At 32.5% G+C, this 236,111-nt stretch overlaps 2 protein-coding genes across 2 annotated transcripts; one reads left to right on the plus strand and one right to left on the minus strand.

Moving 5' to 3' along the window:
• Nucleotides 1–13,132: 13,132 nt before the first annotated feature.
• On the plus strand, nucleotides 13,133–147,703 carry LOC110991774. Its single transcript, XM_022257262.2, has 7 exons — nucleotides 13,133–13,322; nucleotides 138,299–138,513; nucleotides 139,009–139,144; nucleotides 142,096–142,229; nucleotides 145,478–145,671; nucleotides 146,034–146,179; nucleotides 147,173–147,703. The coding sequence occupies exons 1-7, from the start codon at nucleotides 13,265–13,267 to the stop codon at nucleotides 147,238–147,240; spliced, it is 951 nt and encodes a 316-aa protein (XP_022112954.2). The 5' UTR covers nucleotides 13,133–13,264; the 3' UTR covers nucleotides 147,241–147,703.
• A 60,863-nt stretch (nucleotides 147,704–208,566) lies between these two features.
• LOC110991779 (trypsin) lies at nucleotides 208,567–217,882 on the minus strand. The gene is made up of 7 exons (XM_022257268.2): nucleotides 217,724–217,882; nucleotides 217,256–217,327; nucleotides 216,168–216,316; nucleotides 214,633–214,760; nucleotides 213,025–213,283; nucleotides 211,807–211,956; nucleotides 208,567–208,734 (listed from the first exon to the last, which is right to left on the minus strand). Exons 1-7 carry the CDS (start codon nucleotides 217,785–217,787, stop codon nucleotides 208,582–208,584), a joined length of 975 nt encoding a protein of 324 aa, XP_022112960.2. The 5' UTR covers nucleotides 217,788–217,882; the 3' UTR covers nucleotides 208,567–208,581.
• Between the last annotated feature and the right edge of the window lie 18,229 nt (nucleotides 217,883–236,111).

Below are 236,111 nucleotides of genomic sequence, written 5' to 3' on the forward strand. Positions count from 1 at the left end.
AATAAAAATATAACCTGTTGCTAGTCTTTTGTGAGGCCCTTTATTGCCATTATAAGTGATATACAATTCAAATATAATTTTTATAAAACTAAAATTTACTTTAAAAATCCCTGGTACCCTGAAAAACCACGGCAACTACTGCGTCTGATCAAATCTTTAACTCCTGAGGTGTAATTATCCGTGTAAATCTTGAATGGCAGCCATCTGGAGTCTGGACGTGCGTTATCAATCCAAACAGCTTCGTGGAATTCTCAGTCTTGTTTGTTACTGCGCATCACAATTCCGCATCCTTCGTGCTGACACTTTTTTCATACCCAAATGGTTGTAAACCGACACTTCCTATAGAAATATTTCTTTCTTCTAACAAAAAAAAAATAAATAAAACAAAATCTGTAACATGACGATCTACCAAGACAATGTTTATAACTTTTTTAATAATTTATTAAGTCACTAGCGATATAGGGCGTCCCGTTTGGGGGTTGTTAATGAAAGGTCTTCCCCGCTTAAACTTATCAGACCAACGTGATGCTGGAGGAGCATGAACCTGTAAAGATGCTCGTAATTTCTAATTTACCAGATCCGTTTTATATTTTTAAATCAGAAGTTAATTTATTGATTTGTAATATTATATCTATATCTACTCTATGCCTGCCAATACTTTTTTTTCGTTTCAAGGTGAATGGCACTTTCATTATTTATGGAAACACTAACTTCATATTTTCAAATATAACCCTTTTTAATTAACATATATTTTTTTATACTGAAAAAGAATTATCTAAAATTGAAATTTGTCCGTATCAAAATAATATAAAGATGGCGACACACGGACTGAACTTACTTTGCCATTTTTTTTTATTTTCTTGCAAATTAGAACATTTATATAAGTTAATTCAAGTCAAGTTTAGTTTGATAATTAACATTTAAATAGGTCGTTACAATTTCACAAAATGGAGATTATTCGACACGACCCGTTTGACAGCTAGACATCGTTAAAATAAATGATTTGTTCAATTTGAAAATCGAGGCTCGTCAGCTGACTGCCTTGTCAAACACCGATTGATTTACAATTAATTCCATAAAAAGTAGTAGCAATATTTCTTTTCTGGACAGAAACCAATTGAAAAGAGGTTACTGAAGAGAGACAGATATATATTTAACAATGGGACATCAACTTGCAATTAACATAGATAATCGTTAACGCAAGTTAAACTAAATTTATCCTTAACCTATATACAATTAACGTATATAATTTGCGATCTATTCACAAATTCCTTCATGTCGTGTGGTAATATATTTAAACTCTCGGAACGATTTATCACAAAATTATGTAATTAAAACACGTTTATAATTGCACGATTATCATCTCACTTGTCTACGTAATAAAGTCAGAATATCCATACATCATTTAAGGGAGTATTGGGGCGGAAGGTGACGTAATTACTGAACCGTCACCTTTACACGATTTGTATGTCTCATCTGTTACAAAATTTCGTAAACTCTCTGATTGGACGCTTTGTGCGAAGCGACAATAAAAATATTTAACAAGGAATGTTTTTACATAGTATAACGAAAGTAGACAAACTTTACTTTTTCATTTCAAATGATTCCAAACCTTATAAGTGAAATAATGTAAATTTTTTAATCGCTTAATCACGCAGATAATGTTTATTTCGCTTTAAATCAGTCATGGTCATCGAGAGTTTTTCTATAATTACTAGAGGACTGTCTGCTACTAATAGCAAAACATTCTTTTGAATGTTTTCGAGCCGGCTATAGCAGACTAATTGAAAAATAATAGATTGGTCTAATAGCTTTTTTTATTTATTACTTACAAATATTCAAAGTTCTTTATAATATTAAAGATTAGAAAGAAGTTGAATCCCGCGATCATATCCGTCGACATCGTATATTATACATATACATCGCGCAACAGAAGCTCTCAAAAAAAATTGTATGATATGTTATAAAACATATTTCTTCATAGGTACTCAGAAGAAGTTGCCTCAAATCACGGGGTTGCCATAGAGACAGTCACCCCGTAATTATTATGTACGGATGGACTTCCGTATTCTATTTCGTTTTCTGTTTGTGCCCAAACAATCCATATAAATAATTAATTTTTATTTACTGCCTTTTATAGGTTTCAAGTCGGTGTACATTTAATTATAATTCTATTCATAAATAATAATAATCCAGTGGCGCTATCCTATATGGATCTTGACCTCTGATTGCATCCGTTTCTTTGATTACTTTTGTTTCATAGTTGCCTTCTAACTCTGTAATTATTGGGTTTGCGTTCCTGATGATGGTTTTCTTCTCTGAGCTTGGGTGATAGGCAGAAACCTTCAGAGAGACATTCTGCTAATAAATGATGTTAATAAATATTGAGGGTTTTAAGTTAAAAAAGAGAAATATATTTAATTTATTGAAGAGATTCATCTCGAGCTATGCCGGTATCTCACTCGCTAATTTATTCATTAGCGGACGTGTGGAAGGCGGGGAAGGGCGGCGTGGTGGATTTATTGCGATGGATTTAAACGTAATTTTTCGTGTAAATCGTTTCAAGCAAATTGTTTATTTTAGAAGCGTAACGTTCAAACAACCGCATTAGCGTAGCAATAATTCCTTTTATGAATTTATGAATTTCGCTTTTATCTCTCTTCACTGCCTACATTCATGTTCGATATTCAAAAATCAAATTATTTAAATAAAATCAATGGCGACAGAGTTTTTTCATTTTTTTTTTAAACTGTAGCAGATTCCCTTAAAAAAAACGGGCGCGTACTTATGTACTTATGTAAGTTATACTTCTTTGGCGTCACAACATAGAAGCCTTAAAAAAAACTACGTTTGTAGAAAACACGAAACTAATATAAAAAAGGTACATACATTATAGTTAAATAAAGTTTATTTAACGTTTTTTGTGACGGTGTGCGCGCGCATCGTAAAAATTTTACTCTTTTTAATTTTACTTAATTATATATGTATCTAGTATTTGGAAACTGTACTAGCCGGTCACATGGCGCAAAATAAATAATTGCTTTTTAAACTGAATCCTTATATGTATAGGAATTTGACAGATTGTCCATGGTGTCTGTCATTAAACCGTTATGAGTATGATACAGCGGGAGTGGTCGGTGTGATTGATTGTATCGATCTCGTGTCACGTCACGTCACGTCACGTCATTAATATCACTTTGTCCCAGTTTGACGTAACTGTATATAGCTTCAAATGGAAAAGTTTGGAGTGCTTTCATCTCTTGCTAGTAATTCTCGGCTGTTTGAAAATGTATTACCAAAACCATAGTAATTTATAAAAATTATGTTTAACATATTGGGGAACTTGTAACGTTAAAAAAAACAAAAACATCACCTACCATTACATAACTCTATGTTTATACGCACTGCTGTCTTGCTCACACCGGTTTAGTTTTATAAACGTGGCGATTAGGTACCCAAATAGTCGGGGTTCCGCCGTAAGAGTAAACAAAATTTTATTGTATTAAGTTTTATGATTTTAATTGACATACGTATATATTTAAAAACATTTCTTTTTCAACCTTTTAGGCATCTGTCTGCCCTTTTTTTCGTTTCCTCCGAAACCCGTCATTCCTGTCTGCATTGTCACTCCCTGCCATGTAAAACGGTTAATTTAAATAACTTAAAAGCAGTTTAATAAATCAGAACTAGTATCTGTTAATAAACTGTAAAATATATATATTTTCTATAATTTTTAGCCTGATAACGCTTAGTATGACGACCATCAATCTCAAATGTTAAAAAGATGTTTTTTTTATAGAACAGGGCGCAAACGGGCAGGAGGCTCACCTGATGTTAAGTGATATAGTGGGCGGCGGGCCCATGGACACTCTCGATGCTAGAGGGCCCGCGAGTGCGTTTCCGGTCTGATAAGAATTGTTACGCTCTTTTCTTGAAGTAGTTAGTATCTTACCCTTTGAATTAAGGCATTAAAGATAAGGCAAGGCATTAAAGATGCATGTTAGAATGAACATAGCTGACTAAAATTGTTACGGCTAATGGCGACGTGTATCTCGCTCGTATATAATATATACATATTAATATTAAGTTTCTCATGTAAATAAAATATTTCTGTTTTGTAATGAGAAATAAAGTTCTTTAAACATGAACTAGCTTTTAATTTCTAAATACTATTACCTACTAGCCTCATAAATTACTACGTATGATGTGATCTGTGTGAGATCACGTCTAGTGCGCGTCAAAACGCCACCCATGTCACTTCAACACGTGTTGGCGTGCCACCGTGTCATTACTAAGCGATCGCTCGTAGCAATTCCTGTCTGTTTCATACGATTTAATAGTGTTTCAAAATTAGATATTTTTTATAGTCAGTAAGCATAGTAGTTTTTGTCGCACTCCACCACTAGTAAAGGCACTGGAAGTATTTCTGAACCAATTCGACTTAGGGTTATTCAAGAAAACAACGTACCAATTCTTAAAAGGCAGGCAACGCACTCGGGGCTTCTGGCAATGTGAGTGTCCATGGGCCGCGGGATTTAACACCAGATGAGCCTCCTGCTTGTTGTACTTATCGATCTGAAGGTTAAAAATATATATATTTGAAACTTATCTTAATTGAAAACAACACACATTGAAAAATCCACATTTATGCCCCAAAGTCTTTTCTATATCAACTGTGACACTGTCAAGGTAGTGAAATTGTTATTTCTAAATCTATTTTACACAATATTTGGCTGTCGATTTATTACGCCCTGCACTGAAAACGTAAACATAAGAGAAGGTTGCGGTGCAATATGGTATATAAATATTAGCTATCCTATCTTGTAAGTTAGATCAAACTATACATGGTCTGCAAATATGATTGAAATCGGTTAAGTAGTTTAGGAGTCCATAGCGGACGAGCAACGTGATGCGTAATTTATATACATTAAGACTAGCGGATCCGACAGACGTTGTCCTGTCTACACGTCTTTAATTTGAAAATTTCAAACTTTTTTTAATAAGCTAAAACATTCTGGACCATTTTGATGAAAATTATTATTCAAATGTTATGACAATATCTAACGATCCAGCACATGGTCTACAATAACACAATGATAACAAAACTTTTTTTTAATTTGATCGCAGCGCTAACTGTCGGGACAGACTAAAATTAATATTCGAATATTATTTAAAATTTGACACTGCGGTGGTAGCGCCGTCTGTCGGATCCAATGTAAAACATTCCAAAATCAACAACCACTAAAAAATTAAAAATTAATTAAAAAAACATTGTCCAGCGGATAGAATTGTGAATCTAAACCATTCCCAGATCCCCTTGAATACACACAAAAAAATTCGTCAAAATCGGTCCAGTCGTTTGAGAGAAGTTCAGTCACATACACACGCACACAAGAAATATATATATTAAGATAATTTTAATTTATGTATAATTCTTCCCTAAATTTCGCAAACAGTTGAAGATGAAAATTAGCCTGGAGTATTCTGGAGTATAGCGAGACAAACGAAGAGTAATTATTTTTTATATACATATCAAGATAGTTCTGACATACATACGCACAGTAAGAAAACGAGAAGTATTTTAGTATAGGTATTTCCATAATAATTACGTTATAAAGAAATCCTGCTATTTAGATATTCATAATATTTAACCCGTAACACAATTATATACTCACGTATAGTAAGTACTTATTGTATAAGTTGAATTATTATATTCATATTATTTTCATTGAATAATTAAACAATTGGTAGGAATTTAATGGCTTTAATTAAAAGAGAATCACATAATTATTACTATTTATAGCGCTTTCTATGAGAGAATATATTTTGACACACTTCAGATAGTTCCTCTACTTGTCTACTTTGCGCTCACATTACTAATAATACTCTTGATTAAGCAATACGCTAGGGGTTTGTTTCTCCGTCTATTTCATTCATTTCACATTAATTATCTATGGAGAGCCTTCTATGACGGAGGCTAATTCAGTAAACCTAATTTAGTAATTTAGTTCTATGGTCATAGAAGTATTGCAATCTTCTATATTCAAACCCACGTACGATTATTTGAATAAATTCAATAAACAGACACTCAATTTTTTATCTGTTTGCCTCCACGTATTGGCTCAAACAGTTTTTCGCGTCGCACGTGACCTCACATAACGACACACCGCGCTCACTGTGCACAGATTGGGTCGATTGGTTATCATACACACTATACATTGCGTGCTACCATTTTCCATTACAAGAAATAGGTTCTACATAACAGTCTCTGTCTATTCCTTAATATAATGTGAATGAAATAGAAGTATAGAAAACACTGAAAACCACAAACCAAAAAAAGGGGGTTAACTTTGGTGCCTCAATGGCGGCCTATACCACAGAACAAAATTACATAAGTTGTTACTGAATTGTTCAAATTTTTTATTTCTAATATCAAATCAATGTTAATAAGACAGTAAGTTCAAAAAGTATGTAATAACCAAAGTACATAGATCCAGCAATGTATAATGCGGTCGGGCTTCGAGTCGTTTAATACAGTACTCTACAGATAGCTGTGTAGCGGTGGTGTAGAGGTCACTGGGAGGCAATCACGAGCGTAAATACTGCGCCGGCAGGTAATGACGACTTCAATTTGACGGCATTCATTAGCCGATGTCCGTCTGATCCAGATTCCGGACAGAACGTACATTAGCTAAAAAATAATATCTCAAACGGTTATTAAAAAGCAGTTTTAGCTAGTGTATTTGTTGTCACCTGTACCTAGATTACACTGAAAATGTACAGAAACTGAATGACGGCTTAATGTAGAAAGTTGCCCATACTTTTATTGTCTTTCAAAGTATCTGCGTTCCTCTCTACACATCGTCGCATTCGATGGAACCTCTGAGAAAAGCAGCATTTTTAGTACGCATTTTCAGGGATTGTAAAGTGAATACCTTAAGTTTTCTAGAATCTCTAATTCTAGAGAAAAATTAAAGTTGCAAGGCGCCAGGTCAGGACTGTATTGCGTATGACTCATTATCTCGACAGCTAAGTCAACTTATTCAACAGTCCGTTTTGCGGAGTGCGCTGAAGCATTGTCGTGGTGAAGGAGAATACTGCTTGGAGGGCGCTGCTGTCGAATATTTTCCAAGACAACAGTCTAACAGCGATTGACATACCAGTTTGCAGTATCTGTCCTTCCATCTTCTAGTACAACTGTCGCGAAATATATGCTAATCGCAGCTTATCATGTTGTTGAGTAAGCCCACAACGAAAGTATCAATAAATCATTGACCGAAAATTTTCTCGCGTTAGGTTCATTTTTATGTATATATAACACAAGAGTGTTAAATTAACCGCCAATTCACAAAAACAAATGACAAATGAAAGTATATACTACATTAGTTACCAAACAGTTCTAATAAAGAAATTAAAAAAAAAAGTTTTCATTTGCAAATCTAAATGGCCAGTTATAAACATTTTCAGTGTTACCCACGTATTATTATAATTTTAATTTATATTTGAGGCCTCTGTTGCTAGTTTACATTAAGAAAAAACAAAATAGAGTTGAATGTTCTTACATAAATTATTACGCAATCCCATTTAATATTAAACCCAAAAATAAAGTAGAAAAATTACGAAGTAATTAAAGAGAAGGTAACTTTGCATAATAATTGTAAAACGAGAGAGTTCCGAACTTGCTTCAAGTGTAATTAACTCCTGACTCCTGATGCACGCGAGCTCTTCCTCCACTTTTTACATGAAATTAATATGCTGCACCGCCGTATTACGATCATAATATTCTAGCGGGTTTTGTAAGTCATGCCATAGAACAAACACTAATAAAACCACTTCCGTTTAATAATACTGTAATCTAATAATTATGATTTTAGGGATGTTGTAGTAGCTAACTAATTTAACAAATTTCAAGTATAGTGTTGAGTATTGGTTAAAAAATTATTATGAATGATAATGTCTTAAGTTATATCTGACTTTTTTTTGTCCAAACAATGTCTATTACACATTCCATTCCATTTAAAGTATTAAATCATTTCTTTTGTAATCTGTAACCAGAATGGATAAATCCAAAAAACTTAATCATAAAGACATTAAGTATGTGATTCAAACCAAAACACGAAAATTATGAAACCAAAATTTTGCTTGTGTTAACCAATGCGAGCATACTTAATCCGATGGTCAGAGAGAATAGTGTCAATAAGATTCAGAATACTGTATGGTAAGATCCGATCAAAGACCTTTTAATGAAGGACCGGCTGGTTCGAGCCAGTAGTCGCGCATAATGCACGTGAAAGGCCTAGAAAAGGCTTTCATAAGTATACATAGGTATGTATACAAGTGTGATATGGTTCTGCTCATATTAATAGGAATGACATACTGTGATCACTAGGATGTTATTCTCTTTAAACTTGGTAATTTTTATTTTTTCTAATTACGAAGATTGTCTCCTATAACGGAAACTGTATGTCATCGTATTATATTCTGAAATAGTGTTTATTTGAATGTGTGTAACATAGAACAAAGATATTTATGTTACACATGTCCGGTATGGTACGCATTCTTTTTTATTTAATTTAATTAATTACAGCAACAAGCCAAACAATAATTATTTAATAATTACACTACCTTAAAAAAATTCTACTTAAAAATAAAATAAATTACATTAATCTCTCAGTTTTTTCAAACAAAACCTGTTACAAATCTAGTTCTGGTGCAGACGTAAGAAAACAGTAGGGAGATCATAAGAATCGAATGAGCGACTGCTGGCGGAATACAGTTATAGTATGCAGCAGTATGCAGTAGTAGGTATGCCATTTGAAATACTTTTCAAGCACAAAGAACAAATTACGTCCTTTATGGCACGTTAGATCTATATATAAAAAGGGCAAAAGTTACATCTATATACATCATTATTAATATAGTTGTTTATTAATTGAGCAACTCTATATTACGCTGGAAAAGTTAGTCTATTGACTACAGGTTATAAAAAAGCGAATTCACTAAGGTATAGCGGAAAGGGATGACGGTAGACGCGGCGACGCACGGATCACTAACGAGCGTTTTTATTTCATTTCCCTCTGTTTTTACGTTCACAATTTATTTCTCTCGCAAGATAATCTGCTCTGTCCAGATAATTCCGTCCTGAAAGTATTCAAGGACTAAGTTTCAGGTGCGATAAGATATTATTCGTTGATTTATTTAATATTACTTTTTGTTCGTGTCGCGTTAGACGGTGTATTTTTAATCTATGTTTAATTATATAAAATGTACATTAATTGATTTCTTTAAAATCAATAATAATATTAATAATATATATACTCAGGGCCTGTTTCACAATGTATGGATAAAGTGCCAAATAGCTATGCAACACATAAATTATTCGAAAGATAAAAGTTCCGAATAAGATACAAGTATCTAATTCTATTCTACTATTTGTCATGAAATGCCAAGGCATTTCATGACAAATAGTGCTATCTGACAGTCGTGAAACGCAAAAATACTGTTTATCCTACAAATAAGTAACAAATAGCTTATTTGGAACTTATCCGGACATTGTGAAACAGGCCCTTAGTCTGGCCATAAATACTGATACAATTAAAAATAAACAAAATACATTTGAATTTGGAATCTGTCATTTTTATATGATTGTTCATTGTGTTTTCTCATTTTGGCGCCAATACCTCGTATAATATTTTGCGATATTAAAATGCAGTGAGGTGATGAAGAGAACCAAATCGCTGTGATTGCCTTACACAAAGTAGGTATGGAGCTAAATGCAATTTTTAACTCTCCATACGCTTGGTATTAGTAAATATATTCATACATAATATTATATATATTTTTTATCAGATGTATGAAACGCCATAAGAAATACCGTGCTGGACATAATATTGAAAACAGATAAGTGCTTTTGACGGTTAAGAAAAATATATTTGAGTATTCGGACGGAGATCCTTCAACTAATCATACAAGGCAAAGTAGCCGCAGACGCACATCTTGGTTGGCCGAAGATATAAAAAGAATATTGTATATTGTGAAATAAAAATTAATACATTAATAATAAAGTAATTTTTATTTGTATTTGTAGCGTTGCTTAGTACAATTGCTTGCTTTTAATACTTTACTAGAATTTTGTTTCGCTTAACAGTCTAATGAAACATAATTTAGGATTTCATTAAGGTAATAAGAATAACATTAATGCATTTTTGCAAATATAGAAATTGCTTGCCATTTCGAAAGTAGAATGGCAGTTACATACCTGGTTCTGCATCTCCCCATTCACCTCAAGATCGGAATTTTTTGAAATGACAGGAATTCGATGTAAAATGATGCGGAGATTTCTCAACAGATTGCACCACATACTGTTTGCATTTGTAAAATTAATTAATTTATTGAGATGAGTATAAAAATGCCCCAAAAAAGAGATAACTAACATCGGTCCAGACAATCTTGTGTAAGTGGTGTAAATGACACGACTTGTTATATATGTATTTAGATTCCTTGTAAATTCCATATATTAAATTTCAAATTTCATAAGTAGGGCGAGTATAATGTTTATTAATATTCGAAGTGAAATTTGCAACTACTGCGAGTTGAAAACAATAATATTAATTTAGATTCCGTACTCGTCTCTTGTTGCTAACTTCACTGGCAGTTGCGGTACTACTGCGAAGCAGAAACAAAACTAAAATATTCCGAATTATACATTTAGCTATTTCCATTAAGTATGTATATTTATTAAAGTTCAACCAGTTTTAAATAAATTTTATTTATAAAGAAACAGATATTTGCAGGAAGTACAGACAGAAAAAAAACAATTACCTCATCTCTTCTTTATTTATATTTATTAAAAAAAATTTCTTATTCTTAATTTCGATAAATCAAATATCTATAATACATACTATAATTGAAAGACAAATGCACGAATAAATATTAGAGAGGAAATATTTAAGGCCAGTACGACAAAACGTCAATGTCATAAGTAAGTACCTAATATACCTAGTATAGCCATAAATTACAAATTAAAATGCATTTTTTAATGAAGTTAATAAAGTTAAAAATTATTGTATTTATTAAAGCATAAAATATAAAATATTCTATTCGAAATAGCCACCTTTTACTTTTATAGATTAATCTGTTAGGCCACGAATCTATGGATTTACGGTTTCCAAAAGAATTTTCGCCACAACTATTAGATAAATAAAGATTTATTGGGAGACTCAATGTCGCCGTGCCGTTTAGAGAAGGCCATGTTCTTTAAATGACTGATTCTGACTGAGAACTAGACCGTAATTTGGAGTCGAAGTCAAAGGGTGAGACGGTTGAGGTCTGGGCTATATGAGAGCTGGTCTTCAAGGCTTGGTTTCAAGTCAGGCCGGGATAGCTCACGACCAGGTGCAGAAAAAAATATATGGTGAGTGGTTTCACAACATGAAACAAGACTGTATCATGATACACTTTGGTTGAAATTTTCACTCCTTAAAAATGTAGTTTTGTGACTCCTTGATAAATGCAGAATGGTGACCCCGTTGCACTTTACCGACAACTTGAGCTATGACCGTACACTTTATCATTATGCTCATTTTTAATCGGTAAAATCGGTAATGCGGCGTTTATCAGTGTTATATATATATTGCTGGATATATTGCTACGAACTCGAAACCTCTCGTCTAAATCAGCTCAGTGGGTTTTTAGTTTCGAGGATCGGCAGATGGAAGGCAAGTTATTGTCTTGGGTAAAAATCAACAACAGCACCCTATAAGCAGGATCCTCCTTCACGACGACAGTGCTTTATCGCAGTCCGCAAAAGGGACTGATAATACATACAGCCATACAGTCCTGACCTGGCCCCCTGCGACTTTCATTTATTTCATAGAACTAAATATAATATTCGAGGTATTCGCTTTTGCGATGCCTGAAGATGCGGTAATAGCGTACGAAGAGACCCCAACGGAAGAAGGGCCTACTGCTTTTCTCTGTGGTTCCATCGAATATGACGATGTGTAGAGAGGAACGGGGATTATTTCGGAAACAATAAAAGTATTTCCAACTTTCTACATTAAGCTGTTTTTAATTTTCTTAACATCTTCAGTGTTACTTATACACTCGTTGTTTACGACACTCTTACCTTTTCAGGCGTATTTTGATTGATCCAGAAACATATAAGCAGGTCTGCCAACACGGACCTACCATCTACACTCGCCACACCATAGTAATATAAGGACAGGAAATGTTTATATGACATTTGAGTGACGTTAACAATTACAAAGACCCGAAATGAACGATTATAGTTTATAATTGGAAAACCAGGTATTGCAGAGTTATAATGAATATATATTACCTTCCTTTAGAGTTTATAGATTTTTAAGACAATAATTATTACTAAAATGCCGTGCAGTAGAATTTTCATAATAATAATGAATAAAAAAGTCAAGAAGAATAAATGCTTAGTGAAGAACTAAATTACCTAAACTGAGGATGTTATGATTTAAGCATTACCTGTATTTATCTTTACAAACATTATTTATTATTAAGTAATTTCATATACATATATTATGAGAAATGTTACGTTATTTCAAAGATGTCCTAAAAATAAGCAAAATGTTTTATTACTTTAGTTTGTGAAAATCTTTCTTCAGTCTTTCTTGAAAAATTATACTACAAACTGACCCATCAAACATCCAATTAGTAACAAATACTATACTAGGTTTTGAATCTCTGGAGAATGTCGCACAATCTAACGAACTGCTCGCTGCACACGGCGCTAACTTTATTATACGAAATAATGCATCGACTCGCTCATAATGAGCACACACGAGCTACGCTAATACACTGCTCTAATAAGGCTTTTATAGGCTGTTTCTAATAGAGTGAGTTTTTAGTAAAATTGTTAAAATACTGAACAAGTACTTGTTTTGCTGTCAGTACTTCTTACATAATAAACAAAAAAAAAATATTAAAAGACTTTAAGATGGTCAATTGTGTCAAAATAATATTTTGTTTCAGGTAAATGTGAATATTTATTTATATTAAATCCGCTAAAATATGTCTTAGCAGGTTTCAAGTGCTTGCTACGGGCTACAAGCTACGGTCTACGCGTTGTCTACGAACTACGGCAGTCGCCGCCGAACGAGCGTAGCGCGTACACGCCATTGTACTGCTTTACGTTTGCGTTATTTCGTAACAAATTTGTAACAATACTCAGCTGTTTCGTGTAACTGTCGTGTTGTGTGGAACCGTATTGTTGTTTAGTGTTGTTTCAGTAATGATCAAGATGAGAAGGATTTGTCACCTCATATTTCGCCTGCTGTTTTTACTTGATGGTGAGTATTACTCGTTAAACGTTATAATTAAAAAATATATATTTGGATATTTAAAAAACTAATAATGGTACGTGTTTTAAGAAAGTATTCTATATTTTTAATAACGTTATATGAACGTCAATTCTATATAATATTATAAAGAAATCCAAACCTATTACAAATTAATTCACATTACATTATATTAAAAAAGTCCAGTGTAAAAGAGACATTTAAAAATTAATATACGTTATATAGATACTATTTTTTTAAGTTAATACTGCATAAACCAGAGATCATTATATTTTAAGTCACAATCTACAATGCATGAAACCAGTTCAGTATTTTATATATAAATTGGTACCTATATACTAATAAATAATTTTAAAAGCACAACACAAGATTATTTTTTCTTCATAAAACGTAAAATGCGAATTTCAAAGAGTCGCGGATTTTTTGTGATGGCATTTGTTCTGTGCTTACACACAAACTCAATTTTTATTGATAATAACGATCAATTTTGTTGAAGATACGAAGGGTGAAATTCTCTCCTGGAATTTTTAATGTTATGCGATCCTATAGAATTTTATTTATTCACACTTCATTAGATTTATACAAAAACGCAACAGGCGGCCATATAGCTAAGAAGCGATCTCTTCCAGGTAACCCAGAGAAAAAACTAAAAAAAGAAATATAATGGGTAAAGTGTAAGAAGTACATAGAACCCAGATAGAATCTTAATCTAATATAATATAAAAATAATAATATAAACTAAAATCTAAAAAAACAAGATTCACGGGTTTTAAAGTTTTAGTAATTACTATCAACTATTTATCACAGATAATGTCAACCAGGAATAACGATACATTCTTATATTTATAACTAAAAATTTAGAAATAATTAAATATTAATAACAAAATAATGTAAAATCAATTGTTAAAATATTATATTTCCTGCCATTTTCATCAGAGATGTTGCTTTAAGAATGCCATTACATGAAACAAAAATTTATTCCATTTATATGAAACCAATTGATATGAGGCACACGAACGGCGGTGGCAAGAGGGGTATTAAATTATTGCTATTTTGGTGACGTTCAGAAGTAGTGTAAATTTAATTTGTATTCGTGTTACTGGCCTGTTAATTCCGCGCCGGCCAATTCAATCGTTTTAATTAAAATTTGACTCTTGTAATAAGTTCTCGCAACAATTAATAATTTTAGCAACAATTTTATGTCTGAATTATGAAAAGTGAGTTGAACCCTTTTCAGTTGAATTTTAAAGAATGCAAAGTTTCGCAAACGAATTTAAGAACTGCAAGAGCGCTCCCGTCAGTTTAAATATTTTTATGAATATTAAAGAAGTTATATTCTTGTACTTTTAGCTCGGAGTGAGCTCCATAATGTTAAGTTGAGCCACAAAATGTCTTACGTTTAATGAAATTCCGTAAAATGTACTTTTTATATATAAATGCTAAGAACTCTTTCGTTATTATGTGTAATTTAATAAAAAAAAATGTAACAGCTAGGAATTTATTTAAATATACTATATTTACTTACATAGTCAATAATAATTAAAAACAATTACATAGAAGTTAAAACGTAATGTACCTATATAGAAAAAAACTTCTAGATACGTTAAATCAATTTTAACACACAAAACATAGCAAGTAATAGTTTCGAAAAGTAATATAGTAATAGTAGAAGCTGTGTAACAGTTCATTTAAATCGATGCTAATAGATAGCATAGTAGTGTAGTCTTAGTCAGCGTGTGACTCTTATCTCTAAGATTGTAGGGTCTAACCCCAGCTGTGTACCATTGGACTTCTATGTGCAAATTTAACAATCGCTCCCGCGTGGATGGAATAATCGTGAGCCAACCGGCATGGCGTAGACCCAATGAGAAAACGGCGTGTGTTGCCTGTTAAAGAAAATGCTCACGAAACAGACAGAGAAATCCAGCTCAGACCGAAAACGTTGTGTATTTTAGTAGGTAGCACAAATAATATTAACAATGTACAAATATTACACTTATTCATTAACAAAATGTGTCAAATTGCACCGTTTTAATGTACTCATGTATCTCTTTATTTGAAAAAGCTAAAGACTACGCTAGTATGAGCTAGTTTACATAAAAATTACTAATTCTATTTATACGTATAATAAAATTTAAACTCCGTCTAGATTACGTAGCATATTTCCACTCGTAGTTGATTTAAAATCCTTTATGTTATGATAAATTAAAACGTGTCCATTTTAAACCCTTAAGTGTCCCAACTGCCCGGGCAGAGCCCGGGTCGCGAGGACATTTACAAATGAAACGAATCCACGTTTATTATACTTTCATTTCCTCCCGACAGCTAAACAGAACCGGTTCTACTCGAACTTTATTTATTAACGCGCTACGTTAAACTGCCCAGAGTTTGTTACAACTGTGTGTTAGTGGCATGCCATTATGCCAGTGCTTTTTTCTTTATGCTATTTCACTAGTTCATTGTTAACAGTATAAGTGTTAATTCCGTTCATTCAAATACATATTTGTAAAGGAATATGACAGGTCGGACGATACGGAAAGCCGATGAGAACTTTGGATCTATAAAATGAAATATATGATAAAAAATTGAGGCTAAATCTTTAGATAAAATTACGTTTAACCAGAAATAAAAAACTTCTATTCTTCAACTGCCTCCTACAATTACTTCTATTAATTTTTCTAATCTAAATCTAAATAATCGAGATAATTTTCCCAACTTTATTGTTGCCGTTCTTTATTCGGTTTCACGTTTGTTATAATTAAATGATATTATGAATTAAATTATAAACTATATTCACGGCTTCCTTCAACCGTATAGCCGCAGTGAAAATTGGGATAATTAAAACTGTTCAATCATACAAATATTTATTACAAATCATCGTATAACACAACACTAACAGGATAGACAAACACAAAGTTGTGTATGTTACGTTAATTAATGTGTAGAGATACGAGAACGCTTTACATAAACAATTCATATATAGCTTACAAAAATAATTAAGAGTAATAACAGTAATAGTAATATTAATAGATATTATTATTAGCAAACTCCGTGTTATATTTGCGTTTGTTTGTTTGATGTTGTATTTTTTTGTATGTTTAAATAAAACCCAAACAAATACCAGCACGGTTAAGCTTTAAAAATTGATGACGTATGACTACAGAAGGGTGATTACTTCTCTATAAAGAATAAAGATCAAGGAATCGGAGGCTCCTTGACTTTTCTGTCGTCATGGAGTTTGGTCCAGCCTAAGGAACATTGTGACTTAGAGTTTATTGAGTTATACACTGAAGTTGTATAACACAATATATCCTTTTGTTAGACGTAAATGATTCGATTCTTAAGTTAGGCTTATGTATGATGTCTTATTAAAGACACATGTTATAAAAAAGTGCGTAATGAATACATAAACCAATAACGTCTATTTTTTTCTCGATCTCCCTTTCTCACTTAATCTTAATCAGTCTCTATCGCTCTCTCCCTTTTCTTCGACAAAAACGCTGCACATCTTCGTGACCTTCCGTAAAAAATATCCTCAGCATATAGAGACGTTTCACTTCAAAAAAAAATTCAATGAAATTAACATAACATCAACTAATGTTCATATTTACCGTTAATTGAACTTTGTCTCCCAACGGGAAAATCTGATATACACCTAGAATTTTATTTATCTAAAAAAACATTGATAATAATTTTACCTAAATATCGAGAGCCAATACATTATCACAGAACTCTCGTGTTTGGTTATTCATAAAATAAAAGCCCTATTTACTAATACATAATAATACACTTTACAACTATCGGCTGTAATGTAGTATAGACGCAATCGATATCGGAGAGTTGTTAGAGCGAACAATAACAGCATTATGTTCTCGCAAACTGTTAAGATAATTTCCCTGCGGACTCCAGCGATGTTTGTAAAACTTAACATAAAATATTGCTCTATATCTTATTGGTTTTACATAGAGTTGACATGTTCTGATTAAGTTATGCCGGGCGAGGTTGGCCTCGGCGGTAATCTATAGTAGCGTCCAAAACATTTGCGATAAACTTATTTATTGACAACGGGTCGCGGAGAAGTTGATATGGTGATAGCTGTGTTGGAAGATTATTATATCTTGATAATCTGGTTTTATTGAGTTATAGCGTCTGATATATCTCATTAATAGAAGTAGGGATGAAATAAATGAAACAATGCGTTCTCTACGAATGCAAAGCCTGTAGATTCAGATAGATTTAATTTAACTTTCCATTTAGATTCCAAAATATTTAAATTACTTAAAATATAAAGTAATAAATAAATATTTTGGGTTAATATGATTTGATGAAATTTCAACATTAGTTGTAATATTGATAAAAATTTAATTCTATTTCAATGAGAGCAATCTCAAATGTATGTGTCCTGTACCTATATGGGGTACAGGGCACACCAATTATACCGTGTATTTGGTTATTTACATTTATGTAGACCAATAAGTACAATTAAAGCAATACATAGTATAAACGTTAGCGTATAAAACGACGCATACAAAGAACAACTAGCCTATACAAATGTAATATTAAACTTAGAAGCTCTGATAAGACTTATTGTGCCTCTTGTATCCGTCACCACTAAGATACCAACACTCGGAACTTGCTCAGAAACTGTGTCGACGTGACTTCAACAGTTTTCTAAACTGAGGTGTTCAAAACTCTTTTCTTAAGTTTGGCTCTAGAAATATAAACGTAATTATAAAAATACCTGAATGGTAATACTAGAAAGAAAAGTTTTAAGAAAAAAAGTTATTTTAAATTACCATAGTCTATGGAACAATTCATTTTCGACTTTCATTCATATTGCATCGAATTATTAGATTTAAAGACTTTAATTAGGAATTAAACGTTGTAGTGTTTTAATAAATTTAATTTTTTTATTAGTAAATATAATAAATATTACAAATAATCCTTTCACAAATCAACCGATACACGCTAAACTTCTTAAGATTATTTTATAATGAATTAGTATGTTACGCCGAGTAGAGTAGTGACGTAATAAATCGTATATGCCGTCCGGATACTTAGAAGGATAATGAGAGACAAGAATATTATGTAGCTCGTTATAATCCAAATTCATTCCGTATTTTCAAATCGTATTTGTAATAACAACTGATATTTTTAACAGCAAAAGCGTGTTATACTTTGTATTTTAAAATATTTTAAGTTAGAGAATTGCGTGTCAATTCATTTGCTTATATGCAAACTCTTTGAAGTATTATTATTTACTCATACAACACATTTGAGGCGTCGCGCGTCGTGTGATTTCATTCCAATATAATAATAAGGTTTCATATATCTTTATATATATGTAACTTTAGATATATGAAGTCTGTGGGCTATGGCATGATTGACTATAACAGGCAATACAAAGAATAATAATTGATCAAATACTGTTATGCTCTTTGAAATACAGTACATAATATAAACAAACAATTCACTAAATAAAAATCAATATTAGACGTGTATTGTAAATCTGTTAGTTTATTTGTTTAGATTTTCTAGATTTACATAACTTGTTTGAAAAATAGTTTTGCTAATCAGTTATTTTAATTTAGAATTATTATTTACCTGATATTGCTTTTAATGCTACAACAACTGCAATTTGTTTCCTACAAAGATAAATTTTAATACAAAAAATAATATTGAATACGATGGCGATATTGGCTCAGATACAAATAACTCCAGGCGGTGTCAGCCGTCAACCGATTCAATGAGCTGGAACCCGTGTGACGTCTCCATCTCTTGTCTGTGGTCACCACACCTTAGCAATATTAGTAATAGTAGTCATGACTATAACTGGAATAGGATTTGTCATATATGTATCAAAGTTAGTACATTTAGTTTGAAAATTTACCGCCTAGACTCTAGATTTAATTTGAGATAAATAAAATATTTTACGTATCATAGTTAAAAAGAAAAAAAGGTATATCTTGAAAGCTTCAGGTGGCGTGTAGAATTGTTAAATGAGGGTTAAGAGTTGGTAAGAATCTAAGAAACTTCGCTGAGTAATTACAAGAACAAACGAGAGACGAGTTGAGGGAAACATTAATTATACTTGTTTATGAACTAAGTCCAACATACGTAATTTTTTTCACATTTTTTATAATAATAAATAAATGAACTGGTAGTAAATGTAAATTTCTAATTTATTTAACTTCTTTTCTGACGTTAATAAGTGTACTTGTTTACGTATTTGAATAAAGTTATTTTGACTTTTCACCACATTTCATTTAATTATTTTGCTTTTTCTTTAATAAACGTATTTATCATAGCTTGATTTCTGTAACAAACAGCTATATGAACAACCAGCGGCCATCTTGTTTAACCCTCCTATACTTAGTAGTTAACTTTTTTTGACTCTAACCACCGATCAAAAAACACATTTTGCTGATTTTTGACTAATAGTTACGATATTTAACCAATAGTTGAGTTAACTTATCTATATAATATAGTACTACTGAAGATTGACTTATACACAATTACTGCTTACTCTTGTTATTTCGTTTAATGGTTGGAAATTCATAAAATGACTTATAAAACAACTTTCCAATAACCACTCAGTAAATAGCTAATAGTTATATAGAAAAATATTGTATGTAATTGGGATCAAATAAAATGTTATATATATTTTTATTAACGATATTTTTATATGTAGTATGTTTGTTATGTATGTATGTTTTAGATAGATATACGAATCGCAGTCCGTCGCAAACCCCATAATATGTAATCTAATAAAAAAATTGTGTTATTTTCATAATTAATGAGTAAATTTTTTTGTGGTGTTACTTGATCTTGAAGAAGCCGCAATATTGCTAAAATATTGCAAGTTTACCGTTTTTGGCGGAATTAAGTAATACATTTTCCTATTAGTCTATATTATATAACTAAAAACAAATGCCGTCAAATGACCACATCGATTGCAAGTATCACCAAGTTTAATGTCTTGATATCGGAGACGATGCTACAAAGCTCACTTTACATACCAAAGGGAACATCTTTCTATTCTCTTAACTGATTCAGACAACATTATTTTCATGCAAATCTGACCAGCACAAGCCCTATACCTGAAATTTTTCCTATGAATGTGAAAATTTCGATAAATATTCATACTCGGTTTGGATGAGATTGCATTGAAATAGTACAAGTTGTGCTACGCCATCTTGTAAGCTTCTAAAGGCTTAAGTTGTCACTCTGCTGTGAAACATTTTCAATTTTAGTCAGTATAAAATATGTTTGTTTGTATTATCATATATTTTATGCTGACAATAAGTTTTAATGTACCTGATGGGTACGTCAGAAAGCGACATCGTCTGCCGTTACTTAATGTGCCCACAGCTAGGACTAACCTTCTGAAAAGGGCACGAAATATGATTCGGTGTATTAATTTACTTAACGAATTACAAAGGTTAATGTACCTTTTTCATTGTCCGTTGAGTGAACTGGCAAAAGTTCTATTATTTGTTAGTGCCCATAGTAGTTAGTTAGTTTCTTGTACTTTTTATTATGTAATTTCATATGTTTGTTTTTTTTTATTCGTCTGTAAAGTTTATTCATTTATTGTTCACTATTGACACGAGTCTATTTAGGGTCACCTGTTAAGGTGGGAGTGTTTTTATTAATATTTAAAAAATAATATTAAGCACAAACTCAAAATAACTTTAGTCATATAGGTAAACAAGTACACTAATGAACGTCACCAGAAAAGATACTACTGCCAGTTCGGTAGTCAAGGGCGTAGAGCGGCAACAAGAACTGGCAAGAAACTCCCCGCCACTCTTTTTAATCGTCAAGTTTCGAGTCAAACAAATTGTTTGAACTGGAGCAAATCAATCCCAAGTATTAGGATCATTTAAATATTCGTCAAATTAATAAAAAACTTTATTGATTTATTTACGTTTAACGAGACTCTTGCATATTCAGTGATAATTCTCTAATTATTGTTTGATAGTAAATTCGACTAATTCAGTATTTTATATTAAATAAAGTTTTATTAGATTACAAAGTATATATATTAAAAGGAACTAGGTATCTTAAATTTTATTTTTTAGTTCAAAGAGCAGCAGGTCTATGCACCATTCTTTTCTTACAACTATCACTTACACCATAGGTGAACAAAAACATCATGAATACACCTGCATGCATCGAAGGATTCTGAAATCGTGGTGTGAAAAAGTTCCCCGTTATAGATGCACATGTGAAAAGTGTTTTCAGTGGAGACTTGGGGCCCTGGGCTTTTAAGTAGATCTGCATATGAATGTCTTAAATAAAAATTATTAATTATTATTAAAAACGTAACAAAACACAAAGAAATATGAAATTCAACAAATCTCACTGTAATCCGTGAATTTTTGAAATATAACAATTTAATAAGTGAAGAATAATAACATTCAATTTGACGAAGGTTTTATGTTAATTTGTAAAATACTTTTTAATGCCATAACTATATTGAGCACCAGTTCGTATATTATATATATATTATTTAAATCGTTCTGTAGGCTCGGTATATCCTATTATATTCCTATCCTTGAAAATGGATTATCCTTAAAATAATCTTTTATTTAGAGACTGGGATAAGCGAGCTAAACAAAATAACTCAGATATATATAGATATACTTGTAGTCCATCTGTTCACAGGTTTCCTAGATATTTATATTTATGCATAATATTTGGTCATTCTAATGATAATTTCCAATTTCAATATGGCGTCTGCAGCGAACGCTGATTGTGCCTCGATAACTCTCTGACGTGTTCCACAGCAACATAATATAGATATTAACAAACAAGAATCCAAATATATTCAACAATATTTGATCCTTATCCTATCATTTAACAGGATTTGAAGTTAAGGCCATTGTACAAAGGCCTTGTCCGTCCGACAGTAACGTGTTGTTTTAGATAAAATCTCCGTTAACATAGAAGTACTTAGCGGACATCGTCAAAACATGTTTAATTAATGTTTGGTTTTAATTCCTTAAGTAAATGTCAAATGTCAATGTCAAAAAAATACATTAATCCATTAAAGAGTTATATTTACTGTAAAATATTAAGTGTTATATTAACACTTATTTTACCTAGAAATAATTCTAGTGAATCAATGTAAAAAACTTTTTACTGTAAAAACTAAATTGTGGTAATAAATGAATGCACTTTCGGCTAGTAACACAGTTTTCTTTTAAATAACAATGTCTCAATATCGTCGCTATAATCTAATCCACTAAAATTGTATTAAACAAGTGTTTTTGAGGGGTACAATCATCTGGGCAAATACGACCGAGATTAGAAAATAAATCAAACTCTAAGAACACTCAAGAGATTGTAAAGAACCGAAGAATCGACAACAAATACGAGAGATTGAAGACAAACAGTAGAGCCGGGATGAAGCAACAGTCTAAGAGAGGCAACCCTCCGTACTCGAGAAGAGGAGGGCTCTTGGGACAATGACTACTTCATCTGTACCATCACGACAATATAAGGAATTTAAACAATTCATTACTCCACGAGTGCTTTACTCCCTACATTTTTTTTATTTGGGTGCGTTGTATGTGACAATATGAACGCATATAAAATGCAGTGCTTGACGAATACACTACCTATGCACTTGTCGTTTACGTACAAAAAAAACTGTATTCAGATAATCCTACTTATATGGTTAAAAGTATTATAGAGGACAATTCAGAGTTATTGAAAATCTCTATACTTTCTTCATAGGTAGCCCTTTGGAAAATACTTATACTCAGACATACTAAATGTATTTTCAATGTAAAAAAAGTTCACTGTGTATAAATAAAATGACGACGTTTTTAATAATGGATAACGATTGAAAACAATTCTACATGCGTGAATGCTTCATATTTTAATGATTTTATATTAAATTATTTTACGTACGCTAGCTTGCAATCCGAACGTTCGCTTCATGTACAGGTGAGGAAATGTGCGCTCTACGATGTAGCTACTAACAAAAACCTCCTATTGCCCCTCTTAAATAACACTGTAATAAGCGCAAGTGAAATCAATGGTTATCTTTGTCAAGTTGACGGGTTTAAGGCGATTAAACGTTTATTTGTAACATTAATCTCGGCCGAAGCCGACGGACTGGGTGTAAATCAGTGCGCAAAGTGTGCTATTAGTTTAGCTTTTAGCAAATGAGCGAGCGAGGGATTACCGGCCCTCCGTACTCCGCAAACACTGTGCCCTCTTTAGATGAACGACCTCTCTTCAGAGCAATTAAGAATTTCGGAAGAAAAGCTGGCTAAATGATAATGGAAAATATAATTAAACAATCAATGTTTAGGAGTAACAAAACAATTTCGGTACATTTGTAGTTACATAGCTCCAATAGTCATCTTTGCGCTGCTAGTATGAAAGGTAATATAAACAATATTGCAAACTCGATACATGAACACTAGGTTATATATACATACAATGTCGTCAATACAACTAATAAAAATGCAGTACTGTTTTTTTGATAACTTATTGTAAAAGAAAAAACTTGGCGATTAAAAAGAGTGGCGGAGAGATTTTTGCCCGTTCTTCTCTTACGTTCTACGCCCTTGACTTGAGAACTGGCAGTAAATGTAAAATTAGAAGCAATTAATATTTCCTTTTTTTGACGTTCATAAGTGTACATTATGTTACCTACATGAATAAATTATTTTCGATTTGATTTGATTTCAGTTAGACACAAATTAATTTTATAGTCTATAATTTCTTAACCGGATTAGGAAAATATAATTATCTAGCACAACATATAATGTATTTATATGTTGTGCTAGATATAGTGATGTCGACAAACTAGGACATCACGGACTATCATGTCATACATCGGTCCCTTGCCACCGTCAACGTGCCTAATCTACTTGAGCCGACTGGAATTGCTAGAGACGATGGCAAGAGACCGGACGGTATGAGTTTGATTCCATGGAAGATGGGTCGGGTTTTAGTATGGGATGCCACCTGTTCAGACACACTGGCCCCTTCCAATCTTCATGGAACTAACAAGAGAGCTGGTGCGGCTTGTGATGCGGCTGAAAAAGCTAAAGTCTGCAAATACAGGGGTCTAGGCTCTGTATATGATTTTGTCCCATTCGGTGTCGAGACCCTTGGTCCGTGGGGTCCTAGCGCATTAAAGCTTTTTAGGGAATTATCAAAAAGGTTAGTCGACATCACAGGAGAACGAAGAGCTGGCAGCTACCTTGCACAAAGAATTAGTCTAGCTATTCAAAGAGGGAACGCTGCTAGTATCTTCGGAACCTTGCCTAAAGGAACTCCTTTTAATAATATTTTTTAATCATTAAATTTTAAGGTTAGTTATTAGATATATTTTTAGTTTGTAATTGTATATTAATATAATTAATTGTGTTACATTTAATAGATATATATAATTATAATCTTATTATAATATATTTTTAAATATACAATAATGAATAATAATAAATCACCAACGATGACTGTCATGATGTATTTATTACAAATAATAATAAAGACTGTTTTATTTCTTATTTTAGGATGTGACACAGATTTTATTTAATAACATATTGAATGAATATACACGAATTAAAACTAAATATAAGTTAAACGTAGGTACGTAAGCGTGTACGTTCAATAGCAAGTTATGGTTGAAGCAAACACGAAATAATCACGTCGAAAGGCTTTTAAGTTAATCTAGAAATATCTATACACAGCCATGGGTTAGCTTCCACGGTAGTAATCAGGAGAGATCAAGGGTTATTTAAACACAATCAATGATGATTTAATCTTGTTGTATAAAGTGGTTAATTAATTTTAAAGTTAATAATTGGAAAAGTAAACTAATACTTTGTATAAAACTAAATCAACAGTTGCCCAATAAGTTTATTTCTTCAGAAATTTCGCTGCTTCCGCCCTTTTTATCTTCTACATTTATTACTGATATCATATAATGTGCCTACAAATGCTTTCGATGTCTGTGCTCTGTACTCGTTACATTGGGATGTGTCACAAATCCAATTAATGCACAGTGATCGACGTGTCCTCACTTATTATTGTCCACCTGTGGGCCTGTTATGTCATCGTGTATACAGTTAGTTACAGGGTTTCGTGCGCTTGTGGTACAGGGTACGACATAGGGGATAGGGTACATGGGATGGGAAATAGAGGTCAGTCTCTAAGTGAGTTATCACCAGAGTTACGCTAAGCACCAACTGACATCTCCCTCGCTGCATTCACCTATTTCCATTCGTTTTTGTTTTCAGTTCTGCGTCGAAACTTGTTAGCGTTCACGAACTTTTGCCTTTACGATTTTTTCCGGTTACGGGCTGTTTTAAATAGGCTTTATGAAATTTAATTTTCGAAGTTCAAGCGTACATTAATAAATCAGTGTAAAACCTTTTTTAAGGTTTTTAGGCCATAGATTTCTGTATCTGTATCATGAGCGTTCGTCAATCTTATTTATTTATTCCACTACATTATTCTACCTTAACAGTTACTACTAATTCGATAGAACTCCAAAATAATAGAGGTAGACCTATTTGTTTGTACACTGTAAAAAAATAGCAAACAACCCTTGTGAACTCAGCGTTCACAAGAGTTGTTTGCTATTTTTTTTTTATAGAACGGGGGCAAACGGGCAATAAACAGTATTTTTGCCTTTTTACACGTTTTCGTACGTTCAGAAGGAGGGTTTTGCTAAGTGTAACTGATTTATAGTATTGAAATAAAGTGGTTTTATTATATATCACTCGAGCATTAAGCCTAAAACGAACTAGTTATGTATAGTATTTAAGCCTTTAATCTTATATAATATATAACAATACAAAGCCGATGACTCATGTCTATTTCCCAACTGTAACTGAGCACTAAGATTGTTAGTTATAATCTTGACAAAATCCCAAACAGAGAAACCTAAGGAATACGATATGAGCTCTATTGTAGCGAGTGACACGGTGACGTCATGACACGAACCACGTGTCGGAGGGACAGCCGGCACAATGAATAGCGGCGCCAACGTGACTGCCATTAGATTTGTTTTATGACAACGCGTGACGGATTTATTTACGAGAGCTTAGAAAGGTTTTGTTTTATTGCGAGAGGTGAGGTCTCAATGTAATATTTACATTGCGAGCTGGCAGGAATCACTGTGCAATTGTTTCTTGTTGTTAGCTTGTGAATATTATATGTGTTGGATCGCTACAATTTGTTATTTACTCGCCGATGTAACTATTATTTATACTTTGTTTATATATTTTATAAGATTTATTTTGTAGATTATACGTTTACCAAAGATTACCTAAAAATATCAGGAAACACAAAAATGAAGTTATTATCCACTCGCATCAATATTTTTATTAAATTACTTTGTTCTATTTTAATTGATATCAGAAATATAAAATATTACACGATTTTATCCTCACTGACTCTCAGATACACCTGCCTTAATACCTTACAAAAGTTTGGAACACGAGTTAAGTTTTTTCGCAGGAAAAATAAATAATAAGGTTAATAAAAACGTGCTGTAGACATATCGACAAAACAATTACGTGTCAATGATTGTGGTGGAGAGGTGCTGAGATGAGGGTCTGATCAAGTTACGCTGCGCTTGAGTGACAGCTCTCTGCTACAGATGTACGTGACGGAGTACTCAACTTGTAGAGATCTATTAGCTACAAAGTAATGAGGAATATATAAGGAAAACACTTTTATATAAGGTACCTTTTATATGATACACGTAAAATGGGGATTCTATTCTACGTCCGAACCCAATAATTAATCCACAATCAAACTGTCGATCGATCTCCTATCTGCATCCTAATAATCAAACCAATTTTTTGGCGACGGATAGAATGCAATCTCTTCGCTCTTTTCACTCATATAAAATCAATATAAATCAAATAAAGTTAATAAAACCGCACAAATAATATTAAAATGTACATGTTAAAACATATCAAATAGCTTTTTAATTATTTTAAAAACTGTTGTAAGTTAAAATAATTAATTAACTTATGATAAGATATTATCATAGTTGAACTGTAATTTTCATACAAAGGTCTAATACAATCCGTCGATTGGTATATTTGATTTAAGATTTCTATCTGAGATGGTCTAAAATGGATTGAGATAGGTTATTGGGTTTGGGCGTTAGATGGCGCCAACCTTCAGTCGACGTGCATGTTATGGCTTGTTATCAATAGCAAAGGCACTAAGATTAGAATTTTTTTAATTTTTTAATACCAAATCCGATTATAATATTTTATATGTATGTATATTAGATAAACCACCCGGGTAGATTTTATTAGTGGTATGTAAACGTAAAATTAAGTAAAGTTTAATAACGATTTGATTTTGAATTTAATGTGGACTATGCCGAATTGTGAATAAAAGTTTGAATTTATCGTTACGCAAAATGGATAACTTCGCCAAAGCTCATCTAGCGGAAGTCAACTAAATTATAATGAATTAGCGAAGACTAACCCTTCCTCGAGAGATCCCTCGCGTTGTGATAACGGCGCCAGTATAACGTAATCGTTACGACGCAATCGTTAAAATAACGATGTTAGGCCTCGCTCATATACTGCGTCGACTTGGCTCCGGGCTAACGAATTAAATTTGAATAATTCCGCAAATTTTGGATATTCAGACTCTGTGATGTGACATTACTTATTAGTTATTACTATATAAGGAGATTCACATACGTAGTTTATTTTAATTTATGGCTTATAAAGGGTTCGGATGTTTGAAGGCTTTTCAATTGGGTCGTTATTTTGCTTAGATCATTTGAACTATATCAATAACAAATATTTGCACTATACGTATGGTACTAAAAATATAATTATAGATAAAAACGTGAATTACGTTAATTGGTCAAATCAATTAATTTTACGAAACCGGTTCATATCAGGAATGTCATACAGTAAAACTATGTTTAAAAATGATCCTATGAAAATATTTTGAATAACGTCATATTCATAATATATCTGTTGTGAAGTCGTTCAAGAAAACTGAACATGACCTGGAGGCCTTGGGTTTGTGGATACAATTATGTTTTTGGTTTGATGGCGAGGACCTATGATTTTGGGTCAGGGTATTTTTTTATGTCTTTTTTTTATATCGTTTTATTAATTAAATCTGCATATTTTAAGCTTGATACATTCAATTTATTTATAGATTAGGGGGAAACGGGCAGGAGGCTCACCTGATGTTAAGTGATACAGCCGCCCATGGACACTCTCAATGCAAGAGGGCTCGCGAGTGCGTTGCCGGCCTTTTAAGAATTGGTACGCTCTTTTCTTGAAGGACCATCAGTCGAATTGTGTGTGCTGTGTGCGATACGAAATATTATACTGCCACTTGCATTCGTGGGTACACAAAATTAGCGAGTCGGTATTCCAACAGCGGATGCTCTAAGTTTTGTTATTTAAACTTTACCCTCGTCTGTCTGAAATTAACTCTTTCATACACCTCGTGCTGTGTACATAAAACTTTGCCTTGCCTAATTATTATTGTTGACTGTTCTTTATCACTCTTCTCTCATTACTTATATAGTTTCTACACCCATCTATATAAATTAATATTACGAGGCTTCGTAAACCAACGCGCTGTTTCTTTATATAAATTAATTTTATAAAACTACCGCGCTGTGTCTTCGTAATTTCAATATATGCTTTCTTAGATAACTGAACAGTTGTTTCTTGAGTATAACAGAATAAATTATAAGTTCTTTATAAAGTATGTTGTATCGTGTATACGTTGAACATAATAAACATAAAGCATAGCTGCAATAAAACACATACTGTTCATTATGTAGTCGTTTTAATAGCCATTCATGGACGATAATATTCGTGTAATCGAGACATTTAGAATAAAACACACTTTACTAGGTAGATGAAACTCGTGATTTCAATTATAACCCTAATTCATAAAAAAATGAATCTAACTACACTCTGTCGCTTTACATCGTTTGTGTTTTTCTTTCAAACTGTGTATTTACTATCATGAAAAGAGACAGATATGTAATTTTCTCAATAAATTTTCCTTAACTGTATATACATTATATATATGAAGATGAATGTATGTATATTATATACATGAAGTGTATACGAAACGCTTTTTCTTTCCGACAGCTTAAATAATAAAAAAATATTCATGACAATACACACACACACAACCAAGGGAGTTCCTGTGTGAGTAACTAGAAAACAAATGTGTAACAAACAACGTGGTACATGCTACATGTTCTAAGTAGTTTTTAGGAAAAGTTGTTTTAGTGTTAAATCAAAGCAGTCTTATAACATATTAAGTATGCATGAATGTGTGAGTGTGTGTTGCTGAGAGTTTTTATAAGATTATAATTTTAAAAATATAAGACGAATATTTTTGGCCATGCCATGCATTTGTGGGACATGCCACAACATAACACAACCTAATAAACCCCTCGTAAAGTATTATCTACTGATCTATGCAGTTAATAGCGAACCGTATTTCTCATTCAGTATTACAACGATAACTCGCCGTAAACAGGTTATTAGTAAAGTTTTGGGATCTAAAGTTGGTTTCCGCTCACGTGTTGGAACACGTCCAGAGTTGTTAGTCCACGGTCTATCTGCTGATTAGCTGCGAAAGGATCCTGCTTAATTGATTAGTTTCATCGCGTTGCCAGCTCCAAATTATAGGACTTATTAAATTAATTAGTGAGTACGAAAAATAGCTTTTATTAAATAGAAACTGATAGTGTATTTATTTTAGGTTTTTACATAATTCGTTATTGTTTATGCCATTTTACAACATATTATTACATTTTACAACAACATATTTATTATTTAAACTATCGATATTCTATAAAGAGTAGGGAATATTATTGGAGGAATCTTGGAAGGGCGTTCAATTTTTTAACTAACTATTGACATAGAATATTATTTGAAAGGCTAACACATTAACTTATTAATAAAACATTCACAGATATATTTTGCAGCTTGTACGGCATTCCGTTAATTTCGTAGTAAAAACAGCAAGCAAACGAAAATATTGAAAGAGTTTTCCCCAAGTTGACGTGATAACGTTTCTCTTTAATGAAGATTTTAATAGAACTTCGTCGCGAGTTTAATCAGATCGTGGCGGTAAAAAAGCTTAATTAACGAGTGAGATAACCGATCTGCGACCACGGAGGGTTGGAGAGAGGTTTATCAAAAAATTCAATCGCTGTCGGGTGTGGCGCCAATATATCACGTGGTAGATTGAGATCGGCGCCGATTCGCAGTGTCCAAATAAATAATAATAGGACGGTGCTGGCACGTCATATATGTTCGTTTAGATTGTAAATAAAGTTAATATCTCACTGTTTACGCCTTATTTCCAACAATCAAAACGTCGAATTTTACTTTTCAAATGTTATTAGTAAGTGATAGTATTTACTTATAGCTAAATATTAGTGTAAGTAGTATGTAGTGATACGTTAGTCGCCTGTGGATATGGACTCCCCTTGGATAAAGACCTGCTTCAACCCTTTCCAGATGCCTTTCCTACTATTTCTATTAAGTCATCAGCGAGCCGAGTCAAATAATTAATTATTATGTTTACGTTTAAATGCGTTAAAGGATATGGGTGAACTATATTGTAACCATCACTCACCATCCCAATTAAGATTGTAAAGTGAAGTGAAAAGCGATGTGACAAATAAAGTCGGTGTCTGCCCCTACCCCCGATATAGTGACTACACGTAAATGAAAATGTAGTAAATGCTACATTACCTGACTATGCACAGAATTTATAGACTGCTTAAGAGTAAATAATTAACGTGATGTTGAAAAAGCAGTGATTCTGGTTCCCGTAATTACAAACTATTTATACTTTATTCCGTAATTGTTCTAGGTAAGTTCGTTGTAACCCTCTCGATAAACATGAGAACTAAACAATGCCTGTTATTCCCGTACGGGGCCGAGTGAAATCAATCTGAGTCTACCTTTAGGCATATCTAAAGTCGTGTTACTGGTAGAAATGTACACGATATGCACATTGTGTAATTTATTTACAACTAGCTGGTCCGTCTTAATTTATTCCGCCTAACAGCCTAATAATATCGTGCTAACATAAGTTAAACATAATTTAGGATTTCATTAAGGTAATAACTATTTTTGCAAATACAGAAATGTTTGATTGCTTGCCATTTGCGAAAGAGAATGACAGTTTTATACATTAGGCATTTTCTTTCTAGCTCCAATATTGCGATATATTTTTTTTCTATACACCTTTTTTCTAGGTAACCCATGGATTCGATCAAAAACTTGAACTGACTAGAATTCGATGTGAAATGGTGCGTAGTTTTGTCAAGAGATGGCACCACAGGCTGTTGCATTCGTAAAATCAAGAAATACGAATATGCAAATGAAAGATTTTATATTTTTCTACATTGCAATTGTTATCATTGGTGACGGATCAACAGTGGCTGAGATGCTTCAGCTTACTTTAAGTCATTGAGACTGTCAAAAAAAGGATCTGCTTCGTATGTACCTACTAAAGCGTCGTTTACTGCTGATAGATATCTGTTTTAAGAAGCATTACAGCCGACGTCGGTCCTCATTGCCCGAACGTAAAAAAGGACTGATGAGTTTCTTGTTTATATATATCTATAATATATGACTATTAAGAAGAAATTCATTTCTAACATTTAGTAAATCTACCAAATTATTTAAAATTTTGTGAACAGAGATAATTGCAAGCGGCGTCTTAACTTACTTGACTTACTACAGTATTTTATCATAATCACAAAAGATATAGATGTTTGGAGAAATGACAACATTGACAAAATATTGTTCCAGAATAGACTACCATTATCCAAAACGCTACGAACTAGAGAATTGAATAATATGATTTTACATTTTACATTACATTACATGAATTAAACTTATAGAATGTAGCAAAGTGAACTTTTAAACACAACCTCGAGACTTGGCACGGGCGTCAATACGATAGTTTAAATTGTAAACCTAATTAACATGCCTCGTTAAAAAATTTAATCTTGTAAATTGTGCATATAATATTATTATAATAATTAATGTCGAACATTATGTGGACAGTAAAATTATAACCTATTTATGTTCTTTCCTTACATTTCTTATGTATTAAAAAAATATATATATATATTAAACATAAATTTTATAAGGTAGTTTCCTTTAGTGTTTCCAATACAAAGGCAAGACCGGAAACCACGACTTAGTCAAAATTGTAATAGGGATTTAAATCAAAAGTATTAAAGTATAATTATCATATGTAAATTTTATATAAAAAATCGAGTATCTCCGTACTATTTGGCCACTTGCTATAATAGAACATGTTCATTCAGTTCTCTTCAGTCATAGTCTAAATAATCAAAGACTTCTTAACAAATTCTCTCCGTTTCCTTATTTTAATTAATCTCATACCAATTGTATCTTTAAATCTAATATTTATTGTTTAATATATTTATATGTGATGGAGATTTTCAATTATTGCAAGATTGATTCGTCCACAAGTCTAGTCCCACTCTCTTGCAATTTGAAACAGCTATTAATATATCTTTTTTTACTGAAGTTATACTTCTATTGGCGCGATGGAGAAAAATGATGGGAGTGAATTTTTACGATGCGCGCGCACACCGACACCTAAATTCGACATCGTAAAGGTAGGTCTAGGTGACATGGAAATCGATAACTATGTTCAAGTTGTATATTCAAGTAAGTACTATAACACGTGTTTCGTTATAGTACAATTAAACAGTGTGAATGAATAAATATAATTTTGGTGTTTTTAAATCAATTTCATATACGACGGTGATAGTATTTAATCATAATTTTTGTATTTAAATATAATAATTTTTGATTCATTTTAATATTTACCATACGCCAAAGAAGTATAACTTCTAACGCACTATTTTTTTTATTTATATCCGTTTATTCTTTATAACTTACTTATTAATGATCCTATCCTTTCAACCCGATAGTTGTTGGAATAAAGGTAATTTTTACTTACAGAAATAATTCAATCAAAAGTCGTTTCGTTGTTGTCGTCATTCCCCGGCGTCCATAATATCCGCCACGACAACACTGAATATTATTTAATGAATCAGCTGTGCTACATGTTACAATGTTTCTCAGTAATTATTTTAAGATTAAGCGATCATCGTTTGATATTATCGTTATCAATAATTAGAGCGATTATAACTCAGCGTTTATACAGATTTAATAAATTAAATGTGTAGGATAGTTTTAATAAGGCAACAAACAATAATATATATATTACAACAATAGGCTATATTTTAAATATTTTTATTTACATATGTGTCTGAGCATAAGCTGTCGCCCAGTGACATTCTAGATTTATATGAGGATTTTTAAACGTACGAACGTGCAAAAAAAATTTTTTGCACGTTTTAGAAAATATCAACTCAGTTTTAAATAAACGCGTTCTTGTTACTTGTTTGTTTTGATCGGTTTTATTTCATTCAATTTTTAAATGTTGCATAATTCTATGCATTTTGCCGAATTTTAAGGATTTTTATTCATTTATAAAAATGTACCACATCATACATGTTTATATTAAATGGTATGGTACGGAATATGTATGGTGGTAGTTTTTTATATAAAAATATGACAATGTTGGTACAACACATTATTTACAATACTTAAAAATAAAATAAAAATACCAGCCATAAAAAATACGATCAAAATATTGCATAAAAGTTTACAGATATGTCACATATTAATTTCTAAATCGTCTATATACGAGAAACAGTTAAAAATTTATGCGTTGTTAATCAGTGCGAAAACAAGAAAAAATATTACTTCCCTATTTCTGGTTTTACATTAACAATGTGATGTCGAAAGTATAAATTATTTCACATTAATTTCATTCAACATTTTAATGAGGAACGACTGGCATCAATAACACGCAAATTTTTACTCATTAAATTAACAACAATAACTTTCATTACGAAACAATTATTCGTAAATGACGCGTGCAATGGATCCTACAGGATAATTTTCATTATTCCGGGATAATAAAAGCCTTTTTTCGTTTCGGCCTGAAACGTCAGTATCTGTTTCATTGATAATTTCAATCACATGAAAGTATAATATTTCCTGTTTTCGTTTACCATTACAATATGTATCCTTTAAACAGCACACATTAAAAATTATTTGTCTACCGGGATGCACGACTGTGTTTTTATTTGCTTAGTCATTAGGCTAACACTGATTTTAGTTCGTAAGTCTAATTATTTGTAAATTGTCTCATACTATCAGGCACGAACAGGAACAAAACCAGGATTTCTGTACCTATGCTATTGGAACATTGTAGCTGCGTTACAAAACGTTCTAATGGATTCAATAAACGTGGCCATAGCATCTACGTATTCGGAAATGTGTAAACACAGATATATATGTCGCAGAACGTATAACAATAGTGCGTACAAGGACCGATCAAAATATCTTTGCCTAAGACGGTCCTTCACGTCCATGGTCAAACAGTGTAGCGTAAAACTTCTTAAGAAGTAAAATTTTCAGCGATATTCGATATTTAACTTAACATTCAGTTTATGATTAATAAATAAAGTAGTGAAATAAATATTCGATATAGAGTAATAAGTATTCATTTAAAGGACATGTGTGAATGTTTCTGAGGCAATCGTGATTAGTTTCGAAGTGGAATCTAGTTTGCACCGAACGGCTGTGGCCGTAAAAATGAATTAGTAAACTGACTGCAGAGCTCGGGTGCCAACACGCCTATATACTTCGTATATGTAATAGTGTCCCAGATTGGATAAGCCATTTATACAGTGCTCTTAATACGTAGAAAAATTTGTGCGTTAATAGACTTACCTTTTATTTCGAGTATTGAATTATTTGCAATTCTGTATTTGTAATTGATGTTTTTAAAGAAAATTCACTTATTACCTAACAGTTAGTAGTGGAGAATAAAAGCGCGTGACAGAAGATAGTGGCGAATGGAGGTCTAAGAAATAAACCAAATTATGTGATACGTTTGTGTCCATGAAAATATGCGATTCAATTTAGTCAAACTTAGTAGTTTGAACTACATCTTAAATGTATTGTTAAAATAGTATATTTCTGTTGTATCAACATTGATAATACTAATTAAATACGATGTGATAAAAAATTCGTGTTTTACGTATATTTCCACTTCTGTAGGAAGATCGTGGTATGTTTCAAAAACTTAATAGATTCATTATTCGCTTACGTCGAAGTTATTGGAGGACAGAGGCTTTCAAAGTTTATACAAGCAGTTAATGATCCCCCTGATTACACGTGCTTCAAACTTATCATACAGACCTCCAATTTGTGTTGAAACTTTGGGAAGCCTTTGTACAACTCAGAACCAATTGAGAATAAATGAGTGCCTCGCATTTTTTGGCGGTAAAAAAAACTAAGAAATATTTTTTATTCATGTAACTAAACATAACAATCAAATAAACAGTTACAATTTTCTTAACCTATGTATGTATGTATGTATATAAAAATAATTGAAAAGAAAAAAAACAAATTATAATAAAAAGTTTGCTCCCTGTGCCAGTGTACCTTTAACGCTAACAGAATTGTATTGCGATACTTACTCGGGGACCAGCTCTGGGGTCACCGGTGCTATATACCAGCCGCCAGTAAAAAGACACCTGTGCACTTGAACCCCAAGGCCTTAGAGTAGAGACCCAAAAAGGGAACAAAATCGAAGTTGGAGGACTTATATTTGAGCAGTTTATTATATGTAGTTTTTTTTTATTGTTATACATTTATTTACGTAAATTTTACTGCAGGATTTGATTCATTTATAAGCTTTTACGCGTCTGCTACGGAGTTATTTTTAATGAATCAAAGAAAATGTATCATACGATGGATAGTAAATGAAATTTTATACTAATGCTAAGTCAATAACAAGTAATAAAGCTTTGATTAAAAAAACGTAATGAGAATTTCGTAACTAAGAGAAAAAATGGCGGTTGTCGATCACTGTCAGAGGGTTTAGTGATTCAGTTATTATTGAAAGGCCTTAAGAGATCCTTGGGGATTTTATCTCGTTATATACCAGTATATAAAACGTTATATAATCGCTATGAGCGCTATCTAATTACATAGCGAGATTTTAGAGTGAGTATTTAAATAAAAACATTGTGAAACAGAACAATCCTTAGAATCAATTAGTGAAAGTAAAATTAGTTGTGAATCTTGGAATGATATTAGGTTTCCCCTCCCCCATACCCCTAGTGGGAGTTCTAAAAGGGGCGCCGGTTATTTTGCTAAGTGTTTGCTGGTTTCAATTGAAGAGATCGTTGTTTAGATTATAAAACGCCTAAGTAAATTTATACGCTGATTGGAATATCATTAAAATATTATTATTGAAAGATGGTACCCTGATTTGTGAATATAATTGCTGGTACTTTCTTACTTCCAATGCCATACCGATGTTTTTGTTCTGTTATTCTGATGTTCTCTCAACAGTCGTAGCCAAAACCTCAAAATATTGGAACATTGAGATACTGATATTGTCACGAAGTCGTCACAAGGTTGATGGATTGAATTTAAAAGTTCACTCACTCACTCACTCACTCTCGAGGTCCGCCGTTCCGCAAGTAACCGTTTTTGATGTAGTATTTGCGATGTGGAACCAGTTGCCCACTGAAGTATTTCCGAATCAATTCTACTTAGGGTCCTTTATAAAAAGAGTATACTACATTATATACATACAGGCAACTCTGGCATTGACAGTGTCCATGGGCGGCGGTATCAGGTGACCCCTGCCCGGTCATTCTATAAAAAATGTGAAAGAATAGCAAATTCTGCGCATTAATTTCAACCAATATGAGATTATGTTAGTAATTACTATCGTAAGACAAACAGCCAAGTTTATAAGAATGAAAGATAACCTACGAAGGCGCACAGCTATATAATAAACTATCCACAAAAATAAACAATAAAACTTCTTTGATTTCATTCAAATCGATTATGTTAGACAAAATTACTTTTAAATTAATTTCTTATAATTACTTTTGGTTCATATTTCTTTGGCTTTTGAGTTTCTTGCATGTACAATCTATATTTTATTGTGATTATTATAACAACGTCTTCAATGTAATGTTAAACTAAAGTGTTCTTCTCATGCAAGTGACATATTAGTTCTTTTTTGAGAAATAAAGTCTTTCAACCTGACAAACTCGTAGGTACTTCTTATTGATTTACTTTTAACACTATGATTGACCTAATGTTGCATATAATATATATATGCTAGTATTTGCTTATAACTTGCTTTGATTTTGAGACGGTAAATAATGTTTCCGTCGATCTTTATAATTACCGAGATAAGTTTAAATAAATAAAAATAGTTTGGAATGGAAACTCCAATTCCGAGAGAAAAAACCACTTATGTTACTTATTTTATAAATAATTATAATTGCTGTAAACAGATTTAACAGTTTTAATTCGAACTCGATACAAAGAAAAACTAAAATTAAAGTGAAGCGAGGTGTAGCGACGTCCAGCTAAAACAAAGAAGACACGTAAATTGGAAACTTTTCGTTTCGCCCGATCGCGCTACGTACGAATAACATTGGTTTTTAGTTGAGTACAACACTTGTTTAAATATTTATTTTGTTTTAAAGCTTTGCCTACCGATTTCGGGAGAAAAGAAAATTTTAAAGTAAAATTTACACATCTGCATACAAATTGGTTTTGCTAAGTCAAGCAAATTGTTTCTTATTAATTTATCTTATTTCTTACTTTAAAAAAATCAAACATACCGCTACATGCAATAATCGTTTAGCGAGTATATTTATCTCACCAAAGCAGCGTACAAATATTTGAAGAAAACTATTGAGTATAAGGATGTGTAACTATTATATATGGATTTTTTTTAATGCACAAAAAAGGTTCAAATGCACAGCCTGAGCGGGTTTAGAGTCGCATGGCTAGCCACTAAAGCTTAACAAACTAACACAAAACCGTTTCTTATTCGTAACTTTATATGAGACTTCACTATAAAATACCTTGGACTGAAAGACTTTTTAATGTTTGTTAATAACTTTATTAAGAATTGTGTATAATGCGGAACAATTTTATTTTAAAACTATCTTCATTCAGCACTTTTCTGCGGTTTCCTCTTCATTTACGAAGTTCAGTCGTGCGGTAAGACTGACCAATATTCGCTTTTAGTACGTGATTTATAAGGCTTTAAATGAATATAACATTTTAATAGCATTCGTCTACTGAGGTACAGTTTATTTATTCAATACGGAAGATTTTTGTATCCAGAAAGCAATTGTTTTGTACTTGAAGGGCACAGAATACAGTTTCATATAAATATCAGTATCTATTAGACTTGCAACGAATATTCAGTTACTATTCGGTATTCGGCCTATTCGGCTGCTTTTATTCGGCGGAATACCGAATACTTAAATAATATATTATGTTCCAGAGAAATAATTTGTAAAATGAAAAATTAAAATTGATTGAATACGTATCCATTCAGATTATCATTTCTGTTATAAATCATTTAAGTAGTCATTGGTACATAACACAGGTACATAATCATCTTCTGAATTGGAAAAATGGACGATTCTATGTATTGGAATTATTGTGGTAATCGAAATTTAGAAGGGTAAGGTTCTCATTTGTTTTATAATTATTCATTACTAGTCTATACACACACACAACATATGTAGTATGTTGCCAACACACTACATGCAGTGTGTTGGCAACATACCGCGCAGAGTAATAATAATAGCGACAGACCAGATATTTTTCGTCACATTGTCAGTTTTACTCATTCCTTTTTATTTATTTATTCCTAAGTTGTAAACATTTCAACGTGTTTGCATAAATTTACACGAAAACATTACATTACAAATTTTACACAGATACATCAATTACATTAAAACATATTATGCAAGCAAGGCAAAAATAAACAAGCAACCACAAAATAACAAAATAAAACTAATAAATAAAACTTAATAAAAACTTAAACCTCATTAAGACCATGATAAACAAAGTTACGGTAAGTAATAAGATTGTTTTAAAATGAATGGGGGTCGATTTACTTAAGGGTTTTTTGGGCTGCAGCGCTGGGCCCCGTGGATTCAGAGGGCCCCCATTATATTTATAATTTAAAAAAATATCTATAACTTTAAAATTCTAATCATAAGGTGCGAATCCTTGAGATCAATCAACACATGTGCGATGCGCGTCTATCGAACGGAACGAGAAATTCCCCGTAGCTTGATAGCGTTCGGTGTATTTTTCACGTGTACGTCTATTACTGGGTACTTCCCGAAGTAGCCCAGATCTAACAAATTCACGATCTGCCCATGTGTAAAATACATCAATATTTTCATCAATTTGAAGGCACGTAGATAAACTAAGTCTAGTAGGTAATTTGTGTAGCAAATATAAGCATGAAACAAAAATATAAAGCAATATTAAAGTTATATCGACAGTAACAGCTGGGCGATCCCACATGACGCTTAATTAAACAGTTAGAATATAATTAAACTCAAACAAATGCAGTTAACTGTGTGTACAACAACCAAATGTTCGGATAATGCCCCTTCACCCGGGCCTGACCGTCATAAAGAACCGGGTCGCGGCTTCATCCGTGCTTAGGTCTCGTTTCCACTATACATTATATTCTAAATAGTTTTTCAGAGCTCTTATCCTTTCTTTCTCCGCCTTTGACATCAAACCTTCACTGTTTTGAATATATGCATCTATTGCAAACTTTTATTATAGATAGGGTTTACACGATGGACTAAATACATTTATATTTTCTAATATTTAATATAGAAAATAATAATTCTATGTCTAAAATAGTGACTCAAATGCTTTTGTTAATCATCTCATTAAATAGTTATTAATAAACGTAGCGATTTTACGTCAAAAATAAAAAAAGATATTGGCGATATATGTTACGCCATAATTTCGTACATAATTGGAAGTATCATAAAATTACTAGGAATTATTTCGATACGGCAATTCGGCTACGTTTAGCTTAAACATCGCTGACATCCTGGAATTTGGGGCTAACGCGAGTGATCCTAGCAGCCGGATCAAATAGTTCTCTCAGTTTGCTCGGGGCATAGGGCGGGGCGTCCGCGGTTCAGAAATAATCAACGCAAACTATGGCAATTGCGACCGCTCACCTAATTGAAACCCACCTAACCGGCTAACCGAATACCCGGGTTCACCCTAATGAACGTGTTTTTGTTTCTTTTCCACTATAATCAAATTTCGCGTATTTTACCTAGGATGCTGATTAATGAACAACGTGCATTCATTGTGAAATGTAGCTCTGAATAATTTAAAGCAGACTGAAAAAAAAAATTGGATATATATAAAACACAAAATGCTTTTAAAAATGAAAATAAAAGTTTGTATGGTAGCCAATGTGTACAAAATCTCTGTAATAATTAACAGCGGTAAACTGTCACCTTACTTGTACCCCTGGGTATGCGCACACACACATTAATGTGATCTGCGGTCTATCGTAGCTGGCCTGATTTCATGAAATAGCTGATAAACAATGAATAAATATACAGTTTTAATATTAGATTTCTTGCTTTATATTAAGCTTAAAGAACTAGAGGAATACAATTAAATTATAATGAATAAATCAATTTAAAATTCTCTTATTGTGACGAACTGTATACTGTTTAAATGTCAAGGATTCACTTTTATTATTTTATTTATAAATACTATTAAATATCTATGAAAAATCTGAACAAATTTTTCTATCTAATGAACATACAGTCAGGCAATAACTCACGCCGACCACATATAATTCAACGAATAGTATTTAAGCGGTGAGGTCATAATAACAGTGAACTGCATTCGAGCCAACTCCAGGGATGTTCAGGAAGTAATAAATCAAACTGGTACCTCACACCTCCCTATTGCTGGATTAAATGTTTTAATGATGTCATCATATCGATAGATTTAGTGATATTAAATATTTTATTTTTTTAATCGAATATTTTGTACAATAATATATTTAGGAGAGGCAAAAAACCTGCGCACGATTTATGCTTGACTTTATGTCCTATATTTCTTGATTCGGTCGCCGCGCTAAAAACTATGCCATAGCTTTAAAACTATTTCAGTCTCATTAATGTATGTAAATTATGATAATTCGTCAAATACTGGATTGGAAGATTAATAATTTATTTATTATTAAGTTAAGGCCATCTTGTCATTGTGAGTGTATATTTTTTTGTTGTTTAAACACAGATGGCACTTTTCTAAATATTTGTTGTCGCGTTTATATCAACGTACTTTGAAACAAACAAAGCTATAATTAGTGGTCTTCAAAGACTGTACACACTAAACGTCGCAAACGCATTTGAAAGCCTCTCGGAGTTGTATCGTAAACACCTTCATTCCTTCACACTTTGATTAATCGCAATTGTTCTCTATGTCATCATCAACACACGTCTTTCTGCTTCCTAAGTATGTTCCTATATTATTCTTTATTATAATCATAAGCTATCAAAGAAAGCTCCACAGAGAACATAGATGGTATATATTCGTATCGGATGGCTTTTAGTATTCTAATAATTTCTGTGCATCTACGATTCTTGCCAACTTGCCGCGAAATAACCATTAAAAAAACCAAACATACACACATTGAGATAAATATTTGGCTTCAGTTTGCTTCGTTTACTTTTTAAAGCGAATAATGTTTGTACTTCGATAATTTTGCACACCCCTAGGGAACATAAACTTTAGACACTCAGAATAATTATTACACTTCATGATGAATATGAACTACGCGATTAATAGTTGAAAACTTTCCGACTGTTATTCTATTACTAATTAAGTTTTCCATTTACTTTTATACTATATTAAATTCCTGTAGATATTCTTGATAAGTTTATTATTGTACGGTACTAAATTTTTGTTTTTACATTTTGTCTCTTCACTGAAATATTTAACATCTAGCCTAATTTAGGACAAATAAGTATTTAATTTTTATAAATTGTAAAACAGAGACATCATTTAGCATTACGATATAGACTAAGTAATATGTCAAATTTACTAAAAAATCAGTGCAGCAGGATGACCTCCAATAGGCAACGATGGCGGAACGTCGTGAAGCGCACCACATCTGCCCCTTCTTCTGCATCCGTACCATATAAGAAGAATTTAGTAAAAAATATATTAACCATAAGACAGTGACCACGTATTACATTCTCAATCACGAGGAAGACCCTCTGTTCTTGTGTACTATTTTTTCCACTTACACAAATTCACAAATTCGAATGGTTCTTTTCAATCTCACTAGGCCGTGGTGTCAAGAAGATGAATAGCCTCGACATTCATGTGTTGATACAAAATATCAAAACATCAGTAAGTCATATAGCTAAATAAATAGCGTCAGTAAACCTCTATGCTCCTAAATTTACATTTACTGCCAGATTTCAAATCAAGAGCGTAGAGCAGATGTGAACTAGTAATAAACTCTTCGTCACTTATATAAAGTTTTTTTAAGTTTCTGAGCATCACAATATATCGAATGGGCCCGATATAGAATATAAAAATGACTGAACAATTATGAGCACTTTTAGTATAGAAAAGTACCAAACCGAATTAATATTTATAAATAAATAATAGTTTTATTTTGGTGTTTAAGTGTTTTTTGTATGTTCAAAGATAATACAACAATAATATTATCCGGTATACTCTTGACAAAGCGGTCGTGATTGCTATGCAGTGGGGGTAATAGAATTAATAGTTTCCTAATAGAGGTCATCCCTAAGGGCCCTTTAATCTAAGCCAATAATGCATTAAGAAGAATCAGAAAAAAAGAAGAAATGAAAAATTATGGAGGAGGCCTAAAAGGCTTACAAGACTAGACCACAAAAAAAAACTAACATATTTTTTACAACTTGTATACTTTTGTTGTTGTATATTAAGAAATGTTAACTAACTTCTTGTATAGATTTATTAATAAAGCTTTAATAATAATAATTTGTTTATGTTAAACTTCGTGCTTCTAAATTAACGGCATGGATTTGTTATACACTTTCAAACTCTCCAAGGACAGAATATTTACAATGTTCAAAAAATAAAACGGAATGCATTAGCAACAGATTATCATTTCAATTGATCAACCGCTTGCTTCCTTTCAGTGAAATTCGTTAAATTTTCAGGAATTTACATAGAAACGTGGCTTCATGTTGTTATACGGGACAGGAAGCTCGGGAATAATTCAGTGGTTTGTCCCAGGTTGGGCCATTGTGCGCTCACTTGATACATCGGAGTGATATATGACAGCGTAGTCTATTATGTTTAACCGATATCAAGAATTGCTTTTAGGTTAGCAACTCAGAGTTGGTAATTAAAAGTTTAACCATTTAGCAAAGAATTAAAATAGTTAACGTCGAGACAACTAATTGGGTATTAAATATTGTAGCTGAGTTCATTTTAAATAGTATTTTTTAATAAGAAACATTTACAAAAATATAATACTACAATACTTACAAATCGATTTATTGAATAAGTCTGTTTTACAAGTAATAAACGATTTAGATAGACATTTGTAGACTTATAAACTTTCTTTGCATCGTTATTTAGTTAAATATAGAAAAGTATTTACGTTTAATAAACTGTCAAAATTATATAATTTTAGTAATTAGAAACTCTAAAGGAATGCTTAAAATCCAATTTTCAATCTTCTTTAAATCTCTGAAAGATTCATAAATTAGTTTATTCGCATTCAATTATTTTTACTAAAGGTCTTGGCTCCAAGCCAGGATTCGTAGAACGTCAACATTTTTTTTTGTTATAAATATTTATATCCTGTTAAAATGAATTTGCTTTTACATTTACGATTTTCTTAGTCCTTTGGCGATACGGAGACTGTTATACTCAATCGACTCTGCATTGTGTCCTCAATCAATATCTGCTAAGTCAATGTAACGTTTTATTTTTCTATCCATCGCTAAAACAGTTTAACATAACAGCCATAACAGTTTAGACAAAAAATGGGCTAGTTTTATGCCACATTGCCAATGTTTGGTAAGTTTGGTGTGCAAAAAAAGCTCTCATAAAGTGTTTTAAAGCGCTTTATGGTGTGTGCCGAGATAAAAGTATTATTTGCAGCTAGCGCTGAATTACCGCGATACGCTGGAAATTTGAAAATTTACTCAGAGGTACATTTGCATAAAAAGAGTTGCGAATGAAACAAGATAACGTCGGATTTGTTTTACGCTAAATATTATGTAAATCTGTTGAAAATATAAGTGAAAAAAAAACCGAGTGCGTTTTATTTTTGTGCTTTGTCATTTTCAAGTTTATGAATTATTTTTCAATAGTTACTCAGGTTTTATAAGCTTATAATTTTTTATGCTTTCACTAAATTTTAATTATGCTTTTATATTAATATCAAAGATTCCTATTTGTAGTTTGCTTTAACATAACAAAAGTTACACAAAGGATGTCAAGGCAAAATACGCTAGGCTTAAATTCCACCCGTATCACCTCACAGTCCGCCGTTTCTCAACTGAGCGTTTTTCAAGGCACCACTATGTGGTACCAGCTGCCCACTGAAGTGTATTTGAACCAATTCGACTTAGGATCCTACAAAAAAGATAGTACCAAGTTATTTAAAGGCCAGCAACGTACTCGCGAGCCCTCTGCCATTGTCCATGGGTGGCGCTATTACTTAACATCAGATTAGTGCCCGTTTGCCCCCGTTCTTAGAAAAAATGCTTATAAAATTTACCTACTATTTAGTCACGTACTACTCTGTTCTATTAGTAAAAATATTGTAGGGTCTTTTATTAAAAATATTTAAGTCCTCCATTCCTTTTATTTAAATAAAATTTATGTGTGGTCTTGTTATAATTTATGGTTATAACATATTTAAATACACAATTGTATCTGTTGTTAAAAGTTTTCTAAGATACTAACATTGTGACAGAAAGTTCTTAAGAGTCGAAGTCAGTTTGAGCCAGAATTCGTTTACATAGTTGACTAATAATAAGTATATATGAAATGTATTCGAACGAATTTTTTCATATTTTTTTAAAATACAAATGCGCACTTGCTTTAGTAATTTAATACTGTTATCACTTTAATTAAGTTAACTATATTATGCTTTGTCATCATTCATATAATCAGATTAAACAATTAGACACATAAATGTCAAACAGAAATCTTTAGAAAAGTAGAACTAATAGCCGAACAGGCTTATTTGTACTATATGTGTATATATAAATTAAGCTTTTCAATCATTTATATAGTGAAGCCATATACATTTCCCGCTCAAGTTGTATTGTTCAAAACCATCTAATGTTTATTTGAAATCAAACCTGGTAACACTGGCAGTGCCAGATCTGTTAAAGTACAAACTTATTTCATATTGAATGTCATAGGCATGGTCATAGTATAGAGGTTTGGTTGTAATTTTCTGTCACTTTTGTAAATCCTTGTATGAAATATTGTCTGTTTTGTTGTAAATGATTTCTTTCTACTGGTGATTTAATTTCCTTCTAAATCTAAAACTCCCCTGAAAGTGATATCTTTAAATTAAATTTACTAGCAGTGCCAGACTTTCACCCGTTGTTATTATGAAGTTACAACGTGCATCCATTTGCCACGATTCGACTTAACAAATATTTTAATTCAAACCAACATTTCACGAACTTAGTGTAACTCTTAAACTTTTTTATATACTAGCATGTTATAAATATGTCTCATCTGTGAATAAAAAATAACAAAAGCAAGCATTCTCGTTTTAGAAGCTTCCTTAAAAATCTTATTATGTATTCCATTAAAGCCTAATGGAAACGGATTACTTATATAAAGCTTCTTACAATATATTTCACTTCTCCACTGATATGCAACTTCACGTCCTCTATCAATATATTCACATAACGATTCATAGCTTTTACCTTATTACCGTGGCACAGTAATTAGAGGTTACATTAAATAGATAATATATGTAAGAATCTTATATATAAAATTCTCGTGTCGCGGTGTTTGTGGTTAAACTCCTCCGAAACGGCTTGACCGATTCTCATGAAATTTTGTATGCATATTGGGTATGTCTGAGAATCGGACAACATCTATTTTTCATCCCCCTTATTGTTAAGGGTAGTCCACCGCTAAATATTTTTTTTCATTTTTAGATACATTTTTATTTTTTTATCAACTGTATCAACAGCATTAAAAATACATATAACCCTAAATTTTCAACCCTCTACGATCAACCCCTTTTTATTATAAATGATATACATGGCAAAACGACGTTTGCCAGGTCAGCTAGTAAACATATATAGAGTATATCATACATAATCGAATATGCCAGAAATAGATCAATGGTTATTCATAAAACCGTCCTTTTCATCACCTGATTCTTTTGTACTTGTAATTCAATGAACGTTAAAGCTTTGACCAACTTTCAGACAAATTGTGAAGAATTTTCACTTGTTCAATCCTACTTGAATGCTAAACAAAATTATGTTCTCGTCCCCCGTCACAAAGTTTAAAACATACGAGTATCAATCGAAAAGTTAGCCTGAAGTGACGTTTGGGGGCGATTCTTAATTAGCCGAGTTATCTAACCTTTATACCGTGAGTTTTGGGTAGATTTAATTAATTTTCCATTGACTCGTAAACGCTTGAATAATTGTCGCAGGTGACAACTTTGATGGTTTCGAACGTACAATTTAATATTTGTTACGAAATTGTTGATGTTATTACTGAAGCTGGGATTTATTATTTTAGGTAAAAAAATCTCAGGCTCCTAAAGAAACAAGGCTGCGTGGTACGCCGTACGGCTATTTCAATTATCCAAAAATTATACATTAGAGGCCGAGAAATATATTTTAATATGTATGTATATTATTATATATGTTAAATTCAATGTGTACTCATGTAGGGATTAGCAAAATATACCCTCATCCGTAATTTAGATGAAACAATTTTTTATAAGCTGATTTCAATATCATGAACTTATAAAAACAACCTCTGCCATCATAAGCCTGCTGCAATTAATAGTAATTAATTAATTAACAACTAATTCATTTTTAATTTTTACTTTCTCATGTTAGTTACATGTAGTAAGTTAAAACCGTCAATATTTTATATTACATACCTCACTGTAGTTGGCACCCATTCCTATGATTGCTATGACTGCTTACCTGCAGCCAGGTGGGAAAAGGTAAATAAATGTGGCTTATTAATTAACATGTGAGGGATCACATGTTAATTAAAAAATCTAAGTACAATATAATATATATATATATAATAAACGGCGTAACTTCGGCGGAACCTTCACGTTCTTACCCTGACTTTTACACCATCGGCCAAATTTGGTACAGTTTAGTTTAATGTATTAAATAATTTTTTTTTCGTTTTTGTAAATTTTTGAACTATTTGTAGTTAAATGTATTTCATAAATGGCTACATTTTCATTGTAATTGTTTGTTATTATATATAATTTATGTTAGCTGATACAATAAATGAATATAAGATGATTATTCGAAGGAACGAAATTGTTATCAACACACGGCATAGTGGAGTGAATGGCACGCTAATCACCGAGTTGGGAAACTCTCTCACATCATAAATACACAAATTATCTGAAAAGCTTGTTTCCATTGAATTACCGGTAAAATCATCGACAATTTCCCGCTTAACCTCTGTTGTTTTTATGCAAATAGCCAATTTGCGTTTCGCCTTTGTCCATTTTGTACTTATGCCGTTATTCAAAACAGCGAATGTTTGGGCTCGGTCCCTTTATAGTGGCCTGTTTTCAGTTTTATTTTCTTTTGTCTGTGATACGGCCTCACCTGTTTTTCTGAAAGCTTTTGACGTCACTCATTGGAGTTTTCATTTCGATAGTTTTTGCTGTTCAGAATCAATTTTTTTGATCGTTCTCACTAAATTTATTTAGGTCATATTTCATGGCTGAGAGATATTTCCCTCCAACAAACCCTCACGTCAGTAATCTTAACACAATTTGAATGCTCAAAATAACTGTGTGATTTGTCGCCAATATTATAGTAAATTGAGCGCGTTTCTAGTTGAGTTCCGAAGCAGTAAAGATATCGGGAGATTATAAACAGGAAAAGTCGTCGTATCAAAGTGATTTAAGAACAATGGCGCGGAAAATGCGCGGGAACGCGGAAACTACGACGGAGTTGTGGAGTTATGACGAAAGTTGCGGATGTTTAGATGTCACTACGAGAAATGCTTTTAGTGCTAACGAAAATATTGCTTATTTTCGTGTTATATTCCGTACGAGATAGTGTTACCAGCTTTATTTACTGTCTTATTTATTTTAGCGGCTGAGTCGGGATTGCGGTACTTGCCGCTACAATTCGGCAATTGTTTTTATCTTGCTTATCTGGAAATAAATCTCTCGTTAAGCTTATCGTTAGTTTTATTACTGCGAGACAGTAATTTGCAGGCTTTCTCTGGCTGACATATGAGATAATGTAGAAATAAAAGGCTGCAAAAATGTCTGAGGATAAAGAGTATTCTTGAGAAATATTATAATTTAACTTAATACTTCCAGTACAAAGGAGAAAAATGGCGTCTGGATTAAATCACCTAGTCTAGACTTTAGAATTGCATAAGATGAATATGACTTGCTTTTTATTATAACGTAATTGATTTATACGTAAAAAATTTCGTGCACATTTCATTTTGTACTGTACATCAACAATAATAATATTAATGGAACGCTTGAATTAATTCAGTTTTTCATAAGTTAAATTCCGTACCTAATATTGTAATTATATTATTTTAATTATTCTTTGCTCCTTCATAATAAAGTAAACACAACTTGACAGAACAGTCTTAGTTAAAGCAGTTTTTTTATAGAATAGGGGGGCAAACGGGCAGGAGGCTCACCTGATGTTAAGTGATACCGCCCATGGACACTCTCAATGCCAGAGGGCTCGCGAGTGCGTTGCCGGCCTTTTAAGAATTTGTACGCTCTTTTCTTGAAGGACCCTAAGTCGAATTGGTTTGGAAATACTTCAGTGGGCAGCTGGTTCCACAACATGGTGGTGCGCAAAAGCTGCCTTGAGAAACGTTAAATGAAACTGAGTGTCGAATTTATAAAACAGTTATCAATAACCGCTAAAATGATTTAAGTAGATGTCAATTTCCTTTAACACGTAAATTGTGTCGAAACAAGGTGTTTTGGAAGTTATGAAATCACTTGTAATTAATGTCATGGGTGAAATGCTAATTCACTCGGAGCTTTCACAGCGAGCTTAAACACGCCCCAAGTTGTGTAGAGCTTTAGTTGTGACGTCTGACGGACTTGCTTTGCTTCAGTTCAGTATCAAACGGTATTTTAGCAAGCGCACTTTGAATATCAAACTTATTTTATGAGTGAATAATTCAGTATTAGCAAAGTTGTGCTTTTACACTATTCCAATACTTATTTTTATTGCTTTTGTAGTTAATGAGCACATCCTTAGCAAAATCTTGAAAAAGAAAAATCTTTATAAAGAAGTCAAGCAGAAATAGGCCTGCATTATTGATGGTTCATACTAAAAATGAAGCAACACATTGTTGTTCAACTGAGTTTAGCTTAAATCAATAATTTCTTGTTTATGAGCTGTTTCACCTCATTATGTATTAATTACATGTTCACAATGAACGGCACATTACATATTCGTATAATTATAATATTGTATCGCGATCTCTCTCATATGTTATTAAAGCTCTAATATCGTTTGTGTCATGCGATAATTAATCATTTTATATTAATATACCTGACTAATAGTTTATTACCAAATTTAATGTTAGCGTATCAAAAATAATTTCAACTCCAAATAGAAGATCTATTATAGTATTAGTTTTAAATTAATTCTCAAAATCCTATAACTGCTTACAAATATTCGAATATTTTACTTTCAGAATGTTTGACTATTTTTATTATTCAAACATATATTCTGTAGGTGAAATAAAACAGTAAACAAATGTACTTTTATGGCTTCAAAAACATTTTTAATTAAAAGTCCTTAATATGTCTCTGATTTTACGTATACATGTCAGGATATTTAGATAAATCTTGATAATAATATACTATTAATATATTTCAGTAATTTGTAGAACTAATGATCCCAAATTTTGCTCTTTGTAATGATTCGTTGGCGTTTAATATTTTTAATATTACCATTTTAAAAATTGTATTAATAAACGGTTATCGGCCTAGCGATCCAAAATAACAAAAAATGATATTAGACTTCTTTTGTCCGCTTTATGAATTCGGTCGAATATTTCTGTCACGTCGCTCGAAAAGGGGCGAAAATCTCGCAAAAATATATTCGCCTTTAGAATAATACTTTTTTATTGTTCGGGGTGGAATAAACAACGCAAAACAAAGGCTACCCCTGACGTGATAAGTGTTAGAATCTTTGAGATTCGCTCACTTAATAAATTGTATTTGGATTCGGAGTGTTTCTGTGGAATTTCAGTTTTTTGATGTCGACTTTCTCAATGAGTTTGTTAACGAAGACTTTTATTCACTAGCTGAATCCAGCGACCGATGTTACGCTCCAAAATTGTGAATTTAGCCTCGGTTTTACTTCCTTTAACAACGTGTTAGATTTCATTATGATAGAGTCTGAATTGGTTCTAAGTATCGACTCTAGATCTTAAAATCTTACTTTCTTGATCGTTTTGTGAAGTAGACGTCTTTTTATATATCAGGGTTTGGCACCTCAAACGCACTCGTAATAAAATTTAAAAGAAGCGCTTAGAAGCGAAATTTTCCAGGCAACCTAAAAGGGTTATAAAAATAGTTGTGAAATATAACTTATTAAATAAATCTTGAAAAAAAAAAGATGTACGTATAGTCCATATATTTTTTTATATAGCGGGGCAAACCGACCGAAAGCCTAACAGATGTTAAATGGTGCGTATACACACTCACATTGCCAGAGGCCTCGCAAGTGCGTTGCCGGCCTTTTAAGAATTAGTACGTATTTTTGTCTCTTAGTCCAATTGGTTCAGAAATACCTCAGTGGGCGGCAGCTGGGGACGCCTTGACGTCCGATGATGAAACTCAGCTGGAGACATTAATCCAAACAACTCCTGCTAGTCAAAAATAATTTAACTAGCTGACCCAGCCCATTTTCTCAATACCTATGGGATATGTGCGACGGTGAAGGCCTAGGTTTTTTAGGATGCCAAGGACAAAAACCAGTATGTTACACAGATCTCCGTTACCCAGGACGTTGCTCCTACTGAATGCTGTCTCGGACACTATAGACATATTTATATGTTCGCACAGTTTATTCACAGTAGAGATACTATTATTATATGTTTAATATGTACTTTATTATATTTTATTAAATGTTTAACTACATAATCGTAGTATAGTCTGTAAGGATAATGTATGTATTTCTGTAATAAAATTTAGGTCCCAAAATTACTTCTTATGTACGTATTGATACACTATATGTTTAAAGAATTGCGATAATAGCCCTAAATGTAGCCAAATGTCTGGCCTTGACATTTTGTTATTAGCTTTGGCAAATTTCCTAGGCCAATATGTTTATTGTCTTTATGTCGGCTTTGTTCCACAAATGTCAAATAACTAAAATAATCCGCTTCTAACAAAACAAACACGTTATCTCATTTAACAAAATTAAATCTTACCTTATTTGTTATTGTGTATCATACAATACAACATACGATTAATAATCTTCTTTTTTAGTAATATAGTTACAGCAATGGCAGCTGTGTGTATTTAGGTTTAAAGTAATTATCTAATTAATGTTTAAAGAATTTATTGAAGATGGCAGAACAACTTTCTCAGAGAGTTAATACTTAAATTATACCTGATGTTTAGATAAAGAAATTACATATGTAATTACATATCTATGAAATATTATGCCCCAATTAGTTTATGACTGATTAGTGAAACATGTATGTATCGTCCAATTCGGTCCAATAATGAACTACTATTGTCTTTCGGTGACTATTGTCTTTTCGTTTTGTCCATGGGCGTTGTTTTTTAACATCAGGTGATCCTCCTGCCGTTTTCCCCCCTATATAAAAAAAAACCTTCATATTTTTGTCTATACTGTGTCTTTGTTTAAAGGAATCAACTTCTATTTTTTATTAACGAGGTCGAACTTTTGACGACTTTTTAAATTAATCTTTATTTACTAACATTGTTTATCTTACTGTTGTAATTATATAAATTTACTTAACTATTTTAATGCATTTTTTCAGGTAAGTTCGTGACCGCGCGGGTAAGTTTATGCTTTTTACTAGGAATTGTATTTTTAGGATCTTGTTTATGATTTAATACGTGCGTCACGTTGTAAATGAAGAGTGTGTTTTGTTTACATAATATGTTTTAGTTAAGTAGGAATAGCGATTGTTGAACTGCGTAGGAGTCAATTTAATATAAAATCAGACTCTTATCGCAATCGACAACGCCTCTAAAATCACGGATACTTAGTAAGATTAACCTTAATTGTAAGGAAGGATTAATCCTTCTAGATCAATCAAGGGTAAGAATTTAATCACTCTATTAATTTCTTGATTTACTAGCAACACTTTACACGCAAGTGCTACTACAGCTGGTATAGTTTAGTTAGGAGCAGGTTTGACGTTAATTCCTAAACAACACATTTTGTTACGACTCTTAAGAACAAGTTAATATTATTTTAATTTATTGAAGAAATATAAAATTTCAATTAGATCAATATTTATAGCTAACTATGAAATATGAAGTCTGACTCACGTACGGAAGTGAGTTGGAATTTGATAGTTTGCGCTAAGTATTGTTTCCAAATGTCACCATTCGGCAATGTGAGTTAATTACTTCGAATTGCTTAAATAATGTTTTAATTACGGATTATCTGGCTCAAAAACGCCCATAAAATTAAGCTTAATTTACAGTCATAGTCTAAACACTAAAAAAAACAGGTAACGTCGTCAGGACATCCATGGTTTTTAATTGGTGAAATATAATAATAAAATACATCATATGCTAAACACACATTTTCTATTACGATTACATAAAAAATATATTTATAGTATTGTCTTTTATTAACATAACTTTTACACATTTAAAGAAAAACACTTTTTTAACGGATTGAAGTTATGTATGTGTTCACCGTGACTACGCACGCTGTAAAGCACGCGAAACGTCAATTGAATTTAAAATTATGTTTGAATAATTAATTATAATAAATTATTAATAAGTTTACAATAATACATAACTTCAATCCGTTAAAAAAGTGTTTTTCTTTAAATATATTTATTATTTTGTTGTTATGAGTATAAAAAATATTAGAATTAATTAAAATATTTAAAGATTTTTATCTCATTCAGACATTTTGAAGTTAATTCTGACATTCAGAGCATTTGAAAAGGCGAAGTTAGAGCGTGAAAATGAAAAGTTTGTGTGTGAAAATAAGGTTTGTGGTTCTTTGAAGACTCCAAAGCAGAGAACTAGTTAGTTTGCTTCAGTGGTTTTTTAGTCATTAGCTAAATTATAAGATATTTTTTACGGTATATATCGAATTGTATTTAGAGTTTATTGTCAGTAGTTCTTTTCGTCCGACGTACCTAGGTTTAATAAATAATTTACGTTTTCAGTATGTCCATGGTTGTAATTAATGATCTCCGGGTTTTTATGGGTTATGTTGCTATATTGAATTCGCCATTTTGGTTGGAAAAATTTTAACCTTAAATTCGTAATCAGCAACCTCAAAAACCCCCGAGTGATGAGTTGGGGTCCTGGCCCCAAATTAATATAAATAAAACTTGCGGCATGCAAATTTTATCGAAATTCTAGTAGTTCAAGAGTCTATAGCGGACAAAGAATGTGACGCGTAATAAAAAACAATATTAAAAAAGATTATACTGGTCTCCTCGAACAAGTGCCGGTGCACTGATAAATATATACAAATAACTACAACTTTCGATTACACGGCCATGATATGTCCGTCTGTCTAAATACAAAGTCAGTTTTGTCTTTCATCTGTTAATTAACTTCCTAACCTCCCGCAAAAAACTTGCTGAAAAACTTAACTGAATTGTTATTAAAAAAATTATTAAAATGCTAGCAAACTTTTAACAATGTTATTTTATCTTGGTAGAGCGAAATAGAATACTCTATAAACATAAAACCGAAAAAATAAACGAAGAAAAATCAGTTTCTTTAGACTGTTAGAATCTTTAAAACAAAAAGTTTCGAGGCGAAGGCTACGAAAGGACCTTATTATTTCTTTGTGCGAGTTCATTAGCTGAGACTTAAATAAATACGAGAGTTGAGACACGATGGAGACATTCAGAGAGACTTCGTTAATCATTTCAATGTGGCTTTTTGATTTTTCGTTTCCATCTTTATATTTAACCTTTGCATTTTATAGCCCCGCGGCGTAGACCGCTTGAAATTCAATTCTATGACTACCAATTGAAGGATTCTTTGCTTCTAACTCAATGTAAATAATAATTCTTATGGTTCGTGTTATGTACTAAAAAATAAGTATAAGTTTAATGTATATTAGGGTTCTTCAAGAAAAGAGCGAACCAATTCTTAAAAGGCCGGCAACGCACTCGCGAGCTCTCTGGCATTGAGAGTGTCCATGGGCGGCGGTATCACTTAACATCAGGTGAGCCTCCTGCCCGATTGCCCCCTGTTCTATATATAAAAAAATATGGCATTGCAAAACCAGTTTTTGTCTAGTAGTTCAAGCGCGTTCAACTCTAAGGACGTGTGTTCAAATCCCGGCTGGGCACCAACGGATTTTTCTTACTATATGCGTTAATGAAAATATAAAAAAAATAGTTGTTAGAACTTGCTTGAACAGTGAGGAAACTGGCATGTCTTTAATCTGGGCATGTTTCATGTTTCTTTTAGCACACAGAGTGCTACATACCTACTCTGTAAAAAATTCCAAAGTTTCTGCAAAAACGTCGCCCTTACACACACGAAAGTGCGCTGACAATTAATTAAAATAATAAAGCATTCTCCTCTTACAAAACCCGCGGCATTACAGCGTGAAGCGACACATAAACCTTAAACAGAGCGTTAAGTCTTCCATAAACTATTTCATTAGGCGGCGCTTAAGTTAATCTTGTCTTAGCGCGTTACCGGAGAGAAGGGTGAAGGGCGGGAAATTTCAATTTAACTCATGTGGGTTCCTTAAAAGCTTTCTAAATTGTTCTAGACGGCCCGTGCTTACACTTTATGCAATTAAACCGCTAGATACAACCTAAACACACGTACTAGATAGTATAAGAACATTTTGTTTACAATGTTCTCATATTTCACTTGTGATTCTAGTTTTTATTAATGCAGATGTAATGTTTACCATTTAATGAACTTATACTTCTTTTGACGCGTTAGGGAAAAATTATTTTGTACGATGCACGCGCACATCGTCACCTAAAGCCGACATCCTGATGTTAGATATAGTCAACTATATCGTAATTTTAACTATATTTTAACTGAATGCTAATTAAATAAAACTTAACTAGATAATGCGTTAATAATAAACCTTTCAATGTATTAAATACCTTTTATTACATTGAAAGTTTTGTTAGTGTCGTTTTTCCTACAAAAATAGATTAAAATTTTTGAAAAGATTTTTTTCTTGTAATGCCGATGAAGTACACACACTTTTTTTTATTGAATACCCCAAATTAGCATCCGTGGAACAGAGAAATTATTAACGTTTCGACGTTTGCCTTCCTTTATCCAAACTTGATTGTTTTGTACTTTCAAAACCACTCATTGTTATGAGAACGTACTTCTCCCAATAAATTTTGTATTATCAGAAGTATTAAATAAATGTATACGCTTTATTAGCCGCATTGAGTAATTTTTGTACAATTTTGTTGTCGTTGTTATGTTGTCAATACCATGGAAAATACGTAACATCATGTTCAAAAAGTGGAAACCTGGAAAAGTTTCTTTGCTCTCTAGTTACTTTTATATAGGTTAAATTGTTTCTGTGATAATTTATATGTATCCATTAAAGATTGTATCTTTTATATTCAGGAGAAACTGTGAACACTAACTTAAGATGTATCCATTCTTTTAATATACAATTGGTATTTGTGATAACAGATAATAAATAAATGTAGTGTATGTATATTTTAATAATGCAGTTAGTGAGTGTGAGTGAGGGCTAAAAGCTCGAATAATTATCTCTTAAAAGCTCCTCAGTGATAAATTAATTTACTCAGAACGCGACGAAAAACTCCGTCGACATAAACGAAGCGTGACATTAATATTTTCGACGCGTTCATATATATTTATTTCCATAAATCTTAAAAGCCTTCAATAAGTAAGTTATTTTGATTATAAAGACGAAAAATTTATAATTTCCAATAATATAGCATTTGAAACTTTAATTCCACTTCACAAAGCGCGGCAAAAACTGTCCAGAAAAACGCCCAGTTGCGGAACGGCAAACGTCGAGGTTCCTTATATGGACTTGAGAAAATTATTTAGATCCCGTATTACAGATCAGCAGCAGCCCCTGGTATTAATTTAAAACCCGACAAGTTTCGATAATGAACTGATCTGTCTTGAGCTCATTATCAATGTTTGTGTATGAATAATAATGTCAATGTAAGGTAAAATACGTTTTCTTTGATGTTATTTTTCATTGAAAAGCTTTCAAAAAACCACATTTCAAAATATTATCGGGTAAGCCGATTTAGAAGTCCCTTCGCTTGTTTACCCCGAGGCTAATGAGAAGCGACAAACTTGGGAATAAGGATGATTTTAACTTACCTGTTTCTGGCTGCCTTTCTTGCCTCTTAATTGTATTGAGTGGAATGTGGCGTTATATTTAAAATATCTCTAAGCAGATTATTTAAATCACAGACCAGTTCTACAAAATTGTTCATCCACGGCGTCTTAATACTGTGTATATTGTAACTAATAACACAGGAAAGTGTATCTGTAGATCTACTCTTTGTTCCATATTTGTCATTGCCGATGACATGGATGTCAGGCACGATAGCGTCCAGTATTAATTATTAAATTTACAAGGCGAACTTGCTTTATTTAAAGGTCATTTACATTTGCATTTGAGAAAATCTTTTACAATATATATGTAAAATTATATGAAATACGACAAAGGCCTATGTCGACAGACAACCTGACCAAAGCGGTGGAGAATAAATTATTATTTTCGCTATATAATTAGATTTAAAAATATTACTGTTTGATAAGAATAGCGTTTAAGCGAAATGGTCAGCGAATAAAGGGCTTTTATTATTATTATATATATATATACTAGCGGATCCGACAGACGTTGTCCTGTCTACACGTCTTTAATTTCAAAATTTCAATTTTTAATAAGCCATTTTGATGAAAATTATTATTTAAAATTTGACACTACGATGGTAGCGCCGTCTGTCGGATCCAATGTAAAACACTCCAAAATCAACAACAACTAATAAATTGAAAATTAATTAAAAAAACATTGTCCAGCGGACAAAATTGTGAATCTAAACCATTCCCAGATCCCGTTGAACACACACAAAAAATTTCGTCTAAATCGGTCCAGTCGTTTAGGAGGAGTTCAGTCACATACACACGCACACAAGAAATATATATATTAAGATGAAATACGAACAGAGGTGTTATTATTCGGTTTTCGAGAATAGTGTTGTCGTACAATGTTATATTCAAAAGAACGCGATGTTTACGTCTAAGAGGGCAACCCACGTTATTTGTTGACGTCAAGCGCTAAGTGGTGTCAAAGGGACGTTAGGAAATAAATCAATGTCCGCCAAATGCCACACATTAGGTGTATTAGCTTATGTTTGACTGATTTTTAGTTTGCATTTGATTTGGACTCGTTTAAAGTTGATTTCGAAATTAACAAAAATTGATTCACCGTGAAACCCAGAAGCGTCAAAAACTGTTATAACTACTAAAATATGCAGGCAGTAACTTATAGTTAAAGGTAGTATTTAGTATAATGATCTCACGACATTATGTGTTATTTTAAAAGTCGCTTCAAATTTGTATTCCTAAACTTAACTTTACAAGTAGTTATTTAATAATTATGTGATAGATATTATCTGTGTACTTCAATTACGATAAGTAGTCATAAGTATCGTAATACAGCGAGGATGTGCTGCCAGCGTTAAAGGTACACTGCAACAGTGACCAAAGTTTTAAAATTTGTATTAATTATATTTATATTAACTTTTATAAATACTTTGTAGGTTTAAAACATTGTAAATACTGTATATTTGATTGACATGCTTAGTTTTTAATAAACGGTATTAGTATTACGATTATATACATATTATTTATAGACTCCATAACTAACTAACTCCATACTCCGTAACTACACTAAGTTAGCTATAGTTTCCCTGGCTTATAGATTAAAAATAAAAACAACATTAAAAATAAATACTACTAACTAAAGTACTCTTTCGTCACGTTCTATCAAATCGTGTTAACACTGTAATAAAAAGAGACAGCCAAGCCTTCTGAAACGGTGCAATTAGAGTGATTTAGATTTTGTGAACATTGCAACATTCCCTTAGATTCCGATTGCCAAATCTTGGACTACGTGCCTAAGTGGATATTAATCGTTAGAGGTGAGATAGTATCGTGATGGATGTTTGTCTGTCTGCCGCTGATCGATGTACCTCTACACTAACAACTCTGATTTATTGCTCACTGTTTTTACTTCACCTACAACTCACTATTACACCTGTTCTTAATTACTCCTGAGATTTGTGAGATAATCCCTCGACCGATCTTAAACAAAGAAATAATGATCATTTTTACCTACTAATGAAAAACCTCAATTAAGAGTGATTGTAGTGAACTAAAATTTAGAAATTAAATTATATTATTACAATCAAGTATACAGTACTTACAATTGTCTTAACCTACAAAGTTATAATAAAAATTATTAAAAAGAAAATTCAAAGCATAACAAAAAATATAACAAGAATAGAAAGAACAAAGCGATTATAATGTAGCTTGTAAATTTATCATTTTAATATTAAAAATAGGTAGGTAAAACATAGTAGTAACAATAATATATATTAGTATTTAAAGCGTCCTCTTTTATTCATAAGAACTGAATCAGCATTATTATGTTGAGAGAAAGCGACCAAATTAAATAAAACAGTTCAATAACAGTAATTTAGCTTTCAGTTTCAGGTTTGAAGCACTTCTTTTTTCTAAATAAATAATTAATAACTTTATTATTTTATTAATACTGTAAGAACTTTTTGTAGGGTGAAATCAATACTAGGGATGAAAAATTCAGTGAATAAATATATATAATTAATACGAGCGATTACTACTACTAATGGTTGGATCTAGACTAGCCAATATGAAAAACATGACATTGCTTGTGGCGGCGTCCATGCGTCGGGTTGTCTCTCTCTCTAAAATATGGCGAGGGGGCCGATGGCTGGCCATGCGTCATACTTGTGAACGGGTGCTACTTGTGGTGACTGGTCGTACTTGAATTCGTGTATGCGGTGATATTAGTTGTTTACACTACGAATTTGCGTATTGTTCTCACGAGTATATAAGTGCGTGCTCCTATTTCACCATGCCTCCTGCTGATAAAGGTCAAATCTTTGTTATTAATTTATTTCCTTATTCTTTATCACTCAAGATGTCACATGGAACATGTTATGGTTGCAGCTCCTAACAAACATTATGTAAAAAAACTTGGCAATTAAAAAAAGTGGTGGAGAGTTTATTGCCAGTTCTTCTCTTCCGTTCTTCCGCCCTTGATTTGAGAACTGGCAGTAAATGTAAAATTAGAATCATTTAATGAATATTTCTTTTTTTTACGTTCATAACTGTTCATTGTGTTACCTATACGAATAAATGATGTTTTGTTTATTACATACAAGGCAAACGGTTATAACTACTACACACAAGTACAATATTATTGTACGAGTGAATATGATGTCACTACAATAATAAAAGCAATTAATGCATGGGTACATGTTTCATGTATTTTAGTTATCTAAAACAACTGAAAATGGTGGCTTTATCGATTCTAAATAAAACGAATTTTAGTAAATTTATTAAGATAAAAGCATGAAATACAGAGTGGCGTTTCATCTGGGTTTATCCGCTAAGCCGGTAATTGTGGCACGCGGGCGGGCGGCGCATTAGGCGAAGGGCGGGCTGTGGAAGGTTCACAGACTCCGTTAACCCACGTATTAATTATTCCGACACGCGATGATTTCCCATTTTATTTTAATATGTCATGCCGTTTTTTTATATAAACGTTAGTTACGGAGTGATGCGAGTTACCTATTCTGTTATAATCTAACATTAGTTTTTTACATGTACCTACAATTAGCTTCGTCTAAGCACTAAACATACATACTTTGGCGTGATCCTGTGTCGTAATATACAATTTTGTATGCCACATATAATATGGGCATAATAAATATACAAAATTGAATATTACACGTAAATATACTAAATAATTATCTATAGTTAATATTATGTAAGAGACGAAGAAAGAGTAGCTATATAACAATAAATAAAAAACATAACTTATTTATATTATAAAAGGCAAAGGTTTATAGTATGAAGCTATCTAACCATTTTAGCTAGCATTTCAATAAATTACGTCTAATTGTGTGTACATTGCTACAACAGTATTGCATTGGTCGTGGTTAACAGAGATTTGTGCTCACCTGAGAGATATACTTAGCTTTCCCAATATATAAAACTAATTACCTTGTATAAAATGTTTTCGAATAAAAATAATATAGAAGATCTTTGTTGAGATTAAGTTGTAAAGTTTTTCCAGTTTATATTAAAGAAACATTAATTAAAGTATTTATAAAATTAACAATGTTTGATAGGTAAATACGGACTTTAAAAACGAGGAGGTAACTGTTTTATGCCAGTGTGTTATTCTGTGTCGACAAATGTTAGAAATTAAGGTGTCACATAATTTAGCTCCATTTCGAAATAGTCCCATTAAAGTAAATGATTGATGATTACTATAGCTAAATCATTTTTATTGTCCACTTTTAGCTAAGGTTTACGTCTCATAAGGTATATATCTCTTTTCGTAAAATTTAACCGTGATAAAAAGAGACAGATGATTGAATGAATGAATGAATTATATTGCTCAGTAGTTTTTTGGGTATGAATTTTGATACCATATATAATTCATTCATATTTCCAATTATAATCATTTAAAATTAGATTAAAATACATGTCACCCAATAGCCGAAAGCCTACACCATAATAAAACAATGGAACATCAAACAAAATCATTATAAATAACATGAAAAACCCACACTCAATAGTTAGTCATGTGAAGTGTGAAATTTTAATGAAGTGAGTGGTTGATTAAATAATAATCCTTTATTTGGTAATACGTTGTTTGGTACAGACATGAACGTGATTTCAATCATTAAAACTTTATAATTAACATTATTTGATAAATGTTTTTGTAATTATTATATCTGCCTCTTTACTGCCTAAAATAAATATTATTGAATCGAATTAGCTCGTAATCCATTCTAAAAATGTATGTTATGACAGAATGAGCCAAGATCGGGCGGTGAAGGACGCTTACTTGAGACGGCCTAGTGGTAAGACAGTTGGGCAGAAAGAAGGGGTTTGCTGCAGCCTGATCAATTGATGAGGGGTAGAATAGGACAGGTGTGCTGAAAGATTCTCATTTCGGAGGCCAATACATATACTGAAGCCCTTAGACCTTAACGTCTGTCCACATGTGACAGAAAGTATTTTCAAGAAACATCCTGCCACCTACCAGCAAATTATGGTGAATCGGTGAAGGGTGAAATGGTGAAGGAGTGATGGAATCAGATGCCATTCCAGAACCATTACGACTTGTGCCTTTAAGAGAAGAGACAAGAGGAAAAGTTTGCCGCCTTGTTAGCCCTGTTAAAATAAGTGAGTCTGTCATTTATCGCACTGTTAATGTACTATTTTAAGTGTCGTTACCGATTCAAAATCATAAAAATAGTAAAACGAACAATAGGGAATTAAATAAAAAAAAACAAAACAATAAAAACCCAAAGAAGCTGTTGATTGTGTGCGAAGTCCAAAAGTAATTACCACAATAAGGCAGTAATGAGCAGTTGAATTTTCCGGCAATTACCGCCTCCGACCGGCCGGCACTGATCCTCCCGGCAGACAACCCTTCACGGAAATGTTTTTCTATCAACCGATGGAAACTGATGGACCGATTTAATTAAATGGAAGCTCGAGACGAAAATCTAATTATTTTTGATAGTTCTTTTTGAGTTTAATTTCTTATATTCTTATATTATATTTGATTTATTTACTTATTTCTTCTGTATCTCCACGTACGAGGGCAAAGCTGTAGATACATTTTGCTCACTAAGGGCCTGTTTTACAATGTATGGATAAAGTACCAAATAGCTATGCAACACATAAATTATTCGAAAGATAAAAGTTCCGAATAAGATACTTCGCGTTTCATGACGAATAGCGTTATCTGACAGTCGTGAAACGCAAAAATACTGTTTATCCTACCAATAAGTAATAAATAGCTTATAACTTATCCGGACATTGTGAAACAGGCCCTAAGTCTTTCTTAGTTTTATATATTTGCATTCATTCGTTACGTAGCAATTAACTTTCCTTATTTCGCTTATATTCTATTCTTGTACGCGAGCTGTTAAAGTAGAATACAACTGAAATCCTCTATTGTTCAAAGCACCCCGATGGCCTAGGAATCGGACAAGTTTTAGTTATAAATTAATCTGAAAAAAAACATGACTGAAAAAAAATAGTTCACTAGCTATTCTTAGGCTATGGAAATAAAAGGGATTCGCAAAATTCAGGTGAGTCTCCTGCCCGTTTGCCCCCTGTTATATTAAAGAAAAAAAGAAAAAAAAACGACTTCAAAAATTCGATATATTTATATTTATCTAATGAACGCTGCGGAGGATTTTAAAGAGAGAAAAATTGTTTTGTTTTATTTTGTAATTAGGTTTTTAATCCGGAAAAGTTAACAGTCTCTATGGAGTAGCCTAGCAACACGTTCAATATGTTGATATTGTAGCTTAGTAGCTTCTAAAAAGGTAGGCAAAGTAAAAAATATATATCGCGATGGAACAAAGTATGGCGGAGTTAGGTTACAAACACTGATACACGATAATATTTGCAGTATTAAGTTTTGTGAACTAAATACAGACTACATTACATTTATTTTGGTTTCTCGTAATTGATGCCAATTATAAGAAGACGCTAGAGAGACAACATCGCCTCAAATTGTTTTGCTGTGTAAGAGCAATTATTTTTAGTCTAGACTTGATTTTCTAGTTGATACAACTTTTATAGTAGTTAAACATATTATGAATTTAGTATTGTCTTTTATTCAAACAAACAAACAAACAAAAAACATTTATTCATAATTTTTAAACAATAAATTAAACATAATGTACACTTATGAACGTCAAAAAAGAAAAGAAATATACATTAAATATTAACATAACTTTTACACATTTTAAGATATAATTTTTTTTTAGTCGTTACGGTCAACTCCGGGGAAATAAATACAAATAATATAACTCTTTTTACCGCTGTGATTCTTTTTAACATTCAACATCTTTTGTCTTCAGTCGCCGTGACTACGCACGCTGTAAGCACGCCAAACGTCTGGAAAAATTTAAAATAATTATAAGTTTATAATAATACATAGCTTCAATCCGTTGAAAAAATCGGCTGTCGGTAAAGTTGGTACTGACGATAGTTAACGTGACAACGTCATACGAAAATACTGATGCTACTATGGTTCTACTCAGAGCGAGGTAACGCTGCATACGTCAAGAGTTAGGTTAGGTTTTATATAACATTAGGTAACACCGTATGGTATAAATATACCATACGGTGGGGTAATAGGTACCGTATATCGAATTATAAGACGTCACGTCAAAAAGTGAATTCATTAAACAGCTAGCGATGTCATAGAGGCAGGGACGCTAACGGCCGCGGTGTTACAATGGTGTCGTTAGAACGTCCCGATCTCGATGTGTGGCGAAGCGTAATGATTACACAAGCTTACATTATACTTACACTCAATACGCATGTTACTGATTAATGACTTGACTGACTTAAAGATTACAAATTTTAATTTTAAGTTAAATTAATAAATATTGTTATTTTATAATTATACATACATCGTTTCCTAATCAAGTTTTGTTAGTAATATTTAGATCTGTTTTTTGTACTTACTATTTGTTTATTTTGAGCTTTTTAACGCATGTATGCGCACCATTTGTTTTAACTATTGAAACTATATCATTGTTATTATTTCTTAAGTAATAAATAAAAAATAAAAATGAAAAAACAACAACAGGAAACAATGTTATACACCAAATATGACACAGCAAAGTCATCTAAACATAATAAAATATTAAATATAATTCTACAAATATAAATAAGGCGGCTTGTTTCGACATCCATAATTCATGTTATTGCTGTCAAAACTTTTATATTTGTCTGAAGGAAGCAGCGAAGCGACGTTATTCTCTGCTTTTATTCTTTAAGTTTCTTTTAATATTCTTTAGGTTTATTTTGAAATATAAAGACTCATGATTGTTAAATGAAAGTCACGTTAGAGGAGTAGTAGCTGAGTTCGAAGGTGTTTGCACACAGGCTGTGACTTCGGGAATTTAACACTCGCCCATATGGTGAAGAAAAAATTGCGATGAAACCCGGCGTGTATCAGGCAGAATGCTAATCTGACGTAATAGAAAAAAAACAAATGATTATACGGGCAGAAGTAAAAATACTAAAAATAAAAACTTTTAAAATTTTGCTCTATAAACTTCCCTAATTTTTCAATACTCTATTGCATAGTATCTACTGTTTATATATACTTTGTTGTGTTTACGTACCCGACAAAAGTTTTTCCTCCTCAATTTTCCTTAGGGTACATTTAAACCCTTTTCTTATCGCTCGTCACTTTCATAACTTCTAGGAATTGTGAAATGTGTCAATATTAGTCTAAGTGATCCATCAATATTAAGGAAGTTTACTTAAATTATTTGACAAGCATTTCTAAATTATACGAAGCCCGAATTCAATTTTTACATTCAAAAATATACTAGTATAGATATACTTGACAGATTTTGATTATGCATGAACTATTTCTGGGAAAACTGCTGTAACTTGAAAACCTTGAAACATACCTGATTTAATCAAAAAACATTCCAGTTGAGTTTTAGTTTCTGAGGAATTTAACATACGGTCTTGGTCTAAATAAATCAACAAACTCAAAATTATGGACCTCCTTTTTGAATGCAGTTAAAAATATACTATGTGCATATTCATGGTGCTAGCAAAAACGCTTTACGTTTTCAAAAACAGAATTTTGAGAGAATCTCTTACAATATGCTAAAATGTTCTAAAATATGAAAGCGGAAGTAATCGCATGCACGACCCTGTATCCCGTATGTACATACAATACATGACATTCCTAAATCATGTGAGGCATTCCCGCTGTGAGCGAGTCCACAGAGAAATGTATATTGTACACAAGTGGCACAGAGCAATGCGGAGCTCGCACAGAGACTACATTCGTTTGCCAAGTAGCACTCAGAATTATAGCTCTAATTATAGCGAGGAAGTGTTGTGTCACAGAACATAACACGAACAAATTGAAAATAATAATATTTGGATGGTTGCTTGCGAAAATATACACATGAAAAGGCACGGTATGCTATAACTTCCGTGACTTTTATAGATTTTAAACTGTTTTTTAATAATTACTTTTTTTATAAGTTAATTAAATGCTCTATAGAACTATCGTTTCAAAAAACGGTTGTTTTTAACGATGTAAGTAATTAATTAACACGAATAAAATTTTTTTTTTTATTACTGTGTGAATAGAAACAATAAACCCTGTCAGATATATTTAAAATCTATTTTTCTGGTCTATAATATATAGACCTGGTATAATTTGGCCTTTGACACACGGGAGTACAGATTTAGTTCACACATAGTTCTTGCTCCATCTCGTTTGTTCATCCTTAACTTAAACCTCTAAATGATCGACAAGGTGTGTAAAAAATTAACAAGTATTTTTGTCGACTAACATTGCCTTCATAGCGTTCGCCACTGTATGTTCATGCACTGCTTAGAATAACATTATAACCCGTTAATTATAACGATTCACGTTATAATCGTTAGAAGTTAGTGCTGTAGCGCGGCGTGCGTCATGAAGGCATTTTAGCGTAACATTCTGAATAATATAGCCTTGTTTGCCCATACAGCTTTGTTACAAAGTGTGTTTTACATACAATATTAATATAATGGACGCAATGGACTGGATGTGTTTATTTCAAGACGCCTTTTTCTATATAAGTTTTTAAACAGGTTCTTTGACATTATAATAAAAATCATTTCAGTTTTTTTCTTATTGACTATGAAACCAATTTAAATTATTATTTTAAATTTTGTTAAGTATTCTTTTTAATCAAATTAATCTTTCATGATTACAAGAACCCGCCAAACGCTTAGACAATATGGCGTCGCACCAGTCCCTCTGACGTCATGATTGTATATACGTTAAAAAACAAACGTATCCTTAATTATTATTCATAAATTATACAAATAATCATATATATTTCAAACGGGAACGGCCTTCGACGATATTAAACGAGATATGAGGATTAGACATGCGAGGGCATATTAGTGCTACGTCAATGTAGCGTCGAATATGTCACGTGACATATAAATATATATTTATTAACTATGAATTTTCTGTACACCAACAATTACAATTTATTTTACATGTTTTATGCAGATACTCGCAATAACACTTTGTACAGTCAAATAGCCCATTAAAAACTATATTACATTAATTAATAAGTATTCACTATGAGGCAAGTTTAGTTTTGAATTCGTGAATAGTTCTGTGACGTTTCATCGCATAACTTGCAACCTCATAGGTCGTGTAATAAAAAAACCTGTCTACAGAGCACGGAATATCATTTTTTTATTTACACGCATTTTGGCTGGATAGAACCATAATGATTGAGTGACAGCCCTGCGTGTCGACACAAATTCAATATAGACCCGACACCCGACTTCGGCTGACACAAATTGAACCGCGCTCGTTAGGACCTTGGGGGAGGTTCTTTTTTCCCGTTTCAACTCTGATTTGAAATTCAAAAGTGTACCGCTGTTACGGATTCACAGGCGTCCTTTGAATGGCTCGTGTTTGTGTCGGTGGCTTTATCATTCCACTTTCCTCCTCTATCTTGTTGCACGAAGCTTTTGATAACACAGTTTTTCCGTAATTTATTAAAGGTTATATGTTGCGCTTTTTAGACTTATACTTTCGTATTTATCAACCATTATTTTAGTTCTGAGTTGAACGGTTCCTGGGTTAACGAAATGTTTTTATAATAGAGGATATTATTGTCACGCTATATTTACCACTCAACATTAGAATAAATGCTAATTAAATTATTGATATTATTGCTAAGAGAGCGCCTGCTTCTGGATATACTCTCGGACTAACTAACATGGACGTTAAATACTAAGCCAGCAGCCGGTACAGTTGTATTAATGAAATATAAGTAACTGACATATGAAATTATGTTATATTAATTGCGACAAGATACTCACAATTGTTTCATGTGCCTCGTACTAACAGGAATTACCTGCATAATTGGCCAATGTGTCGGGTTTTATCTGTGACACTAATTAAGAGGATTTGGATATTTTCCACCTCACCAAGGAGGATATAAGGAAAGAAAGAGTCGAGAAGATTTTGTTTAGCAGTAACAATTTAGTCATTTCTTTGAAATATTACGTATTAATTATCGTTTGTTTTGAGTTTAATTTCAATGTTTTTTTTTCTTTTTGTATATTAATATACTTATATTTTGTGTTTCAAATATATTGTTCAACTATATAATCCTATTTGCATAAGTGTTTTGTTTTATAATATATGTACTAGCAGACTCAGGCAAGCATTACTGTGGCTAAGGTTTTTGTTATATTAAATAATAAATAGTAAACAATTCAAGGGAAACGGTAGAAGAACTTATGTGAAAGGTAGATAGCATATTTGAACGTTGGTACTTTTAACACAGCGCCATCTGTCAGAATTGTATCAAATAATAAACAAATATTTGCAATAAAATAATATTCCGACTATAATTAAGGATCTAAGCTATCCTATCTCTTAAGTTGCAGAGACTGCAACCAGACTGCTCACGGTTCAATTTAAAATCGGTTAAGTAGTTTAGGAGTCCATCGCGGACAAACATCGTGACAGGAGATTTATATATATTAAGATATGTTAACTGTAAAATGTTTAGTAAATAAATGAATAGATTATTTATGTCATAACATATCTAATCCTCATAATATCGCAAAATTGGAAAATTTTAATTTGTTGAAAGGTCTGACTGTGTAACCGATTACACCTTACTATATAAAAGTTCTTTAATACATTCAAGTTCCCGATGTATTGGATCTCCAATTGTCTTAAAACGAGAGTTTCGACATTTGTACATATGTGGTCTTGTTTTTCCCTGCTATTTTCGCAATACCCGGGGAGTGTAATAAGTTTAGACACTTTGTCGAGTGCTGACGTCACAAACACTCCACTCACGAGAGAGCTATTCTTGCTGCACGCTATATCTTGGATACTTTAACGGAAGCAGCCACGTCAAAATGCAACTCCGAAATAGTTTTCTGCCAACCGTATGTACATTGTCTTGAAATTATTAAAATTTTATTGAAAGTATATATTTTCATATTTACTTTGTATTTCAAATCTCTAAGCATTTTATTCCATATTTCATCGTATATTCTTCAGATATCTTATATGAATCCTGTTCGCCAATCACCTTCACAATACTTTTAAGGGTAAGACAACAATACTTTATCGTATATGCCGACGTTTTTGAAAACAAATACAAACCTATAAGTATATAATATTAGCTACCCTGAAAAACTCTTCACCCAATGCTTTAACAAGCTCCAAGCTTTAGTGTGAAACCTAGTGTAGTGCTTTCTCTTAAGTATACATCGTTTTTTATTATGGGTAATAAAGTTTTTTCTTTTTTTTTAATCGAATAAAACATTGGTGACACAACACACAATGAGATGATGCACACATTTCCGAACCTACACTTACGCCCAAACTCAATAACTTATCTCAATCCATTTTTGATAGACATCTTAATCCAAATATTGATAAAAGTGTGCTAAACCAATCGTCGGATTGTAATAGGAATAGCCATCTGTCGATACAACCTATACATAGTAGGTCGGATCGGTGTATGTGGATAGAACTTTGTATGAAAATGATGGTTCCACTGTGCCGCTAAAGCTATTTAATATATTTTAAACATAGACATATATACTTTAACATTATTTGTACGGTTTTATTTACTTTATTTGGTTTATATTGATTATCAAATATGAGTGTAAAGAGCGACGAGATTGCATTCTATCCTTCCCCAAAAATGGATTGTCTTCGTAGGGTTTGGTTATTGGGATGCAGATAGGAGATCTTGGTTTGGTAGAGTTTGGTTATTGGGATCGATCGAGTGTCGCGGTCTGACTTGAGATTCAAGATTAATTATTAGGTTCGGGCGTTAGTCATCCAGTTATTATCTTTTTTAACATAGTAAGTATTCCATTAATATTTCCTTTTTTTCTTTAATTTAAACTAGGTATAGGAGTACAAAATAAATGAAACAACTAAAGGCTAAACTGTTTGATCGGGGATACTATAACATAATAATATAGTTATTAATTGTATCTGTACTAGAAACTAACTTGAATTGATAACGATCAAACTTCGCTAAGGAAATTAAATTATTAATTTAATTAAGCTTGAGGTATTTTCAAACAAATACGAGTTATTGTTTCTCAAGAAATGTCCGTGAGGAATCTTGAAATGCCGGCACTATTTACAGTTCAACAATTCTTACAAGTTTTTTGTGTTTGGATGAATTTGTGTAAAGCTTATTTTCCATAGGAACTTGTCTAAAGTGTTCTTTGTACAAAAATATTGTTCCTAAGGTTTTGACAGGCAATGATATTCTTAAGGTTTAAAATTTAATAATTTATTTATTAACAATTTTTCGAAGCTTGTTTTGGTAAATACGGATACATAAACACAGAATTCAAGGGCACGTAGAGTGGTATCAAGTTAAAACTAAATTAAAACTTTCCCAACGAGGATGTTTTATTTGACTATGAAATGTGCGTTTAAATTTATATGTATTGACTGTCAGGAGTAACTGTAGAGTATATATAATGTTTGTATGAGCAACCTGCACTAGATGACTAAATATATGACAGGATGAAACGAAAGAACCTAATAACCCTACGGAATCCTACAGACGTACCCTCACACAATGAATATATAAATAATTACGAGATGCCTATACCAAGCGACCAGATAACAACAGACGAAGCCCTATGGTCCCCAAAGTTTCGAGGTGGTTTGATTACCTCAAAACTGCTGAGCCTACCACGATAATTAAGGCCTTGAAGGAGTCTTCGCCACTTTGAGAGGAAGCGAGAAATGAAGACAAAGCAATATTCAAATATGATTTATTATTTAATAACATTATCTTAAATACTAATTACACCTATTCAGACTAATAATATTATTCTAGTGAGCTATTTGTGTATTGCACATCTTCAGCTGTTAAGATTTGGAACACACGGCCGTGTCAACACATGATTAATATTCATATAAAATATAATTAAAATTGCTAGTCAGCTGCTAATGTTAAGAACAAACAGCAGATGGTTGATATTTAAATGATGAATTATGAACGCTAATTTTTCCAAAATCATTGCTATCTTATTCATAATAACGCCCTCTGGCATCGAAGGTGTCCATGGGCGGCGGTATCACTTAATATCAGGTGAGCCTCCTGCCCGTTTGCCCCTTGTTCTATTAAAAAAAAACAATTATTATAAATTTCTACACCAAAGAGGTAATAAGGTTTTGAATATCAGTATTGTGTAGGTAAGCTGACAGTAGAAATTGGTTGGGACTTAATAACGTAAGTTGTGCTTAAGTTTACTTAGTTCCCACGTAAACGTATGAGAATTTACAACGAATTGTGGAACGTCTTTCAAGAAATTATAATAAATTATAATAATTTAAATTATATTTAAATTAAAATAATAAACGGCTCTTATATAAGAGTCCTTGCTACCACTTCGATTTTGTTCCCTGTGGAGTAGAGAGTCTTGGGCCGTGGGATTCAAGTGCACAGGTGCTAATTAAAGACGCCTGGTAGACAGCGCAATACAGCAATGAACAGCTCTATTGCGATACTACTTTGTTGAGCGAGAGAGGTGATTTTTAATTTTATAATATTTATTTGAGAAATAGCTAGTTTACACACTATACACAAACATTTATTGAATTAATTTTCTATTTATTAATTTTTAATTTTACAATATTTATTTGAGAAATAAATAAATTTTTATTTCCAATTAATTTGATACAGGTTTTGGTCAAGAAAATTCAGATGTCAGGCATATGTTGTCGTAATCTCATTTATTATATATAATATATATGTTATAAATGAGATATATATATATACTATACTATTTATTTATTATAAAAAAACTTGGAATGGTTTAGTGGGATGAAGAAAGAGAGGACCAGACACTTGGGAAGATAGAATAAAAAGGATAGCGGTGCAGAATTGGAAGAGGAATCCTAGAGGAGACAAATAGAAGAATTTGGAGGAGGCCTTCATTCCGTCGTAGGTCGAGTATTGTAAAAGTGTAAAACGTGACATGTGTACTAAGCAAATAAAGGCTATTTTTATTTATATTTTATAAATCTCCTCAAATAATTGATTCGGAAATCAATCTTTACGCACTTTGGAATCTTTACTTAAATAGCATACGATTGACAATATTTTCTTAATTTAAGTGGCTAAATATTCAGCTAAATGCTTCCAAATTCTTTATTAAAGAAACAAATTGTACAACGGTTGTGTGCTGTAGAATATCCATTTTAATCATGAAAAAATACTGGTTCAAGCAAAAATGTTTCGGTCACAAAAGCGTATTTCGAATGGCTTTCAATAAGTAAAGCTTCGAACTATCACGGTTTGGAAAAACCGACCTGTTCACACCTCGCTGCTAGGGTTGTCACTCCAATATTAATAATTCTTTCAAATTCTTCGAATGCAGTGACCTAATAAGAATTTCAATGCGAATAAAGGAATGTGCAGATGTGTCGTTTCTTAGAGGATATTTATTTATATTACAATATACAAAACAAAGGAAACGAGGAAGGAAAGAGGATGGGAAACATCGAAATGGCGACATTTGGAAGTTTACTTGTCAAAAGATAACTTTCTAATAAAAACACTAAATACACAGTGTCACAGATAAATATATATATACATTTTTAATTTCTAAATAGATTTAGAGGTCGTTGTTATAGAACTGCTTTCTAAACTTTAAATTAATCTGTGGTGTATATTACGTAAGCGAGTCTGAAGTTTTTATATGTAACCAGAATCTGTCTACTAATTAATATACCTCGTGTTTGGCTTACCTATAACTTATCAGTTTACCATTTACTTTGTATACTAATTAATATACCTCGTGTTCGGCTTACCCATAACTTTTCAGTTTACCATTTACAAGTTGTAGCCAGCCCTAACGTCTATTCCGCGGCCCCCGTAAGTCCCCACTTGGTCCCCCAGTTGGCCGACGCCCGTAAAGTAAACTGAAAAATTTGCGCCAATCCGTGTGGCCAGCGAAGATTTATTTAAAAACAAATTCGAGTGAGTGCTAGCAAATAGAAATTGTGTGTGGAACTCATTCATATCGAAACTTACACGTAAATTTTATTCTCGCTAAAATAAGAGTCCTCGCAGACTACAGACTTTTTATCGGCCGATAGTTTGGTCGGCTTCTTAATCAGTATGAATATGTATGCAGATGCGCACATTACAGTGATTCAGTATCGGCCGATAAAAAAGTTTGATGGGCTTCACGACTGCCTTCAAACTAAACCATCGGCGAACTATCGCCCGACCGCTTGATCAGTATGGCACTCTTCCCCGCCCGCATACTTGCCGATTGTTTCATCGGCCGACTCGACTGCTTTGATATTGAAGGTCCAATTAATTTAACGAGTTCATTGAAACTGGTTATGCTCATTCGATAAAAGGAGAAAAACTTTTCCGGGAAGTCTAGTAATTTAGAATGAATTGTTTAAAACTTCCCTTACAATAATCTGTTATTGTAGATGGGATGTACCCAATACTCTCGATTCCGTTTCTTTATTTTTTTTCTCATTTGTATCGAGTATAAGGCAATTATAATATTTTTTTTCGACTGGTCTCTTCACCAACTCTAGTAAATTAATCAATCGGCCAAATAATTTGTTGGCTAGTCTGCGCACTCGCGACCAACCCAACTGTTTTGTTGGTACAGTGTGCGCGCGAACTGGCCAACTCGACTAAACTATCGGCCGATAAAAAGTCTGTAGTCTGCGGGTACGCTAAGTCTATTTGCATACGAAGAAAAGTGTTCTAAATATAATTCTTCAATGCATTTATCCAATCATATCATTGAGCAGTTTTTACTCCTAATCAACTAACGTGTTAACAACTAATTTCCTCGGTCTAATACCAACTTGAGCTGAGTTTATTTTTAATACCAACTATTTACGAAATTCAGTTATGTATCGCGTATACCTTCAAATTACAACATAAATTACCAGCAAATAGACATAATTAATGTTACTAAAATGCTTAAACCATTATTAAAAAAACTATGGTATCTTTTATTAATAATGGCTTCTTTTATTCTTCTTTTATATGAAATATCAATTATAACGACCAATGAATGTAAAACTTATAATTTAGTATGAATTTGTGCTTCGTTATTTTTTTATAAATAGGTAAAACTGTGCTTCATATTTATGTTTGATTGTGTATTTCGTTTTTGGCTTTTGTGTATAATATAATTGTTTAATATGTAGCTGTAGGAATACTTTAATAAAATAAAATAAAAAATTATTTACGTATTACTGACTTGCTAAAATATAGAATCTTTCTTGATTTAGTCTTTGTACTTATTGTGTCATATAATATGCATTGAGTTATTGCCGAATAGATATGAACGTTCCTAGTCCTAAGTTATAGGATAAAAGTAATACATAGTCTAATTGATATGATGAGTATTTAATATTTCTGTGAAGTGACCCGTTTGGAGTTGGGGGTGGGCGGAGGTCGGCCGCGGAAGAGTTGTTCCAAAACAAATCCTTCTGAGTGCAAGCAAATAGATTCAGCCGAGTTTATTTACATTGGGTGCTAGAGTTTAACTAGAGTTGTTTATTTTATCAATATTTTTTTATAAAATAACAATTCAATTTAATATTTGGTAATTATTGTTTATAAAAAAGTCAATTCATTTATTTCAATTTCAATACTAGAAATACATGTTGCCCATGTAATTTAAGAATTGTTTAACAAAACAACAAAAAAAAACGACTCTAAAATTAAATAATGCAGTGTTCCCTTAGTGGATCGTGTCTCTCACCCCAAAGGACGTAGGTTCGATCCCCGGTTGTGCACATTTAACAATCAATTAAACGGACAAGACAATTCAGATCATGAAACAGCCACAGATTTCTGAAGCCCAGGCATAAAAAGGTTGTAGCGCAGTTGATATATTTATTTATTTTATACTACTAGCGAGTGTTATTTATTTCTCAATTCTAACCTGGGATAAACAAATGAAATTGAACAAATGCGTGACACACACAGCTCGATGTTTTAGGTATAAAAACTTTTTGTCGTGATTGCATTAAGTTCCACAGAACAGGCGACTATACTTTTTAATGTTTTTGGTGTCCAAATAAAAAAATAAATTTGATAAGAAATCGAGATAACTCAATTGATGAAGCCTCTTAAATGTGTTTTATACTATGTAAATTAATTATATATGTACAAGTTCAAATATAAGAAACAGCTAATGTTTGTAAGTCGAAACGGAAAAATGGCAACCGAGTTAATTTTTACACTTATAAGCTAACAGCAATAAATGGTGCTATAATCACCATACGCGCACAGCCTTTATAAGGATTACTCTAAGGAGATGTAGGCCCCCAGTCAAGGGTATAAAGGTATAATCGCCCACACGGATCACGGGTTTAGCGGATGATCCATTCATTTTAATTTGTTAGCGTCATGGATTTTATTTGTGTTTCCTTTACAAAATTTAATAGCCAATGTTTGCATTCACCGTTTTACTTAATTGTTTACCACCAGATCCTACACAGGAATATAATGTTCCACTATCTGGAACCATGGCCCACTGTATTTCCGAACCAATTTGACTTAGAGTTCATCAAGAAAAGAGCGACCAATTCTTAAATGGCCTGCAACGCACATGTGAGTCTTCTGGCAATGTGAGTGTACGTATACATGGGCGGCGGTATCACATACACATGCTTCTCACAGCACACATCACCCAGACGTCCTTGACGTGACAGAACGATTCATAAAAATGTCATTTTATTTAAAAATACACTCAAAATATATTTTTATTAACCTATGGATATAATAAATAACTGTTACCAAAATATATTCAACCCGCATATTGATAAACGTTGATATTATAAATAAACCTACTATTGCGAGTGTCGAGAGGCCTTAGAGATGACTAAAAAATTTTTATGCAGTCAGTACATAACTATACGGTCTATACAGCTAGGTGTCTAGTTAACTTCTGTAGTAACATCAGATCATAAAAAAAAACAAAAGCAATCACTGTAAAGATCATAATAATATAAAAGCAATATAGCTTTGTCCAGATTTTGTCTCACGTTTTAAGTGACAAAGGGACAATTGCGGATTGTAGATAGAGAATCACATTTGAAGCCGTATATTCTATCCCACACAGTCATGTGCCACCACTGACCGCTTTGTCCGCAAAATGTATTATAAGCGAGCCATTGTTTCACTATAGTACTCAACTAGTTTTACACAAAACGATTACGACTAGCGATTTACTTATAACGATTTTTGACCTGAATGACTACATCTGTGAAAAGATTACTTGTTCGCTTGTTGTAGTACGAATGCTAGAATAAGCGACTGTAAAAATTTAGTTGTAACGATTATTATTTTTTTATATGCAGTAGTAACTTTAAGTGTTTTTTGTTTAACTTGTTCAGTTACACACACTCTAATGACAATGCTACGATATGGAGATGGCTAGCAGGATAAAAAAGCTTGAATATTTATTCAACTGATTTTCAATGTGAGTTGTAATTACCCGAGTAAATTTTAAACAAAATTAATTGTAGGAAGAAAATATATATAGGCTATATTTTTATAGTCTATTTTTTTAAACCCTTCATAACCTCAACCAAATCCAAGAATCTTTTTTTTCTTTCTATAACCATGAAACATTACATTGTTTAACGTAAGCTTAATTGCGTACCTACTCTCTCTAGCGTTAGAGAAATTAATGTATTTTATGGCAGAGCAGGTTCTGTGCGCCATATTGTGTCAATTGTCAGTTTAGTTGTGAGCTTGAGTTAAATTAAACGTGTAGATCAGAACTATACCATTTCTTTCACAACATATGTAGGATTACAGACACATAAGCACTGTCAAAATTTGATTTATTCAACGCGAATGGTCAAAATTGCAATGTAATACGGAATACTGTATTATCGTGTCGTGTGGTTTAAAGAGTTGTACTACAATCGACACGTCGAGATAGCGAGATGTGCACAAAGGCTGTAACGGCCAACAAGTAACAATAACTTCACAAAAACCTCACTAAACGAGCTCTCTGTTGCCTCTACATTTGCCCATCCACAATAGATTTTGTAAATCTAGTACAGACTGTTTCATTATAATTTAGTTATAGGTCTTCAATATTATGTTAAAATGGTCTCAATTCATACTAGAGAACATTGTCGGTGGGAGCAGGAGGTTCGATATGCATTTTTTTGTGTCTTCCATCTCTTCCAAGCGTTCATATCTAGACCGATCTGGATCTGGTTAATGACTTGAAAGAATTAATTGGGTGTTCATATCCCGTATATAAAGAAATGCATTGTATGAATATTATTTTATTGGTTAAAAAAATCTTAGGGTGATACACATAGGTGGCGCTACTTATATTAAATAAACATGAATTTTAGTTAGCCCAACCCTCTAAAAGACACGTGTTTAAATCTAAAAACTGTGGTACTACAGTCAAAACCGTTTACGACATCATCGTTTAGAACAATACACCGGTTATATTGACCAACATCAAAGGTCCCGGCTGAATTCTTTTGTATTAGGTTAATAACAACGTCATCGGTTGTTGCGACTATCTGTTTTTACGACCAAATATGAGTAAAAGCTTTAATGTCGTTATATTTTGTGAAAGGAATTTTTTTTGTTAAATGAAGAGATAAAAAAGAATTCTTTTTTTTAAAAAAACATTGATTTTAAACGATAAAAAAATAGTAGCAAAGGCTTGGCTTGATAGACATGATTCGGACTTTGCAATTTAATTCTTTTAATAAGACAAGACTAAACGTCGGATAAATTTAAAATTATGTTTAAATAATTATAAGTTTACAATAATACATAACTTCAATTCGTTAAAAAAGTGTTTTCTTTAAGATAAGACTATTTAAGGAATTTATTCGTAGTAAACACTTCGATTCGATAAGAGTTATTTCGATCGGCAAGCAAAACGCCACATTTCAATTAGATAGAAACATGGTGATTAATTTTCCGTTCCGCAAATATACTTCTAATCTCTAGTACAATAGCAAAACTAAGTATTGATTACAGAGCGTATTCTTCGCCTTCTGGTTAAATCAGGCCTATAAGCACGTGTATAATGATTGGCATTATGACTTGCGTGTATATTTTCTAACACATTATTACTGCAAACCTTGACAGCATATTAAAGCCATAAACTACGTTATGACATTTTTTTTAACATATAAAAACACTTCTGTCCTAACAGGTTCGAAATTGACTAGAGTACACATTAAGTGAATAAAATTTACAGACGGAGTAAAAAATAAACATAAGAAATTAATTAGGTACAAAATATTTCTTAATAAATAATAAAAATATATGTAATAAAAATATGTATATATAAAATAATATATATGTGTATGTATAAAAATATATAAAATAATAGGTACTACTACATAATATAACTTTTGACACTCAACGGACAATGAAAAAAAAACATATGTGCAATTCACACATGGTAGAAGTGAAACCTTCAAAAACATTTTTTTTATTATTAATCATATATAAATTAATCATTTTCCATTATCTAAATGTGTGTGTTCTTTTAAAACAGTATATTTTAATGATAAATTTTAATTTATAAGTTTAATATAAATTTTTAATTTGGGAAAAACTAAAACATCGAAAGTTTGAAATTCGATCAAATGAAAAAGCGGCAGTAAAGAGAGGCTGTATAATGCCTGCTATCTCATTTTCTCCCACGTTAAATCATATGATGAATTGATGTTTCTGTCTCTCTTTACCGCTGCATCCGGTTTGAAATCACGACGATTCGAAAGAAGTTTATCTATCTCATTTTCTCCCACGTTAAATCATATGAATTAATGTTTCTGTCTCTTTTTACTGTCGCTTTTTCGTTGCATCCGGTTTGAAATCACAACGATTCTAAAGAAGTTTCACTTCAAAAGGTCCGTTAACTAAATTAAGACACCGAAGCTTAATGTGCCCTTTTCCGAATGTTAGTCCTAGCTGTGGGTACATGAAGTAATGGATGACGTCGCCTTCTTACGTACCAGTCAGGCACATTGAAGCTAAGGCTGGTACTGCCGAATTACTGTCCATGCCATGTATCAATTTTATAAAGTACATCACATTGTTCACCTATCAAATTTAATTTTGTATCTATGAAAATAATCTGACTTAAATAACCAACAAATTGATTTTAAATGACAAAATGAATATTTATTTCAATAAATTACCGAAAGAATTAAAAGATCTTCCGACTACTATTCAATAAATGATTATTTGCGTGAGACATTGTAATTGATACAAATTTAATAAAGTAACTAATAATGTAAAATATAAATTAAGGTAAATTTGCGCGCCACTGTGTGTGGCAGAATATGCGAACGACTTACGATTGTACCACCTTAACATTTTGTACCATATTCTTTTATTATATCAAATTTTTGTCATGATTGTTTAACATCTGTTTTATAACGATATGAAGAATACCGAAGCATAAGTTACTAATGAGTATATTTTTTTATCCTGGTTCTGTATTCGAGTTAAATTACATTAAGAGGTTGTCGAATGATTTTAGCATCTGTGCCTTGTTTATGTTTCATTAGTCTGTAACAATTAGTTATAAACAAGACTTGATTGCTGATCCTCTTTGACGGTTTCAATCTTGTATATGTTTAGACTATATACTGGGTGCAATTGATTGTGTTGGTCGTCTTTGTTGCCCTAATTGCATAACTTTGAAGACCTATTAGAGTTTAGGGCACTGTTATTAAGCTGAGTATAGTACACAATACTATTATGCGTATCATTAAAACATATAAATGTGTATCATTTAACATCATATAACTCTTGTAATTTCGTAATCTTTATACATATATATAATTCTACAGTGCGAGTGTCACAGAACCCCTAAACGGCTGGACCGATTTGAATGAATTTTTTGTATGAGTTTGGGTGGCGCCTTGAATTGTTTAGAGTTACAAGTCAGCCCTGCAGATAGCGCTGCTGTCGGCACGTTCATACTTTGTTTAATATCCTCATCGCTTAAGATATCATACAAGGCAACGTTTGTCGAGTACATAAAAAGAGTTCAGAAATCATTCTCTTTTGGTCGGTTCCCAGTCGGAGAGAAAATCATAATAAAGTTCACAGTATCAGGTAGGTTGTGAGGACTCAGTAGAATGATAGATCTAACATGAAGTCGATGAAACATTTACCAATGGCGCCTTCTATCTAACTTCTATCTATCTTCTATCTATCTAACGTCTCTATCGTGATCATTTGTTTTTTATAATAGGCAAGTATCAACCTTCCGTGCGTGACGCATGCCGTAGATTTTTTGGGTCTTAGGCATGCTCGGTTTACTCAAGATCTTTTCCGTCACCGTAGCAGTAAGAGCATGCATAGAAAGCTTATTAGTGCACATTCGGGAATCAAACCTGCGATTCTATTGATTAAACTGCAACGTTGAAACCACTATTCCAACACCGCTATTACGATGAAGATATTTAGGCAATTTCTTTTTAAGTCGTACGAAAATTGCCTTGATGGAGCTCTAAGCTATAAGCATGCTAAAACGTTTTTTTTTCAACGACTCTAACAATAAAATCTAATAAGTATTGATGGCGTTAAATAAGTTAAGCGCAAGTTGTGAGAGTTCCAGGAAAATTAAATGAACTCTATCAAAGCTCTAACTGGTTTAGTGAGGTTACATCACCTCGCAACTGGCTTTAGGAAATCTACTCAATGAGTTGCGATACTTTATTTTGTTCTACCGGAACTACTAAACAAGAAGAATGCATATCCTATAATATTTTCTCAAACGAAATGAAAAAAAAACAGAAAATTAATAAGGAAAAGCAAGCTAAATAATAATTACAAAATGAAGAAAATTAGCAATACCACTCAATGAACTACAAAAAATGGCAACATATGTATTTCGTTGATTAATATAACTACAATCTAAATACGTCTACTTAGGTAGGAAAAGATATGTTAAACATCTAACAAATGGTTTTACAATGCGTTTTGAAAAGTGTATAAGTGTTAAATTATCTACAATTAATTAACGTTTTAAATTTTAAAACCTGTAAAATAAGTATTTTTATATAATTATAATAATATAATTATTAATTATATAATATAATAAAATAATATAATTATTATTTTATTATATTATATAATGACACTACAAGACAACTCTCTGAACATCATTATATAAAATAACTCAGTCTAAGCAATAGTGGAACGCTATTTTCAAACTATGTTCTGAAAGCTAAAAACTTCGTATTTATACTTCACAAAACAGAGCTCATTCAGTAATGAATTCCACAAACTGGCGAAGGCATTAGTACGGTTCTTGTTGCTGACGTCACATCCGACGTTTGCACCAATTGACAATCAGAATGAGCGGGAAAATGCGCCGCCAACCGTATAGTCAGGTGCTTTACACCAACATTCAAAAAGAGATTCCAACGCTTTCTGTATATTACGGCTTGTCTATGGCAGAATGTTTTTATCAAAGCAACTACTTTGATGTTGGTAGTAAAATGTTACAAATAGTTTTTAGTTATATGTCTATGGCATAAAACATTTATATTTTATACTATAGACATTAAACTAATTTTTATTTTTTTTTATTGATTGTTTTTTCTTAAATCCGTTTAAACCATTAAACCATTATATGTTTTTTGTGTACTATTTATTCATAACAAATATTAAAAATAAAAGCAGAGATCATAATAGAGTTTTACGAGCTAATAACAGCTTTTATGTACATTATATATTCAGAGATTTTGTTTCTATTTTACATTTTTTTATTTGCTTTTCTTATGGACAAGTAGGTGATTAGCCCTCTGTGCCTGAAACACGCGGTCGCCTTTTCGGCTTTGTTTTTATTACCGTACAGTCCATTGTTGCACAGCGGGCATTCAAACCAACGACCACAAGAATGAACGTAATACGGTGTGTCTACTGCTCAAGTAAAGAAATAGACTTTGAAGTCGATTACCAGTACTTTCCCAAGAATGGAACTAAAGATTGATTGATTGTGTTACACACTGAATATACAACATCCAAAACGTACCACAGAGTAACATCGGACAAACATCCTGATTAGTTAAACCGTGCCAGGCGGTCAAATTCATTTGCCCTCGTAAAAAAACAACAAACGGACAGCGGAATGGCAGCCCCGGCCTGGAATGAAACAGCAGTAAATTTATTGGTGTCCAACTGTCAGCCCCTATTGATCCCGACAATTTATTGCACCTAATAGATAGCTGACTCGTGTATCTGTCTGTTCTGTCATGATTGCATCACGGATTGCTTTGTCAGATGAGTTATGTTAAGAGTGTCTTCTTATTTATCATCGTTATTAGTCCTAAGTCTCAAAGCTCAGTCCGGTTGTTCTGAACAACGAACTACTTTTTTTATTATTTGATTAACTAATATTTAACGATTTATATTATTTGATTTACGCCCGAACCCAATAATTAATCCACAATCTCAGATTGAAAACAATCAGACCGTGTCAGTCCATCGATCTTCTATCAGCATTCCAATAACCAAATCTCTTCGCTCGTTACAGTCACATTTGATAGACAATATAAAACAAATAAAGTAAATAAAACCATACAAATAATATTTAAATATACAAGTCTTTGTTTAAAACATATCAAATAGCCTTTTAATTATTTTAAAAAGTGGTTTAACTTAAAATCTGAAGATAGGATATTAGCACAGTTGAACTGTCATTTTCATAAAAGGTCTATCCAGTTACACCGTTTCGACCTACCATGGATAGCTTGTATCGACAGATGGCTATTACAATCCGTCGATTGGTTATTAACACACTTTTATCAATATTTGGATTAGGATGTGTATCTCCGATGGTCAATAAGGGATAAAGATAGGTTATTGGGTTCGGCCGTATTGAATACTGGCAATCCTTTACCTCACTGTCTGCTACACACAAATATATAAAAATCTAATTGTATATCTAAACCATAGTGAAATCCGCTTGATCTTAAACCAAATTAATTATTTCGAACAATCATATAATACTGTGTATCAATAACGTTACATACACTGTAATAGTAATAATCCTTAGTATCATAATTGTAAAACCATTATACAAGATTTTGTACTCAAATATTTTCAGTGAACCGTAAACCGTAACTTAAATATCTCAAGCTCGTAGACGTTTAAATAGGAAGCAATAACGAAATCGTGTGTTAGAATCGGGCGTTAATGGACGGACCCTCCGCCTCCATAGCTAACACCTGTTGAAGGCTTTATATACGACATAGAGTATGGTAGACGTATAGTTATATTACGATGGGATAATACTCCCGTACAAGACGCTTAGACTGACCTAATGCAAAAATTTTGATTGTCGTTCCGTCAATCGGTGAATAACCCTTTCCTAGCATGATACATAATATTCCTTTCAAATAAGAGTAGGAGAAGAAAATCGAATCTTTTAAATCCGTTTTTGTCTGCTTCACAAAGCCTTTTTTTATCTTATCTAACAATTAGAGCTGCTTTTGAGACCCACGATGTATATACACTTTAGTCATTCACTCACTCACTCACTCATTCATTCACTCTCACACACATTTACAACCACACACTTACTTACTCACGCACTCAGGTGTGATGATAACGGTTCAAAAAAGAAAAATAAAAAAGGAACGGTTCAAAAAGTAGGTTAAATAATGTCATTATTTTAAGTAATTAAGTTTGTTTATGGAAGAGCTGGGAACCCTAACACAGGTTTTTTTACTTAAAAGGGTTTCCAAATCTTATACTTTGAAAAGAAAATGTACTTAAAATTAATAAAGACTTTTTATTTTATTTATTATTAATTATCTACACAACTTAGTAATTCACGATTCTTATTTATGTTTGAATTATAACAAGCTGAAGTATAATATTTCAGCGTCCTTAATGATTTATTCATAGAGCAAGTATAATTAACATTCATTTATTTTATGTTTGATAAAAGGTATGAATTTCTAAACAAAAATTAAATTTATTTATAAAATACTAATATTCGTGCAATTATTATTAATAACAATCTTTGTACATTAAATTAAAAACTTACTTAAATGCTTGTAAAGTAATAGGGAAACGATTAAGTGAATTAGCAACAAAGTTTGGAAACGATTCCGATACAACAAGAGAACAACAAAACAACAATATCAATGAAACATCATTTGCATATCGAACTCAATTTGCCGGCGACACTTCCATTCCGTTATACTTAAGGCTCAAAGTGCGGTGCAAAGCAGTGAGGACAGCGATGTAACTAATTAAAATGTTTAAATTTGAATTTCAATTAAACATAGTAAAATACTAGTCAGAGCAATCGTTTTGATTTGCCATTAGTGGTTTAAAGTTTGCAGTACCTAAGATTCGAGTATTTAAAGAAAAAAACACTTAAAAGCACCTGAACTTTATGAAAATTTTTGGCGGATTTTAATTTTAAATTAGATTGGACAGAGTATAATTCAACGTTCAAAAAAGTAGTACTTGTTGTACTAAATGCTAATAAATAAAATATTACAAATACTTTTGCAGTTTTACATTTTTTTAACTATCTACTTAATTAGTTAAAATGACAATAGTTTAAGACTTGATATTAGTAGTGCCAAAATATTGAATTCAATCAATCATTCTTCGATAGTATAAATGTTTAAATTCTTTAAAATTAGTTTTTTTTTAGGAACAGGGGCAAACGGGCAGGAGGCTCACCTGATGTTAAGTGATACCGCTGCCCATGGACACTCTCGATGCCAGAGGGCTCGCGAGTACGTTGCCGGACTTTTAAAAATTTGTACGCTCTTTTCTTAAAGGACCCTAAGTGGAATTGGTTCGGAAATAATTCAGTGGGCAGCTGGTTCCCAAAGTCGTGGTGCGCGGCAAAATTGCCTTAAAAAACGCACCGGTAATAATGTGTAAAATATTCTCTATGAAATAATACCAGCAGAACTGCTAAAAGAAAATCGTTCCATTTCCGTAGCACCATTACCATAACGTATAACTTGGGCCACTCGGTTGGGGTCGGGAAGAGAATCGAACAAAGTTGAGCCGAGTTCAGACAAAAGCTCTGTATTGGAGTTTGAAGATGTCTTTTATCTTCACTGCGATAACCAAGCTAATAGTTTGTACTTGCGACGCTCATTGTACGCTTAGATACTAAGTTAATTTATTCATTGGTGAATTGATTGGAGCTGCAAAAATTCATAGTGTAGGATAAATTACAAAATAGTTTAAAAAATTATGCTTGCTATAAGGCAGAAATTCTATTATCTATTAAAGATCTCGGAGATATTTATCAATGGACATACGATTTCTTGGAAGGAATGTCGTCTGATTGAAAACTGGGAAGAACCTTAATACCTTATAATACACTGGACAAATAAATATTATTTATTATAAATTATTTCCCTCTTTATATACAGCAAAAGGTGAGCCTCCTGCCCGTTTGCCCCCTGTTCTATAAAAAAAAAAAGAAAGAATGATAATAAAAAATCTTACAGTAAATTGTTTTGTCCGACTATAGTCAAATGACTTATAGTAACACTAGCTGACCCGGCAAACGTTGTTTTGCCCATGTTTTTGTGCAAAAAAAATTAAAGTTTATAATTAACAAAAAAAACGTAAGGGATGATTGTAGAGGGCTAAAAATTTAGGGTTGCATGTATTTTTGTATGGTGTATCGTAAAAAAAACGAAAAAATTTGTCTAAAAAGTGGTGGACCACCCTTAACATTTAGGGGGATAAAAAATAGATGTTGTTCGATTCTCAGACCTACCCAATACGCACACAAAATTTCATGAGATTCGGTCGAGCCGTTTCGGAGGAGTTCGGTTACTTACCCCGTGACACAAGAAATATATATATTAAGATTACACATACCTGTCACTTAGCATCAGGTGAGCCCCCTGCCCGTGTTCTATATAAAAAAATAACCCATAAGCCAATTACCAAAGTCTACCAAAAGTTTTTTTTTTAATTCAATAAATGTAAGAATTACTCAGCATTATTTAATACTCTGTGAAGTGACATCATCTATTTCTTACAAAACCCATTAATATTGTATTAGTGATGGCTAAATAAAATCCGAAATGTAACATTAAAAGTAAATTAACGTTAAAAGCTTTCCGAAAGTATTGAGGATTGAGGCCCTGTAATAACATTGAGAGATAAATATTTGCTTCATTTAACAAAGGAACCAAAAAATAAGCCACTTGTATAACAATATGGATTAGTATAAATTGAATCTTTATATCCGAAAATAACTTAATACTACTGGATCATTAATTACGCCTATATTTGTTTTTTTATTATGATAATTGTTTTCACTCGTTATTATATATTAACGACCGCTCCTAATTAATGTATATTCAGCCGTATTATATTACACTATGTAGTACTTATATAATGATTTTTATATATTATTGACAACAGCGCTGTATATATATATATCGTAGAATCTAAAACAGATATTTGGAATATGTTATTAATTTATTGTATAAATGATAAGAAAAAGGACACAGTTTTTCTATTTATCAGTATCCGGACTAAGAATCTACTGCACATGTCAGACAAGGAAGACTAATCTATAAGGGATTAAATGATAACGAAACGATACAGAAATCTGAGGCGTAGAAATTTTAATTGATTTTTTTTATTGAATACGCTAATAACAAGTACCTACTACAAAAAGTTTAGATATAATTTTTGTATTGGAGTACATTTATTGATGTAGTTGACGTAATATCACTTCTTCTTTGAGTACCTTTCCATTACTGGAGGTTGGACGTCAGTCTCTTGAAGCGTATCTTGTCCTGTGCCAGATGCAGCAACTCTTCCGCATTTGCAATACCCGTCCGCTCCCTACGTTGCGAAGCCATGATTTCTTCCGTCTGCCAACACGCCATTTACCATTTAAGTTAACCCATTATAATTAATTAAAGGAGGTGGAGTCGTTGATTGTTCTGCATAAGTTTCATGTAGGTGGGATACTAAATATGATTAATTTAAAGCAAGTGAAAATGTGGGCACGGCTTATGACGTAACAATAAAAAAAACTTTAAACTTTACACCGACATTTATAACCAAACCTATAAGGATGTTTTATTTTGTAACAGTACATTTCGTCCATAGTAGAATGAGTGTAAACACGTCTGTATAATCTAAAAGAAATATTTTTTTTTCCGGATATCGAACCTAGCACGTCCGATACCCGTTACTTCAACCCTCCAACCATGGCTCGCCTCATAAGTATTTATTCATATGTATGGCGCTTTTCTTCAAAGAAAAGCCTTTATCCATTGAATTACGAAGTCACTTAATTTGTTTAAAAGGATCCATGTTTTTGAGAATTACCGAATTCTCTGTTTTTGTAGCAAAGTGAAGATGAAAGCTTGTCAAAGGGTGTCAGATTCCGCGTTTATTCGCTCCAGAACACACATGTAATGAACTCAAGATATTATATTCCAAATTATTTTACTCAGTTTATTTTATGGTACCTCAGTAATTACTTTAATATATAAAGTATATATACATTGGCTTTGACAGCTCCTTGTATAAACATATTCAACACACAAATTTGTCAAACACCAGTGATTACAAAAGCGATAATTATATGTTTATAAGTGTTCTTCTCATATGTTTTTTAAAATACGCTTGAACAAGTGAACATAAATTCTATATTTTCTATCTAGAACCACCACCACTTATCACTCAAACTTTTCTCGACTTTTAGTCCAACTTTTAGTTATAGTCTCGACCGCAGGAAAATTCTAAATTTAAAAATGATTTTAGAATTCAAAAAATCCGTGAACATAAAACCTCATGAAAGTCACTGTACAGATTTCACTTGAACATTAATGTGTGAATAGATGTAAGTTCTATTTACGTCATAGTAAAGTACTTAAATCAGAGAGTTAATTGAATGTCTAGACAGTTAATTAAAGACATACGATTTCATCAAGTCGCAAATATAGCGACTTGATGAAATCGTATGTCTAAATCTGTCGCGAAATAACAATAACAAATGAAATAATCATGGCGGAGTCTTGTTTTACCAGCTTGATTTACAGCTGGAAAGGCTGGCTTTCGGTCAGACTGATAGTTAAACGTATTCGATGCTGCTTTATATAAATCAAAATGCTAGAACGACTTGATTGAACGTCTTTTATTAACAGTCTAGAGATTCAATTAACTCTCTGATTTAACTACTTTACTGAGACATTTTTAACAATAAATCAGATTTGAATATTGCTGTGTCATATTCATTTCTTGCTTACTTTTAAATTGGCGAAGACTTCTTTAAGCCTTTGATTAACGTGGTGAGTCTGCTTGATAGTTTTTAGATAATTCAACCACCTTGATCCTACCTGTAGAGGTTCGTTTGTTATCTTAGGTCTCTTGGTGCATATATCCCGTTCTTATAAGACAAAGCAATTATCGGGTACTACTAAAGGTACAGATACTCTTGACAATTATTAGATATAAATTTTAATTAACATTTCACAGTCCAGTGACTTCCAAGTTGAAATCACTTAAATAGTTTATATGTTGTTCGATAAAGCACTTTTACATAAATGAACTCAACTGGAAAAATTAAATAAGCGTTCTTGGATGTATTTATGGTATAACAGTTTACTCATAATAACGATAAAGTCTAGATACTATGATAAAATACCATCGACAACGCTATTTGACCTCAAGAGAATCTAAAACAATGCAGACATAACAAGCAAAGTTCAGTTAATTAAAGTGAACGATCGCGAAAACAGTAGACTCTCTCCACGCCTCGCTACTTCTTTATAATTACTATCTATCATTATTATATACTGTGGAACTAATTGTGAAGTTTTGCTCCTTACATCGGGTGGATACTTTACTACCAGATCATAACTAACAGTTCTATGCTTCTTATCTTATAAATTAAGTAAGTTAAGTAAGAGAGATGTCAAGAAGTACTTGGAGAAGCGGGAAGACTCTGATTTTTTTTAAGTAGTAGTTTAAAAATTTTAGTATTATTTGTTGCTTTTAAATGTCAAGTTTCAGTTTTTCAATTTTATTCTTTTGTTTTTTTTTAATGTAAAATTGTCTTTTAATGCACTTGCTTGTTTTCTGTTTTTTATACATAATTTCTTAATCTATGAATCTGTTTTGGCTTTCTGTATTGTATTAGTATTTTGTATAATAATATGTATTAAGTAAGCTGTTAGATTACTTATAATGAAATAACTAAATAAATAAGTTCGTATAGTTCTCAAACTAAAATCTTACGTTATTTTTAGACAAGAAAATATATGATTTAGTATTTTACTCCCGAATGCACAATTATAATACACAGATACAAATAAAATGAATATATGTGATCTTAATTAAAGTAGGTTTAAATTGAATTTCTGTAAATGCATAAGCAGTGAACCTTTTCTCCAATTTCTACTTCTCTTTTGAACGGGACCTTTTTAATCGAACTGTTAACCATTGTTTCGACACTAATTGAACGTCCATTATCAGTATATCTTTTATCATATACATTGCAGGTGAAGTGTAATTATTTTGCAATATAAAATGACACATTTGTTTTGGCACATAAAACAATGATTTGCGGTAGTTAAAATATATAAGCGAGTGGGATCCAAGCCCATATGTACCCCATAAATGATAAATATTATATGAGCACGGTATATATGCACCAAAAGACCTAAGGTAGGACGGAGCCCTACGGGTAGGATCAAGCAGGCTCACTACGATATTAATGGGTTGAAGGCCTCGTTTAGAGTAAGCGAGAAATGTATATGACAGCAATATTCAAATCTGATTTATTGTAAACAAACTGAAATTTTTTAATATAAATTGAATATATCAATTTAAGTTTAATTTTTCATGTGTACTTTTTTAGTTTCGTGTATAAAATTGTATAATAACCATATGTATTATGTATTTTGCATTTCTTGCTTACCTTATTTAATATAATTTTCTTTCAACATTGGTTGCCTGGATAATAATTTTATAATGTTACTGCAACGAAGTATTAATAATTAAAAAATAAAAATAAATAATCTAATGAAGTATTCAAAATATAGTTTTATTTATTTCACTTTAGCTTATATTTGAGTCAGTTGTAGTCTCAGATGTGCGTTTATTCCATTATTCGCACCACATTTGCTTAGAACATTACTTACAAATACCAGAATGAACGCAATTCCATTCCCAATACCTATTCCTGAGCATCCAAAGTCAGGTTGGCAGCCAAGTAATCTGTCCTTAGATATACTAGGTTCCCTTAGCACACTCAATCAGGTACGCAAGGACGCTAGCCACCACCACGACCGAGTCTCTGCTTGTTCCCTTTCAAATTTTACGGGACTGGTCTTATTTCCACCGATATTTGAAAGTACGAATACTCGATAATTTACTATAAGTACAAATGTGAGCTGTATAAAAAGCGATAAAGCCAGCTGCGAAGAAGTCCATAAAGTAATCACAATTTCAGCGGTACTAGAGAGAAGCGAACACGTAAAGAAAACCGCGCTTTGCATCGCCAATGCCGTATCCTAAGCAAATAAACATCGACACTATCTATTTCTAAATTAAACTCGAATAAGACCCAGCTACAAAACATTCCGCCGGAGGGAAAATTCAAATTGACTTTTTCTAATATATTTTTGACGGATTGTAGAAATATTCCTTTTCAATGCCAAATATCTTTTCATAGCAAGGAAAATATTTCATTTTTGTATGTACGTTATTACTTTACATTTTCATTTAATGTTTTTTTTTGCTGGAATTAATATTACCTCAGAAACGGTTTTCTAGGTGCTAATTTTGACCGACTTCAAAAATGAGGATTTCAAAAGGTTTACCGTTTGTCGAAATTGTTTTTGTAATTCCCACGATTATTCAAAGAAGCGTGGACTGCATTGGAAGTATTTCTTTAAAAGATCTACCATGTCGTTGAGATCTGATCTTGGGCTCTTGGAAAAGCGCAATTTGTTGGGATTAAACTAAAAATAGTTGCATATATAAATGTCGTTGTTGCTTCTTTTTGCGCATTTTAAAGTCTGTTATTTACTCTTAAAGGAATTTCGTATATTTGAATAAGACGTTACAAAGTTGTGAGAACCTGTTTGTAAGTGCAGATACAAACGGTGCAATCTAGTTTGAATCTTTTATAGCAATACATGCAAGGATTTGATGTAAGCGTTTTAAAAGTAATTCTGTATTCGAATGGAAATTTAGCTTAAGATAAAGTTTACTGAAAGGCATGGCACGAGTATTTAATTTAACTAGTTAGTAACTTTTCTATTGAACTCGGATTATTATCGACCAAAGCTTAATATATTGTTAACTGGAGTCACATTTGTACACGAGAGCCCTTCGCCCAATAAAAGTGAGTACAAAGTTAGGCACATCTTAATTCAGAATCTGAATTAACCTATTAAATAATAAATATATTGGATTTGGAGGTTTCAATTTTTAATCTTTAACAATGTAAAATGCCTGATTAAACTTTATATTGTTATCTATGATCGATGATAAATATTTCTCATATACGCATATCTTGCTGGTGTATCCTTAGGATCTAAGTTCATGATAAATACGTGACATTTGACATTTACGTAGTCTAGCGTGAATATTTAATTTAGGAGTCATAATGTAGAAACAATTTTTTCAGCAAGCTAAATCATTATTCATAATAATATTTTTTTTAATTGAGGAAAGTTCTTCTGTACTGTCAAATCGTATCATCAATAATGTAATAAGACTTAATAGTTAAAATGAAGACTATAACTCTCTTGTGTAACAATATTTTCCTTTTCTAGATAAGTGCATCAGCTTTCAGACAATTTGCAGCTAAGTGCGCGTCGAAAGAGAAATATTTCACGAGAGCTCTCCGACAGAGACGCCATTAGTGACCTCTGTGGACACATGTCACATATTAACGTTATATATTATTTTTGTTGTAGACTTTATTTGATATAAACCTGTAATGGTTTTTACAGTATAAAAGACAATAAAAAGAAATACGCATTCTGTGACAGTTAACATTTTTGACGTGACAACGTCTTATAATTCGATGGAACCGGCTGGACGCGCGAATAAACACGACGCATACGGCGTTACCTCGCCCTGAGGCGTTCTATTTAAGGCTTGAAGTGTGACAAAATATCTATCAAACAAATAAAATTAAAATTTTCTTTTGAAAAATGCAACCATTCCATTAGTATTTTCTTATGACGTTGTCACGTTCAACTATCGTCAGTAAACCGACTATACAGACAACCGATATTTTGTACAAACAGATTAGCTGCGGCTGAGAAAATATAATAATAATATAATATTATCAACCGTTTTGCGACTAACAAAAATCGTACACGAGCTAACTCGGTCATCTTCTAATCGGTCATAATAGGTTGTGGTTTGTTATGTTTTGTCTTTCAGTTTTCTGCAGCTAAAACATTTAAACAAAAGTTACATTACAATAATTGAAATCGATACCACAAATGAACTTAGTGTTCAGTATCTAGCCCCCTTCCCACCCTCATACTTCCGGCGACTGGCACCTTGGCTCTCGCCACAAAAATTGTTATTCCGCACAAGATTGGAGACAGGCCAATTTATTCTGTAACGAAGTGAACTCCGTATGAGCCTCCGCCGTTAGTCCCAATGTCGTATAAGACAAAAGAGATGCTGATGTCTTTTGTTTTATTTTATGATTCTCACTTATTTTATCTTAGTGACTGACTTATCGACCACAGCAGAACAACTAATACTTTGTTAATGTTTAAGAAAGTAGCGTCTGTGTTTAGCGCGATAGCTTGGCCATGGCCCTCAGATGACGATTTCTCACTCTAAATTTTTAATGTGTCAGATTATAGCAAATAACAAAAAGTAAGGAATATGTTAATCCTTTAATTTCTAACACCATAAAATTGAGCATGATATTTGACATGTAATATTTTACGTAAGCATTTCTTTTGTCAAATCATTTTAATGGTAAAATTTAAAATATCAAGCGGTTCATAAGAACTTTTTTAAAATAAAATTATCATTTATCATAATAATAATTATAGTTTAAGCTTTTTGTTTTTTTAATAATAAATGAAAACGTTTACAGCACCTATAAAAATCATTTGAGCTGTTCAATCATTGATATGGGATAGATAGAATGTGTTACTTGGACAATAGAACTAACAAAACAACATCTCAGGATAATTTTAATATTTAAGTATTTGCAATAAAATACATATTCAATTCTTTGCAGTAAGATACCTAGAAAGGGCAAAAATATAAAAGAATTCAAAATTCAAATTACAACACATCGTCAGCTTGCTAAAGGATTCTGATATTCCTATAAATGTATACAGAATGAAAGATAGAGCAATGCCTCTATATTGGTTATCCTGGGACCTAGTACCATTCTGTGTTGAATCTATATGAATGTACATTTGTCTTATATATTATCTATAAATCATTTGAACCGATTTTCATACAAAGGTTGATGGTACGCTCTCAATTGGATATAACCGGATGTAATAGGGACCGGAAGCAAAACTTTTTTATACATATAATTTACAATTGTAAGAATGAAATAACAAAGATTTTTTTAGCGCATATTAAGCAATCAATTTTTTTGTTTATTAAATTCGAATTAAGATTTTTTTTAGTAAGGAGTTATTTTTAGTTTTTTTAATAGATTCATATTATTTTTGTAATCACGGTTTTTATTAATCAATTTAAAAAAGGGTACTCTAAGCAATTTGTTAACATTAGTTAATTCTTGCGTTTGATGAAATACGCCATTTAATTACATACATTTTATTGACAGGCGTTTCTATCGTTTTCTATAACATTTTTTATGAATTTTCTAGAAGCAATTCTTCAAAAGACCGCTATTAAAGCTATATGAAATTACTCGATAAAAGGTGAATTACTCCATATGAAGTGCCATCCATCAGGATCAAATTGATTGATCCCCATTTGATATTATGCCGATCGTACAGAAATAACAAGCTAAAAGGCCGTCGTACACATTGAAATAGATTTGTTAAGCCGCGCACGAGTTTGTTCTATGAATATAAATATGTCTTTATTTAGTGTATCCATGTTTATAATCAATAAATCTAGTTACGCCCGCAAGGCAGTGGTAAAACTTTATGATAAAGTTGTTTGAAACCTTGAAATTTTTTTTTTAAATTATTTTTTATGGAACGCAAGCAGACAGAAGGAGGCAGGAGGCTCACCTGAAGATAAGTGATACCACCGCCCATACTCACTCTCAAGAACCCTAACAAACTGGTTTCTAAATACTTCAGTAGACAGCTGGTTCCAAATGAACTTAAGACAGTACATTAAATAATAGTAATTTAAATGTAAACTAAAATTAATAAAGTCCATCTAACTTCAAAATAGGCGACATTACCATATGTTAGCAAAATCAATGTTTCCACTTTACGATACAACTGCTTACATATTATATGCTGCTTATAAATGTAAAACATTTACCGTATTTATTTTTCTATATAGTATTTTTCCTTATCAAAGTTCAAAGTACTTTCCATCACGCAGCGCATTAAGAAGGGAAAGTAGAACCTATCGGAAAAGGATTAAGGATCTTTAAATACCATTAAAAGCATGTACATATGTAGAAGATTTATTTAATATGTAAAAACATATACTGGTTGTACAATGTACATATTTTAATCTATTTTTTCTTGATAAATATTACAATCAAACCATGATCTGAGAATTCGAAATGAAAAAAGCCAATATAGCTACATCGGGTTGTAATCTGAGTTCATAAATATCCGGCTATTGTACTGAGGCAGATTGCTTGTTAGAGAAAAATATAAGGAAATGTCACCGCTAAGGGGCAGTGTGCGGCGATCTCCGGGAAATAATACGGGATTCGATGACAGTTCCAGATCAATAGAATACGTAATATCGCTGGCTTATTGGGTAAGAAATCACACTGTTTGCTATTTATATATTGGTTACCACGAAATAAATGCGATTGAGTCACGTCAAATATATTCGTTAAGAAATCTGTATTCCTTTCGTACTTGCTCAGGCTTTGCCTAGGCCAGTAAAAATCTTTATTGACGTTATACTTCTTGTGGCGCGATGGAGAAAAATGATGAGAGTGAATTTTTATGATGCGCGCACACCAACACCTAAATTCGACATCGTTAAGTTAGGTCTAGGTGGCATGGACATCGATAACTATGTCAAGTTGTATATTCTAGTATTTTTATATTTAGAACACGTGATTCGTAATAGTACAATTAAACAGTGTAAATAAATAAATATAATTGTGGTGTTTTTAAATCAATTTCATATACGACGGTGATAGTATTTACTAATTATTTATTAATTTTAATAAAATCTTTTTGATTAATTTTAATATTTATCGTCTATCACTACCGCATTTTAGTATTTTTTTTCCATACGCTAAAAAATTATAACTTCTAACGCGTGTACATAAGTACACACACTCTTTTTTATTGTCGGTTAATAATGTAAATACTTAGTTATATTCAGTTTTCATTATGATATTAAATTATATTTAAATGGCAAATCCGCTATTTACAACAACAAGTTTGTATGTTAAAAATCCGCTAAGAGTACAATTGGTAATGTATATTCCAGCACCGTTCCACATAATTAGCGAAACAAAAAGCGATTTTGGTAAAAAAACTTGAAATAAATAGCGGTATTTGCTAGAAGTTCCGGTAAGTTGCGCGTCCATTCGACCGGATTTATGTGCTTGCCCGGTTTTTAATAAAACCCAACAAATGTTCGCGCTGCTCGATCGATTGTATGCCCTTTTCATTCGGCCGCTATTAATGACTTAATGGAATCCGTTAAACGAATTTCCGACTTCATTGACACCATTATCAGCTTATATTATGTTTTAATTATAGCTATTAGTTATTCCCGTTGTATCTTTAAGGAGAGTTTGTCTTAGTAAATACTTATGCGGACTGTTATCAAGGATATTGGATTAGGTTTGTTTACGTATAAAGGAAAAAATGTAGAAAATACGTACTCAAATAGAAGGTACATTGTAAAGCCTCAAACCAATTGCGTATCAAGACCTGGTTCGGATTATATTTGGAAATAAACTATTTAGCAAAAAATGTTTGGTATTTGGGAACTGCCGCGGTGTAGCTATTGCATAGAATTTTTTATCAACTTATGTAATTATAATTATTGATTTATTTTTAATTTATGTATATACATATTTTAATTTGTTATTGCCTCAATCTAACATTCTACCCCTATTCTATATAATATTTGTATGCATGTATGTTTGTAACAAAAAGTATGTACATGCCGAAAAAAAAAACGCACTCACGAGGCCCTAGCATCGAGAGTGTCCATGGGCAGCGGTATCATTTAACATCAGATGAGCCTCCTGCCCCTTTGCCCCCATTTATAAAAAAATGGTGCATAACTGACAAGTATGACATCATATTGCACGTGAAACAACTAAACAAACATAAAGCAAATCAACGTAATTCAAACCACTTTGTTTTGCTACTCGTAAGCCGCGGAAACGAAACGAGTCTAAAATTTAAAACAATGCTCGTTCGTCGTTTTTTAAATAAATCAAGATCGACGAAAACAAAACGAATAAAAACATCTATAACGCAATCCTCTTTTCATCTCAGGCCGAAACTTTTCGCTACGGCTTTTCAAAATTCCAATTATACACACTGTAAATAAAAAGTGATATTCATATTTGCAGTTTTGCCAGTAAACTTTTGCTGGAGCTTTAATAATATTCTCAGAGCACACTGCTAATTAGCAACATAGATTTTTAAGTTGACACTTAGTAAGATTTAGTTAATTAGTATTTGTTGAGAACACAGAAATATTCACAACAACTTTGTAAGAAACCTTGTGCCCTTCTTTCTTTCTTTTTTTTTATAGAACAGGGGGCAAACGGGCAGGAGGCTCACCTGATGTTAAGCAATACCGCCGCCCATGGACACTCTCACTGCCAGAGGGCTCGCGAGTGCGTTGCCGGCCTTTCAGAATTGGTACTCTTTTCTTGAATGACCCTAAGTCGAATTGGTTCGGAAATACTTCAGTCGGCAGCTTTCTTGAGTGCCTTCGGACTACAACAGCAGTAAGATTTTGTGAGAAAAAAATTAGTCCTATTAAATTTACAAGCTCCCTTTTGCATATTACACGGGAAAATGTAATACAAAACACTGACTCGTTTGGCTTAAATATTGTTGATCAACAGATTACAATCACAGAGTGACGTACCTACCCTACATAAGGTAAGACTTCGAATGACATTTGACATGGACTTCCAAGAGCTATGCCATCCACTGAACATGATTAACATCGAGTTATATTTTTCTATATGTATATGTCGCAGCCAAGTAGCTTAACTAGCCGTTCAATTAACAGCCTAGCCGTTTAACTAAAAGGCGCCATTTAACTAGCGGCCTGAACGATATTCTGCCGTAGCGTTTGTTACAACATTTAATAAACTGACTTAGGCCATTCGTACGGTTGAGTCATTATTTGGGAAACATTAAAAAGATGTATCATATGACATAAAAAATATTTCTTTTAACATTAAACTGCTTGAGTCAAATTCACATTACTATTAGTTATTTTTCACAAAACTTTAGAAAACACGATCAAGGTTGTGGTTTGCTGACGCCATATTGACAGTTTAAAGAGTTTCGTTTCGAGTTTGTCAGTGGCAGAAAGTGGAATTGAATTTAAATGAACAGCCAACAGGCTAGACAAGTCATAAAATGTCATACATCCAAGTCATTTGCCCAGCTATTTGATTAACTAGCTGAACATTTTTCAGGCTGCTAGTTTAACGGCGTCTTTAAATGGCCTAAAAGATAATTAACCTAATTAAGCTAGTTAGCTGCGACATATATTTGCCTAGGTGGATCCAAAAATGAATGAATATCTAATTTGGAACTTGAACTGTCATCGTACCTTTAATGAAAAATTCTTTAAATATGCATACACTTACAAAATGTAGGACACATGCTACTAACTCCAATAAAATCACATACTTATCACACATCATATTAACGACAATACTTTTATAAGTCGGAATAGAGACTATGTTTCGATCGTATGTTTATAAACCTATCAATGAATTTTACAATGACAACAAGTATCGCTTACGAAGTCAAGAGTGTCCTTCTATTTTTAAAATCACGTTAAAAATTTCCATTTCCTAGTAAGACAACATGGTTCGTTGTAGGGAATAAAATATTATTTCAAAACGAGGTTCGCGAGTTTTATAGGAATATTTTACAATACTGAGTTAGGAAGACGATATCCTACAAGAAAACTTTGCAATTATTACTATGTATATTTTATTACGAGAATATTGAAGACAGATGGGAACATTGAAGACTTTAATAGTATACTTTCTATCGATGGATCATAATAATAATTAGTAAGTAGATCATCTTACACATACACATATGGCTTTATAAATAAGTAACGATAGGAATTAGTAATTATCTTGCTGTTGAATTGGAAATTTTAACATTGGTCGTAATATTTTAATACAATTACTACGCATTTATTATGATTATTATTGTAATTACTTTTATTTCGCAAGTCTAGTCGAGTCGAGTCGAGTCTGTCGACAACCATTTTATTTATTTATTGATAAAAACACTCCTGCCCTAGCAGGTACAACCCTAAAGTGTTAAGAATGCACAATATGTGAATAAAAATTACAGACGAAAGAAAAAAAAGTAAAAATAACAAATTAATTGGGAAAAACAGAATTACATAATAGATACAAGAAACTTTCTAACTACGATAGGCACTAAGAAATTATAGAACTTTTGGCAGTTCACTCAACGGATAATGAAAAAGGTCCGTTAACCTATGTAATTCGTTAACTAAATTAATACACCGAATCATATGTGCCCTTTTTAGAAGGTTAGTCCTAGCTGTGGGTACATGAAGTAATGGATCATATCGCCTTCTGACGATAAAGGCACATTGAAGTTAATGCTGAAGTACTACCAAATTACTGCCTTTGCCATGAACTATTTTATGAACAATTCGCAAGTGCGAATCTTCGGCGAAGTCTAAGCTTGCACAGAACTAAGAATAAATAAGGTTGGATACATGAGGGTTTAAAAAGGGTATAGCGACATTTCTGTAGATGTCAATCTACACGTCAGTCAACCCACGCTCGCACTATGGTCACATATCACCATCTCCGGAGTAATAAACGGTTTTGTGTTTTGTTTGCCTTAAATAATGTTAATAATTCCAATATAAATAATAAATTAAAAAAAGTGCGTGCGTACAAAGTATACATGTCAGAAGTGAATCTTCTTTATAAATTAATTATTACTAAGGTAAAAGCCCCTATACATAATCATGTACCATCACGTCATCATCACCATATGATCACTCCTTGTATTTGTATATCTATATTAACACTATTTATACATTGTATGCTAATGATATTATCTATACTATCTATACTAATATTATAAAGAGGAAAGGTTTGATTTTTTGTTTGTTTGTATGAATTGAATAGGCTCCGAAACTACTTGGCAGATTTGAAAAATTCTTTCACTGTTGGAAAGCTACATCATTCCTGAGTGACATAGGCTATATTTCATTTTCAAAAAAAATAGGCATCCTTACTAAAATTACGATAACATTAACATTTGTTTATTATTTGATACAATTCTAACAGATGGCGCTGAGTTAAAGGTAGTTTATAATATCATAAATGGAAAAGCAATTAGATATTTTTTTACCTTAAAATAAACTTTATTCTATGTAAACGAAGTCGTGGGCATCGACTAGTAAATGAATAATCTGCGATTACTGCACAAGACGTTATGCGACAGAAAATCAGCAACTATAGAAAACCATCTATAGTTCTCAACAAATAGCGTGTATTTTTTTTCGATCTCCCTTTCTTACTCTCTCTGTTATTCGGTCCCAATCGCTCTCTCTCTTTTCTTCAATAAAAACGCTGCACCTTTTCATGCACCATGTGCGGAAAATGTTTCAAGAATTCACTTTTAAATTAACAAATACATAGTCAACCTTATTTATAAAAAAAAACAAAATGAATCTAATTGAAAGTATTATTTTGTTTCAGAACACTTTAGTTTAATAATAAGACTAGTTAAGTTTCTATGAATAAAAGCTAAGACTCTAAAAGATTCCATGTTTGACATTAAATACTTAACAATAGAAAGCTAAGTGTTGATTAGCCGTAGAATTAGAAGCAAAGTACCAAGCCGATGTCGAGACATTAGCATCTGAAGGCGGCTTAGCGCTCCCGCGGGAAATTATAAACCAACAGCTTCCACACTGTACAATTAACTCTTAAGTTACTTGCATTATTAAAATCTAATATAAACATTTCGTTCGACATTGGTTGTCAAAAATGATTATTTCTCCGAACTTCGACAAGTCAGCGCCTGTGTCAGACTTTGGTTTGTTCCAGCGAAAGGAAGATATTCTTCAACTCTTATCACCAGTCATTATTATTATTTTTTTTTATTATGACACTTCTATATTATCATCAAAGGCATTCTTCAACATTCAGATGCTAGCGCAATTCCGGGGCGTATAAATAAAACGTTACGGTTGCTAAAGTCAAAGTCAATATGGTTTATGTATATAGTTAACCTTATGAATAAGGTACAGTTATGAACGTCAAAAAAAGATCAGTTGTCTGTAAAGTCGGTTTAATGACGATAGGTGAACGTGACAACGTCATAAGAAAAAACTGATGGAATGGTTGAATTTTTCAAAAGAAAATTTTAATTTTATTTGTTTGATAGATATTTTGTATGATGAAGGTAAATGGAATTGAATTCAATTGAATTGATCAAGCTATATTTATTTATAAATACAAATATGTCAATTTTTTAACGAACGAACGCTGCCGAACGCAGCCTTTTGTGCCTCTTTGTCGCTCGTTCTGCGCTCTCCCTTGCACTTCAAGCCTTAAATTGAACAGAGGTAACGCCGCATGCGTCATGTTTTTTCGTGCATGTAGCCATGTAGTTGTCACGTCAAAAGAAAAGTATTAAATGCTTCTAATTTTACATATACTGCCAGTTCTCAAATCAAGGAAATAACAGAAGAGAAAAGAAATGGCAATAAACTCTCCGCCACTCTTTTTAATCGCCTAGTTTTTTGTTTTACACAAAAGATAAAGATGTGTGAAGGAAATTACTTGTATGTAAGCCAGGGTACATGACAGCCAGAAAGTAGCGTTCATTTCAAAGCTCTGTCTTATCTATTGATGCGGCGGCTTAAGCGAATAATTGTTACAACCAATTGTTCCATTGGTACGCAAATTTGAGCCTCATTTCTCGAAGATAAAGTCTAAAAGATAAAGTGCGTTAATGAATCATCTGAAACGAAAAGAAATACTGATCTTACAGAACTTTGAAATCGTTATTCATTTTATGTTTAAAGTTACGTAAGGTTTAGTCTACGGTAGAATGTAAGTAAAATTATTGTTTGGCATGTCTGCTGTAAATATTTTTAGTTATTCAATCTGGCGCCAATTGACAGGTCTTTAAACGCCGAAAGTAGAAATGGGTATAGTCTTCGAAAGGTTTCAAGTCACATTACCAAGCAAGCCCTAACCGGGAATCCTCAAGGCAGAAGATACAACAAAACTGCCAACGAAGCATGATTGTAGAGGTGAAGGAAACTGGAATGATGTGGAGTGAAATTAAGAAGGTTGTCCCCTTCCCCATTTTGGGGACATAGGACTTTAAGTCAAGTCTGTAAATTAAATAAATGCCTTCAACAGCAACAATTATGATTGTGACATGGATTCCTGTAATTAACCTACAACTATTAAAATTTAAATATTCAAAATGGCGACCAAGAACCGCCTATTAACACGAGAAACAATGTTATGCCCTAATTATAATTGGCCATAATTAATGTACATAGTTTACAAGTCGTGACCGCAAGGCTCCACTTATATTATAATTTAACATTATGTACTCAGTAAATACCCAAATTCAATAGTTTCGAGAATAACGTCCGCATCATAAGCGTGAAGGACGTCCTTTAACAGCGACTACTAAAGATAACATCAGTGCTGTGCGACGCATGATAGAGGAAGATAAGAGAGTGACCTAAAACAGATAGTTACAGCAGTCTGGTACTGGACTGGTCAATCGCTATTTGCCTGTTGTCTTGAAAAAAAATCGACAGCAGCGACCTCGAAGCAGGATAATAATCTACTTAACTCCACCATATATTTTTCCATTTGCCCTACTATAAGAAACGATTACAAAAATGGAAAGAAACAATGAAAACATGAAATCCTTATTCGGAAGCTATTAGATCTACGAGTGAAGCGTGTTATGATGGGTTACCGGTTACAATTCAACACAGTATCGTTGCAATTAATGGCTATATGTTTTAGGACGTTTAAATAAATGAATTAATTTAATGAGTGTTTTTTTAATAATACATACAAAATCGTGTGCTTTCAAGTCAAAACAGCATTTCTTGAAGGACCTTAACTCGAATTGGTTCGGTAATACATCTGTGGACTACACAGTTTGTGGTTCCACATAGTAATGCGCGGCAAAAACTCCCTTAAAACCTACTCGGCTGTGGAATTCCAGTTGTATGCGCAACTCAATAGCTGACGCATACAACTGGAGTATTAAGCAATGATAGTGATTTTCATTAATATAAGTTCGAGCTCTGTTCTAGTAATCCCGACAGATTAAATTATATTCAGTTTCAGTTTAATTTCGCATATAGATTATGCTAATATTGGATTCGGAGTGATTCTCATTATCATTAGTAGATATTCAATTATGTGTCTGTCTGGAGAGTTGGCCGTAGTATGCTAACGTATGCGTGCCAATGCGCGGTCTGGCTTACCGCCAGGTATCGTGATACGTTTCGTTAAAAAAACCTTGTTTGAACTTGGATTATTGTTTTAAACTTATATAATACTTAGCTGAGTATTTATAACGAACACTTTCTACAAGCTTTCATATATGCATTCACTTATTTCAATCGATTTTGTATACAATAAATAAATAAATCAGTGGCGCTACAACATCTTTAGGTCTTGGTCAACATCTTCAGACTTCAGAAATCTGAGATTTCTGAAGTCTGTTTCATGATTATTTTTTAAATCTGATAGGCAAGTAGGTGGTCAGCATCCGGTGCCTGACACACGTCGTCGGCTTTTTGGGTCTAAGACATGTCGGTTTCCTCACGATTTTTTACTTTCACCGTTCGAGCGAATGTTAAATGCGCACATAGAAAGTCCATTGGTGCACAGACGGGGATGAAATTCGTACGCTGAAGCCACTAGGCCAACACTGCTCTTCTTTGTATAAAATGGTAGTTCTAAAATGTTCAAGATAACCAATTAAATACATACCTCTCACCTAACAAAGGTAACGAAAATACTATTGTCCGTAATTATGACTGTCAGAAAACTAGGCGAATTAATTTTAATTAATCAAAACACGCTCGACCTTCGTTCGTTTTAACCTATTTAAGACAATACGGAACGGAGAAAAACACCTTTTGTGTTTTCAAAGGGGGATTTCAAAGAATTCCGTCAAATTCCGAGACTTAAACACGTGCTGGCGGATAATTAAAACGGAATTCCTGAACAAGACGTCATTATACGATTGTTTACAAGTCGGCTGCGCGAACAATGCCATGTGTGCTCGGGGCTCAGGGTTGACAGTTGACACACGATTATAAAAATCTACTCTATGTACTCTTTTAAATTTGTTGTATCTTAAAACGACTTTCCTTTTACCATCGATGAAATACAATGATTTTAAGAATGATTGTTATTGTAAACTATTACCGGAATTATTATAAAATATTTTAATAAATCAATGAAGCATAATATGTAATATGCCATATATTTACGTACTTGAATTCGTGTATGCGGTGATATTAGTTGATGTTTATCCTACGTATTTGCGTGTAGTTCTCAAGGGTATGTAAGCGCGTGCTCCTATTTCTATGCCTCCTGCTGATAGAGGACAAATCTTTATTTTTAATTTATTTTATTATTCTTTATTACTCAAGATATCATATGGAACATGGTGTAATGGTTGCAGCACCTTACAAACATTGTGTAAAAGAAAAAAACTTGGCGCAGAGTTTATTGCCAGTTCTTCTCTTTCGTTCTACGCCCTTGATTTGAGAACTGGCAGTAAATGTAAAATTAGAATCATTTAATGTATATTACTTTTAAAGAAAAACACTTTTTTAACGGATTATAGATATGTATTATTATATTTAAACTTATAATTATTTGTACATAATTTTAAATTTAAACCGACGTTTCGCGTGCTTTACAGCGTGCGTGGTCACGGTGACTGAAGACAAAGGTGTTAAATGTCAAAAAGTATTACAGCTGCAGAAAATGTTGTGTTATCTGTATTTATTTCCCCGGAGTTGGTATCGACTAAAAGATGTAGGGTTTTTGCAGAAATTGCTCACGGTGTCCTCCATTTTCGCGGGTTGTTTATTTTGAGATTTTAATTTGGATATTATTGGATCCCAGGTGTTTGATAATTTTAGGCCGTCCTCTCTATTGAAATTGGCGTGTTTTTTGATTTCAATGGCTTCGCGTACCAATCTTGGGAAGAATCTTTTTTCTTTCGCAAGTACTTTCGGTTGGTCAAAGCGTATGTAGTGATTAGGCCTATCTAGTGTGTGTTCACAGACTGCTGATTTTGTGTGTCGTCTATGTCTTATGTCCGCGATGTGTTCTTTGAGTCTGCTGGACATATTGCGTTTAGTTTGCCCTATGTAAGACAGGCCACAGTCGCAATCCAGTTTGTATATACCTGCATCTTGCAATGGGGTGTTACTTTTGATTGGTCTTAGGAATTGCTGAATCTTCTTGTGCGGCTTGAAAATTGTATTAATGGAAGCTCGTTTTAGGACCCGGCTAATTCTATCTGTAACTCCCTTCACATATGGCAGGTAAGCTGGCTGGCGAGGAACTGTTTGTGTCTTGTTTTTGTTTCTGTGATGCAGCCGGGGGATGCGCAACTTGTTTCGGTGTAGCACCTGTTTGACATGCTGTAGTTCCTCCTTGAGGTAATAATACATATCTATAATCCGTTAAAAAAGTGTTTTTCTTTAAATGTATAAAAGTTATGTAAATAAAAGACAATACTATGTATATTACTGTTTTTTGACATTCATAAGTGTACATTATGTTACCTATATGAATACATGATTTTTTGTTTTGATTTTATTTATTAAGTTGTTTAGCAACTACCTTAAAGTTGAGAAATAAAAAACTTTTAGGGATTTAGGATCGAATATTTAAGAGAACAGATAACGTTATGAATATTTTTGTTATTAATTGCGTCGTCTAGTGAAATGAACTTTCTACCGAACTTTTTAAAGGTTTCAAAGATAATTTATTGAGGTCATGACTTTATACGCTTTTGATAAGAAATTAAGAAAAGTAAAGGTTTAGTAAAAAGTTTTTAAATTCCTAAAGTTATGTACGTGCCGTACGTGACGCAGGCACATAATAGGCATGTCAGGGTTCAATATCATTGTGCCGTTGGAGAACAACTAGCTGGTAACTTCGCTACAGAGAGGGTAAATAGCATAACATCTATAATATCTATTTCATGTTCTTAATGCATATGTCGGAGCAATGGCGCTGGTACTGATATCTCTAGTTGCTGACTACTACTCTCTGCGTCACATAGGCCAGTGAAAATGACTAGTGAATTAGTGTTAAGTGCTAAGCAATGAGTGAAAAATAGAACACCTGAACCTCTCTTCCCTTTACTAGAGACTGTAAGCCACTACTTAAATTTATATCTTTGTTAGTAAATAAGGTTAGACTTAAATTACTTATTAGTATTAAACTAGGCTAGATCGTAATGGTTCATGATGTCTTTATAAAGACACATATATAAAATATATCGGTTCTCTATAAAAATTTAATTAAAAACTATAATGTATCTAAATAAACCTATGTATTGCATATCAAAGGTCAAAACATTTATTTAAATATGACGATACCTATATCGTTACGCCTAAAGATTAAGAGGTGGAACGTTTGGTTTTATTATTTAAATACGATAATTAACTGTTTTAACATGTCAGAAGGATGGTTGCAGGTGTTTGAAAACTTTTTGTTAAGACAAAACCTTGACGATTTCAATACGCCGGGTATTGTTTATCTTGTTCTTTTTATGTCCTTAATTAGAACGTCCTTAATTAAGAACGTAAATGTAAATTTCGAAGCTTTTTTTTCTGTCGATAGAAGTAATATTTTGATTTGGTTTAAATAAATGAAGTAAGCTTGGTTTTATATAGTCCTATTAGTGTAACACAACTATGTCCTTTTTTGAACTTGGCTTGACACTGCGCATTTTAGAATGATTAATCTTATAAAATTCCAATGACTTTTAGGACAAAGACCAGCGAGTAATGAAGTATTTTTATCGACGACATTTAAACAACACAACAGTGTAATTACAATTCCGTTTAGTAATTCCTAGTGTAACCGTTAAAGCGGGTCAGCTGTCAACCCTAATGAGAAAGCGTCCCTTTGATCGCAGGCTTCGATCAAGCAATTTTCCGGCCACAAATTCACAATCAATCGGTGACAATGCCCTGAGGCGGTACGTTTTTCATTTCGAGAACCCTAATAAATGTTCTAACGCTCATTGAACTCGACAAATCAACGAATTTCAACAAAATTACGAGTACTGTTAGGCCTTTATTTTACGCCGCAATTTTTATTTGATCCATAACAACTCATGGAAGAGAAAAGTATCCACAGAGAATACAGTGAGTGATCTTTTTTAGGCATATATTATTTTTTCTGATACAGAAGTAGTCGTTGCAAGAGTATCCGTATCACCTAGACGTCCGTCGTTTCACAACTGAGCATTTTTCAAGCAATTTTTGCCGCGCACTACCACTATGTGAAACCAGCCCACTTAAGTATTTCCGAACCAATTCGATTTAAGGTCCTTCAAGAGTACCAATTCTTAAAAGTCCATCAACGCAATTGCGAGCCTTTCAGCGATGTGAGTGTCCATGGGCAGCGGTATCACTTAACATCAGGTGAGTCTCCTACATAAAAAAGGTTTTAATATATTTGGTCTGAGTTCGTGATTACTCAGCGTGCGATTCCGAGTTGAAAAATCGTGCTTTCGAACGTCTGTAGTATGAATTTTACTTTCGTTGTCCACAATGCTCGCACAATGTATCAGGCAGACAAAACAAAATAAATCTGTTAAACTGGAGATGACCCTTTAAAATATTAGCATATCATATTATATAAGTAAAATATTTTTAAAGTGCGTGCGCACAAAATAGACATGTCTGAAGAAACTTTTTTGTAAATTAATTATTACTTAGGTAAAAGCCCCAATTGAAGTTCCTGTACCAGTATATGATCACTCCATGTATTTGCGTATCTATATTCACACTGTTTACACAATGTATACGTGCTAATGATAATATAAAACAATAAATAAAAAATCTCAATTTACACGTTTACGACGTTTTGGTACAAAGTGTCCATCTAAAGTTCTAATAATATGTTACTAAACGAATACATCGTCATATAGTCAATAGCTTAATTTTTTCTCGATTTCCCTTTCTCACACTATCAATCGGTCTTGATCACTCTCTTTTCTTCAACTAAAACGCTGCACATCTTCATGACTCATGTGACTTCGTAAAAATTCCCTCATATTAAGTTTCCCTTCAAAACTAATTAAAAGATTTATTAGAACTAATTAGCGCTGACAAAGCACGTCAAATCTCTTTGTGATGTTCATAATAAAATATTTACTTTAAGGTTATATTTACTTATATTAATACCCCTTTGTTGTATCTTAACATTCTGAGCCCGTCTGACTTAACTCCCTAGGTACCTCTCTGATTCTGTTAAGGGAAATTTATATTTAGAGTACCGAAGAAAACTTACTCTTACGAGTAACTCTAGCATATAGAGAAATGTACACTGCACTTTACAATTGCAAAGGATTTTCAAATTACACTGTTTGTTTCTATTTTACGATGAAGGTTTAGACATATCTACTATCTATATCTATCTATATAATATCTATCTATTATATTAGGACTCATTTTCCGCAATTAGACTCAAATTTGGTCCGTTTTGCGTATAAATATTATATTTAGCGTCTGTAATGTATGGATAAAGTACCAAATAGTTATGCAACATATAAATTATTCGGAAGATAAAAGTTCCGAAGAAATTTCGCGCTACCTGACAGTTGTGAAACGCAACAACAGTGTTTATCCTACCAATAAGTAATAAATAGCTTATTTGGAACTTATCCGGAAATTATGAAACAGACCCTAAATGACAGTATATAATATATTAGACATATTTTATTAATTTATGAAGAAGTTTTTTTTGGCTAAGAACCCCCATATGGCATGCAATAACTAGCCTAGGTTTTAATGGAATTGTCTGAATAAAATCTTTAAAGATGAGGAAGTAGATGATATCAGATTCTGTTTCGGTCTAAATCATAATTGTTCCTTCGGAAATCAAACCTGGTTGAGTGCCTTAATAGTATTTCATAGAACAAGGAAGAACAACCCTTCTGATATTTTATAGCTACCACTACAAAGTGATAGCTATAAAATATCAGAAGGCTAAATTCATAATGAATTCGTAAAAGTATTAATAGGTAAACAAATTGAAAATTAATAAACACTATTCATTCAGGTAGAGGTACACTCGCGAATAAAATGGCTGTACTTTAGATTCAGGCCGTGGAGGGCACTCCAATATTATTATCGTATTTTCCTTACGACTATACTCAGATGCCAAATGGTTGTAACGCTGAGATGGTCACGAAGAAATCATTATTTAAGCTTTTACTTAAAGTGTTCGCAATTTAATATTTTTACTCTTCATGATTTCGTTATTATTCCATTTATTATATACTGTTACACAAATATACTTTTTAATATCAAGTATTCGCAAAGCGTTCTTTTCGTTTTGCCTTCATTGGTATACCTATTTGTAATAGTTTCCCTATATCAGTCATATTGTATAGTAGTACTCAAGCCTTCTTTCTCTATTATATAGACGGAAGGAGGCAAATGACTACTTTTGTTACAGGGACAACCCTGATTATCAATTGTAGCGAGTACAAGTTTAAATAAAACTTCCTTTACTTTCCTTGTGTCAAAGTATATTATTACACCAAAAGAGCTTTGTAAATTTTATTCGCGGTAATGGTGGTGTATTGGTTGCAGCTATTTCCAAAGATAGTGTAAAACAAAAGTTGTAGATTAACAAGAGTGGCGGTTTAGTGTCAGTTTTTCTTTTCCAGAAGCCCTTGATTTGAGACCTGGCAGTACATGTAAAATTAGAAGCATTCAATATTTAATATGTATTTTGAGGTTAATTGTGTTACCTACATGAATAAAAGATTTTATTTCGATTTGAAAAGATAAAAATAATAAACACCTTATCCTATACTTTTAAGTCAAATAAAATGTAAACAAGAAACATAACTACTCTTCCCTCATGCGCAGTCGGTGGTGCCCAAACTAAGTTCCCAAGGGAGTTATAGTGTAAGTTACTCGGAAATATTTCACGTTGAGCGAACACGTTCTAATTTGCGAGATTCTTATTAAGTTTTCATCGAGTTTGTGGAAGTCTCGCTTTTGCTTCGTGGTCATGCTTTGTTTTAATTTAAACTTTTTTAGGTATATTAGTAGTGGTTTGCTCTAGTCAGCAGTTCTTTTAAATCCTGGTTATGGCCATAGCATTTTTCTATATACGGTGTCTGATCGTTCGGGAAATGTATGAGGTTCAAAAGGCTAAATAAAATCAAAAATCTATCTAAGTCCAGAACCGAGATATGAAGCGCTATTGGATAAGTTAATTTCTAAAATATAAGTTAAATTGGCCAATTTTACTTCAATTGAGTCAATCAAACTAGTGTAATAGGACAAATCTTTGTTTTTAATTTATTTTATTATTCCTTATTACTCAAGATGTCATATGGAACATGGTGTAATGGTTGCAGCTCCTTACAAACATTATGTAAAAAAAAACTTGGCGATTAAAAAGTGTAACGGAGCGTTTATTGCCAGTTCTTCTCTTCCGTTCTACGCCCATGATTTGAGAACTGTCAGTAAATGTAAAATCAGAATCATTTAATGAATTTCTTTTTTTTTGTTCACGTTCATAAGTGTACATTATGTTATATATGAATAAATGATTTTGGTTTGTTTGTTTAAATAGAAAATTGTTGCAGCTGAGTTTCATCATCGGACCAGCCGTATTACTTTGACGTCTGTTGTTCCACAAATGAGCATTTCTTAAGCAATTTTTTCCGCGCACCACTATGCCACCAGCTGCCCGCTGAAGTATTTACGAACAGCAAACAAAATTCTACATTCCTTAAAATAATTACAATATTTAACCTTATTATTTATTTTTCAACTGTTATCAACACGCCAACATGAGTAAGTGTGTGGGTGCTAATGTGTGAGTGAGTGAGTGAAATAAGATAAAATGTATGTAATTATAATAATAAACCGTTAAGTAGCCGTTTTATTTGATGATCATTAAATGCTACTTAGTAAATTATTAAATGTTACGAGTCAAATATTTGTATGGAAAATTAGTTTTGCGCGTAATCGCCAGCCACCCATGACCGAATAGATTTAGGAATGACATTAAATTGAATGTAGTAATTTTTCACAGAATAAAGAGCAAAAGTACTTTTTAACTAAAATGTAATTTCAGTTTCCAATAATTTACCTACGATGTTAATTTAAAGTAAGAAACCAATGTTTATTCTTGAAACTGCTTTGTTAAGGTTTCTTGTGTATAGACCCGTAAATCCTACATTTTCAATTCACAGAATGAAGTCTATGAATTCAATGTTTATTTCAGCGAAGTTATCTCCGAGAAGTCGTTTTCATAAGAAACGATAATGCATCCGATCGTTAGAGTTTCAAAAAGAAACCAACAAAGCCTTTACCTACACAACAATTGCGCACAATGGCGTGAACAATGTGACGATAGACGATATCGATCATCACAGTGGGTAAGGCCGGGATTGTTATTCTGGCGACAGATGAACTCAGTGCGACACCTCCACAAAGAAATGCTTGTGAATTCACTCGCGATCCTTATTTTATTGTAAATCTGTGACCGCACTGCCGAACGGCTAAAGCCGTCTCATACACGAGGGTTTTGTGTCTGATATTCACAAAATTCCAATATGATATTTTGTTATGAGATTTATGAAAATGTTATGTGTATAGGTTTCGGTAATATATGACAAGTATTTTTATGGAAACCAATATGTTACATGCATTAATCGACTTATGTACCAGATAATATAGGTTTACATATGACTTAAACAAAAACACATTTGTCATAAGCAAATCTACAAAGGATTTGTATCGAGTGTTATTAAGTATATGTTAACGATAGATAGATAGATGTAGGATTATTAAAATAAAACATACAAGAAAAGGAAAATTAATTTAATATTCAGTATGTAAAAGCCCTTAAAAAGCTGATCTCACAGAATTGAAAATACAGCCTATATCCAAGTAATTTCAATGAATGAAAAGTTAAAAACGCACAAATCAGCCCAGATCGAAATTAATTTTTTTCATTGCGAGAGCTTGGTGAGATTATGATTGATTTTTGAAGAACATATTGCATTTATGAAATTAGCGGTTATTTTATAATTATTTATCTCTTATTATATATTTTTAGAGAATAGTTAATGCAGCCTCAACTGTTGGTTATTTATACCGCCCTGAATATACGAAAGGATGTGTAACCAACTTTGCCTTCTTTCAAATAATCTTAGAGATATTAACAACTTTGCGCAATAATATGGATATGAAACATAAAATAAATGAACATATATGACGTACAGAGAGAGGGTAATGGATTTAAGAGAGGAGAGTTGAAGAAGTGGTGATCAAGGGCAGTACCTTAATCAATGCAGAAAATTTAAGAAAGTGAAATAGATGATAGTAATATTGTCGTATGACGCCAGGAAGGCAAAGTCAGGTAAGGATGGTTGACAAAGCAGCATACGATAAAATAATTTGTTGATATCACCTGTTTAATTGCGACACCTGAGTATACTTTTTAAAGGTATAACAAATAGACGGTCGGTTACGGTTACCTAACCTAACCTAACTTCCCACCAATTTTCAACCTTAAAAGGAATGTAATAATTAAAAAACTGACAACACTCTTTCACCTGGCCCTTAGTATGGGCGGTGATATAAGTATCCAGCCGGGTTCAACGTTTCCCATGTTTCCAAAATTGTATCATATAAATTACAGGCACTCTCTATCTTGTTACAAATACGTCCTTTATTTTCCATACAAAATGTCGCACGTGGATTTAATAAGGCAAAATAAAGATTTTTTCCTTATTCTATATTAAAAACGTTGAGACGTCTTTTGAATATCATATTAATACAAATATTATATAGAAATAATTGATATTAATATACCGTGCTAACTTTTTCATCCGCCGCTCTGTGAATCAATTATAACTTTATTTGAATTTTTATTATCATCAATTATTTATTCATAAACGTTCTGAAAAGACTTTGATGACACATATAATATATTTTTCATTTGTTTTTAAGTTATTCTTACCAAACCTAAAGTTTGTTTTTATCGTAGATATTTTAACATATATTTTTAAGCTAATAAAGTAAGACCTATAATATACCTATAATTTAGCTATAAGTTGTATTTTTTATGATACATTTATTTGCTACCATAAATATATATATAGTATATAGTTTATTATGGAATATAAGATGCTATTATTTTCAGAATAAATGCCATAGGAAAAAAAACACACCCATTAAATTGTTTTTATATAAGTGTTAATAACTTGTTCGGCTCGATTCTCTGTCTCCAGGTATCGCGCGCCTCTATGCGTGTTCTACAGAGTATGGGGAAGTTGAGTTGTTCTCTTTCATAAAATTAGCAAACAAGCGAACTGTGAAATTGACACTGAACTTTAAACAATTGTTTAAAACCGAGCATCGGATAAGGCCGGTAACGCATCAACTAAAAGGTCTGCGATGACTACCCTTTTTTGCCCCGTCTCGATGGCCTTCCAATATTTATATTACAATAGTTAATTTTAAGTTAATTCTTATCAAATAGTTTGCAAATAGACCAAACTGTTCTCTTTCATAAAATTAGCGATTACAATGAACTGAAGTTTTTATAGAGTACTGAAACGATACGGAGATAACAATAACGATAGACCGGAGAGGATCATAAAATTAATTAGCAACCGCTTCCCGCTCCGCTAATTGCTTGTAATATTTTCATTAATTACCCTTTATATCCCTCCTTACTACTGAGTTATGTTCTATACGCGCCCTACATTGTTATTATCTCAACAAGAAAGTCACTATTAAAGTAAAATTTACGTGCTCGTATACGATTATTGTATATTAAAAGAAAAGTTACTAATGAATTTGATATAAAACCTTCTATCAGAATAATATTTTTTATACATAATTATAAGTATATGTTTATGCTGGTAAGCGTTTTCTTTTTTTTCAGTTAACAGACAATATTATAACGACTTTTAGTTGCTAGCTTGTTTGTACGGGCAATACATATATTGACTAACACAGGCTTTTTGGATTGAAATCAGGTAAATGAACTGATATCCATGGTCATTTAAGCTGAAGAATGAACATTAGGTATTTATGCCTTATAACTCATGAGCGCAGTAGGCTCACCCGGCTGCACAACCAACTTTTCTTAAACTGGCAAGTTGTTTAAACTGTCCGTATGAGAAAAGTTTATGTTCCAAATTATATAGACCAGTTTGTTTATTTATTTATTTATTTCGTAATCCTACAGCTAACATAACTTATATATAATTACAAACAATTACACTGAAAATATAGCCAAAGATGGAATACATCATACATTTTACTACAAAAAGATTTACAAAAGGGAACAAACAAACAAAAAGTATTCAATACATTTAACTAATTGTGATTCAATTTCAATTTCAAAAATTCTTTATTTAATGTTCAATAAAAATTAAAAGTGCTACATGTCCAGTGTACATTAATTCCTGGAATGTAGCAAACTTATAACTAACACGTTTTATTAAAAGCCGTATTGCTTTTTTAAAAAAACTTATGAGAAGGAACAGATAAAAACTAAAGTTATAATAATTCGAGTTTTAGCATTGATAATAAGGTAAACTATGCAATCTTTAGCTGAGATTTGCGATTTTTGACATATCTAGATTTAACTAAATAATTAATTATAACTAACAATAAAAATAGGGTATAATTATAAAAATAAAATTAAAAATAGGGTATTATAGCACCGAGAACAAAGGAGCGGACGGCAAGCAATCACAATAGGAACAGTCACCCGCTAAGGGCGCGAGCATCGATAACGCGACGCACGCGCATTCCGGCTCTATATCATTGATAATAAGATCGGAGGTCGCGCGCGACGCGATGACCAACACTCGCGCACCTGCGCAGGCCTGTCATTCATCGCACTCAAGAAACAAGTGATGGGGTAATTTGTATCGGTTGTATTTATCGATGTAAGGTAAATTTTTCTTCCGCGTTTTGCAAAGGTTATTAATATATTTATTTATACTATGTCGGTTGTTATGTAAATAGAATTTCTTAGATTGTTTGTATATGAACTCGTAAATAGTGGGAAACTTAATATTAATATGAAGATTTAGGAGGTTTGTTCGAAACGGAGTATTAAATGCGTATTTTAATGCTTTATTTTGGACAACTTGTAGGCTGTTTAAGTTAGTAGGGCATGTACTGCTCCATACTGGGCAGGCATATGTTATGCATGGTCGCACTAAAGTGCGATATACAACTAATTGTGATTGAATTTATTTAACTAAGCCTCATTTAGTTGTGTTGTGTGATGGTGTAAAAGTGTGGGTATATACGTGATGGTGTGTATGTGGGGTGTGCTTATGATGCTGGTGATTTTGCAATATGGATATTCTTAAATACACTTTTTAAATAGACACTTTAAGATTAGAAAACATGATCGTGTTATGAGGTTTTTCTTTATAATTTTAATTAAACCGTAAAACTTCGGCAAGATCGAATCTACCTCGGCTTTACGATGTCTCCTGCGTAAAATTGTTTATGTGTTATCTCCGCAGAGTTTTATGTCCGAATGTTGAGGAGGAAATGTTTTAAAACTCGATTTTGATGGTCCTTTAATACCTATATTGATCTGTTTTATGACTGTTAAGTTTGACTGTATATCGAATACTTTATTTTAGAATATTTTCGTATATTCTTGGGAAAAGAAAGTAAAATAAAACAAGAAAATAAAAGAGGGTGACAACTCTTGAATGGCCGGCAACGCACTTACCAGTCTTTTGGCAATGTGAGTGTCCATCATGGGCGGCGGAATATCTTACCATTAGCTGAGTCTTCTGTCTGTTTGCTTCCTATTACATAAAAAAATATCATGAATAATAAATTAAACCTTACTTTAGCATAGGTATATATAGCTTACTCTGCGCAAATGCTTAAGTAATTAAATTAATAGCCAAATATATAAATATAACATTAAATCTTTCCTTAACTCGAAGTTTTGTTTTGTCGGATTATGTTCTTTTTCTTTATGTACAAATCTTGAGAGAGGTAGTTTTACATATTAATTATACTACCAAAATATATAACAGTTTAGAGTTTTAAACTTGTCCTGAATATCAGTTATGAGGCTTTATTGCATAATGAATGGCCGGGACCCGCGTCAATCACCGTCAGCCGTCCGGACTGCCATCGCCTGTATCAGTGTAATTGTTTAACTGAGGTGCCAGCCCTTCGTCAAGCTGTAATGAATATAAAACGTCAGGTGAACTCAATGATCTGCCATTTAGCAAGTATAATATTTGACATTATACTACAGAGAATTGACTGACTAAGGAAATAGATATAAAAATAGGGAGAAGAATTGTGTAATTTATTTTCATAAAAAATATATATTTATAGTTATTTTATCATAATAAGGATAAGGATTAAGTTAACTTTGTTCTATTGCATTATTGTAAGATATGAAAAGGCTTTTTTAGTTGTGTTTTATTTATAATATTGAAAAGGTATTTAAGAAATACACAAAGTACTTAAATTAGTGTTGACCAGGTGTGATTGTGACATTTGACACTTGCTCGTACAAGGAAAATATCGTGACCAGCGGGCAGCATGACCCCAAAACCCTGAGCCTGGTTCAGAACCTGATCATCCACAACCCCATAAAACAAATGATCACGAAACAGATTACATCTAAGAACAATGCTAAGGGTGGTTGCGTTCTATGTATTTAAAGCACTTGCAGTCAAATTTAGTATTTTTTTTACAATCTACTTCTAATTTCTTTACCTCTTTTTATATCGGTTTGACTCAAATAAGCTATATGTAAATAAAGAACAGTTATTGAAGTGAAATTTATTTTGGCGCATGAGGGTATATGTTTACGAAACGATGGGGGGAAAAGGCCTAAAATGTTAGTTTTAAGCGTGACCGTATTCTAGGTGTGACTTTTTATTTAATTATTCATAATCGTAAATGTCTATACAATTGTATTACTAAGCGAATTATATTCGAATGGACCATCCATTTAGGTACTCCAACGTACTCAAGAACGGAGCATACAAAAGTTTACTGTCACACTTCTATAATATACTAGACTTCAATATAGTTCAATATTAGTATCACTAATGTTGCAGCAATGGGGCACTTTAAAACCGATTGGAAGTTACAGAGTATAGACGCTGGTCACTACAAAACTTGATTACTCAGTCAATACATGAAAGCAATCAAACTCTTTAGTGGGGGTGATTCCTCCCCCTTGCTACGCGACAGGTAGCGACACTTGTCTTCAATTATCTGAAGTGGATAGGATTAACCTGGACTGGAATCAATTAGAGCTTGTCCATTGATCTTGGATTAATGGAATTTTAAATTTTATTTGATTACCTCGCTACTTAATCGAAGGGTAACTTTGTTTTAATTTTGTTCTTTGATGAAATTGGGTCATGTTTATGAGTTCAGAGCTTTTTTTCTCGTTATAAAGGAAATTTCAGTAATTCAATGAAGGTTTGAGTTTTATAGATTTTTTGTCAGAATAATTAAATATTAATTAATAATGAACTTTAAAAATAGAATTGCATAGTGCAACGGGTGCTCATAAGTCACTAAGTCATCTCTTCCATGCATTAAAGAATTCAGTAAAGAAATAAAAGGATTATGAAAAATTGCAAAATTGCGAAAATAATAATAATCATACAAAAAACTAAAATCAATATAATCTTAATATTAATACAGTCAACTTATAACTTACCAAAACTAGAGAAAGTGGAAAATACTCTCTCTTTAAATTTAAACATAAAGTAAGTTAGTAAAAATTATAATAGCTACACCAAGTTACTCAGAGTAAGACGAAACTAACAGGAAGTGCTTATATATCAGAAATTTAAATGACGTTAGTGAAGAAGACGTATATATTCAGGCAGGTAATTCTAAAGCTTAATATTTAATTCAAATCAAAAGATGTACCTAATAGTCTAATTAACGCCGAACATACTCTGGATGTCATATTTCCAGGATAGCACTAAATAAACTTACTGCACCAAACTATTTCTTATAAGGCATTACCAATGAAACAATTTTACGATTCACAAAGTTACAGTACAAGTTCTTACGAGAATAGTAACAATAAAAGCAATATAAATGTCTCCTCCATAACATTACAATGTAAATCATATTTTCTTTGCATTAAAATATGCAAATCCAACAAAGAGATTCCGCTAAAGTAAACGCAGCGAGAGCCGAGTTAGCGCTCTCATTTCCTTTTAGCTAATTAAATGTGTTACAGAGGACAATGAAGCTTAGGGCTTAACCCCCCAAAAAGCCGCGGATAGCGCCCTGAATTTTACAATTATACAAAAGAAATACTCTATGTTTTACGACTCTAAAACTATGGGTAATAATCTAAAATACATTAAAAGGGTACTATTTGCAATCAAACTCAATGTACGAATTTTTATACAACTGCATACATAGCGCTTTACAAAACTTAAAAATAAAACCTGCCCAATCAAAACCGTCCCGACTGCATTCGACATTCAAAATTTCCAAGCAGTATTCGTTACGCAAACGCCTATTCTGACGAGCGACAAACGTCACGCGGCGTTACTTAACACGTGGCACGCGGCCAAAACGACCCCCGCTAACTTAAAAATGGCAAGTTTGGAGCCATAAATTGCCACATAGTTCCACATTTCACTGCGCCTCCGAGTACATTTCGGGGTTATAATGTACCCGCGTTTTCTGTTTTTTCGTTTGAGGTTTCCAATTCAAATGCAAAGCTTTTGTCCAGAATACTTTAAAACAAGTGCTGGTGAAATAGAGGTTTTGCGTTGGCGTAAAGCGATAGCATTTTATAACTGAAAAGACCGCTCTAGTATTAAAATGGTTTCGAATAAAAAGGGGCTTCTGTTCTCTTTTATTCGCTAGTTACAAGTTTAGTGATCAAATATACACCAGGTAATTTTGTTGTTATCATATTAATGTAAACCTTAGTTTTGTATTGCGCAGCCTGGACATACAATTACCACTATTTAAGCCTTGACTTGTTTCGGTTATCGCGGAATGTGGTTAAAAAGTGTAAGAATATCCATAGCGCAAAGTCACCTACATCATGAGCACACCCCACATACACACCATCACACAACACAACCAAAGGCTTAGTTAAATAAATAGAATCACAATTAGTTAAATGTATTAAATACTTTTTGTTTGTTTGTTTGTTCTCTTTTGTAAATCTTTTTGTAGTAAAATGTATCATCTATAAATTATTTTCAGTGTATTTGTAGATATATATATAATGTATGTTAGCTGTAGGATTACGAAATAAAAAATTAATGTTAGTTTTGAAAGATTAAAAACTAATGAATATGATAGGCTGTGTTGAAAAAAGTAAATAATGTAAATTCAATGACGTGAGATCACGATAAGTTTCATATTCACAGGCAAAGCCGCGTTGATTGGGAAAGATTAAAATGTTACAGTTCACACAATTTGTTCTGATTGAATGTAAACTTCGTTAATATTTTAAGTGCTGCATGTTTCAATTTTTGGCAGATACCAATTAAAAAGTTTCCATATAAAGTTCGAATTTTGAGAGTATCTGTTACGATGCCTCACAGAAACTGCTATTTTATATTGAACATGTGATATTTTTAATAAAGGTTTCGTAATTGATTTGGTGAACTTCGTGTAATAATCCATATTGGTTATTTTGGATCTTTTCAGACGTTGGTTACGCGAATATATTATGTATGTAATTTGTAATAAATACACAAGTTCATACAGAAATTATTATCTAAGCAAATCGTAAGAGAGGAACTGGGATTTTGACAAACAGAAGTCAAAGTTGTCGCTATGACTTGTTTGACACATAGATACGAGAAGAGTGGTGGAAGACAGACAGCAAAAATAATGTAAATACATATAGGCTTAGTTAAATAAATTGAATCACAATTAGTTAAATGTATTGAATACTTTTTGTTTGTTTATTCCCTTTTGTAAATCTTTCTGTAGTAAAATGTATCATGTATTTCATGTTTGGCTATATTTTCAGTGTATTTGTTTATATATAATTTATGTTAGCTGTAGGATTACAATAAATAAATCAATAAATACTTTTTAGTGCATTATCCTTAAACAATTTCTTCTATTTTCAGTAATTCAACTGAATAACTTATTTCTTTACTTACCACGCATACTTTATATAAAAAAAAACTTTCTTTAATAAAATTAAATATTCAAAAATAGAACGTTCTAACAAGTTTGGTATAAAATATAAACAATAACGGAGGGCGCTCTGCCGACGAGAGCTCTCGAGCTCAATCAAAACTTGCACAACTTCGCATTTTGTGGTTCGCTCAACATCCTGACAGAGTTGCTAAAGAAAATTCATAAGGCTGTTATGAATTTTCTGCCTTTTGACTTGAGAGCCGCTAACTTTTAAGTGCATTTGTTTTAAATTTTACCTTTAATCATAATTTCAGCTTCAATAGATGTATGCCTACATATTATTTCAATGAACAATGTGAGTATTTACTTCAAAAACTAAAATATTAAAGTGTAGACAACTTTAAAACAATAAAAAGTGTTCAGTTCAATTTGGTAATGGGTAAAGGACGTTCATACAGAGCATGAGCATGCAAGTTTTGTATCAAAGGACATGGATGAAAAACGTATACATTTGATTTCATATTACACACACATACTATAAAATTCGTATAGAACTTATATGTTGCCTAAATTTAGTTTTAAAATTATTTTAATTCTTATCCTATCCTGATCAATCGTGATTTGTGTAATTCTTGTATTTCCTTTTGTTCATTGCTGTTCATGAATCCGTAAAGTTGGCTTTTTAGTTTTTAGTCTGTTTTAATTTTTATGAATTGTGTTATTTGTGTTTTAATGCAACGGAGTGTGACTAAGTAAATAAATATTAAAAAAAGGTACACTATCTAGCTCTCGGAATATGCACAGAAAAATTTACAATATAGTAGCTCGATAGTACTCTTCTAATAAAAGACATCGCCAGATGGTAACAACTCTTGTCGAAGGGAAAAATTTATTGAATTCCATCACAATGTAAAATCAATTCTACTCTCATATCGTAAAGTCTGATTTCCAATATTGGTCAAGTATAACATTTACCAATGTGTTACATAACTTTAGACCGTAACACCTTGTAACAGGGTCGTATTTTAATATAGAAAAGAAGTAGGTCGGGTTAAAGGAACGGTTTAAAGGATGAAGTATTGAGTTGGAAGTAGATATATTTTGAGGCGTGCGATTTGAACGGAGTACCGAGATTAGTAAAGGGTTTCTTGGAGCTTTGCGTCTAATCATTGTTATTATAACTGGTGAAAGGGATTTTCATAATAAATAATAGATTATAATTGAGCTTCTCGAATATTTTATGTAAGCTCTTTTCTTGAAGGGTCCTTCAAGACAGGAGCGTACCAATTCTTAAAAGGCCGGTAACGCACTCGCGAGCTCTCTGGCATTAAGAGTGTCCATGGACGGCGGTATCAATTAACATCAGGTGAGCTGCCTTCCCGTTTGCCACCTGTTCTATAAAAAAAATGTGTAATCAAAATCATGTTTTCGTAAGATCATATTGTCTGTGCGGTTTCTTTTTCACAATTTTGCGTAATAATTTCTTGGAAACCCGTATCCTTTTTGTTAGTGCGTATATGACGTGATTCGGTCTGATTAATTTGTTTAAAAATTCATTATTTAAGTTTAGTTTTCTGAAGGTACCTGTTTTCTAATAAAAACAGCGTATAGCTACGGCAAAGCATCCTCGAAGTTTTTAATCAATATCAGCCGGAATTTGCTTAGACGCCGGGAATTTAATCTTTCCTTTGAAGTCTTGCGCTTTTTAGCATTACAGAGAAACGTTAATACTTGCGAAAAACGAATAGTGGTAACACTATCACCCTTATTGACAGTTGAAGAGCAATTGACTTATCGGCCATTTTAATATTATAAATTATACCCAAGTTGAGCTGGTCTAGATAAAATCCTACCGACTACTTCGACCGCTTAGCATTTAGCGTCTTTATACTGAGGAACTTCTCATGACTTTACAATTATTATTATTATTATAGAACAGGGGGCAAACGGGCAGGAGGCTCACCTGATGTTAAGTGATACCGCCGCCCATGGATACTCTCGATGCAAGAGGGCTCGCGAGTGCGTTGCCGGCCTTTTAAGAATTTGTACGCTCTTTTCCTGAAGGACTCTAAGTCGAAATGGTTCAATGCGCAGAGGCGATGAAAACTTGGAGATACTGATCGTAGTAGGTAACACAAAAGACGAAAGATCACGTGTTCACCAACTAGATGGACCGATCAAAAGAAAGACTCATTGTCCTCAAAGCTGTACCAATCTGTTGTAATAAGGGACCGAAACCCGTTGAAACAGATTGTCAGCTCAGATATGAGGTACACAATGACAAGATTGAGAGATAAATACCATAGCGGTATCGGGGTGCATTCCCATTGAAATTAAATAAAACATAAACTAGAAACTAAAATTGAGAGTGTCCATGGGCGGCAGTATCACTTAACATCAGGTGAGCCTCCTGCCCGTTTACCCCCTATTCTATAAAAAAAATGTATTTCTTCACTTTTTAATTTGATAGTTTTGGGTTATGACGTGTCACAGACGTAGGTAAAGGTGGTAATTGCGCTTCAGAATTAGGTACCCAATTGGCCATTTGGCTGAACTCTGTTTGAATACTACAACTACTGAAATTGTTTAACGGTCTAAAATTGTAAAAGTATGAAAATGTCATTCATTAACAAAGTGAAGTCAGACGATTGAACAATAATTTAAATTATACCATTAAATAAGATAAGAGCAGTGTTGGCCTTGTAGCTTCAGCGTGCGTCTCTATACCTGAGGGCGTAGGTTCGATCCCGGGTTGTGCACCAATGGACTTTCTATGTGCGCATTTAACATTTGCTCGAACGCTGAAGGAAAACATCGTGAGGAAACCGACATGTCTTCGACCCAAAAAGTCGACGACGTGTGTCACTGGAGGCTGACAACCTACTTGCCTATTAGATTGAAAAATGATCATGAAACAGATTCAAAAATCTGAGGCCAAGACCTAAAGAGGTTGTAGCGCCACTGATTTATTTATGTTTATTTAATAAATAAAATGAAGTTACTGTACATTTTATAATTTTGTCTCAGGTGAAACAAGAATATAAGACTTCCACAGTATATGCGAGCTGTCAACAACACACGCTACATCTATTGTACGGGTTATTGCTTTCTGATCACATTCTTAAACAGTTTTCTTTCAACAACACTTCAAAAGACTCAATTGACATTCTGGATGATTACTTCTATACACTACAGTCACTTGTCATACGGGTTTCCGAGAAATTTTGTTATTCAATCTTCAGACAAAGGGAACGCAGAGCGAAAGGATGGTGTACATTACAATTAAAACATATCCATGGGGATGATAACATTATATAGTCCCATATGACATCTTGAGTAATAATTTATTCTTTATTAGGCAAGATGTCATAATATGTAACATGGTGTAATGGTTGCAGCTCCTTACAAACGTTGTGTAAAACTTGGCGATTAAAAAGAGTGGCGGAGAGTTTATTGCCAGTTCTTCTCTTCCGTTCTACGGCCTACGCCCTTGATTTGAGAACTGGCAGTAAATATAAAATGTTTCTTTTTTACGCTCATAAGTGTACATAATGTTACCTATATAAATAAATGACTTTTGATTTGATTTGCATAAAACATATGGTCTATATAATATGACAACCATAATTATTGACACTATTGTATTATTTGACCCTATACTAACACTATTAATAAGTATCATTTTCTTACTTTCGTTTGAATTTGAAATTGAAATCATGAATGATATGCATGGCGGTGGTGTCGCAAAATAAAACACATTGAGTTTCTGGTTCCAAAGTTTTAATTTTTTTCAAAATGTTGACATGCACATGCCGTGTGGACGGCCGAAGACCGAAGTCGGCTATTGTGTAGGCTGCAATCTGCGGTGTGAATGATAAAACTGTATTAATCAAATTGAAGTAAATTGGAAAGGTGGTAGTATGACAGGTGAAACAAATCGAAAAACGCGCGTCAGCTGCAAGGCAAAAAATTCAACACTGACATGGCAGTCGAATCCGCCGACAAAGATTTTACTTCCCGTCCGAATTTTTTTTTCAAGGGATCAATAAACTACCTATGTGGTGGCAAAAGTGCAGTAGCAATGGTATGTAATGTGATTAATCATATATTCTAATTTTTTCGAAAGCTTTTTGTTCGTCCCATACAAAACGCTAATTTCATAAATAAGGACCTAAAATTGTGTCACTAGTAATAGTTATAGGAAAATTATATAGAAAATAAATAAAAATAAGATGGTATTAATTTTAATTAGATAAGTAAGCATTTGGAGATGGGCCAATGTAAAAAGTTATATTTGTAGGAAATAAAAAGGCTTTTTTATTTTTATTTTATTTTTATTGTGTCACTATTTCTGGTTCAACATTTTACTGCACGATGTAGTCCAGATCAGCATAGTAGCAAATTTAAAAATACAGAAAAAGAAATAAATAGTTATTAAAAACTATATCATTAAATTATTTAAGATATACATTATAATCATAGTCAAGTCTGTTGTCTTTTGGAATGGGCAACTAGAATCATCTTTATATTTTATTTAACGTTTAAAAGTGCCATTTTAGGTGGTCTACGTGATTTGATTATATTTTTTATTGTAACTTCAAGGTTTGAGTATTATAAATAGTTAGAATTAGAGAAAATCAATTCCAAGGATTAGGACCATTTAAATATTCGACAAATTTATGAAAACCTTCATTGATTAATTTACGTTTAACGAGAGTTTTGAATTTAACAAATCAATTTAACATGCGACATTATTTCTGATTGCAATTATGTATTATTCTCCTAATATTGCCGACGAAAGCTTATATTTTATTCCATTCCAACTAACATTGATATATTAATATGTAATTTATTTCAGCGAAACTATTATTTAAACCTGCTAAAATCCCAAAACGGAGTTAGTTTAACAATAAACGATTTGGTTTTAATGGTAATCTACTCAGTAATGCATAACTAATTACTGTACACAATGAGTACTGTTTAATTTTTCTCAAAGCCTTCGGGCAGGTAAATATACCTCCGCTCTTCTTCGGTATTATGTTCACCCTACTTGTTAGTGACGGAATTGCGTTTAGATATTCTACGAACAACAAAACATACAATGTTGTGTTTTTTTTATAGAACAGGATACGGGTGGAATTTCGTATTCTGCCTCGACGTCCGATGATGAAACTCAGCTGCAGGTATTAATCCGAACAACTCCTCTGAACACTCTCCATGGTAAATGCGGTAGAAGATGCAGAGAGACCCACATCTCTACGCAACGCCAAAGGATCAGGCCACTCGGAGAGAGTTTGGTCGTCAACGATTCGAACCGCTCTTTGTTGAATACGGTCAATTGAAATTAAAATACGATTGATCCTCTATCTATCTTATATAAGTAGGTTCTCAGGTTATCACTGGGACTACAACCTTTTTAAGTCTGGGACTCAGATTTCTATGCCTATTTCATTTTCATTTGTCAATCTAATATGTAGGTGCTTCTATGCCTGACACGCCGTCAACTCTTGGCGTCTATGGCAAGCCGGTTTCCTTACGATGATTTCCTTCACCGTTTAAGCGAATGTTAGCGCACAAATAAAGAAAGTCCGTTGGTGCATAACCAGGGATCGAACCTACGACCTCAGACATGAAGTCGCACGCTGAAGCCACTAGGCCGAAGTGTTTATTTAAAATGTTTTTACAGATGAACAAGAATTTATTTCATTACATAACTATTTTCATAACTATTTACATTATTACTAGAAAAAGGTTGAAAAAAAATGAACTAGTGAATTAATATGCGGAAGACTTTTTAAATATATATGTACTGTAAAACGTAATCTTATTAAGAATAAAAATCTGGTTAGAGTAAGACTATGTATGGAGATGATAAGAGTACGTATGTAGATTACAAGGAATTGCATAGTTAATGTTATATGATGGCATAAAAATAAATGTTGATTAATTAAATAAATAACATTAAATGACAATAATCGTCCTTTCAATGTTTAGTTCTGACCTTATTGTTTTTAAGTGTCAGAACAAAATCATCCTATTCTATTAATATCTACATTTTAAAAACTGGGAAAAGTGAAGTAACAATACTAAAAATTTTGATTAATCATAATTTTTTTTCTAGAAATTAGAAAAAGCGATTCGAAAAATAACTTTCCTATCTAACCGACAAATGAATTTAAAATTCGTACTCGCAATTATAAGCTGTGAAGTGAATTGTATGAAACGAAAAGGTTTCCCTTTTCTTTGTGCAAGTCGGTTCGGTACGAATCGATAATATTTTTGTTTTTTTCGGTGTCACCATTTCTTTTCAATTATCTTTACCATTTAAGTAGCACTTCAATAGCTACTCGCTTATTAAAAAAATGTGTGAAAGCTCAAAAGCTCTAAGTCATTTATTTTGCCAATCAATGCGAACATAAAAGAGGTATTTGCTCATTTTTAACACCGTATTTAAAAAAATTGCAGGAGATTTTTCTCTATCGAATGAATGAGCTATTTTTATTGGAATTAATATTTTGCCGCATTTTGCGTCGAGTTCCCGTTCAAAATGTTTATTCTGAATAAGTGAATGGCAAATAGTGAATATATTTGTTAGTTCACTCAATGAAGCTTTGAAAATCCATATAAAATGTTTTAGATGAATGAACACAGAGAAGAGAAGGTTTAACGAAGTATATTATATAGTGTGCGACAAAGTATGTTTCAAATATAGGATTGGTCTTCTCTTCTATACTTTTCTTACTTGAAAATTGACTTCTCCTAATACCTACAATAGACGTTGAAGGATTGAGTGTGAATCAAAAACTTATCTGATCCGTTGTTTCTCGCGTAGGTGATAAAGCTTGGTCGTAAATAGTAAATGTACTTTTGATTTGTAGCTAAAAGAATGTTATGTATTCTTAGCCAGGATTCAGAAGACTACGTCGGGGTCTGGACCTTTGACTAAGTGAACCTCCTGAATGCTAATAATACTGGATTATTAAAAACGTTCTTCTTCTTATAATATACAGTTACTTATTCAAATTACCGTCTAAAATTCGTAATATAAACGCGATTAACCATTTCAAAAGGGCATTAATGGAACATCAGAATGAGAGTAGGCTAAAATTGGGACGGCTGATGGCGACCTGTCTCTCGTTCGTATATACATATTAAGTTGCTCATGTAAATAAAATACAATTTTTTTCTTTGCGAAGGTTGGGGATCATCATGGTATCCAAAATTAAACTATAGTTTTGGATGCCGCGCTTTTAAACAATGACTTGGTCCTTTGACCAAACCATTGTCTCCTTCTACTTTGCTTTGTATGATTGGTTATTAACGTACCTCAATACTAACAGAAGTATTAGCACAAAGCATGCTGTTATCAAACATAGGATCCGTGGATTATAATCTATGTTCGAGACGGAACGCTAGAATCAGCTTAACGTGTAACAATATTAATTATCCGTAAAACCGATATATTATATAATCGATATATTTGTTGTGTACCTGTCAATCTGTCTGTTTATATGGCGCGTTAGCTCCCAATTAACGCTCGCGGCTAATTACCACTGATTATCGGATGCCTCCTGCTAACCTTATTAGACAAATATTACTTCAATATTGACGTTTCTAATAAATTTGATTATTCACGCGGATTATAAACGGTTGAAGGTTTGGAGGGATTAGATCATTGCGTATGTTAAATAAAGATCACATAATAATAATAAGCCTTTATTTATCGACATCCTAATGACATATACTTAACAATTTTAATTAAGGTGCTTACCCTGTACGGGAGAAGGCCTCCTCCAACTTTTTCCACCCTAATTTGTTTTGAGCCATCATCATCTAATTTCTTCCAGCTATGCTCTGGATTGAAAGATCACATTGTAATAGAATATGTTTTCATTATCCCTGTCACGTTCAAAATAATTAAGCACCTATACCACAAAGAACGGCTCAGTGGCCGTCGATACACAATCTTAAATCGTAAGGATTTGGAGAAATTCCATTAGTTTGGGAATAAAGAGAGGTTCGACCTTGTCTCTGAATAGTTCACAAAACACTCATTATAACATTGCAAATTGAGGACGTAACGACTAACAAATATTATTGGCAAAAAGGTATTCAGAATAAAAATAAAAATGCGTCTAACACAACTTGAGTATCGATGAATAACAATCACTAACAAAAAAATATGACGATCGGCTGAGTAAAAGTTTTTGGATCATCAAATTTTAATAAACTAAACTTAGCTATTTCGAACAGCATCATTAATGAATTCAGTTTTATAGTTCACTTGTGAATGCAATTATTTATTAAAATTTGATTAAACGTGACACGTTATAGGCATTAAAACGATTTTTTCGTTAACTAAAACAAAAATAAATAATACAGGAGAACCTCATTTTATCAGTAAATCTTTGTTGCAGTCCAAAATAACAGTTATTCAGTATAGAATGATTAAACAGTAAATCGTCTACTTGACATCCCTTTTTATATCAATATTCTTTACTCACGGCTAAAGGGTAAAATGGCGAAACCACTTACGTAAAAAAACTTACTTCGAAAATGTCCGCATTCGCAATTACCCCGATAATGCCAGCCTCTGATTGTGCTGAGTCAGCGCCCTCCACTCGCGATCCTATCTCAACTACGAGCTACACTAGTTAATGAACCGACGATTACCACTTCAAACTCTTCTTGGCTTTAATCTGATCAGATTGCTAGTGATAGCGGGCAACGTTTCTTATCCTTTTCTTAGACTTTTATTTTAAAATTGGAATTTGTAAGCTGCTTTCTTCTTTTATTTTTCATTCATTTTCAGCTGTCATTTGTTTTATGAACATGTCTGCTAGTCTTGGTATCTGTTCTTCGCTTTTAATTTGATATAAATTGAATTATTTATTTAATCTTTAAAAGGTTTCTTAGCCCAGCTATTGAGCTGTGGCAAGGTTATCCACTTCTTACAACTTAAATATCAACATCCAATGAAATAAAAGATACAATATTTATCTTGATCATATTAAATGTATTGTTTATTTATTTACACTTCGTTATTATAATACATTTACAATTTAGAGCATTTATATATGCCATATAATTTTTGCATATATTAATATGAAGTCGTAGGAAAAGCGAGCTATTTTCAATAAAAAATCAATTTTATATAGAGATAAATACCATAATAAAATATTTTGTAAAATTCTAGAGCAGGAACCCAACTACATTGTGTCGTTTGAGATAGAAAACACAGTTATTGTATTAATATAAATTTTGTAACTTTCATTTCAAATCATATATATCCTCAAATATTTAACTTTCACGTGAGGGTAATCGCTAAACTCAATCAAATCTGAGCATTAACATCTTAGTTAATTGACTTGACGTTGTCTGTAATCTAATTTGAACCTTATAACTGAGTTGTTAGCTCTGAAGTTGAGTTATTATGTTACTATGTAAAATTTGGTAGTAACAGTAGATAGAATTGCAGTGGTGAAATTATTCACACAAGTCGAATTCATTTATGCATATAGAACATACATAATATGTGCTTATGAAACCCAATTTAGTCTAAAATTATAGATGATATCATGTACTACTTTCGATCAAAATTCACCCACGGATGGCTTCTTAATCGTTCCGTACAAAAACCGCATCTTTTCTTCAATATTACGACAGGTATTTGTTTTTTTTGTTCGAGTTTTTGAGCAAGAATTTAAAATAAAATTACAGAAGATATTCACAATTTGCCAACATTCGAGCGACCTTCGCTCGCCCGTATCGCAGTCACTAATGTTGACGCGTCGAATCAAGCATAAAATATCCAACTATATTATATCCAATCCAATCCAATAGTGGATCTAACGTCATCGTTTCATCGTGTGCTGCTCTTTGGGTGTGAAACGTTGAAGGTCACTAAAGACATCTGACTGACTTCAATTCTTTGGCTACCAACTAGCACTGGTATTTATTGGCCCGAGATGATCTCTAACGAGCAACTTTGGGTGCGAAGTAAGAGGCAAGTGGAAATGGATACACTCCGAAGAGGAATCTCTTCAGAAATCGAGAAATCATACAGCAGGCGCTTGATTGGAACCCGCAAGGAAAGCAGAAGCGTGGTTGTCCCAAACCTAACAAACAAACCTGGGGTCGCAGATCAGGCGCAGGGAATCTATAACCCCTAGATTATAGGATTTTACCCCTAGATGATAAGTAAAGTGCTTGTTTTAATATAAAAAATATTTATTATATAACTGTCGTTGCGTTAAACTAATACAGATACCATTAATATATACAACGATGAAAGTCATGACTGTTTTTGTACTGAAATATCATAAGCTAAATTATATTCTGTTCGATTGTAGTTGGAAGTGTCACAGGCCCAATTAGAAAATCTGTTTGTAAAATACAATGTATTATACAGTTATATTCTACAACTTCTACTTTTTTAAACTTAATAGTTGACGTCTCCTATACACAATTTTTTTTGGTTTCACCAATTTTTATATGTGCATTTATAACAGTTGCTAGTCTGTGGCAAGGCAAGGGTTCAAATTTGCGTTAGCCTCGATGATGTGTGGCGGATTTCATTAAAACTATGGAATTAAGTGGGATACGACGGGAACACAAATATTGGAGCGAGTTTAATCTCAGGAATTTTAATGGAAAGATTTCTCACCACACTGTATGTTACTGGAATATCTTGGAGAATGAAATTATTATAGCAGTGTTATGTTAATTATGTTTTGGTGCGTAAGAATTTATGCTGCAGAGTAATGTTCAGTATAATGTCTGCTTCATAAATTTAATAATTACTTTAAAAAGTAGGTTGATGAGGCAAACAGGTAATTACTGAAGTTTCGGTTATGCCATGCTGTGTGTACAATAATTACATGTTTGTTTGAAGTCAGCTAAAAATAGCAGTAACAGCTGCTCCCTAAGCTATTAGCCTTATAGTTACCCAATGTTAAGCATGTAAGACCTGCAAGTATGAGGTTGGATATACATAAAACTAACGCACATTTGATCCAAATATGGCGTATAGCTAATAGACAAAAAGAAAAGTAAATACACTAGAAAATGTATTGTATTGTATTATATGTATTATTCATATAAAAGATATTTACATTAAATATTTATAAGTATGTAAATAGGACAGAAAAATAAACTTCGTACATCACTTACAAAACCTCACATGATTTTGTATTAAAATCGCAATGTAATAAAGCTCAGGGCAACACAAAAAGGATCAAAACGCTGATTTTATGCGGGAAAAGTTATTATTTATTAAAACCGGCGTAAAGGATACACTCATAAAAGCGAAGATGAATGCTGACACAACCGGCACATAATAATATCGGTGTGACGTTGCGCGGGGACACGCTGTATAACAAGCGCACATTACTCATAATGCGAGTTTATTTTTACAGCGAAAGAATGTTGACATGTTATGGAGCGTTTTTCATATCACAAAAAAATTAAGCTTAGTGGCTCATAGTATGTAGGTACTCTAAATAATTCTGAGAAAAAATTTGACATTGCTTTATTACGGAAGATCGGTCGGCGAAATTTAGAGCCATGAATCAATTATTCTTTATTTAAGTCAAAACAATAAATATATTCGTTCAAAGATTTCTTAAAGAATTACTTGTAGTGAGACATTTTTGAGAAGATTAGTAATGCAAATCGTGTTATGAAAGTAAAGGATTAGTTGCTAAAATCATGTACAATATTTATACAAAAGTGCGGGTAGGTCGCGTCGATGTTACAACACGCATTGTGTGACTAATGAAAAGTAATTGTGAAGTGAATTTGATGTCTTGTAAATACTTGCTATTAATTTATGTTTAACTTTTACGATTTTTATAGACATATAATTATTGCGTGGATTAAAAAAAAATTTAAATAGGTTTTATTTCTTTGAAGCTGGAAGGCAATTTATTAAATATTTGTGCGCCTTGATACATTATTGTTAAAAATGGTTAGGAATACAGTACATTCTTTTAGACTTTGTGTAACCTGCTTGTTTGGTCCTCTGCCCTTACCAAAAAATTTTTCATTGTTATTTTACAAACACTTAAAGAGATGAGCTTTTAACAGCATTGTCCTCACATTTACCTCGCCACAATAAGTTATGCTTATTCGCAGCCGAAATATTACAATAATAATAAATAATTGTTAAGCTCGACGGCTGTTCGTCCCACTTACTCGCTTTTATTTAGTTTAACGAGTTTCTTTTGTTCGCGCTAAACGTTTTTAAGTCCTTTAAATTACTAGTGTTTGTTCAGTTTGGCCTACTTGCTGGTTTTAGTGCGTTGCCGTGGAAATAAATGCCTTGAATGAAACGTTAATCACATTTCGGTGATACATTTTGAGTTATTATGATGACTAACGAATTTTCTATTATTATATATTTTCTTTCTACTTTTCTATTATTATTTATATATAAGTATATATATTATACATCTAGAAATATATTAAAAAGTTTGACCAAGCGAACTGATTGTCACTTGATTGAAATTGAAATATCCTCCTTGGTGATGGTGTGAGATTGTTTATTTATAATTCATGAACACATTACCGCATATAATCGCGGGGCATAAGTAGTTATAAATATGTAACTCCTCATAGTAATGTATGAAAACTATTTCTCATCCAGAAACAATAAGTGTGTAATAGTGTAAATAAATCTAAAGACACATAGAATATTTATAAGTAAATAAAGAATCGCATGAAGGTTTTGGAAAGTTTATACACAATATATTTATAAAAATATCAAAGGTAAAGCTTTTGTGTATAGAGATATACGCTTTCGTAGCCACTTCATCCGTAGTGCTACGCCGTAGACGTTTCATAAAACGAGTTCCGCGAGCAGCTAGTAGGATTTTTGGGTCAGCAAATTCGTGAAAGATTTTTACCTAAACCGATTCCTTTGATTATTCTATGACATTTTTATTAATGTATGAGGAATCTATATTTTCAAGCAATGTCATTCTTCAGATTTCAAAGATTCTTTTTTATCTAGCACTCAAGCAAAAACAGGTAAATTGTAACAAAACTTCAGCGTTTCTCGAGAATGGCAAACATATTGGTGGACATTATGAACTCATTCCCTTATTGCTCCTACTCGTTATTCTGATGGGAACCACTCACGCACACTTATATACAATTAGGGTTGCGATTTTGCAAAATATTCCCCAGTAATAGGAAAGAAAATGAAAAAAAAAGTTAAGTTATTATGAAATTAACTAATTTGAATAATATTTTTTACCCGTCTCGGCCACACACGGGTGGACGATTATTTTTTAAACTATTTTGTACATATTGTTATGTTTTTTTTTTGTTCTCTCGTCAAAAGTTTTGGCAACGCATGCGATGAAATCTATTTTATAGGCCGTTTTTTACACATTGGCTAGTTTTATTGTAGTTTTAGTATTATTTTCTTTAAAAAAAATAGCCTATATTAGTCAGTGATAATGTAGCATTTAAATAATGAAAGAATTTTTAAAGTCGTTCCAGTACCTTTTAAGCCAATTCGTTACAACATACAAATATTTTATTTTTATAATATTTTAGTGTAGATTTGCTCGGAAGGATAATACTTTATAGATACGCAAACTATAAAGTATACGTAGCTGTACTTTTAAAGTATTAAAATAGTATACCAATATTGCTTTAGTTTACTCGAGTTCTACGCTGTTAATATATCAAGAAGATCTAAGTACTTATCAGAAATCAGCAGACTAGACTCAAAAAACTAGTTATTTATATTTAAAATAATTACATGCAGGTTTTTTCTATAAGAAAGTACATAACGTGCTTATTATAAATGTATTTAGTAAAACTTGTAAAAAATACGGAATGCTATTAGATAATTGTTTTAAATTTATAGCAATGTTAATCTACCAACCCTATTAGAATGCTATATGCAAGAAACATCAGAACTAACTAGCATCATCTAGACATCAGTAGATTGCTGAGTCAGTGTCGTGATGTGCGGAACTTATCGGAAAATACTTGGGTTTATTGCCCATTCACCTGCTCGCAGTGATTTCGCTAATCTTTCACGAATCACTTACCAAGCTATCACTTTAACATTCTTCCTAATATCTGCACGTAGATAAAGCGTCAGTGAGAGCTTATTGTTTGAATTGATTCAACTGACCATTGTTGCTACAAACTACTACTTACTATAATCTCTGATATATTAAAAATTCGACTATTTTTTACGGTTTTGGCCTTCACGACTGTGAGCTTTAAGTAAATATCAGAGTACGCAATAGAGGCCTCTTAAGCTAATAAAACACTTGCTACCTTTAGAACCTGTGCGTAACCCAGTATAGAATATCGTCAACATAAGATGTTACATTTGTGTCACAATGGACGGAGTTGTAAGTAGGGCGCGTCGAGTGGGACTCGATTCCGGGCAATTTGGCGCACGTATCCAAACCAAATGACATCGATTTCACTCATTTTATATCGGGGCATTATGAACGATTTCGTTTTTATACGGAGTGATATGAGAGCTAATGGTTTCATGTGGATCATTATGCTATTGGATTTGTAAGAAACATTATATTTCACATAATTCGCGGCAGTATCTCTTAAAATCATGTGACCTTTCTGCCCGTTTGCCTCCTTTTAAATAAATAATCAGTGGCGCTACAACCTTTTTAGGTCTTGGCCTCAGATTTCTGAATCTGTTTCATGATAATTTTTAAATCTAATAGGCAAGTAGGTGATCAGCCTACAGTGCCTGACACACGTCGTCGAGTTTTTGGGTCTAAGTCATGTCGGTTTCCTCACGATGTTTTCCTTCACCGTACGAGCAAATGTTAAATGCGCACATAGAAAGTCCATTTGTGCCTAGTCGGTGATCGAACCTACGACCTCAGGTATGAGAGTCGCACGTTGAAGCCACTAGGCCAACACTGCTCTCTTGAATATTTGCTCTTCGGTATTGTAATCAACTTGAAAAATGACATAATATAAATAAAGAAATCGCTGTGTAGTGGTTGCCTGGAAGAAATCGCTCGAAAGCGATAAGGCCACCAGTTACCCTCCTTTTTATTTAATTGTGTTCAATTTTTATATCGTAATATAACGAAGTGTTAATAAATAAATAATAAAATTAAAGTATAGGAATACACTTGTGACACCATTATGTTAGTATAAAGTTATACTACGTACTTGGTATTACTATGATCGATCTAACTGTTTACGGTAATGTCGTTTCAGGAACATAATATCCTAATATTCACCTATTCACGTCTAAATGAGTGAAATTCCGAGGCTTTACCAAGTGCTCGTTAACAAACGTTTCTGACACAGTATTATAATAACAGGTCGTGTACTGTCATCTACAGGCTTTTGATAATCTTTCACAGTATAACTGCCTCTAGTTCTATGAGATAGGGTGTGTTATGGATTGCAGGTGTAGAGATATTGGTGTATGCGGTGAGAAGGCGTGCATAATTTGCTAAGTGTCGGTGCGACACGTCCCTTGTGGCCGAAGCCGATATTAAATCCTTTGTGACTAAATCGTGCTGGTTCCGAATGTAATTATAGTTCGTGTGGCTCAAAGTGTTTTCTTAGGTGATTGGATTGGATATATGCGGAGTGTTTCAAAGATACTAAAAATTTCGTATTAAGAGACTTAGTTTAGTTAGTCAGCACTACAAGGCATAAGTTCGACCACATATAGTGCACACATCTCTGAGCCAGTACTCCCGAATACCAGCTTCTTCCATTGGAATAAATCCAGCGAAGGGTATTCGAATTATCAATGTATAATGTATTTAATGATCGGTTTGATTTTTACACGTAAGCATGTGATGCGTTATCTGTGTATACAAAGTGTATTATGGAGAGTTTATTTATTTATTCCACTACATTATTCTGCCTTAACAGTTACTACTAATTCGATAGAACTCCCAAATAATAGCCACACCAATTATCCTACATAAAATCATTAAAAAAATATACTTATATGACTAAATCTTATAACTAACAATATAGCAAGCAACTCTTGTGAACTCAGCCAGTCTACCTCAATAGAAATTTTGTTAATTATTTGTATTGCTCGCGTGAGTGGCGCTTTGCTAACCAAGTTGGTATGGGCGCGCGGTACATCCAAAAGTTTAGGCGTAAGCCTCAGGTTTCTACTTACCCGTAGACCCAGTCTCTCCATTATTTTATTTTTATTATTTTAGTTTGGGTTGATCCCTCATGCCTAGTTTCACATCAAAAAAACATCACACATAATACTTCAGTTCTATGAATCAATACCACGGTATAACATACAACCTGCTATGAAATATCCGCAGTGAAATTCCCAACGGATATTTTTCTTGCTATTATTAAAACTGCACAATAATGTAGGCTTAAAAAAGTCTTGTCTGGCAAATATTATGAAAGTTTACAAGACAACAGTCCCCTGGGTATATAATCCCGGAAACAGCAACGAAAAAAGGCTTTCGTGGAGAAATCTTAATACTACGCTCTGCCGGAAACAATATTTCAGCGGCCTGGGACAAAACTGACAGGTCTTGTATTAAATTTGATCTGTCTGATAAACTACTTCGTTATATAACGATGCATTTTTGTAAATATTTTAAACGTAGACAAACCTCTACAGGCATTAAAATATTAATATTAAATTCTTAATTTAAGTAATTAATATATACACTATTATTAATCTAGTATTATTTAATTAAAGTGCTTTCTATTACTAGAACGTAAAAGGTTTGTACTGTGTTTAATATTTCTGTTAAAATTCAGTATTAACATAATCAGCTATATTCCTTTGTGTATTATGAGGATCATCTCAAATTCCTGGGAACATATTGCGTGTGACAACATAATAGAATGTGATAATAATCGACTAATTAGTATGTAGCCATATCGCGTTTTGTCTAAATATAATTATGATATATATTGCATACGTTAACAAACATAAAATCGTCAGTATTAATGTTAAAAAGTAAAGCCTATATAAAACACAAACAAAGTTCTAAGGGCTGTCAAATTAATTATTCTCTATAAACTTTGCATGTACATAATTGTATATCTAGATTATGACAATCTTATATGTTAAGCTTGCAAATACATGGGTCTAGGCTCCGAATATGAAGACTCCCATTTGGTGTTGAGAGTCCGTGGGGTTCTATGAGACCCTATAAGTCTTTTTACGGAAATAGCAAAAAGGTAAGTCGACATCACTGGAGACTGAAGAGCTGGCAGTTATCAGTCAGTTAAAGAATTAGTCTAGCTATTCAAAGGGAGAACGCTGCCAGTATCTTCGGCACCTCGCCTTGAGGGATTGACTTGCCCTTGACTTTTAATAATATATTATTTTAGTTTTTATATATGAAAGTTAGTTTATGTTAAAATAGTAACTATAGTAAATTTTTATATTACTTATAGTGATAACAAACATACAGCCATCTTCATTTCATGTACTAAGCAAAGTATATTATTAAGGACTATAACCGTATCATTTAAACCGTAAAAATTACCAGTGTTAATATAGGTAGCATTAAATTATATAAGCCTCTAGTTTACTAAACAATGACTGTAACAAATAAAATATAACAAATCCGAGATATTAGTCGCGTCGACCCGCGTCACCGCGGCGGAAGACAGGCGGCCGGAGGCAACTAATCGTACCGCACCTGTGTTCACTCTTTCAGTTTTGTATAATAAATAATACAGGTAACATTTTGTAAAAAGTGCTTGAAACATTTCAAAAACGGAACTTTTTTAATAAAGGAGGTTTATGCTTGTATCGCCGTAAATTTGTCCACTTAAATGAATTTAAGAAACTATACATGAAATAGAAAACATATATTTAATAGTTAAATTAGTATAAGGTTTTAGAAAAGTTCTATAAATAACGATAAGTAAAGTAAAAATAATAATTGAGCCGAGTTGAAAATCAAGCTTAAAAAAGTAAATAAAATTTTAAGTATGGTAAATATTTTAATATCACGGCATTTTAGTTTACCTTGTTACTGAACTAAATAATAAACAACAAAATATTGAAGCAACTTCACAGTGATCAGAGAAATTCAGTGGTCATACCACGATATTCAAAGTATCCGACATTAGCTCGGAGCTACGGAGATTGCAGGAACGAAGGGAACGGAAAGAACTTTGAGCAGACGATGACATATTTTTGGGGCCGATTAATTATTAACAAATTTTTGAAGCACATGCAAATCAATTTTATTCAATGTACTAGAGCAAAAGTAATAAATCTTGTATCTAAATAAAACACGATCCGCAGTCTTTTGTTACTACGCAGTCTTTTGTTACTGCGCAGTCTTTTATACTATCTTATCATTATTGCAGGTGGCGTGTGGTCTTTAAGAAACTTGTCAATTTCGGTCCCACGTGCAGTCCTGTCTGGCGAAGGTCAGTCGGCGGTCCTACAATGCTCTTATGATCTGGAGGGCGCTGCCCTTTACTCCATTCGGTGGTACCGGGCTGAGATAGAGTTCTACAGATACGTCCCGAGGGAGATGCCACCGTACATGATTTTCCCGCTGCCCGGAGCGTCGGTTGATGTAAGTTTTCGTACCTACTTTAGTGAATTTCAGAAATATTAAAGAACTTTTTCACGTTTTGAGTTGAGTTTAATACCAGTTTTTTACTTTACTGTATATATATATATAAAGACACACTGCGAGTTACCGACAGGAATCAATGATTTTTTATTTAGTTAAAGTTAGTGACAGTGGGTTCATATGCCGGCTGTGCACAACAACAATATAGGGGCAGATCCATGCAGAATTACAACGACCACGTTATTATCCAACTTAAAAAGGATGTGTAATAATAATAATACCTACAGTAAAGATGTGTTTGTTTATTGGTTCTCATCATGCTAATTGGAAATAGGACAACCCACATTTGTTCATATATAACTTTGGTAAAGTTTAGTACTTCTAAAATAATTGTCTTAAAAGTCCGAATAATTCTTCTGCTTTTCTAGTAATGTAGAAGAAATTAATTTTACTTTTACCAAACCTACTGAAAAAAGATGAATTATTTTGTTGCAGCTAGCTCAGTCTGATCACCAACAAGTCCGAATTGTGAACCTTAACCGGCGACTAAGTGGTGACTATCAGTGCGAGGTGTCTGCCGACGCACCACTCTTTCATACTGACATACGATCTGCGCCATTAACTGTTGTTGGTACGTATTTATATGCAAATAAATCAAACTGTTAATATTATTATTAAAGCTTTATTAGTTTACATTCCATAATATTAGTACTAGTTGTGTTAGTATGAGTTTTAAAACAATGAAAGTTTTTTTTTTCTTTTTAGTGGTCTGATTTTCCATTTCCATTTTCATTGTATTGAGCAACTGTACATGTTAATTGAACCTTTTTATTGTCCTTTTCATTTAATACATATGTTTTAAATGCTTTTTTTGTTCCATTATTTATTTCTAAATAATTTTACGTATCATGTACGTATTGTTTTGCAGGTCTTGGTCTCATCCTTTTTGTTTCCTCACAGAGGTTACCTGGAAGAGATCGCTAGAAAGCAATAAGCGCTCTTTTTATATAGTTATTTTAACTATACTCTATTTCTTGCACCGAAGTAAATAAGTAATTAAAAAATAAATAAATATATTCTTAACCAACTAGACATAGTAACTTGTGCTTTTTGGCCATATTGCCAGGAGAATCCGGATAGGACTCACATATTAATATTGGTAGTAGTGATGGCAGAAGTCGAGGTTTAAACCCAGTCTGGCCAAATATAGACAATTTTGGCACTTAAAATCGTTGTCAATGTATCGTTACAATATTATAATAGTTAGGTCAACAATAAATCTTCATTACTAAAGACTACGAAGAAAGTAGAAACTTGAATGTGACTGGAAACTCACACAAGTAATAAACGAAGAACGTTATATTAAATTACATTAGTTTAATAGCTTTTATATATTTAAAAAAAACTCTAACATACTGTTTTTATTTTCGCAATTAATCCTCTATATTGGTATCAAAATGCTACCTGTGTATTAATTATAACAAAGATTTTTAATTACAGTAGACTTTTATCTGTCATTTCAACATAAAAAACCCATATTGGCTTATTGAACCAATATAGTAATTCATAGCAACCATAATTCAGTTAACCACAGAATTTAGTAAACGCTTGCAATACTTCAAACTCAGACTGAATGGTAATTCAACGGTAGTGCTTTGTTCTGAACTGCATTTTCTTTTTTGTTGGCTGAGATAAATTACGTGATGTTTTCAAAGCTGCATTTTAAAGATTTTCATTTGGAAACTGTTGACGAAGCCAAATTGAGAGAAATACGTGTGAATTAAGATATCGAGTTATTTAAATAATATATAGCAATAGTCAATGCCATGGGGAGGCAACAACACAATGTAACGGGTGCAGTCTGGGGTAAAATAAATTGACCAGAGTGAACAATAAGTGAATAAAATTTACTGATGGAACAAAAAAAAAACAAACATATGAAATTAATTAAGAAAAACAAAATAACATAAAAAACCAAGAAATTAAATAACTACCATAGGCGCTAACTAATCACAGAACTTTTGCCAGTTTACTCAACGCACAATGGAAAAGGTCCGTTAACCTTTGTATTTCGTTAACTAAATACACCGCATTATATGTGCCCTTTTCAGAAGGTTAGTCCTAGCTGTGGGCCACATGAAGTAACGGCGGACGATGTCCGTGACGTACCCATCAGGTACTGAAGTACCTGATCAAGTACTGCCGAATTACTGTTCTTGCCATGTAACAATTTTATTAAGTACATCACAAGCGTACCCACAGAACCTTAACTAAAATAAATAAGGTTGGATACATAAGTGTATGGGAAGTTCTATTCTGTTAAAAATCACAACCCATTTTTATCTTTGTTAATTGGTTTATTCTTCACAAACAACAGTAATTAATTTATATTCTTATATAAAGGCCCAAGGAAAAAATACATTTATTCACTCGTATAAAACTCTGTTCTTAGTGAAGTCTGTTTTCTTATTTTCTTAGTGTCTTATATTTATATTGCCACATACATCAAAATCTTATTGAAAATACAACACAATGTAGTATGTACATTTTTAGTGGATAAAAAGGGTGAAACTCTGTACATAAGATACATGGGCCTCAAAATTTTATTTTGTTCCCTATAAAGTAATATAGTTATAGATGTACTATATAACTTTATTGTTTGTTTTTAAACCTAAATTGGATGGTAAATAAAGGCTCTGTTTTATTTTATTTAATGTTTGTATGTGCAAAAACAACTCAATACATATAATAATAATTTATTTGAGTAACACTTCGTACGAATTTTAATCAAATCTAAAAATCCTAAGGCTTAATAGGTATATTTTTACGGCCTGTATTTTCTGGTGGTTGATTAGGTTCAGTTGTTACCTTATTTTATGTTAACTAATTTAAAATCCTGTGATCTTTTATTAATAAATTAATGCCTCTGCATAGTAGTTGATGAAACCGTCACAAGTAAAATTATTAAATTTTTTTTATTAGTAGTCATAGATTGTCTGCCAACACATCAAATATTCGTAGTCTAACATATTATTACATAATGCTTATATAATTTTCCAATAGAATCGAGAATTTCAGCATTAAGAACGGTTGGACAGAAACTGCTGAGTCAGCATTTGTCACGGAAACTGTTATTACTTGATATGAAAACTTTAGTGCCGCCCGCGCACTAAACTCAGTTGCAGGATGCAAACAGTCTGTTTGGCCTTGTTTAAATAGGCTGTGTGTTTTGGACGCTTGTCGAGTTGCAATTTTGAGAGAGCTCTGCTAATCACAAATTACGTATTAAATCGACAATCACCTCTCAATAAACGTTTAACTTTGCAAAGTGGAAATGTACTATTTAAATAACTATACAAATCCACATCAGTGTACTCAAATAGTTTTGTTTTTAAAAGCCAGCAACAAACCGCGATTTCTGAAATCTAGGCCCGTGTGAAATCAAAGTATTTGACTACAAAATATACTAAAACCTTTTTTACATAGACTAAAAAGCACGTAAATACTTATTCTCTTCATAGCAATAATATAATATGCCCAATATTCATTTAATTTAATCTATTTAATGGTTTTCACTACCAGATCCGCCGTTCCGGGCGCCTCGGATCACAGTTGCACAAAGAAGCTATTCCCGGGGTGACATCATTCGTGCCAACTGCTCCGTTGATGAAGCATATCCTGCTCCCAACATCACGTGGATACTTGATGACCATAAGGTAACCATATAACTTGTTCCTTCATATTAAATATATATTTTAATCTACCAATCAATCAATCTTACAACTGTGCTTTGTAAAACTGTGCTTTATGTTTCTGTATATATGTGTATTCCGTTTTGGCTTTTGTGTGTAATGTTATTGTTTGTATATTGTTAAATGATTAGCTGTAGGAAAAGTTAAATAAATAAAATAAAAATAATATAAAAAATAAACATATTTTATGTTTCAATACGTCTTTAAATTCGTACTAGATTAGATATAAATTATATATTATTTTAAAAGGCTCTAGACACTTACATTACAGGGCTCGCAAGTCCGTTGCCGGCATTTAAAAAAATGGTATGCTCTACTAGAAGGACCCGAAGTCGAATTGGTTCGGAAATACTGATGGTGCGCGGCAAAAACTACATTAAGACATAAAATACTTTAGACAAATGTATTCTAACGACTTGTGTATTCAGATTTATTAATATGTGATTTAGCATATACACCGTGCAGATCATAACCATACGGTGTTATTAAAAGCACATTTGCCAGCTCGTATACACCAGGGTTGCAGAGAGTATAAGGTACCCGTGGCGCGAATACATTTTACTTATATACAAATTGCTTAAGCTACAATATTCTTGTTTAGAATATCTTTGAATATTGTAACTATTTTGTTTTAGAGGCAAGTTTTTTTATCCTAAAAATGCATTTATACTCGTAAAACATTAAGTGATAACTTACTTAAGAAAGCTTTGACTAGGCAATCATAATATGTATAAAAGGTACAGCATTATGTTATTTGATAGTAGTAAATGAATACAAAACGAACGTTCTAGAGTTGTAGACTTAATATATAACGTCCGGAGAGATTGCATTATATATTCTAATTAAATTATTATTTCTCTTAATAAGGCGCAGAATTGCAAGGCGTGATAATATAACGTTAGCGCGTTTCCATTAGTCAAATGGAACCTTATTATATTGCTTTGATTGCTTCTGATTATTTCTGATTAGAAACTTAATTAAAAATTAATAAATAAACCATCATTGTTTGGTCTTTCATTTTGCATTCTAAATCTAATAATTAACAGTACATTTCCTAGATTGTGCTTCCCAAAAAAATTTATCGTGGCCAATAATTTTTACTAGTAGGGGTTTTTCGGTTATTGCCTCTTGCCCGTTTGAAGCCTCTTGACCGCTATTTCCAGACATGGTTCCAACAATATTGACAGTTGGCGTTTTAAATTAAAGAAACAGTTTCAGGTCATACAAATATAGTAAACATGTTTTATTTCACCTACCTACAAATGTTCCATATATTCTTATTACCAGGTTTTAGAAAATATGCAAGAAACATTTTTCTGTTAGCACATAAACTCCAAATGAAAAATGGGACAGAATACTTACCAGATATGCTTCTAAAGGAAACAATCTTGTTTCTTCGTAAACGAATTCATTTTGTAAGACTGTGTGATGTGTTTAGTAGTTACACCAGCGCTTTTCAAGCAAAGTTTTGAGTGAAACGTCAAATTTGATATTTCCATAAGAATTAATATTCAAGCGCTTTGCAGCTTGAAAATAAGGCAAATAATCAGTTCATTATATTTATGTTCGCTTGACGTTCACAATTCCAGTGATTTTTTCGCTCTCGCAATAAGCGGTACGCAATCAAACGATTCGACCTTTTGTTATACGAAGCAGACAAAATAAATATCATAAACAATTGCTATATGTTTTGAAAACTTAAGCGGTATCCCAAAAGAGATTCAAGCATCCATATTTCTCAAAACAAAATCTCGTAAGCGAGTGAAAAAGGGATAATAGTTTATCATCGGTTATGCTTTCATAAATTTATTTTCCAGCTTCTGAGTCCGCGATTCACGGACAATCTAAGATTTCCCGAGAGGGCTCGCTCATCCAAAGGGTTTCATTTTTACGTCTGCTTAAGAATTATTATTCATAATATTTCAAGTCCACTAACTCTCGCTTGTAATCATAACTTATTATAAAGAATAAAGGATGACAGTGTAACCGGCCGATAACAATGATAATGTGATATCACGTGATTAATGTTTGAATGAAGTTATAAAAAATGTTTTATTAATTTTAAATCACATATATCATATCTTTCCAACGTGTTTAATGCTTGTGCCCACGTACCTACAGGCTATTGAAAAACGCGCCCATATCTGTCAATAAATGCCAATAAACTCATAATATATCTATAGTATACATATATACTGAAGCTACTAGCGTGTAATTTTTTTGTAAAATATTACCGAGAGATAAATTAACAGGATGGTAGTAATAGTAAAATACTGAACAAAAACGAACTATTTTAAATACCATTTAAAATTAAGCTAAACGTTCTTTAAAATGTGATCAGAATGCCGTTCGCTGCAGTTTGATTAAAATGCCTTAGTTAATATTCGCAACGCGACAGATTCTGTAGAATTGCTATTTAAATAAGAACCAAACTTGAGATGAAACTCACAATTCGCTATACTTAATTATATTCGAAGATTTTCCATTCAAGAGGGTTTTGTAAAGCGGTCATTACTTCTGTCTTCGTAATCAGGAACTACAGCTTATTGCAATGAGTAGGTCCTTAGCGTTTAAGCGAAAGGTCAATTAAATGATATTGTATTTTTTTAAATAGTTTACACGTAATATGTTTCTAACCTGAAATTTTACTCAGGCTTTGTAAGCCTTTGAAATAACGCTATCTTCGCGATTTCGCCAATCAGTCACTTGGAGCTTTTTATTATCACGACATCTAAAATTTACTGTTTGTAATATTCTGTGTCTATGCTAATATCTTTTGATTCGCGAACAACTTATGATTGTTCATGAATTTTAAATACCCTGTTTTCGAATCGAATACATTAGTCATTCCGAGTTTCTCGTTATTGTTGAAACTTTCAGACGTTTTCATTTCACAGTTTTTATCTAGCGACTTATTTAGAACACAATTACTCACTAAAAGTACTTTAAAAATACTCAGTTTGCTTTTCATTAACTTACTTTTTCAAGCGAACTTTTACAAACATCGCTTGAATAAGGTCTTAATGGAAAATGCATTTAAATTAAGAATAGCTGGAAATAAGAAAATAGCCTGAAGCACCGCACGCACAAGTGTATTAGAGTTAAAGATTTTGGAACATTTTGGTATATATTAAAAAAATATTGCTTTAGCAATCTATGATAACCAACTCTTGAAATCAACCATTAAAACTAAATTTATCTTAAAATTTCAGATAGCAGAGACCATATCATGGCGGTCATCAGTCAATGACTTCAAGGAACGGGGAGCCTTCAGCCATCTGGAGCTGACGCTATTGGAAAACCAGCAGTACCAGGTGGGATTGACGTACACCAGCGCAGGCCTGCATCGGGTGTATCAGGACCATGCCGTATATGGACAGCAGAATGATGATTTAAATGTTGTCAGGTCAGAACTTTTATGATTCATAGTGATTTTCAAATGAATTTAATGCCAATAACAGTGAGTTCAAAGTACAAGTTTCTTCATCCATTGGAAGTTTACTTTTCAAGTTAGAATTAAAAAAAATATATGATCAGAATGATAAGGACAATTGAATGACTTTTAAATAATACTTTCAAAACAACAAGAAGTTCTCAATTAATAAGAGAAACGGAATTTAGGCAGAAGTGTATAAACAATATTATCGGTAATACAAAGACTAAATTAAGCAATAATGATAAATTCTTCTTTACATACAGTATGTAATTGTACCCAATATTATATAAATCAATAATAAACCTTACTTTAAAAAAAAATTAATGCAATAGATACACATTGGTACCTCCGGATAGTAGTCAGTTCACCTTGGGATGTGTGGCGACTATTTTTGACATCTACGCGCGACAGAGCGAGCCCGTCTATATTAAAGAAGATACCCCCCATCCCGCTTCAGTCACGGGAGAAGACTCCTCAGGTAGGCTTTTAAAGCTATATAAAAGAAGATAGCAGAAATGAGTGACAATCAGTAAAGACATTATTTTTTTCTTACAAAATTTTGAATTTATTAAAAAAAAAATCTTAAACCTAAGAATGATACATTTAAAACTAGAGACAACCTATAATATAAACCCTCAACTAATAAATAAATTTCTTTGTGGTATGATAATAAATCAAGATCTTATATCAAGATCAGTTTACCAATGATTGGAGACACACTAAGAAAAGTTTTATAACAATCACTCTTACTTTACTAATAATAGCCTATCAGGCACCCGATTAGATCTGCGGACGAGAAGCAAGTCAGCAGGGGTTTTAAAGGGGTACTCTTTAATGTATAATTTCGATACTTGTAAATATTTGAGAAACATGTATACTAACAATACAATAATAGATCTGTATAGTAGTTTTATTCTAGGACATTATAGTCACATAATATAATTAATATTAATGTAAACAAAAATAGTAAATTCTATTTTAAAAGTGTAGTTTTTTCACCATTCTTATCGACACGAAAGAACTTTTTAGAAGGGGCAACTAGAATTATCTTTATATTTTATTTAACATTCAAAAGTGCCATTATAGGTGGTCTAATTGGAATAAATTATTTGATTTGAAGAAAGGTGGTTTCAAATCCCCCTGTCATAAAAAGAAAAAAATTCATTTGCTCGATCAAGCCCTGATAGGCTTGGTGTCTTCCGCTGGGCGACAACTACTCCGGAGATATCCTTATGATATTTATGGCCGAGTCGTAGCTTGCTGGCCAACGCAACCCGTATCACGTCTTGTGCTATTCCTATTACTGAGATATTTGACTACGTCACATTTTTTTTACCTCCGATCTGTGCTCGAGCAACACGATGATCCATTTTGGGATATCGTTTGCTTATCACTAATAACGTTTTAGACTATTTTTGATGATATATAAAACATAATGAAGGCATAAATTTGATTTTTATATTTTTTACAGGTGCCAAAATTACAAGCAACCTCTTGTTCACATCGCTCTGGACCATGCTATTGGTGCAATCGTTATGATTACTGCATCCATGAAGAAACTCAGTCGATTTCATGTTGTGATAGTTGTACGACCGTGAAGAAAACCTTTAAAACCATTTCCATGTACAGCGTCATTCGATAATAAACCATTAAAACATTTTTGTAGCGCTGAATATTTTTTTTTTAAGAATAATTTTAAAATTTATTTGTTAAAATGTATGTTGAGTTTCGGTATTTGTACGACGCTGTACAATTTGTGCCAAACTATTTTTGTTTAGTTTGAGGCCATAATTTAATTGGCTATGAGTCCAGTTTCAAATAGATTCTTGTTTTCATAATACATATACTCGAAATTAAATTCGCAAACAAAATGTGATAATAATAGAAAATATAAATCACAATGAATAGTAGCAACTAACTTAGATCGTTAATATTTTATAAAATCCTTTGTTTTAATAGAATTAGAAGCCAATTAAGTAATTTTGATATTACGCAACACATTACAAATTCACACAGACACAATAAATTTACTACTTATGTAAAAAAACAGGTGGTTTTAAAGTAAAATAAGAGAGACGGTCTAATAAGGAAAACTGTTTATCGTTAAAACTGTATACGGTGTAAAATCAGTATATAACAATTAAAGTATATGGTCGTTAATAAAAATCAGAAAGAACAACGATTATTACAGCGCCTCCAAATCAAGATTTTTGTTTCACGCAGTTCAAATTATGGAGCTAATAATATACGTCAGTATTAATTTACAATAAAAAAGAGTGTGTGTACTTATGTACACGCGTTAGAAGTTATACTTCTTTGGTGTATGGAAAAAAAACCTAAAATGCAGTAAATAACGATAAATATTAAAATTAATCAAAAATATTTTTTTATTTTTTATTATTAGTAACTACTATCACATAAATTGATTTAAAAACACTAAAATAATATTTAATTATTCATACAGTTTAATTGTACTGTAACGAAACACGTGCTCTGAATATAAAAATACTAGAATATACAACTTGAACATAGTTATCGATTTCCATGCCACCTAGACCTAACTTTACAATGTCGATTTTAGGAGTTGGTGTGCGCGCGAATCGTAAAAATTCACTCTCTTAAATTTCTCCATCGCGCCAGAAAAAGTATAACTTCAAAAACGATTGTTGATTAATTTGCACTTCCTTCAACGCCTAGCCACCTGTTTTACATTAAAGCTTTCTTGTAAATAACATGTGGTATCTTCGGTGTTTTTGCGGTTTGCAAGGGTATACGGTCAAATTTTTCATGTTTTGTACGGGCATCTTATTCTGCTAGATATATAAAATAAACATAACCTCTTTATAAATTAAATTACTTTCGGTACATACGCGTATGTTTCACCAAGTTTGTATATGACCTTTGTATATTTCATCTCAAAGTCCTTCATTATATTAATAATACATGGATAATTATAAGTCATCTTATCTATGAAATGTATGCTCGATTAGGTAAAAACTGATTTAAAAAAGCATATTCAGTAAAAATATTTTTTAGCTTCCAACTGCATCTATGGTAATTCTAAATTCCGCAATAACGCGTACCTCAGAGTGACGTATTAAATACTTACACTTTAAACTTTTGTTTCATAGATATAGCATAATTATAGTCTGTCGATGTCGTTTCATTATTACATTCTATCACTTGAAGAAGAGATACTTCGCGTAATTTCAATCAAAGACGATTGTGAATAGCATAGCAGATTTGTCAGTAGCAATTTAACAGTGTTGCCATGTATTTTCATATCTAATTTTTCTTTTTAAATTTAGAATGCCCGTTATAAAACAAATGATTGAAGCTGAAATCCCCTCAGCCAGGAATGCATTATAAGAAAATATTAATATGGACAATATTGTTGAAATGTCAATTTACGTAAACCCTGTCGCCAGTGTATTAGATAAGATATGTATTTAAATGTTATTAAATAATATACTATATGTGAATATGTAAATAAATTAGTTACTCAAGATTTTGTTTTATTTTAACCCAAGTTTTTAATTTAAACTTTACCGAGTGAAGAATACAGTTTTTGATGTTATATTGTTCTGGTGTACGAGTACCAAAGACAATATGATGGAGGTATGTAAATAAACTTGACAATCGTACATCGTTATATTAAGACGATGTACGATTGTCATTTGAGACATCGACCTACTTGAATCATTTAATAAACTTTCGTAAATATCGTCGTATCGTATTTGGTGAAATAATGTTTTTATATATAATATTTTACATATAAATACTAAATCTAACCATAAATATGAAAGTATAAATCGATAGTCAATGTGCAGAAGCTAATAAAAATGCAAAGTGAACGAGAGAAAGCTTCAACTCATGTTTCATACTTGATGAAAAGCTCTGTATTGCAGTATTGGCTCTTTCTTTAGTCAGCTCGCTCATCTATGGGCAACGTGGTCTGTTTCCACGGGTTTCTGTTCTGTGCCTCATTTTTGTGAAGATGATGAGTCGTTCACTTGATCCGTCGATCTTGTTGGCCACGTTGATCTTTTCTGTGAGACCAAGATCAGTTTCTCCAAGTCCTCGTCACCTCTGTTACTGTATGGCCAATGAGATAATTTGGTAGACGCGTGAGTCCGTATGCGGAGTTGGATCAAGATCGATGTATTATCGAACTTCGCAGCCATGAGTATTCTTAACATTCGCCACCAGTACCACATCTCAAAGGCGATAAAGCCAGGATAATTCACGTTTCTACTCTATATAGAAAAATAGGGCTGTCCTACTGGAGCCCATATACATCTGTTTTCGTTTTGATATCAATTCAATTTTCTTCCAGATGTTTCATAACGTGTCATGGCATCTTTAGACAAGCCAATTCTGACAGTGCTGCCGTTAGAGATTTAAGAATAGCTTTATTACACTTCAACGCGTTGAGAAAATTAATTACAACTGAAGTGTGTATTAAGGTTATACATATAGATCTTTTAGAGGTATATATATATACATAATACGTTTCTCTATTTTTATATATCTCTCTGGGTAAAATTCAAAGTCGAGAAATTTCTACTATCTTTTTTGGACCTATTTAAAAGTTCCTTTTTGTAAAAATAACTGCCTAAAAGCTCCATCTAAGAAAACACATTTGACAAAAAGTCAACGATTCTCCAATCATAATGGTAAGTCTATCTAAGAAAGCAATTTCTAAAACTTCCGAAAGCCTATAAAATAAATCTCCTCGAAACTAACCAAATAATCCTAATTTGTCCAAATTGAAAACTCGCAACTCCAATAAAACGTATACATCCGAGACTAGTGCTGCCTCCTGGCGACGCTCCAACACTTCACACGTAACGACTACCTCATCTCTACGATACATAAATAACTTAGCATTTGAGGAAAATTCAATATTCTAAGCTGAATTAAAAACATGAATTTAGAGGCGAATTAAAATTACAGGAAAAGCTAAATGAATATTTTTATTTTGTGTAAACGCTATCACAACAGAGTTTATTTCAACGGGGAAAACATACAAGATGTATCCTTTAAGCCTACTACTGTGCTGATTTTATCAACTATTTAGTCGTATGTAAACTCTAAAAAGTATGAACCACTTCAACTAATCATAGGAGGTAAAAGGACACCTGGTCGCAGACGCATTACGTTGAAAAACCTTAGACAATGGTTTGGTTAAAACACCAAGACATTGTTCAAAAGCGCGGGCTCCAAAATTTAAGTAGCCAAGATGATCGCCAGTCTTCGTAAGGAGATGGCAATATTAGAATTCCATTCAAAATAATACACAAATCAATATTTTAATGTTCAAAATATCAATAAAATCTGACTGATTCTGGGTACAGCTATTTACTATAATGTTTACAAATTTATTCACTCCTTCAGGACGTTGGTTCGAACCCCGGCTGTGCACCAATGGACTTTGTTTGATGGAAAATATTACGAAGAAACCTGCTCGCCTTAGATCCAAAAATTAGGCGTGTGTCAGCCAGAGGATGTTGATTGCCTATTTGCCTATTAGATTGTCAGATGATTATGAAACTGATACAAAAATCTGAGACTTGATATATTTTATTTAAGTCAATACTATTTTTTATCTTTAAAACCAAAACTCTGAGCAAATGTTGTTTTGGCTCTAGGCTATTTAAGAGAATAAATTGACTTGATAAAATAAAAACAATCGAAATAGAAACGCAAGTGAAAATTTGAAAAAGTTTGTAATATATTTTATCACACTGTCTCCTCACTGGACATCATGGACGATCCTTTTTTTTTAATGAGTAGGGCTGTGTCTACACTTACTGAATAGCAGAGAGATTTCCCTCTGCTATCCAGAGGGGTAGCGAGCCCCACCCACTAAAAACACCTCAGCTCTTCACACTCTTCACTCGTTCGCTAGGCATGCTATTCAAGGATCATGGAGGATCTAGCCTAACTTCTACTAATTAGTTATTTAAGTTTAACGTAATTTACTAATAAGGATGTTGAATATACTATAAGAAAGTGTCCAATAACACTAATTACAGTCGCTATTTTTTACTTACCACTGTTTAAAACTTAAAGACTATAATTTGAATAAAATAAAGAATAATAAAATATATAAATAAAAAAAAAATTGTTAAATTGCTGATTTGTAACTATTAGCTTAATACATGCCGCAAACTTGCGGTGCCTACCCTCCCTCCCTCATTTATCTATTCGGTGGTTTAACCTACATTTTGTATAAACATACTAAATCTGTGTCTATAAACCCTCTCATAACTTATGTGTACTACATTGGCACAAAAGTTCATTAACTAGAGTATATTCACAACATCACTTAGCGAATAAACCAAGCTAACGGTCGCCATTTATATTTGTTAAACGATACATTCGTATTGCGTGAACATTTGGACACGACAAATCGCCTTTTTCATATAATATATCATTTTATTTTTATTACCAACGAATGTTTGTTGTACTTGTTCATTATGTTATTTGTCTCTGACCATATAACTGTCATAGACAAAATAAAATGGCGTCGTGTGCTACTTGCATATAAACAAACATAACTGTAGTATAAACGGAAATACAAATAACAACAACTAAAATGGAGTATGTAGTAGTAATTCTTTAACTGTTACAATCGAAAATAAATAGTTCTCATATGTTAAGCATAACTCCAGACTAGAAGGCACATAAAACGTCCTAATCTAATAAAGTAAATAATATTTCTATATCTCCCGTCTCCCTACACACAATTCAGTGAGTACAGTATTTTTATGACGCCATTGAATAGATAGTAGCCGAGATAAATAAAAGGGTTAACAAGCGTGACATTTATGAAGAAAATCCAATAAAATATCGAAATTGAAATCGCTAGGCCGTGATCCTAACTGAGCCGAATCGATAACTGCACCATAAATGTGTCGAAACACTCACTTTGTACAGTCTATCTTTGAGTTCCATTTTTCATTCATAGTTATGTGCGTAAAGTTAACGACATTTGTGTTGTAGCAGGTGAGTTTCGTTAATATTGTTACAAGCTAAGGGATCGGATAGAAAACGCCGTAGATTTTTTTCATGGGTTTATTTTCAATTATCTACGAGGAATTTGTGTATACTAAAAAAACCGGAAATTATACGCAGAAATTTACTAAATACACACACAAAATACTGTCACAAATCACTTTAATAATGCACACTTAGACGGGAGCGTTACTGAGTAGCGATCCCACAATTCTAGAATGTGCGTACTCGCTATCTCTTGCGCACACTGCTCCGTCCTTGACATACAGCTTTCTAGACTGCTCGGTCTAGCTTCGAGAAGGTTCCGATCTTCCCTCTCTCTCGCGTATCATACCGTCCTTGTACTACATCTAGAAAATTCGTTCGCCTGAAAACGGGTCTCCTGAAAAGTGTACCAGTCGCCTACACTTGTTCTGAAACTGACTGAACAAATGTTTCAGCCTCCTGAAAACTAGGGTAACATTATGTAAATTATGATTTTCTAATATGTGATTGACCATCTCCTGAAAGGATCATAAATCATATTTCAGCCTGCTGTAAACTAGTAGACAAATCTGAAAACATTACAGTTGACCCGTCTTCGTAACAATATTATAAAAATAGATTTTAGTAATAATGTAAAATGTAAATTAATCAAATAATCTTCCTCCTTTAAATTTAAGTAAGTGCCTCGGGAATGTTCGTATCGGCCCATAATGACGGGTATCTCCTGCACTAGGAATAATATCCTGAGACGCAAGTAATGAGCTTGCTTGTCGCTACTGGGAGTGACAATTGTATGCGTAGGCTGTTTATTTATCTGTTTATTTATTTAAATGTTGAAGGTACTAATTAGTATTTAAGTAGACCAATATGTATCTTTGTTATCTAAAGTAATGTGATTTGTTTTAATATCTAAACCAGTACCGCTATAACGTTTTAAGGTTTCGGCCCCAGATGCCCAAATAGGCAAGCACATCATCAGGCTCCTGTGCCTTACACCCATCTTCGACTTTTTGGGTCTAAGGCAAGCCGGTTTTCTCACGATGTTTTCCTTCACCGTTTGAGCGAATGTTCAATGCGTACATAAACAGAAAATCCATTGCACTCCAAAGGATCGAACCCAAGGATGAGAATCGCTGATGCCACTAAACCGACACTGCTATAATATCAATATGTACATAAATAATATATGATTCAGAAAAATAGTATACAAATTAAGAACTTTGGGTAATTACGTTGAATACAAAACATCCGATTTGACTTTATCTTGAAACTTAATGTTTAAAACATTGTGTCCGCAATCAATATTCTAGAAAAGAAAAATCAACAGTCTGAAAGTACCCGAAACAAATTTAAATTTCATGAGTGAAACAATATCGGGAGTGCGCGCCATTAGCCCAGGGTTCGATTCCCATTGGCAATACGCCAGACGCGCTGACATCTATACTTAGCTGGTGTAACAACCAGCGAACTCACCAAGATTTTAACTTGAGAAATTGGTTTCAATAACGATACACCGAATCCTTATTCTAGTTTTTTATGATTTTGGCTAACTATTTGTTAATAGAGTTTACATGGTTCTTTGGTCTAGTATATTTAATATAGTGCATTCAAGTGTTACGTAAGAAATATAGGGGAGTGGAAGGGGGGGTTTTAATTTTTTTTTATTTGGTTATTACGCCAATAGTGATTATTTACTTTATTACAAATATTACTCAAACTTTATCTACGTCTACCGACCTACTATTTTTGAGAGATATGCTTAATTTTTACTTTTTTGACAAGAGGAGGGGGGAGGAATAAATTACAGGGAATCTGCTTACAAAATACTTGAACGGGCAAAGATCGTGTGGGTTCAATTTCTACAGCTAAAAAAACTATGAGGCTAAAAAAACGCCATTATACACCAAACGTGGTTTGCCATTAAAGTGCCCTTTTGATTCGCATGAGCACGTAAACAACGTTATACGGTCCTTCGCCTGCTCTGGTGATAATGCAGTCGTGTAGTATCCGCCTCATTATAGCGTGAGAATTATGTAAAGAGAAAGTGTAGTGAACTATGACTATAATATCTCCTGCATATGTATAATATGAATAAAGGTAAATGAAATGAACTAGTCGGCCAAGTGCTGCCATTTTATTTGTATAAAATCTTTGAAATGTTATTACATTCTGAGAATCGCTGATTCGCAACGTTTATATCCGTGTAGTAGAATAAGGACGTTGTAATTTTAATAAACTGTTTCTCTGAAAGCTTAAGTAAAACATGCACTTCCAGAAAGCACACAGTTCACTCTGCTTACACTTTTATATACTCACTTTTGTGTCATCGCATCTCAATTTAAATCCGCAAATATTAATAATTTGGGGATTTGAAAACGCTCTTTGTTAGTTATTTAATTATTATATTAACAGACACTGTATTTGACTGTTTTTTTTTACCGGGGTCAAACGGGCCGGGCTCACCTGCTCATAGATACTCAGCACATTTTGCCACAGGGCTCGCAAATGCGTTGCGGGACTTTTTTGTTTTCCTTTATTCTATATCTAATATATATGACGTGGTTGAGGTTTAGGGTCCCGGAGGTCCAGGGTTCAATTCCCAGAGTAACAATGCTATAACGATCCTTAGGAGATGGCTGAAACTCGAAAAAATACCTTACATTTTGCAATATACCTCAACTTCAAAGTATATTTCAAATATTTCAACTTCAAAGTAACCAAGGAAAATTAAAACTTCCCTCTCGCTTTAAATAACCTCATATAAATTCCGTGTTTTTATAGTTTAAATAAAAATAAATTATGATAGAATTTTTAAAGAGTACAATAAAAGTAATAATATGAAAATATTATCGCGAAATAAAGTAACGATTATCACGAAAGCTTTTTAACGGCTTTTAATATGGCGCAAGGGACAAGGGGTTCGGGAATTCATTATTTGTTATTAAAGAAAATTCTTATATAGATAATATTAGATAATATTTTTAACAAATTTTTTTTATTCTAATATTTATGATATAACTAGCGACCAGTCCTGGCTTCGTTAGGGTGGATTTATTTTTAAACATAGTTGTACATATTGAAATGTTCTTTAATATAATTTAATGTTGTGGAGCATTTTTATTTCTATCATCAATAATTTTCGCACTCATGCGATGAAATATTTTTTAATTATTGTAATTTCAGTAGGGATCCTTATTTTTTTCTTGCAATGAAATTGTAATCTAATTTATATTATAACTATCGTACGAATGGACTAGGCCAGCCAGTTTATTAAATGTCGTAACGAACGGTACGGCTGAACATTTTTCAGGTCGGTAGTTAAACGTCGCCGTTTAGTTACAAGGCTAGGTTGTTAATTGAACGTCTAATTAACCTAGTTGGCTGCGACATAAATGTTATTGTGAAAGTTTGTAACTTGCTGACCGCTCATAACACGAGCCAAGCGCAACCGCGTAATATTTCAGGGTTGATGTGAAATGCTTGGTATTATTCATTTGAATGTTTTAACGTTCGTCATAATGACTGCGAGGATTGTTGTTTTAGCGAAATTATTAACGCAGAAGGGCGCTAGCACTGAGGGACTTAGAAGCTTAAACATAGACATAATTTATTCTCTGTTTATTAGTGTTGTTTAAATTGTAACTTTCCATAGAATATATATTGGAAAAATTACTTCAAAATTTGTATTTGTTGTTACCAGATACAGATTATATTTTTCTTTTATTCTTTTGAAGGAGCAGTGTACTTTTGGCTTCAGCGTGCCACTCTCATCCCTCGGGTACTAAGCTGAAACCCCGGCTGTGCGCCTGAACTTTCTACCTATGTGCGCATTTAACGTTCTCTCGAACGGTGAAGGAAAACATCGTGAGGAAACTGGCTTGCCTCAAACACAAAAAGTCGTCGGCATGTGTCAGGCATAGGAGTCGATCACCTACTTGCCTTTTAGATTGATCATGACAACTGATCATGGAGAATGGAAAAATAAATTTGAGGATAGACGTAAGACATTGTAGGATCACTGATTTATTTTTTATCGTTTTGAGATTCTATTTCGTTAAAAGTACGTAATAATAATGAACGAACTGGAGTTCTTTAAATATAATTATACGAATACAGCATGAACACAAATGTGTCTCTAGTTCTTTTGAGGCAAGATTCATTGCATAATTGTAAGGGTTCTAATCTGTAACACACACGCTACTTTTTCGCCCTTACCCCAATTTGCCAAGCGAGTGAAGCCTACATCTGTCTAGGAAATTACAACGAATAATTTTGTAACGGTACTTATAAAACCTGCCGTAAATTACATTTTTATTAATGTGACCTTGTTCTATTATATTTAACACAAAATATGTTGTCTAATTACATGATAGTCAACTCTTAAACAAAGAAAACAAAAAGAAACCACTAACGCAACCCTATAAGGTATGTGCCTCGGAATTCTGTAAATTTCGTCTATTGTTTTTTTTAACAAGCAAGTCAATGATCAACCTTCTGTCTGCCTTTCACACTTCGCTGGGGATCGAACTACGAACTCAGGCATATCTCACACACTGAGGCCATTAGTCCAACGTCTTATTAACGTTCAAAAACGATGAACAGTGATAACTAATATAGTTATTACTTTATTTAAACCCGATTATTAGAGACGGGGCTAGAGAAGGGGAAGTGGAAACTCCTTATGTAAATAAGTAATATTACAAATTATAACATCTGTATGAAATAAGAACGCTTTCGAGAACGTAAGTTGTAGGATGTCTTGTGTCTACTTCGCGAGTGGACATTTGGAACTAGTTGGAGTTCTAGCCTTCCTCGGGGGTAGATGATAGGGCTGCATAACTGTTTATAACTAGCTTAAATTGTAAATATTTGACGCGTTCAAAATGTTAGTAAAGTTTGAGACATCGGACTATTCATCCGATATTTGTCAGCGTGAGCAACTTTCCATGCCTCAGGAAAGGATCCAGTGGAGAGTGATTTGTTAAACTAGATATGTCGTTAGAACATCGTGACAAAGTGAGACGGAATTCCCATCTGGACCTTTGCTGGATTTTGTTTTATAATATAATTAACTTCATCTTTACTTGTATGTCAGGTATCCTGTTTGCTTAGCCAGTCTAATCGACAATAAACGGCCCGATCAAATTTTGCCATGCGAAAGATTTTATTATAAGCGACTTAGATGATTCATAAGACTAGTTAAAGGACACTAGTGCGTGTCACGAACAGGTTCTTAAGAATTACATTAGTGACATGAAGTCGCAACAAAGTATTAACTTCACTAACTACAAACTAGAAAACTTCGAAAACTATTTATAATTTATCTTTGTAAGCAACTTTTTTACTATTATATTATTTAAGGTTCGTTTCGCCTTTTGACATATATGAACTTAGTTTTTTAGTCTCAGTTTTAATTTTGAAAAACATTCCTTAATCTATCAAACTGCATAGTTAAGTAAAATATTCTTTAAGCACTTGAAGTTTAAAGTTCGTTTATAAACTCTAAATATTAACTTTAACTCCTACAATATATAGCTTAATTTTCTCTAAAAGACATTGTGTGTACCAAATTATGCTGTGTAATTATGAGGGATGAGCATTGTCATATTTTTAAAGTAGCCCTCGGGACCTAATCCATTGCAGAAAAGAGACAGACACATTATTCTCTTTTTCTATTAATAAATAAAATACACAAAAAGGTCCAAAGACAAACGCTACTAATTGCCGTCTCACCCACTGACCCGAGAACTTTAAAAATATAGAGGGCAATTAATCACGCGCGGGTCAAAACTTTCATACATTACGACTGTTCTTAACCCTTTTTAATGCTACTTCAAAGGCAGATGTTTTATTAAATTACATTATATACGTCTTGGGACTTCAGTATAATTCAAGAATATACTCTTCATTTTATGGTCTATACGCAAATACATTAAATTTTTAAAGTTATTTAATAATTATTATAAATATTGGCATAAACTTAAAACTATCTAAACTAAATGAAAATTTGAGATCGTTATAATTTCTTATAAAAAAATAATAATGGCGAAAATTATTGTGCTCCGACATCCCAGCCGCCAATGTTTCGAGTAGTACTGAGCCACTAATATATATCAGTGAACACACGATCGCCCTCACACCATCTTAAAGTCGGCCCGAAAAAACCTCGTTTTCGGTGACGTCCCAGTTGGGGCGTCGGTGGACAAACGGCCTAAGCCATGGTTGCATCATGATGTTTCACTTTACTGTAATAGCGAGTTCAGAAAAACCACTAGGGTTGGAGTCCGAAGGTCGACCCTATAACCTGACAAATGATAGAGAATGAGATTCACACTGCTCTGCTGTGTGTCAGGCTATGAAGGCTGTAACCATACGAGCAGTAATTCATTATTTGGTGTTAAATTCACTTTGTGCCAACGTTTATAATTTGATGCAGCTGTATGTACCATTAATACCAATCTCGTTTTAAATTATTATAACTTTTACATTTGCTCATTGTATATTCATATTAAAGCTGCATTCCATGGATTAAAAGTGTACATAAATCGATAAAGCATTCACAATATTTCCAGTGAACAATAGTCATTAGTATTCAGCTCGTTAGCGCCGAGTAAATAAAAGTATGCAATAACTGCGGGCAGATGGCGCGGGCATTAAGACGCACGGGCGTCAGAAACGAATAGAAAACACACGGCACTGTAGCGAGAATTATTCAGTCTGAAGAAAATAGAAAACAGTACGAAAAGACGTTTGGAGTTTTGCATAAATACGATTATTAAAAAAAAAAAAGAAATGTTGAACTGCTATAAGCGACGGAGATATCCTTATGATAGCTTTCTAATGATAGTAATATTATCGGGCAGTTAAATGAGGCCATTCATGTAGGGGATATCTACAAAAGTTTCAAGTTCAAGTTTGTCGCACAAACACAATTCAAGTTTCGTCTATCTTTAGTCATACGATGTATGATACAAATAATAGTAAAATGATCTCGACTTCAATTAAGATTTAATACCACGTTTTAACGTTGTGTCATTAGTTAGACGAGGCTACGAATATTGGTAGATCAAAATTACATACAAAACTATTACACTTAGATTTTATCTGTTTTTTCTTATACGTTTTTAAAAAGAGCGTATTGCACTTGCTTTAAAAAAAACGTGTTTAGTTATAAGTTTGTTACATTCCAGGAAATAATGTACACTGGACATTTTGAATTTGAAATTTATTAGACTTTTGGGAGATACTGACAACTGACGCAGGCGCAAGAATCCCAGCAGTACGTGCTTGTATGAGCCACGACGGCGCTGTAACTACTTCAGTTTCCTACCTTCACGTAGCCATAGCTTGCTTGATACTTAAACTACTGTAAAACATATGGTATATTAAATTTAAACTTAGACTTAAACTTAAACACGTGAAAAATACTTTAAGTATTATTCTAAAAAAGTATCAAAAATTTTATCTGGATTTTGTAAGCATTTTAAGTAATAATGATAATAATAAACTAGTGTTAACAAAATATAGTTACCATGTAATGTGCACGCTTTGCTCTCGACGCATAACTTTGCCGTGTACAAACACAATTACGTGTGCGATGCTCCCATTCAAACATACGACTGAATCTCCTTGTGTTACATACATTACTCGATAGCAATTAGACACAATTTGCTTTGCCCATTTTCGATCACTGAGTTTTGCTATAAAGAGCGAATTTAATGAAAATATATTGATATTTAAGTTGCACAATTTTAAACTGTTTTCAAAATGTATAGGTACGATTTAAATAAACTTATTTTAATATTGCGTTTCATTTTATAGTTTCATTGCGGTGAAATTAAAAATAAAATAAATAATAAAGCATTTTAAAACACAGTTAATTGATATGAACTGATAATATTAAAATGTTTGACTTGTGAGAAATATAGTATTATACATGAAAAATCTAAAACCCAGCAATGTACACTGAAAATAATTTACATTTACGTTCTTCTGTTTAATATCCTCTAAGATATTACAGGTCGTTAGTGATTTCCCAAACAAGTTGACAGAAGCTCGTGGAAATTAGCTACGGATATACTAGGATGTAATCGGGTCTACTCGGATGTACCCGGTGAATCGAGAATCCGTAAAGTCATACAGCTCGGGTTATAATAGTGCACTTAGCACTAATGTATGATGAGTTGAAATTTAGAGAAGGACTCTTTGACTAAGCGCGATCTTGGGTATGGTTAAAAACTTTTTTAAGGAGTAATTATTATTAAGACTCGATTTAATTAATTTAACATTATTACTAACATACAAAATAATAAAAAAAGGTACATTTAAGTGTGTAATGTAAGTGCTGTGGTAGTAACTGGCTCGGGCTTAGGATTAAACTGTGGCGCAGACGTGTTCCACAGCGATAGTCATTCCGACTATACACAATTCATACGAAAGTAAGAAGTCCTGAGAACATAATATCTCTTTATAATGTTTCCTTAACAGGAAGAAAGGCACACAACATTATCAGCCGTAAAGATTTGGAGAAATGTTATTAGCATGGGAACAATGTATTGTCTTTTATTATTTTTCCTTACTGATGCTGATTGATCACACCGCACAATAGTTCTGATACGCGCACTATAAAATTCTAAATAGTGGACGTAAATATATATATAAACATGCATCTAACGTATACCGCGTAAATCTCAACAATCATTAATCAAAAAATGTGAGGATCGGCCGAGTAAAAATATTTCGGAATCACCAAATTAAGTATTTGGAACAACACTTAATATTACCCTTATATGTATTAATACCTATTAATATATACCATAATTTGAAGTGATTATACTTAAAACACCGTACTAATACTTGTTTTCAGTTTTATACATACAATATCTAAATGAATAGCTGTGGTTCCACAAATATTTTGTTACTTTTGTGGTGTTCTTAATTCAAATTTTACTATTTCTACGCTGCAATGTCAAAAGGTCATTAACCCTAAGCGGTACCATTATGTCTTTAGTGACCGTTTAAAACGTTGACTGATTAAAACAATTGTACGACGTTCAAGAGAATAATAATCAAATCTTACAATTAGATTAAGTTTCGGGCGGTTGCCATTTGCATGGTATTGAATTTTACTACTTTGGTAATTTTTTCATTAGATGTCTTCTCATGTAATTAAAACTACTTTTGGGTACGTGTTTTTTTTAAATGTACATAAATAAGGTGATGACCATGGTTTGGTGTTCGACTTTTTGTCATTTGGTAATTGTTTATGCTTCATAGACACTGGTGACTGGTGACACCCACTCGCTTTAAAATGCAAGCGTAGAAATGTCGGGCTTGCCGGTGCGATTTTTAGGGATAAATAATGCATTTGTATTTAAATATAAGTGGTAGTTACTAAAATATTAGTGTATTTCTTAATATCTTTAAATATAAAGCACATACGAAATTAAAATACACCATTACTTATCTAGAGTCACAGGCAGCAACAAAATAAGACAGTGTAAGACAAGAATCGTGTCAAAAACAAAGAAAGTTTTCACATAAATCGTATCGTATCTCAGATCACGCAAACACACTCGTAAACTGTTACATTTGAACAAACAATTTTTATTTGCTAGTAGTTGGGACATCAAGACATATACTAAAATAAGAGTACTATGTATACAACATAATATATTAAAACGGAATTGCCAAACTGTATCTGCGCATAACGTTAATTAATTTCTTTCGTTATTGTCAAGATATTTGTATTTAAATACAGTGTTGTTAATTATAAAAAAATGATTTTCTGAGGAATCATAATATAAAGTGAATATGAGGCCGAAGACAGTGAAAGATCTTCAATACTGAGCAAATAGCGGGCTATTTTTATAAGGAAGTCTATGTAATATTACACTTCGATCGAATTAACTCGAGTGAAACGCAAGGCAAAGCTACTTACATATCTACTTATAGAACCTACAAACGTGTTTTATTTTTTAATTTAATTGTTTATTTCGGAAAAGAAGGTTCCATAGCAATGTTAGTAATTACAACTTAATAACTTTATGAAATAAAAGGTATTCTACACGTGTTAAGGGTGTACACGGGCCTTTAATGAACACTGGTGAAGTACAAAATATAGTACGGTTTGTGTATCTACTTCGTGATTTGTTTAACCTTCATAATGTACAAGTCAACCTTCTGTGCTTGACATACTAATTCAAGATGTCTTTCGCTACTTGACACTAGCTCTCGAAACATCGAGTAATATAAACAAAAAAATAAATAAGGGTAAAAAAAATTATTTGAATATGAAGCCGTACTAAAAACCATATGTTCTCTGTACTCTTCGTTGTATATACAATATAGTTTAATAATCTGCCTGTCTCTAATATTGAGACTACAGCATAATTTATTTCAACACGTTACTTGCACAATCTATCAAGTTGTATAGTGCTTTATCCGCCCTTTAAACGCAGTCATAACTAAGCTGTAGAGTAAGAGTTAAACAGAATTTAAATAGTATCCAAGTGGAAATCGATTAAAGTTGTGATATTAAAAAAAGTCTTTACTAATTGTTTTAAGAAATATTTAAGGTTTTTGCCAACCCGCTTGTCTTGAGAGGATTGTATCTCTGCTTGGAGTAATTTCGACTTGTAATTGTAAATAAAAGTAAAAAATCTGTCGAATACTAGTTCTAAGCACTAATAGAATAATTTTTGGTGATTATAACGTACACCATAGCTGTAATCAATATGTTTACCGTTTCCGACTATTCTTGCTATACAATTCGCATTCTGAGAAATAAATGTCCAGCCAAATCGTTTAAAATGTTTTGACTCCTAGTCTAAACCGCTATTCCCTTAATAAATAACAAAGCTGCCGCCCAGAGACTGCAATAACTCAGCTATTATTGTTGCTAATTGCCTATTAATATATCCTCAGCAGCATATTATGTCCCCATTATGTTTCTTCTAATATCGATACGTTTATGACAATTTTTATCCGAATTGAATCAAATATACGTTATATTGTCACGTTCTACGTACAAAATATATTTAAAGTGATTTCACTCTTCTACTTGTGTGTCAAAAAGATCAATCAGACATGTCATTGCTCTGTCTGTCTCGAACATTAGTTCTCATTTCAGTTAGTAATAAATAGAACGTTTGATAAAACGATTTGAATCTATTTATATAAAAATGAATTCTTATTTCTCTTGGACACGGCATCACACGTCAACAATTCGACCGATTTTGCTAATTATTGTTTTGTTGTGTTTGTTATTGTCAGGAGAAGGTTTTTATGATAGAAAAAATTAGGAATTTTTGCGGGAAATTAGAAAATGTAAGAATACTTAACCACACGATAACAAATTTATTGAGTCTTTTATAACTTATTGAAATATTATAACATTGCAATACCTCTTTAAACACATAATTCGACTGTACGTGTGTTTGTCACGGAACTCCTCTTAAACGGCTGGACCGATTTAAATGATGTTTTTGTATGCATTTGCGTGGCGGCCTGGATGGTTAAGATTCACAAAATAACCCGGCAGATGGCGCTGCAGTCTCGGTTATTTATATACTTTAACTAAATATCTGGTTGTTTAATATCCTAATTGCTTAAAATATCATGCAGGATAACGTCTATCAGGTCCACTAGTAATATTAAAAGGAGTTATTGATTATTGGTTTGTGGGCCCAGTTTCACACTTAGACTCTCAATAGGTTCATAATAAAAGTCCTGGCTAACCAAGCCAGGTTGGCTTTAATACAACTGTTGAGCAAAAACCAGCAGCTAAAATTAATGAAAACGAAATTGTTGTAAAGTGTAACGCGATATCTCTGTAAGCGAAGAAGTTCTCATTAAAATTAATTCAGAGCAATCGATCCGCAATTTGCCAACTTTCAACCTCAAACTTGTACTAGCTGGCCGACCCAGAACGGATTCAATTACTTGAAATAACTTAAATGATGTGTTGCTAAATAAGGTTTCTTAAAATTTCATTAATATCCTTAATTCTAAATGCATTTGCTAGTAAACAGATCTACAGAAATCAAGCAAGATCCAAATATTAGAATGGTTTTTTTTCAACCCTCTTATATCAAATTTAATATAATCATCTTCGTTTATGTATGTACCTTGATATGCTGAATGCTAATATCCTACCTACGAGTATGTAGTCTTCACTGCAGCGGAGATTTTCAGTACAGAAGTATGTCGCGGCCCCAGTATGCGAGACTGACCCCGGATCCTCTCCAACGTGGCCATTTTTCCTACCAGGGACTACCAAAGGTGTGTCTAGCGTGGCAAATGCATTTCCACCTCTGATTTAATAAAGAAAAAAAAGTCATGGTGTCAAGAAGATGATTAGCCTCGACAATCAGATGTTGGAGGAGCTTCCTCTACTTTGTTGTATACCATACCATATACCATACACCGTTGTGGTGTATACCATAATATATGTGAGAAAAATAAAATAAAATGGTTTGCTTCAAAATTCAATCACCTATATTAGCCATTGTAGTAAAAAAAAGTACATTATATTTTTAACACTATTTTAAATAAATGTTAAACTATTTATAGTTTTTATTATTACTTTCTAGGTTAAGAAAATTGTTAATATATATAATAATAATATTAAAAGAAAAGTATTTAATAGTTTAATTGTTTTTAAGTAATTTTTTAGATGGTGCTAAATGCACTGCGTTTGTTGCCTTGTTTGTAATATTAATTGTCGTATTAAATTTCAGCTACTGACGACATAAACATCTATCTAATGTATTTATTAATGTTACTTCATATGATACTTCATAATTTAAAACCCCAATAATAATATCAAATTGAATCATATTAGTCTCTTCACAGATTGTTAAATTTTTAGTTTATAATTTATAAAATATATAAAATACATGAAACCGGTCATCACAGGAACGTATAATTTATGAATTTACTCTTCAATAATTTCTAAATGGAATAATCAGTACAAAGTTGAAGAATATTTCCAAATTAACTGAGATTCTTTGTCATTAATATTACCTTTCCTTCAAATTATATGAAACCCTTCAAACTAGAAACTTTGAATTATATTCACTTTCAAAGGATTTCAGTGTCTCGGGTTTGCAATATCATTGCTCTGGATAATTGGAATTTAACTTGTTCAAATTATTATTTAAATCGTGTTTCGTTAATTACTTTTTGAATTAAGTATAATATTTTTAATGATATTTTTTAAGTAAAAGCATCATTCTTTTGTTTATTTAATGTCATGTTTGCCATTGTAACTGCCATAATATTTTGAAAATTTAATCTCGTACAGTCATTTATTATTATTTACTTTACTTACCATAACTTAATAATCAGATCAATTAATAATCAGCGTGTGACACATAGTCCTCTTACAGCTTCCATTATTTTCTATTGTTAGCTTATTATTATATGAATAATATTGTGAAAACATAAATTACAAATTGTTATTATGTCGTCTGACATCGATATTCGACGGATCATAATGACCAGCCTATCATAATATTTTAATACACCGATATTTATTCAGTAGACCTTAACATAATGAAATCTCTTAAGGGAAGCATAGACAGAAGCATATTCAATTACATGGTGTCTTAAATTGATTTTAAAATTCACTATATTGATTTGCATTACTGAGAACAAGAATATTTTATATGTGATAATCGCTACCTTTCGACAAGTGTTACGCAGCTTAGCGGGTGTGTTGCCGATCTTTCGGAAGGGTACGCTGTTTGACTTAAACTTAGAATATCTATATATTATATCACTACATGCTTAAATCTTTGAAACTACGCAACGGATTTTGATGCGGATTTTTAATAGATAGAGTGATTCAAGAGGAAGGTTTATATATATACTAACATCCATTAAATAGTGGAGAAGTACTGTTATTTTTGAGGTTTCTAATGTGATGTCGTAAATAATTACATTTTTTCCGCTTACATTGCAAACGCAGGCTGAACCCTACGAGTTTTATCAAAATAATGTACTAAGTATTGTACACATTGAAAAGATCTACAGAAATGTCCCTTATGGTATATGTCTATCTCTTATGGATAACCCACTTTTTTATATACAACGTTCACAGATTTTCTGTAGTGTATTTAGTGTCAGCATTGCACCCGTGCGAAGCCGGGGCGGGTCGCTAGTTTGTTATATAAAATATTTGTAGACATTGTCGTCTTCAATCTGTCTGGAAATAATGACATTTCATCTAGAGCTAACAAAACCATGTGTAGAAAACATTCTTGGCGTATTTGAAAAGTGCGATAGGGAGGCAACGCATAAATAAGTGCAGTAAGTGTAGGTAAGCGTATTGAGTGCAGTGAGCCGCGTCCTTCCACGACACTGCGCGCGACTTTACTTATATCTCAATATTGTTTGTGTACGCAGTTCCATTGTATGAATATTTTCATAAAGGACTAAAAAAGCGTACGATGTAAACCGGTATTACTTGTTTAATATCACTTACATGACTATTATAAGACTGCAATAACGGAAGACAATTTGGCATAGTCTTAATATTAAACTTATCAAATTGATGTGGAAATTTTTACTTATTTCTAAAACGTTACGAAAAAAAGTTTAGCTACTGGTTAACATACAAATTAGTAGCTTCCTAACACCTTAGATAGGTTAGTAGTAATGTCAGACAATTCCGATCGTCTAACGAAATCGATCAATACTTGACATCCAGACTAATAATACGTTATCCTGTGTATAAATAAATTATCGAATAATCGTAATAGAATTAATATGAAAAAGCTTAACATCAGGTGAGCCTCCTGCCCGTTTGCCCTTTTTTTTCTATAAAAAAAAAAGCTAACAAAACTAAAAATACTTCTACTTCCCGACAAAAAGGCCCGTACTAGGCCCCGACATGTCCTAAAAGATCCGGTAATTTAATCACCGTAGCCAATGCCAATTTCACCGCCACGAACTTAAAATAAAAGCCCGCGTCACAAATAATAGTCAAAATCAGATAAGGGGAAACATCGTACTTCTGTCCACTCCAGAGCGCTTTCGTCCTGCCCTTAAAGTTATTGATAACCGGCTCAGGTTAAATCCTGCAGGAAACGCCCTTGCGTAAGTCGCGGAAAAACGCCCATTCTGGCCGAGCGTAGCTCATAGCCAAAACAAGCTGAGCTGTAAAGGCCCTTCAAGCGAACATCGAGATTCCCTTAAAAAAATATATCAATGATTCCACAGTCTCTAAACAATAAAATTAGTCACAAATGTATGTCACAATGGGTAGGTACAGATAGGCTACGGTCATCTCACGACAAAACGATTCTAGACATCCCGTGGTGCAATGGAGACTGTATCATTATCGATGCAGTTGCAGCGAGCAGCGCCCTCTAGCAAATGAAACGTGTTTGTTGTGTAAATGTCGCATTTCATATTACTGAGCTTTGTTCCCGTTCAATCACTGATTTCTTGATTTTTTTTTCTTTTGTAGTGTATAAATTATCGATTGTGACGTTAGGTTGTATATGCTGGTTGATAATGTTATCATCTACTTTATACATTTTACTGGTTATTATGGAATATAAAAAATTGTAAGCAATCCAAAATAAATAAAGAGCACAAGACAAAACACTTTATTCCCATTACTAGCTGTATTGACAGTCATTCTTTGCGATTTTATAGTTAATTATAAACAGTTAACTACAGATTCATTCCAAGTCTAAAAGAGGTCACTATTATTCTGTTAAACTAGGTGAAATATAATAATATTGTATTTACACTTTCGTATATTTTATTGGATTAATACGCCTGTGAGACATCAACCCAGGTTCTGTTTTCTATAGACTTCTATAAAATATTGCCATTACTAAAATATTAAAATGCTTATATAATATATATTTTTTTATTATTACACAATTTTCATAGATTTAGCTAATATATAATATATATGATTGTAGTATGATTAAAAGAGAGCAGAAAATCAATGTATAAATTAAAAACTAAAATAATTGGTTGCATAATCGAAAAGATTCAGATTCACGCCAATCGAAAGCGTTATCTTTTAAAGCATTCAAAAATCAACCAAACCTTATTATTTGTGTCTACATAATACAAAAACTAACTCTAGATAGAATTCCTAACATCACATGTCGTGTGTTTGCAAAGTAATTTACCGCCGTGTGATGTCTGAATTTGTACAACACTCGGCGCGCTGACGCCACCACTTATGTTATCCATTAACAACATACGTTTTTCTAAAATGATTTTTTCGTATAAACTTTTCAACTTTACTTAGAAACCTCCCTTTATCTATCTATCTATAATATCGTACGTTTACATGATCGGTCAATCACATGAACACGCGTAACAAATAAAAACTTAATATATTGCGTTTAGTGTTATCAACCATGCACCGAAAATAGACTCTCAACTCACATAGGCTTACTGTACGGCTGTGCACTAGTATCCCTTTCTATGTGCGCATTTAAAACATTCTCACGGTGAAGTTTAACATCACAGTATGAATAAGATTTAGGGTTAAAACTAAGACTTCTTACTATCTCTGAAGTATGAAAATGTAAAACGTATTAAATTTGATGTAGGTATATCCTAAAATCAACCGCGCGTAATAGGCTCAAAATCAGGTCTATAATCTTCTTCTCGATAAAAAATTTATAAAAGAAACGTATAAATTCTGAGGTCGCTGCAAAACCCTATAGGTTCAGGGTTTTAGACATGACTTCTACTATTATTAACTAGTATTTTTTAATAACTTGATTTAAAGTCATCATTTGCCCACTTAATTTATTTACAAAGTCAAGAATATTCATTTATAAGAATTATTCACATCACATAGTGAGATTAACAGTAGCAATAATCGTAACTAAACTATATCCTACTATTTACGATCGAGCCGTTCGTGACGTCAACTGTTTACACAAACAGTAAGCTTATAGCATTTCTCGCAAACATTGATTTCTCAATGTAGGGGAAAATATTCGGAAAATACTCTTGTGTTTCCGCCCAATTTACGTAATGTGATAGTTCGCCCCCTGGCCCCTTTCCCTGCCCCCTCTTCTCCCATTCCCCAGCCCCCTCTATTACCATAAAGACAGAGGAATTCGCATGCTTGCTTTTGGCGGCGGATTGTTTTTGATTTAATGTCTTGATTTAGATTATCTAGATGTGAATTACGATGCCTTGTGTCCGTTTACATGATTGTTGGGGCTGATTGAATCGTAAAATAAGTTTATTGCTAAATCTATAAAAACAGTAAGTTTGTATGATTTACGTACAATGGAGTATTATTATTTATGTGTATAGAACCTACATAATATACGTCCTTTAACGCAATACGTATTCAAATTAAAATTCATGTAGGTAACATTACATTACACTTATGTACGTCAAAAAAGAAAAAAAAGAACTAAATATATATTCGCAATAGCTTTACTAAACTTTATTTAAAATATTTATATAAGTAAGTAAAAGATTGTTACTTACCTTGAAAAAAATGCTTATCTAATCAATGAAACGATCATTTTTTTATTCATGCTAGAATAACATAATAAAAATTCATATTCCGATATAACATCGCATATAGCGTATAATAAGCTTTACGACATCGCGATCTCATCGATTTTACCGCATTTATGGCACTTCCAGTCGTATAACATTTTATATCCGCGTACGTATGATGTTTATGCAAATATGTAGTGTAATATGTTTGTTTGTGATATTTCGTGTATCACTTTAAGACGCGGCGAAACGAAGGAGAACTAGGTTTGAGGCGTGGGTATGTGTCTAAACTAATGTGAATTGTGTATTTCATAAAGGTTCTTTTGTTTAAGCTGCAGTCCTTGTGTTCAACACGAAACTTTTGAATGAACTTTGAACGTAAACAAATCTGACAAAACATTGGTTCCTTTAAGAAATTAATTTACGGTGTAAGTTTAATATATTATATTATATTGTTTCAAGTTTTCACCCTTGAATGGAATACTATATATACTATAGATAATTAGCGGCAAAAAAATTTAGAATTTTCTCTACCATCTTACATACCGGACGAGGCAAAGAGAGCTGGTAGGACTTGGAGCGAGGTGAAATACGAGGCCCAAGACCGAACGCGATAGAGACTCGCTGTGGACGCCCTCTGCCCCACCTAGGGGTTATAGGACATTAACATCTTACATGCTATGCTGTCTTAAAGTCTTAAGGTCTTCTCAAACCTGTCGGAGGCTCATAGATAAGTAGATCAGCCTCCAGTGCCTGATACATGCCGTCGACTTTTTGGGTCTAAGACATGTCGGTTTCCTCCACCGAGTGAATATGAAATGCGCACATAGAAAGAAAGTCTATTGGTGCAACAGCCGGGGATCGAACCTACTACCTCAGGGATGACGGTTGCACACTAAAGCCACTAGTTCAACACTGCTTTATGATATCTGATTGCAGGCGCTGATACATATATAAATAAATAAAAACTTTTTATAGACACATTTATATTTTTTATATTATACAACATTACATATACATTTTGTATATTATACAAAGTGACCAACCAGTTTTAAGTATTCTACACCTTTAAACTATTATTAATGCACTAAGAATCACAAAGAACAAATATTGCACATTCTTGTATCATTTTCTAGTATTCTTATAAGTGGCTATTTTCATAAATTCACATAACTGTAACCTCCAACTTACTAACAAACCATGTTATGTTACGTGTAAACTGGCACATGGACATTCAAATGTGGTTGTGTTTCCTTTTAAGTATTGCTATGCCAATAAGATACGTATGACTTTGGAATAGGGTGCATTTTAGCGCTGTTATTAATTCTTAAGCAAAGTGTCGATGCCTTGCCTGATAAGGGTCAGTCTGATGTAGGTTCAAGTATTTGACACTGCTGAATCAGTAATTTTGAAAAGTGTCCAGTTTGTAAATGTTTGTTTAGGAAATATTTAATAATATTGCTATCGGGAGAAAATTAGTACTTGACGGTTTTCTTTTAAATAACGACGCTACATTTTAAATTATCATTTTCAAATTATTACCTCGTTATCCAGAACGTTGCTACTGAATGCTGTCTCCGACACTATCGACATATTTGTATGTTCGCAGAGTGAATTCACATAGCGATATTGTCTATATTCTGTTTAATATTATATTTTATTAAATAATTCTCGACATTATCGTATTCGCATAGTCTATAAGGATAATGTATGTATTTATGTGATAATAAATAAATAAAATTTAATAGAAAATCGGTATTAACAAACACGACGCCAGTATAATCAAATGAGTGCTGTGCACACAAACGAAGACGTACATCACAAAATGGTTGATATTATTACCTATTACCGCTGTCTTAAAAAGAAAGAAAGAACTGAAAGAGACTTAAAAAACGAAATAAAAAAAATCAGTGGCGCTACAACCTCTTTAGGTCTTGGCCTCAGATTTCTGAATCTGTTTCATGATCATTTTTTAATCTAATAGGCAAGTAGGTGATCAGTCTTCAGTGCCTGACACACGCCGTCGACTTTTTAGGCCTAAGTCATGTCGGTTTCCTCAAGATATTTTCTTAAATGCGTACATAGAAAGAAACTCCATTAGTGCACGCCCGGGGCTCGAACCTATGGACCTCAGGTATGAGAGTCGCACGCTGAAGCCACTAGGCCAACACTGCTCGAAAAAAACGAAATACCATTTAAATTAATTGTGAGTTATAAGCTAAGCAACGTTTTAATAATAAAACGGAACTGCAGTGTTTTTGTTATGTTATATCTTGTCGTGTAAAAAAAATTGAATGATAGTCTCAAACAAATTTAAAATTGGCTTTTCATTAAACGTGTATCAAAATATAATAAATGTAGTGAATACAACATAATTTTCTGTGGGAAAGAGTGTTCATGACTCCGCACTTTCATAAAAGATTATCTTCATTTTATATTTGTGGATAATTAAGTAATTTTTTGATGAATCTATAGCCTTTTTATATGGTGTATTATCATGGTGTCATTATGGCATTGTGGGCCTCAACCCGTTACGATTTCATTTATTTATTTATTTTATTTATTTACATTTCATTACCCTAATACAAAAACATATCGCTAACAAGCAATTTCTTCCAGGCTCCATATGGTTCACAATCTATCGATAGTTTACAATCTTACTAGATAGATTGTAATATAACGATGTTTACAATCTTACGGCGACATATACATTTATTGTGACCAACCCTTGGATTAGCTTACATTTTTGTTATATATAAGTCGTAGATAATTACGAAGCTGAAGAAATTGATCTAAAAGATGATAAAAACGAAGATTCATTTGTGTTTCCCAGAATCAATATGTTAGGGAAGCATTACCTATTTAGTATCTTAAAAACAAAAAATTTCTAACGCTGAAAGAAAAACATTTGTTTGATTAAAACAAGAACATAGAAAAATACAAAAAGAAATATTTTCAATCAAAAATGTGATTCAGCTTACTCAGGCTTCTGACTGACTAAGACTGATTTTGAGTTCGAATTAATTTTTTTAATATTTATATTGTTTAAAACCTAGCCTCAACAGAAAACACGGTTACACAAACTAGCCTCACTTTGTGTGTTGCCATGGTTACGATGTTTTTATTAAAATAATGGTACTAACAAAAACAGGCCCAACTTCACTCTTTTAATAAGGCCAACAGAGTTTATGTACGAAACTCTTGAGGATACAGTGTAATAGCTGTCAGGCTGATAGTGTATTTACACCTTTATTGCTTCTTGATAAATTGAGCAAAGAACACAACCTAATTAAAAAAAAGAGTGTGTGTACTTATGTACACGCGTTAGAAGTTTTATTTTTTTGGCGTATGGAAGAAAATAACTAAAATGCAGTAATGCAGTAGTGATTAACTATAAATATTAAAATTAATGAAGAAGATTTTATTTAAATAAATAAATTATTAGTAAATACTATCACCGTCGTATATGAAATTGATTTAAAAACACCAAAATAATATTTATTAATTAACACTAGGTTTAATTTTACTGTTACGAAACACGTGTTCTAAATATAAAAGTACTAGAATATACAACTTGAACATAGTTATCGATTTTCACGCCACCTAGAACAAACTTTACGATGTTGAATTCAGGTTTCGGTATGCGCGCATTGTAAAAATTCACTCTTATAATTTTTCACGATCGCGCCAAAAGAAGTATAACTTCAAAAATAGTATGTATCAATTCTAAATAAAGTGATAATTTATTACGCTTATTCGAAATTTAATCTCTGCCTCATGTGTTTAGGTAGAACGTTAGGAACGTTACTCATTTCTACAACAATTTCGAAAAAATCTTAAGCCAAAGCAATATAATCAAAATGCAAAATTACTAAAAGCTGGATTTATTCAGATGATAAACAAAAAATCAAAACGAAATAAACTATTATCTCCATTCAGAAGACATTTTGTCCCTTTAATATTTCTATACGAAAATGATATTTGATTTTAAGCTCTATAGCTACATGATAGAGCTGTACTTCCTTTGCCTCTGCGTTATACCGGTCGCCTTCTGTAGAATAATATTAATTTCCTTTTCTTGAAATAGGAATTCAGATTGTGTATTTGATCAAATGATTTTTCCGAGTTTCGTATAGAGTATTTTACAAGCAATTTTATAATACACTCGCTAAGAACAATGCGATATTTGAAGGTATAATATATCCGTATTTAATTTTGTCTGTTTTTTTTTAATTTTTGAAAATCAATAGAGTATTAACCCTCTGTGTATGTTTTCTTGACGCCTTATATTCTTTTTGATTGAGTTTACCTATTACCTAGAATTAAAGACGATTTTAATTACAAATAAGTTCATGTACTAACGCCTTATACGCCTTATATTCTTTTTGATTGAATTTACCTATTACCTAGAATTAAAGACGATTTTAATTACAAATAAGTTCATGTACTAACTGAGGGTATGTGAAAATTTTGAGTCATAAGTAAAATCTACACAAAATAAAAAACAATTTTATGGACTTGTGTAATTTTACATTAATAAAGCTGATTTTATATTCTAAAACAGTGTCAATATTAGGAGCCTTCTTCATCTCCTCGTTACGAAGACGGAAAAACCAACCCGACTGAAATGTTTCTCTAACTATTAAGTATTATAAAATATAACTGGTCCTACCAGTTATATTTTATAATACTTAGTACACCAAAAAGCATTTTAAAGCGATGCCAAGAGATTAATTAACACCGAAGAGATAATACGAATAGTCAAGTGAAGTGATAAAGTACTGTGTTAAGTGCGCATAATTAAAGTAATTAGAGACTATTTTGTGTGTCATAATTAGTGTATTTCTACAAGTATTTTACTATTTTCTTATAAACAAATATCTCGTTAATTTTTTTTAAACATAAACACTTGAAGAGATCTACAGCGTTTTCTATCCGACTCGTAACAATATCAATTAAGCATAATATTTATATGAATTAATAAAACAACCTATCGTTAAAGAGATACATCTAAATTTAATATATTACATTAACGTCAATTGCCCGTCTTGCAATTAATTGATAATGTCACTGGCATGTAGAGTTTAACATAATACAGATTGCATATCGAATCATTACACACAGCAACAGGCCGTCAATTAACACATAGACGGCGGTCAAAGATATTAAATCTATACCTAACTAAGTTCTCATCTCATATACGCTTTTATATTAAAACTATATCATAAAACAGGAAATTTTAGTTTTAGTAAATATAAGGAAGTTGCTAAGAACAGTTTGTTACATACAATCCAGGCGGAGGTTTTCTAAAATTTATGAACAATTAAAATCAACACTTAATACAAAATTAAAATTACGAAGTATAATATAAATGTAATAGAGGTTATCGTAGTTGCTCTTAGCAAATTTAAGATAAATCGTACTCCTTCAGCTATTCTAATCATTACAAAACAATTGAGTGTGGGTACGTACTGCTTCCGATATATAAAATATCTTCACATGAATATATTGTACTCGAATTTATTTATAAATAAAACCGTGACAGTATATTTAGTTAAACACAAAAATAAATATTTCCCGAAAGTAACCCTTTTCTCTATAGAAAATCTACAGCTGTATGTAGAGTTAAAAGACTAATATAACTCAAGTTTTGAGTTCTTAAGAACAAATGGCGAACGTTCAGAACTTTTAATAAATAATTAAATTAAACTAAGACTTTAAATGTGCAAATCTAAGGGTAACATACATAATAATAATTGCTGCCGTATGAGAGAAATATACAAACTATGATCACAATTTTGGGTTGTGCGTTTGTGTGAACCACGTAAATATTGACACATTTCCTAATTACGTATTCATAGTACAAGCTCGTCTCATCATGCGTTATGTAATACAGGTACACTTGTGCAGATAGAAGCTTCTAAAAGTAGACTTATACGAGAATAATTTATAAAAATATTTTACACATTTTCTAGTAATCGTAGATTTATATCATATCACACCACACACTACAGGGTGTTGTGAGTTTTTGTAGTAAAAGATATAATGCAATGCAATTAAAAAAATATAGAGTATTTATTATGACTCAGCATACATTCAAGTTTCACATAATCGAAAAAGATTAACAGATTACATAGTAGAAGTATTAATGATGCTCAAATTACCTTTTAATAATTTTAAAATAGGTTATTAGTATTACATACATAAATATTATTATGTATGTAATGCTAATAACCTATTTATTATTACATATAGTTTTAAGAATACTTTTTTACTTTTACTTAGTAATTTGGATATTAAACATTTTAGTTGTGGTTAATTAAGTAGATTCTAATTTTTAGATGTCGCTAATATAATGTATCTTATTTTTATTTTAAATAATTGAGAGATAGAAAAGATCCCTGGACACAATGGCAGAGGAATAGAGTATTATTAATAAAAAAAACAAGATCATAGGCACTTGTAGCAATTCGAAATTTAAAATGCCTCAAATATAAAATTGGCAAACATAAAAAATTACTGAATTCAAAAAAAAATATGTTTAACGCAACTAAAATATACTAAAACATAAAATACCTTTATGTAACACTCTGTACTGACTCGGGTTCCGTCAAATATTGCTTACTTATTAAGACGTATAAAATTTTAAGCAGGCACGACTCGGGCCGAAATGAAACGTTGGGTGTGTTACTTACGACGCTCGCAATATCTCAACATAACAGTATTAGTACATGGGCTTTGAGTAATCACGCTTATCTTTATTCACTGGCAACCTTATTTCAGCTTTGGCATAGTTTAAGTTTATTCTTGCGCAATTATCACGAATGTGGGAAAGAATGGTTCATCTTGTCATTTTGTATAAATATAATATATATTTAGTATACTTCTTCTATATCAGTATGTAGTCTCTCTTTTTCCTTACTTAGGTTAACTGGAAGAAATCACTTGTTAGCGATAAAGTCGACCGTTGCTTAATAATTTATGTAACCGATTTATATGTATTATATATATGTATTTGTATATTCAAGGTGTAAATAAGAAAATATTGTAAACTATTAATTACTCATTTTATATGGTAGGGCCCGCCACTAAAAAAAAGGTATACCACTTTTCATAGTGGACCATGTATGATACCATTTATCAGGGAATACAAGGATTCATTTTTATAAACAAAGAAATATGTTTTTTTAATAATAATTGTACATAAATTTTCTACTATTAAAAACTAATTTACACATGAAGTTTATAAACATACTTTAACTAAAATTATGAAAACTTCACAGTTTTTTCTACTACAAATTGCCCTATATAGCTTGAGAATATAGCAAAAACATTATTGCATAATATTGTGTTCAAGTTACTGCAGAAAATACAAAGTTAACGTTATTTTGAGCATAAGTATGTGAGTGGATGCTACGCGTTGTAACGCGGTTGCTATTCCGTAGCCGCTGGCCCGTAGCGCGTATTACGTAGTAGCTACGTAGGTGTAGAGTGAACTACGTGAAAGCTTTCAACTAAGAGCTTGTAAGTACTATTTTGAAACTATTTAAATGAACAGGATTCAAGCAGCAGGTTTATTTGCATTTAGACCAAGCGTTTATATATCAGCGTAAGGGAAGCTGACACTAACACGATTGGTTCAACATAAATAATAAAGAGTATTAAATTACTACAGACTATCAAATTAATTTGTAGATTCATTAAAATTCGCAAATTAAATAAACCATATAACTGGTTTGAACTAATTTGACTTTTGAAGTTATTAAATGATGATAATGACAGCCGATACCAGCGCCATTGGTCCTACATATATTTATTTGTCCCTAATAATATTTTTATCCTACAAGTAAATGTTAACATACATGCGAAAAAAAAAAATAAAATAATATTATCATACAAAATTATCCTTTCCTATGCAGATATTACGAAGAAGACTGTACTTGTTAATGTTAACTATTACGTGACAATGAGGCTACAGTTCTCTTGTAATCTCAACTGTATTCTCGCTTATTATTTTATATGGAATTTAAATTTCTATTTTTTTTAAACACCATGTTTAAAAAATTAATATTTTTTTTGTAAATAAAGACAACCATCAAATATATTTGACAATATACAATGTTTTCAATTTTCTATCTACTTAAATAATTAAATATTAAAAAAAATAAAACTAATTTAAAATGTTTTGTCCCTATAGTAGTGTATCTTTAACACTAACTGTATTTCTCGCTGTATTGCCACCAGCTCCGAGGTCACCAGTACTTTACCGATGCCTGTTGGCTCAAAAATGGCTGGAAAATTGACGAAGGCAAGAGAGCGGCATATGATGTCAAACGGCGTGGCGGAAAAATTACTTTAATTAATGACAGTAAATTATTGAAGCAAGTATAAAAATAAAACCCGAAAGAATAAATATATATTTTCAACTTTATCGTTATACGTATTCTATAAAACATTAATTAAAGTAATAATTGTGTAGTAAGTAATTATTTTAGTTTTCGGTTGAATGCGCGTATTTTGAACATTAATTAAATGTATGCAAATGATAATTTACTTACTCTATTAAACTGAATATTAAATGAAACGTATTTACATTTATTATAAATGACTGTTAAAAACAATACTATTATGATTATTTAGTAAAAAAATACTTATATTATAAATGCAAAAAAAACTTGAGCAATTTCTGCAGAAACCATTCATCTTTTAGTCGACACCAACTTCGGGGTAATAAATGCTCTCGAACCGGAAATCGAACCCAGTACCCCTTAACATAGCAGCCACATACAAAGACCGCTAGGATATGAGGCCCTTCCGCCACTCTTTAGTTCACTCTTGACAGAGCAGTCATATGATCGCTATGTAGTAGTAGTAATAGAAGGGGCAGATGTGATGCGCTTCACATCGTTCCGCCATCGTTGCCTGTTAGAGGTCATCCTGCTGCACTGATTCAGTGATTCTCCTACGGCAGACTTGATCTGATCAGTGTAACGCATAGGAGACCTGCCGCCCACCATTAGTCTAGTGCCCTCCACCATTATATGATAGCAAATGTGATAATTAAAATAAATCAACTTAAGTGGAAATCGGCGAGGCATATGGCAAGAAGAACAGAAAAGTAAAGCAAGAAATTATTAAACTGGTAATCAAGGCACAATAAATTCAAAAGAGGGAGACAATTTGTACTGAATGGTACATGTCAGAGAGTGGTACAGCACACAGAAATAGCGGATATCTAGAAATAACGATATGATAGAAATATATTTGTTTCTGAATTTAAAGACCTTTGTTATTATTGAAGTTTCTAGAAACTTTTTTCGTATACTTCACACAGTAATGTGAAATGTAATAAAAAATATGAAAAAAACGTTTAAAAACTAATAAGAAAACCAAAAGACCAGTAATCGATTATCAAGTTCTTTAATTTGTACCAAGATAAGTAACACATTTGTATTTTAACCTTATAACATTAAATTTCCTACGACAGTATAAAATAAATATTTTATCTGAAAAGTGTAAGAAGGCACGTCGACACAGTGACGTCACGCTAAATCGAAATAGCAAAATGCCTCCGATTCCACTCTCGCGAATATGTTCAAAACACGAGTAGTAAAGCCCTTTAAACTATACGATGTTTTGGTAACCGTTAACGGATATCGGTTTTTAAATGTTAAGTTAATAATCCTCCGGATTGCCATACAATACAGCTATCACAATTCATGGATGGCTTTGAGGAAGTGCGCTGGTGCCTTAAATATTTGAGAAATCGGCTTCCATAGCTCGAAGGCATTGCAAAAGGAAATACTCAGTGAAGCATCCAGATGGATCATGTTCAGAGATAAATTTCATGTGAAGTATGAATTGTTGATAGTATTCTTTACAATGCCTCTAATAACTTGAGTGAGAACACATTTGTAAGTTCTTCAGAAAATCACCGACAAAAAAAGTCGACGACGTGTGTCAGGCACTGGAGGCTATTCACCTACTTGCCTATTAGATTTAAAAATGAACAAAAAACAGATTCAAAAATCTGAGGCCAGGACCTAAAGAGGTTGTAGCACCACTGATTTATTTTATATAAACACAAATATATATTTTTTTAATATTTAAATTTTATGGAATAAAATTAAGCTTAGTATTATATCGTGTCGGTGCCGGGTCGTATAAAAGTACAGAGCAGTAAATTTGTCTGGTGCTCAGCGCGCAGTGACGTCACATCCGTAGATATTTATCATCTCACATATCTTGATGTTACTGTTATATCTGAATATACAATTAAGCTGCCGTATATCTTGGCACACAACGCAAACCAACTTCACTGAAATATACACATTTACATTTGTTACATCAAATGTTAGTATTTTAAATGTAAAAAATATTCATAATCTTGTTTAATTCTCCAATATATGTGGGAAGTAATAAGGCCCTATATCAGGGTCTAAGCAATGGATAGGACCCTTAAAGTACAAATACAAAAGCTTTTGTAAATCAGGATTTTAAATGTGCTGAATACACAATAGTCGCACGGGGACCGCATCAGACATGCAGCGCGGTAATGAAGGACTCCTCAAATACTGTCTCGTATACAATCTACATACAGATATCCAGAGCCATTGTATCAACGTTTATTGAGTGTTAGGTCTATGAAGATTTTATAAATCTTGTCAGGTCTAGGCCTCATATTTCTGTGTCTGTTTAGTGATCGTTTGTGAATCTAATAGGCGATCAGGCGCCTGTGCACCACACACCATCGAATTTTTCATCCTCACGATGTTTTCCTTCACAGTTCCAGCGATTGTTGTCACAGCTCAAAGAAAGATAGTCCGTGAGCATAGACAGGGATCGAATCTACGTCCTCAAGGATGAGAATCGCAGGCTGAAGCCACTAGCCAAAGGCTCATTACAATTGAATACTATAAGAATACATTACTATTATAAAGTAATAAAAAAACAAAGATTTGGCAGCTTATTATTACAAAGAAATCTTAAGATAACCAAAGACTTAAAGAAATCTGATATAAAGTAAATAATAAAAAATTTAGATTTTAATATTTTTTCTATGGGATAAACCTACCTTATCTAACTTTGTACTTTCTACTACTAAGTACTAAACTTACTTTTAAACAGTCTAGAAAATAAGTGCATTGTAAAAACTTTTTCGAATATTCTATTATGAAAATTTATTCGTACTTCGAACATTTAGATATTCAAAGACAGAAGTCAAACTCCTGCCAAGACTCACAATATGCAATCATCGCTTTTCCAAGTATTTCAATTTTATTATAGCATTGTTATATAGCGTCTTGATATTTTAGCATCATTATTACCTTTGACTACTTCAAAATAATTGCTAAACTAAATAAAGTTGACTTGTATTTTATTCCCTTACAAAATACTATTAAGGTATAGATACAGTACATAAAATCTTTAAGAGAAGTTACTTTTCTTGTTAATATTGAATATGATTATATTGTCGTCTAAATTTATACTCTAACGTTATTTTCATTATATATTTATACGTTTCTTGATAAAATTGTGTTATAATTTGTTTTATTTCAATATATGAGTCACTTCTGTAGATGTGTGTATTCTAGATAAATTAAAATAATAATTAAATTATTTATTAATAACCAACTTTGTAAGACCTAAACAAACCAAGTTCACCAAGTCAACATTACATAAAGTGGAGTGCTGAATGTTGTGAAATTCATAAATCAATAGTTCACTCGAGAACACCTCAAGTGGGGCATAAATAATAAACTTTTAATCTTCCCCGTTCGTTACAAACTAGCGCCCTCCCCCAGCGCCGCCTGAATAATAACTAAGCCCCTGTAAAACAGTACACGGCTCAAATCTCAGCTTCCGTCAGTTACTAATCAAATATTAACCCGGCGTTTTAACACAAGGCGATTATAAATTGAATAGTTTTTGGTAATTTAATTGGAACCTAAATTTTGTCGTACGACGTACATATGGGCGATGATTATATAATGATTTATAGGCTAACAGCGAGATTCCATTCAAAAAATGTTGCTGTTTTTTGATAACATAATAACGTTATATTTAATTTCTTGTCAAACTATGAACTGATATAATTATATGAACATATAAACGTATAATTTATAGTTGGATAATACTTTCTTTAATTTTGGTTTTTTGTCACATTTCAAAATCTTTCATAATATTTACAGAAATACTGTCCGCCTTATGCTTTAAAAATCAAAGTGTACGTTTGAAATATAATCTGTGACTGCGCGGTGCCAAAACGCAGAGTTGGCAGAACTCACTGACACTGGCGATACGAACACTCGGCTTATGTAAAATATACTTAAATTTTTTTGCTACAATTATTTTTATTATAACTGCCTCCACAGCACAGTTGGTCACGCACTAGTTATTTGAAGAGAAAATTCCGTACTTAACTTAAAGTCCAATCGTTTGGTCTTAAACCTCGTATTTCACCCCGTTCCAAGTCCTTAAGAAGGCCTCCTTCTACTTCTTCTTTCGTAGATTTAGCTTTAGTCAAACGTTATAAATGTGGCATAGAGAACTGATGCGTTTGAGAAAACATGATTTATTGTGCAAGTTTCAACCTGGATTCGGCTGTATCAACAATAACAGTAACAATCATAATTTAATCAGACATTCGCCTTAACTATTTTTATTAGTACTCATTTGTTTTATTATGTAAAATAAAAACATTAAGGATATGTATAAAAATAACTGCAAACTAGTATATAAGGGTAGGTTATTTGTTTATTAGTTTTACTGGAAATAAATAAATAAATAAAGTTTTTTTTAGTTTTTAGAAACGTCTTCAAATGACGTGTTGGTAATAGAAAACCTTTTTATTTACCTGATAACTTTTACCATGATTCGGTAGGAATGTCAAAAATCCTCCTGGCGCCCACCTTATTTAATGTTACAGGAGGCAAATGGGCAGAAGGCTTGGCTCATGTAAAGTAATACCGCCCATGACACATTGACAGATAGCTCTCAAGTGCGTTGCCGGCCTTTTAAGAATAGTTACGGTTTTTTTGATGGACCCTCGAATTCGTTCGGAAATACTTCAGTGGATAGCTGGTTCCTTAAATTGCCTTAGGAATTTTTATTTGTTTATATCATTTTATATTTGTAAACTACAAAGTCCTCACAAAGTTGCAAAAAGTAATTGATATATCAATTTTACATACTTTTACTAAAAAAACTCAAACAATATCTTGTTAAGCTCTCCTATACTGATACAGAAAATATTCTTATTGTACAAAAATAGTATAGATATAAATGTGTTATGTAGAATTAATCAAGCAATACTGTTTAGATGTGAAAAGGAAGAGACTGGCTGCCCATAACACAGGGAATCCTAGTGTGGCGGCCAGTGCACTCTACTTTATCGAAACATTCCTGTATATTGTGTCTAATAAAGTTTTTTCTTTCTTTCTTTTAATTAATTGATTATAAATCAAGAAGGCCCGTGTCCATCCCCTCAACCGTGTTACTGTAAAGTAGTGATATCAAACTTTTAATTATTATATATATATACTACAGCGATAAAAAAATGTCAATTCACACCTACTTGGCGCGTATGTATGTGACAATTGATGAAATGTGTTTTCCTTCGATAAATATCGAGTGAAGAAGTTAAAACATTAAAATCTTCCTGTAGTAATATATATGATGTGGCTTGCGTGAACTGTAAGTAGAGAAAGTTGAGAGAATTAATTCAATGGTCACAGAGGTGAAGCCGCGCTCACAACTTTTTTCATTTAGCACTTTTGTTGCGAAAGTATTCTCCGCGGCGCTGTATATTACACGCGTTTCGGCAGTTTCTTGAGGCTAGAGCTTAAAATACATTCAAATCATCCATTTCTTGGGGATAGAAATTATATAGATATCTAGAAGATAAACTACTCCTTATATGGAAATTGTATTCGTTTTTACAACAAATTCACAAGCGAAATTAGAGAATTTTCACGAAATAAATTCAAAGCCCTCGTTAAAAGTAAATTAATTAATAAAGCTTTTTATAAATGTGACGAATACTTAAATAATCCTAATCCTTGGGATTGATTTGCTTCAGTTTAAACAATTTGTATTAAAAACTTGGCGATTGAAAAGAGTGGCGGAAAGTTTCTTGCCCGCTCTACGCCCTTAACTCGCGAACTGGTAGTAAATGTAAATTAACAATTAAAATAATAAATTTAACGTTCATAAGTGTACTTGTTTACTAGATGAATAAAGATATTTTGTTTGTTTGTTTGTTATAGTAATAATGTTTTAGTACAATTCAGTGTGTGAGCTAACTATATTTTTTTTAATACAGAGAAACTAATAATAACTAACTCCAAATACGTCATAATATATAAATAGTACCTTAAAGAAATATATATAAAAATAGATCATCGTAGTGAAATATAAACCAATTTCAACTAATTTCCATAGATTATAAGCTATGGGAGCTTAAGGGAGCTTTTTAAATTACTTACAAATGTTTAGCTTTGTCGTCCGCACCTTTACTTAATATAATTTTGTCAACTTCATAAATTCTTAATAGGTTTCTTTGTTGGTTCAAAATAATTCATTTAAAGGTGATGAACTGACATTGCTGAGTTTACTGTATTAAAACGGGTTGCATTGTCAAAAATTCACTATCATTATTTATCATTAAGTAATTATGAATGCTTAATAAGCACACGGTGTGCAAATTTGATTGACATTGGTTCTGTAGTTTAGGAGTCCATAGCGGACAAACAAAGTGACACGTAATTTATATATTAAGATTTATACATTTTAAGATAACATATATATTTATGGCTGTGTATAATCGCTAATTGCTTAAGGCATTGTTTATTATACTAATTAAGACTCGTCACCCCGTCTTATTGTTTCGCTTAAGTATAATAAAACACGTATGTTAGAAACTATTCATTAATATTTTCTAAGAAAAATAACAATGTCTTTAATCTGAATTAAGGCTTATTATTACTGATTCTTAGCTTGGCGTTTGGTCTTTGTTAAGAAATATTTAATATTGTATTGAAAAATTCTTATGCGATTCGCCGTGCGGCACACACAGGTTTTACAGGTTCTGAAGATCGTGGATTTAATTTTATATGAGAAATAATTTATTTGGGCCAGGGATTAATTTCTAATAATTAAAATTATTAATCTTTAAATAAATGTAAAGCCAGAGAAACAACCTTTCTCACGCAGTCTCTACTGCAACTACATTCGTTTCCCGGATAAACGATATGCTGAAAATTATCATTTGATGTTTTTTCCTAGTAACATTACTAACAGTATTTTAAATATGCCCGAAAGTTTTATATTAAATTAAGGCATTAGGTATCTCAGCTATATGCAAACAAAATGTAATGAAAAATTTCTGTACCGAAATGTACGAACATATTTTAATCCTAAGAACTTACTTCTTGGAAACTATTATATACGGATTAAATCAGATTACAAACTGCGCTTCAATATTATATCAAATTGAACGATAATGTTAAATGATATCGCATTCATTTCTGCTCAAGTATGATGGTTTAAAAGAATTGAGGCTTTGAAGGAGTAATGTAAAAGTCTATAATAGTTTGTACGATGAATGAAATTGCGCGCTAACTTTTAATACAAGGCTTAACATAAAAGAAAGTTGAAGTTTCACTATTAGCGGTTTATTAGTAACAAGAATTCAGGGATTATTAAGTTTTATACACCGCGAAAGATTTCAAAAGAAAAATTACTTTTGTTTCACAAGTACGTAACTCGAAGTACTTGAAGTTTGTAATGGAATACCTACCTACGATGCAAGTAAATAATGCAAGATGTTATATTTGGACCTATCTTGACAAACTATAAATACAGAGTTGAGGCTAGAAAACAATAGCTGTCAACCTGAAATACATATGAATGTCATATGTCAGTTCGACACGGTTTTCTTCTCGTGTACTATGCCCTTTTTTGGCTAAGGCCTCCTCCAAATCCCGCCATTCTTCTCCGCACTGTGCCACTATCTACCATGTACCTGCTGTTTCTTTAATGTGGTCTATCCACCTTCTGAGTTGTCTCCCTCTTTTTTCTTTGCTGTACTTTGGGTACGAGTTAAGAAGTTTTTTGCTCCACTTTTCTCTTCCTCTTGCCATGTGCCCCGCCCATTTCAACTTCAATTTTTTTTTCTACTATACAGTATTATTTCTATAAAATATGATACGTAATAATTAACAGAACCTTAGTGCCGAGACTATATAAGTTCCTATGTAAGAATAAGTTAATAATTGAATATAATTAAAAGATAATAATAAGTGTTTGTTTACGATAAACGCTCTTGCTTAGAAGACGATTATCGCTATAAAAGTAGGCACCCTCACTTCCAAGTCATCTCGTAGGCTCATATGAAAACGTATTGTTGGTTCAGGTAAGTTGAGAACACGAAGATTTTTCTATCTTTTGTATGGTTGTACTGTAAATATATATAGTTATAGTTAGTTAGTGTTTTTTTTTATATATTCGTAATCTATTCTGACGTAAGCCACGCCAATTTATTACCAATAAAGTCAAAAACATAATTTCCCTCTATATTTTATCGATCAGGATCGCAGTTAGGTATATCTTTTTTGGTGGATTATTTTGCTCCGAATAGCAGAATATGTAATAAAATATCAGGTTGTCGACTAACAATAAATAACTTAATTAATTTTACGAAAGCAAATATCATGTGGTGCCGTCAGTTAACAAAACTACGCATCATTTTACATCGAATTCAGAATTCATCGAAGTCAGTTCAAAAAATTGAGGTGAATGAGGAGATGTATTACACAATTTTTTTACTTTATTTGCAAAAAACAGTTTTGTTTTAATTATAAGATTAGAGAGACAATTTACATAGTTTTGTTCTTAACTGTCATATTATATTATATCAGATTTAGTTAGTTATAGATTCAATCCCCGGCTGTTCATCTATGGACTTTCTGTGAATATTTCTATGACCCAAAAAGTCGGCGGCTACTTACTTATTACCTACTTGCCTATGAGACAAAATTAGATAGAAATTTGAAGAACTTAAAGGTTATTAATTAAATTTCTCTCGCTTAAACACTTAATTTTATCATTGAACAGTTGACACTTCGCTGATTCAGTTAAGTTTGTTTATTATTTTTCCTGTATAGAAAACTATGAATAAAAACGTTGGTAGCTGCATTGTATAGCTAAATTATATCAAATGCAATATTTTCTATATATCTGAGATAGAAACGAAGGAGACGAACTCGATACAAGCATTCCGATGCTAATGTATGAGACCTACGCGAGAGATGTATTTCAAAAAGACTTACTAACTTTTAAAGAATAAAAATATTTATTTTCAATTTCAATTTATTTTGACAGATTGTGAAATGTTAGGATATGGATTTTTAAAATGCTACGGTTTCTCACGGGAATAAAAAAAGTTCCTAAAACCATAAGAAAAATTTCAAAACATATATGCTAATCAACTATGTACATTAAGTCTATTATTAGGCAGCATATTCAGATTTTCTTGTGAAGTTTCTGGCTTGGCCGGGGTAAAAACAAGTTGAGGGAAACAGCCAACAGGTTTCAGGAGACAAATATAATGTTTTGCGTTATTAAAAATAAAATTGTTTGGCTACAAAAATAGACGGCAATAAAAAGTCTCGAATGTGTTACAGATGGACCAGCTATTTCTTTTCGCGACAGCTGTTAGGTATTCGAGAGATAGATTAACGTAAATAATGTTTTAAATTTTACTAATTAGATTTCAGTATAATACATATTCTATGTATTTTGTATGGTGTGAGTATATAAACACAGTGACATATTTTCTATAACAATATCGCTGTTGCGCTTCCAATATCCGAGAAGTACGTATTTATTAAGTTATAACTTGCAACTTACAATAGAATCAAACCGCCAACTTTACAACGTGCTAATAAACACACGGGAAATAAATTTGTTAAGAAACGATTATTTTTTAATTATGTATTTGTTGTGTTATAAAGACAAACCTAAAATAAGTAGAAAATAATCGACAAAAGCAATTAGCTTTTTATGCATAATTTAGGCCTACTGCCAAGTTAATAAATTGCTTATCTCTTAATATAATTATATTAAGAGAAAGTTATCACTTATTCTACTCAGTTGATTCAGGTAATAAGTTATTAATTTTATTTACAACAAACTCCCAAGTGAAATTAGAGAAATTAATAAATACATTTATTGTTTTTCCAACTCCAAACTTGGCGGTTAAAATGAGTGGCGGCGACTATCTTGCCAGTTCTTCTTGCCCGCTATACGGCCTTGACTTGCGAACTGGTACTAAAAGATGTTATATTGATTCTAATAAAATTAGACAACATCTTTTCTGTTGACGTTCATAACTGTACTTGTTTACCTATATAAATGAATTTATTTTGAATTTAAGTTTAAGACGCATACTACTCATTGGCAATCACCGCGACCGCTCGCAATATCGACGCGTACTCCCCAATCTATTAGACTTTGTTCCGACATCGGCTGAGTTCTGCACGCTCCGATGAAAGTTCGTGATATACGATCAACTCATGACAATGTTGTCTAAGCTCCCCCCACTCTCACTACAATTAGCGACAACTAATACCAACTCGTACTTCAGCTTCTGTACAACGAAGGTAGATTAATAATAGTTTTATTACCCCAACAAGGTCTGAAAACTTTCGTGAATCTAATTCTGTATATAAATAATTTTTATCTGTTATTTAGTACAGACAAGTTTTAGCGTGGTAGATTCCGCATGCGAATCTCATCCCTGACATTGTAGGTTCGATTCTAGGCTGTGCTGTAATGGACTTATATAAGTGTGATGTATTTTGGTCATAAGGTTTTTTTTTATAGAACAGACACACCATGTCTCAAAATTCTGTACCCGATGACATTTGTCAGGCAGAAGGCTGATCACCTACTTGGTTATAAAATAAGACTGTACAAAGAAACGAACGCACTAAGTGACCAAGATCCATAAAAGGTTAAAGCGCCACTGATCTGAAACATCGTAAAATGTATAAGTAAGTTTTCGTCTTTACTTATATCAAATAATTATTGTTGAACACAGCTTAGTGTTTGAGATACACAAATGAAAACTGAAATAGGCATTCACTGTCTTTATTGGCAGCAATGCATTACATGGCGGTTTTAGGAAGGCTGATCTGATCCACGTGCCAAATAGAATTACAAAATAACGATACATAGACATAATTAGATAATAGACACCTCTAGAAACGGGGTAAAAAAAATTTTCTTAAAAGGTCAAAAAAATACTATCTACATGCCAGTGACTCTATAAAATACTTCCGTATCGATGCATAGACGGCGAATTAGATTTCAGACGCAAACGATACCGATTTATCTGTGTTTATTGAATTGAATTTGAATCCTTTAATTAAAGGATTCAAAATTAGACATTAAATTTTTAAACAAATGGTAAACTAGTAAATGGTAAAAAAATTCATTTAGAAGTTCACTGGTCAGTTTTGTTTAGGTATAATTAGGAGTGGACTTTGTTACAATTAATAACGGAGGACTTGAAAATGTCACACAATTTGCAAGGTCCGTCCAAGGTTTAATCATATCAAAAAAATTATTATCTCTACAATATGTGATGTATTTTATTATGATTGTATTGTATTACATATATTTTTTTTAATATCTGGAATGAACAGATAAGGTTGTTTACCGCCGTCTTTTGAATTACAATTTCCAGGTTTTATAGGATTAAAGGAAAACCAGCCCTCGCCCAAAGAGGGCAGTCATCACAGCCCATGGACACCAGTGACACCAGGTGCCCATGGAATTTGAGTGGGTCCGTTGCTGGCTGAATGTCTTGCGGACCGTGGACCATTGTCAATCAAAGTGATGCGGATGAACTTTTCAAACATAGTCCATAAAAACATATAGCTTACCGTCGACTTTTACAATTGTTTATTTATTATAAAGAGAAAAATTATACATTTCGCAAAGGGAAAATATATGATATTTTTATAATAGATTGAACAATATTTTTACACTCCACATATAACAAACAAGGCTCCGGAGCTTAACATCAAATGAAATAAGAAGTGTCATATGAGTACTCTTGGCGATACTGGCGGAAAGCGTTTTCCAGTCTAGGTACTTTATAAAAACAACGACTTAAAAATAATTTTATGATAATTCAAAGTAGCATTGCTCACTACTTACAAAAAAGGCGAAGGTTTTTGTTAACGATATATAAACTAATTTCCAGCGTTTTCTAATACATTTAATTTGAATTATCTAAGTAATATAATGAGTTGTGCTTAACATATACATATTGATCGTTACTTTTGTTTTTGTACAAATGATACAGGCAAGTCTCCAATACCATTAATTAATTTTATTTATTTATTTAAATTATTTAATAATTACATTTCCTTGTATACACAAAATCCAAAAACCGTATATATTATATATTATATCAATAGCACTGCACTGGAATTACTTTTCTTTATAAGTCTTACAAAATTTTATTTCACTGTTATAGCCAAGTAGAATTGTCTAACACGCTGTCCATTCACATATAAGATATGCGAATTACCTCATAATTGATCCTCACTGTACGAGAGAGAATGAAAACTCAATTGGTCCACAGTTGGGGCTTGATCTGCCAAAAGCCTCACGCTTAACATAGAAGCCTCTGCCAATATTGCAAATATATAATCGCTTCTTCTGTAAGTGTAGTCAGACCAGTATATTTTTGTTTCTCTACATACATTTACGGTATTTATGTGTACGCTTGATATAATATCAAACACTGTTTTTCCATATGAGTATTTAAATTTAAATATGATATTTTTACTATGGTTTGATGATAGAATGCATAATTGATAGCACACAATCTTAATAGATAATAAAAAAAATATTCATAAGAATTAAATTTAAAATTGTATAAATATATATAAAATATATATGTTTGGAAAGATTTAGGAAAAACTTCAAACCAGCATTGTTTAAAGGTAGTAGTGATTGAGTAGTCATAGTTATAAAGTTTTTAAACAATATTTAAACAATATCATAATAAATTTCAAAGATCTTGAGACAATGTGTCAACTAATATTTGAACAAGGAATGTACACTTGGGACATTTTCATCTAGGTCCATTCTTTATGGAAGACTGAGGGTAGTCTGGTTTTAACAAAGCCTTTTCAAGGTAACTATCTAGAGGCCACTGAATATCATCCTAAAACAAAGGTTTAAAATATCCTTAAATTTTTACTCAGTATCAGACCAAGAATAAGAATGAATAAAAATAATTATACTTACAAAAAAGTTTAAGTAAATTGTATTATATTAATTAAAAGTTGAAAGTCTGAAGAATGGTTCTTTAAGTTCTTCATGCTTTTAAGTGTCAAAAGCCTTTTTATTGCCATACAACTGCAGGTCTACTTTTTAATAATTTTTGAGGGGAAAATTTACTCAGTGACAAAATGTCAATTTCAATAATATGATATATAAAGTTTGTTATTAGACTAAGGGCCTGTTTCACAATGTATGGATAAAGTACCAAATAGCTATACAACACATACATTATTCGAAAGATAAACGTTCCAAATAAGATACTTCGCGTTTCATGACAAATAGTGCTATCTGACAGGCGTGAAACGCAAAAATTGTGTTTAACCTACCAATAAGTAATAAACAGCTTATTTGTAACTTATCCGGACATTGTGAAACAGACCCTAATAATAATATTAATGTGTTTTGGGGTAACTAGAAGACAATTATTCCGTGGTACATACCTAGTACATGTTTAAAACAGTGTAAAAAAGAAGAATTATAATAATAATAAATTTAGTGTTAAAAATTGAGAATGAGTGAACAAGTGAGTGTGTATGCGAATGTACTTGAAAGTGTAGCAGAAACTGTATGTTAACTTTTTCTTTTGGTCCTTCAAGAAAAGAGCGTAACAATTCTTAAAAGCAACGCACTCGTGAGCCCTCTCGCATCGAGTGCCCATAGGCGGCGGTATCACTTAACATCAGATGAGCCTCCTGCCCGTTTGCCCCCTCTCATTAATAAAAAAAATAAACCATGTGACATCTAACGTCCCTTCGACCCATATAAGTAAACGTAGTAAGATAACACAATATTGAATAGAATACGAAAAGGTACGGGGTAACTATATGGTTTCAGTATATTCCACCATCTCATCACATAAGCCGTGTTCCGTATGCAAAGCCCCATTACGCGTGCGTCATCTGCTCAAATTTTCTTTTATCTCAACCTTGTTTACGGCTAATTTACGAGTATAATGTTGGCCTTGTGGAAGTTTACGAGTTGTACGTTTATGAAAAATGCTAACGGTGGCTGCTTTTTTAGACGTTAGTTTATTGCCGTGAGGGCCCAGTCTTAGCGATAGTATGTTTTGAATTAGGACTTTAATCTATAATTTATTAGCTTAGCTTAAGGGCCTGTTTCATAATGTCCGGATAAGTTCCAAATAATCTATTACTTGTTGGTAGGATAAACAGTATTTTTGCGTTTCACGACTGTCAGATAGCGCAATAAGTCATGAAATGCGAAGTATCTTATTCGGAACTTTTATCTTGCGAATAATTAAATATGTGTTGCATAGCTATTTGGTACTTTATCCATACATTGTGAAACAGGCCCTTCATGTTATAAATTAATTACAATAAAGAGCAGTGTTGGGTTCAGCGTACGACTCTCCTTGAAGTCAGTTCGATCCCCGGCTGTGCACTAATATACTTTATATCTATGTGCATATTTAACATTCGCTTGAACGGTGAAGGAAAACATCGTGAAGAAACTGGCTTGCCTTAGACCCAAAGTTTTATTTTAATTTAATAAATATCAATAAAACTAACATTATTTTAAATGATAATACATCGAATTTGCCATCCGTTTTAAATTCAAATCTGTATTTAAATTACAATCGCCATTCACTATTCGCTACTAATGAACTTGTTGAATAGTATGCAATAATAATATCAGAGAATACAGTATACAATATTTAGTTAGTATTTTCCAATAGCGGAAATGTACAAAACAATGGTTTAAGTCTGTGAGAATTATTTTATTTATACGTTGGATACGTACAAAATCTAATGAAACCAACCAATTAATTAAATTTTGCTGTTAATTTAGAGTATAAAATATCCCATATTATGCGAAGAAAACATATTTTGTGTTTTTGGATTAAGAACACGGAAGCGACTGAAGTTAGCAATAAATTATCCCAATTGGCAAAGTTTAAGGTTTTTTTATAAAGCATTTTATACATTCATTAACTCAAAAAAAAAATCATTAAACTGCTGAGTGTAAAAAGTGACAAAAGGACCCAGTCTGGCTTTGAAGGCTTCTTAATAATTCAGGCTGTTTCTTTGTTGGGCGCCGCATCAATTATTCCTGCGAGCCGCGATCTCGGGGACCGGAGCGGGTGACCATATGTTCAAACATGTGTCGAATAATACAAGTTGATAAAGAATTCTTTACATAACAAATTTCTGAGCAAGGTGCTACGTGCATTTTATATTTTTGTTAGGATAAATCAAATTTTCATAAAAGCATATTATGCTATCGTGATATCTTCCTTGCCGCTTCGTACAGCTGCTCCTTTTCTCCTATTCCATCTGCGACATCTTCTTTCTCTGTCATACACTATAATGCCTATGAACACTTTTGACTTCTTAATCAACGAAACGCTAGTTCCGCGGTTTTCTTCTCATTCATAAGTCTTGAAATGTTCCTCGTAAAACATAAATTTAAAATATTGTAGGATTTTCTTCTCTCATTTATATTTGCAATTTAGGTTATGTGGCATTACTACTAATATCTTATCTATCTATCTATTAACAATCTGAGGATATTAATAACTGGAAACCCTGTTTGGAAATGCGCTTATGGCATGTAGGTCAACCCACAGCAGGGTCTAACTCCCAGGGAGTTGGGTGGGCCATACCCTGACCAGGTACATAAAAAATAAATAATATACTCACCCTAACTCTTGATATCGTTAATGATGCACGATCCACAGTGATTGTGGCGTGATGGATGTTTTAAACTCTTTTGAATGGCTGCTTATTTTATTATTAGTGAAGGTTGGAAAAGGTACAGGTTTCTTCAGGACTCACCCAATAAATTAAATAAAAGACGGTGAAAATAAAGTTAAAGCGCGATTTTGTATTTGCCTTTCTACAGTTTGTATAAAAACACTAATATACGAATTTAGTGAGGATCTATATGAATGAGTCATTTGTGTTTGATTGAAATACTTTAATTCCACGATGGGTCAAGTTCCTCTCAACCTTAAGGGACCTGGAAAACTTCAACCACTGACTTTGAAACGCACTATTGGCTGATGTAGAGACGTTGCATTTTCAGTGGTCAGCAACTTCGAGTTGCGTGATTCACATCATCGCAGTGACTGTAGCCTTTGATATCGCTTCTCTTTCCTATTTTAAGGCCTTTCGGATAGCCTTTATAATAATGTGTACTACAATACTCTTACATTTTTAATAAATTATATTTGCTTACTAATATGTCGACTTTTTATTTACCTAAAGTTTCTGTTCAAAAAAAGCTGTTTTGTGTTGTAATAATTATAAAGTATAGCAGGCTTGTAGGTTGACATTGGCTACAACGCCCGGGCCACATATGGCGAAGCGAGGCTCGTTATTTAACTGTCAGCCATTCCTGTCCCGACACTACCCCACACTCCGTCCCCTACTCCCCGCAGGCAAAGTTACAAGGAATTAATTAGAATGAACATTATCCTTTGACACCTTTGCGGTTACTTAACATTCTTTATGTCCCAAGCAAACAAAATAATTTAGTATGAAACAATAAATAAAATATTTATACGGAATAGATTTTGTCACAATAATAATAATTCATGTTGAATTTAAAATGACAAAACTGTTTTCTTTTGTTTTCTACGAGACATTCATGATCAGTGCACGAACTAAACGGGCATTAATTTTTATATTTTCATTTACCAAAATCCAGTAACAACCAAATAATAAGAACTAAATGACACGTAAATTCGGATTATTCTTATAGAAAGATTTATTTTAAAGTTATTCCGTTTTCATAAACGTTTTACTATTTAATAATAAATAAGTCAGTAGCCCTACCTTTTTTAGGTCTCAAAGTTTTTTTAATCATGCAAGACATCGACTTTACAATTCGACTTCGTAGCAAACGCAATCATTTCATTTTCTAATTCATTTACACCCAAACCCAATAACCTATCTCAATCCATTTTCACCATCTGAGATAGACATCTTAATCCAAAATATAATAATTTGATTTTTACTTACACCAGTGTTCAAAATAATTAACAAGCTATTTAATTTTAATATTATTTGTACGGTTGTATTTACTTAATTGATTATGAAATATGAGTGTAAAGAGCGAAGAGATTGCATTTCAGCCGTCGCCGAAAATGGATTGTCTCGTAGGGTTTGGGCTATGAGAATACCGATAGATCGATCGACTGTCACGATCTGATCTCAGATTGTTTTCAATCTAAGATTGTGAATTAATTATTGTGTTCGAGTGTTCAACAATGAAAAATTCACTAGTATTTAAATAATTCAGATATTATATTCATAAAAGACGTATTCATATATTCATTTATATCTAAAACGGTAACAATTGAATACGACATAATATCGAAGCAGTAAATATCATACAAATGCTTCTCATAGATCACAAGTACTTAGTTTTCGCTTAATTGCTGTCCCCGGAAGACCCCAAATTACCTCTTCAAATAGTGGCTTACATCCTGTGAGATAACTAGTAATGAACTTTCATTGTGTCAGCAAAGTATATGTATTATATTACATACATAGGCAACAATAGAAGTTGGTTTTCGTATATTTTTATGTCTAAATATTAAAATTAATGAATTTGTAGTTTAACGTTTATAGAGAATGTCTATGATTATTGTCTTTTATTAACATAACTTTTACAAATTTAAAGAAAACACCTTTTTAACGGATTTAAGCTATGTATTATTGGAAACTTATAATTATTTAGACATAATTTTAAATTTACCACGTGACCACGCACGCTGTAAAGCACGCGAAACGTCGGATAAATTTAAAATTATGTACAATAATACATAGCATCAATCCGTTAAAAAACTGTTTTCTTAAAATGTCTATGATTCTTAAAAAGAATGTTCAGTAAAAAAAAACACTACAACTTCCATAAATCATCATTAGTAGCACGTAAAAGGCCTATTATAAAATTTACAAAAATGGAGAGCGGTACGAGAACACATTTGACCCACTATCACATTTACATCATCATCCCATCTTCTTGTCTGCCTGCATCTCACTATTCAGTAGCATTTCTGCACCTTCTCATGATCATATCATTATTATTTGCTTGCGCTTAATAAAAGTTACGAAAAAATCATGCACGAAATGTTAAGGTTCATTCAGTATTTCTGTGGTAAACAAATCATTTCTAATAGTTCTTTATTTGCGCAGGTGTTTTAGGGAGCTTAATATTAAACTAAAAACAATTATGAAGTATCATTAAGTCGTTATTTGCACGGCTTTGGCGCAAAAACCGCCGGGCATACATTTTTCGTTCTTATTAAAATAATGTGCTTATAACAAAATTTGCCCAAATTTAAAAGGTAAGGTTTGCATATATAAAATGGGGAGACAGGAGAATCAATTCGCTATCCGAACTCAATCTCCAAAATCGGGTCTATAATTATTCTTCGTTTCAAAAGAAATCACCTAAATCCGTGCTGCATCCTAATTCCGCGTTATCCATCGCATCGGAAGTCGTTTAGTCGTCAAAAACAACGCCACGCCAGCGCGCTATCTCCACACAAGCGTTGAATAATACATGATTCTGATTACTTCACTCTGCTGACATGACTTTCCTCAAAAGTGTATGAAGCTCGGAGTTCATTTTGATAAGCTTGTTTATTTGTTTTTTTTTGCAACTTCTTTATGATCTTAAATAGGGAGGAAGTTCTTCGTAATTCTAACCTCACATTATATTCAAGTGCGATAGTGAATTCAACTATATTTAAATACATTCTGTATACTTAAGCCCGAGGAGAAGGCTGTTCTGAAATTGCACGGTGCCACATCTCAATGATTAAGTGAATCATTACTGAGGCTGTAAGTTACAGAGTACCGATCCTGGTTTTAAATTAAATTGGAATAAAGAAAGAAAATACTCATTTGTACTTTTCTAATGTGGAACGATTTGAAATCGGATTTTTTATTAATTATCCGAGTGGTTTCAACCCGCTCTTCTTTGGAAGTCCGTTAACAAAGCATTTTATAGAAAAATGCAAAAATATAATAAAACATTCTATTGTTCCCTACTTCATACAAATAACATATACGGTATGCTTTATTCTTGGAAGCATTTAAGTAAAAATAGCGAGTTACTGGTGACTAGGATCAATAGTGTGCGCTGGATCACCGAAGCACGGCAAAGGATTTTCCACTAGGGTTGGGACAAGATAAATATTTATATACGATCAAAGAGCTGTTTAAAATAATATCCAAAACATAATTATTGTTTCTTTTCCTAAACATACTTTTACAGATAGAGATGAGGCACCTATAGTTGCATAAATTATTTAATTTCAGACGTCTATAATTTTTGTAACGGAAAACACCCTTATAATTTTGAACAACTGTCTGGCGCTGTATAATCATTGCTTCACTGAAAAACCCAATTATGTTATGTCAAGTTATATAAATTATGTGTATCTAGGCTGCATAATATAGCTACAAAAGACCAAAATCATTAATACTCAAGAAAATATTACTATTAATAATAATATTTTCTAAGACTTCGACAGCCCTATACGTGTACGAAGGATGATCCTCTGCACTTATTAACTCGAAGCAATTTAATAATTGCTCCCGTGAAGCTCAGTCGCCTGTGTGCGCAATCTAGTGCCAGCCCTGGAAATTTTATAAAGATTATAAATTATACAGTGTTTATGGGGAGAAATACCTTTACATAGTGTTGGACTTTGAACTTTTAACCTTATATGGGCACTGTTGGCGAGTGGCTTTAGTGTCTAACTCTCATCTCTGAGGTCGTTGGTTCGACCTTGGCTTTGAACCAATGGACTTTTGCTCTATGTGCGCATTGGACAATCGCTCGAACGGTGAAGGAAAACATCGTGAGGAAGCCGGCTTGCCTTAGACCCACAAATATGTGTGCGTGTGTCAGGCACAGGAGGCGTACTTGCCTATTAGATTGACAAATGATCGTGAAATAGATACAGAAATCTGAGGCTAAGACCTAAAAAGGTTGTAGCGACACTGATTTATTTATTTCACTTGAAATAGTTTATGGAGATAATTTTAAATAATTTAATAGCGTTTACGATATGTATGTACTGAAAACTATGTAACGAATAAAGAATTTTAATTGTTACCAAGTGAAATTCTGTATGTCGCCAAATTACATTTGCCATGCAATTTTCAACCTGAGTTAACCCATAAATGAATCAAGAACAATATTTTAAGAAATATTTTTAAACTATATAAAAAAACCTACTGGACAACACTGCTCTGAAATATTAGTATACGTTTAATAAATTTAGACTCTACTAGAAGAGAAAAATAAATACATATTATTTAATTCACCTTCTCGCAGTACGCCATCGATATTCATGACCCAGTATGTACTTGGCAAAAATACAATTGTTTAAACCAAGAAACCATTTCACACACTCATTTTAATACAAATGAAATAAAGCTTCAATATATTTGTTTCTGCGACGTGTTTTTATGTAAACGGTTAGGGCGGGCGGCGTTGGGCGGCGGCGCGGAGCAGGAAAACACAGTAGTTAGGCATGTCGCCAGTCCAATATTACTGATTTATGGACAATTTCATTAGAGAACTATGCGGCTGGCGCTTACACCAAACTAGTTATTATCCTCCTTAATTTTTTATGTCAGTTTAAAATAAGTAACTTCTTCCTTATCTTTAATTGTTGATTAAAAAAGTAGAATTTTGATATTAAATATCACTAATGCACATTTAATTTACTACGAGATGAGCACGATCGAAAGTATTGTCATGTTTTTCTATTATTATATTTAGCTGTATTGTCAATATAATCTAAATCACACAGATTTCTGTATAAACGCCTATGTGTAGTCTGAGCTTGGTATATATCCAACGGTGTCACACACGCCCACAACATATGACATAATACACAGCGTTGCATAATGCATGGGCTATATTTTCACCACGGGTTGATACAGGATCCAGCCATCACTTAGAGCCGGTTCATTCGCAAATTGGCGTCAACTTATGTTTTATTTAGCAATGTGTGGCTAGTGCCAATTTCTCGCAGAAATTGTATGGTGTACCCATTTTTTGACACGCACTGTATTATTCATATGTGAGAGATTGCTTGGTTTATTTCATGAAAGAGTTATGTATTAGAAAATATAATTAAGGTTCTCGTCGTATCTCAACATTATAAGTATTGGCAAAACGAAATACATATTTATCAACTTAAAGACCATTTCTCTCCTAATTAAGTTTCGTGGGTGAGAATAAAACAGTGTTAGCCTCGACAGCGAATATCATCCCTGAATTTGTAGGTTTGTACCAATGAACCTTCTGTATAAGAGTGCATACAGCACCCACTCTGACCATGAAGGAAACATCGTAAGGAAACCGGCAGACCATATACCCTAACCTACCTTCAACCTTTTGTATCAACAAGGCCTATAATTGAAGCATCGTTTTTTTTAAGTAGTGAGAATGTAAAACTAAATACGCAAGATAAAACGTCACAATTGGTCACATGAACGTAAAAACTCATGTCACGTATCTTTTATTGTTCAATCACAAAAAAACGAAACTGTCAATCTTTTCGTCTTTGGTTTTACGCGAATAAGTGCAAGAATAGTTTTTGCTTGCAAGAATTGAATATAGAAGATTAAATCTTCAATAAGTAGTATTATCGTATAACAATAAGAAACTCAAAGTAAGCAACCAGATACAAGTAATACATTGTTTGCCTGATATCCGTCCTTGATTGAATTGTTCGTGAACGCTAGAGCGAGCGACGTGAGCAAACACGACCGTCTCCACTAGTCTCAGTAAATACATGATAAATTACATCGGATAGTCTATAATAATATAATATTATGGTATAAATGTATTGTATTTCTTTATATGTATTTTGTACGTGAGAACTACATAATTGACAAAACTCCAATTGTATCCATGAAAGATTTATTTATTTACACACGACGTTGCAAGAAATACCGTACAATTAAAATCATTAAACTAAAAGTGATAACACTATAGAGCTATCTCCTGCTTAAATTAAATAAGGTGAATGCAAGAAATTTAAATTAAGGTATAAATATATAATTACTTAGTCATGGAACAATCCAATTATAAACCGTGTAGACAATGAAAAGGACTATAAAAAATGAAAATGACGTATTTATCACAATAATTTCTATATAAATATTCGATTAGCTTCATTATTGCTATGCGCTATGTGATTAGCCCCTCTAGAAGGAGCTAATCGCAATTAAAGGATCTATCCATATATCCTAATTAAAATAGTTCTTGAGGTAAGGAAGAGTTTTACGATTGAAGAGGATATAATAAGAGATGGAGAATCAGCAGCATGCCGCTGAGGAACACAGAAATGTAATCGTATTTTCTTAGATCGAATATCAAACGATACAGAAACTTTTAGCTGAGTTTGTATTATAAAAGCCAAATAACATGTCTATTTATACAAAACCATATTTTTGTACCGATTACCGTAACCGATTATGTAAAATGCATTTAAAACTTTATAATGCTTATTAAAGTTATTGAAAGAAATAAATCACTACCGTTCGTATTTGTTTAAATTCAATCACTCATGTTGAAAAACTCGTTCATAACATTTTTGTGAGGAAAAAATTAATGCATCGCTGTAATACCTTGTGGATCCGTAAGGGATAATCCAGGCTTTATCAATTCACTATAAAATTGCAATATTGCTAATTTACTAATGCGTTTCAATCCTTAGGGAATTTTTAAGTTTTGTTTTTATATCCATATGAATCCTTAGTACAAATTTCATTAATATAATGTTTTTGGAGTTAGTGGAAATGCATTCATAGCATTCATCAAAGCATTCATACTTAACTCAGTTAATAATGAGCCTGTCCAAACTAAGACCTTGCCAAAAAAAACCTGGTAGACGCTCAAGACGGTTAGAAGAAAACCTACTCGCACAATTTACTGCTACAAATTCTCCTGTTATGAATCTATTTCTCAAAAACTTAAAAAAAAATATATATATGTCATAATTAAAAGTACATACAAACCAGCAGCCTTGTATATAATCATGTAATTTATTTGTTAATTTATTTATACGTCGTTTACATTTATTGATAAATTAACTTATACATTAACCTTATAAAAACGGGCGGCCTATCTCTAACAAACGATCTTTTCAGGCAGCCGTAGTAAGGAAAAAAAATTAAAGAAGAAATATGATGGGTAATGTGCAAGTGCATAAGCAAGTCTTTCATGAAAAAAAAGTATATAGAATCAACAACCTTAATCTAAAATAAAACAAAATAATAATAGTAAAAAAAACTACACACTAAAAAGCTTATCTCATGGATTCATGAATTGCGGTGCAATACAAAATAATTTAAGAATGAAACGTAAACTTTAAAATAAGCGTTTTATCCATGTTTTTAATACAAAAACATATATTTCTGTAACCGTTTCAAAATACGATTTGTTTTCAATGTAAATGTATGGTTCAATTAGGTCAACATTAATATTACTGCACGAATCTAAAAACGTTCAATTCAATTTTCAATTTCATATTGATGAAAATAGTTAGCTTGTTGAAGCGTATTGATAAATAAAAACTTTCACTAAAATGTAACGTGTTGTCAGTTGACGTCGGTGTCAGTTGACGTAGACATATGACATCGGCCGACAACGGTCAAACGCTTAAAAAACAATACGAAAACAAGTTTCATTAATAACTTTTTAGGGACATGAAAATGATGTTTCTGTTCCGTTTAGACCTTTAACTATTTTAACTATGACTTCTCATATATTTATAAAAGTGACCTTAAATAAAATAAGATAACTTAAATAGGTAAAAAAATTGGGTGTGTCAGCTCCGACGCACGACTGGAGTTTACTCCTTAAGTACTATTGTCTAAACATACGCAAAAAGAGTTTATTCGACTGAAAATAAGATTAATACCATATGAAAGGGTAAATTAACAAATTAATGAAAATAATATACATATATAAATATATATTTATTAATTTTATATACATTTATTATAACTAATCGGCGAAATATTTTACATTAAACTTTTCACAATAGTCAATTTCAGATGTGCACAAATATTTCATTAGGAATGTTGATAACTTATGTAATTATTATTATCTGACAATTATCATTTATTTTTTAAAATAATCCAACAAAATTAGAAAGTTGCGCACCAAAAAAGTAACGAGGTCATTTCATTCATCAGTAGATTTTACCTGTCATATTTTTCTCATACCGGGCGCCTTATATATGAAAATCGATTCTTAAGGAGTAAACTGCAAAACTATATAATTTAAAGACACGGAATAGCCCGCGCTTTGACTCCTATTTTAATTCATAAATAATACATTTTTGGCGATGTATTAAATCTATACTTATACCATAGATTACCACCAAAAATTAAGAAATATATGAATGAAACTGATAAAATCTGTTTGCATTATAGGAGAGCACAGGGCCTAAATGATAATACTTTCATTACAGACTTAACATCGCGATTGTCACGTCGACACGTGTTAAATGCTATTAATTGCGTTAACGACGGATTCGCTGGACACGACACCTGCAGACTCGGGTTTTAAACCAATTTATGTAAATCACATTCTTTAATACTGTTTAATTAAAATAATTAATATTCACCATGACACATTATATTAGGACATTTTATTTCATTGTATGTTTTCTACGAGCTTTATTAATAATTAACAATACTGCAATATCAAACAGACATTTGGTAGGTATAATGAAATAGTAATGACGTTTTAGTGGAATTTGACGTTTAACTGTATAAGCGAATAGTATTTATGGTTCTTCGTTTCTTAACGAAAAATTTATGTTTCGTTTTGGTATACACAGTTGACATTAAAAATCTAAAACAGACGCAATACAAAAACGACTACCTTTTCAAACATCTGCTTTAAGAAATATTCATTAATAAATCACTATACAATAAATAAACAAATTTAAAATCGCAAATCCGCTCAGCCCATAAAGGAATCGCCTAATGGCACAAAATGTATTTATTTACCTCCGCCGAGCATAGAACCTGCGATAAACACTTCAGTGTACGCTGTTTATTTGATTTATACTTGAGTTTCAAGTAAGTTTTAAATGCATTGCTCAGGTAGTTTGTGGAAAATATGGAAATTTCACGAACTTCCGCTAGCTACTGTTTATTATATTTTTGATAGTCTGAACAATGTTATTGTTTTGAATCCTATATTATGACATGAGACATGTTTCAGCTAACTTTGACTATTACTTTATAATCTAGACTTTTACTATTACTTTGACTAATCAAGTAATAACTCTTATGGTATATTAATAATTAATATCTAATAGTGCAAGTCAGGCCAAATATAATACTTGCCGGCAAAATTAAGTCAGCATAGCAGATTTTCGGCAACTGGTTTGATGATATGCTCATAACTTCACTTCACTTCCAGAAGAAACCAAACATTATTAATATATAAACAAACCAAATAAAATATAAAAACAAAAAAAAATATTCACTAATACTGTGTTGACATTTTTCTTCTGATACGGTCAATTTTCAGTCGATCACAAATCAATGTGGTTTGGACAGCATTAGCCTACCAGGTGGACATGGCGACTTAAAGGTTATAAAACTTATATTCTTTTTAATTTATTTCAATAAACAATAATAATAAATCTTGTCCTAACAGGTTAACCGTAATTTGACAAGTATATAATAATAATAATATAAGTCCTATCACGTATTAGTTAGCCGTTAGTTCTTGGAACAACTGCCGAAAACTTTTACACGTAATTTAAAAACTTATAACAACCGATTTTAATATCCAAGTCAAGTTTATTACATTAAAATTGTCATTTTAATAATAAATACATGGTTCATTCCTCGTGGCTAGCTTGAAAATATTTAAAAATAATTAAATTACCCAAGTCCCCTGCGAGAGCTTCCGAGAAACCCCGATCGTAAAAAGGCTAAAGTATTTCTATTTAAATGTAATATTCTTGATAGATCCGGGATAAAGGGTCGTTATTGTGGAGCAGTTTTTAATTTAGCCGGGCGTACCCGGGCGCACCCGAGTGAGCCCGCCAGGATCTGGGAAGGCCGAGCCTCTGGGCTCAAATGTATTAATGTCATGCTATTTATATATTCAAGTTGTCGTCAATTTATTTTTGTTCGTCCTTCATAGAAATTTCAACGTGTTTATAGGAAACATTATTAACTGTTTCTAAGTCGCATTAAGACACAGAAATAATGTATTTATTGTTACAAAATTATTCACATAAAATATAAACATATACTAAAAATTATTTAAATTGCTCGACTATCAGATTATTAAACCTTTAATTAGTTTAACTGGGAACTCGTTTTGCACTATTTTTAAAATATCCTGAAACTCAAACTGACAGTAACATAGTCAAAAGCAATATTTTAAGATTGATGATCGTGTTCGCGTCTCATAAAGACATTGTGGAGACTCTCAGGAATTCAGCTTTATGAAGACCATTCAGAAATTATAGTAACATTATTAAATTTCGGACCTCAGGGAAGCTCTATGTACCATCGCTTTAATGAAAGGAAAATTAAAGGGATCGACAGTAATTAGAGAACATTCAGAGGTTTTCGGGTCATATTTGGTCGTAAAAGCTTTTGACAAATTAAATATGTAATCTTTTTCGTCTATATTCTGAATAGAGCCATTGAATTAAATGAAAACGAATATTATGGACTCGTTAACTCAAAGTGGTTCAAGAAGAGACTGAAGGTCAAAGTACACATTTTTATGGAACAGGGGAAGAATGAAGCTCACCTGATGTAAAATGACACTGCCGCCCTATATATATAGAAAGGTACATGTTTCTGTCTAGTAACGATCGTAATATTTGTTGTTTCCTATATAAACAGCTCTGCACAAATTGAGCCTACAAAATTGAGGAAGTAAATTCTATTCAGGAAACCTTTACTTCGATCGCGAGTTGATTTTTCCTATTTACTGCATTCACATACTCAACCACTAGAGCCTTGTTGGCTCCCCTCGAGAAATATACGAAATACTTTTCTATGTTATCAACGCTTTCATTAAATATTATAAGAACATATAGGAAGGTAGGAGAATCACTGAATCAGTGCAGCAGGATGACCTCCAATAGGCAGCGGTGGCGGAGCGTGGCGGAGCGTCGTGAAGCGCATTACTTCTGCGCCTTCTACCACATAGCGATCACGACCGCTCTGTCAAGAGAGTAGCGAATAAGAAGAAGAATAGGAAGGTGTTATGACTATTCAATGACGACCAATTTTATCATTACTGATATTTCATAATTTAAATTTGTTAATATATACAATAATAATAGCAATTATTCAATAATCAAATACATACTTTAACATAATTTTATTATAACTATAATTATCTTTTTTTATAGCAGCAGTCAGGTTGTCTCCCGAGAGCATAATACATATACTGAAACGGAAATGCAAGTAAATTGAGACCTATTGTTAATTAGTACGGGTCTTTTAAATTCGATCAAAAACGTTTCGTTTTAATAGACGAAACAAATTGGTTAAAACTTACAATATTAACGCATTATTGCAAGCCACAAAACATATAATATTCATTGCAAAAAGCAGCAATCAGCTACATGTTGTAACCCCGTATATTTCACAATCGTTCTGCATTCTCGTAGCGTCCGTGCGAGTGTTTTCCGAGCGTTTTCGCAACGAATAGCATTTCGTATTCACACACGTGACCATGATTTATTTAAGTAGGGAGGGTCTTTTTTTAGAGTTCCGTAATTATTTCTTTGTACCACACACTTTCAAAAATTTTACAATATGTGGTAGAGCAGTATTTGCTATGGGCTTCAGTCGTAGGTGCACCAATAGAATTCGCTCGAACGCTGAAGGAAAAGACTGTGAGGAAACCGGCTTGCCTTTGACCCAAATCGTCCCCGTGAGGCATAGGAGGCTAATAACCTTCCTATTAAATTAGCAAATGATAAAAATATTGTAGTGCCACTGATTTTATTTTTTTATATTAAAATGGTAGGAGTATTTAAACATAAGATTTCAAAAATCGAATAATAAATAATAACTTTTGGTATCTCCAATGGTTAAACGGAATTATATTATCACCATCCGAGCACATGATCGCAATCAAGGGCTACTTTTAATGTCCTATAAATACTTTACTTAAATAAAGGAACGATTTCAGACGGTTCATGTTAGTGGGTTTCTAATTCCCTCTTGCTCGTTGCAAGAGCCGTACTGGAGTTTCTCAATTAAGTACTCAAAAACTAAAGGGATAGAGGTATTAAAGTTATTTAAAGCTTTCAAATTCTTATAAAAATGAATATTACACTTAAAATAATATCATTGTATGGTTCATGACGTCATCCAGACAACGTTACAGACAAGGGCATTAAAAAATAAAATGCTATATATATCTATTTTTTTATACTTTCCTTTCAAAAATCTTAATATTTACTTGCTCAAGTGATCCAATACAAAAATGACAAATATATCAATATCACGAACAATATATCGAATTAAAAGTTAAGTAAGGTATGTTTCATTTTAAAACTCACCGGAAAATATCGCTTTATGATAATTTCCATCGTTCAATTATTTGCCTCATGGTAAATAACTTCTATAAAGAGCAAATGTTATGTGGTATATTACATTAGTCCACGAATTACATAGGTTAAAGTACAGTTTTTATTGTCTTTATGTAATAGAAGATAAACGGGCTGAAGTCTCATCTGATGTTAAGTGATACCCCGATGGTTGAGTGGAATTTATCAAATATTATATAATACTAGCACGTTTTTTTTTTCATTTTGTAAATGTACGGATCTCCTGTGTGAACACTAATTCGCTCTTAACTTTTTATTTATCTTGAAATGGTGATTCGACAATACGATGAAATATAGTTGGAGTTGGCCGGCAAAGGGCTAGTCATTTTAATATTTATGACAGTGATTGACGGTGTTTGTCGATCTCAATGATCTATTGAACGAGCCAAGGTCACACCCAAGGTCACCCTGATTGCTTTTATTTGATGCCTTTTTGTTTTTAGTATCGTTGAAATGCCAATAATATTGATGGATTATCTTTCATTTTGCCATCATATATATTACTATCTGTAATATACGTCATAAATTACTAGGCTATTAGGTACTGAAAACGTGCTTAAATGGGACATGTCTATCCAGCTTCTGGGTGACCTTAATAATTTATTATTTCTATCGATTTTTTTAGTCCCACTATTGCCCCCTACAGGTATGTATGACGAGGCCCAATCTGGATTTCCCTATCAGTTGCCTTGTACATCCTAGTTGTCAACCGCTTCTCAATCATTCGTTCTACTTGACCAGATCATTGGTCTCCGTAAACCAGTCCATACGTCCTCTTTATGTTTCAAAGTTATAATCAGTTTAGAAGTACTTAATGTAGTATAGACTATAATAAAAAAAAATAACGCCCGAGTATTATTGAGAAATGGATACTTTTAATTATATCTTTAATATAGATAATTAACGTAACCACATCCGAATTATAGATGTTACTCGTTTCCTTCTGGATGAACTTTTTTAGACGCGTTTAAAATTGTATATAATTTTTAACGGCATGAAGTTAAGATCCAATTTAGCCTTTTTTAAAAGATGTTAATGCGATTTCCGCGGGGAAATAAATAATACTTCGCCTTGGGAGCCGAACCAGCTCATTACGGAGACTGAGCTTATATTTTCAATTAATAAAATATTTTTTATCAAAAAAACCTATCAAACATTTTTATATCGTTAGTTTTACTCGTGGCAAATAAAGTGAACCTCTTAAATTGGTTTAATTTATTGCAGTGTCATGCATGCAAATTCTAATTTGTTCTTTACAATGTCAATTTTAAGCTAAGTGCGCAAGCCATTTAGCCATTTACGTAAATAGGATCGGATCAAAAGAAATACTCAAAATATCTATAAAGACACGAAAATTGTATATAGATAATAAAAAAAACAGATATGGGCATGATTTATTACAAAGGTAAACCGGTGACACTTCGTATCCATCGCCTGGCTACGGGTACAAGGCTGTAGACGCCAGGGTGTCCCGCACCGGCGCATCCGACACCGTATGACACTATGCCAACCAATTTTGCGTTAACTACTGCTGGTCCACCCGAGTCACCCTGAAAATACCCAAATATTTTTAAAGTGAAACTTTTATTACATCGTCTCAAACTTTTTGGTCTGTGTGGCGCATGTTGCGTGACGGTCGGCCGCGGAGTAGGGATAAAGTGAAGGGCGCTCGTCATAGCAGCCAAGGCCAATACGGCGGCGCACATAGTTCGCAACAGATGACCGTGTAGTGTATAGACTAAAAGAATTCATTTGTGCCAGTGCTCCACGCTATTTTAATATGTCGTACTCTCTAAGACACAGAATTTAAAAAAAAGATTAGTTGGGGACTTAGTCTACTTTTATTAGTCCTAATGGGATAAATCCAATTTTCCAAGTATAAAATTAAGATTGATAAAGCGATTTTATACCCTTAATGGCATATATTCAAAAAAATTTAAGTCAAATGTCTATAATGTGAAAAACGTTTCAGTTTTACCGGGTTTCATAAAACCACACAACATTTTTTTTACATTTCATATCATTCTAAGAAACGGTAAAAAAGTAAAATATTTTTTTTTTTAGATTTGATGCGTCAAACTAACGGTTTAATACAATACGAGAGTAATTCAAGAGTAATGGCTATATAAGTTACACACACTTGTGTTAAAGAAAAAGGAAGGAAGCTATTATTTAGAATTGAATCTCGCTGTTGCTTTGAAGGTAGGACAACTCAGATCGGGCTGTTAAAAAGGCTACTTAAACAGGATTTGTAGTCAGCATAGTATAAAGTATATAAAAGTAACTATTCCATGTCATATTCCGAATATCGATTCGAAACAAATCAGATTGTCTTTTTATCTTACAGTAGAGGTACTCTGCAATAGCGACCATATACCTAATTGTCTACATTATAATCGGCTCTCTTACGACAAGATGCTCTTAATGGCTGAAATGTGTGAAAATAATGACAGTATTGATTTTACCTTAAATAATGTCAATAATTGTTATAATATACGGAAACTCAATACTGAACTCGAAAGTTACGGGCTACGTTTCAACTTCATTTGCAATATATTATTACATGTAATATCGTCATTGTATGTACCGAAATCTTTAGATAATATAATTGGTTTGTATGGACAAACCCCAAGAGGGATCTCCCAAGAATTTAATGCTTCCAAATTAATTCTCATTCCAATCTACTTGAATGCAGAACTTTTTAATTTATTTATGACGCATAATAATCAATTGAATTGATACGTGCATTCTACATCATAATTTTTATAATGAGAATGAGGTCACATATTTCTTTTTCATTTTAAATATGTTTTTTTTTCTACTCGTCTATTTTTGTTTATATATTCTTAACGACAGCCAACATTGGAAAAGCCAATGGTTGATGGAAAACTATTATATAGTTATACTATATAGATTATACATAAATTACATATAATTTATAATATATAGTTTGAATTTCCTATACTACATATAATATGTCGTAATTCATTATTATTTTAAGAATGTATTACAAAAAAATCTTGAGTAGTATGAAAGCACAGACTAGTCAAGATTGTTATAGAAAATTCAGAGACCTGTTACTTTTTTTTCCATTATATAAGCTAGGGAAATGCAATATAACAATTTAAATAGCACTTAAAAATTCTAAAGTTGAATGTAAATTTACTTGACTCGGCGTAAACCTTCATGACCTAAATTAAAAGGAGATTAAAAGTATTTTAATTCAGCACTCGCACTGTGACGTTTTATATTTTTATTTGAAAACAATGCGACGAAATTGTGTGAGTGCGTGATACTGCGGTTTATTACGAGAGAAATATTCTCAATGTCAATTGTCAAAAACTAAAAAGGATATTTAAAAAAAATATCCTTTCATCTTTGCGCTTAGATATTTAAGTGTACGCAATAGATTTTACTGTCATTTAATATTGAAAGACGGTTAATGTTTTATTTAATATCGGCATATTATAAAATAAAGTATAAACTACCTACTCTGTGAATGTTTAGAGTATAGCATTGCATTTATCCTCAGATATTTTAATCTACGTATGTATGTGTATTGTTCTGTTTCCTACAATATGATTCATGGAATGAAGTCATAAAATTGCGTGGCTAATAAATTTATGATGTTGGATGTGACGAATTAAATGCCTTTGTTAAAAAAATATTTTAATTAAAATTGGACGTCATCTAGTTCAAATTCCATCAGAATATAGTTTTCTATGAAAGCATCTGTTTGTCAATTTTATACACTGACAGTGATTGTATCGAAATAGTCTGCAGAATGATAAAACCCAATCAGACGATTTTATATTAAATTCAAATTAAATTGTATCACAAAAAGAAAACTTATTCAGAATCAAGCTCTATATTTTATGCTATATTTTTAAAGCAACCCAATTATTGAACAAACACGACTAATTATGACGTTTCGAACTCTGTATGTAATTAAACTATGCTGCGTCCCGAATAAAACTGCACGGAATGTATGAATAATGCAATTGAAAGTCGGCAATCGTGTTTTGTTAGAGCTTTAATGTAATTAGTGTATTCTGTCACTGCGCTACTTTCAACTTAAACGAACATTTATTAAAAAAATATATATTGAAGATCTTGTGTTCCAATATTTACTAAAGTTTTTGTATAACGCTAACCAGTTCCCATACTAGCTAAATTGTTGATACGCAAATACAAACAAACACATTTTGTTAAATTAGTATTTTAGTTAGTATTAAGATCACACCAACACCAAGTTCTTAATATAAAACTAAACGACAAATGTAATTTTATATTACGTCACTGCCTCACATTTTTGTACCTATTGAGAAGTAGGTGATATATACCGTTAAATAATGGGTGTTAGACATAGACATAACATTTAGTACTAACGAAACACACTGAATAATAGTACTGATTAAAAAAATACCAAAAATAATGATTTTAATGCGTGTGTATGGTTTTAACTGGCCGTGGTATAACATTATGATGTGAATCAGACGTGTTTCACAATGCTGGTCATTCTGGCAGACACCACAACAGTTAGTTATATTAGACGTCCCGATTGCACAGTTTCAAACACATGACTGTGAATATAAGATTCACATAAACAAATATTCTAATACCTGACACGAATCCTTAGTTCCATTGATGTATCCAGCGCAGAACATTCTTGGTGTAATCATGTTATAGTTGCCGTCGGGCATCTCTCGACAGAGCTCGTCTGCCATCACTGGTACAAATACTCGTCGCAAATGGTCTTGCATGCGGCTTTTCTAAAATAATACAACAGTAATATACTTACTTTATGATTGTATTATTTTCTTAGGCCGTGGCCAATCCAGTAGGAGGTTCATCTTAAGTAAATCGACATCAGTGCCACCCATAGATACACTGCTATAATGTTCCCAAGTGCGTTAAAAAGATAGAACACGAGATAAAAAACTTAAAAATCATGAGAACAATCCCTACTCTGCTTTTTCAAACCTTTATACAAATTCTTCATTTTACGTAACAAAAATCTTTGAGGGTAATATTCAGACACGGTGTTAACGATGACTCTTGTATCTCATATCCCATATTATCGTGACTTACAGGAGGAATGCACGCTAACTATGAGAAGACTCGCAAACAAAATCTGAGATTCTTGACCGCCTAAATATCTCACTTCGGTCTTCAGGTAGAAGGTTCAAATGAATTTAATTGGCATGTGTCAAACTATAAACTGTGCAACAATAAGTTAATAGGAATGTTGGAGCGATATCATCGTAGCTAATTGACTATAACTCATTCATAATCCGTAACTAGAAGTAGGTTAACGGCGCTAATCAGAAACTTGTCGAGCGAGGGGCGTCCAGGGTTCTCGACAGGGGCCCAAACTTTTCCCCCACTTCTCTATAGATGCGTGATATTTAGATGGCTTTTGATTTATTCGAACTGATATAATATAATGGGATTACCCCAGATTGGTATCATCAGTCGTAAAAGAAATACTTAACTATATTTTGAAGTGAGATATAATTCTTCTGAATTATATCTTTACAAAGTACATAAATTTTTCAGTTTATTCCATAGCAAGCGTAAAAAAATATAAAAAATTGCTCTTTATAATGTTATCGTTATGTAGTATGTTATTTAGGTTAAATCAGAACTAATTATTATTATTTTTTTATAGAACAGGGGGCAAACGGGTTCACCTGATGTTAAGTGATACCGCCGCCCATGGACACTCTCGATGCCGGCCTTTTAAGAATTGGTACGCTATTTTCTTGAAGGACCCTAAGTCGAATTGGTTCGGAAATACTTCAGTTGGCAGCTTTTTATTGCTTTTTTCTAATTCATACCTTACTATATGATAAATGTCCCCATCCGCTAACCCCAATCATGACGTCGGGTCTGACGTCCCCAATATTGCCAATCGCGATGGGCCTTGTGGTAGCTGTGACGGGGACAGGTTTTTCCAGTAGAATGAGCTGGTAATCATAGTCATGAGTGTGGAGACTGGACTGATTCCACAAGGGATGGGTGAAATGAGAACAAATTTTGTAGGGCTGTGCCTTGCTGCGATATGTCGATCCGGCATATACAAATTCCGCTTTTTCTCTGTAAAAAATAATTGCTATTAATCAAGAGGCATTGACGATATATCAATACACATAAAAGTATCTCGTACATAATATAGGCGTATGCCTAGTATTTAATATAATAATATTATTTCCTATCCTTCGTCGAACTTCTTACCGCCTAACAGTCCGTGAATACCATATTAGCTAAAGATAAATTATGATTTAATGAATGTAATACAACTCTGGAATCACCGGTATTGGTATAAATAAATTTTCAAATTTGTTCAAATTTTCTTTTCAATAATTTTTAATTATTTTTATTATTACTGTATATTTGATTGTTATGATTGCAAAATAATATTATGTATATAAGTTCACTGTTGATTGAATATTAAAAGAAAATTTAAGAAATCTAGGTAGATTTTTTTATATTTAAGTGGCTAATATTTTCCTTAGTATAATCCTTTTTGGATGGACTTTATTTTATCATCATCAATGGTTATACAGCTTCTTGGCGTTAGCCTCCTCAATTACACTTCGCCATCGCAATCTATCTAGTGCTTTCCGCGTCCAACTCCGAACCCCTATTGTTTCGAGGTCTTTATACTTGATTTTATATATTAAGATTAAAACAACATCCTCAGAAATGAATTATGCTATCGAAATTCTAAAGGTTCGGAGTGGAAATATAAATACAGAATAATTTGTCTCTGTATTTGTTAAATAAAGTATTCAACATGATAAAATTGTTTTGAGTTTTAATAAAGTATCTAAAATAAATTGTTTAACATTCAACCTCACACATTGAAATCGATTTTTGTGTAGTTTCTTAAGTTTATTTTTTTTACTAGTGTTTTTTTGTTTTGTCAAATAGTTGTTTTGTTTTGTTTAATATTAGATCTCTTCGTGTAAGTCATGTTTGCCTTTAATGGCTTGTCACATTTGAAATTGTATTTTGTGATTTTTTTAGCGATGTAACAGTGTGCCAAGCGTTGGCAAGCTTTTTATCAATAAATAAAAAACTTGGCTCCTCAATTAATTAAAAACCTAGTTTCTTGTCTATCTAAATGCTTGTTTCTTTTACAGAACAAGTTGAAAACCAGTAAGAGGTTTAACACACTCACAAGAGTCGCGAGCGCATTGTCAGCCTTTTAGGAAACGGGACACTGCTTAGAAGGACCCCAAGTCGTATTGGTCCTGAAATAGCACGTGGGTTCCGCAAAGCGGTGAGCAGCGAAAGGTGCCCTAACAATCGCTCTATTGTGGTTGGATAACGAGTTTTACGTACTATTCCTACCAAGACATTCATCATAAATTGTAATTGGATTGGAAATTTTTGTCATAGATGCCACTACATATTATTTTACTGTTACCAGTTACACTTACTTACAGTGTGCTGCGGTGATCACCCACTCAGGAGCTATGAGCGTCCCACCGCAGTACTTGCCATATAGAACCTGGTACGGAACGGATTTTATGTCCACATAATGACCTCCGACTATTCGCCAGCCAATCTGTAACAAATATTGGCATTTTACTATAGATCTAGGGGGCGCGGGCAGGCTGAAATCGCGTCTTTGCTAGATGCTATGCATCATCCCCTGCATATTTCAACTAGCCGGAGACAAAACACTAAATAAGTGAGCTGGATCTAAAAGCAGAATGCAATTTTTAGTAATAGTAGTCTAATATGGATATTAGACGAAGAATCGACGGTACTAAAAAATCGGTCAAAAACTCGAAAAAATTCAACATACTACATACAACTACATGCCACTGATTTAGGAGAAATCTTTGTAGAAGAATGCGTCCATTAGACGCGGGTTTTAAAATCTGACACCGAGGCCGAGCATTATATTTCTTCCAGAACCCTAAAGGGTTTGCTGAAGTTAATACAAAGTTTTGAATGTGGAGATAATATTAAGATTTATTTTGACATTGAATATCATCTGCAGCGGCGAAAGGTCTTTTTCAGCACTTAAAAGCGAAAAAAGTCACTTCCGCTCCACACTCCGCCAGCGAAAACTAGTAGCACTCTCGCTAATGTACATAGAAATTGTATTTTAAATTTGAAAAAAAAGTAAAGGAGAGGGCGCATACTGACTAATACAGCGGTCAGAACTCTCGACCTCTGTTCTGCTGTGCTCAGTCTCTGCCGATATATCGCTGAAATAAATAGTGTAAATCACTAGCGACAACTTCAATCTGGGCTGCCGGCTGAGCATTTGAGCAATCACTGCGATGACGTCAGATACTAAAACGCGCTAAAGTTATTCTGGCCGGTAAGCCTATACAGAACTTCGCCAGCCTCAACGATTGGAGACTCTGGGCCAGTTAATACTGGTCGATGAAGAGGCTTAAGGAGAATCCCTTTGAAGATTGGAGTAACTATACGCCTTCCTTTCACAAATCATTCATACCCTTAAATTAATTATATGTTCAGTTTGAAAACTTTTAATCACAGAAATTGATTTTTATTTCCGACTGGCGAATATTAAAGGTTCTCTATAAAAACAAACCTTATTGTCTTGATTTACTGAGCATATTATGTTATCAAACAAATTTGTCTAAATATATTGTAAATGGTATTTCTATTAGGTAGCAGTGTTGGCCTAGTGGCATCAGCATGCGACTCTCATACCCGAGGTCGTAAGTTCGATCCCCGGCTGTGCACCAATGGACTTTCTTTCTATGTGCGCATTTAACATTTGCTCGAACGGAGAAGGAAAGCATCGTGAGAAAACCGACATATTGTTTTAGACCCAAAAAGTCGACGACGTGTGTCAGGCACTGGAGGCTGATCACCTACTTGTCAATTAGATTTAAAAAATGATCATGAAACTGATTCAGAAATCTGAGACCAAGACCTAAAGAGGTTGTAGCGCCACTGATTTATTTTTTATTTAAATAATATTTCTCACATCGACGCTGCCATCGCCGTAGAAGTCCTGTGGGTAGGAGTTTGCAACGACTTCATGGTTGTATAAGTAGGTTCTAGGTGGAATGACTCTTGTTATGTAGATTCGCAGGTACTGCTGCACGCACTTTGAATTAAGTAGTCCAGTATATTCTAAGGACAATAATGTACCATTAAAATCAAATATTTATCATTGTTCATAATAGCATCGATTAAAATGTCCATCTCACATTATTGACACTGAAATATCCCCAAACCGATTCTACTACAACATTACGTACCAACTCTAAAAGGCTTGCAACGCACTCGCGAGATTTTTAATATTTATTAATCACGTGCAGACTGATTTCGTTTATTTTTCACTTCAATTACGATATAAATGCCGCTCAAAGTGTAGATCAAAGATTCTGAATTATCATATCCTAATACTGAACAGGGCTAGGAATCTTATACATATGTTTATGTGGCCGTTGTATATATAATATGTTAAAAGTTACATGAGTGATGAAGATCAAACGTTAATTTGATATTGATAAAGATACAATGAAGCTTCCAAGCCAAATTTGACAGTAAAATAAAATTTATCTACCCAGTACTACATAGTACAGTATATATATTTTAAGCCTTCCCGACTTAAAATATTGTGCGGAACATTGCATTGCATTCTGAATATTGTTTGCATTATTCTAAAATTGATGAGTATAATTAGATTATTTACACTACAACAAATAAATATTGATTTATTTTCTTTCTATTTATCGATTTTTAATTATTATTGGTAAGGATGTTGGTAAAAAAAATTGTTTATACTTTATTATCTAATTAAATTGCATACATAATACAAATAAATAGAACACTAATTGAATCTAATATAGATCCCGTAGCACGGCCAAAGATTTTGCCGCGGACAACTACTATGTGGAACCGGCTACTCTAAAGATATTCGCGAGCTCTCATTGAGAGTGACCATAGACGACAGTATCATTAAACTTTGGCCTCTGTTTTATGTAAAAGCAACTCCATGCTATATGGCTTGGAAATCACGAACACTTAATAAGTACATATTCATATTAGATATATAATATTAATTACCTTTTACGTGTGGTGTCCATTCGATTTCATTAAGTCTACCGCTCGTTACCCTTTTGTGGCTAGCTGGTCCGTCTGTGATAGTATGAAAATTTTAATCCTTATCAGTATTTTATTTAAACTTATTCGGTAATAAAATAAAAACGATGTTACTGGGCAAACACAAAAAAAAACTGTTATATTTACAAAAAAATAAAGAACAGTTCACAAAAAAAAAAATTGGCAAAAAGTGACACGTAATATCAGTAGCTTAAATAAGCTGCGCGGTTTTGATTACTAATCTAACTAATTTAGTGTATTTTTTGTAAATTTATAATAAACAAATATAACGCTCACAATGTCTACAAAAAATAATGAAACAATTACAGACATTTGAAAAACCATAAGAATAATGAAACTGAAATAAATTACAGCAATATTAAATCACAGAGTAAATATATACGTATAAAAAAGACGTGAACATATAGTTACCATCATTTTGACCTAAAGAACAAACAATAAACACAAATAACACAATTAATCGGCGACACAACATGTTGTCTACAAACACACAAACATACTTCCACGCGGACTAGTAAACCGATTATAATTCGATCTACACGCTTTGCTATGTAATTATATTTATGTGGAAGTTAATCTGACTTCTAGCGACATTATAATAAATCAACTTAAATAATCAACTTATATATTCTGTGTGAGCTAAACGGTTACTTTAAAAATCAATTACTATGTTCTTGTAATTTTAAAAATGTCTCACGCTGTTTAATAACATCTTTAATAAAGTATTTGTGATAAACTAATTTTTATATTTAAATTATATAATAACATTGTTCACAATGTTGCTATTTATTACTCATTGATAGGATAAACAGTATTGTTGCGTTTCACGACTGTCAAGGTAGCGCGAAATTTCTTCGGAACTTGTATCTTCCAAATAATTTATGTGTTGCTTAGCTATTTGGTACTTTATCTATACATTATAAAACAGGCATCATTCATCATCATTATTAATCTATATATACATATTTAATAGTCGCAACAAAACTATATATAACATGAAAATAAATAAAACAGCGACGCTACTTTTTTTACATCCACACCTCATTTCTGAATCTGTTTTATGATCTTTTATCAATCTGGCCAGTACGTGATCCTCTCCCGCCTCCTGCCTGACACACGGCGTTGCCTATTAGGTTTAAGACATACCGGTTTCCTCGCGATATTTTCCTTCACCGTTCTAGCGAATGTTAAATGCGCACATAAAAAGTCCATTGTTGCACAGCTGGCGATCGAACTTATGACTTCAGGTAGGGGCGGATTTACTTCATAACTGTTTCGGCTGCAGCCCAGGGCCCAGTGGATAAAATGGGCCCCTAGTACCCACTGTATAACGATAATTTAATTTAAAAAAAGAAACAGGTATGAAAACAATAACTAACCTAACCTGAAATATATTACTATATATATATTACTATATATATGAAATATATTACTATATACTATATATACTATATATATGGGTCACTCCCTAGGCAATGTTCCGAAGATACTGGCAGCGTTCCCCCTTTGAATAGCTAATTCTAATAAATTAGACTAATTCTTTGTCCGAGGTAGCTGCCAGCTCTTCGGTCTCCTGTGATGTGGACTACATCCACACAACCTTTAAGCTATTTTCTTAGAAATCCTTATAGCGCTAGAACCCCACGGACTAATGGTACAAAATCATATTCTTTACTTTTCTGTCTTAATTTTTATTTTAGTTATTTAAAAAAATATATGACATATTATAATATTTAACCACCATATCCATCATCCCCAAAATGAATCAAGTCATAAGCGATGCGCGACTATCGTATAAAATGGGGAATTCCCCGTCGCTTGTTTTAGGTCGGTGTATATTTTTTCGCCCACGACCTCAGGGATAAGAGTCCGCTGAACCCACTAGTGCATCACTGCACATAATATCCAGTATGTACAACATAATATATATGTATAAATAAATAAATCAGTGGCGCTACAACCTCTTTAGGTCTTCGCCTCAGATTTCTGAATCTGTTTCATGATCATTTTTAAATCTAATAGGCAAGTAGGTGATCATCCTCCAGTGCCTGACACACGTTGTCGACTTTTTGGGTCTAAGAAATGTCGGTTTCCTCACGATGTTTTCCTTCACCGTTTTAGCAAATGTTAAATGTGCACATAGAATAAAACTCCATTGGTGCTCAGCCGGGGGTCATTTATTTGAATTAAGGCATATGAATTATAAACATAAGTGTTGTTGAGTTTATTATGTATAAAGGCATAACAATTCATGATATAATTTGTAAATCTATGATATTCAAGGTCTAAAATAGATGATATCGTCACAAAACCTTCACGGTCTACAGAAATATCAACTTTATCAACACATAATTAACTATACATAAAAAATATTTAATATTTGCAGAATTTCATTGAAGAAAATATAACATTTAAATTTTATATTTTCTTCAATCAAATATTATTTTATTATTGAATAAGTAGGAATCGATGGGTTATTCAACAAATAAGATGATACAAGTTTTTATACATTTTAATTTTTTTAATCTTTGAAAGAAACTCTTGGTACCTAATAATGGAACAAAATAACACGTAATGTAAAAAAATGAAAATTTAAACATATATTATATTATAGCTATATAAAATAATTATATATTAACGTCCAAACCCAATAACCTATCTCAATCCATTTTTGACCATCTGAGCAACTGACCATCTTAATCCAAATATTGAGAAAAGTATGCCAATAACCATTCGACGGATTGTAATGCCAATATCCTATCTTAAGAATTTTTCTTATTAACGAACCAGTGTTTAAAATAATTAAAAAGCTATTTGATATGTTTTAAACATAGAATTGTATATTCTTATATCATTTGTACGGTTTTTATTTACTTTATATTGATTATCAAATATGAGTGTAAAGAGCGAAGAGATTGCATTCTATCCGTCGCTAAAAATGGATTATCTTGTAGGGTTTGGATATTAGGATGCAGATAGGAGATCGGTCGACCGTCACGGTCTGATCTCAGATTGTTTTTAATCTGACAATATGAATTAATTATTGGCTTCGGGCGTAATTCACTTTAGCCTGCGCTGTCCGCTGAGTGCGGAGGAAGAGGAATACTATTTAGTGTTCATATTGATAAATTAATTTTGATTTGATCTAATTAATTTGCTATATTTGTTTTAAATATTGTAGAATTTTTTGATGGTTTGCTTTTTTTTAAAAGAGTACCGAGAGTTTTTACGCCGGCTTTTTCTCTCGGCCGACACCCTCTGTCTTCTTTGCCAATGAGTAGGGATGCCAACAGGTTCGAATTTAATGACGTGGAATAAGTGATACCATGATGATCTTATGTTCCAAAATAAACGTTTTTTTTCTTAATAGTTCTTTGAAATTATTTAGCAGGAAATAATATATAAAACTGCTTGCTTGCTTTGCATGTAAGCATCGGACGTGATTGTCGGCACCTTGAAGACCGTTTTCGGTTGTACAATCGCAATTTGGTCGGAAAAAGCCCGCATTTTCACGAAAATGGAAATCTTTCTCGTTGCTGCATTGAACATTTTGTTTGTTCGCAACTTTTCTCAGAACTACTTCAGATTTAAACGTCTTCATTACTAGTTTCGTCTCGTGGACTTGTTTGGAGTTAAGAATTTTAATATTGCGATAAAGTTAGTCAGCCTTTTTACGTAAGGCTTATAATATAGAGACACTTCGATAATAGTTTTCCAACAAGTATTCGCTCATTTCCATTCGTTTGTGGAATGCTCTGTGGTACTCGTGCAGATCTCGCTTCAAGAAATTCGTTTAAGAACCATCCAAGAAGATTGTAATAGTAAAACCTTTGTCGTAAGTTTATTGTTTATTGTTATCTGTGGTTGTATTTTATATATAGTGTTATATAATAATTAATTTAGTATTTTTAATATTGCCTTTATACGTCTGGGTTGTTTCTTTTTGTACTTTTATTTTTACCAGTTTGTGATTCAAATAAAGTGCATATTTTATTAATTAGTCTCAAATATCTAAATATTCTCGCTGTTAGTTTGGCGTAGCTCTGCCGGAAATGGGTTTTTCCCATAACTAGCAGAAGTTTTCTGTGAGATCGTATTTGACTGTCACGTGAAGAGGGTTTTCTCTAGTAAACGAAACTTTAGACGATAAATAATTTAAGTATTTTTTTAAATTAAAACTTAATGAGTAACTTCCCTATAATCAAATGACTTGAAAACTCATCAGAGCTAAAATACCAGTCACAGTTTACAGTTGTTTATATATAAATGTAGAAATAATTGATTATTTGTAATCATATATTATTATAGTGTATGTGAAAGTTTATCAATCATGAAAGAATTTAATTAACATTTATGCATCTAGTGAGAAAGTGTTGAACGGCTAATGTGGTTAAACGGCTAAATAAATGTAGTAAAATAAAATAAAAATGATATGCGAAATATCAATAAATTTACTTTTACTTACAAAGAAGTAGTGAAAATATACAAAAATCTTACGAACACCCTTGCTTATCTAAATGCTATTATGATTTGTATCACAGGCGAGGCGGCACCAAGCCATCCGAGATTTACAAAATAAAAACCATAAATTATCGCTCTTTTTTGTTTTCCTCGCGTTTGTTGTGGGGATTACTTTTTTATTATAAAGCTAGCTACCCGCCCCGGCTTCGCACGGGTGCAATGCTGATACTAAATACACTACAGATAAATCTGTAAGCGTTGTATATAAAAATGTGAGTTATCCATAAAAGATAGACATATACCATCAGAGACTTTTCTGTAGACCTTTTCAATGTGTACAATACTTAGTGCATTATTTTGATAACACTCGTAGGGTTCAGGCCTGCGTTTGCAATGTAAGCGGAAAAAATGTAATTATTTACGACATCACATTAGAAACCTCAAAAATAACAGTACTTCTCCACTATTTAATGGATGTTATTATTCATATAAACCTTCCTCTTGAATCACTCTATCTCTATTAAAAAAAACCGCATCAAAATCCGTTGCGTAGTTTCAAAGATTTAAGCATACAAAGGGACATAGGGACAGAGAAAGCGACTTTGTTTTATACTATGTAAATGTTATATTATATTACATAGCACTGTTACCCAACGGCGTCATCAGCAGTCGCGGTAACCGGGTTTTCTTGTCGGCATCCCCCCACGAAAGCCAAGCCAACAAATTGTTACAAACTGTTCTCTCATATAATTTAATGATATTATAGGAGAGAAAAATATCACCCTATATATTGCAATCGTAAGTAACCCTTGAAATGCCATAACTGGGAATGCGACGAATGTACGAGTGGTTTCAATGTTCTTGGCTAAGGGAGTGACTACGTTATACGGGATAGCGGGTAGGTGTTATTTAACCCACGTGCTGCAACGTATGTAACGGCCTCTGTGTCTGTTTTATTCATGTTTTCGCGGACAGTTAAAGATAGCATTCTTTTTATTAAACTTTTTGTCAAAAGAATAATGAAAAGAGACAGATTAGTACTGTAATTAAATTGTGTGTATATTAGATTTACAGGATTTTATTAATAAGTGGAACAAGGGTGTTTATGAATAAGAAACAATTACTGGCCACGATGAATTTGGTGCGAATACAATTTTCCTCGAGTCACTTAAAAGTTAACGTTTTTTTCCCCTTCCTGGATCGAGCGTATTAAGCGATAGACATTAATGAGGACTATTGAGTTGTTTGACGTTATACATAAAGTTAAAAAAGGATAGAGATATGTTTGCCTACGACATATTTTGACTTACAATATATTGATATATAATAACGTTACTATTACAAATATATTTTACATTGAACCGCATTAGGTTAACAGGGAAAACTGAAACATTTTTATCGGTTGATAAATTTTTAATATATATTAATAATGAATATATTGAACGTTTCTAATATTTATTTTTATAAAAAACGCTCCGCTTGTGTGGATGTCCAAGGCAGAGAAGCAGGAATCAATTCCATGCCCCCCACCGGGCAACGTCAGAAAGCAGTAAAATAAAGTGGAGGGGCGATGTCAGATAAGAGCGCTTTGTTAGGGAGCATCGTAAACGGAGAACGATTTCAATAGCTTAGAACAAAATGTCGAAAAACTATCATAATAATATGGAAATGGACGAACGGTCGCACTATTCCGCGGTACGAAACGGACGACTTTTAAATCAATTTGTGAGAATTTAAACCTTATAGAAAATATTGTTGACTGTAAGTTTTAGTACTGTCGATAGAAAATTTTGACACTATATTAAAAACAACGTAATTTCGATTGCTTAAAGTAAAATGCGTACGAAATAAATAAATCAAATCAAATAAACATAACATTTTTTTAGACATTTGTGTCAGAAAAAAACGTGGGGTTCAAGGGCTCAGGCACAAATTTAAGATTTCAGTTGGCGTCTGGTACATAGTACCGCTGATCCCGGAGCTTGGTGCTTTTCTCGCTCATGAGTATCTCAAACAGCGAGGAAATGCTGTCAGCATTAAAGGCACAAAGATCAAACTTTTAAAATTTGTTTTTAATTTTGTGTAGATCAATTATTCATTTTTATTATTGTTTGTTGTGTGTTGGAAATAAATAAAATTAGTTTACTTTATTGTTTAAATTTAGATAATGACAATGCACCCTATGATTAAACCAATCAATATTTTTAGATTTAAACACTGCCATTTTGTCATCTGTTTACTAGATTATAAGTTAATATTGCTGTAAAAAAATAATAATAAAACGTTATACGAACAATGGAAACGCTAGAAGCTATGTTAATTTCGAGTTGTATCGACTTGTCAAATATTGTACAATACAGACGGAGCTCAATACGATATTACGACATTTGTTATATTCACATTTCACTCAAGAGAAAGGAGAGTACATTATAATAGACCTTTATATATAATTGTATAATGCATACATATTACACAGTTACTCAATAGTAAGAGAGAATTCTCTTATACGTTATAAATAACTACACCAATCAACCAAATATTATATACCCATGTTTCGTCACGTTCATTAGTATACAAGATGTTACAAGAGGGACAAATTCCATAGATTGACGTGTATTGAACTTGGCTATGAATAGGATCGTAAGAATTCTCTAAACATTGTCTCATAATATGTTTGTATATAAATTATAAGTTGTATTTTCACAATATAACTAATTTTATATATTGTCTTCGTTATTTGTTTCAATTACTTGAATTTTAAATTAAAAGCCCGGAAACTCACCGCAAGTCTACTGTATATGTAAGTGTTGTGTGCCTCAATTTTTTCTTTAAATTTAATCGTATTAATTTCTATAATTGATAATAGGTAAATATTAATATTAAAACACATTTCTATCTTCAACATTTTCATTAGCACGGTATGTCATTAAAAGTTTGTCTGTCCAGTTTCATAAACAGCGAGGAGAAATGACGATCTTTAGATTTCTCAGAAATTGAAATATCTATAGAAATCTCTTCGTTAAGATACAATACTAAAAACCCAGTTTTCATTTTAATGAAGCAGTTATCCTTTCACTGAGAGAAAACAATACTTATTCAGTGCTTCCCAAACATTCTTCAAATTTTATCCTTATTTCAAATTTGCACTTATATTGATGAATGCTTTCAATGTATTAATAAAGGTTTATATTTATGGCAGTATACATATATCGTTTTTCAAGTTAAGAATTTTGTAATGTAATCATGTACTCTTGAATTTATTTAACTATGAATTGAGTTAAAAAATTCCTAACTGCAATAGGCACACAGTTATCATAAAGTTTTTTTTTATGGATTCCCCATCATTTAACTCATGACCAGACACAAGTTCGCATGGTCGTTTGTCGCCAAATGTTAGATTAGTTCAACGGCGGTGATTCAAATGCTGTAATTCACATCGTCACAGGATGATCGCTGGATATATTGCTAAACCCGAAACCAAAAGACAATCATTTGATTGGGTGTTTCCTTTCGAGGATCGGCCAACTAAGTTAAAGAAGGGAAGAAGTCAAGGAAAAAGATGAATGACAGTTACTGCAGACTGGTATGGCAATTGCTGTTTGCCTGTTGTCTTAGAAAAGATTCGACGGCAGAATCAGGATCTTCCTTCAACGCAACAATGCTTCAGAGCACTCCGCAAAACAGACTGTTGAATATTTGACTATGGCATGTGTCGAGATAATGAGTCATTCGCGATACAGCGCTAACCTGGCGCCCTGCGACTTTCATTTATTTCTAAGAACTAAAGATAAAATTCATGGTATTTGCTTTACGAGCCCTGAAGATGCAGTAAAGCGTACGAAAATGCCAGAGAAGAGAAAGGAAGAAGGGGCCCACTGCTTTTCTCAGTTGGTTCCATCGAATGTGATGTGAAGAGATGTACGCCATTTTTCATTTTCTAAACATTTTCAGTGTTACCTAGGTACAATATTTTTTGAATGTTTTACGCTATTTAGACTTAAAATCCTACCAACTCAGTACAGTCAGGTAAAATCAATTATTTTGTAGAAACAAAAGCCAACTCATCCCTTCATCTCGGAGACAATGCACACTTAAAGAGTTCTATTTAAGTCATTTTTGCACCTTAACGTTGACAAAGACTTTTTTAATGAATGCTTCGTCCTAACGAGCGTCCCTGCCTTCTTAATGAATATTTCGACAGCCCTGCCTATCTTGTCTCTTAAATCAATTAAACCCAAGTAATATATTAAAATGTAGTTACTTAACTTGGAGTATTTATCTATATTTAAATTATATATAGGAGAATAACATAATAATTGTTTTTATTTCTCTCAGTCATATAAATTCTTAAGAAAAGTTTCAGCGACAACTGAGTTCCGTTTCCTAGAGACTTTGTGACATGGAGCTGAGTTTAGTAAATGAGGGGATTTAGAATCATTTGCCCGGTTCGCGGGTCCTGACAGTTTCGGATTCAATCTGCCCTTTATACAATTAACATTTTGATTATGTTTTATTTTAACTACTTAAAAACTCTTTGTTCTGATAATGTATTTAAGCTTGATTATCAATCAATATTAATTAATTCATTCATTCATTCATATTTAAATAAATCTGTGATGACACACTGATTACATTGATTATTTATTTTACACGCAAATCCATGATTAAATTATTATTCATACCCAAAGAGGTTACGTTTAAGTAGAACTCATGTATTATTAGATAAGAACGTATGATAAATAAGTAAAAAGATAACTAATTCCATAACAATAATTGTGGCAATTTTAATAAAATATAAAGCTTTCAGAAAGATTTCAGTTTCCTCACATGATCTAAAAATAAAATCTTTGTTTGTAATTAGCGTAAAGAGACCAAGAAAAATATGTCTGCTCCAGGCTCTACATTTCGAATTCAAAAGGAATGAATAAGAAAATTCTTCTTATGTCTGTTCCGACGATAAATTTCACTCAAAAACAATATCAAGTCAAAAATGAAGGACAAAGCGCTGCCCCCAGTCCCGGGAGGCGATATTATAAGATTTATCAAAGTCAGGCTCAAAAGTGTCACATCATTAAGACTGCCGCGGTCCGGACAATGGCTTATAAGAATTATTTAATATCGTTTCAGAGAGGTTTTTTTACAAAGATATTCGCTCCTAATTAGGCTTTTTATAACGTTAAGAACGTTGTATTATTACTAAAAATTACGTCTTGTGCACGGTTTAAAACTTCCTTATGATATTTATATTATTGATGATAATTCTTGTTTCGATATGACACATATACACACGTAAATGTAACTTGATTTTTGAAGTTATACTTCTATTGTCGCGTTAGGAAAAAATGATGAGAGTAAATTTTTACGATGCGCGCACACACCTTCACAAAAAACCCGAACAGCGTCACAATAAACCGACACCCTGAAGTAGCATGGTCAACATTGTAGATATATATAATAGTAATGGCATAAACTTTGTCTAACTAGAAGATACGTTTTAATAAAACTCTTAATGTATAATATACCTTTTTTCTATTGTAGTAAAAAGTGAAAAAAAAATAGAATGAAACCCATTGAAAAATGAGGAGAATGTTATAAAAATGAAAGGAAAAATTATTTACGGGCCAAAGTATAATTTTTTAATAATTCTCTATGGAAAAACGGTTTATCTCGATTTCAAGCAAAACTAAAAGTCCTATGGAAAACAGTCAAATGGAAAAGTTAAGTTGGATGATAAAAAGATCGAAAACTTTTGTATTTACATTTTTTCACATAACCCCGAAATTTAAATAAAAAATTCAATAAACCAAGTTTTTGGTTCTTTTTTAAACCGTTTTTACCATTAAAATCTCACCCATTTCCCCTTCCCGACCTCAGATCACACGTAAATTATTTTTTAATACAGTTGCTCAAAAAGTGGCATATTGCAGGGAGGTATAGCGTTCGGAAAGTGGGCTATTACACACTCGTGCTTTTTCTTTGCCATTCCCGCACTCGTGCGTTTTCTTTGCCAACTGTCAAAACAATGTGTATTAAAAAGAAAAAACCAACCACGAAGGTTTTATTAAAAAGATTCATAGAAGTTTTTATGATATATGATTTCTAAATATTATAATAATTGGATTCAATAAGTTCGGTTAGGTTTCTTTTCATTTCATATCAATTAAAAAAATATTAAAAAGAATTTTATAATATATATGCAAATACGAATTTTAATAAGTTTACTAATAATTGGATTCAATAAGTTAGGTTAGGTTTATTTTATTTCATATCAATAAAAAAAATATTAAAAAGAAAAAACTAACCATGAAGTTTTTACTAAAAAAAATCACAGAAGTTTTTATGATTCATGCAAATATTTTCAAAAGAAGCTACTATTTGTTTCAATATCAGATTTAATGATTGGACTCAATGAGTTAGATTTGGTTTTCTTTCAATAAAAATAGTCTACTGAAGAATTGGCTGTATGGGCCAAGTTCCCTTTGCCTACCCAGAATTGGTGAAGAAAAGAAAAAACAAGCTTTGCTCATATTCTTTGCGGTTGGCGCCATTTTCCAAATATGTTCATTCGAGTTGAGTTATTTGTTGCACAAAATGAGTAATTTCGACGATATTTTATTTGAATGAATACCACCCGAACGCAGTATAATTGCATAAAATGCTTCGGAGAACAATTTACCGGAAACATATAAGTCGCTACATATCTACGTGCAACGAATTTATTCCGTAGAGAGAATAGAAAAAAAGCAAATAGTTTAATTAAATTGCTTAATTTTTTCGCAACTGTATTAAAAATAGTCGTTCAGTACACGTGCGGAACCGTCATTGCAACTTGTTCCGACTGTCAACCCTCACCTTCGGCTGCGCCTCGGCTCGGGTAGACATTCGTCGGAACTCGTTGCAATGACAGGCTTTCCGCACTTGTAATGAAATATACTATTTTAATACAGTTGCTCAAAAAGTGGCATATTGCAGGGAGGTATAGCGTTCGGAAAGTGAGCTATTACACACTCGTGCTTTTTCTTTGCCATTCCCGCACTCGTGCGTTTTCTTTGCCAACTGTCAAAACAATGTGTATTAAAAAGAAAAAACCAACCACGAAGGTTTTATTAAAAAGATTCATAGAAGTTTTTATGATATATGATTTCTAAATATTATAATAATTGGATTCAATAAGTTCGGTTAGGTTTCTTTTCATTTCATATCAATTAAAAAAATATTAAAAAGAATTTTATAATATATGCAAATACGTATTTTTAAAAAGTTTACTAATAATTGGATTCAATAAGTTAGGTTAGGTTTATTATATTTCATATCAATAAAAAAATTATTAAAAAGAAAAAACTAACCATGAAGTTTTTACTAAAAAAATCAAGCAAGTTTTTATGATTCATGCAAATATTTTAAAAAGAAGCTACTATTTGTTTAAATTTCAGGTTTAATGATTGGACTCAATGAGTTAGATTTGGTTTTCTTTCAATAAAAATAGTCTACTGAAGAATTGGCTGTATGGCCCAAGTTCCCTTTGCCTACCCAGAATGGGTGAAGAAAAGAAAAAACAAGCTTTGCTCATATTCTTTGAGGTTGGCGCCATTTTCCAAAAATGTTCTTCATTTAAAAAAATGTTGTATGGTTTTATGAAACTACGGAAAAGTGAAACTTTATTTTCAAATTTTAAACAATTAACTTAAAAATTTTGGAATAATATTCCATTAAGGGTATAAAATCGCTTTATGAATATATTATTATATTATATTTTATACTTGGAAAATTGGAATGACAATGGGAATATAGTCTAGTAATCTAGTAATAGTCAATACACTACACAGTCAGCTGCAAATTATGTGCGCCGCCATATTGGCCTTGGCTGCTATGACGACCGCCTTTCACTTTATCCCTACTCCGCGGCCGACCGTCACGCGACATGCGCCACACAGACCAAAAAGTTTGAGACGATGTAATTAAAGTTTCACTTGCTAAACAAGATAGCGACGATTCAACATTTACAAATAAGTTCGTAACAAAAACCTTGACGGGTACAATTTAAAACACAAGAAAGTGGGGTAAAAAGTGCCCCAGTAACCCTCGGAGAGGTAGCGTGAATTTTAAGGGTTATTTGCAATTAGAATTATTCTCTAGAGCTCTTGAATGTCGAGAGCGGGTTCAAATTAAAATGAAACGGTTTGGATATTTTAGACCTGTTTATTTGCAGCGCTTACGAGGTTAATGCTTTAAAATATACTAAAAATTAAAATAAATAACTGTTCAATAAGTGGTTGTTTAATTTAAAAAATATTCGACGACAATTTTTGTACAAACATTACACAGAGGAAAGATTTGTATTTGTGAAAGTCAGAAAATACTGGAACGATTTAATTAAATATTTCACTATTGGAATATTGCCTGAGTTAAGTGATATATATATCCAACGATGGCGGAACGTCGTGAAGCGCATCACATCTGCGCCTTCTGCAACATAGCGATCACGACCGCTTTGTCAAGAGCGTAGCGAATAAGAAGAAAATTTCCAAGGTCTTAAAAAAATATTAATATTCAGCCTTGCGAAGCCTATTTTATATTGGGGAAAAGTTTACAGTCAATGTTTGAAGCGTAATAAACAAATCAGGTCAACTATAATTAACAGATTGGCAACGCAACAATGCTAGAAGCATTACACTAGTAGGTACTAATTGTAATTACAAATTCAGCGTAATCGATTATGAATGCCAAGTCTAAAGTAATGTTATTTTCTCTAATGACTGACGGCTGTGAACGACAAATATCTGAAATGCGGTAAAAAAACTGAACGATTACCTTTATAATTAACAAAGTAATGAGAAATAATGGTTTGGTAATTTATTTAATACGAAATCCTAGTGGATCCAAGTGACGTCGTCTTGACGGCCCTTGTATACGCCTGATACACGTCTTATATACGCCGTGTAGGAGTTTGGTTAAAAAAGATTTATACCGGTAGTTTTACCGGTGCGAGGGAAGCTCTGGTGCTTCCCTCGCTCAACAAATAAGTATCGCAATACAGTGAGGAAATGCTGCCAGCGTTATAGGTTAAGGTTCAAGGTTACCTTTCCATAGGAACCTACCTAACATAGGAACTTTTTAAATTTGTTTTAAAATTATTTTTATTATAATAGTTATAAGCCGGCTTAATAATTGTAAATACTGTATATTTTATTGTTAAGATTATTAATAAACATTATACAACAATTAATCATGTATTATGACATTATATTTACTGTATAAATTGCTGATATAATAAATACAAAAAAGAACAATAACTAATCTTACAATGTAATAACCTGAAAAGGCTAAGACCTGAAAATGTTGTAGCACCACTGATTTCTTATAATTTTTATTCATTACCACTAATTAAAATTAATAATTCTAGACAGTTTAAAACCTATAACTCGTATTTCTATAGCCTAATTTACTGTCAAATTTGGAGTTGAAAACGTCAACAATTGAATCTTATAAAATACTAATAAGTGTTTCAAGTTTACGATTTGCGATAATATTACCTGAGATTAAAATTCTAGAGAATTGTATAGATAGATACAAACAAAATTCATCAGGCTTCTTTGTCACGGCTTACAAATAAGTTTAATAAGTAATATAGGCCATGAATTGGTTTAAGGCCTATATTACATGTTAAATAAATAAATGCTGGTGGTTTCCATTAGTTGTATCAAATCCTGGCTTATACAGAGATATAGGGAATTGCATCGACGAAACGTTGAAATATACTAAAGAATTTCCATAAGATATTCTAAGTCTGTACCATAATATAACTAGTTTACAAATATACCTATATAATTTTAACATAAATGCGTATTCTGTAAAAAAGACGATATGGATATCGCATACGAATTATCTGACGGGAGCGCTAATCCCGCTACTATGAATAACTCCGGCGCAGTAATTGAATGAGAGACTGTCACGTGACACGCACCGCCCGTGATTACTGATCTAATTAAGTCACATTCAATCCCTCTAGACAAAGAGCTAGAACTAAAATGTGAATATATTTCTTTACTAGAACTCTGAACGAAAGTATAAATGATGTAGGATAGGTATGAATGTACATACATAATGTTATTATACGGAATGGGGTATACAAATAATTGCTCTTTCAATTTTATAATTATGTGGCGTCCTCGTCGTCATTGGTAGCTGAAATAAAATTATCAAAATAAATTATATATTAAATTACAAAAAATGCACTTACCAACTTTTACGTATAGACCGTGTCTATAAAACTAGCAGCCTCATATACGTCTCCTTCACTAGACTTCTTTTTGTGAACTAGTGAACCTTACAGGTAGTGAATCGACTACCTGTAAGGTCTTCCCGGGGTACGACCTCCAATTGTTAAAGAGAGTATACTCAAAGGCTGGCAATGCTCTCACTAAAATGGGTGTCCATGGGCATAACTGCATTTTTTGGGCATCCTATCACGTTTGCCTATAGACAAAGTTTTATAAACTTTAAAAAATCCATGGGTTGATATTGGAGTTCGAACACTGAAATGCGAAATCCAGACTTAATGATTAGGATAAGCCTGCCAACGAACTATAGTTCTATTAAAAAGCAGGAGTTTATTAGACCCTCCTTGATTGTACACATAAGATTTTATTTTATGTTCTTAAAATGTATAACAGTCTCCTAGCCTACAAAATGTTACGAACAGTCACAGAGCACTTAAAACAGAGAATCATAAATATTGTAGTAATCAAAATATTATTTAATACTACGGCATTACCAAGTATACCCTTATATAACCATTATTTAAATAAGTTTTTTAATTAGAGAGGAGTATCCACGGAACATTAACACAATATACATCACAATTCTAGTGCATCATTCAATCCAGTCGTTCGGCGTTCACGAACCTTTAATTTAGTTTTAATGGCCCAGCGAAGCGTCTAGCGACCTCGCTGTTCTGAGGATTTCTGCATATTAGGAAGCCATAGCCACGCATTCCAGCAATACGTGGGTGACTAATTCCTTTGCGCTGAAACAGCCGCTACACCAGGTATACAGGGATACTGTCTGCCGTGCCAAGAACAAAGGGAAGTTTATTTAGAAGTCATTGGCCCGAAATTTGTGAGAGTAAATTTTATTAAAAAAAGGATGTACTGCCGATTTATATACTCTATGTTTTAACCCAATAAAGTGGCAGACTGAACATTTCATGTGCGAATGTGCTCGTTGCTCGTACTTACTCAAATATCACATTTCACTAATAAATCGATCTACATAATTGTTTAATAACTAAGACTTTGACTCTTGAAATTGTATTCTAACCTACTAATTGGTTTATTAATATTCTTGCTTAAGCCGCGTTAAACGATTTTTGCTTTTTATTATATGAGAATATATTATCACAGATAAACAACAAAAACCTTTTTATACCTGGTCTAGTTAATCTGCCTCAGATTTATGTATCTGTATCGACACTACTTGTATGTAATAGACAAGTAGGTGATCAGCCTTCTGTCCCTGTGCTGTCGACTTTTTGGGTCGGTTTCCGGTTTCCTTGCGATATTTAGGCATATAGGCAGAAAGTCCATACCCATAGCCAGAGTTATAACCTCAGAGAAGATAGTCGCACTAACTAAACTAAATACCGATCACATAAACTGAATGGCGTATTAACAACATGTAAGAAAACAGATTAACAAATAGTAAATTGAGGAAATCATAGATTTTTCTGTTTTAAAAATAATATCTAAGTATTTTATAGAAAGTTCAATCAGAAATAAGTTGTTTGTGTTCGTCTTCATTGCGAGAGTAAAAATCAACAAGTTAGCCGAGCGAGGGGAAAGTAAAACAGAAGCCGAAATAATCCTGCGATCTCTTCAAAATATTTACACGAACAATCCAACAGAAAGAATAATTTTGTTCCCTTCGTTTTGGACTCTTTATAGATTAAGCATCTAGATGTAACGGCTTCAACACATGGTTTGTTTTAGTGTTTTGGGGCCGCCAAATTTATGCGTTTATTTCATACTTTGGTTCCTGTGATTTTATTAATAATTGTTAATTCTTGTTAAAAGTTATTTATATTTTGTATGATTATTTGGTTGTAAATAGATGAAGCAAGCTGATGGTCAGGAACTTAGGATAAATCCAGTCATTATACGGTACGTGCTGTGATCTTTTATAGTTCTGAAGACAATATTAATAATGTGCTTATGCACCTTGTTAGGTATATACTAGAGGTAGTGTGGGTGTGTCCGACAGAGTGTGTGTAGTAGAGTGTGTGTACTAGGTATATGCCGCGTCATATTTTGTTATTATTAAATACTATTGGCCGTCCCGGCTTCGCACGGGTGGTAATTTATGTTTTAAATTTTTTTTTATATATTCTATAATATGATGATATTCATATATTCTATAATATTATTTATTTTTTGCTCTATCATCAATGCATTTCACAGCACATGCGATGATATTTTATAGGCATTTTTTTACACGTTGCATTTAACATTATTGTAGTTGAAGTAGATCCTTATTTTTTTCTTACAATTAAAATAGCCTCTATAAATCGGTGCTAATGTAGCATTCAAATCGTGAAAGACTTCTTAAAATCGGTAAAGTAGATTTTTTGCCGTTTCGTTACAAACATACATACAAATCTTTCCTCTTTTTAATATTAGTACATGTAACCGTATCTACATGTTAGTATTATCTTTGCGAACTCTAACGAAGACAAAAACCGAGTTAGTAAGGATTGTTTGAACAGAAGTGTATCCAATACTTTTTACTTGTTTCTGTATAATTCCACGTCTCGATATTATATGCACAGATGGCGATTTATACCCTTTGTGGAAACTTTTCGATAAATTTGTCAAGTCTTCATGCGTTTGCCAATTGATTTTAGCATTAAGAAATATGATAAATATTATAAAACAATTTATGTAAATGTATTTTTTTATTCAATTTTGATTCTTGAAGGTGAAAATTTTGACAGGCACCCAGAGTTGCCACTAACCACGCGTCGGAGCGTCCCAGATACAGCAGGCGTCGTTATGAATTAGAAAAATCCTGTCAACTCCTTGTAGAAGAAATGACAAAAATATTTTTTTAAGTTTATCTGTTGCGTTGTCGTCTCATCGACACCGTTTATGCCCTGTATATAAGTTACTAGTTGTCAGTACCTTAAAGTTAAAAATGTGTTTTCATATACTCCCAAAAACGTTTTGCACCTGTATTAGAAAAGCATAAATTATCTCCATCTCACACATGCTAGGTTTTGTTTAAAAATCCTAAGGTATACTTCTTAAAACATGTTTAAAATGTTTTTATGTTTTATTTATTTATTTATTTATGTGTTAATAAATACAATACCTGCAAAAAAAAAACGTTTACGTACTGTATAAAGTTAACATTATTTAGAAAAATTAAATAACTTAAAATTATAGACGGAAGCCGTGTTGTTTTGACACCCATAATTTGGTGAAACAGTCAACTTTTAAACCACTTAAAGATTTGCTAAAGTATTGTTAGTTGTTCTGCTAAGATGTTAAACTTTTGCGTTGATAATTTGTAGTGAAAATTACAGAGCCTTCAATGGTTAAGCGCAAAACTATGATTTCTCATACGAAACATCACGTGATTTACTTAAGGTAAAATATTTTTTTTAACTATGATATTAAACTATAGATAGAGACTATAATATTTTTATAATGATCCAAATTTGATATAAAAAGAAGAAGAACTAATAAAATCTACCAAGAAACCAAAATTATGACAATTAAACAACTGTATGTATATAGCACCTGTATCTTGATAAAAAAAATTTTAAATAACTCTATCCATAGTTGCTTGTCGTTTAAAAAAATCAAATACTCAACGACACGCAATACTCGTCGAGCGAGTTTGCTAATCTTGCCGAAGCCACGTACAAATTATTTAAAGAAATCTATTAGGTATGAGGGTGTGCAACTATTTAATCAATTACCATCTCAAATTCGCAATATTGGAGTGTTTGACAAATTCAAAAAGGCATTAAAGATGCATGTTAGAATGAACATAGCTGACTAAAATTGTTACGGCTAATGGCGACGTGTATCTCGCTCGTATATAATATATACATATTAATATTAAGTTTCTCATGTAAATAAAATATTTCTGTTTTGTAATGAGAAATAAAGTTCTTTAAACATAAAATATACATATTGATGTTCATCTACCATGTAAGCGATTAGGAGTATTTCAAATAGGCAAATGTTTTTTACAAATAATTTATTATAGTATGAGCGCGTTAGTGATTAGTTTCAGTGTACCCTGGTTAATAACACCAATTAAATTTGCTTAAGCT

The sequence above is a fragment of the Pieris rapae genome, chromosome 13, assembly GCF_905147795.1.
Source record: "Pieris rapae chromosome 13, ilPieRapa1.1, whole genome shotgun sequence".
In the NCBI taxonomy this organism is placed as follows: Eukaryota; Metazoa; Arthropoda; class Insecta; order Lepidoptera; family Pieridae; genus Pieris; species Pieris rapae.

What these genes read in the sequence shown, in the direction of transcription:
- LOC110991774 (XM_022257262.2), top strand. Translation starts at nt 13,265, where the DNA reads ATGATCAAGATGAGAAGGATTTGTCACCTCATATTTCGCCTGCTGTTT. An exon ending in CCTGCTGTTTTTACTTGATG is followed by an intron (nt 13,323 to 138,298) that starts GTGAGTATTACT and finishes TCATTATTGCAG; the next exon opens with GTGGCGTGTGGTCTTTAAGA. An exon ending in CACGGGAGAAGACTCCTCAG is followed by an intron (nt 146,180 to 147,172) that starts GTAGGCTTTTAA and finishes TATTTTTTACAG; the next exon opens with GTGCCAAAATTACAAGCAAC.
- LOC110991779 (XM_022257268.2), bottom strand. Translation starts at nt 217,787, where the DNA reads ATGTTGTGTCGCCGATTAATTGTGTTATTTGTGTTTATTGTTTGTTCT. An exon ending in TTCTTTAGGTCAAAATGATG is followed by an intron (nt 217,328 to 217,723) that starts GTAACTATATGT and finishes ATACTATCACAG; the next exon opens with ACGGACCAGCTAGCCACAAA. An exon ending in GAACTAAGGATTCGTGTCAG is followed by an intron (nt 208,735 to 211,806) that starts GTATTAGAATAT and finishes GGGTATTTTCAG; the next exon opens with GGTGACTCGGGTGGACCAGC.